General features: G+C 34.9%; 2 protein-coding genes and 2 long non-coding RNA genes across 4 annotated transcripts; 2 read left to right on the plus strand and 2 right to left on the minus strand.

Annotated features, from left to right (window-relative positions):
• Positions 1-443: 443 nt before the first annotated feature.
• LOC146760772 (uncharacterized) lies at positions 444-24,909 on the plus strand. The gene is made up of 3 exons (XR_014946753.1): positions 444-549; positions 19,224-19,331; positions 23,753-24,909. It is a non-coding gene; the product is annotated as an uncharacterized LOC146760772 (long non-coding RNA).
• A 45,453-nt stretch (positions 24,910-70,362) lies between these two features.
• Positions 70,363-139,355, minus strand: LOC146760773 (uncharacterized). The gene is made up of 3 exons (XR_014946754.1): positions 99,682-139,355; positions 84,990-97,114; positions 70,363-84,047 (listed from the first exon to the last, which is right to left on the minus strand). It is a non-coding gene; the product is annotated as an uncharacterized LOC146760773 (long non-coding RNA).
• Positions 97,108-158,868, plus strand: FLRT2 (fibronectin leucine rich transmembrane protein 2). Its single transcript, XM_085549318.1, has 2 exons — positions 97,108-97,252; positions 151,050-158,868. The coding sequence occupies exon 2, from the start codon at positions 151,474-151,476 to the stop codon at positions 153,460-153,462; it is 1,989 nt and encodes a 662-aa protein (XP_085405444.1). The 5' UTR covers positions 97,108-97,252; positions 151,050-151,473; the 3' UTR covers positions 153,463-158,868.
• Positions 158,869-164,582: 5,714 nt separating this feature from the next.
• On the minus strand, positions 164,583-234,254 carry LOC146760774 (uncharacterized). Its single transcript, XM_085549826.1, has 4 exons — positions 233,428-234,254; positions 176,010-176,120; positions 173,944-174,049; positions 164,583-164,770 (listed from the first exon to the last, which is right to left on the minus strand). The coding sequence occupies exons 1-4, from the start codon at positions 233,527-233,529 to the stop codon at positions 164,583-164,585; spliced, it is 507 nt and encodes a 168-aa protein (XP_085405952.1). The 5' UTR covers positions 233,530-234,254.
• Between the last annotated feature and the right edge of the window lie 54,104 nt (positions 234,255-288,358).

Consider the following 288,358-nt stretch of genomic DNA (forward strand, 5'->3'; position numbering starts at 1 on the left):
TCTACACTGCTGAGGGTGACTAACACAGCACTGCTAAGGCATCAGAAGATTAGACTCATGGTTAAACAATTACTTTTACAACAGTGTAGAAAACTTTTTCCTATTAAAGATTAGGACATTAACAACTGCCAGGGGGCTGGGGGGGGGGGGGGGGGGGAAACTAACATTATGAAGTTCATTAATCATCGCTGAGCATATGATTCTCATGCAAGATCTTTGGAGGCTGTTGCAAATGGCTTAAGTACAATATTCTAATTGGTTTTTATTTCTTCATTGTTATTTCCACCAAAGCAACCCAATACCTCTCTAAAGCAGTGGTATCCAATATGGTTGTGGAAGTGTCTAAATTAATGTTCTCACTAATGATATCCTCTTTAAAAAAATCAAAAAACAAAAAAAAAAACCACACAGAGTACATGGCATGCAAATGACTAACTAGGTTTGTTTGTTTGTTTGTTTTTGTTTTATTTTTCCAGAACCAGGAGAACAGATTTCTGTAGCAAGATCACTAGCGGAGACAATATTCCTGTGACCACTCGAGCCTGTTAAGTAAGTTGCACTACATTTTCTACTAACTGGAAACAAATTAGTACTATCTTGAGAAAACAATAAGAACACTGAACTCTAATCTTCTACTAGAATGTGTCATACATATTATCTAGGAAGTTTTAAACTTTTCCATGTAAAGCTATTATTTTTTTCTTAGCCTCTTATTTCACTTTGCCTTTGGGACTTCTCTTTTAGTCAGACATTAGTCCTATTTGCAAATCTTGAACTGATTTGAATAAATTAAGCATGTTAATTACTGTACAGGTAATGTCACTTTTGATAACTGCAGGGCTGTGTTTTAGAAGATTAATAGAATCTTTTATCACTTCTTGTTGTTTTCATTAGATGTCTAGTTTAAGAGAAGCGTTTGATCTGTGTATATCTCACAAGTTTGATATTTTGTAAATAAGCTGTCTGGATCTCAGCCCATTTTAATTCAAATTTTTGTGTGGGTGGTTAGAAGACATTTGCATAAAACTTTACAATTCTACTGTGTAAAAGCCTATTTGAGTTTGTGAAATAATTAAAAAAAAATCCTTTAACATTCTTAAGCAATGTGATAATGTGGGTGTAACTGTGTGTGTCATAGCATTATCTCAAAGGTATTTGAACTGTGAAGTCAAATATCTACAAAACTTTTAAATGTAGTCAAGTCTTAACTCTTTCATCTTGAGAGTTCTGTGTTTCAAACAGAGATGGTGCAGAAGAATCTGGATAGGCAGTCTTAACAGGAAATACTTTTTAATTCATTTTCTAATGCGACCATTGATTTATAAGAATGCTTATAGGTATTTTGGAACTGAGAAATCACTCTATCATATAGTGTACTTGTGCTCTTTGTATCTGTTCTAGTTTCCATGGAAATAAATATAAGGCATTACCTTTGGAGTGAATTAGGTATCATTATGCATGTATAAATGAACAATAGAAAATACATTATTTTGCATCTGAGCTCATTGCAGTCATCTCTTCAGACAAAACATCTGGAAAGCTTTTTCTAAAAGCTGAAAAATCATAGAATCATAGAATGGTTTGGGTTGGAAGGAACCTTTAAGATTATCCAGTACCAAACCCCCTGCTATAGTCATGAGCACCTACTGCTAGACCAGATTGCTCAAAGCCCCATCCAGTCTGGCCTCTCATGCCTCCAGGTGGGAGCATCTGTAACCTTCTGGGCAATCACAGAATCACAGAATCACAGAATTATCAAGGTTGGAAAAGACCTAGAAGATCATCTAGTCCAACCATTACCAATACTTCCTGGCTAAATCATATTCCTCAGTGCCACATCCAAGCATTTCTTGAACACTCCAATGGTCGGTGACTCCACCACCTCCCTGGGCAGTGCATTCCAATGCCTGACTACTCTTTCCGAAAAGTAATACTTCCTAATGTCCAGCCTGAATCTCCCCTGACGCAGCTTAAAACCATTCCCTCTAGTTCTATCACTGATTACATGAGAGAAGAGGCCAACCCCCAGCTCACTACAACCCCCCTTCAGGAAGTTATAGAGAGCTATAAGGTCTCCCCTGAGCCTCCTCTTCTCCAGGCTGAACAATCCTAGCTCCCTCAGCCACTCCTCGTAATCTGCTCCAGTTTCTCACTACCCTCACATTAAACTTTTTTTTTTTCTTAATATTTTTTATAGATGATGTTGGTTACTCTTCCTTAATCCACTGGTGCTGTAACTCCATCATAAAAGGCCACCAAGTTTGTTAGGCATGACTTACCCTTGGTAAAGCTATGCTGGTTGACACCAGTCACCTCATCTTTATTTTCCATGTGCCTGAGTTGAGCCTTCAGGAGGGTCTGCTCCATGGTCTTTCAGCACAGACTGATTGGCCTGCAGTTCCCCAGATCTTCTCTTTTTCCCTTCTGAATGTGGCAGTTATGTTTCCCCTTTTCCTGTCTATGGGAACTTCAACAGACTGCCATGACCTTTAAGATATGATGGATAGTGTCTTGGCAACTTCATCCACTAGTTCTCTCAGAATCTGTGAATGGATTTCATCAGGCTCCAGTGTACCTTCAGATTTTGAATACTTGCCATTTTCTGTGCATCTAAGTAAAATGTTAGATAGTCAGATCAATTTTAATATATCATTATGTCACAGGGGGAGTTAATACAATAAAAGTAAATTGCAAAGGACTGCTTTTCATACCTGTGGCCAAATTCATAAATGGACACTATTCCTTTGCCATCAATAAGAAACTTTAATAGTTAAAGTCAGGAAATTCCATCTTTGAGATACACACTTTGAAGCCTTGGCTCACTTAAAGCTTTGACTTCAGTCATTAGATTTTATGCATGAAAGATTATTGTTGTCAGAGATTTTAACTTAAGGCCTAGGTTTATCTTTCTTGTCAGATAGCTGACATTTCCATACCAAAATCTTGTTAAGAGAATCACGGTTATTTTTAAGGAAAACAAGAAATTGCTTTATTAAAATATATACTTAATTATACCTCTGTGCATTCTGTCTAAATACTGTGCTTGAAAAATTACTGAAGAATTTGGTCAACATCATACATATAAAATTTTCATTTATGTTTCCCCTCTTTGCTGCATATGGAAATTTTCCATAGAACTGTCTTATTTCATACAGCAATGCATTCCTACTATTTCCTACAAAATTTAAAGTGAATGCCAATTTTAGAAACAGAATTATAAGTAATGACAGATGCCTTGATTGCTAAAGTTCTTAATGGTGAAAGACTGTGACACTGTAACACAAATACCTTATAATTATACAATGAATTTTAAAGAGCTAGAACTGCAATACAACTGTATAGCTGAACATTTTCAATTAGACTTTTTCTGGTTAGAATTAAGTTAACTTCTATGAAGTTAAGGATCAAAATAATTGATTTTTTTTTTTTTTTTTTTTTCAGATAGGCAGGATTTATCCTAGCAGTGCTGTGTGGGGGGCAGCTCTGGGATCCTAGTTTCCTGATTCTTTAACCCTCAACCTCCAGAGGGAGAAATAAGTGAGTCTCACACTGCTGAGTTCCAGCTTTCCAAATGCTTTTATTTTCTTTCCCATACATTTTGTGACTGATGTTGTGTTTACTTCTACTCTGCCCAGACAGCAAGGGAGCTCCTTTGATAGATATAGCTCCCTTTCTCTCAGAGTACGGGGGTGGATAACTTAGACATCCTCTCTTCCCTTTTTATATCTTTATATCCTTCTTAGTGTCTTCCCTTGAGCTAATCAGGTCTGTCAGAGAATGGAAGACTTTAGAGTTTCACATCAACTTGAATAATGTGAAAATAAGTTTTGCAGCTGTATCTCCTTATTTTCTTGCACCACATTGTTTTTTTACTGCTATAAAACTGATGAACATATATTTGTCAGAAAATTTTTGGGAAAGATTCCCTTTAAAGATCATGAAGATCATGATTATTATTTACCTTTAAATTAGAGTGTGCATTTTTTAGACACAAAATGGGTTGATCAGTATGTTGTTATTGGCATTGTTCAAAGACATAGTTAAATATTAATTATTAAATAGTCATAAAAATATTTACATTATATATGGTGCAGTCTTGTTTAAGACGTTACACAAGAGGGATGGTTGTTTGGAAAAGACTAAATGTCTTATAGTAAATTAGTCCAGAAAGACTTGAAATATAAGAGAATCTTGAGATGCTGATATTCCTTGAAAAAGAAAATTAAACCACACAGATCAAACATCATACCAGTATAAATATTTGTATATGAGGAATAATATAGACATCATCACTGTAAGTTAAAATCTCTTAATTTTAATTATAAAAAATGAAGTGGGTTTTTTTTTGTTGGTTTTTTTTTTTTGTTTCTTTTTTGTTTGTTATGGTTTTGGGGTTGTTCATTTTTTGTTTTTCTGGTACCACTGTAGGATGAGTTAGGATAGTTAAAAGCTGTTGCTACTCTTCTGTTCTCTGTTTCATGAGAAAGAAATTCTGTCCAGGCCAGTTAAGAGCCATGACTTGCTTTACATTTCTGAAAATATCTTAGCATGCGACTACGTTGCGAAAAGGAGCCAAATGCTGTCAAGAGTTACACTGGAGAAATTTGTTCACATTTTTAGCAATGAAGTTTCCCAGCACTTAAGACACCAGGGAATTGTCATCTTCCCAAGTACACCAATAATTTTATGCAATAAAAAGACCAAAATTAATTCATTAGGAAATAAAGAGAGAAAGGAAAAAAAAATATTCTTCCAAAAATTAAAATAGAAGAATTTTACTTCCATTCCAACTACTAAACAAATCTGTTCTTAAAAGTTTTTCTTTTTCACATCCCACAAAATTATTAACTGAAATGAACTATAGAGCACTCATTTTTCTTAAACAAGTAGGATTACCTTGTCTGAGAAATAAACCTTAAATGCAACAGAAAACAAAGATAAAATCTTCCACAGAGTGAAGGATGCTTACTTAGTCTATTCACAGTACAGCTCTACATTACTGTAACTGCGTAGCTAAATGATAGATAAACTATGTTCACTTTCTAACCCTTCCTCCCCGTGTATATAAGATGCAGTGTTTCTCACTCACTATATATGGAATCAGGGCAAAACTGAAAAAGGACAACTGTGACGGGAAATATATTCATACTCAACAGAAGAAGTTTAGCCTGCTAATTTTTAAAGCACTTCAGATCAAGCTCTAATTTTAAACTGTGGGCTTGGTTGTGAAAATAAGTAATATAGTCGTAATAAGCAATAGTGTTTTTTATTGACTGACTTTCCTTTTTTAAAAAAAAAATAATATATTTATACTGTGCTCCAGAAATCTGATTCCTTGTTTTATTTTAATTCCTCACTGTCTTCTGTGGAAAGAAATTTCATTTTATATTTCTTCTTTTTTGAATTAGACAAAAATCAGATAATTTAAATTTTTCAATTATAGTACTATAAGTTTCCAGTAATATGACATGTTAAAAATAATATAAAGAACTGGCAGAACTGGCTAAGCTTCTTATGTTTTAGGTTTTCTGACATTTCCACTTACAATAAGATCTTTTTCTTTTACTATAAATATTTGTGTTGAAGACACTGATCTCTCTCCAATTCTCTTTTTTCCTTGAATGACACTAAGAATAGTGACGTTATTTTAGAGTACAGATCTGCTGTATAGGTTTTCCAAAATATATTTAAGGTATTAAGATGAATATTTTTATTTATTTATTTTTAATAAATGTACTTGCAATTTAACCCTTGTTTAAATAACACAGCTTTGCTTTGCATTCTGTATCTTCTGGGTATTCACTAGACATTGTGGGTAGCAACTACATTCCACTCTAGTAAAGATGGCTTTCCTAGAAATAACTCTCAACTTGAAATATAGAGTTTACACAGGGAAATTTGTGTTTTGGGTGGATGTCTAGCCCTGTCCTGTAAGGTAAAGCCTTAAGATATTAATAGCCACCTACTCTAAAGGCATCAGTTGTGCTTGTAATTTATGAGAAAAATAGATCTAAATGAGAACCCTTAGTTCCTCACAATCATACATAGGTCAGTCTGAAAGAATGTCTTTTTTTTTTTTTTTTTCTGTGGATAAAATGGATACAAGGAACATGACAACATTATCTGATAGAACAAATTCTCAGCTACAAGACACTGTTTTTCAGCATTTTTTCATGTTCACCAATAATGATCAAGAACCTGCATGCCACACTCATAAAAATCTGTATGGAATGTGGCTTGTCTTTCATATTGCTGTCTCCGCTGCTGAAATACACAACCTACCATCTCAGTGTGCTCATATCCACTGCTTGGCCTCCATAAATGTTTGGCAAGCATCGATAAATGTCAGTGAATGTGAATTTTTCTACATGGAGGGACTGAATTACATACCTTTGCTTTATATGCACTTCCATATTGGATGCCATTTGGCCATTTTGTCAGGCAGCCCCTCTGCTGCCACCTGTCCCATGGCAAGAAAATGTCATGGAATGTGGTTGGGAACAGTTAACTTCTACTGCCATATTACCATCGTGTGTCTCTGACAACACAGGCTAACAAAATAAAGTAGGAGGCATTACTTTTAGTGTAGACCCTGTTCTGACCACAAGACCTCATGCTTTTGCTCTGACCTCATTCTGTTACAGTGCTTGTTTAATGAGTCTGTCACACGCTGCTTGCAACAAACCTGTGCCCAACTGGTCATTCAGACTCTCCAGCCACCAAACTGATGGCTGTAAGAGCTGGATGTATTAGGAAGGCAGGTCCAGCCATCACAGAAGGTCTAGGAAACATTCTGAAGAAATATTCAGCATTTACAACTACACCTATTTTATGTAATAATTTATGTGTATAATTTAAAGAATTTTGAAAATAATGGGAACCTGAGCAGATAATGCCTTTAGTGCACTGTCATAGTTTGACATTGTCAATGTGAGAGTGATTATCCTTAAATTCAAGACAGCATTAAATAATTTCATTAATATTATTTTAATAATCAGTTACTCAAATTGTCTTCTGAAGGAAAGGAATACAGATCAAGAAATTTTGTCCTAATTACTCTGTGGGTATTTTTGTTTGTAAGAAATTAAATATAAAGAGAAAGTAAATAATTGCTCTTTATGCTACCTCCTACATCCTCCACAATGATTGAGACAATATGGGATAAATAAATTCAAAACTGTGTGAAGAGTGTGCCTAGGCAGCTGGAATTAAAATGTTTTCTTATTTTTTAATCACTGACATCATGAAACCTTTGCAACCACTTTTTACATTGTATGAATGTGTAACTATGTGCTCACCTGTATTATTGACTCTGCCATATCTCTATTAATAATACCAGTGGAAGTTGTCAATGATTGCACCCAAACTTCATTACTGAGAATATGTTATTCATAGCACTGTAGAATTTTAAAAAATAAACAATAATTGCCATATGAAAATAATAATGAGTAATCATAGAATTAAAATAATAATTCTAATTGAAATAGAATTATTGGAGAAAGTAACTCAATGCTGGTGACATTAAGGAGTGTGTACCAAATTATGCGTTTGTTCTGTTCAATATAAAGCAGTTTACTTTCTCTAAATACTCTTAATGTTATCTTTTCCTTTTTCTTTTTCTTTTCCTTTTTCTTTTCCTTTTTCTTTTTCTTTTTTTTTCTTTTTTTTTCTTTTTTTTTTCTTTTTTTTTCTTTTAATTTTGCTTTTTCTTTTTCCTTTTCTTTTCCTTTTCTTTTTCCTTTTCTTTTTCTTTTTCTTTATTTCTTTTCCTTTTTCTTTTCCTTTTCCTTTTTCTTTTTCTTTTTCTTTTTCTTTTTCTTTTCCTTTTTCTTTTTCTTTTTCTTTTTCTTTTTCTTTTTCTTTTTCTTTTTCTTTTTCTTTTTCTTTTTCTTTTTCTTTTTCTTTTTCTTTTTCTTTTTATTCTTCTTTTTCTTTTTCTTTTTTTTTTGTGAGGAAGGTCAGCATCTACATGCTTGTGGCATAACTACAGAAGTACAGTTTTTCTTTATCCTATTCCCTCCTTCATCTTTCATTCTTTATTTCTTTCATAAACATGAAAGTGTACATATTAACTTGTTAGAAGTCTTAAATGCAGTCCAACTGTGGGATTTGGCTTTGGCTCATATACTCTGATTCCTGGTTTTAAATTGAAAGAACTAACCTTGTAGGAGGGAAGATAAAATGACAACTAAAAATAAAAAAAAAATTTAAAAAATAATAATAAAAAAAATCTGATTGGTTGATTTATCTTATTCCCTGAACAGAGAAAGTGAAATTAAAAGCACCAGTGTCTAGATGATATAAAGAAATATGCATTTGTGAAATTGAGGCCTGAATATAGTGATGATAAATGAGATCCCCAGCATGATTGGTAGTTAAAATACTTTCAGTATGTCTGCAAGCAGAAGTTCCCTTTGTTATGTCTTCAGCACAAATATGCTTTTCAGGTGGGATGAGGCAACATTCCAGAGCAGATTAGCACATTTGGCCTGCAGTACTTCATGATCGTGGTTTATCATGAACATTGTGAACTCAAGTTCCGTTAAAAGTGTCACAGAATCACAATAAAGAGAACACATCTCAACAAACAAAATATTAAATATCACAGGTATAAATAATGTTTATTTTAAGCAAAAGATTCATTACTGGAATGTCCCATGTATTTTGTACATGGTGAAGCAATTATCTGACAAGGTTGCTGTTGTGGTTAGGCAGTTAGGCGTTATTTTAAAAAGACTGTGAGTAGCTTTGCATGTGTATGTGTAGGTGGAAGCATGCTTGTGAGCAGCCATAAATGAGTGTATTAGAGCAGACATAATGATGTAGTAGCCAAAGCTAAGACCATTTAATCTCACTTTTTTTCTAACATTTGGAATTTTGTTAAGTGTAGAGGGAAAAAAAATATTACCCAAAAGAGAAAAGGCTTTTTTTTTTTTTTTACTTTTTAGATTTGTCTTTTTTTGCTTCATAATGGAAACTTAAAGCTTTTACAACTCATTTTTTGTTGTTGTTGTTGTATGTTTTTATTTTTTTACTTTATTTCTTTGAAAACACGTCATGAGTTTACAACATAGATAACAAGGGCAGGACCAATTGATGTACTTTACAACAGAAGGTGGGAGATATATATTCCTAGTATAAAACTAAAGGCTTAATCCAAAAACTTAGGGGAGAAAAGGACAGGAATGAAACAGAGATCAAGCAAAATCAGACTCAACAATGCAATTTTTTGTTCTGTTATTTGAAATTTGTATCCACCTTGAAAAACTTTGCTTATAATATTTGATGTGTAGTTTTCCTATGCAGCTGTCAAAACCCAGTGTCCTTGTGTGGCTGCCCAGGTCCCATCCTACCAATTAGTAACAACCTGTAGTTAAAAACACCACCTTCATACTGAACAGTAATTTCACTATGTGGAAAGTAAAGAATACACCCAAGAGTGAGGAACCCTGGATTTTACACTCAGATTTAGCACTGATGAGGAGAGAGAGGGAAGAAAGAATTCTTTAGTTCTCTTTCCACTTCTGTTATTTATGAAGTATGTAAGCTTCAACAAAATGATGCTACTTTTACTGATTAAGGGAATATGCTGGACTCTTTTAGTACTTAAGGTGTAAAACTATAAAGAACCTCTTTCAAATCTACCATGTATTGCAAAACTCATTGTGTAAATTGTGTGCAGTTGGCAAATCTGAATATTTGAGTTGTTCAGATACGTGTTTGTATGTGTATACATTTCTTAAGGTACTATAGTGACTGGAATAATTGGCTTTAATCAATTTTATTTATTTATTTGTTTGTTTGTTTATTTATTAATTCATTGTTTAGTGGTTTTAACTAGAATTGTAGGCAATATTATGGCCACAGACTATGAGAAGGATATTCAGTAACAAAAGCTATTTTTCAGTGTAAGATTACATATCTATTGCACTGATATTTATGAAATATAAATGTAATAAAAAATAAATATACAGTATAAAATGCAAATATAAAATACAGCAAGCACACACAATAAGTCTGGTGGTTCACTACATGAACGGACTATGCCTTTAGGATTATAAGTAGACATGAGCAGGTTGTCTGCTTATACTGCTCTATAACATTTCTTGAGAAAAGCCAGTTAAGGCCAGAACACAGAGAAATGCAGATTGAATAAAAAGTATTATTCAGGCTAAAAATAGTTAAACAAAATTAAATCTGAGATCAGAACAATAAAATATCTGGCTTTTCATATTCTCATCTCTGCTTTACATTGTTGTACCAAGAAGGTTACTTACTATATATGATTAAAATTGATAGCTTTTCAATATTGTTCCTTGAAAAATATGTCACCAAATGATAACGTCTTCACCTTTAAATCTGAGTTGAAAATACAAAGATCTGTCTTTCATCAATCATGCAAACAGATTTTGGAAATGTTGCTATGTTTTGGCTGGCTGAAGTTCCCTAGATTCCAGGAGGAAAGCTCCCTTTCCTGCCTTCTGCCATAAATAACATCTTTTTCTTAATGTATTCCACTACTCAGAATCGTTTCTAAGCCTGTTCAACAAAGCTGTCAGGGCAAATGAATTGCTCTCCCCTGATGTTTGTTATTAACAGATTGAATAGTGATAGGATAATAACCTCTTTCTTCATACATGAAAGACATTCTTGTGAGCTGGATTACAACTTGAGATATAAAAGACGTGCTCTGTGGATAACTTCCAGGCTACTTTGTACCACATTGCTTTCCCGTAATTTTGTGTTTGTTATCTTGAACGAGTGACAGTAACCACCAATCAGAAACTGAAATTTATGTGAAATGAGTACCACATGTATGATGTTTACTTCAGTCTGGGCAAAGCAGTACCAGATCATTATAGCCCATGGAGCTGTGTCTTTTAGGCTGTGTGCAATTTAATATCAAATGTCATAACATGCATATACACTAGCAAAAAAGTGACGGATCTGAAAAATAAACCACTTGTCATATCATGAGTATCAGTTTCCAACAAGTTTTGGGGGTAGTTTCATCAAACAGGGACTTATTTGTTTGTTTTAGTATGTTAAAGCAATCATTTTTCTTCTAAGGTGGTTAGCTGTACATGCTTTTAAAATATGTAAACCATTGCTACTTCTTTAAAGAGTTGAAGGAGAATGGCAAAGGTTTTGCTAATAAAAAAACAAACTCCCCAAGAACATTAGAAAGTACAAGTGAGGATGTTAGTGACAAATAACTTCAGCTAAAAGGAGGGTATTTTAGTATCAAAAGCATTTCCATAAAACCTGGAAAGGACCATAGCTCAGAATTCATTGAGATTCTGACACATTACTGAGATGTGTAGTAAAAGCCAGCAATGATCCTCTCATTGGTGCAAAGTGGTACTACTTTCTTGAAATGTATTAAACCTTGTTTTGAGTATTTAAAAGTTACATTTAAATTTGCAGCTTACTAAATATAAGTTCCTCCTGTAGTCAGTAGAGAACAATAAACAAATCACCTTGAACCTGAATTACAAGTTTAGCGTCCATCTGTCTCCATTAAGCATAATGGAAATACAAGGGATATCCACTCAGTTATTACTGAGTTATTATCAGAATAACGCTGTTTTGGTGCCTACTATTTGAATATAATCGTTTGCAACTCTGGCATACTCTATATGTTTTGAATAAAATATTATTCTTTCCAGTATGATTCAGAATACATTTCATACAGACACTTAGCATGAAATTCGTGTATATATATATACATATACACACACACACATATATATGTATGTACACAATATACAAGAAATAAAGTTTTATTTATATTTTAAAGGCAAATTCTCCTTAGCCCTATCGGGAGATTCAATTCTGTGTTTTCTGGGTAAGTTCTGACAGCTCTGGGTAGGTCTTGGAAGCCTTTCATGGATAATGTAAGATTTTTTTTTCTTTTTACAACCCTGATATCATATATGTGTTTATTATGATATGTGGACTCAACCCTGGAGTATTTCTGTTTTGCGTTCCATTACAAAAAAAGAGCATCACCATATAACACCTTCTGCTACTTATTCTAGGCTGTTCTCTGAACAGATTTTGTTGACAAAATGTTTAAATTCTAAGTGAAGTAATTTAGGAATTCAATAAAGTTTAACTTTTGCATTACATTGTTTTGTAACTGTAAATTGTGATAGTTAATATACATTCTGTCGGGTTTCAATTCAGCACCTGTTTTACATCAACCTTGATGTAAACTGAATATATAATTGTCTTCTTGAATGCAGAAATATGTCTGAAAGTTTGCCTTAATGAATTGCACAAACTAGTATGGCAGCTGATGTGTTGTAATACAGCATGTTACTTTAACATCAGTGCAAATTATGAAAATGTTTAGACTCAAAATATTTTGTCTAGAGTTTTTATTTTATTATTAGTTTATTTTCTCATTTCAGATAAGGGCGTACATGTATAAATAAGCATATATTTTTGGCTGATTATATTTATTAATATAAATATAAAATATAATAATTTATGCGAACCTTTGTAAAGTAATGTATAGTTTCAGATATATTTATCTTTCATTTAGGTTTCAAAATATGTGACTTTAAATGTGCTGCAGAATCAAACTCATCATCAAATTTTACTTAACAGTAGCATTGTTTAATACAGTTGATTCTACTATTTGTTCAGTGACCTTAGCAGCTTTTAAAATGTGTACACGTGGATAAGATTATAAGCTAAAGAAAAAAAAATAATAATAATTATATATATATATATATATATATATATATAAGAAAAAAAATCAGTTATTCTTCCTTCAGTATAACAAATTTTAACACCAACCACCAAACAATATATTTCCAATCTAACACTCCACAACTGCCCCCAGAACGATGGAGGCTAGAGTGCAAAATTATACTGCTTTCTTCCAAGGTCTCCAGAATTATGACAAAAAATTTCATTCAAAATGTTATGCCTGCAACTCTATGACTTGGATGTGCAATTGTATGTTTGGAAAATATTTTTATTGTCTCTTTTTAGGTAGCATACATCATTACTATTTTTCCACATGAGTTTTCAAAAAAAAATTTCTGAGAAATTTTGGAAGGTAGCCAGGTTCAATTTCTACATTACATAGACCATCAACAGCAACAACAAAAGGTGTTACAAATATGATCAAAGAATAAGATATGCATTTTATGGTCTTGTTGTTTGATAATGCAATTAGTGACACCATTTCAAAAAGAAACTGAAAATGTATAACAGGACTAGAAAGAGGAGAAATAGATAGACCTACTCTCTTGCTCCTTCTCCATATTCTCAGATATACAAGAGAGATATGATGATAATTTAGTTAATATCCATCAATATAGGCCTTCTGCTTTAACTCAAGTTAAATTCATATAAAGATATTGTTGAGGAACCAGGTGGGCATCTTAGTATTAGAAAATGAGTTTGAGAGCTGATAGAGCTATGAAGAATATTTGTTCCAGTGGAGACATTCAATACATCTGTAACTTGACAAGGTTCACCATAAATTAAGAAAACTATTACTATTGTCAACAGCATGTTAATATCTATTTTTTAATTTAAGAGAGGGAATCAATATGTTATTACATACAATATAAAGAAAATTTACACAAATTGATAAGTTATGTCCTGCTAAATATATTCCAGATCTCAAGAGAACCCTGCTTTTCATTAAATAATGACTACCTGTTATAGACAGACAACACTGACATTCTCAGAGAAGGAAGAACTTTTTCGTCATGCTAGCAGCTACAGTAACTGTAAAATCAGGCAGTTCTGACAAGCCTCCCAACAACAGTGCAAGGAAGTAGGGAAGCACAGCACAGAATTTCTTTTGTATTATTCTAGTTTATTTACTCTGAATGTTTCACTGCAAAAACCTCACTGCTTCAAGCCACAACTCTAATGTTTTTTAAATTTGAGTCATGCAAAGTATGACTTACTCATGAGGGCTGGACAATAACATCTGTATGTAAAAGCCAAGTTATTAGTAGCACACCCAATTTTCCTGTTCTGGTAACTCTTCCAGGAAGAGAAGTTTCAAATCCTGTTTGCTCTAAAGCCAAGATTAATTTCAGTTAAAATAATTTTCACAAGTTTTGTTACAGTTTCTCTGTAGCTAGGGAACAAGTGCATATGTAATTATGCACCTTAAAACAAGAGTAATAGCTGCATATTAGATGCCAAGTGAGCACTTCTCTGAGCACTTATTCTTAATAGCTGAGATTACTCTGATAGGATTCAGGACAGTGAATGACACCTCTTAAAATTCACAAATTTTACAGCCAGGTAATCTGTTTGGTCTCTGTTCCTTGATAACTAAGCTGTCATAATTTAAATTACAGCAACAAGGCCAAGTTTTTTCTTCCCAAGTGTTTTCTGTTGAGAGAGGAAATGGGAGATAGGAGGATTTATTATTTATTATCATAGAGGAGTTAAATGCGAGTTAAGTGGAAATTGCAGTATGATTGCTGAAAAGGTCAGTAACTTCAGGAGAAGAGGCATATTAAAACAAAACTTTTGAGAACTTTCCTTATTCTTAGCTCTTTTGTGCTCATTACAAATAATTGGCTTTGTTGTAACTGGTAAAAGAAACACAGATCTGTAATTCATGTTAACAAGTTGTGATTTTGTTATGCCCATTTAATAACCACACACTTGGCCAGAAAAAGATGTTTAAAATCAGTCTGGCTTTGGGATCTTGGCTGGGTTAACATCAAAAGTGGGAATTTGTTTCAGAACTTTAAAGAATTTAAAAAGGTATCTTTTATCTGGTAGATCCCCAATAGATACATGGACTTTCCTCAAACTTTAGGAAAAAATCACAAACCTGACCATAAAAAATGTACTAAAAGCATCACCTCAAGTAATAATTGATTATTTGAATATTATTATTATTTCATCTGAAGTGAAAGAAAGAAAAAAAAAAGAGGAAATAACGAGACCAAATTAGAGTCTCATTTCTACCACTACAAATATATAAGACTTCAGATACTATCAGTAGAGTTCTGCTATGTGCAAGGATTAGGAGTGCAGACTGGCATATCTCCATCTGAACACTGTTATGGGTCAGAAAAACGTTCACTAAATCAATTTTATTTTTTCTAGAATTAAGCCTTAGTGAAGATTTTGTACTTTGAGTTCCAGTAAGCCTTGCCCACAGTTTGCTAAACTGTTCCTCAGGCTAGCCCGTTTTTTCCCTTGTCCCACCCTACATCTTCATGGTCCCCTGGCAGAAGTCCTAGATTTCACGGAAAAACTGCCAAACCCAAGTTCAGAGTGAGGATACATTTCATTTCCAAAAGACAAAGAATATTTCAAAAGAGAATAAAATCTGATATGTGGAAGCTCATCCTCACAAAAAGCAAAGTGCTGTAGCTCACCCACAGTAAAAACAGCCTTTCCAATTTGAAGCACTTACTCTTGAGGATTCATAAATAATCTCAAAATCTCAATATTCTTTCAAGTTCTAAGAAAAAAAAAATCCCAACCACAACATGGAATAAAATTGCGTTACTTTCATTTTCATGACTTCACATTGAAGAAATTTTACAAGAACATGCAATGAAGTCAAATCTTGTGAATTCATGGAGGAGTAATATAATACTATGAAAACAGAAACCAAAGCTCTGCTCATTATCAACAGTTCGCTCTTCTCATTCTTTGATTTAACTGTTTAGGTTTGTCAGGGATATGTCACTTTTGCCTTGCAAAAATAATGTTTGATGTGAAGCATTTTCTTCCACCAAATCATCTTTTGCCTCTTGTTTCTTTCTAAGTCTCAATCCCCCAGTTAAAACAAACGCTAAATTGCACAGGCATAGTGTATGGAAGATTTATTATGAACAATATAATATTTAGGTAGAAACATTTTTTCTTCATGTTTAACAGAAACCTATTAATCAGAAATATAACAAAGCAACAATCTTGTTATATATTCTTGTCAATACTGACAGCTTATGCTGATAATGCATCTGCAGTTAGTTGCAGGCTGCACTGAAATCTGTGCTGGCCTGCCTAATCCTCTTTTGCCCCAAATGTCCCACCACTGAGAGGCTAAAGATAGACTGCTGCTGAGCTGCAAAATGTGATGTGCTGGAGCAGGTGAAAGCCAGGATTAGAAGTCTTTCAGTAACCCTGGGAAAGGCCCAGCTCTGAAGCATGTCCAGGCAATAGCTGCAAAAGAGGACTTCATTTCCCTTCTTTTCAGAGAAGCCAGGGAAAATCCCTGCCGGATTTGCCAGCTTCAGTATGGATTTTTTTTAAAAACATTAATCAGTATTGTGTGGCCTCTGCTTGCTTGGTTCCCTCTGCCTCTTTTTACTGTTCAACTATTGACAGTCCAAGTATTTAAGTCTAAGTCTAAGTAGATGCAAAGAATCTCTGCTAAGCTAGGAATCAATATTAGGGAATCCAGAGAGAGTATTTTACACTCTGGTTTTATCTCTAACTCCAGCACCCTCCTTATCTTGTGCTCATGCTGCTGGTCTGGTTGGGAAAATACATGACATTTTTGCTTTGTGGATGAAGATGTGATGTGAGTAAATCAGATCTGGTGGGTATTTATTAAAAACAAAGCAAACAAACAAACAAAAACCACACACACACACACACACACACACACACAAAAACAACAACAAAAAAAAACAAGGAAAAAAACAAAACAAAACACCACACTTCTGCATCAGACTAGTCCGAACTGGACATTTTCTCTGTTCTTTTAAGCCATTGCGAATGAGTTGAAATCCAATTATTTCAATGAATGATTAGCACTGAGTAAACTCCCTTACTCACTGGTCCTTAGACCTCATTGATGAGAAGGCAGCTCTTTATGGTGCAGCTCTTTATTTGGTCTTTTTAAATGCATTACCTTGTTTGGAAACATTATGCTGCTGTTTAGTCTGAGTGCAAGATCAGAGATGTAGTTAAGAATTGCCACACCTGGTCCTTCTGAATAATTAGTTATCTGTCTGTATCCCTCTGAAGATATACATTGAATTTTGCCTATGCCATTTCTCTGTTGAGTCATTCCCTTGTTACTGAAAGAGTTTATTTTGTCTTTTGAGCTGTCTAGCACATACATATCTCTTCTTGTAAGATGTAGTGTGCAAAATGTGAAGAAACATGCCACCACAATGTCTTTGCATGCACAACGTAAGAAGGTATATGATAATCAATGCACTACTCACTTACTCTAGAATGGTGACAGTCATAAGATGAGCACATACTTACCTGTTTCCCAAGCATATTTCTTTATAGCCATTAGGTCACAAAAGGTATTTAGAACTTAGTGGTTTTTTTGTTTTTTTCAAATGTTACAAAGAGAGTTGATGCTCCAAGGAATAACAATTGCCTGAAGATCCAGATGCATTCATCAGAAGAGTGCAAGGATTATGGTCCAGTGTTGGGAAGGATTTTCTTTTTCTTTACCTCTTCAAAAACAGTTTTAATAATGGGCTTTTTATTTTATAAATCTAAATATGGTCTCTTCCTATATTATTTGGAGAGATAAGTGTTCAGTCATCCAACTTTTGAAATGTTTATGGGACACAGAAGGACAGAGAGGGTAGAAAAAGTGCAAAAGAGTACTGTGGATAGCATATTACTCTGAAGGATGGACACTAGGGCTGTCATCAGAAAATTCTATTTCCTTCAATATGCTAGAAATCATTAATTTTTAGATTAATCATTTTCTGCATCCAAAGGCATGATTTGTAAGCATTCTATTGACTGACTGAATTCTACTGAAGTGTTTCAGCTTTTAAAAAATGCTGTCAAACCATAACAAGATATGCCTATTTTCTTTTGCGTTAGACCAGTGAGAGGCTAGCTCCCAGTTGCTGTGTGTTTGTGTGCTCTCACAATGTAAATTGCATTGCAAGGGAAACCTCAAGTTTGACAGGACTAGGACTTCAAACTAAAGGATATTCATAGTCCTTAGTTTTCAACCTTGCCCCAAATGAGACTGGGAATCATGAGAATACCAGTTCAAGCCAGGACTTAACAACACCCTTCACGGTTTTAAACAGATCTCACACTTAAAAGTTCCTGAACTGTTTCTGACTTTGATTCTTTGTCTTTTCTGTACTCCTCCCAGTTACTTTTAAAATGAAGTTGAACCAGACAAAAGAAGCTTTTTATATGTTCATGTTTCAGGAATTCAGATACTGAGCAGAGTTCCCACAGTACCCTTTATATAGTTGCAAAGAAAATCCTCAAATGTCATTGATCGTAGATTGACAGACACACATCCTAGGAACTTCCTGACTTCTAATTGATAATATTCTGACATTGAATTATCTCAGTATGACTGTGATCCTCTGTCTCAATACAGCAACTATATGTTCCATTTGATAGATAATGTTAAATGAGGAGGAAACTGAAGTGTGAGTCAGGACATACATGACTTGCCTGAACAAGAAGGTGAGTCACAGAGCAAGACTTGAACCTAAATCTCCAGATATGGATAGTATATTCTAGACTCTTTCTATTACTCTTTTCTTCTTCTTCTTCTTTTTTTTTTTTTTTCTTTCTTTTTTTTTTTTTTTTTTTTTTCTTCCAGAGACAAAATGGGGAGTATTAATTTGTAACAAAACCACTTTTAGGAGCACAGCAGATTTTTTTTCCTGTTGTCTACAAGGATGGGTATTCAGTTTACAAATTAGGCTTTTCTTTAGCCTATAAGAGTCTGTTATTTAAATCCAGTGATGGGTCAATACTTGTACATAGTAGGATTTTCCAAACAAGCTTGCAGAGAAATGAAAGAGCTTATGTAACACTTGCAGTATAAACACATTAAAACTTTCCTGATACCCCTAGAGGAAAATGATAATAGTTTATTAGTATCTGATCTTTGTTATCATTGTCTGTAACCAGGCTAATCGTCATTCTTTCCAGACTAAAATTATTTTAACTAGATATATCCTTTTCTTCCTGGTGTAATGAATTTGCAAGTTTAACTCTTAAAAGTTAATTCCAGCAATTCTATTTCAGGCTATGCATTATGGACAATTTGTGATTAGTTGTGAAAGATTAGACCCTGGGCACACTTAATGAGGATGTTTTAATAGTGCAGATGGCAAAACAGCCTGTAGAAGCAGGTCTGGTGGGCATTCTGCAAAAGCTAATTCAGTCAAAATTTATCCAGAATGACATAATGTACTATTGATGCACTGGGAAACTCTATTAAAATTTCACACATTTAAATCTTTCCCTTCTCTTTTAATTAGAATTTTCCAAGAGAAAGTAGAGGACGCATGTACCTCCCTGAACTCAACAAGAAAGGTCAAGGATAAACAGCACGATGCATGAAGTTCCTTTGTGCTCAACATGTTCAGGTTAGGAAAAATGTGCTAACATGATTATGTGGAATTGACATGCTTGGGTATGAATTCTCATTGTGAACCAGCAGTGGTACTGGGATGTTTTGTCTGCACATGCACACCCACCCACACCACCTGTTACATAATTCTGTGTGTGTGTGTAGCTCTCCAAGGCACTGCAAGTGAATTCCTCACATTCTTGAGCCAGACTTCTTATTTTCCAGAAGACCTCTATTTCTTTTTTATTATTATTATTATTTTTTTTATCTCATTTGCTATTGAATTTTAGCGGAACATCAAATGAAATTCTTGAAAGTGATTAGAGAATGTTTATGGATTTTTCCTGTACTGAAAAAAAAGGCACAAGTGATCCACTTCTAATAGGACATGGAGATTTCTCCTTTTTTATTTTATTTTATTTTACTTTATTTTATTTTATTTTATTTTATTTTACTTTATTTTATTTTATTTTATTTTATTTTATTTTATTTTATTTTATTTTATTTTATTTTATTTTATTTTATTTTATTTCTGTCCTGAATTTTCTTCTGACTTTTGTGTCCCTTACCAAATAATAGATTAACTTGGGCAAAAAATGTAGAAGGTGTGTCCTGTTATTTGTGGACAAGGAGTTTTGAATTTTCTGTGCCTGTATGCATGTCCTGGATGAGTCTATACAGGGATACTCACTTTATGAATAATTATACCTATGCATATCAAGACTCCCAAGCTATTAAAAAAATATTTTAGAGCATTACTGGAGCTCAGTTTGTAAGAGAATTGATTCCTGCTGCCCCTATTTCCTAGAGAAAAGTCGAGTTTGGGGGCCATGCTTATGAAAACTACTGTGTTACCATGCCCCAGGATTTTGTAGAATCACTGTAGGAGGCTATGAAATCTTTAAGATGGAAGTTCTTCTTTCCTGTCCTTAGAAATACACCATGTACAAGGTCCGTGTAAGTGAAATTATCTAAATTAATAATCCAGCTCCAAAGATTATGGAAGAGTGAAGAAAATTCTGAGAATTTTCTTTGGGAAACAGAACTATCTTTTTGGGGTTTCTGGTAGACTTCCTTTTTTTTTTTTTTTTTTTCTTTTTTCTTTTTTCTCCTTTTTTCTCTTTTTCTTTTTCTCCCCCCACTTTTCCTGTAATATACAATTTCCCATTACTATAATCCATTTGATAAGCATTACTTAATCAAAGGGTACCAGCTGTAGTGTTTTAAAAGTAGCAGCTACATACTTATGTAAGAATAATAGACATATTTCCTGTTGTGTTTTCTTTTTTTTTTTTAAGACTATGTTCCACTCATAAATGTTTACAGTTATTAAGCTGTTAAACTGCCAGCAAAAAATCTGCCTATAGATAAAGACTTCACGGTAAATATTTAAAAGGGCTATTCATAAATCATCAAGTTAAACTTGAATGAGATCACAATTTGTGTAAATTTGACAGAAAAAAAGTATCTAAAACTACAGAAATATTATAATTCATACATGAAGGAAAGAGGGAGGGGTCAGTTAGAAAGCAGGTTGTTTCTGAAAATATTATGACCCACAGCATATTTCATCATACTAATTTAATCTTTGGAAGTCTGCTCTGTATTGCAATAAACAAAAAGACCTTCTTCTAGAGATTACATATTAGTTGGAAATATTTTTCTTGGTCAGAAAAATAAATTATCTGACTCTGTGCAACTTTATACAATTCTCATAAAACTGAAGCCTGAGACATTCAGCTTGGTATTCCCTCTGTTAACTGAGAATGCAATATTTCATTTCTGTCTTCATCCAATTGCTCCTGTTGGGCTGTATCTTTTAATGTGGTGCTTGCACAAAAATCAAATTTTTCTGCAGACTGGCATTAATTACTTTGCACATACTTGTACATTTCCAGCAAAAGCTATGGAATGTGTAGCACAGAAAGGAGAACAATGAGTGTGGAATATCCTGTTTTTATGGGCATGTTCTACCCATCAATCTGTCTGACTGAATCATTTCTACAGCTGTGTGAATAATTTGCAATGAATCATTCTGCAATGATTTAATTTTTGCTTCTCATGAGAGATTTCTGACCATTACTAATATTTTTATTAGAAACATATTTTAAATTATTCATTTAATTATTATTCTCTGATTTTTATGGGTTGGTCATGAAAACCTCTTGTATGTAGAAATGTGGATTAGCTTTCAGAATGCTTTCTTATGCTGAATAGCAGCTTTCTGTGGCAGCAAAAGTATAGCAAACAAAAGGACTATTCAAAAACTTCAAACTTTGTCCCATGTCATATTTGTTATTTAACTGTTAGATGTGATTGGTCAATTAATTTGCACAAAACTGCTACCAATCTTTGATTGGCATGTTAATTGTATTGTATGCTAATACTGCCACTAGTAAATGTTTAGTTTGTATAAATATTAAAAGCAGGTTTCACCAACAGTCTAACCAGATAAACTTATCCACTAATAGTATTCCAGAGCATGAGAAAATAGAGGGGGTATACCTATGGACTTGTAATGAATATTTACTGCTAGGTCTTTGAAAATATAATCAATATAATCATTTAATTACTTAAACCCAGACTGTTTATTACTGATCATATAGTTCAACTATAGTAGAAATAGTAATAGTTAAATTCTTTAAAGGTTATGAATCCTGCCCTGCGTAGACACAAAGTTCTACAAGAACTACCTGTAGTAAACTCAAACATATTAAAAAAAAATATCTGAATATTCATGTATACATACATATACTTACATACACACAGATATGCATGCAAAAGAGAAAAGCATTTTGAGGCTTTGTGTGACTTTGGCGGAAAAAAAAAAGTTGGGGCCACAGATCAGAAACATCAATTTCAGAATAGATTTCTGAACACAGCTGCTTTTACTCCTATACATGGCATTAGATAAGGCTGTGGTTGTCTAGATAACCCAGGTGTGCTTCCAAGCTTAAGTTTAGGTGCTCTCCTAAGTCCAATCTTAGAATAAAGTCAGTCCTGAGATTAACACCGTTCCTGCATTGTTTTCTATGGAAAGAAAATCTGGGCATTTAAAGTGACTGGAATTTCTGCAAGTCCATAAAGTGAATGGAGAATAAACAGGTGATACAAATATGCTATAACATAAACGGCACATCCTTACTTGTTACCTTTCTTCTAAATTAGTGACTTTGCATGACTGTCTGTTTAGGGTAGTGGCAAAAAAAGTCTCATGAAATTTGCTGTTACCAGGCAAGATTAGTGTGCCACCTTTCATTCAAGAACGGATGATGATCTTTAACCGAAAAAGAAAATCACACCATGACTAATGATTTATGCAGTCCAAAACAGTTGTGGTTTCTTTTTTCTTGTCACGAATATGTTTGACTTGCTGTCATAGCAAATAATAAATAGCTTTTGTAGCCACATTCTGAGCAAGAATAACTTCAGACATTATTCCTGCTATCTTTTTCGTACCTAATAATGTGAAATATAACCTTACTGAGATACATTTATACAGATCTTTTGATAGTAAGCAAGCCAAGACATAAAGTATAATTCATACTGCTTTGTCTTTTAGCTTTAAAGTCATATCCACATAAGTCCCTAGTGTTCCACTAGAGAAGCGTTTTCCAAATTCAAATTTCAATCTACTGTGCTTTGTAAAATGTCTCTTCTCCCTGCCACTTCCAAATACATTTACAGCCTTGTGTTCCCTGTTTCATAATTTTTCTTGACTATAGTGAAACACAGTAAATTAATCAGAGACCAGTTTGATATAAATTAATTACTTGTATTTCAGAGCAATTAGGAGGAGTGTGTGTAGTACTGTGAGTACTTATTAACAGTGAAATGAAAATGTCTGTAATAATCAGTTATTAAATGTATGTTCTGCAACCAATCCAACAAATTTATCATTTTCATTTATTATAGTGGGACATCCATGTTAGATCTTTACTATCCGCTTAAAAAAAAAAAAACAAAAAACAAAAAAAAACATTTCCTGAGAAAACGAAAAGTTTCAATTGTTTTATATAAAACAAACAAAAACTTTTCATGAAATACTGCATACCTCAAAGGCTACAAGATTTTGAGTCCTCATCACAGAAGAGATTACTCATAAGATAACTCATAGATCCTGCTCCGCTGAATTCAATGACAGAATTTGCTCAGTTATGTAAAAATTCATCCTTTTATATAAATGAGTATAAATGAATATATTTTCTTCCTATATAAGGCTGCTATTCACTCTAAAGGTAAATTATTCTGGTGGTAAATTAAGGATAACTGAGGGTAAACAGTTAAGGAAAATTAGGATAAATTAAACATTAAGGATAGATTTCAAAAATCTGTGTATCTCCAAACTCACATGAAAAGCATTAGAGAGAATAGGCTAAGAGAGTTCAGTGAGACAAGAATGGTAGAAGCTGAAGGAGTGTGTCTTCTTATTTACAGGTCACCTGGAGAAACCACAGAGGCACTGGGCAAAATGTGAAGCAAGGAACGTGTTGATGAGTGGCATCTGGTCAGGCTATATCTGACTGCAGATGGATCCAGTGCCAGAAAAATATGAGCAGTCACAGATCATAAGATACATGACTGGAACATTAAAGGGAGTGAATATCCTCTCAGGTAATATACCTGGGTCATATTTACTCTCTTATTTATGCATCCCCTAACTGAACAAAGTAGGCTCGGTAGAGATGTAGTACATGATCTATGAGGAGAGTTTTTCCTCTATTAAGGTGTTTAATTGCAGTCTTCAACTACACAGGAAAATGATTCTAGGGACGGCTCAGGCAGACTTCTCTAGCTAGAAGTAATTTGTGGCAATATGCATAATCCTGAACAAATACAAAGAAAAATCACAATAAACATGATTATGCAGTGGAGAAGGTTGCCTGGAAATGCAGAATCTTCAAATCTGAATATATTAAAAACTCAGTAAGACCCAGAAAAGCTTGATCTGCCTTCTATCACCCTGAAAGGTGTTTTGGAATTGTTTATCAACCTAAATTATTCTGTGGTTCTGCATTCCAATGATAGAAGTTTGATTGGGGCTTTCCTTATACCATCTATCTTAAAGCATTTTAGAAAATCAAACACACACAAACAAATAAACAAAAAAATCCATCTCCTTGTTTGAGCTTAGCTTATAAAAATGCATTACTATATGCAAAAAATATATATTGCATCTGAGCTACAAGGAGTCAATAAATACAGCTAGGTTTCCTTTTTGTGTATAATTGACATTTTAGAATAACTATAGTTTTGCCCACTAAAACAGAAAAATCATTAGCCGTGTTTATTGTTTAACTGTTCAATGTAAACAGTTTTGCTTTTCTTTTTCCAGCAAACATATTAGAGATATATGCTGAATTGTTGTTTGGAAAAGTGATGCTGTCTGAAGATTCTTTGTCAGAATAGTGCCAGAATATTTAGTTTATGAACTATTGCTATCTGGCTTCCAGTTTGCCAGGCTTGACAATCTGTATGTCTCCTTCTCTCTTAGACCCTCATTGAAAGCTCTTAGGGGATTTACAGAGACACTGAAAGGAATGGGAAAATGTATCATATACAACAGTAAGTCAGGAGCTTTGAACCATAGTGAGATGAGAGTAGTCAGCTTGTTCAGAGATAGAAATTCATTAGAACATCCACCTAAAGTGTATGAGAAAGTGAAAAGCTGGATAAAATTTCACAATAAGTGTATTGTAGAGTATCAGAATCTAAAATTTTGTTTCAAAACAATGTAACATCCAATGAAAATTATTTTTCTGTAGAAATTTTTTTCCAGTCTATTAAAATGTAAGAAATGAAACCATATAATTCTAGTTTCTTTACACTTTCTAGATGGCAATATATTGATAGGATGCCAGTGAAAAGTTAATCTATTTCATTTTATGGGCTGTGAACACTGTCTATTTTACAGACTCGGAGCCATAGAATAGTACAGTTCTAACTTCAAGCTTGAGCAAATAAAATAAATTTTCAATCAAGCACTATGAACTTCACTTGTTCTAATACAGCAGTTGACAGAAATACTATGAATCAAAGTTATGAAGTTAAAATTTTCTTCCTACCACTCTCTCTTGCTCAGGAGCTCTTGTGTGTGAAGCTAAGCTTTAGTTATCGGTAGTGTATGTTGAATTGGCTAATCTATGAAGTAGTCCAGAAGGAAGTTTGATGTGGTTTTGACCATTGTGTAAGAATTCTACTTTTATACTGTCACTTCTTTGGCAGTTGTTGGCATTTACTCCAGCTATTAAAATCACAAATAATTACTATAAAAACTATGATTTGGGAATCTTAAATGTATCTTAGAAATGCAAGTATAACATTATTTCATTCAATTATATATTCTTAATATATCTGTTTTAGAAAGACATTTTTCAAATATAAAATATCTAATAATAGCTAATTGTCACCTAATGAAAATGAGGGTGTGTAGCAAAACTGCTATTTATATTTGAAACCCATCCCTTTAAAATTTCCTTTAAAACACCTGTAAAAACATGGTGTCACGGACTTGAATCTCATTTCAGCATAATTCTATCTGCTTTACACAACATAGTCTTTATATTTATATATGTATATTACATATACAACAAGCTCAAAAGTGTATCTATATATACATATCCCTGAACAAAATACTTAGAACCACCCCTTGTTCTTCACAAGCCTAATCCTGAAAAATCAACGGCAAAAGATATACCTAGCAGTGCTCTGCTGTTAGACACCTAACACTTGCAAGTGCATCTTCTCTGTAAAGAAAATGACTATTTCCCCCATTAGCCAAGGTCTTTCCTGAAGAGATCAGGTGGTGCCTGTAGGATCTCTGGGTATACCCCCAGAAACCAGTTCCAGCAAAATCCCATCTCTCCACGGATTGAAGCTGCTGGGAGCATAATCACTGGTTCAGAAAAATGAAAGTAAGGAGATCTAACATGTCCCAGGGTCTGCCGCCACTTTTGTCTCTATAGTGTACCATCTTTCTTTGTTTTACATTAAGTACTGATGTAACGGAGGAATTTTGAATGAGTCTTTGAATACTTAAAATTATTTTACTTTATAGCATTCCAAGATGCAAATAATTTTCCTAATCAAATATTTAGATATGACATAAAATGTTCACTAGTATCAAGACAATAGTTTGATATCAGGCCGGGATTCACTGAAATCCAAAAGCAATGCAAAGAAAATGTAAGGAAATATTTCTTCCACTTTTTTTCCCACTTCCTCAGATTCACCACATATAATTACTTATCTGTCATAAGTTAGACATGACTTCTCAGACCACTGGCCACAGCACTTTTAGAAACAGCAGATCTGGCCAGCCATGAAGGAACACCCCTAAAGGAAGTTTTAAAGAAACAAGTAACATTACTAGCCCTTAAGATATTAAACAATAGTGAGAGAATACTGAATCCATCTACACTTATACACAGACAGGGAATTCAATTTGCTTTATCTGGTAGTACTAGCATTTGTTTTATATCCCTTTAATTAGAACTGTCATTGCCAGCATTATTTTTTTAATCTGCCAGGTTTTTGTGTAAGGTAAATATTCATGTTTTTAAAAAGAAGGAAATAAAGAGAGAGAAGGAGCCCCATCACTTACATTTAATCACACTAAACAAGTTCTTTAGACAATTTGTTCTGAAATTCTTCTAATTAGAGCTTGCCCTCCAGGTAATGCTCTGATCTGATTTACCAGTGAGTATAAATTAGGAACATTATGTAATTAGCCCTAAGACCACGAAAGGAAGGAACAGCTGGGTGGCACAGAGGGGAAGCAAATAAACATCTCCCAGAAGACTTCTTGATAAAAATATAATAATAAAAGTCCCTTCTCACTAGAGTCTTTAGTGATTGCTATGGTAGCCTACTGTAATAAGGCATCATTTATTTGAATTTGTTTTGAAAGATTTATCTTGGCATTTTACATTAGCCTGGCACCTTTTCAGATGTTGACACTCTGAAGGATAACCATGGATTCATATAACATAAGAGCCATCTTTTTCATGAAATATTAATAGTTTAAGTAACTGGAAAAGTATCTTCACTGATTAACAATGATGATGTCATGTATTTCCCATGAGTAATACATTAAGCTTCTTGTAATCTCTTCTGCATTTTCTGTCTTTTTTTCCTGCTATCTCTAACCTGAAGTGTTATTATTTCACATCCCACCCCATATAAAGTGCATTCATGAGCTGTCGTCATTTTTTCCCAATACAAGGTGACAATACCTCTAAATTATTTTCTGAAATTATCAAAGTTCAAAATTTCTGGACCATTTCCACATAGATCATTCAAATAGCTGACAGGCTGATAGCGCTGGGGATCTTCAACCTGGAGAACAGAAGGCTCTGGGGTGATCTGATAGCAGCATTTCAATATCTGTGGTGATAGAACAAGGGAAAAAGGTTTCAAGCTTAAAGAGGGTAGATTTAGGTTAGATACAAAGAAAAAATCTTCTACAGTAAGGGTTGTGAGACACAGAAACAGGTGGCACAGAGATGTGGTGGATGTCCCATCTGTGGATACTTTCAAGTCTGGATTGCATTCTAGGCAACCTGATCTAACTGTGCATACCCCTGTTCATTGCAGGGAAGTTGGACTTGGTGGCTTTTAAAGGTCCCTTCCAACTTCAAGGCTTCTATGATTCTATGAAATACAGATATATATACATTTTTCAACCTGCAGGTACTGTCTACATCAGTGTTATGTATGTAGCAGAGCTTAGATTTGGTATCTGTTGCTGTGAGACTGATGGCAGAAGAAGGACAGTGGCAAAATAGTGTTTTACTTCTCCATGTACATTTCATCGATATTTGCTGAATGTTTGTGGATACCAGAGTATGTAAGCACACTAAGGTAGTGAGTGGAACATTTCAGCAGTAAAGACAGTGATGTGAAAGACAAGCCACATTCCAAATGGCCATACAGATTTTTATGAATGTGGCATGCAGGCTCTTGTTTATTGCTGGTGCAAACATATAGCCAATAGAGGTGACTGTTGAAAAATAATGCTTTGTAGCTGATAATTTTCTCTATCAAATTGAGCTGTTGTGATTTTCAAGAAAATAAGTGGGAAGAATTGCTTTTGGAACAATCTATGTATGTAGCTTCTTATAGTAGGAAACAATAAATAAATCATGTCACCAAAGTGCTCTTGGCAAGGTCTTTCTCAGTTGGTTGTACAAAAAAAATCCAATCACAGATGTCCTCTGTGCTTCTCAGATCTTCACACACATCAACATACTATATGAGGCACAATCCCTAAACCGTCTGTCTGGACAAGTGGTGATTTAATCCTTACATAGCATCTCCTTCAGCTCTTTAAAATTAGGTGTAAAGATTTACCCATGGGCTAAGTAAAAAAAATGGTACAACAGATACAACGAGGTGAAATGGAGGTGTCAGTTAAGCAAGTAACATGAAAGTAAAGACTCACTGCTTTAATCTGTCATTAAGTATTTTTGAATACTGCATTAGATTACAGACCTCTGAAAAGTGTGACTATTCCCTTTCTTGACACTCCATATTTCACTTCGTAAGAAAACAAAAAATATGTATACAAGGCAAAAGTAAGGAGAGTTCTTCTCCAGTTACGCAGTGAAGCCGACTTAGGTCTCAAAACCTAGTAATTTGTCATTATTTTGTAATGCTTCTTAAGTCCCAGTAATTCCTCTTACTACCCACAAGCTGCTTTAGTTTATGCTTGACTTTTCCTCAAGCTTCCATTCCACAGTGAAATTTTCTAGCATCACAGCAGTGATATGTGGGACAGAAACCTTCTTCTAAATTTTTGTATGTCATTATTTCAGTAGGAATGCTATTTAACTACTTCATTTCTACTGATGTTATCAGTATTGATGCCAAATATCTTTATAATGTTATTTTCTCTAGTAAGAGACTACAAAGAAAGTCACAAATTTAATATCTTGTATTAGATACCATCAAAACACTGACACCTTGTATCACTATGAGTATTAGACTCTGCAGCAAGTTTAATAGCACATTGCTTATGCATATTTGTTGCATTAAGGAATGTAGATGCAATAACTGAACAAAATTGTACAGTGATTATATATAAATACAGTTCCATGTGTACACACACAGACGTGCAAATCCAAATCTCTTTATTGACTTCTCAGTCTGGGAATGTAAAAGAATTTTGAGCCTATTTCTCAATTACAAGTAAAACCATACAAATTTGGTTTTTTACTTCACATTTTTGTGTTTACCTTATAGTCAAGCCATAAATAGTAATCAGAAAGAAAGCTAGGTAGATATCTTTCTTAAATACACTTTTGCTGAAATGGAGGTTGCAGTGCTCAGTTATGGTTGCAATCTTTGTTTAACTGACTCTTAGTCAATAAATCACTTATATATCTGTCAAATATAGTCCAAACTTTTTTTGTCATTACAAACCATTTTCTTCCCCACCTCTCCCCCTACTGTCCCTAACCCTTGTTTATATACTTTAAAAGCTTGTCCCTCTTTAAAAACATTTATTTTGTGAAGAGGAGCCTTCCTTAGAATGAGATTTGTCCAGAACTAAACATACAGACTTTCTTAACAGTTTTGTTGTATTTTTACCCTAAGAATATATCTTAGAGTATCACTTCAAAAACAAAGGGAAACTCTAAAAAGGATAGGATACGTTAAAAGGATAGGAAACTAAAAGGTAGAATATATGTAAGCACTGCATGTATGTTAATAATTTTACTTATAATCATGTAGGTCCCTAAAATGTATGCTATAAACTCCAGGAATTTAGAATTTTATTAATTTAGATATTAAATGAGTAAAAATTGAAGGGTCTATATTTTGCAACTTTCATTAATTATTAGTGCAAATAGTGGCAAAATAACACTCTGGAAGCTGTTGATTATCCTTGAATATCAACCTTTTATTTTGGTATACTTTAAAAAAAAGTAAAGTTATACAAGAACTTCAAACATGCAGCCTGTATTATAGATCTATGCAACCAGAATTCAACTGGTAGCAGTCAAGGATGAGTACCTGAAAAATAAATACTGTACATTAATGAATATATTCACCAATAGCAAAGGAAGAAATTATTACAGTATCAGGTAAACATAGAAAACTTTACATGCACTCGTCACTCAGTTACAGTAAGGAATATGACAAACAAGATAAATCTTTATTCTGGATCTACAGCTAACCAGCACACTTATTTTTAAGGAAATTACATCAACGTATTAGTGTTTATTTTGTGAACCTAAGTATTAGCAAGCAAGGGAAAAAGAAACATGAAATTTCTGATTTTAATTAAATGAACTGAGAGCCAGCAAAATTTCCAAAGTAAGATTTTTCTTTCTGAAGCTGTATATGATAAACATAGAAGAACATAATGAACACTCCATAGGATTTTTTTTTTTAATTAAACAAATATATACTTGTTGATAGTTATAATATGGAATATTGGGGGAGTGAGGGAAAGGCTGAGTGGTACTGAGCTGTTGCAGATTTAAACCACAACAGAAGGTTAATTCCTTCTGTTTCATTCATTCATTCATTCAAAAGCGTGCTGGACAGAACTTTTCTTGAGGTGAATCTTTCAGAAAATATATTATTAAAAGATTATCAAAGTAATACTTTTTACTTCTGCAGAAACTTTAACATATTCTCCTAGGAGATACTGAGATATGCACTCATAAGTCTTCTGCAGGCATGTGGTAGACTTTGCCTATCCTAAAACAGCTAGAGGGAACACTTACTGGGAGAAAAAGAAAAAGAAAAAGAAAAAGAAAAAGAAAAAGAAAAAGAAAAAGAAAAAGAAAAAGAAAAAGAAAAAGAAAAAGAAAAAGAAAAAGGAAAAAAAAAACCACATAACATTTCTTTTTTTTTCCCCTGCAGGTGAGGACGTTAATACTGTTAATTGAAAAAAAAGGAAAAAAAAAAAAAAAGAAAATTAAAAAGAAAAAAGAAAAAGAATTGGAACAGCTAACACATAACACATGATAAGTGATGGTTGTCTGTGGGCCCATAGTAACTCTTTCCTTGTGTTTTCAGTGTTCACCATGTACATATATATATGCAGAAGGAACCGAAATCTATTTCCAACTGTTTCCATCTGTTCTTTTAACAAAACTCTCAGTCCCTATGCAAAGCAATATTAAATACCTCAAATATGATATGAAATCTAGTTCATTTAACAGAGTGTGAACTTCCAATGAAAACAAAAGACATAGCAACCTGAATATAGAGCTCAGAATCATTCTTTATTTAGGCAGACCTCTAAATATTTTTATTTATAAAAAAAAATAATCTTTTACAGTGGGTGTTAATGTTGATTTTCAAATAAAGTAGTGTGTACAATCTATCATTTGACTAATGTGTATGGACAAAATCCAAAAATATGTTCTCTTTGTGTTACTGGTCCAAATATTTACAATTATAAATAAAAAATATGTATTTTCACAAACCAGCTTGACAGTGTTGCCTCAAAGTATAGATCTTCCCACGTAGTCATTTTCAATAATATATATCAAAAGCAACATAAAAGTGAGAGAAATGGCAGTAACATAGAACAGCATTCAACGCATCCTTCATTTCTGTCTGCAGTACTTGCAGAGAATTCAATTATAAAGAACTACTACAAAGAAAATCTTGATGTCCATTCCTGGAAATGTATTCTTCAATTTGACCTTCTCTGCGAACTTCTTTTCATAAACAAAATGTACACAAAATACAGTGCATAAACTAGAGGATTTAATTCAGAGATGAGAAATCAATGTTCTTCTCCACTTAAGCACTAAAGATTATGATAAAATAACACATAAGGTCATCTGTTTTGTAAAGTAAATATCAAGGTGTTAACAAATAAACCTCTTCATTCATAAATGAATAGAACAAATGTTTGGCTGAGTACCAGAAAAAGTATTTGAAGACAGGAACAAATAAGCAAAAAACAAACAAACAAAAAAAACACCAAACAAACAACAACAACAAAAAAAAAAAACCCAACACTGAAATCAAATATCTTCCTCCTAGTAAGAACTTTAGAATAGAACAGTAGTCCTATCTTTGCATCTATCTGAGATATAATAAAACAACTTTATGTTGAAAAATTCACAAAAGAAAGCAAGCAGGAATTAGAAACTATCTAATATGCAATTTGCAGTGAGTCTAATATGCAATTTGCAGTGAGTCTTCAAAGCAAGTAATGAAGGGCTTTGAGAAATAGATTTCTTCCATGTTTGATACTTTAGAATGACCATAACACCTGTCTTGTTCTGATAGAAAATAAGAATAATAAGAATAGTTCATTATTTGTCATGTACTTTCATTGTCCAACCTCTCTCTTCAATGTCACTTAACCATTGTCTTTCCCAAATACGGACTAATTGGCACATAACAGTCTAAAAAAACTTTTATTTAATACAGTAAGGAGTCTTTTGGTTCACAAAGTACATCATAAACACACTTCCAATCAAGACTAAGTTACTATTTATTGTGCTTTCTTCTTTGAATTTAACCTCTGTATTAACAGATTCACTGTTACTAAAGACTGACATAGCTCAGCATCTGTGGTGAAATGAGTCTTGGACTGTTCCAGGTTTGAAACAGTATTCAGTCAATTTTTTTTTACTTTCAAAGGGGGCAGTCTGTCTAAACAAGACTTTACTGTGTGTCAGAACAAATTTTCAATGTTTTTATGTTATAAATGGATCACATCTATCCCTAAGAAGATGAGTGATAGCACTTATTATCTTCCTAATAATGAAGGTAACTTTAAAATCACAGACATTGCACTTCAAATATACTCAGGAGCAAAAACTGAATTTTGAATTGCTCAGAACTTTAATTAAAAGTCTTTATATGATCTAGCCAAAAGTCATGATACACATAAGTAGGGTAAAATCTCCCTCTTCTGATATCTCTACCTCTATAAAGAGATAAAATAAAAATCTACGTTGGATTCTATTACATAAAGGAAACAAAGTACAGACAAGTAATATTTTTATGTCACATGAAGAAGAAAGCAAAAGCACACATAATGTGTGCTCTAGTATTGTAATAGTTTCCAAGAATGACCCTGAAGAAGACTGAATAGTCAGCAAGTAACAGTGGACATATGCATCTCCTTTTTACTGCTATTTAGTATATTTCAAATCTCCCAATTCACCTTTCATTTCTAAGAAAGGCATATTACTGCATCAAGAATGAGAGTGTTCCTTACCTTGGACAAAATTTCTTTTTGATTCCTACTGTCAATAAGCTCATGACATGGCTCATATGTATTTCTGTCTTTATAGATGTACTGGTACAAAGTCTCTGCCCCCAGAATACTACTTCTGTCTGAGTAATCAAAGATATACAGTGGGTAAAACCTTCTGGATTCACTACACAGATTTAAACTCTCATAAGACATTTCTCTAGAGATGTTTTGAAAAGAACATTTTTCTGTTGGTACCACAACTTTTACTATCTTTTGTCACCGGCTGGCTGATAACTCATCACATAACCTTCATAGTGAGAAGGAATATGCCCAAAAAGAATGAAAAAATATTTTTTTACATACACAATTAAGAGACACAGCCACAGACATGGCTTTTCTACCTGTTTTCTATGTTTCCTTTCTACCTGTGAGAGAACTTTAGTAATATTTCTGTGCACAAAAATGTTGGCAGGCATTCATTTAAAGTTTATTGATTTGTGAAAGCATGTATAAACTTGTAACTTACAGAGGTGTGAAAAGTCTTTCACTGATGTACTGGTTATAATTTGAAGTTTTCTTTAGATTTTTGCTTGTAAAAGAAGCACTGCTGACTACAGAAAATTTCTGAACAGATGCTTGTAGCTCAAGCAACACTGGTATTACTACAGTTTAAAACACAGCATGTCTTTGAAGCTTTCCAAGAAAGTATATTATTCATGAGCCAGTATTTATAGACAATATTTATGTCCAACTTACAATGAGGGCATTTAGACTTCTGTAAATTTCAATACAGCTCAGTAAGTTCATAGTTCAGTAAGTCATGGATAAAATATCTTTTCTGAACTGAATGAATTCTCTGTCTTTCAATATTTTTTTCCCAGTTAAATAAGCAGAACAAACTCAGTGAATAATAATAAAAAAAAATAGATAGGACTGTCTTCAGAAAAGGAGCTGTAATATAACCTAAACTAAAGGATTTTCAGAACCAACCTTCTACTTCATATTGTAAACATTCATTCGGATCTTCAAATAAACCACTCTTCAAGGGCACTTCAGAAATAAACTTTGGAAATATTTTCTACAATTTTCCTCATTTCTGCTGTCTAAACAAACAAAACAAAAAAACAAACAACAACAACAACAACAACAAAACAAAACAACAACAACAAAAAAACAAAATTCAGTGTATCTGTTCCTGAGGCACAGGTCCTTCACTAAAAATCTACTATAGCAGAGGAGAGAAAATGTTATCTAACATATGAGGGCTGCTCCAAAATAAATGCCTCCTATTTGATTAAATTTGACTATGATAGCAGAGGTGGATGCATGGCAATAGAGGCTGAACTTTCCCACCAGTATTTTATTACATTTTGTTCCTGTGTGACAAAAGGTAGCAGAGGGCCAGTCTGACAAAATGGCATCTGACATGGAACTGTGGATGAAGCAAAGGTATGTCATGGAATTTCCCCATGTGGAAAATATTGCACCTACTGGCATTCACTGATGCCTGCTGAATGTTGTGGAGACTGAACAGTGGATATAAGCACTGCTTTTGAGCAGAGGAGACATCAAAGTTAAAGACAAGGTGCATTTTGGATTGCCATGCATGGATGTCACCTCTGCTGCTGACATCAAATGATTTGGTGCATATCTCATGAATGATTTCCTCAAATTTAGGCTCACAAGAACTCTTCAGCTGTGCCCTAGGCTGTGCCCCTTGAATTTTATATTAGTAAGCAGATTACTGAATACTGGGAATCACAAAAGCATTCAGAAAATGGAAAATTCGAAATGAAGGAGAAACCTAAATATATTTATATGTATATGTATATATAAGTTCTATATATTCAGTTTACAGAAAGATAGCTCTCACTCCTAATAAAGTCACTTCTGTAAAAATGTCTTCCACAGGATTCACAACATAATGGAGAACCCAGATCTAATAAAGATATGAATAAGGCTCTGTTAAAATAAGTATCACTGTTTCCTCAGAAATGTCATGTATCTTTCCATTTTGCTTCACTTCTGGTAAAGTTATTAGAGAGGACTAGCAGGGATGTACTGCCGAAAGACTATCAATTCATTATTGGGACTCGGAGGGAGCCTACAGGAGCTGAGCTGGCAACAGGATGGTGGCAGATTATTACATCAAAACAGGTGCAAACAGATGCAAGATGGGAGAGTATCAAGTGGACTCTGGGTCACGTGGGCCCTACATCAGGGATGAGGACTACATACATCTGATGCTGGAGTTTCTGACCCATTATTCTCTTACACCCTGCTGAAGTACGCAACAGTAAAAGAATCAGCTGGCCAGTAGTGATCATCTTAAATATTTTTTAAGGATATGCATGCTTTTTTTTTTCCCCCTACATATTTTTTCTATGAACTCTGTGCAAGCAATGGATATGACTTCAGTTTTCAGAAATGACCATGGAAAGAGAAAAAAATCACAAAGCCACGTTACTTTAAATGCATATGATTGGTATTAAAAAGATATAGGCTTGAATACATAGATTAAAAACTTAGTCTGATTAAATACTGGGAGTTCAATATAGTCAAATATAACTTGATTTTAAGTGTTAAGGTTAACATCTTTGACTTTACAATGGGTTAATCTTGATGTGTGTATCATTTTTTTAAGTAAAGTTATAGATGAAATTATTTCTGTGGTTCCTTAGAGGATTTACACAGCCCATATCATTTTCTAATAAATATGTTTTCAGTTCTCGCTACCCCAAACTATTATGAGGACAAACTGGAACAACCTCTTTGGAAGTTTCTCAGTTTCCTTGTTGTCATAACTAGAGACACATCAGGCAAGGATATATCAGCACATATTTACAGGAAAAAGTACAACTTTGAAGCCAAGAGAGAGAGCTTCATTAAGAGTTTTTGAAACTGCATTTATGACATTCCCCAAGCCCTCCGTATCTTGAAGCATAGTCCAAGGCCCATCAGTCCAACAACTGCTTCTTCCAGTTCCCTCAGATAATTTTGCCTATCCCTAATTTATATATTCATAAAACTTAAAATGCCATGGGAAGGAAGCTGGCTCCTATCATATTTTCTATAAGCCAAATAGATGAGCACATATCAGATGAAACCAAAACAGTCCAAAGCACTCGTGTTCCACTATCTGAGATAAAGCCTTTAGAAAAATATTTGATCTTTTTCAAACAGATCAGTCATCACTAGTGTATTTTAAGACATACAAAGACAGAAGTTGTTACTATGTAAATATCTCTATAATTACAGTACTTACAAGGAGTGAAATATTCAAAAAGTTGAGAGGGTAATTCACCTACTTCAATATATTGTAATACAAGACAGTCACTATTAAAGTGACAACTACCTCTAACATACTATTGTATATACATCCACAGTCCTAGGTATGTATGATTTGGGATTACTGAGATGTCATACTGAGTTATTACTTTTACCTGAACATATTTACCTGAATTTGTTCATCCCAAGTAGACTTGTAGCATATAAACAAGACCATAATCTCTCCTTCTAGTAGGTAACATGATGCTCTCACACTTTTTTGTATACCCTAAACTATATTAAGATCTTCTAGAATAACCAAATAAGTTTATAGTATAACAGTCTACAAAGGCTCAAATCAGAAAAATAAATAAATAAATAAATAAATAATGATGAGTAATATTGTTAGTGTAGAAGGCTCCAAAACAGATTTTGCCTGACAAATTAGACTTTGGTCCAAGTTCAGATTTGATGTGTAAATAAGTTTAAAGAACAAAGTGATGTGAATTACATCATCTCTCCATCTCTCATTTCATAAATAATGCAAGATTTTCCCCTTAAGAACTTAATGACTGGTATGGAATTGTTATCTATATCTTCCCCTTTTGGTTCCTTGCCTACCACATTCATTTTATAACACTTCAACACATCTAATACAGTGAGATAAAATGTCATGGAAGCAAATTACACCTAATCCTATTCTAATCCTACCCTTTATTTTGAAATTCAGTTTCTTTTCTTTCTTTAAAATCATTATACAGTACAGAACTGGTGTTAACAACTTCAAGCTTACATAATTTTCATTGTTTCCAAACAGTTACTAAAGAGGGAGTACAGAATCAATTCAGTGTTGAGAAAACATTTCATCATCCATGAAAAATATGGTAAATATAATGAAATAAAATAGTATTTTCACATGATTAGTTGCCTCTAAGTAAAAGATAGGTCAGTTCAATTGTTTTCCCCCATGAACTCTTTCATTTTGTTACTTTTACAGAAAATAGAAAAGTTTCAGTAAATTGTTTACAGTTCTACAGTTCTGTGTGCACAAATCCTCTCATCATTTTCTTTCAAGGATGATTTATTGGACTGTGACTATACTACAAGCACTTTGCCAGTATAGACAAGTAGAACATTACTACATGCCAGCAAAAACCTTTTTGGGAGCTGCATGTTAGGTTCCACCCTAAGTTTTCCCCACTCTCCAGTGAAACTACCTATGTTGACAAAACAGCTATTAATCTGCACAGCTAAGATAATTACTGATTACAATTGTTTATAACCTCTAGCAAAACATACTTGCTGAAGTCTGTATTATGGATATGTTTCAGCTTTTACAGTATGATGGCTGCTCCAGAAGGAATGTCTCCCATTTTATTATGTTGGCCCACAACATTACAAGCATATATTGGTTGCATGGTAGCAGAGGCTGAATCCTCCTATCTTCCTAACAGTATACTGTTACATTTGGTTCCTGTGTGTCAGATGTCAGCAGAGCAGTAGTCTGATAAATTCGTATCTGACATGGAAATGCATATGAAACAAAGGTGTGTAAATGAATTCCTCTATACCAAATAAATAAATAAATAAATAAATAAATAAATCTATTGACATTTAATCTATTGACATTCCTCTGTGCTTACTGAACATTTATGGAGACCAAGCAGTGGATGTGAGCACTCTGAGTCTGCAGGTGGTGCATTTCAATAGTGATGACAGTGTTATCAAAGACTAGCCACCTTCCAAACCGAGGCTCTTGTTCATTGCTAGCAAAAATGCACTGCTCGTGATTGTGTCTATTTTGAAATATATTGTCTTATAGATGAGATCTGGGTGGGTTTTTTTTTGTTGTTTTTGTTTTTTGTTTGTTTGTTTGTTTTTATGAAACGATGCTCTTGTGTTCATAGTATCTGTTGCAGTCTTCTTGAAAATAATAGGAGGCACTACTTTTGGAGCAACATACATTTAATATTTGCCCTGCAGCTCATAAGAGATAGGAAAGAAAGGCAGTCTCACTTACTTTCCCAAACACAGTAGAATCTTTTCAGCAAACACTCTAGAGCTTATGCTAGGTCCTTATTTCCTGCTCAAACAGTAGTATGTAGCACATATAAAAAGTTATGCTAGTATCGGCATAAAAATATTAGTTCCTCATATCTTACAAGGCTCTAATTTCAGAGAACATTATATTTCCCATGGAAGGTGTGGAAGAATTAGAAAACCTGTGCCGATACTTTTCTGCTAGAAAAGGCCTAACAACTTATCTGAGTCTCTTAGCCTCTGTAGCTCTGAGACCTGAAAATTGCTCATGCCCTGGCTCTACCTTTAGGTCTGTAAAACACTGGACAATAAAGGCCTGCTATCATATGTAAAGCTGAAATACTAACCAATATGGCATACAACATGGATTCCAACTTCAACCCCCATACTTCTATTAATACTCAGATATCTGTAAAGCTTCTGTGACCTTCTGCCTGAGTCAGTGGATCAGTTGTTCAGAATATTTGCAGAAGTACAAGGTATTCCAGCTATAATTCATCCTAGTCCTTCCTTCTTTTTCTTTGGATTGAAAAGTAGATATTTTAGACGATTTAAAAAAAAAAAGTAATTATCATTGCTATGCTTGGCTGGTTTCTAACACCCTAGTCAGTTTTCCTATGATGCATCCTTATCCTGCTAGTAAATCCATGACTCATGCATAGTAAGTGTGCTTCTTATTTTAAGAATTAAAAAATTAAATAAAATCTGTTGTACAATTATATTTGTTGCAATTATTTCCAGAAACAAGTAGCCCAAAACCACATAATTCACTAGCAGAGTTATTATGTGTCATTTAAATAACAGAAAGCAATCTACTTCTAAATGTGTACCCTAAGATATGCAGCAATTTAACTAACACTTCCCTGACTCCTTACTCTCTTATGCTCAGGGCCTTTTCTATTAATTCTATCTGTTGCCTACTCACCCTCTCTATTATACAAATTTTCCAAATGTTCCTTACAATCTGGTCTTAAATGTTCAAGAGGAGAAAAGAGGACAGCTCTCATCCAGTCAGCACAGAACAGAGTATGAAGGATTCCTAGACTCTAGCATGAATCCCCATGTACAAAGAAAAGCCAAAGAATAATTACTGAATTATCATCACTTCCTGGATATTATAAATAACTACCATGTTGCAGGGAAAGGGAAACAAAATACTGAAAACAGCTTGAGGAGTGCAGTTTAAAATGTTTGTCTAGCAAGACTGAGTCTTGCTAGCACCAAAGAGAATATATAAGTATCTGTATGTCAGCAGAACTGAGACAGAAGCTTTTGAACTTAGGGAAATAAATACATTTGCACAAAGTTTAATTTTAAAAATGTAGTGCAATAGCAGTTATCTGGATCAGTCATTCAGGATAGTAGTTTTGAATAAAGCTTGCACAAATTGATGTGTAATGCTTCATCTAAAACAACCCTGGAATCACTTGTGCTGAAAGCACCTGGAAGTTTTCCACACTCCTACAGCCCAGTTCCACTCATCTGTATTGTGACAAGTATCAGCCATGGACACTCATACAAATGATCCATCTTTGTAAAGATGTCAAAGTTTTCATCAGATCAATAAAGATATGTTAATTGGCTTGATACAGTACAATAATATTATTCATAGGCATCAACATATGACACTTTGAAATACTCCTTCATAATAGAGAAGAACAATTATGCTATTCCATGTTATGTTTACTGCTTCAGCATGAACCCAGGTCAAGAAAATTCTTGAGGCCACTGGATTTTACACTGAGACATAGCTTGCAATACAGTGTAAAAAAGCTTAAGCTATTTCTTTCACTCTCACATTATCCATTTAATTTCAGGTTTTATGAACATAAAACATAGCCTAAAGGACAGAAAATCATAACTTTTCCTCAATTAATATTGTGGAAAATGCTGAGCATTGTGAGCAGTAACAGCTGACAAAGTAAATAAGGCTTGCCATAACAACACAAATCACTGGTCTTTGCAGACTGTTATATAGTATTCTGACAAGAGAAATGGCCAAAAGTATTAGATGTTTGAGGGGAAGAGAAATCTAAATCTGTTTTACATAAATGAAAGCTATGTATAATTCCTTATCTTTACAGGTAATGTTCTTGAATCCTAAAACATGAATATGATTAATTTTTACCCATCTCTTTAGTAACCTATTTTACCGATCTTTCAAAAATACCGGAAAACAGGAAATAAACTATATAAAGCACAGACAAGAATAGATGGAAAGTAATTTTAACTTTATGCAATTTTTATCTGCATTATTCTACAATCCTTTCCCTGAAGTAAGAAGGTTAACCATGTCTGAAGTAAGTTAGCTGTTTCACTGTGAAGAAAAAATAGAGGATTAAAATTAGGATTAGTAGGTGATTGTTCGTAAAGCATGAAATCCCTTTGCTGTGGTTTGGAAAAATCTTGCACATACTTTTATTCTCTGTTTTCTTTTAGACATTTTCCTAAAGAAGAATATGGAAGTCGGGAAGCAGTGGTAAAAGGAAACTTGTTTTTTTTTATTTTTCTTTCTTTTTTCTTTTTTTCCTTTTTTTTTTTTTAAAAAAAATATAGTTTTTCCTTAATAGGAATATTAGTTTGAGCAACAAATAACAAAGCACTTCATGAAAAAGAAATAAGCAGTCTTCTAGAGAATGAACAAAAAATTCAAAGTGACTGTTAGCACTGGACCAGTCAGGAAAATTACGTTAAATCCACTGAAACTTAAAACAATTTGCATAAGTTAATATGTTTAAACAGTCTTCGAATTTGCTCCCATTTAGGTTCAAATAGTGAGTTACTCCTACAACGATATTTTGATTGCTGAATGCAAGTGTAAGGTAATTACATAGAATAACCTTACACTTTAAAATCTTCCTAAGTGTCTTCATATGGATGTGCTGATAATTATCTTACTAAGCAGGGTTACTCTTCCTGTAATACAGCAGTGATTCCAATTAAAACAGCATTTCAAAATTTAACCAAATTAAAAAGCATTTAGTAATTAAATGAATTGATTGTAAGTGAAAAACAGGAGACTACTGGGTTTTGTTTGTTTGTTTGTTTGTTTGTTTTTCGTGGTTCTGCCTTTTACTGCTTTCTGTAAAACAGTACGTTGTACTCCAGTTCTTTGCTTCAGTTGACATTACTTTCAAGTTTTGGAGTATTTTCTGCTTTCAGCCATGAAATTAATTTCAGCACTGTAGCATTAGCAAGTCATTAGGGTTCTGCAGGTATTAGGTCAGTGTACACATTTACTTCTAAGAAATTTTAATTTAGCTTTTAAATGGGCTTAACATCTCACGACATTGTCCCTCCAACATCACTTACAATCATACCATTTCTTATATACAGTTAAGTGTTATATAAGATAATGTCTTCATCACAGAAACTCATAAGGTTGCAATGGACCACCACTACATTCAGCAGAAGCCCACTTGTCAGGATGTACACAAGATGTTTTAAGCACATTTATTTCCAAACTACTGAAAACAAAACAATTTCCAGATCCTGATTTTGGTTGTAAACCATTATGCAGTGGTTTTAATCATAATCAATCAGACAACTTTTTTATTTGTATATGCTATTCATCTTATTCAGTTCTCCTGTACTCTCGTGTTTTATAAATTTCACAACAAATACTTATTTTTGCTTAGTAGCATTAGTACAGATAACTGTAATTGTGATTAAAGGAGCAGATGAAATACAAACACACTTGCCAGAAAAACTGACAATCTGAGCCAATGCTAAGTCACACAGAGCATGTAGGGCTGGGAAAACAGCCTTAAGCATGTTTTAAATAGTGCCTGGCTATGCAGCAGTGGCACAATTTTTCTTGTTTCACAGAAGCCTATGTACCACATAGAGTTGATTAACAGGTTGTTCAGCTGCATTTGGAAGTGTAACTGAACCTTGAGAAACAATGATATATAGCTAACATAATCTCTTTGAGAAATGTTCAGGGTTCTAGCCTAGTTTGGATCCAAGAGGAAAGGCCCTCTTGGAATACAGCGCAAGCAAAGTGACAAAAAGGCACCTAGTACTAAAAACATACAAACAAAAAAACACTTCAGTGTTCCCAACTCTCTCATAACATACTGTTATGATCTAGATCAGAAGAAAATAAAAAGAGCAAGAACATGCAGCCCAAAATACAACAAGAGTCAAAACTTTTGGAAAGTCTCTCTGAAAAATGTTCAGTTGCCAGAAGACATCTTCTCTAGAATTTGAGATCAATTTTCCCATCTCAATAAAAGTGTGCTTGAGATTTAGTGGTGGTGACTATATATGGAGCAGTAAAATGCTTTTCTTTCCCTCATTTACTTCCCCCAGCACACACGTTCACTGTGCACAGTGTTTTGCAAAGATTTCTGGTAACAGGCTCTGCTAAAACAGAGATGGTGATCTGGAGATGAAGATGTTTGACCTTTTTTGTTCTTCTGATAATTTTCTATAGTCAAGTTGTCTTTTTGCGTTGTAATCATCTTCTGCTGATTTCCTATTCTCCCTTCACATCTAGATTTTCTTATTCCTTTGTTATTCTGTGATCAGCAATAATTTTAATCATAGAGTAGGATGTAACTAGCTCAGATGTTACCCCTGTGGGCAAAATATCAAGTATCTACAAAGGGCTGTGTGCCAGGCTGATAGAGAAGATATTCCAGGCCTTTCATCTGAAACATGCAGTAAGAGATCTTGATCCTTAGATGTTACTATCCTATCTAAATGAGTTATAAAATACTAGCTTATTAAGGCTTAGTTTGTTGGATGTCACATTTGTACTTATGCCTCTTCATATTAGCTTTCATTATATGAAAAGAAAACAATCATATTCACATTTTAAAAATGGTAAAATATATTTAGAAAATGCTACAATATATTTACTTAATCTTATATATCCATGGTGAGAAATATAAGAAAATAAGGTTTATAATTAATTCAAAATATACATCGTTAGAATAAGGAAGATTATATTGAGACTTAAGGAAAAAAGCCTAATTTTATTGAGCTACTTCAGAAGTTTAGTATGATAATAGTCCACACTGCCACACAATCGAAATTGCACACATTCTCTAAACATGTCATGTATATAAAGACACAGCACACTGTACACACACAGTCAATTCAAGTAACACAGAAGATCATCTCCATTCAATATGAAAGAATTGACCCACTTCCCTGTATTTCTTGAAAGTATAAATACCTATATATTTCAGTAATAGCATAGTAATTTTGGAAAAATTTATTGGAGAAAAAGTTGGTAACTAGTGTGTCTAGTTCCTCCCCCTCACCTCCTCCTCTAATGTCAACACTGTCATCTCATTTCTTATGCCCCTACTCCTGTTGTCTCCTCTCTGCCACTTGGGAGATGTAGCTGCTCCAGTTGAACTTGTTCTGGACCTTGAGAACCACCATTATTGCCCATTGGCATTCTTACAAAAAACAATTACAGAGGTGGTAGAACAGCTTTTAGTGCATGTATGTATTCACACAGCCTTGTGTATCAGCTTAGATCTCTGTGAGTGTGTTTTAATTCTGGAGTTAAATAAGTTGTTCTATGGATATGCAGTGGTAGGTGGAGGAACCATAATTAGAAAGTAGGTAGCAGAATTTCTGACTGACTGTTGTGCTTTTATCACACAGCTCTTTCCATCAGATCAAATGTCTTCTTATGGTTGTATAGTATACAAGCTGTAATGTCTCATGTTCCCGAGACAGTTGACAGAGACAGCAACATGTTATTAGACAGTGTATACTGCCTATATAAAATACACAAAATTTAAACTGAGAAAAATAAACTGTTATGTACTGATCTGAAAACTCCAAATTATTAAGTTTGCTAAGGTTAATTCTACCTGCGACCCCCTTAAGTTTCTAGACAATGTGGATTTCATAAAATATGGGTAATTGAAGTAACAGATCAACCAAGATTTGTGAGAAACAAAAGCTTTCTGACCAAGGTATCTTTCCTTTCTAGGAATTTTGACTATATTCTATACTGTTTAACACACCGTTTTTATATCACCTTATCAAATTAAGTTCAAATCCACCAACTTATTTAGATGCACAGAGCTCTTAATTTTGATGTTGTGTTTAAGGCCTTTTAAAGATCCAAGTCCTTTTATTAAATGATTTACAGATTTTATATTAACACATCTAATCTGTTAGCTCCCAAGTATCTGGAAATCTTTGTTCAGATCTCCAAATGTAAAGTTTGGGCTGAGTTTCAATATTACACATGGTAAAATAAGTGTACTACTTACCTGTTGAAGAAATTTGAAAATGTCCAATATAAAAAGTGTTTCTGAAATTAGCCACCCATTTTTTTTCCTGATATGGCTTTCAGCGAATAGTTTCTGCTGAATCTACTGACTTGTGAGGTTGACTATTTTAATAAAATATAATAATCAAATCAATAGTTGTGCCAAATGCACATTTCACAATATTTCTGAGGATTCGCCTAGACAGAGAGAATCTACATAGAATGAGAATGTAAGCATTAAGAATGCATACCTGAACTTTAAATACAGAAAGATTATTAAAACTAGCCTGTAATCTCCCAGCAAGGAACCACTCAGAACAAGTTAATTTAGTTACTTCAGATACAAGATGTAGTACTTTAACAGCAGCAACCTTGGATTTCTACTGTCTTCTGAATTCAGTAGTCACATTTAAATAGCATGCATCAATCAGATGCAGATGAAGTCTGAGTCTGTAATCTGTCAAAAGACTCGCAAAAAAAGTCTATCTGTCCTGAGGTACAGCTGCACACATATTTTTTCTTATTATTTATCAAATCAGAAAGGAAACTCAAATGAAATGAACAGTTTTCAGGCAACCTTTTAATAATCTGTTCTTTTAAGTATTTTTAGAGGTTTCTTGGTGCAGAAAAGCAAAGTTCTTGCTAAAATAACCTTTATTTCCTTCAGATTGCACTACCAAATTATCTCACAGGGAGATAATTTGTGCATAGGCCCTTTAAGACAAATTGTGCACGCTCAGGAAAAGGTATATTTGTATTCTGCATTGCAAAGTTGGTATTATACCATAATCATTACCATGATGAGACCTGATGGGCATAACCTGCCAGAAACTATTTGATTTTTTTTGGCTTACTTCCTCCATTCTTCACCCACCCCCCTCTGGTCTTTACGGTTTGTATTTAAATAGAGAGCAAATGACACATTTTTGACAAGCAGCAACTGGGGTCAAAAACAACCTTAATCTCCTTCCTAGCTTAAACTGCTTCAAGAAATAGGGCTTGTTTCATCTCACCTCTAGGAAATTAGCCAAATGGAACATGCCCTTGGTAAAAGCTGCCTCTGATCTGATGAGCCTACCTCTGTTCCTGCATGACAGGCTTTTCCTCTCCTCTTCCTTACTGAAAATGTACCTTTATGAAATTTTCAAAGAAAAATAATTGTAAAACTGTAAAACTCTACCAGGTTTTGTTTTGTTTCATTTCATTTCACTATAGGACCATAAGGGTTTTGAATCTAAAAGAACTACAAAGTAGGAAAAAATTATTTTTTCCTCTGGAGCATGAAGAATTCACACCAGCTTTGCTAATGCAAAATGGTCTGTTTCACAGAATGTGTGCCAGTGCTATGAACTGAAATAGACTGAGTCTCAAAAAAAAAAAAAACAAACAAAAAACAAAAAAGGCCAAAAAAAAGAAACCACAATCCCAATTGATTCCTAAAGAACAGCTGCACCCCATCCTTTTATTTTAGCAGCATATACATTACCCTTATCAGTTACCTATTGCACTGTGTGTATCACAACAGAAGCACAGCAAGGATGAAAATCTCCCTCTTTACAAACAATTCAGCACTGCTCATAGAAGCTAAGCAAAGGTGATTATTTAAATTTCACTACCTACTAATATCACAGTGAAAACAACCTTGTTGCCTTCTGGTGAAAATTCATGCCAAATGGAGAACATGCCAAAGGAACACATCCTTCTGACAGCATGGTAAAATAGGTCTCAAGATTTTGCCTCCTACAAACACACCTCAGTTTGTGTATGTACATCATTCAGGGAAAAATATGTCTTTCATATTCAAAATTGGCACACATTCCAGAGAGATGCTGTTATTCCATCTTATGTACTTCCTTTTAGGCCAGGAGAAAAAAGCTTAATTTGCAGATATTTGGATTTCACTGCAGCCACTAAGTGACAGGGAGATCTCATGTACTGTGGCCCTGGAGTTTTAGGAAGCAAGGTGTTGTTGATTTAAGATTAATTAAACTCAAATGACTTGATCATGGAATCAATCACTGAATGGCTTCAATTGAAAGGAACACTAAAGATCACAGAATCACAGGACTGCAGGGGTTGGAAGGGACTTCAGAAGATCATTGAGTCCAATCCCTATGCTAAAGCAGGCACCCTAAAAAAAGTCATGAAGGTTTATCATAAAATTGTCACAGAATATCTTGGGTTGGAAGAACTTCAACAGTCATCAAATTACAAACCCCCAGTAATAGCCAGGGCTGCCACCCACAAACTTGGCCTTCAGAACCTCCAAGGATGAGGTATCCACAGCTTTTCTGGACAGCCTTTGCCACTGCCACACTGCCCTCTGAATAAAAAATTCCTTTCTAATATCTGACAAAAATATCTTACTTCTTTTAATTTAAAATCACTGAATGTGTTTAAGACAATCATGTCCTTGTTCAACACACTGAATGTTTTGAAATGTCAGCAGTTATGTGGAAACAAAAAAAAAATTCAGTGATACAGATTTGTTACTGAAACAGATCTATAGAATTATTTCCATACTCAGTGATTGTAGTACTAGCCGTAAGATTCTTGTTTTTTGTCTGTGTACCCACAGCTTTACACTGAAGGATTACAGATTTTTTCCCTAAAATATTCAGGTACATGCATTATTTTATTAAGGAAATATATTTTGGAGACACTGCAGTTAAAAATCACAATATATATCAAATTCTGTCTTCAATACTTCTTTCTGGCTAGAAAGTAAATCCTTTCACATTCTTTCTCTACATTCCTTGGCAGCACTTCAAAGATTTTAACTGCCTATTTTTCTTTCCTTATTTAAATAATTGTTTGACGTCATGAAGAATATGCTTCCCATTCTCTGGGAGAAATTGGAGCCACTATCTTTTTGTGTTCTTGTGTTCAAAAAAGAACAGACTATGTTCTTTTTTGGGGGTACCACCTAAAGATAAAACATTTTATTTTTTTTTTAAACTCAAATTACGTTGAAAAAATAAATAACAGAAATATTCTGTGTATGAGTCATCATCATTTTGTTTGGCACAGTAGGACCAAGGCAGGAAATCAACATATTTAAGCACAAAAAGAAACTCACCACTTTAGATGGAATATTCCTACTTTCTGTGCATCTCCTTCTTGCCTTTTTTCTTTTGAAAAGATTTGAATTATTCTTCCCAAGTTTCTTCTGGAAATCCTTATTACTTATTATAGGCTTTGTGTCTATTCGGAATGATTACTTCCTTCTCACACAGGATCATTTAGTTCCAATATGTCTTTTGTAGGCAATTTTGCCACCCACCTGATCAAGTTGCCCAGGGCCTTATCTGACACAAGGAAAAAAGTCTCTGTTATTTTAAAAATGCTGCTACAGTAGTAATAAAAAGCTCCTCTTAAAATGTAATCTATTAGATATACTAAAAATAACCTTTTACAATGAACATTCACACATAGATTAGTTAGGAGATGCCATTACAAAACTGATGCAGGATATTCTCCACAACTTCATATATCTGTAGACTGCAAGGATAAAGGTCTAGAATCTGAAAAAACAGTCTTAGCTTATAAGCATATATATATAAGACTCTAGTCTGTCCTATTTAATACAGTAAGATCTAGAAAACTAATATTCTTTTACAGATACTAGGTAATTTCAAAGCATGAAGGCAACATTCAACACTTAAGACATTGTCATTGGTTAAATCTAATTCCAGCACAGTGCATTATTCTTTGATTGATCAGTTCAAAGTAAATAGGAAAACTTGGTGATTTTATAGTTTTGTTTTGGTTTTATTGTTTGTTTCTTTTGTTTGTTTGTGGGTTTGTTGTTGTTGTTGTTGTTGTTTAATAGAGAATATCATACTAAATGTTTCAGTGATCTCACCTGTCCTACCTTCTCTGTACTCTATGTTTCTCATTTCTTCTTTGAAACCTGGCTGATAGAAATCCATGATCATTCAGGTTTTAGTTTCTACTGCTATAACCAGCTATGTTTAATAAGGCCAGCTGTGACTGTTTTTTTAACTGATCCATCCACTAAAATAGATATAGATTAACAACTAACTCAAAGACCACAAGAGTCATTTGCTAGCAACAACTTGCAACTACATAGTTAAGTATATACAAACTCAATTTAGAAATGATTGTATAAGCCATTACTAATTCTCTGAGTCACCTAGTCAGCTCTCCATTGAGTCTTAGATAATATCTTGCAGCTGAACTCAGAACTGCTAACATGAATTTACAGCAACTTCTCACCTAACAATTAGTCATCTTCACTCTGTTGAGTGTAAATTTGATATGAAACATGCCTTGGTAGTTTCTGCCCCCATACAGCCTACAGAACTTCTGTTCTGAGTGAACACTTAACTTCTGGAATGTTTCTGTAGATTTTTGAGCGAATAAACTTATTCAGATGATCAAAACAAAGAAGCTTATGCTTGTCCCAATTCTTATTTGCCTTGAATCTTATGTGCAAAGCCATATAAATGATGACTGTGGCATAGATGTGACAGAAACCAAAGCTTTGATGTGCTACCTTTCACAGAAGCAAATAACTAGTGAGAGTGTTGAAACAAGTTCAGTAAGTACACAGTACGATTTTTTTTAATAAAAAGCAGTCAGATTCAAGATTAAAGCTCATGTTAAATTTCAGATAAATTAATTATTTTAAGAAACATAAAGCCCTCCATTAGTCAGTCAGAGATAATTTATGAAATCCAAATCAAAAATTTTATTTTGGAAAGTTTAGCCATACAGATCTAAAAGAAAAAATAAAAACTGGGCCTCAACTCCCCATTTACCATAGTGATTAACAATCTGTAGGCTTTTTTGTTTCCTTATTAGCCTTGCTATTTACTGCTCTCAACAAAAAAAAGTAGCAGCAAACTCAGTCATAGAGACTGTCTTAATCCTTATTAACCTGAAGGCGTCTGCAACTTACACCCCAGAATTCAAACTGATCTTAACAGGCCACTTGGTTTTGATGCATCTCTTCAGCTCTGGCAAATACCTTTCCAACAGAAAGGTGGAGAGAAAGAAACAGCCTCTCATGTTTATAATCCAGACTATCTTTATGATAAAGCTTTAAATAACCCTGTTTTATGACTCATCATGTTTTTCTAATAACTTATTTTAACCAATTTCTAGGTATTCAGGGATGATATCACACATATTCTGCAGTGTTATAAGAAACTGTATTCTGCATTCTCTGCAGACTTGAAATATTATTTCCTATAGAAGTAAGTTCTCTCTGTTTTGAAAATATGATTTATTTTGTTCTTATGAGAACTATAAGAAGGAGTCTACATCTGGCAAATTTGTTACATTTTTCTATATTCCAACTACCAAGTCTGTAACACTGACCTATTTCTTTATTATAACCACTATATTATTTATTACTTCAGATGTTTTGGTGTTCTCACTAGCCTGAGTTATCTTCAAGGAGAATGACTTCACAGTCTCTGTGGGCAACCAGGGCCAGTTCTAGGTCAACAACACAGTTCAAAAAAAAAGTGGTCATACAGAATATCCTGTATTTCAGTTTGTGCCTATTGCCTTTTGCCCTACCACTAGGCACCACTGAAAAAAAAAAAAAAAAAAAAAAAAAAAAAAAAAAAAGAGCTGGAGAGAAAGGTCTATCATCTTTATGTTTTCCTTTCATGTATGTATAGATATTGATGAGATCCCTCACTTGAGTCTTCTTCAGGCTGAGCAGACCCAGATCTCTCATTTTTTCCTCTTATGAGAGATGCTCCAGTACCCTATTATCTTTATGGCTGTTCACAGAACTCTATCTACTATGTCCACATCTCTTCTACAAGAGAACACAAAACAAGAAAGTTGTCACTTTACCAATGCTGAATAAATGGGAAGATTCCCCCTAATGCTTGACCTGCTGGCTGCTCCTATCGCAGCCCTGCAGACCATGGTGCCATAAACTTGTCTTCTCTGCAAGGCAACATTGCTAACTCATGTACAGATTGGCCTGAAATCTCTTATGACTTAATATTCTATTTTATATTTTGAGAGCCAAGGCCTAAATAATTGTTTTGCTCTCATACAAACAGGAAGGTCTGCCTGTGGACAAAACTACAGTGTTTTCTTCCCTCCATCAAGAAAATTACTAGTAGTGGCATAGACGCTTTTGCCCACATAAGCTTAAACAATTTCAGGTTGAATATGATGAAAAAGTTATTCTAGTGATTGGGCACCATAATGGGTTCCCCAGGGAAACTGTCATGGTACCAAGTCTCCTGGAATTCAAAAAGCACTTGGACAACATTTTCAGATATATGGTTTGAATTGTAAATGGCCCTGTGTAGAGTCAGGAGTTAGATTTGATGATCTTTGTGTGTCCCTTCTACCTCAGAACAGTATATGATTCTATGAACTTTTAACAGTGTTGAGCACATCAGTCAAGATCACAGCAAAGCCTAATTCATACCTGCTCCAGTGAGAGCTCAGAGGCTTCAGAAGTATCTTGACTAGGAGTGTCCAGTCTTTTGGTTTGTCTGGGACACACTGAGTGAAAAGGAACTCTCTTGAGCCACACATAAAATATATAATACAGTTAGTGTATGTAAGTAACAAGGCTATATATATATATATATATATGAATTGAAATATTTAAAAAAAAAAAAATCCAACAAAATCAGAAAACTACTGGGTTGGACATGTATTATCCAGAATCACATACCCAAAACTTCTGTATAATTCATTCTGCAGATGAAACAATCTCATGACATAAGTTTGTAAGGTTGTATTTCACCTGTTTTGAATTTGGCATCCAAAGGGAATATAAAACTCCTTTTTTTTTTTTTGAGTCTGAACATCTCTGTATACAGTTCAAATGATGGTAGCAAAAGGACCACTAATTGTATAAAATAAAACAACACAAATATTTTTGTATAAAATACTACTTTTGGAAACTTTACTAAGCTAGAGAGAGTACAAGAAAAATTCAAGGCAATTCCGTAAGGAAATGGCAGTTTCACCTAGACAAAGTTTTTACGCTGGTGAGGTGTAAGTGGAAGAAAGTAAAATATGATGTTTAATTTTAACTGAGATGAGAATCTGTCTAGATTATTTTATATGCTTTCATATTTTTAATATCTATTATTAAAGAATTATCATGGTATTGGAAGCTCTTCTACTTTGACTCTTCAATGAAAAGAACACAGTATTTATTTTGGAAGGTCTCTATCAGAGAGCTTGCTTCTAAATCCTGCTGTGCAGGGGAGTTGATAGCACTAATGAAAATACACAGTGGAATTATAGTCTAGAGTTATGATTACTAGAATGTAGGATTTTATGACTAAGCTACACCTACTAGTTAGTCAGTCTTTTTCTTTTAATGTCTTGGAGGGATACAGACAGACATCTGGATCCTAAACACTTATACATGCCTCCAGAAATACTTCTAGCTCCAGGGAATTTTCTGTAAAATAGTTTGTGCTTATCAATTGTTTAATAGCAATAAGCAGAACTGCAAAGCCAGATTAATTTCTGTTGCACTAAAAAACAAAACAAAACAAACCCACCAAAAAGAAAAGAACTATGTCATAACTGTTACTGTAATACTGAATACTAGATGGGACAGAAAAAAAGGCAAAGTGGTTGTTTAAGGGAAATCCTGAGAAATTTTGATTTATCATCTATAAAAAGTCTCATAAAATATGAAGTTACAGACAAACTTGTTACTGTTTTTCTCCCTTTCTCCAAGAGTGCAGATCTAAGAGCCAGGTAGGACTTGCTGAGCTGAGTACTATTATTTGTATTACAACAGTATTAATAATAAGCACTTATTAGAGAATGTTTAGATTAGACATTGACAATTGACTATATATACTGGAATTGGGGGAAAACAGTGAGAAAAAATGATATCACCTCTAGTAAGAATAAAAGTAGAGAGGTCCATCTGTTTTATCTTTCAAAAAAGCTGTGTTACCTGCATATAAGGAACCTGAGAAAAAATATTAAGTAATTTCCCAGAGGAAAGCAAAAAGGTTACTGGTTGAAAGTTGAAGATACATACTGAATATAAAGAAATAAGACAATCTATATCTTAGAGAGTAGCTATTTTGAAAAAATAATTTCTGGTTAAACATAAGTTTCTTGGATCATCATTTATCATATTTTCATGACATGCAAGTTGCTGTTAGCTTTAATTAAAAAAAAAATAAATCTATGAACCTCTTTTAGTACTTCAAAATATTAGTCATAGGAGTAAATTTCTTACAGCAAGTGGAGTGAAAATCTCAGCTAGAGCAGGAGGTAAATCAGTCTTTTAAACACTAAAATGAACTGAAAGAAAAGAATTTATATTATTTAGATTTGAGGGGAGAAAAACATGGAAAATATTCTGATAATGTAAAGTAATGAATGGAGTTTCCAATTGACAGTTATCAAGATAAAACATAATCACAGAATCACAGAATTAACAAGGTTGGAAAAGACCTAGAAGATCATCTAGTCCAACCATTACCAATACTTCTAGGCTAAATCATAAGTAAATTTAGTGTCTGAATCATCTGATTTTTGTACACTCAATGGAGAACAGCATATTCCTTTGCTGGGGCTTGATTTGAAACTACGTAAGAGGGCCAGAAAGAGAAAAATCTAATTTTGTAATGAGAGGAAAACACCAGAACCCAGGTCTCTGGAATTACCCTATTTTGAATAAGGGAAAGGTGCTTTGCTAGCAACCAGGAAAATAGTCAGATGCTCCCAAATCCTCCTATTCACACAAGGTACACTCAACAAAACATATCTTGCTTTTCTGATTTGTTCCCTTCTAACACCAGCAATGGCAAACGATTCTTACTCACCTGCATTTGTTAGGGCACAGCATAGTATTTACTGAGATAGCAGAGAGATTAACCTCATTTATCTGCATCAGATGAGAGTGGGTCATTTTTCAAGTTCAAAGATGGAGGAAGAATTTCATGAACAGTGAAACAGGAGCCAAGTCAAGCAATTCCATCAGTAAACACTACAATTTAAAGTCTAAGCTTACACAGTTAACTATAGCCACATCTTTGAGGAAGAAGTTCCAGCTCAGTAGATCACCAGCAAATAATAGGTTTGGTCTAGAGAAAAATTTGAAAATCTGTCAATGAACAGCAGGAGTATCTGATGTTCATGTCCTACAAAATTATGAAAATTAACCAACTGGAAGTATTCACTTTCCAAACTAACTTAGCTGCAGTGCCAGAGTGCCACAAGGCCAGTGGAATTGCTCTGGACAAGACCTTTAAAATGAGATACAACTAACAGTAACTGGACAAACTGATCTAAATTACAAGATTTTTCATATGACTGAAATACCTTTTTCTGTATCCAGTATTTATTATGTTAAAGCAATCTCTATTCATGCTTTAAAAACTTTCTTAAGTACTCTGTTTTATAACAGGATCTTTCAGCCATCTTATCAAGCACAAAGGGAAAACTCTCAATCTTGGTATCTTTAAGAAGCAGAATATATTGAAAAACTATAGAAGGAATTGAGGTTGATGCTACATTTGTTCTCTTCTACTTCTCCTTAATTAGTGTTATAGCACAAAATATATTTAAATATATAAATGTATAAATATATATATATTATATATATAAATATAAGCTTCACAAAGCTATTTTGACCAAATTTAAAGTAGTAAAACTATAAACGAGCCTCAACCACAGGCACACTGATGTGTATAATATACAATTAATATGTGCAACTTGCTGTAACAGAATATTACTGGAGTGTATTTTCAAAGCATTCATGGAAAGGATTATGCATTTACTGACAGAATCAACTTCTAAAGATACGAAACAATGCTTGTCAATAACTGTGCTCCAGAGCATGGAAAAGGATCAGATGAGAACACTTGACCGCAATGAAATATTGGAGCTAGGTTCAGTGGGAGGGAGAAAATTAGGTTTCCAGCTTCCACCATTGTCCATAGCAGAAGAGAGACAGGATTGATAGTTCCTCTAAGGCAATTCTCATATACCTTAAAAAAAATTTATTGAACTCATTTTGACAACTCTGGTAAAGAGATAGGTCACGGTCATTCCTAATATATGCTAATATGAATTGAATGGTTATAAAGTCTTAATAATTCAGTATTACAGGACCTTTTGCAGACCTGCTAGTATAGTGCTAATTTTATACAAAAAGGAATTAATATAAAATGAAATATTAAGTTGGCCTCATAACCAAAATCATTTTATCATCACTGTAAAAGAGATGCTGTAATTCCAAACATGGATGATATTCTTCCCCTGACAAATGGGGTATTCTGCAGTGTAGTAATTCAGCCATTTGTGATTTCCTCACACACAGTTCCTCAGTCTATATCCTGCAGGCCATCACTGCAATCTGAATTAGGAATTCCAAGGAAGAAACACTATGTTTTTGAAATTATTTTTGTTCCTAATAATTTCATTGTTGGCTTTGGGGTTGGAAATACTGTACTTTTTGCTAGTGTTCTTTTGTGTCCTGTGAAAAGAACTAAGTACCAAACTAGCTTCAACTTGAAATAACAACTATCAAGCTTCTCCCTGATTGAGTCTCATAGATTCTGTAATTTCTGAGAATATGCAGTAACTTTGATAGCCTCACCTGTTCCTGTCTATGACTGGAATCAATCACACATTTATTTCCTGAGGGTCAGACTGATGTAAATTCTCTGCAAATAAGTTTTCCTATTTCATTTATGTTGAATAATGATCATGTGTTGACAAATATTTTCTATTGCATTATTTCATTGTCTGAGGCATTTTATTAGATTTCTTCAAATTGGCTACTAGCAATCACTCGAGCAAAAAAAGTACTCATATCTTAAATCCTAATCTTTACACTTTACACTTGTGTCTTTCAAACTGTAGCTTTCCTCATATGCTCAAGTTGATGTTTGCTTTTAGCAACAGGAAACGTGCAAAATCAGTTTGTGATCTGTATTACTTACATTTTTTCTGATCATCCTTCACATGCCTACACAGGTTTTCAGATCCTGTATTTATCAACTGGATATTTCCACCTAGACTTTTTCCTGTGAAACATTTAATAAAATACTAATGCAGACATTCTCAGAGAAATTGCCACTTTCAATGAAAATTCATAATTTCCTTTGGGAAAAATAAATAAAAAAAAATAGGAATTGCTATTTTTCTGATGAGTTCTAAAGCTAATAAATTATGAGACTGACAGGTGAGAATTACTTGATTTGTTCAGGAATGAATAAATATTACAGGGCTGTGAGCAACTTGATCTAGAGGGAGGTATCCTGGCCTACAGCATTGGGACTGGAACTTAAGGTCCCTTCCAACCCAAACCATTCTATGATTCTATGATTCTATGATTAAAGAAAAAGAGAAGCAAGGTAATAGCAATCCAACAGAACTGATCAAAAACAGTGATAATTCTAGTGGGAGATATTGGTAATTGGTAATAGGTGAATGGTTGGACTGAATGATCTTTTAGGTCTTTTCCAACCTTGGTGATTCTGTGATTCTGTAATTTGGGTCCCAAGTCTTAACTGGGATCCAGTCTTGGTAACCATGGGAGACAGACATCATATTAGACACTCAAAGTATCTCTTTTTCTTTAGTCAGTGGAAGAAGAAGAACCATCGTAACAGCTACATCTCCCTATCTTTGTACCAAGCCATTTTCAGGAGTAAGAAATAGTATTAGTTGTTACACAAATGTTTTCTGTCCAGACAGTTGTTATCTATCTCCCATGACACAGAAGTTCAATGTGAATGAAACATTCCATGCATCTGTTCTGGCCCAGAGAATGTTTCTATGACTATACTGTGATAATGAACTAGATTTTAATCTTAACTGTAGTCCTCTCATTCAAAACAAACCCATGAGATTTCTGGGATGTCAGCAGATTTACAAAAGCAGAAACAAAATAAAAACCAAAGCACCCCTCCTCTCCCTCAGGAGCAATCTGGCTATGGCTCTCTCCCTTCTATTATCACTTCAGTTCTAGCCAAAAAAATGCCACAAAATCTTTTAAATTCATAGGCATTATTTCTCTGATGCTTCCAGATGGAGTTTTGGCTCAGGGTATTAAATATTTGTTAACTTATCAATAATATTCTCTTCCAAGACAAATATTTTTATATTTCCATTGTAAAATCAAGTACCAAAGACTGATTTTGTAGGTTTCGGATTAATGCTATGTGTTCTCACAGGTTAACAGAGCAGACAAGGTTTAAAATCAATCATTATTAATGTGAAAATATATTCATTACAACAGCTAAAGTAAAAAAAAAAAAAAAAACAAAAAAAAAACATAAAAAACACACCACCTTTAATTTTATTTTTTTAATCCAAGCAGTAAACTTAAAATTAAAGTTCATTAGGCATATTAGCTAGATAAAATATTGTGAGGATACTGTGCTTAATGGTACATGTAGTAGAAATAATGTATTTTTATAGCAGTATAACATTCCAGTGCACTTCTAGGTTTGCAGCATCAGAAAAGTAAAAATAATCCAGTCAGTTTTGACAGGGTCCTCATTGAACATTCACAGCCTCCACTTTCCTAATCCTGTCCTTCAGGCTGATTTAATCTCAACAGCTGTGCAAGTTGGATTCCAGGGTTGTACAACTACAGCCACTCCCTCTCCAGCTGGCTGAATCAGCATGGTGACACCAGCTTCCAAGCATCCATACACCAGGCTGGTTGAGGACACAAGACTTCATGTGTTTAAAGCTAACAGTGTTCTGCCAAATAAGTAGATAGATGATAGATAGATAGATGATAGATAGATAGATAGATAGATAGATAGATAGATAGATAGATAGATAAAATTGCCAGGCAGTTTGAAGACCAATCTGTATGTAATTCTGTTCACTTTTTTTTCCCAGAAGAATGTCTACAACTGTTGATACCTTGGGAGATACTCTGTTCTATTACTAAACAAGTTCAGCCTTGCTTATAAATGAATTAGTAGCATCAAGAAGAGATACAGAAAGCACCAGTACCAAATTGCAGCAATAGTAGTGTTGTGTAAGGAAAGTAACTACTTTACCAAAAACAATTAGAAATAATGTTTTGATTCCTCCAGCTTATTCTGAATCATGCCCTCTGAGCAACACGATGAGAAATGTTAATGATAGCAACTTCTACAGGTTGATAAAGCTCTCAGACAAGTAGCTTTGGTGAATTCGCTTCCCATTTACTTCTCATATACAAATCCATCTATAAAGAAAGCATGGGAAATATCTGGTAACCAAGATTTTGTCATCCAGAAGGTTAATCTGACATGGCATTCTATCACTTTTCCTCAGAAATTGATTCTTATCCCTGATTAACCACAGGCCTCTGAAAAGAGCTGAAATGAGAGTGAATACTTGACTTCATGTTGATCTTAAGATATGACAGGAATCCAGAATTATCTTGGATGCTTTGAAAATGTTGTGAATACACAACTCTCATCCAAGAAATGAAGTTGAGCATATTAATCCAACAATTAAAAATTAGTCTAATGAAGAGTAGTGAGTAACCCAATTGAAAGCAAAGTAATACTACCTTGAATTCTGAAGAGAGGTCATGGTAAATGACAAGGACTTCTGAAAAAACTCCAATTGTTGTTTTGTTTGTTTGGTGCTTTTGTAATTTTGTAAATATGAAAAAGAACTACTAAAAATTTCTGAAAAAGTAGAAGCCAAATAATCAGTCTTCTGGAAATGAAAATTTAATCTCTGCAAGTGTTCCCCTATTCATAAAATCCTAGAATCATAGAATTGCTCAGGTTGGAAAAACCTTAAAGATCATCAAGTCCAACCACAACCTAATCAGACCACCCTAGATCTAACAGCCCTCCACTAAATCATGTCCCTGAGCCATATCCAAGCAGTATTTGAACACACTCAGGGATGGTGACTCAGCCATCTCCCCGGGAAAGCCTATTCCACTGCTTAACAACCCTTTCTTAAGGGTTAACATGTTTACCCTTTCATTTTTCATTATTAGTCAATAACACAGTGGATAACTTACACTACTGAAATCACAAGGTGCCATAATTTCATTTTTAGTCCTTAGTGAAAAAATTAAACAAATCTTTTATATTTTTTCTTTAACTTTCAGTCTTTAATGCATATGAATCTGTTTGCATGTAGTATATAAACCTGCCCCTCATTTTCAGAAATATAATGAAGCAACGGTTACAAGTAATGAGAAAAATGAATAATTTTACTCTATCTTCCTAATCAAATGTCAGTCACACTTTCTGTCAAACTGTTGACCTTTCACCTGCATAAACTCTGAAAGAAAGCTCTGAAGACAGGTCTAAATGTTCCAATCGAGAAGATAAAAAAAGAGATGCAGTAAAGTAAATGCAACTGTATAATCAAAGAAGTACTCATATGAAATAGGATGAAACTATATGAAAATATTTTCAGATAAAAGTAGATATAAATGAACAAGTAACAATACGTGTAACAGAAATATATAACAAATACAATTAGCTCTCTTTTCCTGATCCAGACTGAGAGTGACAGAAGATAATAATAACCTTCTGAATAACTGGCTATTTGACAGAAAACACTCAGTGAGAGAAATTTGAATTTTGCCTAGATTTTACCCTATCTGTCCACACAAGGCTCCACTTTTTGTCTCAGAAATGTGATCAATAAATGAAAATGATTGGACAAGAAAAAGTCTTTTTTTTTTTTTAATAAAGTTTATCATCAAAATCTTTGTAGATACTTGTGCTACCTAAAATGTTTCTCCTGATATGAAAATATTTTTACAGAAGCTTTTTATCTACATTCAGAAAGAGCCTGCTCAAACAGAAAGGATATATTCTGTAGCTTTTATTTTGAAGTATTCACCTACCTGGGATGCAAAGAGGCATTTAAAGTTCTGCAAAACCTGTAAGAAATACAAAAAAGCCCTACCAAATCATAAAGCTATAAAATCTCAAAATCAACAGCTATAAAATCATAATCATAGAATCATAGAATCATGAAATTGTAGTATCCCTAGATTTGGAAGGGACCTCTGAAGGCCATGTAGTCCAAGTCCTCTGCAAAGAAAGGGACATCCACATCTAGATCAGGCTGCCCAGGGCTTTATCCAGCCTTGCCTTGAAAGTGTCCAAGGATGAGACATCAACCACATTACTGGACAACCTGCTCCAGTGCCTCGCCATTCTCACTGTAAAATATTTTTTTCCATATGTCTCACCTAAATCTACCCTTTTGAGTGGAATAGTAACCCTCTTTGAGCTTATAATGACTAATATCAGCTCAGCTGCAGTTATTTTTTTGTCCCATCCAGTGCCAGAGGAAGCAGGTTTCCTATTCATCCTGTGTACACTGAGTATTGACTTATATTATCAGGAAGGCTTAGAAGTATAGGCATCCCCAGGCTTCAGAGCTTGTCTGCTATCAGCTTACACAAAGACTTCAGTGTTCTGAGATAAATTATCCCCTGGAATGTTTTTGTTTTTGGAACTGTGTTCTGAAAGGCAGTTTTGCTACACATCTGGAAAGAGTGCATAGGTTAAGGATAGAAAGTGGGAAAATCTTGAGAAAATAACACATGAAAAGGGGAATGCTTGGTGGGAAAAGTGGTACAGGTTAAGTGAGGGGGTGAAAGGGGACTGTCTTTTCAAGAGGATGACTTGCAAAGAATCTTACAAAGATTGCTTTTTCTTTTGGGCTTGGACCAAGATGCTTCAAATGACACACATCACTCCCCAGCAGAGTGGGAGGACAGCTAGCTTGAGATTTTATATGAAAGTGAAATCTTTGAGATATAAATACACACAGAAAATTACAGAAATTCTATGGGTTTTGTTTTGTTATTTTGTTGTAGTTGTTTTTAAAGACATCCGTTGATGCTGGAAAAATGGTGTGTTACATACTTGCTGTAGATCATACTGGATAGGATAAAGGATAGAAGACACAGAGGCTTTAAACAGGAATTACTTTTTATTATTTTTTTCCCTTCATCCAGGCTGTTCATGATTGCCCATAATGGAAAACTGGACATCTGAACAAGCAATATGTGAGATGTACTATACTGCATATACCTGTCATAAGTTTGCAGACGACACCAAGCTGGGAGGGAGTGTTGATTTGCTGGAGGGTAGAAATGCACTACAGAGGTACCTGGATAGACTGGATCAATGGACCAAGGTAAATTGTACGAGTTTTCAAAAAGCCAAGCTAAACTGTATGAATTTCAATAGAGTCAAGTGCTGGGTCCTGCATTTCGGTCAAAACGACCCCAGGCAAACCTACAGGAGGGCTTGAAGAGTGGCTTGAAAGCTGTCTGATGGAAAGGGACTTTGGTGTACTGACAGACAGTCAGCTGAATATGAGCCATCAGTGTGCCCAGGCAGCCAAGAAGCCCAATGGCATGATGGCTTGGATCAGGAATGGTGTGGTGAGCAGGTCTAGAGAAATAATCCTGCCCAATACTGAGCACTGGTGAAGCCCCACCTCGAGTACGGTGTTCAGTTTTGGGCACTTCAATACAGAAGGGACACTGAGATGCTGGAGCAGGTCCAAAGAAGGGCAACAAGGCTTGTGAAGGGCTTGGAGAATATACTCTATGAGGTGTGACTAAAGAACTGGGGCTGTTTAGTATGGGGAAAAGGAGGCTGAGTAGAGATCTTATTGCTCTCTTTCAAATATCTGAAAGGTGATTGCAGTGGGAGTGGGATTGGTCTCTTCTCACTGATGACAGGTGACAGGATGAGGGCAAATAATAGCAGAGTCATAGAATGGCCTGGGTTGAGAAGGACCTCAGAGATCATCTAGTTTCAATCCCCCCGCCACAGGCAGGGTTGCCAGCCACTAGACCAGGCTGCCCAGAGCCACATCCAGCCCAGTCTTGAATGCATCCAAGGATGGTACATCCACAAAAACAACTTCAAGACCAGAAGTAAATTTCAAAAGCAATTCTATCAGTTCCATGAAATGAATTCCATGAATAAGAAAGCAATCTAAAGCACATAGCAACACAGTGTATGCAATAAGAGGGGAAAAAAGAAACAGAAATGAAGGTGAAATTGTAGTCTACTGATCACACTAGTGAAGATTACCAGTTGGCCACAGGCACTTGGTAACAGTTTTAGGCCAGAACGGAGCACTGGACTATATGCTGAAAATATATATATATATATAGAGTCAGCCACCACTGACAGAGAGCAAAATACTTTGTATCACCTAAAGTATGATTTCAAAAACACATCCACTAAATCTGAAAGCAGAAAGATAGATATTCTAATATTATCCTAAACACTCTATTCTCTTTGGAGATCAAACAACGAATGTCCACAGACTGTCAAAATCTTGGAATTTGAATGTACCATTTCAGGGTTTCAGCCACACTAGCCTAGTGTAAAGAAGGACATCACTGTCTCACATCATTGTATAAGAAAAGATTGAATAAACACATAAAAGACTGAAACAGTAGAAGGGTAAGGGAGAAGAATCATACATACAGAAGCCTGTTCTGTTTCTCTTGATGGCTAATCTAATTTCTCCCATGCTCCCCCTCTAATTTAGGAGTCTTGACTATTCTGAAGCTCAGTCCTGGTGCCTACCTCCCCTACAAACTGCCCAAGGAGCCTAGATGTTCAAGAGACTTCTTAAACACTGAGACAATTTCCATGCAAACAGAGGCACAGTAACAGTGACTTTCATTTCTTTTTTTACAAACCCAAGCTTTTTAGTTTAATTTGTGCTTTTGAAGAGGGCAGAAAAAAGCCTATCACTGTGCGTCAAACAGCGATGGTGATCTGTCTAATCCTATTATTACTAACACCTGAAAAGCTTCTATTAATGAACATGACTTCAGTAACAACAGTGTGCGACAGGTACCTATGACAATTACGTTATATGCACATTGTTAACTCATCAAATAAAGTCTTTGTTCTCTTAAATACTTCCTGAATCTCAGACAAGAAGATACCAGAAGAATAAATTTTCTGGCAACTCTTTAACTTTCATGTTCCCTTTATGCCACTACTCACACTGCTTTTTTAATTTATTTATTTATTTATTTATTTATTTTTCTGGTTATATATTTGCACAATTGGTTTTACAAACTCATCCCACTTTGTGATTAACCAGATTAAATATTTTGGAAATGGTTTATTTTTGAGTTTTGTTTTTCTTTTTGTTTGTTGGTTGTTTTTGTTGTTTGTTTGTTGTATTTTTTCCAGAAACAGATTGAATTACAAAAAATTCCAGACAAAACTCAGACAGAACTATACACAGCTTGTTAAGGAAAAGAGTGACATGCAGCATAAATGAGGAGGTGAAGGGTGAAAAGCAACTGTAGTTCACATTTGTCTAGTCTGCAGCTATGTGTGCCAGCTGCAACTTGCTAAAAAATCAAGGAGCGGTGATCTACCACTATTTATTTTATGTAACTATAAAACCTCAGGAGATATGAAAGAGATTGTTGACATGGTAGCTTAATGACCTCCCTACACATAAGGGTATTTGGCATTTGTTTATACTTCAGTGAAAAAAACTGTGTACATACAAATACATAGTCACAGAGACTGTTTCACTGTTGATTCACAGTACTTAGTAAGGGAAATGAAATTGTGAATTAGTACAGACAGAAATTCTGTTTGAGTCATTTTCCACATTTCAATCCTAGCTATTTCTCAGTCTCAGACAAAAGCAGGACTGAGGATGAGGACAAAAACAGAAAACTGGTGTCCTAAGCACTGCTAGAAGGGATTGAGCATCGGCTGGCAAGAGGGGTGAAAAGACCATTTCCTCAGCTCCAGTTTTTGTCTGAGGAAATGTTTCACTGTGAAGCAAAGCTATTACAGCTTCCACATGTACAATAGGTTGTGCAGAACAATAGTAAATAAAGGAGAAAAGAAAAAAAAAAAAGCAAAAAAATAAAAAGCAAAAAAAAAAAAAAAAAAGCATGTCATGTTAGTGCTTTTAAAACTCCGCATAGATGTTTCAAATTCCGTATTTCCGCCCACCTGGATCAACAATTTAGAATATGAAATTAAGGTTACCCTCTGCAGGTTGCTGATGATACCATGCTGAGTGGTGTACTTGACACTGCAGAAGAAAGGAATGTCATTCGGAAGGACCTTCATAGGCTTGAAAAGTGGGCCCATAGGAACTAAATGAGGTTCAACAAGGCCAAGTGCAAGATGCAACACTTGGGTCAAGGTACTATCGTATGTGTTCAGACTGGGAGAATAACTCACTGAGGGCAGCCCTGTGGAGAAGGACTTGGGGGTCCTGGTGGATGAAAATATGGATATTAGCTAGTAGTGTGTGCTTGCAGCCCAGGCCAACAGTATCCTGGGCTGTTTTGAAAGAAGAATGGTGGCAGGGAGAGGGAGGGTTCTGTTCTCATCTGCTCTGCCTTTGTGAGGCCCTATCTGGAGTGCTGCATCCAGGCATGGGAAGACCAGCTCACAAAAGAGGTGGAGTTGTTGGAGTGAATCAAACATACAGATTCTCAGAGGGCACCTTTCCTGCTAAGACAGGCTTGTTCAGCCTGAAGACTTTTGGGATACTCCATTACATCTTTCCAGTATTTAAAGAGAGCTTATAAAAATGAGGGGAAACAGCTTTTCACATGGTCTGATGACAGGACAAGGGGAAATGGCCAGAAATGCTAGAAGAGGGGAGATTTAAAGTAGGTATGAAATGGAAATTTCTTATTCAGACAATGATGAGTCATTGGCACAAGCTGCCAAAACAAACTGTGCATGTCCTATCCCAAAGGCATTCAGGGCCAGGTTAGATGGAGCCTTGTGAAGTCTGATGTGTTGACTGGCAACCAACCCACAGCAGTGGGTTGGGACTGGGTGGTCCTTAGGATCTCTTCCTATCCAAGCCATTCTTTTATTCTTTTTTCCATTGATCTCTTAGTCTGGGCCTAATATATAATCATTATCTGTTGGAGTCATCTATGTTGGATAAAGATAACACAGGCACACTTCCAGTGGATAAGTTAATCTCCTTCCTCTGATACCACAGAAGAATTAGAAAGCGCTTAAATCCATTTACCAGCTCCACATACATTAGGATGTGATATACCAGTGGCTGTATCAAATTCAGTTTCATTATTACTAGAAGTTCAGACACAGCATAACTTACACAGGAAAGACCAACCTGCTCTGAGGAGTACAAATTCACTCTGATCATTTTTCAGGCTATAAATGCACAAATCAGATTGAAGGCAGTCCATCCTGCACCTCCAGCAAGAACCTCCACTTTCTGCAAAGCATACCAACATGTATTTACTTCTTCATCATCTGTTTCTTGGCCCTTACTATAGGAACAAGTAAAGAGCACTTTGATTACACTGTTCTGCATTTACCTCCAAAAGGAATAAAACTCTTTGCAAGACAATTAGGGAAAGAAAAAAATATGTACATTTATCAAAATTTATTCTAAGGCTTGGACCAATATTTTAACATGTAGAAATAAACACAGATACATATTTATGCAATATTTTCCATTTAGGATACAAGATTGACATAAATAAATATAAGTAAGCTCAAGAAAGGGCTAAGCTTCTAAAACTGAGCTTAAATGGAGCTCTTGGATTATTTGCAGGGTTGGATCTTCCAGGTGAGACTGGTAATGATCACTGACATTTATTAGTGCTCTGAGGGCAAAACAACAGTCAAATATTGTGTTGCTCTCTTACTGTGAGAAAGAAAATGGGCAAGGAAGGCTTCTAGAGGAAAAATAAAAAAGCCCCCCAAAAAAGCAAAAAGAAGCTTGGATACATCTTTTTCCTCTTATGTTTTTGTGCTGCCCATCTTCTTTTTCTGAGGACGTAATGTCTGTAGCTGCTCTTAGAGAAATCAAAAGGAAAACAGACTTCATCCTTTAAGAAGGAAAAGTACAAGTGTAAATAGTCCTGCAGGTCATCTCCTTAATGCCTTATTTATTTAAATGGCTGTGCATCAAAGCTATCAGAATTAAGTGTCTCCTTTTGTTAGCTGTGAGCCATTTTAAGGAAAAGTCCAAAAATGTCATAACATTTCATTTTTAATATATGCAAACACAGATTCAACAGAATGTGTGGGGAAAATATCTCTTTTGTAATGTTTTTAATCTCTCCCCATTAATAGTGAACAATTGGACTCACAGTGTATCTATACTCACAGTATCTATACTTGGATTTTTTTATAATTAATTCCCAGTGGGTACAGATACCATTGATATAAATTGTATTGTTGCCAAGATTTCAGGAGCTTACAGTCTCATTTCATGTCTGAGTGCATCTGAGTGTTCTCAGGTTAACTGTAGTTATTGTCTACAGAGGTGAACTTTTTTTAGATAGGCCCTACCTGTTCTTATTTTTCCTAACACCATTACTGTCATGGGAATGACTGCATGGGACTGCCTAAAAGAAGTAAAGGATCAAGCACAGAGACAGTTCCCCATGGCTATACTGTAGAGATCACTAATATTGTCATAGGTGCTAAGATCTGAAAGAAATCGACAGCTGTGTTTTGATTTTGACCAGCTCAGAGCTCCCAGTGTTCCCTTTATGTCACAGATCAGATAAGAAAGCACTGGCTATGTTCACAATCAAAGAAACAAATACAGTGATCAATTCTTTTACAGGAATGTGGAATCTTATAGTGTCATATTCCTCTCTTCGCACAGGGCAACTGAATGATGTCAGGCCTCTGGCTGTGGAGCTGTTAGGAGATGCTTCTGGTCTGAGTCTCCTTGTCCAGAGAGAAGAGTAATGGGAGAGACTCCTGCTTACTTGCGTGAGGCGTTACAACTCATCTCTCAACTGGGACTGAAGTAGATAGAGATAAAATTAAGTTAACCATGTTTGGTTACTTTGAGAATTTTGACAAAGAAGGAATTGATTTGCCTGCCTTGTAGATGTTCTGTGTCTAATACCACCACATTCCATAATTAATCACAAAAGGGCCAGTGTTGGAAGGGACATTAAGGATCATGAAACTCCAACCTGACCACATCCAATCTGGCCTTGAACACCTCCAGGGATGGGGCATCCACAACCTCTCTGGGCAGCCTATCCCCCTACCTCACCACTCTCCTAGTAAAGAGCTTCCCCCTGACATCCAACCTAAATCTTCAACTCTTTCAACTGAAAACCAATTCCCTTTGTCCTGACAACAGTTAAACGCATCTTTGCTGTAGCATTAAAACTGAGTTTTTCCTGATTCTTCTGCACACTCTTCTCTCAGAAATCAACTCCTGAAATGCTTCACTGAACAAGACAGAAAGATTAGGCTTTGCTTCGAAATAGATGTAACTCTTAATTAGGTGGATGCAGGAAAATATTACTTTCTGTTCAAAATTAAAAGCACGATCATTTCAAGTTTGACATAACAAAAATGGGGTAAAAGCAATACAGAAAAACTAAAAAGATAGAAAAAACTTATGTTTAGTGGAGGGAAGTTTCTTTTTCCTTTTTTTTCCTTCCTTTTTTTTTTTTTTTTCTTTTCTTTTCTTTTTTTTTTTTTTTTTTCTTTCTAGACAATATTACAAAGGAATGGAAAAATTAAAATGATAAAATCTGGAGAAGGCTAGCCAGACTTTCTCAGACACTGATGCCATGAGATTTAAGATAACGTGTAGTATTCCTAATCTCAGACAGTCAAAATTAAGGAGCTAGAGGCTGACTTCAGTGGTATGATGAAACTAACTTTAAATACTTCAAATGATCATTATGATATCACTGTTGCATTATATAGATGTGTGTATACATATGTAGGATGCTTAGTTTATTTTTTACCTTTTAGCATATCACAAAACCTATTCTCAGGCTTCTGTAGATGCATTTCACTCCAAGAGAGCTTAAATTCATAAAAATTAGTATGACTCTGAGGCAATGGCTTTAAGATAAATAGCAAATGTCAGTGAGCTGTGTTCTAGAATCCTGGAGCTTTGCAACAATAAACTCATGAGAAACCCAGTACCTCTAGAAGAAGATTGCTCCTCTGTTAGTGGAGAAAGGTGTGGGAAGTATCAACAGGTGGGTAAATATGCTTGAAAATAAGAAGATCTGAGTGAAATAATGTAAAGACGCACACACTTAATTCTGAGATGACCATATAGTAAGGAAAATCTGTCTTGTTATGGAGAATATCTTAACGGTGTTCAAAATTTTGTTTTACCTGCTGTATTGATACTATTCTTATGCCATGACAGGAAGCAATAAACTTGTTTCATAGTTCTTCAGAGGTACTATTTTGTCCACTTAGCTTGATGCTACAATTTTCTCTAATTAGCTGAGAAATACACATCATAGATAATTATACTGTACACTGTTTGAAAGACTGGAAATAATTAAACATTATTTCATTATTCAACTGCCCTAGAAAAAGTAAATACATATCAAGTACTATTCCTGAAATGTTTTTTTCTGGTGCTGGCAGCCAGTAACATAACAAAACACCTCAATATGTTGCCAGAATTACACAGCAATCATCAAAACAGTAATCTATATACATCCATGACATATTCTTTCCTTAAAGGGAGAAAGAATATATCTCTTTGGAAATGAAACCAAAACAAAACCAGAATGATTATGTGAATAAAATAATTGTAAACTCTATGAAGAGCACTTAGCATAAGCAATGGAATATAAGCACTGATTCTAAAAGAAAATGTACAGAACTTTGAAAATCAAGTCAGTAACATTTTTTTCTCTCTAGGTTTTTCAAGTCATTAAAATTCAGCAAGGAGTCCAGTGTAAACCAGCAGCACTGATATAGGAAGAAGAAGTGATCTTTGTTAAACAACTACATCCCAAATATACTCCGATTTAGTTGTTGCTTTTATTTTTATTGAAGACCGGAGCTTACAAAGGACTTAAGTGACTAATAAATTGTAGGCATAGAAACTTCTGCACTAAGTAGGTAAACTCCCCTCAGAGTATGCTAAAATAGCCAGTGTCTTTAGAGTAGCCAGCCAAAAGGTAGATGAAGAAGCTGGAGCCAGTCCATGTCCTAAGCTCAGCAGTCACAAGCTGAGAATTAGCCAACAGGGACACTCTGTGGTCAGGAGAACATCAGAAATGTCACTACAGGTGTGAGTCCAGCACCACTTTATCTCTTCCTGATCTCTGTTCCCGAGTACCCTCCTGAACAGAGAACCACTGTTCTGTTCCACTCATTGACCTGGACAGACTTTGTGTTTTCCTTTAAAAGTAACTTACAGGCCAAGACTATGGCTGTGGAGGTGTACCCTTTTCACTTTAGACAGTCAGTACTGTTTTCAGATGGCTGAGATGTATTTCTGAGACCTCCTCCTGTCTACTGTAAGCACACCAAGCAACACACTGCAAATGGGTTCTTGCTGAATTATCATTCTTTTGCACAGAATCTGCACAGAAACTTTTAGAGATGTGTAGGAGCTAGAAATTTGGTTTTGTGAAGAATTTCCAACATACAACAACTCACATTCCAAACCATGCCAGAAGAAAGGTTTTAGCAGGGGCAAAAGAAAGATTACATTAGCTAATCAAATTTTCAAAGAATTGTAAATTTATGAAGTGTGATAAAATATGTAAGAAACAGAACATGAAAGAAGAAAATGATAAAGAAAATGTTAAGTTCAAAAGCAAAAACTGACTGTTCTGAAAATGGTAAAATAAGATATTTTAACATTGTTGTAATTATTTTTCTCAAAGTGAGACTTTCCAAATTATACCTGTTATAAGAATCCTAGTTTAGACAGAATCACACATTTCAGCGGAATGGTTCCTTGATATTTCTTTGTCCAGTACCAGGTTATAAGGCAAAAGAGACAAGCGGGAAAAAAATGTTCTTTCTTCATCAAGCATTTCAAATTAGAACCTAATATCTCTGGTGATTTGTGAAACATGGGGATCAGTTTACAGTGAACAAGAACAGGAAATTACTTGCTTCAGCTTGCTTTTACAAATCAGATACAAAATTGATTGCTAGAGACTTTGCAAATTTGAAATAACTCATTCTTCTTTGAAGTTAAGACAAATGAAATTTAACTGTTTTATAAAATATTTTTTTCTATTTAAAACTGTCATTTGTGTGATCTGACATTTTTTTCATGACTTGACAGCTGTACTAAGACAAAAAAAGTTTAAACTGGAAACAAATATTCCTTCACGTCTGTAATTTGAACTTCAGCCTGTAATAAAATCAAATGTCAACAATGAAATTTGTTCAAGTTAAAATAATATCAAGATGCAAAGAGGCATTCCTTCTGTTCATTCTGTTCATTTGAACTTATAAACATGATTGTTCCAAATTAATGTTTTATCCAAATTGAATGTAGTACTTTAACTTAATTGAAACCACCTATGAAAGATCAAACTCTTTGGTAAAATTATGCAAGGAGGGAAAAAAAAAAAAAAAAAGTTTAAAATATTTTATACTTCTTTTACTGCAATGAAAATGAAGCTGTAAAAGCTTCCTGAAGAAAACCAGTCCAGTTTAGTTATTAAGTGAAAACAAAATAGTCAAACTTAAAAATGATGTATTTTGCCATTATTTTTTTTATCTACTTTTGTAGTTGAAATGTATATCTCCAGAGATATACCCCGGATCTAACTGAAAGCCCACTGAAATAACTAAAATATTTTTTTATTCATCTCTGAGTGTAGACTTATGACTTGATGTGCAGCTGTATTTGCTTTTTCATGCAAAGTTAAGTCTGTATGTTATCAGCTAAAATAATACACAACAGGATGTATGTAAGCTGCTTTATTTTTAAATTAAAAGTGAAGCATATGTGTTCAGTTTCGTCTATATGTTATGGACATACATTGGCTATTGTTTTTCTATCCGTTCATATATAGCAGAAACATTCTAAAATTAACAGAAAAAAATACAAAAGCTTGTATAATTTAGTAAAATTTTTATCTTAGTAAACACATTCTAACTTAACCATATTGGAACCATAATTTAATTTGGTAATTTGGTGCTTTACAGTTAAAATATACCTTAACTTGACATAGTAATGCTAAACAAGTTCATCATAATAAAAATCATCCCTCTGTATTTATTGCTGTAGTATTATACTTAAAATGAGTCTGTGGTTGACACAGATAAATAAAAGACTGCCAGACACTACATGCTTCTGCAAGATATTTAACAAAATTTCAGTCTGTATGATTTAGTCCAGTACTTCCAAGCAAATAGAAGATTGGTATATTTACCAAACAGAGATGTTTTCCTTAATGGAAGGAAACCGGATGCAAGCTGAATGTCACATTACTAGACTGTAGTCCAATAATGCGTGACTTTTGACTCCAAAAAGTTGAAAACTTCAGGAAGAGAACATTCAGAATTTGACCCTGGGTTTTGTACTCAATTGTAAGTTCACAGAGAGCCCATGAAGCAACATGGCTTTCTTACACAAAGCCCTAGGTAAACAAACAGATTATGCTTTGAAAGAGTATTACTCAATCCTTGTTTTGTTCTTAAATAAAAAGTGGGCCAATAATGAGCACATTAAGAACTCACATCTCTATGCCCTGCATGGGATTTAAGCTATTGGTATTTTTGCTATTTTAAGCAGACTTAAGCATCAGTTGATTTCAAGCAGCTTGGAGAATAAAGGGCTGCTGAACTGAGTTCTCTGCAACAGCAAAACATGGTATCAGAGTTGCGACATAAAACACAGTAGCAGCAAATTAATGATACATTTATTTTTGTACATTAGTTAAAAATTAATCTTAAATCCAGGAGCTTAATTCTTATTTTAATAAAATCAATTATTAAACACCCACTGACTTGTACATAAGAGATAAACTTCTGAATTATTGACCATTACTGCTTATGTCATCTGTTTGCAGTTCAGGAGTCTGGTTTCTTAAGGAATTTTGGAAAGAGTCAAAGTCTTTCCTTATCTCAAACACTGAGTAAATTCAAATAGTCAAACTGTATTGCAGAAGGACCAGTCTGACAAATCATAGTCATTCATCACTCCCATGATATGCTGGATTTTCCTATCACAGAGAATGATACTACACCATACACACTTCACCTGTGTTTTTCCAGCTGTTTAGAGCAAGCAGATCCAGTTCTGACCTTGCTAGATCATCACTTCTTCTACATATCATTTACAGATGGATATCTATCCCCAAATAAATAATGATGTCTCTGGCTTCTTCTTAGTCACTTTTCAGTCTGATAGTCCTTCAGGATCTCTTTATTATAATACTGACATCATAGATATGATTGTTAAAGGCCAGAAGACTAGAAAGTTTCTGTAAAAATTTTTGTAAGAAGAGGAAATATTTGTCATTGAAAGGAGTGGAGACCATGAAAAAAAGAGATACAGAAAAGAAAGGTGTTTTTTGTTTTTGTTTTTGTTTTCAAATCCACATAAAGGTCTGTGTATAAAAGCTTGTCTGATTTTCACAGCTAAACTTTATTTAGATTCAATAGGTTTAACCAAAAAAATCTCTTCCCATGTAACATCAGAATTTCCTGAATTAGAAGTCGTAATCATCCTAAAATTGATGTTAAAACTTTTGAGATTCAATAATGTGAAAGTGAATTTGCACAATTATTACATTATATTTAGGAGTAATAAACTCAGTTTTGCTACTCACACTTGGAAGATTTGTTCTTTTAAATTTGTTTTCTTTTTAGGTTTTATTATTGTATATTTGGTTAGGCTCAGATGTCCCTTTTCTGTGTAAACCATACACAAGAAAAGCCAGATTTTTGCTTACAAAGAATTTGAAGGAGATAGAATTATTAGATGAAAAAAGCAGAAATCGTTTCATTGCAGAGCAGAGCATAATAAATAATTACTTTTGTTTGTTTGTTAAAAAACAGTTCTTACAAGTTGCTCTTTAAGAGAACTAGCTAGTAGTAGTTAGAAAAATTGACTGAGGCAAGCAAGACAGCAAAAGAATCAGAAGGTAAAAGATCACAGAAACAGCAAGGAACTCTTTAATCTTTTCAGTGGAGATGATCCAAAAATAATAATAAAATTTCATTTTAAACATAGTCTAATAAAATAAGCTTTACTTATATACTATGTTACTATGGTACTATGTTATTCATTCTGTTTTACTACTTTAATACCTATATATTTAATATAATTATATGTTTAGTATCCTACCCAACAGTATGTTCTTTCAAATAACAACTGCGAGTATATACGAATAGGTGTGGGAGAGGTATAAGATTTTCTGCCATATAAATAGATAATTCACCTTTTTATATTATTCTTTCTTTCTTTTATTTTAAGTCAAATAATCTGACAAACATCCTTTATGGCTATTAAAATATTTAGTTTAGCTATACTTTTTTGATGTTTGTTTGGGTTTTTTTTTCAGATTTTTTTTATTTCCAGAAAAAAAGAATAATTTATCTTGGTATAACAAAAAATTTTCTGTTCTGACTAAAGATGTTAGAAGAGTGAAGTCAACTACAGAACAGTATATAAATGCAGAAATTTTTATTATACAGTTACTTTCCCAGTATTCTCTATGAACTTTCTCTGAGCAGAAGTTCATGGTGCTCCTGATTAGCAGGTTTTATTTCATATTTATTAGCCTTTGATGGCTTACTCTTTTCTGAGTCTGCTGAATGAGTTTTGCAATTTATGTAAATTTTTGGCATTGACAACATATTGTAGCAACAAGTTCTGCAGATTTATACTTTGTCATGCAGAAAAAAAAGTCATTTTATTTGGTTTGAATCTACTGTCTCAAAACTTGATTTCCATTGCCTCGTGTTCAAAGAAGCAATGAATAGTCATTGCATACAACTATGCTGTCTCTAAGCAAATAATGCTTATTTAGATCTGTCTAATTACCCCACATTTGTATCTTTTCTGTCTTGTGTCTTCTATATATTAAAGTGCAATGTTTTAACACTTTCAAATACCCTTCTTTACTTTCTGGGGAGGAGTGACGCAGGGACTTTGGCACAAAATATTTCAAATTTGAATCTATAAGATTTTAATTAAAAAAGAAAAAAACAAAAAAAGTTCTGTCATACTGAAAACTTCCTATATTTAAATGAGGAATAAAAAATGACGTAGGTAATACTTCTGGCCAATTAACAAAAAAAATCAGGAAGAATAGCAGGTAAAATCCACCTCCTTCAAACTGATATTTTCAGACATTTTTTTCCCTACCATCTTCATAATTGGATATATTTTTCGGCATCTATGTTGTCTTTGCTCTTCTACTCAAATATAGGAAAGCCTTCAGCTCTCAGAAGAATTGTAAACATCAGCAACAACAAAAATCCCACTCTCATCATGTTCTGAATGACTCCTATGCTCTTCAATCTCCTCCTTTTGAGATTGGAGCCGGGCAAATTATTAGCTCATGTGGACATTCCCATGCCTTTGATGGAAGGGAACTATCTACCACCCTATCTCATCCACTTAAGAACACACTTGGCTCCCAGACTGCCCTTCCCCACTCTGGAATCTGTTCCACAGGCTTGCATGCCAGCAAGCAGTGCTGGGGTTGCCGAGCTGTCTGTATCATTTACCCTTCCTGGCCTTTTGCCTTCAGCATTAGCTCATCACTCCACATGTGAAAGCAAAAAAGAAACAGTGGCCTTCTTGACTAATAGGATATGTAATTTCTGTATTTGAAATAACTGATAATTTTTATGGAAACTTCTCTTACAAAGTCTTCTGAGCACCATGATTCTGTGGAGGCCTGTTTTTTGAAAGATTTTTGAAGATAAATAGCATTTACAATTTTATAGTTAGATGAAAGAAATAAAAACCTCTTTGATTAGAAAAGGAAATTTGTTAGGTGACACTTCTGAGTTTTATCAAGTCTTCAATGATCTGTAGGAAGTCAAATATTTGTTTTGTAAAGCAAATTCCATAGTGCATTCATCACCAGCTCAGCTCTGTAAGATATGACTTGACTATGGGAACACAAGACAGGAGTTTGGGCTAATGCACTCCATTGCAAACACAGATACTGATTCTTTTCCAGACACGTATCTATGAGCCTTTCACCCATCAGCTTTAAATAGGTTACCTGTAACAAAACAAACTTGTGAAAATAATTTTTTACCACGCTGTTCTTGTGTTCAATCAGAATGAAAATGTGCTTTTTCTCATAACCTCAGAATGTTTGGTCACATTTGGTGGTGTGGTTTAATAGGGATAATAAACATGGTAAGTGCTCGGCTTCATTCAGCTACCAAGGATTATTAACTTTGCAGCAGGAAAAATGGAGCACACTGGAATGCAAACTGAAATGAGAATTGCATTTTTGTTTTTAAAAATTAGGAGAGACTGAAACAACTGCTAGATACCTACTCCACAGGTTCTGACCTCCAAAAAGATAGCTACTCTCCTGTGCCTGCCACCAGATTATAGCATACATCTCCCTACCTTTCCCTAAGATAAGGGCCAGATACAATTACATTAATGCTATTTCCTTGGAGGGTCTTTTTGTACCTGGGACTCAGCAGCTGTTATACTTAAATGTACAAGGAGCAGGTAGGCTTGCACTTGCATGTGCACATACGCATAAAATCAGGACATGCTTGAGCCATAGAGAAACTGAACAAAGTATTTCCCTTGAGCTGTTAGGGTTACCCTGTTAAGTGGTTTTGTTTCCATCATCTCCTTTCTTGAGAGGAGGATTTCTAATTTAGCCCAATGAAAGCTTTAATGATACATGCTGGCACTTAGATTTTATTTATACTGAAGTCTCAGCACAATGTTCTGGCAGCACAAAAGACTATAAAGTTAAAATAAATTATGTATACAGTCATGGTAAGATATCTTTACACCATAAAAGTAACAGAAATGAGGAGCAGGTCCATCTGCAAAGTACTCTGAATGGATTCTTATTTTATAAATTGGAAATCATCGTAATCTTTCAGCTAGCTACCTAGTGAACATTTCTTCAGCCCTTCCTTCCTTTGCTGTGAGGGAAAGTATGGCTGCAGTCACTTTACACTGAGTCACTCTTAGCTGACAGGAATATATGTCACTGCTATTCATGCCACTATCCCTACTGACTATGAATGTGCTGAGGATGTTTTCTCCTGCTCAATGTCTCACTGCCCCAGAGGCTGTCAAACCTGTTGTCACTGACATATTTTTAAGTGCAACAGCTGTAGCAGGAGTAAAAGTCAAAAAGGTATAAGAAACAGGATAGATTAATAATTTAATAAATAAATAAATAAATAAGAATAAATAAATAAGAAAGACTTTCTTAATGGTGTCATGCAATTAATTACAGAACAGTGATCTATAGAGGGCACTAAAACTCAGTGGTAAATGGATCTGAAACATTGAAATGAACAGTTCTGCTTCAAGTATATCTTTAAATTCCTTAGAACTGATCTAAAATCTTTTTCTGAATCATTAGTGTGGGTTCTTAGACTGTCATGATTTTTTATTTTTTTTTTACTCCGGATAAAAAATTGTAATTTTGGCCTTTTTTTTAGTGTGCAGTGTCAAACTGAAGTCTTTAATGTTCGGGTTTGATAACCTACTGTACACAAGTAATTTATCAAAAGTGTTATTAAGTTAAAGGCTAGATGATTAGAAATGATTTTTCTTCGTGATTAACCAAAAGTGACACAGTAACCAAGCATGCATATTCTGCTGTCTGTGATTATCTATACAACACTTTTATCTCAAGAAATGGAACAAAAAAGCATGATAAATAGGTCAGGTACTGTGAATTCTTTCCCATCAAAAGTTATACCAGTGTTGCATATGGAACAAGGAGTTGTTCATATAAATCACCAGCATGACAGACCTGTATCTCTTCTCATTGAAATCACTGCAAATTAGAAGGTAACCTCGTGAAGCCAATACACCAGTATCAAAGAATACAGAAAAAAAAGCCTCTCCCAGAGTTCTAGTTATGTAAAATTGAAGGAAATCTGATAAGCGCAATTTCATTTCCTTAGGAGAAAAGAACATTGATAACTCTGTCAAGGAAGGCTTTAAATCTGGATCTTGGAAAAAGGAAGTAAGGATGACTGGTACCTGGTACAGTGCTTCATGCTTTCTGTTTAAGTGAACATACTTTACACTGATATGTAACAATGCACTGATATGCTGCACAATAATATGCAGCACTCTGAATATTACATGGCTGCAAATTCTTAGAAAAGCTATTAAAAAAGCTATAAATTGGGCTGACATGCCTTAATTTATTGAATCACTAAGGTCCTAAGTCTGTACTTACAGCATTGGTATTCAGGCTAAAAATAACTTGTGAATTATCATTACCAATCAAAGGAACTTCTTGTTTCCATTTCACAGGCCCAGTTCACCAAAGAGTTAGAATTCCCCTATTAATAACAAAGAAATTTAATACTGAAGAAACCCTGCTCCTCCAACATTTAAAAGGTCCTGAATTATCTTTCCTATGTTTTGTTTTGTTTTCAGGACTTTGCAAGAAAATTAAAGGGAAAAGGAACAAAGTTACATTGAGTCAGATGTGTGAATATATATTTCCTCAAAGTTATATTAAGATTACATGTTTTAACACAATTTCTCTTCAAGAGATAAGAAAGACTTGATCTTGCCCTTTCTGTCATCATAATCAATAGCCTACTGAAATAGAAATATGCTATAAAATGTCTGGAACCTTATCCTACTGTCCCATCGTTTTTGTACTGCAATTTCAGGCAAATTGATCATTATTTCTGACAATATTTAGTTAAGAATTTGTCTATTAGTGATGAAAAAGTAGTTTTTGTTCACTAGCTCATAATATAGTTATCCCAAAGAACCTTAGAGGAAGAGTAAAGTGAGAAATAATTTGAACAACAACACAGTGAAGCAACAATTCTCCTGAGAATAAACTGACATCAACAGCAAGTGGATCAGAACTTCTTGGTTTAGAGAGGAGATATGTATAATGAAATCACATGATCTGGTCTCTAAGGATCAAGGATTTTCCCAGGAAATCCATGCCACTCTAGGAACAGAAAAGCAGTGAAGCAGCAGAAAACATTCAGAATTCACCCTTTTAAATAACTGTTAAATCTATCCCTACTGTATTTTTCTAAGTCACAGATCACCATGTTTTTGTGATCACAATAATGAAATTACAATCTCATTAGTTACTAAAATATCTGACAACGCTAAATGCATGCAAGTGCTATTCATGAGGGTGATTCATAGAAGACCTTTTCTGACAGGTGAGAGTAACTAGAGCTATATGAGAGACAGGGAAGCTGAAAAAAGCAGTTGAAATTATTTATACAAACGTGTTGAATAAAAGCATCTGTCTCTCCTGAGGCCTCTGATAAGTTGATATTTGCTATCACCTTTTTTATATATGTCATTATGCCAATTTAATGTACTCAGCAGAAAAAAAAGAAAACATGAAAAATACACTGGACACAGAGGTGGACCTTTTTATAGGGGTTTCATGAATGTGTGGAGTCTTCAGAAATTACTTAAAGATTCTTTATATATGTATTTCTAACTTAATCCTGGAATTTGTCCTTTTATTTATTTATTTATTTATTATTATTATTATTTTTTAGTTTTCAGAGATGCAAACACTGTTGAAAAGACTAGCGCAGGCCAGTATTCAAAAAGAAACCATAAAGGCCATTGCTGCAACAATGTGGTAGCTCTTCATACTTCCACCATCCCTCCATGAGTTATTTCTCACCAACTCTATCCCAAATAAAAAAGACTTTTAGTGCAGCTGTTCCTGCCACACCATATGCCTTGTGCTAGCTGCTTTCCCCTTCTGTCCTTGGTACAAGTTTCACACTTATCCTTTTGTCTTTTTGAGACAGCTCATAAAGTACCAAGATACAATAGTCAGACTTCAAATAAAATCAAAATGTAAACTAATGGATATACGACATTAAAAAAAATAATAAAAAAATACCCACTGTCTTTCACTTTAGCTCTTTTAAGTCTACCTAAGCAGTCAAAGCAGGGAAGAGAGATGCCATTTGTCCAGGATGCATTCTGCAAACAGTGAAAGCACTGAGCAAATGGTTAGCAGTGTTTTCATGCAATGCTGTTAGACAGAAGTTCCTTTTGAGACACAAAAATAGTCAGACTGTGGTCTATGGTTCCTTAAGTCTGAACTGTGGCTTTTGATCTGCTTTACCTGGCTAGCTCACCTATTGCCTTTAGAAGGAATCCCAAGGTTTAGATGAGGTTTAAGGTTATAATATGAAATGGTTTATCTGTGTTTTGTAGATTGTAGTCACCTACCGATTCATTCAGTTATTGATTTAATTTAAGGAAGTTATTACTCCTTATTACAGTTGTTCAGTTTTGTATTTTCCATTAGAAACAAGTTTCAACTTCAGTCATAAGCCCAGCAATGTGGAACTAAATAATAAATAAATAAATGTGCAGTAATTTAGGACAGAAAGATAATCCAGAGATCATTAGTCCAACTGCTACTCTACATCTAAGTTAGATTCAGATTTGAATTTAGACTGAATCCTACCCAGTTTTATTCAGTAGATAGTATAGCTAAAGATCACATGGTCCTCACTGTGGAGAGGACTAAGCAGCAGCATTCTCTGCTTGCTGGGAAACTAAAGTCCTGGCAGGGAATCAAAAGATTTATCTATGATACCATATATGTCTGGATCTTTTGCCAGAAGTGCTTTGATGAAATTTGACTGTTTCTTCTCATTCTCCTCAATAAAGCAATGCTTTATTGCATTAATAAAGATTGATTGATTGATTAATAAAAAATTAATTAAAAAAAAAACAAAAAAAAAATGTGCATGGACATTGTGCATGTCCAATTGAAAAAAAGAAAAAAAAAAAAAACCTACATGGAGATTTAATTGGGTTATGTTCACGTGCATAGAATATGTTTATTTCCTAAGCACCATGTCGTATCTTTCAAGTAGATACTATGATGATACTACAAGTGAAAGAGAAAACAAACTGGAAAGCACTCCAGGAATGTGTCTGTGCTTTTCTTAAGAGTACCTGGCCTTCCTTTGTTTCTTGGTATTTCAGAGGTTAAAAAACAGAAGTTTGAGCAAGGACATGAGTGGAATGGATTCAAGCCCAAAATATACAAAGGATAGAATGTGGGGAGGAGGAATCTGAGGATATGATAGCTACATTAATTATTTCACCAGCATTGAAATACAGAGTCTTTCTTTCTTCAATTAAAGATTTCAGTCAGGATTTCTACCCTACGAGCATTCCATTAGAGAGCTGATCACTCCCAACAGATTAGATCAGAACATAAAAGACTTCTCTTCCTGGCTTGCTGTAGCTCTGATCTAGTCTTTCTGAACATCATTAATTCAGCATACATATCTTGTAATAATACCAACGGTTACTTTCAGATGAAGCAGAAATACAGTTGGTGAGGTGTAACATTGACATTAATGCTGAGGATTCATTTTTCTTAGTTTGTAATTTTAAAAGTGAATTTGTTTGAAGAGCACAACAGTAAAAACTTGACCCAATAGAGACCTGACAGTGATCAGGGAAGGTGCTATTTTCAGTGCAGCTATCATCATAAAATCCAGAGTAGTTGTTCTTGCTATAAAGATCAAGACATAAATTACTAATGAATCAATCAACTGCTCATTAATTCACTTATAGGCCATTTCTATCCAATTTTGCTCTGCATTAGTGTCATGGTTTTATGATTTTTGGTTACTGGTATCATAACATCATGTAGTGCACCAGGAGTTAAAGTGTTAATGCTCCAGTTACTTACCTGCTTGTAAGAGAAGAACTGCATTCCCCAGGGGGCTTTGCGGCCAGAGAGGAGATATAACTCCTGGCAAGGTCACCTGATGGGGCTCTTCAGTGCTATTCTTCACTCTCTTCTCCTTCTCCTCACCTCACTGCTGCCCATCTTGACTGCGCACATCACTTCAGTATTACTGTAAGGCCTACAGCTTTCAGATACTCTCTCATTACATTTTATTTATTAGCTTCAGTTCTAATTATATTGTATTATAGTGTGTTATCTTGGGTTCCGATACCATATTTAGTAAAATTAGTTTGTTTCTCCTCAGATTGTTGCCACTGTTTTTAATTTTTTGGTGTCCCCTCTTTCCCTTCTCTGGAGGTACAGATTTTGCGAAATCCCTCCTCCCCGCTAATCACAGAACCAGGCTGAACCAGCCTGTAAACCGTTGACAATTAGATATCTTTATCAACTACTTTTAATTTTTTGTCGTTGAGAAAAATTCTCATTCAAATGTCATATGCTTCCAAAGCCAAATATAGATATGAATCACTTCAGATTTTGGGCATATGTATGGTGTTAAGATTCACAGCAATGCATGTTAGGGGAAGATCCTGTTCTCATTTCACACTTTCAACAATCTGGAGCCAATCTTCTACTTCAGTGAGGATACAATCATTCAATCGTGAGAATATGGATCCTTGGCTTTAATGTGACTTTGTTACATCAAATCAGAATATACATCCTATGAACTTTGCAGTCCAATCTGCTCTTCAAAACAAAAGAATACAAATAGTAATTAGAAGGTTCATCAACATATGAACCACATGGATCAAATTTCATAATATATTCCAAAACCTAAATATGCAATACCACTTTTGCAAGGTGAGGTACATTTGAAAATAACAATGTGACCTATTATTTGTTAAAGACAAATATGCAGCTTTAAAAAACTACTCAGTATGAAACTACACAACAAACAGTTTGGTTGGAACTAACAAGTGAACTTGGCCAGTACTGCACAATTTACACATATATGGGAACTGCTCATATACATGTAGTGTACAGGAACTGCTTAAATGTAAGAACTATGCTTGGGAAAAAAAATGCCTCATTTAATCATACAAAGGCTAACATTGGTAAAACTGTTTAAAGTTATCCAGGTCTACTTTTCTTCCCATACAATGGTGACAACAGTGGCAGTGATTCTGTTGAAAAAAAATAGTTGAATGTTGATTGTATCCAGTGACAATGTGGGGACATTAAGGTGCTGGAAAATAGCTTTTAAATTTGATGAATGCTGTATTCTCATATTTAACTTTCCAAAGTCTGCCAAACAGGAATGAAAAATTCCTGCAAAATTTCATACCAAAATGTTCCAAGAAAATTATTTAAATGCAACAGGAGAAAGACCAAGATTTTCTAGATCAAGGGAGTAAATTCCTCATGATGGACTTTCTGGGCTTCTTTTCACAGGAAAGATGAACTTCTGAACTCCTATTTTACTCTGTGTCAAGGTGGATTTATCTGATGCCCGTAAGTTATTTAGTTTTAGTTTTTTTACCAGAACATGTTTGTCTGATTTTGCCAGCATACAAAATCAGAATAGAATATTCTGGTTTGTTTTTCACACTTTATCTGACATATACTAAATAACTTTACATAGGAGTCCATATCAAAGTCTTCTCAAAGGCTTAACTATGTTTGTTCACATCTCTTCTTCCTTCCCTTTTTATCCACATATCTTCATCATGCTTCAGATTCATTTTAAACTTGAATACTTCATTCGTGAAAGGATAAGTATTTTAGTTAAGACAAATAATTAAAATTGTTACATTATCAATAGAGTTTTTCAAGGTAGAAGTTGAGATTAATAGATTTATGTTTCTTAATCCTGGAGGAGTTGCCTTGATACTGGTAGCACTTTAAGAGATGTGTTTCAAGTGGTATAATTCTGGGACCTGACAAGGCTTTACATAGCTCACTTGGCAAAAGAGCAACTTACAACAGGGTAAGTTAGAGTATGAAATCACAGCAATGATGTGGTAACTGCCAGGTGCATATTCTTATCCCAGAGTTGACAGTTTGCTTTTTACCTGCCAGCTTGTCAAACAAGTCACCAGGGCATAATGTGTTGGGTGTACTGCATGCAGAACCCTTCCCAATAGAAGACAGAGCAAGTATCTCACATAAGAATTTTTTTCAGTCATTAAAGGTAACTGCAGAATGAAATGTGAACCAGAGACTTTACTTAGATATTTATGAACTTCATACTCCTCAGAACACAACTTCTAACACTACTTAAGTATCATCTCTGACTTTGGCACAGAAATTCTTACTGAAAGTACAGTAGCTTAAGCAGGCAAATGCAAATGTGTTTACTCAGAGTGACAGAGGTGTAGCAAGCTGAATATAAGACAGTGCCCATAAAAAAAATTATTTCCTCCTATAACTAATGCCTTCTTCCAGCATTTCAATTCCACATTTAAATCACATCAACTTACACTCCATTTCACTGACTTCAGTAAGCAAGTTCAAATAGGTCTTAAGGTATCTAACTGAGCATAAAGGAGTCTGAATTACACAGTTTACACATCACCTCTGGACTAAGTTCATAGGTTTGTAAAAAAAAAAAAAACAGTAATAAATCAATAGTTTGGAGGAGGAAAGTTGTGAAACGTATGTATAGAGGTTATCAATGCATTTCATCAAAGCTAATGGAAGCTCCTACATTCTTACTTCAAACATTACTGAACTCAAATTGAGACACAAATAAAACTGTTTAAGCATGTCAAAAATATAGGAAAAACATGAAGACATTAAATAAATCTTTTTTTCTTTCTTTCTTTTTTTCTTTCTTTATTTTTATTTCTCTTTCTTTCTTTCTTTTTCTTTCTTTCTTTCTTTCTTTCTTTTTCCTTTTTTTTTTTAAATTTTTATATTTTTTTCATATCTCAATTTTGGGATATCACTGAAAAGAAAAGAATTCCAGAGAAATTTGTTTTCTGTTTTCAGTGATGTGGTGAAATCTCTATTGTTAAATGTCATTCTGATTCACTGTCAATTTTACAGTAGAATATGCATTTAAGTGAATGGTTGATAAAGTTTGTAGCAAAACTAACAGGAAATGAATAGCTTTTCAGACTTAGTAAGCTACTATTTAGAAACAGTGAAATATATTTAATACCAAATTACTTACTCTTGAGGTTAATTATTGCTACAAACATTTAATTAAATGATAATGTAAATCTGATGAGCCTACTCAGTAGAAGTGAAGTTTGTCCTGCACTTTGAAAAGGTAAATAATAGAACTCTCTCTCCATCACTCCAGTTAAAATAATTGGCACTTGGAAGTCAAGCAGAAAAAACAGGTGAACTTCTTGATTCATCTTCTTTGGAATATTACCTCAATTACCTTAATGAGATAAAAAAAAAAAAAGATATAAAGATTTTTTCAAAGCAGAATAAAAGAACAGTATGTTTTAATATTATAACAGAAAAAAAAATCATCAGGATTATATTTTGCTTAGAAGTTTTAATTTTTATTTTTTTGCTAAGCTTGGGGGAAGGCTTTCTTAAGGTATGATCTGAAGCTAGAAGGGAAATAGTATTTTAAGCTGAGAAACCTGTTATTATTAGCACTCTGCCTCCACAGTTTTAAAAACAAATTCTGGTACTTGTGGGAATGAGGATTTGCATTGCTTTGTGACTTCCTCCATGATAACAAATTAATTAGATGCCAAGTGCTAAATGCTGAATTCAATGCTTTCAAAGGGACACTTAAGAAGACAAAAGAGTTTGGCAACTGAATAGCCTGTGTTTGTTTCTGGAAACATTTATTTATTTTAAGGCTTCAGAATAATGACAATCCTTAGAATATAGCACTTACAGTTTAGAGTTCATATTTTCTCACAGATCTTTTATGTCGACTTTAATAGAATTCATTCTTAGAAATAATTATACACCAACTCACCCTGCCAGCACTATACTGTACAGCTATGAAAATCAAAAGACTTGCTTTTATGCATTTGCTGAACCAGATCTTTTCTTGAAACACTTCTCTTGAATCCCTGCCGAATATTATGAACCGTGTATTTGACAAAATCTTTCAGTCTTCATTCATGCAACATATTCAGTGAAATAAAGACATTTTCTGGTGTTACAGTACAGTTCATGGATTTGCTCTTGGCCCAAATCTAATTAACTAGTAAGAATTAAGAATATTTAAATTAGAGACTGTGGGTTTCTGAGACAGAAAGGAAGACTCAATGATTTGATTTTTTGAAACACTAATGTCATGTATGTAGCTACCTAGTTTAATATCATTAACAGTAACCCAAATAAGGAAATTAAGTACCTCTTCTTCAAGTTTGCAAATGACACCAAACAGGGGATGTAACCAGATTATATAGCTGATAGCAAAGTTGTCATCCAGAGGAACACAGAGCTGCTGGAGGAAGAGGGCCAACAGGAAACTTGTTAAACTAAGCAAAGACAAATGCAAAGTTCTGCAAAGGTAAATGCAAAGTTCCACACATGGGAAGCAGAGCCCCTTGCAGCATTACATTCTGGGAAATGATTGTTTGCAGGCAACTCCATGGAAAGCTTTGGGAGCCCTGGCGAGCAGCAAGCTCGATGTAATTTTTCAGTGCGCAAGAACCAATAGGAGAATGCACTAAATAGGTAGGCACAAAAAATACAGAGGGGATTGAAGAAAGTGTTTATTCTCCTTTATACAGAACTTGTTATGCTATGCTGTCCAATTTGGGCCTACTTTGTATAGTAGTAAAGACACTGACAAACAGGAGTGAGTTCATCCGGAGGCCATCCAGACAGAGAGGGTAGAACATTCGCCCTGTGAGGAAAAGCTGAGAGACCAGGACTTTTTCATCCTGGAAGAGGGCTTTGGGAGGACTGGACACTTTCAAGAAAGATGCTGAGAAGATGGAGCCAATGTTGTCACAGTGGTGTGTGTTGTGAGAGGATAAGAGACAACAGGCACAAAGTGAAGAGGAATTCAAAAGACATAAAGAAAAACTGTGAGAACAGTCAGGATAAAACAGGTTGCCCAGAGGTCTCAATCCTTGGATATTTTCAAGGCATCAGAGGATAAAGCCCTGAGTAACCTCCTCTGACAACAAACAGATCCTGCTTTCAGCAGTGTGTTGGACTGGAGTAAAGGGGCACAGTGGGTAAGAAACTTCTAGGAGAGAAGAATTGTCCTAGGTGTCAAGTTGTCTCATCAAGGATTTTGTCCTGAATGTCCAGGTACCCCCCGCAATAAGATGGGCAAAGTATTAGAAGAGTTATTGCATACTATTCTAAATATACTGTACTTTTCCACTTCTGATTCATGTTAATTTTCCACCAAGGAAAATACATTATTTCAGTCACAGCACATTTTGGAATAACTATGTCAAAGACATTTATGTCAGCCAAGCCAAACACACTGATCACACACTTCTTAATACCTCTGCCCATCAGAGCTGTATTTCATAAATCTTTAGATCTCTGGCTTACTGAATTTCCTTCTAATATACCTCTTTCTCTTCGGCTTTGCTGCATTTTGGTTTTTGAGTGTGAATGGTCTTAAAATTCTGTTTATCTTTAATTAAGTAACCAAACAAAATTAAAGCCTTGCTGATGACTTTCAAGACTTTTTTTTTTTTTCCCCTCAAACAGCTTGAGTCTTTCAGATAAATATAAACAGGAAATTCATTTAAACAGCCTTTGTAGTAATTAGATCATTTCCCTTAATAATGTGAAAGTGCTATTGAGATGCTTTAAGAAATGCATTTTATTCACTCAACAGGCCAAAAAATGATCTCTTAAGCCATCGAAGTCACATCACTACATTTCTCTATTTGTGTATATCACATATTTCACATATTCACATTTTTAAAATTCTATTTACTCTTCAGATGAAAGTCAAAAATACTTTTTAAAAATAATGCTGAACCTGAATATTATTACAGACTTTCAGAAAAGTACATAAGCTTCCAGTAAGTACACAAGCAATCAGACTGTTAATGGATCATCTAAGATCACAGTAGCAACTTAGCAAATGCAACTTCTTCTTACCATTGCCAAAAATATTGCATGTTGCACTCATCTGAATGTTTTTATAAGGGCTAAAACATATAGTTGCTTTCAACCTTTTCTGAGATTTGGAAGCTAAAGTACGTCAACTGGTAACAGGCACATCTGAAACTGAAAATGAAATCAGTGTGGACAATTTTTGTCTGCTTTATAGAAATCCATAAGAGAAGGCAGCACAGTTTTGGCCTTCTCAGAAAATATCAGTATTTTTGTATCATTTATAAAGCCATCCATGTTTTAAGACAGGATATCATTAATTGAGATGATAATAACTACTGATCTTAAACCAGAAACAGGAGGAAAACAAAAAGATAATCAGACTGACATCATTTTTGTTATTTGAGTCTGAAAGAAAACTTGGAAGAGTGAGGGGTGTAAGTAGAAAGTATCTGATCTGTTATTTGAAAGCTACAACCTGCTTAATCCAAAATGCACTGATTACACCAGGATAACACAGGGAAACAAGTTATAAGAATTTTTAATTTGGCTTAATAATTTTTCCAATACACGCATATCCCTGGCCATACTAACACATTTCTTTTAGCATACACATGTTTATGCACTATACTATACATGAATGAAGATGCCTATCTATGCCAGAAAAGAATAACAAACCATTCTTTTCACAAAATACAATATTAAAAAAGGAAATCAAGCATGCAACCTTGACTTTTATTTAACATCAAAGAGTGGTTGTTCTGTTGTATCATGGTTGGAATGTGTGTCCTAAAATGCTACTGGGCCCATTCCAGTAAAAAGTTCTTCCTCCATCTGGTGTTTGAACAGGCATCTGCTCTTATCTGCTCTTACGCTATTTAATAGTTTGCATGCATCATCAGAAGTTTCTGATTTAATGAATTGCAGGTAGATACAAAAGCAAAGCTAGTCTCAGAGTATTTCTTGTCACCTACTACTAGTTCTAGTTTAAAGAATTACTAAACACTAAGAAGTGCTTTGTTGACCTCAACTTTAGTGAAGTTCTTGGATCTCTGAAATCAGACAGGATGATGTTATCACACCACATTTAGATCTGTATTAATCTCTGTAGAAAGCAAAAGCAAACAAACCCATGCAAATTTAATTTTCTATAAAACATCTTAAGAATAAAGTGTATACTATGTTATCATTCTACAGAAAACTTCTGTCTGGTAACTTTCACTAACTCCAAAGAATGATTTCCTTGTGAAGGAAATTATGCTTATTTGTCCCATTTTACAGATAAAGAATTCAGTGCTGTATGCTAATTTGTCTCATTTTACAGTTAAAAATACAGTGCTGGTATAGTGCATAATTAATGATTTTGATATCTATTTATTTATTTCTAAGAAGGTCTTTAAAATTCAGTTCCTTTGCTTAAGCTGCAATTCATCTTTTGGAATCTAATTTTGTCAAATAGAGCATATATAAGGAAAGGCAGACTTGCTATAAGATTTTCTTTAAAAATAAGATGTGACAAATGATGAAACAGTCATATTGCAGCACAAGAATCAAAAAGAAAAGCATAAAATGACAGATGAGAAGGAAAATACAAGGAAATAATGTAAAATAAATAAAACATTATGCATAAATAAAAATAAGAAAGTATAAAAGCCAGCAGTAACAGTCCTTACTTACTCCTGGCTAGCAATCTACTTATTATCTGCTAATGATTTTAGAAAAGAAATTACTTAAAAATAGGAATATTTAACCATTTTGAGTTTTATGTTCAAGACAGAGTCCAGAACATAAAATATACACTAAAAAACTGTGTAGACAGATGTGGGATATGACAGCTGCCTGATCTTGAGATTTATCTTTTTTTATTTTAACACGCTGGGCTCAGATAAACACTACCATTTAAAATATAAGCACTGCTTTTTAATATGATTACTAAACAGGGAAAAAAGCAATGCTGACATATCTGAGTTGGAACTGCTAGTCTGCAAAATCAGAAAGCAGTAACCAGCAATAATACATGGTTGAGGAAGAATAAATAATGAGGAAGAATGAATACAAGTGCAGAAAGATATACAGAGCATTCAAAATGCTAACAGATGATAGACAGTTCAGTGCAGATGAGTGAAATATAATCATGACTTTGATAAGCCTTCATGACATAGGACTACTCTTTGTTCATGATAAAATATGAGGAATATAGACGAAAACAGATGAAAAAATTGGGAGGCATGTCACTGTGCATCACTAATGACTGGTAAGTAACAAAAGGAAGACAAACCAATGCACTTAATGAGTCTTAATCACCCAGTTGTGTATATCTGTGGATTAGTATATGCATGCATCATAAAATATCGTTTAGAAAAATAGTGAGAAACAAAAGAGAATTTCTTTAATAATGTACTATTGAATACAAGGTGTCTTGCTGAGCACACAACTAGAAAATGATCATCAGTTTCCCTGACTTAGAATTCTTAATCCATAACTTTTTAATCAAGATGTGTAACTTGAACAGTTGGCCAGGTGGTTTTTCACATTTCTCTGATGTGTCACGGCATGCGATGACCAGGTCATAGAGTGATGACATACCTGTTAAAATTCTTTCATTCATTGCATAGAAAGATATGCAGTGAATGTAATAGAATAGAGGACCCACGTTTAGGCCACTTTTCTCTCAGAGAATTTCTATGAATAACCAGATTTATAATAGTAATCCAATTCATATGAAGCAATTTCATGCCCAGTTTTAGAACAATTAGAGGAGAGATTCCCAAAGTATGTGCTCCCATGTCTCCAAGAACAAATGTCATAGGAGCTGTCAAATGGGTTAATATTATCAACTGTCAATCCTGAATAGTGCTCATATGCTGCACTACACTCCTTAGCTGTGATATCTTGTGACATAAACACAGCTCAGTATTCACTTATGCCATCTTAGAGCATGCTTGCTTAGTGGTGAACTCTTTTTTTTAGTTTGAGGATTTGCATTGTTGAAAGTTTTGACTATTTGAATTCACTGATCAAGCAGGGATGTTAAAATATCTACCTTCCCAAAATGGTAATACCTCTGTAAGACTATTCAGTTTCATGTACCATAATGAGGATTACTGAGAAAAGTGAGTTCCCACCCACCCCTGGCTCCAGGGGAGAGGCTCTGTGTTACCTCAAGGCTGATTCCCAGACCTGAGCACTGCTAGAAGTATGCAGGTCTCTTAGTCCTGTATTCTGAATAGATCCTGGACATACATCCCCAGATTTGTCTCCAGTCTTGTCTTCTGGGTGGATCCTGAGCCTCACTGACAACCTTGCTCCATCTGGTACTGGTAATGGACCTTGTCTTGACCCAGCTCCATCCATTCAACATCCCACTGTGGGCCTGGGTGAGGGAACTGCTCGCCTAAAGTCACCCTGGCCATCTAGCTCATCCTTCCAGTGGAACCATCCTGCTTTAGTGGCTACCTGACAATAAATCTAGCAATAAAACAATAATCACAGGGATACCAAGACAAACAATACCAATATCTGATAGCAAGTCTGACACCAAGAATGATGACAATGCAATAAGCCTACTTTTTCAACAGTGATTGAGTCTAATTATGTCAAATAAATGCATGAAGAAAGCTCCAAAGATGTTCCTATAGTGAAAATCCAGCTTGGCTTTAGGACTGTAGAAATCTTTCCCCCTGCTGAATGAATGTTGACAACCATGGTTATACTTAAGAAATTAAATGGAGGAGTAAATTCCTGAAAACTCTTCCTAACTCATATTTTGGGGGCCTACTAAAAGTCACCAATAAATTATTATACACTCAAACTGCTTGATTGTCTCCAGGGAGAATTTTGTTGTGTTCTCTAACCCTACCAAAAAACAGTTGAATTTTATAGCATTATTTTTGCCTGAGGCACAGAAAGGAAGAACATTTTATGACACAAGTAAAAAGTTGCATTTATCCTTGGGGTATATTCCTGACTTTCCTTAATAACTACTCTACCAAGCACATTGTATGTGTGGAGTGTTTAACTAAACAAGCTTATGGCTTCTTTCAAGTGAAATTAGTCACCAACAGGGAAGAAACATTATCAGAGGAGAAAACTCATTGTGATTTGGGGAAGGCTCCATTTGAGACAAAGGTGACAAAGATGCAGACTGAAAAGACTCAATTATAAATTCAGCAAGATAGTTGAAAAAAAATTATTATGTGATCCACAAAAGCCTTCCCATGTGCTAATTTGCATAAAGCTGTTATATTTTTACAAAATGACCAACTCTGTCTTGCAGGCTGAAAAGAATATATGAAGCTGATATAGCTGAGATACTAAGCTATATCTCATTCTCTAGAGAATATTCAAGGTCTTGAGAAATGCAAAGACTGCAAAATAAATAAAATAAGAACAACAAGACAAAAGAAAAGAAGTAGTATTTCCTTACAGGTACTCTTACCTAAATTAAAATCACACTAAATTTTCAATCTTGATACCATTCTATATACATATGTATTTTCCCACCAGACAGGTTCCTTAAGAATCCTGTTAGTGCAATTAATCTAGAGACTCGCTGAGTTTTGCTGCAATATGGGAATAAAATTAGGAACAAATCATTTGGTAACAGTGACTAAATATTCTTCACAGCATCAATTTAGTAAGTAGCTTCTTACTTGTCAGCAGTGTATTTCTGCTGTATTTCACATAGCATGCACCCCCCCCTAAAACACATCTATTTCTCTGCCAGCAGGCAATGGTTAATCAAATGAGTGCTGAACCTTTCACTACTTCAGCAGATCTTACCACTCATCCTTTTGTCTCCACCAAGGCTTCCCCTAAGTCTAGAAGGCAATGCCCTTCTGTTTATAAAGAACATTTAAGTAGCATAATATCCCTTTCATTAATGTTAATAATAACTCTAGAACAACAACAACAAAAATTAAAATAAAATAAAAAATTGAAGGTAGTTCCCCATGCTTCAAAACAGATGAAGAGCTGCTGACTGTTGTGACAACACTTCTATCCCCCTCAGTCCACAAACCTGTAATGTGGGTGCTTTGCACTGAAGAAGAGCAAAACAAATGGTTTCACAAGCTATTTTCACTGCCCCAAAAACCTGAAAGCTTACTGCTAATTTATCAGGATTCAAAACAGATGCAATCTGCCCAAACATTCTGCCTGTACTTAGGATTGGCTGTTTTTTGGTTCCACTTTCCTTTCAGGTGAACATTTTGTACCACACTCTTCTGCTCTCAAGTGGATTTTCTGGCTGAGCAGCATGTAGAGGTTCTTACTCAGTCATTTCTGAGTTTGAAGGTATAATTATGTAGCCTCTAATTCTTGACCCTTGATCATAGAATCGTAGAAAAGTCATAGAACCATAAAATTATAGAATGGCTTGGGTTGGAGAGGATTGTAAAGATTATTCATTTCCAACCTGCCTGTCATGGGCAGGGTTGCCATCCACTAGATCAGACTGCCTGGGGCCCTACCCATCCTTGAACACCTCCAGGGATGGGACATTCCTCAGTTTCTCTGGGCAACCTGTTCTAGTGCTTCATCACCATATATGTAAAAAATTTCCTCCTAACATCTAATTTAAATTTCATCTCTTTTAGTTTAAAACCATTCCTCCTCCTAACACTATCAAACCATAGAAAATTCTGTCTCCCTCCCAATTATTAACTTCCTTTAAGTACTGTAGGCTGCAATGAGTTTTCCACTGAGCCTTTACTTCTCCAAGCTGAACAAACCCAGCTCCCTCAGCCTGTCTTCACAGGTGAGGCACTTCGGCCCACTGAGAATCTTCATAGCCCTTCTCAGGACCTGCTCCAACAGCTCCACAGCCTTCTTGTGTTGGGGGACCGAGGCCTGGACAGAGAATTCCAGATGGGGCCGCACAAAGGCAGAACAGAAGGGGACAATCCCTTCTCTCTCCCTGTGGCCACCTCTCTGTTAATGCAGTCCAGGACATTATTGGTCTTCCAAGACACAAATGCACATTGTTCATTCATGTCAAGCTTAATGGTCAGGGTAGTGTCTTTATACTTTCTTCTTTACTTAATAGAAAACAATTTTCTTTCTTACGTGTCACTTTTATAGTGGTATGTTCTAAAATAAACAGAAAGGATTAGAAACAGCTTCACAAAGGTGCATTACCTACTTATAGTAATCAAGGGATTAGTCCAGAAAAAGTAAAAGTCAATAAATTGCAACAGAAAATCCACATTCTTCTTTGTATCCTATTGCATTTAATTAACTTGTACTGGAATTGAAAGATGGTTAACAAGATTTAGCAGGTAGAGCTCAAGGATTTTTTTAATGTTGTAGAAATGGTTTGCTAGTCTTTTGTGATTTGGTTCATGGAAAACAATAAATATAGCTATAAAAGCCATGGTATGAGGCTTAGGGATCTATATTATTATTATTGTTGTTGTATAAAATTGTTTTTAAGTTATTTTTTCCCACCTAAATTCTATAAATACTCATAATTTTATTAACTGTTCTTTCATATTTATCGAGCTGAAAGAAAACTCCCAGATCATTCAGAGGGACACTGCACTAACTGCAACCATCCCATTGATAATACAAAAACTTACAGAATTTCAGAAAGTGTGAGATCTTGATATCCTTTGTGAGACAGGGCAGATGGCCTTGCAATCAGAAAGTGATGCTTTTTCTAGAGCAGATTGATAGTCTGCCTTCTAGCCTCCTTCACTTAAAATGAAAGAAGGTGGGTGAATGCATAACAACAAATATAATTAATGTAATGCCACTGAGGTGGATTTTTAGTTCTATGTAATTCAACTAGAGTACTGCTGACCAAAGCATCTACTATTTTTTCCTAAAAGGTAAATGCTCAGAAACAAAACCAGAGGAAAAAAAAAATAAATAAAAATCATTTTAAAAACTGGCAATGATAACAAAAAGACCTTCATGATTTTGCTTAGAAATTGTTAAAGAAATAGCTTACCTGGACCACTTCAATGCTATTCACAAGATTTTAATATATGCTTTCTACTCTCATCAGCTTAGTAAGTAGCTAGGCCCATCATAAATAAACTCTTTTGACTGTGTATTAATTTCAGCCAGTCCCTTTTCTTGTCCTTCCATTTTTTCCCTTGTATTTTGCATGCATTAAGAACAAACAAATAAGCAGAGAAAAAAGAATAATAATAATGCATAAGAACATGCTTCTTACATCCACTGTGATTTAGCCATCCAAATTACTCCAGTTTGATCAGATACAATTAATGGCTGTCTGAATTAATCCATATCTGTGCAAGTGTTTATAGCATGAAAATTAAGATGTTCTATCAGTGATTTATTAGTAGAATTTTTTCTTTCCTGCAGAATTTTTACTTAAAATGAGGCAGTACAATATGCAATGTGATTTGTCATGGTTTTCTTTGATTACAAAAGTGCAACAAAAAAGATTCTTTTTTTTATTTTTTCAAAAATAATATAATACTTTTGTATTTCAGTCCTGCCTACTCATCTATTGTCTTCAAACATGGCTGCCATCAGACGGCATCTGAGTGGAACATTTTGAACACAATTTGATTTGACTCTCTAAAGTGTTTGGCAGGGAATAAGAAAAAAAAAAAAAAAAAAAAAAAAAAAGCCAATAATAATATTAAATCCCTACCACAACCGACAAAGCAAAAAGAATTATTTTCATTAGATTTTGACCAGTTTATGTTCTTATGTCCATCAACTTGATAAAGAAATTGCAAACAGAACACTTTCAATCTTCTTGCTCAGTATTAAAGACTAAGTATTTAAAACCAGTAATTTTAAGAATCTACTAAACGCTCAGATCCCTGTGTCCTGGAACAAGGGAGCAAAGGATGGCCATAGGCAGCCATTAGAAATAGTTTGTCAAGATACTGTCAAAAGCTAAATGCAGAAATCCCTTGGAAAGAAGAAAGGAATGCCTTTTGTAGGTTAAATCTATGAAGTGTTACATCTCAAGAAATTATAGACAGTGTTACAAGGTTATACCTTACTATGGAAAAACCAGAAAGTAACAGTGGGCTAAAGTGAAAGGAGGTGGAAAGGAAGAGATGAGATAGGGAAAAGTTAAATGGTATATTTTTGTTTTATTATTAATTTTATTTTGAATCAGGCTCTACTCACTACATTTCAAAATGGCAGAAAACTACCACTTGAGTTATATTTCAAAAGTGTGCTTCAGAATCCATTTGATATTTTCATCTTAATCTCACTATAGACTTGAAAACTCAGAGAAAAGCTGTTGGAGGAGAGGGGTTCTATAGTTCAATGTAATTCTAGTCAAATTCTTCATTTGTTTCATTAAGAGGGAAAAGAACATATTCAGCCCTTCAACTCATGTAGAATTCAAGACAGAATAGATCTTAATAACGCATTAGTCTGCCATTCTAAAGGCAACTCCTCTCCTCCTTGCCCTCCCCCAGCTTCTGTTTCTTCTGCTCTCCACTTCCTCAAAGACTTTTTAAAATAATTGATTTTACAAAAAATTGATGATGAATTCACATTGTATTTTTTTTTCTTCTGTCAGCTGCATGAATTTAAAGCCCAATAAAAAAAAAAAATGCCATTATTGATAAAAACAGAAAGAATATTCAGTGTATTTTAGACCAGCCTCCCAGTCACCGAATTGTTACCAGCTACTTTTACTTTTTGTCTTGCAAGCTGCAACACTGATTCTAGCATTATATCTGGAAGGAAAAAAATAACAATTATAAAAAATAAAGGACATTTATAAAGAAGACACATTTTCATAATTATTTCACATCCGCTTTAAAACAAGAGAGGTTGCATCATGGATCAGTAGGCCATCACTCCAGGCTAGCTATTTTGTATAATCAAAGATAATTTAAAGAAAATACTACATTTTCCTTTCAGTTTACAGCCTTTCAACCCTGCAAAGCAGTTCGGTAATAAATAAATAAATGTTTCACACAGTTACAGCAGGGAAAAAAAAATAAAAAAAATAAAAAAAATGAAGCCCAAGCAACCAGACTATAACTAAGATTAATAATTGAGGGAAGGGGGCGGGGGAAACAGTTTAAACAGAGCGTGCCCAAGGGAGAAAATGGGGGAAATTTTCCCAGCTGCGGCTCCATGCCGAGAGTTGTGCTCTGCTGCCACCTGGGCCGCGCCTCGGGACGTGCAGCCCGCAGAGCTCACCGAGCATTTGGGCGGCACCGCCCGCCGGCCTGGGAACCTCAATGGGGTCTGAGTGGGATCAGCCCTCATACCACCCTTTACTATAAATACGATGTGTAAATGAGTATAAATGTATACTGGTGCGGTATTTATTTATTTATTTATTTAGGGAGGGGGAGGCAAGGAAAGGTAGCAAACATTGCAACTTAGAGAAAACATATATAAATTAATATTACAAACCTAAAGGACCTTGCACATTACCTTGTATCCTCCCTATGTCTCCATGTTACAGTACTACAATATCGTCTTGACATCAGGCTCCTCTGAGCTGATGGCACTGACTTTGGAAAGCTTTCATGCACCTCATTACAGCTTTGAACTGCACATGCATTTTTTATTTTATTTCATTTTTATTTTTTTCCCTTCTTGTTGTTTTCCCTCTTTTTAGGGCTCTCCTCTGCTTCGGAGGAAACCTGTTCTGGCATGCTGAAGTTTGCTAGTGGTAAATATTTCTTCTGACTACAAAGTGCATGCATCAAAAAGGTTTTTGTTGTTGTTGTTGCTGTTGTTTTCTTTAAATAATCCCCCACAGAAATAAGCTCCTTTCTCGCTTGCTCTGCTGTTATTGATAACCTGTAAAGGAGATAGAGCTGAAGGTCTGAGTGAAATAGTGCTTTCAGATACGGAGTTTTAACCACATCAAGCTGAACAAAATGCAGTTCTGTATTAATTCCGTATGATGCATGTGGCGTTTTGCATACCAAACCTGGTGACAAAGGTGAGTCCCACAGGGACTGCTTTGCCGGGAGGATTTTTCCAGTCTCTAACCACAGAAGTATTTAGCTCTCCAACTGCTCTCCAGACTTGGTGGTTCAGATTTGTTTCAATTCAAGAACAGAAAATGACATGTAATGAAGTGCCCCCCAGCAAATAAGTGGTGCCCGTGCGACAAGCAGGGATGCAAAGGGTTAAGACGCTGACTTGCTTGCTAGGCAAAGTTTGAGGAAGAATATGTCTTGAGGCTGTGCACGCCGCAGCACCGCGTTTGAAATCCGTCACCCTCACTTAGGAGCTCCGCATCTCCGCTTGTCACCGGTGAATAATGATCACGCGGCGATAAGATCGCGCGGTGGCGGTGCGCCGGAGCCGCCGGGGGAGAAGCAGAGGGAAATTACGGGCGTTTAACGTTGCGGAGGGGGTTCCTCGGTCATCGGCGGTTTCAGGGTCAAACGACCGGCTGGACAGAGGCTTGGGAAGTATATTTCCTTCCTCCTTTCCTTGAAAGAACCCTTGGGCGATGGTGATAATCGGCAGCTATGGAAAGCAGAGACCTTGGTGGTGATCCTTAAAAAACTACCATGCCGGAGCCCAGCTGTTCTGCTACTTTCCCCCCTTGCAACCGGCCGGACCCGGTGGGCTTTGGGTGATTACCGGAGACCTCCGCACGAGCAGGTAATGACTAAAGTCTCTTCTGGACTGACACGACCTTGATATGACCAAAGTGCGTCCTGAGTATCTTTGATGCGAAGCGTGGGCTGAAGGTGGAACCCCACCCAACCCCTGTGAGCCCCAGGGCAGGACAGCAGCCAGCAGCGTTGCTGGAGTTTTCCTATTTCCACTTTGCTCGGTGTCGGATGGGGGGGGGGGGGGGAGGGGGAGGGCATCAGGGAGCAGAAATGGTCCTGATCAACAGAGGCGCGCTCTTCCAGATCTCTGCCTAGGATAGCGACAGGTAGGTAATACTAGGGACGGGTGAAGAGAGGATGAGGAAACGTTCAGGGGAAAATGCACCGGTTTTCCATCAGCTTCAGGAAAGAGTCATAAATCACACACATATAAGTGCTATAAAAGTATGTAGAGCTTAAAAAAAAAAAAAATCCAGCAAAAGAAGACAGGTCTTGAAAAGTCAAAGAGGACCCAAGACAACCTTTTTTAAAAAGGTTGCTCGTTCGCCTTTGGACCCAGCGGGGCTTCTGCTCCTTTCATCCCTCGGGACCAGCTGGGAGCTGCAGGCAGAGACTCGACTTCAGAGAGATTCCGTCTCTTTGCCGGGGACAGCGACTAGCCCCGCGGCTCTGAGCCGCGCCAGCCCCGCTCTGTGCAGGTGGCCGAGCCCTGCGTAGGGACTCGGAGCGTGGAGGCTCCATAACGGGGGCGTGGAGCCCCGAGACAGCAATTCCTCTCAGGGAAGCTAGGAGATGAGGTGATGTCTCCCCCTCAGATTTTTTTTCCCTCACCGAGCCCCCTACGGAACGCCAAGCTACCTGCGCTCCCACTTTCGCACTTCCTCCCCGTGTCCACGTAGGTGAGGGCACAAGTCCCTCTCCGAGAAGCAGCACGCTCGGCTGGGGGCTGTAACACTCGACGCCCTCCCACTCCCCCGCAGGACAGAGACCCGGGGGCGAAGTTACGCGCTGAGCACCGGGCCAGGCTGACCTGCGACCCGCCTGCTCGGAACGCCTCTGAAGCTGGGAGTGAGTCAGCCCTCCCCTACAGAAGGGAGAGGGAGGTGCGGAGACAATGGAGAGTGAATCAGCTCCTGAAAGGAGCGAAAAGGCTGAGCTAAAATCAGCTGGAGGTGAGGGGGAAGCACACCCCGAGGCATTTCGGTTGCCTTTTCGGTTTCCTGGACACATGGCATTGATCAGGTCTCCTCCATCCCCTCCCAGCCTCTCTCTCTTAAAGTAACTCGCAGCCAAATCCATGCTATTCATTTTCTTTGCTAATGGAGGAATTTGAGGCAAATCTTCACACCCCACATCCTACCTTGACGGCTGCATCGCATTGCCCGGGTGCTTCTCGATGTTAAACACTCTTCTACCTGGGCTTGTCAGGACAAGGTAAGAACCTACTAGGGAACTGGGTTACCCCAAAACAAGCCCATATAACTTGATATACACACACGAAGTGCTGCAGAAGGGATTAGTACGGGGGCGTTGGTAACCCTCTGGGGCAAAAGGTGGTTTCCCCGGTGGTTTTAAAGCTTTCCTGGCTGAGCATGAAAACCAGACGGGATACTGAAGGAGCTCTGTCTCTTCCCCGAGGGCTAGACTTTCATTCTGTGTTATATTTATCCAGTGCTGCTGTTGCCCACCTAAAAGTTCGCAAGCGGGAGGGAGATTAACAGAAAGGAAAGGGGCGAGAGGCGGGCTCGGCGCCGGCAGAACATGAAATATCGCCATGTTGGCGGAGAGCGCAGCCTTGATTTTAGCTACCGAGGGCATCTCCCGGCTATGTCCGCAGGTCGCTGACCAGTTTGCTCCCCGCCTTCCATTCCGATACCCCCTCAAGGACCCCCGAGCAGCACGATTGAGGCCGCCCGCCACGGAGCACAGCGATCCCCACACCCTCCTTCCGCTCCGCCTCGGCTCCCGACGAGGCGGGGCGCGCTGTGGGGGCTGCGCACTCCTGGAGCGCCGCCCGCCCGCTGCTGCCCCTCGCTGCGAGCCGGGGGCGGGGAGGATTGCGGAGGGAGGGAGCTCGCTGAGCTGCCATCAGCAAGTAATGGGTTAAGAGAGGGAGCCAAAAAAAAAAAAAAAAAAAAAAAAAAAAAAAAGAAAGGAAGAGAGAAAACCTAGTCTGACTTTGCCTCTTGGAAAGCTTTAGGTTGCAGCCCTGCCTTCCAAGCATTCTTTAAACTAGAAATGTGGGAGGGACTCCAGGGGAGAGAGAGAGGAGAGAGAGATGGCTATCAACTGAATTCATTACTGTAAACATCTCCCTGGGGTGTCAGGCAGGGAGGAAAAAAAGGCACGACTCACATTAGCAGGGAATAGTCAGATCTGAGGCATCGTTACTGCTAAGATCAGCCTCCAACGCCGGCTGAAGGCAGGCGCGGCGCTCGGAGGGAGCCAGCCGCACGCAATCACACATACACTCACATCTGTGTGTTCGATGCCTCCTCCGACGTCCAAGGGTCCTGGGTCTCCGTGCCAGCTCCTCATGTGATCCTCTCACCATTTCTAGAGGACAGAGAGAGGAAAAAAACAAAAAAAAAGAAAGAAAGAAAAGAGAAAGCAACGTCCTCGCGGCCCCTTCTCATTCCATTTTTTTTTTTTTTTTTTTTTTTTTTTTTTCTTTGCCGGAGAAGGAGGAGCGGCGAGGGAAAGAGGAGCAAATCGAGGAGAGAAAGTGCGTTGGGGATGCCAGAGCCGAGGGCTGCGCGCCGTAGGAGGAGGTGGTGGAGAAGGGGGGAGGACGATGCCGCTGCCTCCTAAGGGAGGAGGGAGGCGCGGGGGCCGCTCCGGAGAAGAGCGGCGGCGGGCAGCGGGCCCCAGGGGCTGGCCAGGAGCGGCAGGCGGCGGCCAGAAGAGAGGAGCGGCGGCGGCAGAGGAAAAGTTTTGGTGCGGGGGGCCAGAGGCGCGGAGGGGGATTATGATCGGTGCCGGCGAGGGATTCCCAGACACTGTCAGGTACAGTTGGGATTTCATTTCTCTCCCTTTTCCTTCCTGGTAATTCCAGCCCAGGCGATTTAAAACCCGGTACCCTTTGCGAAGGCAAAGTTGAGGGGCCGGGATCGCGTGCGCCTCATTAGAGCCCCGTGCCTGCAAGTGTGCGGCAGCAGGCACACGCGCAATTTATGAATGGCCAGCGGCAAGTGTGAGGAGGGTCGGCGGGCGGTTGTACCGCAGTGCTCGGGTCAGGAGCTCTCAGCCGACCCGAGTAACCAGGTTCTCGGGCTCGTTTCGATGTCGAAAGCAGCCCCCAGCCCCCGCCAGGCGCCGCGCAGAGCAGCCCTCCTGCTGTAGGAAACTGGCGGAGCGCGCGTACGAGAGCGACCATAGACGTGTTCGGGGAGGTGATTTGGAGAAAATAGGAACTTCAAAAGATGAGTCTCAGTCGGTGGCGGTCGTCGAAGTCCACGCTGGCCAGCGTTCCGAGGTGTAAAAAAACTGGGAGAGCAGGGAGCTGAGGCCTCCGAGAGGTTTTGTCACGTTTCCATCAGCAGCCCCCGGAGCTGGGGTTGGTTAGTGAGTGGGGGCGAGGTGAAGGGAATGGGAGTACAAAGGAGCCCCTCATAGAGCTCCTAAGTTAGACGGTGATCTCTGGCAAAATAATTATAAATATTGCAAAGGGGATGGGCAGGGGGAGGGGAGAAATGAGACGAGAAGCAGGTCGCGAAAAGGAATAAAACAGCTGAAAAGAGCTCGCTAGAGCATGAGATATAATCGCGTGAAAGATAAAGAAATCAGTAGCAAAGTAGGAAAGTAAGACTGTCCACCTCCTTTCGATAGTGGGAATCAGTCAACAGGAGCTTTTAATTAATTTTAATGGAGGAAATCTGTTTTAAGGCTTACAATAAGCTAATAAATCCAAGGCACAAATCCGTGTAAATTCCTGTACAGTGTGCGCAAAGTACTGATTAGATTCTTCAGGTGCTGCTTTTTTATTATTATTATTATTATTATTATTATTATTATTATTATTATTATTATTATTTTCCCCAATGCAGAGCTCAGCTAAAGGGAAAGGGAGAGGTTCCTTGCATGAAAAGATACTAAAGCAAGTCAGACCTCTTTCAAACATGCACACACACATGCACAGAAAGAGGGTGTATGTTAAAAATATGTTTACTTAGTGCAGTGCTTGTAGGGATATCAAACCATTTTGAAGTTTGAGATTGATCATTACCTGAGTTACAACAAATACCAACTTCTGTGAGGCATTCATACTTTCTTTCTTTGATATCACCTTTTTCCAAGAACGCCCTTAAATAACTGCGTTTTCAGAGACAGTTTGTGGGTTGGTTTTATAAATGCATGTTTTTGGAAGGGAGAAAAGGTCTGTCCTGGAAATATTTTTCTCCAAACTTTTTAAAGGTATCATATCTGTAATACTACTCACCATTATTTCCTTCTTTCTTTTGAAGAGTTAATATATGCAATATGCAATGCTGTCATTGGGATTTAATCAAAATGGTGTAAGAGATGCTAATGTTGGTCTTGTTTCCAAAAATGATGGAAGAGATTTCAAACATCATTACCACTGATAGAAGATTTGCTATTAAAACTGTTGTTCTTTATCCTGATAAGGTAGTTAAGCAGTTAAAAATGATAGTGAAGAACTATAGTACTATAGGTAAAAGTCAAAGCACTGTGTAAGTACACTGTCTATACAAGCATCTGCAACTAACAGTCAGCAGTGTTTTTTCCAAAGTTCCAGTCTGTAGCAAGGAGAAGTCGTGCTGGAATGCATCCAGCATTCTTATGAGATTCACTCCTTACACACATGTACACCCTATACTTTGTATAAGGTGATGTTATCTGTATTTGGCTTTGAGAGTCTGGATCTAATTTGAGCCACTGTTACAAGTCACATTTATATCTTGGCCTGCTGGGTATTTTGATTTAGGATGTAGACATATCTCCTTTCCGGAACCCTACACCCTCCCAGTTGGAATCTGCATTACATAGGCTATGATTTTTTTTCTAAGAATAAATAATGCTTACCTTTAAATGCTTAAAATAGCAGTACCCAAAACATGGCATGTCATTAAGGCTGACTTCCCTACCCTTATTGCAGAAAGGATGGAAAGACATAGTTTTACCAAGTCAAGAAAACAAAAAGAATTTTAAACAAACATCACTATCAGGCTTTTCCTGTACTGTACTTTCTATTTAAAGAACTACAAAGAAAGCACACTTAGGATAATATTGTTTCCAGGAAGGTGAGAACTTTATTTCTTAATCATTTCTACTACCTCTTTAATCTCAAAAATGAGTTCATTTTTCATAAGATTACTTTCAGGCTGTTACCAGACTGATTCAAATCCAGTCCATTAGTGACCTCTATCTGTGAAAAGTGTATAGTCAGAGGTGTTTTCTGCCTCCTGTTTCTTTTCCCCCTGTTATGGCTTGGAAACACAGGCTTTGTATTACTTTGGTCTTTTATTCCTGCATCTAGCTTGTCAGGTTGTCAATACTATATCTGTCACCAACAGTGTTTTGCTAGTAATTTAAACAGGAAAACAAGAAAACTAAACTCTAGTTCCAAATGTGTGTCAAGAACTTGGGGAAAAACAACAACAACAACAAAACAACAACAATAAAAAAAAAACACCTGAATTTTGGAAAGCTATTCCAGAGATAATGAACATTTGCAAGAAAATCTGAAAAATAAAAAGAATATAGTCATATTAAAAATCAGTAACAAAGAAAGTGCATTTATGTTGGTCTGATGGCTTAATACTTACTTTAAAGTTGGATGACTGTATGTGAAATTTTATTGCCCTTGAGTGCTTACATAATATCTGAAACTTGAGACAAACAGTCTGACCAGATATATTATAAGTAGACTTTATAGTAGCAGGGTGTTTAAAAAATGAAAAAAATAAAATATCCAGCTGTGTCTGTATGTCAGAGATCAAGGAAAAGGGGGTCTTTATAAACAGATGGTCTCTTTTAGTGGATTATTAAACCCAGCTTCCCAATACTAATTTGTCTCTTGTTTATATCCACATCTATACTCCATGTTTTAGTTAGTGATTATAAATGGCAGTTGAGGACTTGACCATCAGTATCTTTGGGTAGGTGAATACCATTGTTTGACATTTCCCAGACTGTGGTTGATTACCTCAGCACTTGGTAATATGATGGTTTTAGGTGCTTCCTTCTTGGCAGTCATTTCAGAAATTTCTCTGTCAATGCTTTTTATTTATTTCTTCAAGAAATGAAAAGAACTGGAACTTGCCCTAAAGGTATAAGAAATACATTTTATTTTCTTTTGGTGAACCATATATTTATTTATGAAAAAAGGAAAAAAAACCAAACCATGATATGTAGATATTATTGTGCAATAGGCTAATTTACCATACGCTAAAGATATGAGATTTAGTCCCCCTAAAGCTATACATAACCTATTCCTTTCAAGTAACTGACTTCTTTTAAAGAAAAAAGCAACCACACACACACACACACACACACACACAAAAGTCATTAAAATATTTTTCTTGACAAAGATGTTTTATTCATGTATTTAAAGTAGACCTAAGTAGACCCAATCTTTAATCCATAGGTAATACCCAGAAAGGAATCATTTCAAACAAAAACTATTATCTGCTCAACAAATTATACTCTAGTCACGTCAAATCACATCTCTCAGGAATAGTAAAATTTAACATTTTCAGCTACCAGTGAAAACTGTTGGGAACTTTTTACGCGTTCCTTTTAAATTGGTGATTTACTCAGCTAAACATTTTTCGTTGTTGTTTTCATATTGTTTTTCCCTCTTCAATTCCTTCTTCTGATGTAGCTTTTTGAGTTGAATCAAAACTAAATACTAGCAACATTTTAAAACAAGTCCATCATAAAGCATTCCTGAAAACTTAATGATACATACAACCATAAAACATTTCTTCTAAAAAGAAATATTGTGCTATCTATCTGCTCTACCTGGAAGCAATCTTCTGTGCATTCTACTTCAAGCTCCAACTGTTTTATTTATTAATTTGTACATTTGTTGTTGTCATGTTTTAAAAACACATATCTATTCTAGTATAACATAGAAGAATGTGCAACTTGGTAGAACTGTTAATCACTCAAAGGTGTGCTGTCATTGAAACTGATCCTTCAGTCTTGTAGACAAAACTTCATAGGTTTGGATGTGCAGGATAAGATCATTGCTAGACTCAAAAGAGAGAAATTTACTTCAGCCTCAAGTGAGAGGGTACTTGCTTCCAACATGGAGTGGTTGTTATTTTGTAGGACCTGCTGCTTTTGAAGCAGAGTCTTAAGGGTCATGGTTAACATTCTCACTTGGCTTTCAAATCAAAAGGCCATTTTCATAATTATTAATCGCTGCCACATATTCATAAGATAAATTAACACTGTAATTTTCTGTGACAGTTATGGGTTAAAGACTTCAATCAAAGTAATATGAAAAGGAAAAATAATTTTAAAAGGTAATTTGGACAATAATCTATAGATTACTGTAACAGTGTGCATTCTAGTTTTGTAAATCCTGGCCCAGATGGGTATATATCTTGAGCCATGGATTGCAGAAGATAGCTTTTAGTTTCTTTCATCATCATTTGTGACCATATGACAATTAAGCCATTTGAATAGAGGGGGAAGAGTTCTCTTTAGTGAAAGTTCTTTATTATGGACAGGCTGTCATGTGAACTCCAATTATCTCAAAAATGCAATAAAAAAAAAATCACATAGACATCAAATTAGTTCCTTCATTAAGTCATGTTATCTATGATTGAATTAGTCTGAACCTATTCTACAGTCTCTATTCTGACAAAATTATGTTAATGTCAGGGATCTTGATGGAGAATTAAAGGATTACAGCGAAAGATTTAGATTAATCTCCATGATTTGTTAGCCATTTAATGTCATGCGTAGTGACTCCAGCACAGTCTCAGTAGACTAGATGCTAGGCTCTTCTTGTAGTAAGTACTGTAAACTGTACGGAAATACTCTGTGACCCATTAAGAGCAGGAAAGGTCAGAGCTTTGAATGAAAAGCTTCATCAGCACCTTCTCAGAACTGAAATCAGTGTGCAGCAGTGTCACTCCCAATTCCTGCTGGCAGCCTTTGTTATCCTCTCATCAAAACACATAGGGAAAATTAAGCTGAAGAGAAAAGCTTTTCTCAACAGTAGTTCTGGTCTTGCGCCGTATAGTTGCATGATTAACTCTTACCTCCCAGAGCTGTTCTGTAAGAGTTAAACCAAGAGACATCATGTGGGAGAGGGCAGCCCAGGGAGGGAAAGGATGCAGTTCTCTCACATCATGCATTAACATTGCTGGAAGTCTTTGGTGGTGCACATCAGAGTACCAAACCTTGGTCAAACTGCAGTCTTAGGGTCATCAGCCCTAGGCTTGTAAGTTCAGAGTTGCAACTATTTCTTTCTCTAGAGATTTCTTGCATGCTTTTCCTATAGAGAAAAAGAGCTGCAGTATTTTACCTGTTTTAAAATGTCTATGACATTCACAGTGTCATTGTAAATGACTACAAGAAAAAATAAATGTTACTTTAGACCAAAACTACTTTTCTTGAAAGAATACAAGATTTAATGTTAGTAGTTCTAAAGAGGAAACACAACTTATAATTACTGTATGTGCTACATACATAGGTAACTATGTCTATAATCATGGAGATCACCCTCAGACCCTTAAAAACTTTTAGTTAATTTTCATCTAAAATAGTTTTGTTGGTGACTTGCAAACAAAATTAAACAAGAGAAAAAGAACATATATATTTTCCCCAGTGTACTGGAATTCTCTAGTTTGGTTAAAATACTGAGGTATTGCTCAATATTATTCCCAAGGTGAATGGAAGGAGTCTGTAGCAAACCTAAACCTGTTTAAACCTAAACCTGCTTAGACAGAACTTCACAGTGTAAAGATTATTTTTTAAATTAATTTATTTTATTCCAGACTCAATCCTTCTCTTCAATAGCAAGTTAACTTCATAGACACTCTTCTTATGATTAGGGTTTACTCATGAGTAGTAATTTGAATACCCCCAAAGTGATGTCATTCAGCTGTAATTGAAGATAATACTACCCCATCAGAGATTGTCTGGTTGTATGCTTTCATTAGTAGTGGCTTCACATATGTTTGTGGAAACAAGCTATGTAGATAGAAGTGATTTAAATGACTAGGATTACATCCATATTAGGACTCCAGCAATATGCGTGTTTGTCACAGACATAACCTACATAGTAGCACTGCTGCAAAATCTATCCATAGTCAAGGCATTGGGTATGCATGTCATTTAATGAATGATTATTCTAGTGAGGTAGCAAGCCTATTGCATGCCTAAAATTTTAGCTGAAATCAAGTGAGGTGTCTCTAAATGAACTCTAGATGCTTGTGTTACCTTACAATTTCACTTGTGATCTAGGAAGTTTTTCCTAGGTGATGTTTCTTGTGTCACTGAAAGATTTGCATCAAGCTAAATGTACTCCATTTAGCCATCTTGTTTATCTTGTTTCACAGGTCACAGTACTGACTGATCTAGGTTTACCTTATTTGTATGGTTAACCACTTTGCTTTGGTGTTAGTTGCAAGCACTCCTAGACTAAGCATTCTTTCTTAAGCTGTATTACTTGAAAATTTACTGTTTGTTTCATAACAGTTTAGATACCTGTATGTTTCTAAAAAAAAATTGAAGCTTTGTCCTCTTAACGCTTGAATTGTTATGAATGTGGATTTGGTGGTAGAGGGACAGACTGAGTCTATTTTCATATGCTAAATCTCTAAATGTATATTGTGTTGTATTGTAATGATCCACTACTATAAGTCTCTATGTTATTCATGGAACCAGAAAACCTGGAGTTGGAAAATGCTAGCCAATAACTCACAGTCATAAAATTTACATCCTTGCTTTAAATGTTTTCAGAGATTTCATGTGAGACTTTATCCATTGAACTGCCCATAGAAAATTAATTTCTGACAGAAAATAAGAAAAAGAAAAAATTAAAATCATTATTATTCATACTGATATAATTCTGTATATATAATGCAAATTTAGCAGTCTACAAACAAATTTCCTCATGCTGAAGATGAGTATACAGTTAGAGACTGTTAAAATTTAACAGAACATGAACACATCCACACAGAGTCATTCCCAGCTGTATTGCTAAATCCTGTGTATCAAATTGCTATATGCCCAACAGTGATATTTGAAATAGCTCATTTTGGCTTTGTGCCATGCTGCTCAGTGAAGAGCTTCTTCTTGCAGCATTTCTGCAGTAAATTTTAAAATGCATCTTGCCTGTGTATGTAAGTCTTTTTTATTTGAGAAATTACTTTCACTCTTTGACAAAATTAGTTTTGGAACCTTATTCTTTTGCAGTACAGTGCAACAGCCTTTACCCAGAGAGCAGCACCTACCATTACAGTTTTGAAAATACTCAGGCAAGAAGGAAGCACATTGGGCATCTATCTCTCTTTTTTTGTGTGTGTGTTTTGGATGCCACTGGCAGAGCCAAGTTGCTTATCGTTGTTCAGAGACACCTGAGCCTCTGTTAGAGCATCTGGCAGAAGGGTTATTTTATTTGCTCTGTCTACCTATCATAATCTCTTTTTTTATGGATGTGGTATTGTGATGAATTTGCATGTACAGGCCTTCACACGAAGTGTTATAAAAATTTGAAAAAAAAAAAAGCTTTCTGAAAGCACTTGAATAGTAAAGGATGATTTAGCAAAATAATTTCCTTCTAATGCTAAGTTAGCATCTTCCTTTTTATTATTATTTAAGTAGATGGCAGTGCAGTTTGTGATACTATAGAATATTGATATGGAAGCTGTATGATCTTTCCTGTTGTGTTGTTTTGGTTTTTTTATTGTTTTATTTTTTTTGTCGCCTAGCTCCTCACCTTCATAATTAATGAATTACTGTTTCCACAACTGGTACTCTGTTTGATATAGTTTTAAAAAGAATGATGCAGTTGAATTTCTACATAGTGTTGAATCTGTCTCCACTCTAGTGCTTTAAGTTTTAGTTACGCAAAATTCCATTAAAACTCTGTGATTTAATATTAAATTAAAAAGTTAAAAAATCCCAGTTCAGGAGCTATGGAATTCTCATTGTTAACATGATGTTCTGTCCTACATTGTGTAATCTTATCAGTATCTATTTAACTTAATATTTGGTACTAAATACAGGTTTCAACTAGTTAGTCTATTATCACAGAATTCAAACATTCAGCTGTATCCTCAGATCAGCACAGTAGATCTTTATAAATCTGGAATTAATGAGATGTTAGAGTTGCTGCCAGGAGCTCTGGCAACAGCACTGTTTTTCTGCCCAGATTCTCTTTCCTGCAAAAATTTCTTATCAGCAGATCCACACATCCTACATGTTGCAACTGTGGATTTACAGATAAGAGGACAAAAATGACTGAAAGCGGATGGATGGCATAAGCATAAATAGGTTATGAGTTCCCAGCTCAAGGGCTTGATCCAAACACTAGGAGGAGATATCATAAATTTCGGGCCGCCTTCCCCCCCCTGCCCAAGGATAAGGAGCTGTCTAGGAAGGGTTTGGCTTTAATTCTTTGCCCTTCGTTTGTCCAAAGTCAAAAGTGCATAAATCAGTCTGTATGGACAGAGATGACTCTGAAATTCATAACCACTCATCTCTGTGACATTGATGAAAACTCTCTCGGATCAAATGCATAGGTATTCTAATTATGAACCTCTGATATTCAGAACTTCCCTTAGGCCATCAATATCTCATATGCAATCATATTTTACAAGCTGCTGAAATGGTTGTCTGGTTGTACATGTGCTGATTGAGAGAAGACATCCTACAGTCTAGGCTTCTAGCTGTGGAAGGATAATCTTCTTTAAGCACAGGGAGAATAAACTCCTTTATATTTCATATAAACATCAAATATAACATCAGTATTTGTTCACAAACTAACTAGTTCTTCTGAATATATGTTTGGGGAACTTGGGAGGAGGTGTTTTATAGCCCTGTGTCTTGTACTGAATGATAACCATGTTTGGTGAAAAGGCTTTCATTTACCTCCTTTAGTGTTATGCTAAAAGTCTATCTTTTGCATACTAGAAGAAAGACAAATAACATAAAAATCAGTAGCCTTTCTGTGACATCCCTCTCACCCTCTGGGGTACTTCCATTGTCGTATATTTGTATTCTGGTAGTAGCACACTTCTCTCCTGTTTTTGTCTGTCTTTGTTTTTTAAATACATGTAACAGCAAAGGCTGAATCAGAATTTTGAATTTGTTGTTCAGTTGAGAAGAACTTTTTTAAAGCTAGAGCTCATTCTGTTGTATCTGCTACGTCAGGTACATTGAAGACACAAAGTATCCTAAGAGTACTATGAAATCTAAAATAAACAGTAGTTCAGGCGGAAGCTTTTATTTTTATTTGAATATACAGTATTCTGGAGAGGTGGGATAAAAGCAGGAAAGGGAAAGTGACTCAAAATAAGGGGTGAAAAACAGGATGACAGTGAGTAATCAAAATTGTCCAGGCTGAATGAGACACAGAGATAAAAAATAAATTAAAAAAAAATCAACTTTCAGTGTATCAGGAAGACGGAATTTCTCAGCGATCAGTTTTAAACACCTAATATTTACTGGAGAGGAGAAGTAGGACAATGTACAATCGAGGAATAGCTGGAAGAGAAAGATCTGTGATGTTCTGTCAGTTATTTCTGTTGTGGAAAAAAGCATATGTGAATTATCAGGGAGAGTTAAAGCTATCTCATTGTGTTTTAGTTCTACAATAAAATTCTGTCTGCCTTGGTGAATCAGACAAGGTGAGCTTGTATTTCCTCTTAATATTGTTCCACGTCCTCATTTTTTGTGACCTCAGGCACTCTGCATGTTAACCTTAAGGAGAAATATGGGATATGGAGTGAAGATAGGATGGAAAAAGTAACTAGTGAGTAACTAATCTCAAATTTTCCTCTCAGGCATGAAGATCGTTTTACAGAGATAAATTTGCGGAATAAAAGTGGAATAATGATTATTTGTTTTTTTTTTAAATATGTAATATGGGTCCTGTCAACTTTTATGTTGTTTAGATTTCTCTTGCCTTTAGACCTCTCATCTAAAAGAGCCTGGAGTTCCATTATGTAATAAAAGACTTAATATGAGGAAAACTGGGAAGAAATGACACTGAAGTTGGTCTTCATTATTCTTGTTTAAAAAAAACATGCTGAAGGAAATGGTCTTTGTGTACTGCAACACACAGAGTTGTGATGCTGCTCTTGCATCATTAGTGCATTCATGCTGTCCTGTTGATTAAATCACTGGGTAGGTCAGGCATTGATCAAACTCCACATTGTGGTCTGAGCTTGTATCATGACCTTGCAGCTGATTGTGGGACAGAATTCAACAATGACTTTTAAAAACGGTGAGGGGTAAAGAGTGGTGCATGCTGGGGACTGAAAGGACAGAAGTCGCAGAGACTCTCTGCATGTATATACACATGGAAAGTCTGGCATTTTTCTTCCTTCAGCCACTGCAAATGCACACACTCATCAGCAGTACTAAATCCAGGCATTTAAGGTGAAGGAGATGGGTCCTTTGTTGGTGAGGGTATTTATATGTGTCCTTGCTTTGGTAGAGGTGTACAGTCTTTCAATGATTTCAGCATTCTCCATAAAGTGTTTAGGTAGGAATAATATTTGGGTCAATATGTAACTCTGCTAAGTTGGTTCCTTGAAATTTTACAGAAAGTCTAGCAAAGAACCTGACCAGGATGCAGTTACAGCAACCGTAAAAGAAAAGAAAAACCTCAGTGGAGAGACAGCACTGTGTGGGTTAATGTTGGCTGTTCACTCAAATGAAGCTTTCTGTGAGTGATGAAATGCAAGTTGGATGGTCTCAGTCAAGCTTCTCGTGAATAGCTGCCCACAGTGGAATAACAACTATGTAGATTAGCTGTGTGAATACTCCAGGACAGGTGCGGGACTGAACTGCACTGACACAACTGTCCCAAGGAGCAGTGTGTGTGATGCTTCACCAGTGAGTGAAACACTTCACTATTTCATTTTCACAAGCAGTAAAACTCACTCAAACTTTTTTAATCAATTGGTTTTAAGGAGTTGGATGAAACTCATATATTTTTTTGTCAGATTTTCAAGTCTATTATTAGACGTTTCAAGGAAAGGGAGCACAAGTGAAAATTAAAACACTCTGAATTATTTCTTACTCGTCATCATTTCTCTCTTGTTCTCAAGAACAATATTATGGCTTCTGATGCATCTTTCCTAACAGACCAGGAAAAATAACAAGAAAATGTAATTCTTTTAGAGTTTAAGAGGGGACAATATGACACAGGGTTTCTTCTACTGAATACAAAACCATTCTGTTTCTATTTGAAATCTAGACACAGCTTACGGTGATCTATGTGAAATGAAAGGTTGTGGACTTGGGTAACGCACCACTATTAACTGAGACTCATTTTTCCATTCCCTGTCAGTAGTGAAAAGATTTATTATATAAGGGGGATGAGCCATTCTTTCACTTCCAAGTCCTCTTCTTCCTCTGTTCTCACAAAGCCAAGCGGAGTGAAAGTCACACTGTGCATGTCCTTATAAGAAGCACATAGCCAGAAACTAACTGTACTATTTTCCTGGTGTAAAAAGTGATATCATAAATGAAAGACAGAAGGAAGAGTAAATAGTGGGATTGGATCAAGGGAATATTGTTGCACAGGCAGACTCAGCTGCTTAATGTTAGTTATATAGGTCTTGTGTAAATTAGGGCTGAAATGGTCCACAGTAGCTGAATATCCACAACATGAAAAAGAAAAGTTCTCTATTAAGGTACTTGCTAGAGCCAGAACTGTAGAACAACCTTTTTTCCTTAACAGGAAGGGGAAAGATTGTGGTTTGGTATCTGATACTGCACCATTTGGGCCCCAGTTGCCACTGAATCAATAAAGAACCATACTCTTCAAATTTCTCACATGAAGTATACATATATATATGTATATATATTTTGTTTTAACAAGGTGATTGATGAGATGTTTGGGCTTAAGATGGTCTTATGGTCATGTTTACAGCACTGCTGTAGTTATTTACTGCATAGTTTGAAGTTTCAGATTCATATGTGGATGTGGTTATATAATATACTGAGGCATCTATTTATACTTCATGTTTCTTCTATCTGTCTCATAGCAATTGCTACACCCTTTGCGACTGAAATATTTTCTATGACATTTTTCAGACTTGCCACCATTGCTTTATCTAATGAGGCTTGATTTTTGTATGCATGTGACCAGTATGGGCATGAAATAAAAGTCTAAAAAATTTACCAGTCTAACCTTCATCTCATTGTGCCAAAGGACTGCGAGCATAGTGGTTTTTATTGATGTAACTCTAGAATTTTGGCACTTGCATTAAATTTTAACTGTTCAGTTTTAGTGAATTTAATAATTTCTCTTGCTACAGGAACTCTGTATTGCAGAAATGGGGGGGGGGGGGGGGGGGGAAGAAATGACAGATGCTATCAGTTTGCCACTTTTTCAGTTCTATTCAGCTGACAGTTGTGCATATTTTGATGATGGTATTGTCTAAGGAAGATAAGAACTGTATAAGGAAATTGCTTTAGTATTACTGGACATAATTGAGGTCTGCTGCTTTGCAGGTTAATATTTAGAATGTTTAGTGAGATTTTATGCTGCTGTCCCCAGACAGAAATGGGAAGCAAAGTGTATAAATCTGCGCTAGTTTATAACTAGTGATGAGTTGTAATACATGATTTACTGGGCTCTTCCTAGTACAGATTTCAGTAGTACCTCTGAGGCAGTTAGTGTGTAAGAGTAATTGTATCTTACTTTTCTTTGTAGAAACAATCTTGATGCATCTAGGTATAAACCAATCTAAGTAACAGCGGGCTATGTTCTGCTCTGTTCTGTTTATTCTTACATTCTGCTCATCAGCATAGTAGCCTAACACCAACCTATAAATTTTGCTGAAAGATATCCTTGCAAAACAATTCTGCAGTGTTTGATAGTATCGAATTATTTAATTTCATGTAAAGAGTTATTAATATTTGCAATATGAGAACTGGTCAGTCAGAATTAAAAAGCTTTGAAATTCCCTTCTGAACACAAAATTTAGGATAGGGGTTTGTACCCACAGTTATTTATGAGTACACAGATTGTATTTATCCACTGACTTTGTACACATGAAAAATCTGGATAAGTGATGAGTAAAATGACATTAATGATGCTGCATATTCCACATGCAAATAGTAGTGCAGCAAAAGTGACTCCCAATAGATCTTGCATATATGTCTGTCTCACCTTTTTCTTCTTTCTATGATCTCAACATGCAACACTTAAAAGCCTAGATATATTAAAGTCCTCCCACCAAGATTAAAAGGCTGTACTATCATGGACCTCCAATTTTATGTATTTTAACATCACTTATCTGAGAGAGCAATGTGCTCCCAGGTAATTATACAACTTGAAGTAATCAGTGCAATATACTGCTTGGTTTTCAGACAGTTTTCAGCAGAAATATACTCCTTGTTATAAGAAAGAACATGCATGCTGTACAGTTGCTAGTAATCATACGAAGATCCTTATTTCTTTCCCTTATGCAAAACTGGAAATAAAATCAAATGACCTGAAAATCTGCATATCTCATTTATATTGCTGGAATGAAATGAAGGAGCATCCATCTGACATTTTTGCACTATTTGGTTCTTCTCATGAAGCAATATGTCCAATAAGGGAAACGGAATTATAAGATTTGAACAAGCAAAAAATTGTGCATGAATGGTCACACTTCCAGCACAGATTTTCCCCAGGATTTATTCTTATGAAATGTGTATATTTTTTTTTAACATGTCCAGAAACGAAGAGGCATATTTCTTGTTCCAAATCTTCATCCATGGAAAGAGTAGAAATATGAGTGCTCTTACAGAAGACCAATTGATTGTCTCACAGCAAAACATATTTAAGATTCTAAATAATCAGAAACGGCAGTGCATTTGTAGAACCACATGAAAAGTTTGAAGTGAATTAGGTGCTGCAGATGGCTTATGAATCAATGTATAAATATCAGTGAATCACCAAATCAAAGTGATGAATACAATGGGACTGTTGATATGCCCTTCCACACTCATAGTAGAGTTCAGAAAGTCCATATTTTTGACAGCAGAATCAAAGTGAGAACATTTAGTCCAAAGCAAATGATGTGTTAGATTTTCAGAAATAATAACAATTAATAGGGAAATGAAGAAGGAACATTTGACTTCTTAATAAAAAATATGAAAAATAACTAGTAAGTAAGAATTATCATGTTGTTTTGATTTATTTATTTATTATTTATTTATTATTTTACTTATTTTGGTTGCAACATGCCATTCTGCAGAAAAACTTACAATTCATACGTGTGATTGAGGGAGCCCAGGAGAATAATACAAATATCTGCTTCCAGTCCAAGTGCAAGAATTAAAACTGTTATAATAATCAGGTTATTCATAATTAAGCTGCAGCTTCGAATATTGGATTTTTCCATCTACAAACCAAATTTGAAGTATGTAGTGCTAGGACATTGTGAGTCTGTTCAAAGTACAGCAGAACTCTGAAGAATACTGTAATTACGTGGCTATTACTGTCAGTATTACAAACTGACAGTAATTATTACAAAATTAGTTATCTATTGCTTGTTACAGGGAGTTATACGCAGGCATGGTTAATGTGAAATGGTTTTGCTCCCCATTTTATCAGTGCAAGTCAGGAATGTTTTCTACTAAGTATTAGTGCAATATGCAGTAAGTAATATAATAGTCTGTATTGCATTACATGCATATAAACTATTTTTACGAAAGAGAATTTAATTCGCATGACTTTTGTTTAGCAGCATGCCAGACTTTTTTTCCCCAATGCTTAAGAATCCTACAGCAGTACTTATGTACTCACTCCATGCAAAAGCAGTAGAATTTGCTTCTACCTGTCTCCCTGATTCCAGCTGTGGTGAGGGTTTTACTTCTATGAAATGTAAGCTGCCATTTTATGCTGTGTATTACATTGTCTCCTTCCATTTATAGTTTGGGGTGGGGAAAAAAAAAAAAAAAAAAGAAAAAAAAAAAAAAAAAGAGAGAGAGAGAGAATAACTGTTTCCATAGCCGAGACCAAGTTCTATGAAATTCTGAATACTTTAAATTCCAGTCAGTAGGTTTTGAACATAAGTAATTCTCAGGGTCTCCACATATATTTAAACGATCAGACATAGCTTGCAGTTATTTTCTGTTGAAGAAACAAGAAGTGTCACCCTCTGCATTGCAAGGGTTTTCTTAATAAGATATTTAATTTCAAATTTCATATGAGTTAAAATATAAATCTGAGACAATTTGAAATAAAACCCCTTCCTAAAATCATAATTTGTGTTTAATTGCAGCAGCATTACCTGTGTAGTCTAGAAAAACAGCAGTGACAAGTCATAAAAGTCATAAGAATGATCAGCATTCCCTGGCATTCTGTAAGAATTTTGCTTGGTAAATGTTGATATGAATTATTAAATGGAATAATGGCATAATACAGTCATTCAAAAACAATTCCTTCTAAAGACATGGAAAGAATTGTTTTTCTTTTTTTCTTTTTTTTTTTCTTTTTTTGTTGTTGTTGTTGTTTTGTTTTGTTTTTTTCCAAAGGAATTCTTTGAGTGCCTTGCTTTGCTTGAATTACACAACATAATCTCTGTACTAAATCTTCCCTAATTCATTTTGCAAGTAAAGATTGCTTATTGGAGTAGCTTTCACAACCTCTCATAAGCAGTTCTTCTTACATACCTTAATTTTCCCTTTCTAACTTCCTACTGGAAAGAAACTACTGTGATGCAATAGTGAGCATGATTCTGATGGCCTAAAAGTATGATGTCCAGTTACTGATTAGATACTTAGTGTATCTCTCAACAATAGAATATTTGATTAGATACTTAGTGTATCTCTCAACGATAGAATGTTTCCTTTGTGACCCAAACATGCAGGTCCACTCCTCAATTATTTGTACTGTAGTGGCACAAATTTCTTGAATTTAATCTCTAGATGTAAGGTTAGTTTAGCATTTGAATAAAAGAATTAATAGCTTACTAGATTATCTGATTTCTAGATTAGCTTTCCAGAGTAGTGAACTTTAAAGATAATGTCAGATATTACTGATGAAAGTATTTTACTTGCATTTAACAGTTTTATCTTTAGCATTTTGTTGAGATTTGGTTGAAAATTCTGTGAAAAAAAATACAAAAACATTTTGATTTGGTGAAATGGCCTGTCAGAAGTGATGCAGAATTGCTTGCTTCCCTTAGTAACATTTTGATTGGAATCAAGGCAAAAAATTTACTACCAGACATAATTACATGCTGTGGAAAGCATGGGTAATAGTATAAAAAAATGTATCAGCACACAAAAACAGATAATATGTGAGTCTCTATTGAATATACCTGACTAATGTTGCTGAAGACAAAGACATAGATGATGCTTCGGCCTTCAGCAAAATCAATAAAAGTGATTTCCACTAACATCTAAGGAGCAGGATTACTTTTTCCGAGCATCATTTACACATCCCTTAAGTATAATTATGACTTCATTCATACTAACTTTTAATGTGATTATGAGCTCTGTTTCCTCTCTCCCACAAACAAGCATCCATCCAATCAAAGACCATGTATGAATGAATACTTAACTTGTGATATGAGAGCTAATTTTAGCTGCAGAGTCCTACAAAACACCTGAAAAGGGATATATGCTTTTCTTCTGCTCACTACACTGATGGAAGATGTGCACTGAGCAGTATAATAATGTAAAGCCAAACAAAAAGCTCTATAAAGATACATGGAATCCAAACTAATACCTACCATTTCTATGTGTAATTTAATTTGAGTGTTGCATGTTAGTCAGTGTCAGGTGAAAAACAGAGCAAAACAAACAAAAAAAAAAAACCAAAAAAAAAACCAAAAACCAACCAAACAAAAAAACCCAACAAGTAAAACCCAAACATAAGAGTCACTTTGAAGTTTATTTAAAGAAAATTTGTAAAACCATGTGCCATCCTATTTATTGTCAGACTCAGTCTTGAACTCTTCACAGGCTAATAGATTTCTTAAAAGTCATTCAGTTCAGACTATCACATAAAAATCTGTTAGATATGCTGAATATTCTTTAAAATACATGCCTCACTAGCTGGAAAGTCATGTTTATTCTTATAGCTATTGTTTCAAATAAGCAAAATATCAGAACATAGTTTCTAAGAGAAAAATATATTACGTAGTCTCCACAAAATTATGGAAGTCTCATTTCTAGGCACGAATAAGATTAGCTTTGACAAAGTGCTGGTGCATTTAGTTGAAAATATGCCTGCAGTCATGGGGCTGGTACAGATGGCATAAGGAAACTTTTCTGTTCCTTAAAATAAGTTAATTAACTGGATTTCATCATTTGGCATTACAAAAGGAACAACCAGGATTCTCACCGTAGGATTCGTATCTCCACTTCAGGAAAAAAAAAAAAAAAAAAAAAAAAAGTAGAGATTGCAATATCACTGTCTTCAATTGGAGCTGTGGATGAGTAATTAGGAAGAAAGTGGGAACACATGACACTGAAACTGTAGCAGGAGTCTGTTGACCACCAATAGAGTTTTTAGCCTGGCACCTATTCATAAAAGAGATTTTATGTGTATATCCCAGATCTATAGGCCCAACTAGCTAAACTCTTACAAATATCCAGATTTCCATTAACTTTTGGAAACTAAGTTCGTACAGGAGAAATACATATATTGTGGCCAACAGTTTAAATCATGCACTGTAGAAACCTTTGGGAGGTGTTGTGGTGTTACTGCTTGCTGAACACATCCATTTCTCCTTCCTTTCTTTGTTCTTCTTGTTCCCAGTGTGCACCTCCTCAAGTTACTCTTCTTGTCTCAAAGACCTTAAACGCAATAAATCATTTTAAAATAAAATGTATTGCTATGGTATTAATGCCTTTCTGACATAAACTACCATGTTGCACGCAAGATAGGGAAGTATGTTTTATACTTGCATGTTACGTTAATAACTTCAATATTTATATTGCTATAAGCTTAGCTTGCACTAGAGTGTTATTTATTTATGTAGTTACCTCCAGGTACTCTTCCTGTCAAATTCCTTTCTGGCTTTTTGAAAGTAGACACACAGCAGTACAACGTCTTATTGTATGGAGTTTCCATTTTTTTAAATTTTATATCTATAAAAATAATGACCTTTATGAAGCCATCTGCATCTATGCAGTGCCTTCAAACTGAGAATCTTTGAGATTATTAATAGCAATAACATTATCGCAGTAATGTGAGAACTGTTTTCTGTCCAGATTGTATGTCACTGATGAAACAGCACTGGAAAATATGCATATCTGCTTAGGTCTAAAGTATAAGCACTAAATCAAAGCATCTATTTCAAATAAATTTCAAGCATTTTAAGTAAGATTCTGGAGAGGTGCTGTCATTAGAAAATTGTTGTGTTTATCAAGAAAATATTGAAGATATCCCAGGTAGGCTTCCACTGAATTTTAGGCATAGTGGCGGAAACATAAAAAGAGATTTGGTGCTGGCAAATCTTTATGATAAGTTGTGGGGGTTTTTTTGTTTGTTTGTTTGTTTGTTTGGTGTTCTGTTTTTTTTTAAGTAAAGTAAGAACAAAAAGAATAAAAGGAAGTTATTTTTCAAAAATATCTGAATGGCTTTGTTGCTTCTGAGAAAAAAAAAAAAAAAAAAAAAAGATTTAAATCTGCCAGAGAATTTGAGTTTCTCCAAGACTGAATAAAAATACAGTAACTTTTTGCACTGACTTAGTTTCCCAGTATACAAGGATTTGGGACAATGAATGTTATCATTGTTTATTAGTATGAGCTCCTTACAAATAAACATATTTTGTTAAGGCATTTCTAGATCAGATATGTAAGTAGCATGTATTACTGTCATGCTCTTTGGCGAAAATAGCCTAAAATTTTATCTATCTTTCTATACACATATTATTTAGACTTTACTTGATTTGGTTTTGATATTACACTCTTATTTTGATTCCCTGTATCTTTAATACTATACTGGAGTTTTTCGAAGGGGATTGTAGTGTTGCTGAACTTTAAATCATGCTGCTTACATAAACTTACATTACTGAAATATTGAATGATGACCATTGCTGTGAAATCATAGGAAATCAAGTACCTCTGAGGGCAAAAACTATGACTAGTACCACTAACAAAGCAGCCTTTAAAATATTAGTAACTGAGGAGCCATTTAGTAAAATTCTGCTTTAGTGATTAGAGAAGGAAGAAGTGTATTACAGAAACTGCAGTGGAATTCTGTGTCTGCAAAAAGCAGTGAAAACAATTTTGTGCTGACTTCAAACAATTTCATCCACTCCTATGTTTTAATTCACCTGGCTCTGGAAATGACTCATTAAGCATACTTGTTCGAGTCATTTAACTTTTGATCCGCTTCATTTAAGAGTACTGACCAATCCCAGGTTTCTTCAAGACCTAATATGGAAATACAAAGATAGAGAAAATAAAATGAATGTTTGAAAATATTCTTTTCATTATATCAAAATAAACACCTACATAGAGAATTAAAAATAGACAAATGTTTAATAAAGTGATCTCATTCTCTGTAGCTAAGAAGCATCCTACTGAACTGCAGTGTTACATCCAGAAAGACAAATATTTATAATCAGGGCTAATAATTAGATATCTGTATAGGTATTTAGACATTCCTACTTATCAAACATAAAATATTTTATGGATATGAGGATATATGGCCTTGTGAGTCAGTGAATAAGATAGTTGTTAATTACGCAGGAGCTGCATAGAAATGAATAAACTTCTGTATAAATATGTGGACAATTAGAGTTTGGGATCTCTGTAATGTTTCAGTCTTTATGACTTTCCGAAGTGACTGCTTTTGTTTGGTCTGTCTTGCCTTTCTTCTCCCTCCTTTTGTCTATGACATATATTGTCAATATGAAACGATTTTTTAGTCAGGATCTTGCAGTATATGCAGACACATACATACATATATGTATTTGCATGTAAGTATTACCCATGCTACATACTCTTCTTACTAGAATTTTTATGAGTCAGTGACAGAAAACTTGTGTGACCTGGACATGGAAAATAGAAAAAGAGTGAGAACGGAGAGGAAGAGAAAAAGAAAGAAGGAGTGAAACAAAACATCTTAGAATGTATGAAGTTTTTCTAGTATATAATGATACCTTGCTGGTTAATAGAAGAAACAGTGTAGAAAATATTAAAAAAAAATAAAAATATTTGAACTGGAGCAAGTACACAAACAAACTTATTTGGTAATTAGGGGAATGAAGAACATATTGTACATGAGGGTACTGAAAGAGCTGGTCTTAGACTAGCAAAATAATAGCTGAGAATATGTGTGATTGCTTTCTATAAATAAATGAGGGGGAGGGAGGAGGATGAGCTATTTTTGCTAAAGGACAAGGTTACACAAGAACAAATGAATATAAACTAGCTATGAATGCATTTATTCTGCAAATTCATAAAAAGGGTTTTAAGATGGAGCTCAAATGAAATGAATGGGATTATACGACATGATTACTTACGATAGCAGGGAATTGGATTCACTGACCCAGGATGTCTCCTCTAGTTCTACAGCAAGTGCTCATACAAATTGCAGTTTTGTGCTTGGAAGAATAGGCTACCTGTTTCTGTGATTAGTTGTTTCCTCTGCTGAGATTTTGTTCTACGTTATCTAAGGTCTCTTAAGTTTTTATTTCCAACAGTTTCCAACAGTGAGGACAGTTTCTAGGATGTTTGCTTGCCTCCAGTGAATTTTCAAGTTTTGCTTCATGTGTTTTTGGCAGGTAAATACATATAGGAAATTCATGTATTTTTTTTATAAATTCTACTGATTTCACAGAATTTTCTTGCTCTCCCTGCTTACTAAAGTGATGCTCTGAACGACCTGATGCCTCAGAGTGCCATGTTTGCACTGGTGACATAGCTGCATCTGGTGACTGGCATGATCAAGGTGCATCTGCTCATTTTTGTGACTTAGATTTCTGTCTTGATTAACAGCATTAATAAAATTCTCTTTCCAAGAATAAACATTGTGATGGACAGTTGGCTGAATATGAGTTAGAAGTGTGCCCAGGTGGCCAAGAAGGCCAGTGGTATCCTGGCTTGGATCAGGAATGGTGTGTTGAGCAGGACCAGGGAAGTCATCCTGCCTCTGTACTTGGCACTGGTGAAGCCTCACCTTGAATGATGTGTTCAGTTTTGGGCTCCTCGGTACAAAAAGGACATTGAGGTGCTGGAGCAGGTCCAAAGAAGGGCAACAAGGATTGTGAAGGGCTTGGGGAATATACCCTATTAGGAGAGACTGAAGGAACTGGGGCTGTTCAGCGTGTGGGAAAGGAGGCTGAGGGAAGACCTTATTGCTCTCTTTCAACATCTGAAAGGTGCTTACAGCGAGAGTGGGGTTGGTCTCTTCACACTGGTTACAGGTGACAGGATGAGGGGAAATAGCCTCAAGTTGCACCAGGATAGGTGTAAGTTATGTATCAGGAAACACTTCTTTACAGAAAGGATTGTTAAACACTGGTATAGGCTCCCCAGGGAGGTGTTTGAGTCACCATCCCTGGATGTGTGTTTAAAAATCGTTTTGATGTGGTGCTCAGGGACATGATTTAGTGGAGGGTTGATAGAGTTAGGGTAGTATGGTTAAGTTGTGGTTGGACTTGATCTTTAAGGTATTTTTCAACCTGAGTGATTCTATGATTATTTGCTTAGTATATAGGTTACAAACAACCAAGTAAAATTGTCCTTGGAGAATTAGCTGCATAGTCCTTGGCGATGTTTCAAGAACTCATCATTCTAAACAAAATTATCTGTGACTATCAAATGCTGTGCACAGATTTTCTTTACAAGAGTGAAAGTTTCTCTTTCTGAAAGAGAAGTAAGGAAATCATTAGGATGTAAGTAAGGAAATCAACTGGTAATTGATTTATGAAAGTGGTAGCCTAAGAAAGAAATTTCTGTGAATAGTTAAACAAGTGTTAAAACTTTTGTTTATCTGCTGTGAGTTCTCAAGGCTGTCAGTCAGATGTAACGGTAAGCCAGTGATAATATTCACATTTTCTGTTTTCATGCTGCTGAGCATGCGCTGGATGCTCGTACTGTCCCAACTGCTAGAAGATTATGCAAGTATGAGAACAGCAATGCATAAAAATTCAAACTCATGTGTTGCATTATGCTGTGTCAATCACACTGAATGTGGTCTGACACAGTGTGGTATTTGTACCCAGTTGGTCTCAAGAGCTTAAAATTCTTAAAAGGAAAGTTCCTACTGAGCTAAGTTATTAAGAGCTTCATCTGAATAAGGAATAAAGTATGTGGCCCTTTAGAAACAATGGTGTCCCAAGAGATTCCAATGTCTCCGTGAATTTAGAAAGATGGCAAGCAGTAGCAGCTATTTATTGTATAGTAGTAACTGTATTAATAGTCACCACATTACTGCTGAAAAACATTCATTTTCTATCTGGGCACATCACTGTAGTACATTAGCAAAGGTTCAAGAACAGAAGATGACAGGCTTTCATAGAGAATCATGCTGTTATAATAACACTTTTTCCTGTGCTATAGCTTCTGGCAGTGGAACCCACCATCCCGATATAAATTGCTGACATCAGTGTGGCATAGCATTAATATTATGTCTTTAACCCCTTCAGTAACATTCCTCTGTGTAAGTTTGGAACAGATTTAAAGAAAAGAAAAAAAAAAAAAAAAAAAGAAAACTACTCAGGAAAATGTACGCATATATATGCAACCACGTACATGCACACGTATACTGTGTTTCTTGCACACATTGTGGTTTGAGCTAGATTATATTTTAGACAAATATTATTTTGATGCTATAGGATGCTGCAGAAATAGAGTTACTAAATGCAAATTAAATAGGGTCATTAAATGCAATACCATTTGAAAGACAGACAAGAAAATAAGTTTAATCAGTGTGATTGGACATCTCCAGTATATGGTCTGAAAAAAGTTTTTTGTACTCATGGCACAGCTGTGATGGAGAGCAGGGTAAATAAGCAGGGAAAAATAAAATGAACTAAAGTTTTAATTCACCATGTGCTCTAGAAAAAGTCCTATTTCCTAAGGAGTTGTGCAGGAGGAATTAAAATTAAGCATTAATTTAACATGAAAGATTGTTCTCTGAATTGTGATTAGAGTTGTGATTCTACACTAGGACACTCAGATATGGTCAACATTCTGGTCACTAACTACATCCTGCTTTTTGCTACTGCTTCAGTTTGTAGTGTTCAGAAGTTTAAGTTTTGAATTGACACTACAAACAGTTTGGTCCTCTTACAACACAAGAAGTCTTGGCTTACTCTTACATTTATTCTAGCTGTTTTTGCATTCAGTCATATATATAGTTAGGTGTATTTCCTCATGAATCAAGAATCAGTAGACTCAAATGGCTATGAAGATGGCAGTGTCCTAAAGTAACAGATAAAACCACGATGTTGTATGCAGGGCTGCCACCCACTAGATAGGCAGCAAAATTCTATTTAATGTTGGGTAAGATAGAACTGGAGCTCATCTTGTTTGCAGTATTATTTTGACATTTGCTTGTAAAATCATAAGTTGTTCATAAATACCTTCTTTCCTGTTCCCTTTGCTGAAACAAAAGCAGAAAAATTTCATTCTAAGCCAGTTATCCAATAACAAAATACAGGATACAAACAGAAAATATCACTTGGTTCATCACCACAAAGTAATATCTTTAAAAATATTTTGTTTTGTTTTGTTTTGTCTTGTTTATATTTTAAAAAGTTATCAATCCTGTACCATCTTGGTATGCTGCTATTCCTGGAGGTGATGATAGGTTACTTGATTTTCTTAGCTACTCGGTCTTCTTTTCCACACCAGCTCTGTTTTTAACTTTTGAGAACTCTGCTAGAATCCAATAACCCCATTATTTTGAAAGCTGAAATTTTTTTGCAGTGTTTTTGCTGTCTCCTACTGAAAAAGCAGATACAAATTGATTTCTCCTGATTTATTTATTTATTTATTTATTTATTTATTTATTTATCTATTTATTTATTTATTTTCACGTCTGTTAGATCTTATTCACTCATTTCTACATTTCTTCCCTAAATTAGAAAGAGTATATGAGTATACGTTTGCTGCAGGGCCTGGGGACTTAGACAGAAAGTTCCCATTAAAGTTAATGGAGATCATAGTGCAGCACACTGAAATTTTTTAGTTAGGGTTCCTTGTTTGTTTTTTGAAGGAGAAGGTATTTTAAAAGTTCTGTTTGATACTGTATTAAGAAGAATAAGGATAAATACATTTAATGACTTCCTGTTTTAATACAGAATAGAAACTATAATAAAGATACTTCTACATTGCTTTATATCATGTCATTTTAGAGCATGAAAAATATTTGGTTTTACCCTTTTTTCAGTAATTAACTAATGTATTGCTGGTTTACCAGACTGAAAACCTTGTACAATGGAAGTTGTGGAGGGAATATAGCAGAACTATGAGCAATGAATACTTCTACCCTCCTTTCACACATATGTATTTTGTCTCTATACCTCACTGTAGCCCAGAGAGAGCTTTCTGTGGATAACTAGTTAATTTTATCTCCATGCTTACTGGCATTTTTTTGCCTCATGAGGTGCTAGTTTCTGCAAATGAGAACTGTGATTTTTACTGTCACACCTTCCCAGAGATAAATAACTGTGCTGAAATCTGCTTACTTGTTTTATATAGATCTGCCATTAGCTGGCAATAATGTTTGGATCCAGCTGAGAAGGATTTGAAATAATATGACAAAGTTTGAGGGTTGTTGTAGTCTATTACACGTTGTTCAGTCAAACAATTCCTTATGATGACATTAATGCCAAATCTACAAACTGTGGTGATGTTTTTTCTTCTGGCCAGCATTTCCAGGCTGAATCTAGAGGTAGATCATGCAGAAATAATATTGATCTGTCTGACTTTAATGTAGAAGCTAGGGCTAATTGCATTTGACCCCTCCTGCTTTCGGGCAAATCTGCACTGTCCTAAACTCCTGATTATTTTCTATTGGTTCTCCAAAACATCTGTGACAAGGAGAACTGTGTTAAAGATTTTCATTTAGATATATTTTGTCTTCTTAATGGCCATTACCAATAGAATTCTTGGTATTTTTCAATACAACTAATTTCAGCTTTAATAAAATAAATATTGTTTTCGCATTTATTATTTGGTTAAAGTTACTTTATCTATCAGTACCAACTATGACACTTGGACCTGACTATGTGAACATGGCTACAGCACCTTGTTGCCAGAAATCATGCCCAGTAAGAAGACCAAAAGGAAGATTGTAGTTTGTATAAACAGTGAGAATATCAGACATTTCTTAACAATTTTCAAATTTTATTTCATAATGGAAAAACTATTGATAGCAGTGCAGTACAAACCTGTTCAATGTTTTTGATTCAGTTTTCCCCATCAGAAAATATGCACTGCTGGAAAATAAATACTAGTCTAGTAAGGATTATAAACAATCCTACTAGAAATCAAGCTACCCGTGACTGCTCATAATCTTCAAAATACATTTCTGTATTTTTATTCTCTTTGTCTATAATATTACAGAATTTTTGGTGATCAATGCTTATAGTATGCTTTTAAACACAAATAGGTATATAAATAAAGTGTTGCTGTGATGCATGCAATGCTAGTAGCTCTTAATCTGATGAACTTCCTGATAGCACTCAGGACTATACTGATGTTTCATTATTTTTTATTTCCTGAGATAAAAATCTTGTTTCTTTATATAATTGCAATACCTAACTGATTGGAATAATAATTTAGCATTTAGAAAACATCTAAAAGTTAATATTGCTGGAATTATATGACTGAAACCAAAGGTTTTCATTAAGATATAAAAACAGGTTGTTTTGGAATATAGTCATAGTACTAGTTACTTCTAATCTTTTCTTAAATAAAATTAGAAAATTTTATTTTCCACACCTATTATTCTAATCAGGGTTTTAACTCATTATTACAATGGGAACTGTTTTCAGATTCTAAATGTATGTTGGCAATTCCTTTATGAAGGATTATTGTTAGATCTTCTTTCAGAAACTTTCATCTCTGCTATCTACAGCAGGTAGATATTAGACAGAAGGGAGCCGTATTCAGAGTAGTCACTACAGTTAGAGGCCAGAGTCTTCAAAGATATATGTACAGCCTTTCTACCCTTCTAGACCAAGAGGAGTTAGGTGTGCTTTGTGAAAATGTGAAATAAATGAAACTGAGGACACACTTGAGCTTTCTCTGTAAAACCCCACTTCTCATACATGGTCTTGCCTTCATTCTGATGATACTGTTAACGAAGCAAGTGAGACTGGAACTCCTGCATAGCCAAGAGTCTAGAGTAAGTCTCCCTCAGCAAGCTTCATGGGCTTGAAAGAAGCTGTTCAGTACAGCTTTGTCCCTCCAGTGAGCTCATGCAAATCAGATCCCAAATGCCCACCCTCATCACCAACTTCATCACTTTTTCTAATGGAAAAAAATGTGGGGAAGAAGAAAGTTACTTGTCCATTGTTAATGTGGGGAAAGTTTGCATTCTCATCAAGATTAAATTTTAGATGACAATGTAGAAACTGTTAAATGACTCTTTGTATGCAAAATACTAGGTACTTCAATAGTTTTTAATGTATATATTATTTACCATTCAGATAAACATTCAGAATTTGTCTCGCAATCCAACTTTGCTCATGTAGAACAAAATAGTAGAATGAGTAATAATGCTTACTCCTGGTTGATAATTCTGTCACTAGCCTTGCCACAAAAAATTAGTTTTCCTGGGGGTCAGATGGGCCAGAGCCAACTGTTTACTAGAGGCAGCTGCTTGGCATCTGCTTACAATTGTTCTCAGATGGCAAATAACTGTGTGGAGGCTGCTACTAGCCAGAAGAGCTTAGAGCAATCTGAAGTGCCTTTAAATTTTGTAAGTACCAGAGCTACCTTAGAGCAACAGAGAAGGCATTATCACAGACCATAGATCATCTGAGAACCTGGGATTTGCAGGTCCTTTGTGGCAGCATTGTGTGCCTGTTGTGTTTGGCAGATATGTGAGGAGAATACTGATTCTTCACCAGTATCTTTAGTATTGGTAGAAAAAAATTGGAAGGAGCTTTGCAATCATTCAGTGATTAGTTCATCTCTCTCTCTTTTTTTTTTTTTTTTTTTTTTTTTGATTACTATCATATGTTGCAGGCAAGAAATTTGGGTAGCAAGAGTAACATGGAGTAGTGAAAGCAATGTTTGTAAAAGTGGTGGATTTGTTACAGGACTTCCCATAGCAGCCTACAAGTCAAACACTACTGACACCATGTAGGATGACACAAATAATGCAAATATTTCTTTCCAGAAACTGCTGGGAGTGGGAAAACATTTACTTTTGAACCTTAACCTGACAATGAGTATAACTCAAAGTACGTTTGTTTTTTTTTTTAATCCTGTCATATTATTATCCATACCAAGTACATACAAGAGAGATTTTGTTGCTGCAAGGAACACAGGGGAATGTTGCCAGGGAAAAGAGGACAAGATTCATTCATTTCCTCTCTTTGTAATTGTTCTCTAGCATCCAGCTGGAGCAAAAAAGTCCCTACCCCTAAATGATTTATCAAGGAAAAATGGATAAATATCTTTTTGTCTCTCCCATTAAAATCCTGATACTGAATGCATGACAACCAAACAGCTTATTTCATGTCTTTGAAACTCTGGATGTAGTAATGTACCATGTAATGTAGTACTTTTATCACAAATTCATATTTTGTTTATATCTAGAATTCTTCTGTACTGGTTAGGGGTCTTATTTACATGCATCTCATTTTTTTGGTTTTACATATTACGATGTTGGGCCCAGTCATATCTGTGAGGAATTCTGTTTGTAAGCATTTTACTATTAACCACAGGATATGTCTTTTTTGAGTCCTTGATGACTATTTCATTCCTGAATCCTGAACTTCAGTCCTGCAACCTTTTGTGATAAACATTAACAGTTATGATTAATTGCTACTCATAATATCTTTGTTCACTTACTATACACAAAATATGCCATGTACTGCCTACTTTCCAGGTATCCAGTACTCTTTCTTTGGTTTGTCTAGCAACCTCAACCCAAACATTTAATTTAAAAGAAGTATTTTATACAAGTACTTATTTAAAGTTGGTAGGTCAAGATATTCTTGTCACATTTGGCTCTCAGTAGAGGGGTATCTGCTGGATATTGTAGTTATTATAGTTATAATAGAAATCAAGTACAACTGAGCTTAATGTTCTGGCCTGCCTGCGTTTCTAGATTTTTACATTTTTTAATATTTTTATTTATTTTCTTAATTATCTATTATATGTTTTTCTATTAGGGTGGAAGTTTATTACTTAATGTTTCTACTGTACTTAGGAGATGAAAATCTCTGTACATTTACTGTAAGTGCTAAATGTTCTTATTATCTCCTATGAGAAGAGCCTGGAAACTCTTAAATTAATTTATTTAGTACAGAATACCAAAACCTGTAACAAGAATGGATTTATTTTCTATGCTTTTTACATTGGTACCATTTTAGAAAAATTACAGAATACTAAAGGAAAAAAAAAAAAGTTCAGTTCTAGAATCTAAGGGGAACTTAGATCTGCTGGACATTCAGTTACTTAATTATTTGAATTATTTTTTCCATGCATTTACATACAGTTACATCAATTATTTAGAAATTCTGTTTCGAACTGTTAAGAATCAAAGAAGTATTTAGTTTCTAACCAAATACAGTCTTTTCAAAAATCAAGATTTTTGATTTTTACAATACGAGTCACAGAAGGGAGAGAGCAGCTGTCAGAAACCAGTTCACTCTCACTGAAATGCACAGCAATCTCCTGCACAGGACTGTGCTCTGCCTAAAGGACTGGGAAGACGGGAAAAAGAATGTAGAATAAACTCAGAAAAAAAGGGAAATGGAAGAAAGAGGAGGATGCTTTAGGAAGAACAAAAAATATTCAGTAAACCATTCCATTTGGGTTCTTCCTCAACACTTCACTGTTACCAATGATCTATTCCTCAAGAAGGGGGAAAAAGCACTTTTGAAAATTTGATGATAAATAAAATATTACTGATCTTATGGAAGGATGTGGGGATAAAAGTGAAAAAGAACAGCTCCTGGAATGAGTTAAAATATTGGCCTAGGAACATTAGCAGAGCTGCTGTAATATGCAGCCATGTTATTATTTTTACTTCAAATTAAATCAAACTGTTGCTGTTAGATTCTGTGCAGTGCGTGATAGTACTCTGCATTATCAGATGAGACTTTGAATTAGACTCTTGAATATTTGTTTGTTATTCAGAGATTTAAAAAATCCCTAGATGCAGCAATGATTACGTGCCAGAATCAACTAACTTAATGGAAATCAAAGTTTCTGTAGGTTTTTTTTTTCCCCAAAAGTATTGTTCTGAAGTCATTCAAAAGAGTCCAAAGAAAGTAAGTGAAGTTAGTCTTTTTTTCCCCCCAGTATATTGAAAGTATTCTGTTGCAATTTTATCTTTTTGTCATTTCACAAAGTATTAATTTTTTTTATTCAGCTGCCATTGTTAGCAGTATAACTGTTGCATAAGCTGCAGAGATGTTTATCCTGAATTGTAAAGTGGAATGAAGAAATCAAGTGTTGTGATTGGCAGTCTGTGCAGTTAACTGAATATGGCACTGTAAGTGGTGATGTTGGGTCTAGCCCTCCAGGCTCAGTGACTTCAGTATTTCTGTCTACTCATGTGCATAAAAATTCTTTCAAGATCACACCCAAGGTTGAATCATGGGAACTTAGAAATGGGAAACTTTAAAAAATACTTCTGAAAATAAAACAAAGAGCCAACTGAAACTAATGGGAAATTTTCCATTAACTTCAAAGGCATTAGAGTAGAACCACAGCCATTGAGTTTCATACATGGGAAAAGAATCCATGGCTATGATTTTCTATGAGCTTTTTAGAACTTTTATTATAAAGCACCTTCTGTTAACAGCTTTAGTCATTTGTCTTCTCTTGAAATAAAGCACATTGTCTTGCATCCTAGCACAAATAAATTCAACTCCGTCCTGAATATAAAGTAAAAAGTAAATTATTATGTTTCACGATTATTTAAAATTAAGCAATAACATACTAATCATTCATAGTAAAATCTGTTTTATATTGTTATACTAAAACCACCAATATCATGGGTTTTTTTGAGAAAGCATATAGGACTAGATGTGCTTCTAACATATTTACATACAGTATTGGAATGAAGTTCAGAAGAGTGGTTTGGGGTTATGTTTGTTTGCTTTTTAAGAGAGGAAGAATGCTCATGCTCTTGAATTTCATTACAAGCATGTGGCATCATTTTAAATAAATAAATATTTCTTCACAAATCTTAGGTTACTTTCAAACACAGAATGAAAAAAAAGCCTTTGTGAGGTGCTAAAAATTATGTTGTTAATTTTTCTTTCTCTTAAAATGTCCATGTAAGGCCTTAGTCAGACTTTGGTTTGAAACATCAAAACATTGTACACTGTGTTCTCTGCTGGACAAGCACAATAAAATCACTTGTTTTCATCAACAGAGAATTTGGCCTTGGAAGCAGAAATTCCTGAAAACTGGAGAGATGCATTTGCATTCTTTTTTTTCCTTGTATTTTGAAGCATTTGCATAGATGAGGCTTTAGAAGGCTTTGTAAAGTGAACTGCAATTTGTGTTGAATCTATCTTAGGTATTTTTCTGTGAATCTTTACAGAAAATTCATCTTAGGAATAGTGAGCCTTGAACATTAAAGCATAGGGTCTTCATATATTTATTGTGACTAGGGTGACTAGGTGCAAATGTCTATTAAGGATGTTTTCAATTATTTCTTCAACTTGGAGAATATTTCATTGTGTAATTCTGAATAGTTTGCATTTTTTTAGAAAATCATGATATTTTAATCAAAAACAGTCCAGAAACAGAGTAAGAGCTGATACTTTTCAGTAAACTATTGTAAACTTTCTGGGTCTCAATTTGAGGATTAAGATGGTTCATTTAATGTTATGGCCATGGGAGTTCAAGAACTGATGAAGGACACAAAGCTTGTATCTCTTGCTCAAATCTGTCCACATGATACTGTTGTATCAAGAGACTGGGGTAATCTTCTTCCGTTAAATAGCCTGGCATTATCAACACAGGGTATGCTTTTTTTTCTGGTGAAGTAAAATAACTGCTGTGAGTTTCTTCATATTTTTCATTTTCAGCTACAAACCCATATGCCATAAAACCTAGATACTTTAATTCATATTCCAGACCTCCATATTCCAGGTTTATATTCACTTTCTGTTGAGCATTGTTGACAGAGTATGTGGAACTTCCCTTTGTAGCTTTTGCTTTACTGTGACATTCAAAAACCACCAAGACAGATTCATTCTGCATTTCGGAAAAGGCAGTCTTGCAACTTTTCAGCATTTGAAAGGACTTTTGTCATCCACTGTAAGAGAGAACAAGGTAAAACCAGCATGATTAGTTTAATAGTTGATACTGGAATCAAAGATGGATTTGAATTGTTGCTGTGGCTTCAAGCAGCATGTTTGTGCTATTCTGTCAAACCACACAACAGTTTCCAAACTACCTTAACTGCAGCATCAGGGGAACCTACATACTTGTTTCCTTGTAACCTTGTAATTCACACTGTCAGTTTATGTATTTTCAATAAACAAAATAATTTCTGCGAGTGCTTTCATTACATTAAATTTCCTACTGTGACACCGACCTTCTTCCTTGTACTTAACGCTGAATGACTCTGTCTGAGGTTGGGTAGTAAAGGCTGAAAGGAAAATAACAAACCAGAATAACAAAGCTGCAACAGTTAAACCTGAGGCCATTAGGGGCTTTGCCTTCAAGCTGGATGTCTAAGCAGAAAGAGCTTGTGATTTCATTGATTGAATGCAGATGAAGGGACGGGAGCTTTTAGCTTTTAATTTTACTGGTCTCTCTTTGCAATGCTTCAGTGACTTAATTCAACTCCAAGGAAGATCTAGCACTGTCTTTTTAAAAGTTAAAACATCAATCCAAGCTGCCAAACAAGGTTTCAGATATACTTTTAATTGTCTTCATTCTTGGCTGCTCTAAGAGTGTGGGAAAGCCTTCTAAAGGAAACTTACAGTATAGCTATTGTACACACCTGTGTAAGATCCTTAGCCTTATGTCACATATGCTGTGCTTTATCCTGAATTTCTCAGAAAAGTCCAAGCAGCTTTTGGTAATGTCTCTACCAGAACTGTTTTCTCCAGAGAAGCTAAAGGTTTTTGGTAGCTCCTGTATTCTGCCACAATATTTTATGCAGTCCACAGCTGTACCTGAACTGAAGAAAATGTTTTTTTTGAATTCCAGAAGGAGTTCAATAATGCTTGTCATGCTGAGATTTTGTAAGGGTTTTTTGGCTATCCCTGGGACCAAAAGCAGCTGAAGCCCAGAGTCTTAACTCACAGGAGAAAATGGAAAGGACCATGCAAGAATTCACATCAGGAAGAACAAACTATACATCAGCCCCTAGCTACAGTTAGACCAGATAATCTTGGATGTCTTCTCCAACCTTGGTGATTCTGTGATTACCTCTTAGCAACAAGACTGCTAAGGAGTTCAGTCCCAATCCTCTGTAACCATTCACACAAATAAAAGAGGGAATTAGCCCATTGCCTGCTGATAGACGTCTGGGCAGCAATGTAGTCAGGACTGTAGCTGCAGAGCAGAGCTCTCTAGTCTGTCTTACATTTGCAACTGAGCACTGAGGTGAGTATAGTTTACTGTATCTTAAAATGTTCATAAATACCTTCACAAAGCTTATGAGGTCTTACCTTTTGATTCCCTATTTGGAGGTATCTAAAAGTAGGCAAGTGTTTTTTTTCTTTTTTTCTTTGTTTTGTTTTAAGTGTCAGAACATTATTTCTATCAAGACAATGGCTCAATAAATCTGCTTTAAACCTGGTTCGTTCTTAACTGAAGCCACACAAGACACTTCACTTTGTTCGTTTTTATCTCCTTTGTAGAGAAATATCTGGGACAGCCTATCCACGCAGCCTGATGGAGACTGTTGTGTTTTTTTCAGGTGTTTGTCTTCTTTTTACATTCTGTTGTGCTTAGGAAATATAGAGTTATCATAAATCAAGTGAAAGCCACGTGGGATAATTGGATTTATCAGTCCTGTTTACTTGAGTACAGTAGTACTTGAGTAAATAAAATGCACATTCAGTTTAAGAAATACATTCACTGGTTATATGCCTGATAATAGGTTAGAAAATGCAAATTTTCCAGCCCTGATTTTACTGTGAATCCTAGGTTAGTGTTTTTTTAATGGGTTCTTTTACTGGAATCTTACGGGTTCAGAAGAACTCGAGCTTTTCCTCCTTAAGATTCAAGACTTTGTGATTACAAGGATGTGAATAGTGCTTGCAAATGTAAGTGCTAAAGGCTGTTCATCCTGGCCACCATAGCATTTCTCAGAAAAAAAAGAAAAGAAAAAAAAAAGAAAAAAAAAAAAAGAGTTAATCAATTAAATAACACATTTAAAGCTTCTCTGGGTATGGCAATACCCTACTTGCTGTACATTAGCAGGATGCACTTACATTGCTGTCTTCAACTGTTTATGCTAGTGAGGTGATTTTCACCCAAAGAGCTTGTTACAGAAAAAAAAAAAAAGAAGAAGAAGAAAAAAAAACAGTATCTAAAGGAAGCCTTAAAATCACAGGTGTTTTTTGTTTTTTTTTTTCTAATTTTTTCTATCAGTATTTAAGACTTGTCTCTCCAAGCACACCTTGGCTTAGTGGTCAGTCAGGGCATTGGTGTTGCTACTTCCTCTAAGGAAGTGGCTTTAGGATGGCTTTAATTTACAACTTTGTTTTCCATTGCGCTGACACCTATTTTAAGGACTGATGGCTGGACACTCTTGGTTAAGTCTGGATTAGAAAGGGCAATCAGAAGGTGAATAATGGTGTGTAAAATGACAAGGATGACTGTGCCCACCAGCTTTTGGGATGCAATTATCCTTTAGCAATAGAACCTTCATGGCCATGTTAACACTGTCAGATTATGATCACTGTGATCTGCAGCAGCTGAAGGAAAAGTTGAGCTGACTCCCTGAGACTGCAAAGACAACAGAGAAAGGAAATTCTCACTTGTGATTACAAATTTGTAACTACATTTTTTTAAGGAAGGATAAAATTAGCTTGGGTGTTGTTGGCAAGTGCCAGTATCATAGCTGTAAAGAGACAATCGAGAATTTATTTTATTTAGTTTAGTATATTCAAATAGCACAAAGATAGTGACTGGTTATGAAGAATGGATCTCAAAAATTGTGATTGTTATTATTAGGCTAAAAATGGCAGAGATTAGTGAAGAGCTCATCTGCCAGAAAGAAAGAGGGATTTATGAGTGCAAATGCTACAGAATTACTAGCAGTTGGAGTGAAATTGAAAGAATCAGAAGAAGCAAAGGTGTGAATTTCCTCTGCTTTTACTTTAATCACTGTATTTATTATGTTTGGCTTTGTTTAGTTTAGTGTTGTTCTTAGTAGAAGTACTGAACTCAGAAAGAGAGAACAGTCTTACTAAACTTTCTTCACAATGAAACACCACCAAAACTATGGATTCAGTAAGCTAGTGAAAGACTAAACTCTTTCAATATGCTTTATCTCAAAGTGAAGTGAGCTAGTGAGTAAGCCTTTTTTTTACAAAAGCCTCTGCCTTCCTTGCAGTCAAAAAAAAAAAGGAAAAAAAAAAGAAAAAAAGAAAAAGAAAAAGAAAAAAAAAAGATACAACCTAGCTATTTCACAGACTTTATATAGACTTTTTATAGCAGCTGGTCCAATGACCTCTGTCACCAAAGTTTGTGAAGGAAATGGAGAAGAAAGATCCCATCTATATCATCCAAAGAATACAAATCAAATGATTGCTTCTTTTAAGATGATGTTTCTGTAAAGACTAGTGAAATAAAAATTACAGATGTGTTCAGGCTGAAACTCTATATTCAAACCATTCTGATCTTCAAGGCAGTGCAGTTCTATATACAGACATTGTGGCTTGGGTTTTTCTCTACAGAAAAGGTTCAAAGAGAAGAACCCAAAACATGATTACATGTTTCAGTTCCTTCTGTGGTCAGTACTTCACTATACAAATTTCCCAGTCCTCTAAAGCTAAAGCAGGACATTGCTATTTAGGGAACTAGAACTTATTGTAACACTGAGAACATATTTATGCATCAGTATTTTACCATTTCATTTTTGGCCTCACTTTAAAAACTCATGGCTTCAGAAGCAGAAAAGAAACAGAACTCTTCATTTTTATTTTTGTTGCATTTTGTAATGCTTAGGAATAAAAAACAAATACTTATAGATAAAATTGTTTGATAAGTTTTAGCTTAATATTTTACTTGTGCTTATTAGCAGCTATCCAGAAGTTCACAATGCAGAATCTGATCTGCATTGATGACTTCTAAGATAACAAATAAATCAGAAAATATCACTACTATTTCATTTCTGACTTGAATACTCTGCAAGTGTAAATGGGCAGGCCTATTTATGTTACATTTCATCAAATGATATCATAGAATCATAGAATGTCTTGAGCTGGAAGGCAGCTGAAAGATCTAGTTCCCAACCCCCTTCAATATGCATATGTGTCAGCCACTATATCAGGCACTACATCAGGCTGCCCAGGGCCCCATGACCTTGAACACCTCTGGAGATGGAACATTCACCACATCTCTGGGCAGCCTGTGCCAGTGCCTCATCACCCTCTGCATAAAGAATTTTCTTCCTAACGTCTAACTTAAATCTCCCCTCCTTTAGTTTAAAGCCATTTTTCCATGTTTTATCACTGCCTGTCCTTATTAAAGGTTGGTCTCCCTCCTGATTATAAGCTCCTTTCAAGAACTGGCAGGCCACAGTGAGATCTCCCTGGATCCATCTCTTCTCCAAGCTAAATAAACTCAGCTCACAGAATCCCAGAATCATAGGGGTTGGAAGGGACCTCCAGGTATCATCGAGTCCAACCCCCCTGCCAAAGCAGGTTCCCTACACCAGGTCACACAGGTAGGTGTCCAGGCGGGTCTTGAATATCTCCAGAGAAGGAGACTCCACAACCTCCCTGGGCAGCCAGTTCCAGTGCTCCGTCACCCTCACCGTAAAGAAGTTCTTCCGCACATTCGTGTGGAACTTCCTATGCTCCAGTTTCTGGCCGTTTCCCCTTGTCCTGTTTTCACACACTGGTATTTATAGACCTGGATCACATCCCCCCTCTTTTCTCAAGGCTAAACAGACCCAGTTCACTTAGCCTTTCTTCATAGGAGAGGTGTTCCAGGCCCTTCATTGTCTTTGTGGCAAACTCCATCAGTTTGTTTTCAGAGGAGAGGTACTTCAGCTCTCTGATAGTCTTTGTGACCCTTCTCTGGACCTGCTCCAACAGTTCTGCATATTTCTTATTCTGGGGATTCCAGGCCTCAATGCAGTACTCCAGATTGAGCCTCAAGAGAACAAAGTGACAGTCCTCTCCCTACTGGCCATCCCTCCTTGATGCAACCCAGGATACTGTTGTCCTTCTGGGCTGCATGTGCATACTGCCAGCTCACGTCCATCTTTTTGTCAATCAGTATCCACAAATTTTTATCTTCAGGGTTTTTCTTAAGAAGTTCTTCTCCCAGTCTGTGCACATACCTGGGATTGCCCCAGCCCAAGAGCAGCGCTGTACACTTGACCTTGTTGAACCCCAATAAGTTCTCACATGCCCACTTTCTGAGCATGTCCAGGTGACTCAGGATGGCATCCCTTCTTTCTATATTGTCAGCTGCACCAGTCACTTGGTGTCATCCTCAAACTTTATGAGGATTCACTAGATCCTACTTTCTGTGTCACTGACAGAGGTGGTAAAGAACACCATTTTCCTTGTAGATCTCACCTTCTAGTTCTAACCATAAAGTGTGACTCACTAAAACAAGGAATTCCTAACTTTAACAAGAAATTTGTATGTGAGTGGTCTAAACAGTGGTCTAGCTAGCTCCATACTTTGTCTCTAGAATTGACAAGAAATTGTTGGAGCTGCTTTTTGCCATACTTAACACACTCTCAGCACTGAACAGAACAACAGAGTGCAGCATGTTAGAAAATGCATTCACACCTCTTCTCTTTAAGAGAACCTCGTTAAAGACACGATGTCCATGAAACTAACGAATACATATTCCTACCTGCCATATAGGTCTGTTATTACAAGCCTAATTTACGTTTGCCAACTGTTGTGTAAGAAGTATATGTTTTCTCTGTTTTAAATGAATATCTCACTAATTTCAATGAATTGCAGTGGCTCTTGGCATTGAAAACATTATTTCCATCCAGGAATTTTCCTAATTCATTGCTTTTTGTCAGGCAGTATGAGTTAGGTGCTTCTCAGCTTAAGACTGGTGCCTATGAATTTACAGATAATTTGCTAAAGGTGTCTATGCAAATCATCTTAAAATGATTTCATCACAGCATAGCTCAGTAATTTGTGGAAAGTTAATTCAGGAAGTGACCAGAACAGCCAAAATGAACATATTTAAACACTGAATGCTTAGTCAGGCCTTATCTGTGCTTCAAAATTATTTGGTGATTAGTAAAAATAATGAACACAATTGCTTTGGCAAGTCTTTCCCCTTTTTATAAGCTTTACACAGAAGATTTGAGTAAAATTCATTCTTTTTCAGGGCAGGAAGAGTAATGCTTAAAATATTTGCAGCGAATGTGGAAACACTTTTTTTTTTTTTTTTCCTTTTGGATACAAGATGGTTTTCTGCTTCACTGGAACAGAGAAGGGCAATATCTCCCAAGAGGCTCAAAAGCCTTGAAGATAATTGCTGCCAGGGTGGGTTAGTTTAAGCCTCTCTTTGGATAGTGGCACTATCTCTCAGGATATGTGGTATTAGGAAATGCAGTTCATTTTGATTGAGCTAGCAGGGAAAGGATTTCTAAAATAACGTTATACAGTAAACAAACTTCACTGCTCTGGGCTGACTCTTAAGAATCAGCAAGTCTGTTATCCACTGGAATAGTTGTAACTTTCATGTTTTTGTCTTTCATTATTTTTGCACCACTATTTGAATTAAAGATAGCTATTTACTATAGGGGGTCAGAGAGGTCTAGATAAGTCTGGAGTGAAGTGCCTGATAAATTCCTACCTAATCTAATCTGAAGTAGGGTGTGTGTGTGTGTGTGTGTGCACATTAGCTAGGCTGTACCTCCTGTGAAACACAACACAGATGAAGTAGCCGAAAGACAGAGGTGGAAAAGAGAGAATTGAGAAATCCAAGCAATATCTGTGGCTGCTCCAGTTCTCTGAATCTTTATTCCAGACTGCTTATAAGACTCTAGTTTTTATTATTGTTGTTATTATTATTATTATGCTTATTGTGTTTGTTTTATTTGGATTTGATTCTTCATCTGCTTCTTAGGTATCCTTCTGCAAGTATATACTCAATTTGAAAACAAATGAGAGCCTGATGTCTTCTGTTATATGTCTTGAGCAGTAGGATTATTCCTTGGCCATCACAGCTGATTTGCTTTTCACTTCCCTTATTTTATAGCTGCTTATGCAAAAGGTTTGTGTAGAGGTCATAACAGAATGGCAGAAGTAAAAGTGCTGAAAATAACAGGTACTGGATTTAGAACATACGCTGGTTTTATACTTTTCATCAGTGGGCTGCAATAAATGTATTCTTCAGTATCAAAATGAGGCAAAAATGATAAAACTATGCCTCCAGTAAAAAAATTTGGTGTAGAGATAGGTAAGGATCCTAAATTTTTCATGTATGAGAAGGTTCCTATCTCACTTTTTGTCCAAGAAAAAAAATCTGCTAACTCCAAAATCTCTCAGCATATCTTCGTATAAAGTCCATTTAAAGTACCTAGAGGTCTACACCGCAAACATTAAAGAGTGTCTTCTTATTTGATTCATGCAGTGACCTGAATAGATAGAGTGCTCTGCAGACAGAAGACAACAGTAATTGCATTTTTGAACAGGCATATTTTGCTGCATATGTAATAGCTTAAAACTCCATCTTTTTTTTTCTTTTTCTTTTTTCTTTCTTTTTTTTTTCTTTTTTTTTTTCCTTTTTTCTCCTTTTTCTTTTCTTTCTTTCTTTTTCTTTCTTTCTTTCTTTCTTTCTTTCTTTCTTTCTTTCTTTCTTTCTTTCTTTCTTTCTTTCTTTCTTTCTTTCTTTCTTTCTTTCTTTCTTTCTTTCTTTCTTTCTTTCTTTCTTTCTTTCTTTCTTTCTTTCTTTCTTTCTTTCTTTCTTTCTTTCTTTCTTTCTTTCTTTCTTTCTTTCTTTCTTTCTTTCTTTCTTTCTTCCTTCCTTTCTTTCTTTCTTCCTTTCTTCCTTTCTTCCTTTCTTCCTTTCTTCCTTTCTTCCTTTCTTCCTTTCTTCCTTTCTTCCTTTCTTCCTTTCTTCCTTTCTTCCTTTCTTCCTTTCTTCCTTTCTTCCTTTCTTCCTTTCTTCCTTTCTTCCTTTCTTCCTTCCTTCCTTCCTTTCTTCCTTTCTTCCTTTCTTCCTTTCTTTCTTTCTTTCTTTCTTTCTTTCTTTCTTTCTTTCTTTCTTTCTTTCTTTCTTTCTTTCTTTCTTTCTTTCTTTCTTTCTTTCTTTCTTTCTTTCTTTCTTTCTTTCTTTCTTTCTTTCTTTCTTTCTTTCTTTCTTTCTTCTTTCTTTCTTTCTTTTTTTTTTTTTCCCCAATTAATCCTTCTGTCTCTTCCTTGAGTCACTTCCTAGATTCATATCAGATGTCTAGTTTTGTGTAAGCACAAAATACTACTAATAATACTTCTGTGATACCTTGCAGTAATGACTAGGTTGAGCAGTAGCACAAGGAGACATCGATAAGGAGCCTGTTTGCCTGAAATGCTTTGGCATATGTCAGATGGAATTTGCTTTTGGTCTGCAGCCCAGCTCCAGGCTTCTGTACCTCTTTGGACCCACTTAAAAGCTATTAAGAGAGTTTAAGTGGTGCACAAGTGTCTTTGTTGGCTGTCTGCACAAAGCTAAAGATCACCCACTGAGAAGCATTAATGGGAGAGGACTCTTCTTTTTGCTCTTCTGCTGGTAGGTGTCATTTTTAAGGCCTGTTCACAGTTTTTATCTCACTTATCCAACTGCATACAGACCTCAAAGGCAAAGGGGAGAACTCAAAAACCAAAGCTGACTGGCTTTCACTGCTTTCTGCTAACTTTCTCAGGCTTTGAAATTCCTAAGTAACATAAGACCAGGAGAACTGTTTAAACAGTTCTTAGAGCATCTACTAGGAAAATATAATGACAGAAAAATTAGGACAGAATACCAGAGTTTCTTCTACTGTGAACTTCTTCTTCATAAACACATACAAATGGCAGACTTTTTCTGATTACTCAGTACATTCTGGAGAAAATTAGTTGCTTACTGGTAGATGTCTTTATCCTGTTTCCTCTCTGCAGTTAGAGAACTTGTGATGTTGTATAGCATGTAAAACATTCACACAGAATATTCTATTCTGCAGTCACCATGGTGAGGCAGAAAATAACTGGTTGGGACAGCACATTTCCAGCTTCTGGAAATAAGGTGTCTACACAGCTCTGCTTTGTCTTTGTGCATCCTTTGTGTGTGCAGGATCTCTGCTCCGTCAAGGAGTATAGCAGGAGGAAGACTGAAAAATGACTTTATTCAGATACAAATATCATTTCTGCTTATTTGCCTTTTCTTCCAAAGGAACTGAACTGCTGTTAGAAGTTAAGGGCAGCTATTAGTTTCTTGGATGATGTAAACTGCTGCAGCCAGTGTTTAAACATGTAATTTTTTCTCCTTCATCCTGCAGGAGCAGTGCTCTTGACACCCGACACTGTCTTTATTTGTTACTTTGTTATTCCTAAAGACCTCTCGTGATCTTGTGGTTTTAATTCAAAGACTTGGAATCATAAAGTCGGAAATGTCAATTTACTCTTTTGAGCTTGCACTTATATTTTTAAGCAAAACTTAAGCTGCCCTGTGTTTCATCTGTACAGTTCATTTCAGCCTCTCTTTCTCAACTAACTTTCATGTTAAATGGGAATATTTAATGATTGCCTCAGAAGTGTAGTGTAGTACGCTTTCGCAAGAGAGCCAAACCAGGGAAAAGTGCCAAAAAATATCTGCTCTCTGCTAGAATCAAGATTTGTATTCACAGACTCAGTGCACTGAATTATTTTATCCAACTACCTATCATATTTTCTTTGTCCTTCTATGCCTCCCATGCTTACCTTCTCAGAATATATGCTCAGCCATCAATATTGAAATGGAAAATAGGGCCCTATCATGGAAAACAGGGAGTATCCTACAGAGTTAGCAGAAATCTGAATGAAAGAAAGAAAACAAACAAACAAACAACAACAACAACAAAACCCTAAATGACAAAGAAGCAAATTTAAAAGAAAATTTTTAAGTGGATTGAATCCTTGGTAAACTATTTTGTTCTAATGCTTCTGTCTGTCTTTCTCTCTGTACACTAATGTAAATTATTACTTTTATCAACATGTAGGTGAACAGTGGATTTTAAGAAAATGCCGTTTCTTTCTGGGTACTTCTGTACTGCTAGAAAACAGCTACTGCTATAGCTATACTGATTTGTATTGCTGATCTTTTGTATATATTTTAAATTCTGATTATATGTAAAAGCACAATGTGTTTCCTATACAAAATGCTCTAGAGACATTCTTGGAGTAGTGAGAATATTACACTTGCTTCACCTTAGCATGCAGAAAATTGTATTGCTGAAAAAAGATAACAATCCCAGGTCCCCAGACCCTTGTCAGGCACTGTCGATGCTAAGATACTGTGCAGTTGATGAATATTTCAGCTATTTAGCTGAATAGCTATTTCAGAGGCTTAATTGTATGTTCTTTATCCATTTTTTTTATATATTTTTTTTCCTTTTCCTATTAACTAGCTATCTGATGGCAAAGATTTTAAATTTTGTTTAATAACCTGCTGTTTGTGTATTACATTGTCTATGTCCTGTGAGCAAGATCTACTCTCTATCTGGGGACAGTACATTCAGTGGTTAAATGACTACACCATACACATGACAGGTTCTCTTCAGTGTTCAGAAGCAATTAGAGTGCAGGCAACTTTATTATTTTTAATAGCTCATTAAGAGAGTTTATGAAGTACTTCTTAGTACTCTGAATGCCAGTAGCATGCAAAGCAATGGGAGGGGGAAGGAGAAATCTTCTGATTTTGTTGGAAGGGTGTACATACAACACATCTTTATTTATATTATGGCATATAGGGGGGTTGAGTGCAGATCATAAGATATGGCAGCCCATGCTCATTTTCCTAAGATTGAATGAATAGTACCCACAAGTCAGTGTAACACCACACACGGTCTCATGAATGATGTAGAACCATGCAATGCATGTAAAATGTGTCAAGATGTTATCTCCACAGAAGCAATGTTTAGTCACTTAGGTCACTAAAAGCAGCTTTTTCAAATCATCCAAAGATGTTTTGCCAGGCTGACCACATATCTCTAGATAAAAGCAAACTTTTTGCTTTACAGTGTAGAATAATTTATAGGTAGGGACCAATTTGCTTGCAAAGAAACAGCAGGTTGCCTTCATTTCTTCTTAGTAAAAAATGCATTATGCTAAACACAGTACAGAATGTTTGTGTTACAAAAGAGGAATTATTTAAAATTAGTTTAGTATTATTAGAGGTTCTGTTGTTGCTGTTGTTATTCTTTTAACATACGTTTAAAAAATGCTTTTGTCACAGAAAGCTATAAGCCCTCTGGCAAAGGATCAAGAAAGCAAACAAGCAATTTCTTTCTTTTCTCTTGACCGTGCCAAGTAAAGCTGTCCAGAGGCAGATAATTCCACAGCTTTCATGATTTTAAATGTACTTTATGAATGCTTTCTTGAAATGAAATTTTGTCAAAGCTTACCTTTTGGAATAAAGGTCAAATTTTTGCTCTTCCTCACTGTTTTTTTTTTTCTGCTCTCTCACTCTGGTCATAAGTGATCAGAAAGCACTGGACCTCAGACACATTTCTTATTGAAAATGTAATCAAAACCGAGAAATCTCTATGAAACATTCTGTGTTTCAGTGAAATCGTATACTTTAATGAAAATGCATTTTGTGAAATGTTCCAGATAGCTCCTCATGTAAGATTCTTTTCATCTATGATTTTCAACTTTCTCAATCCAACTTTATATCATCACATAATACATTGCTGAGTTTATGGAGTACTAGATGAGATTCATCAAAACTATTTCACCAAAGATATAAGATCAGGTCTTTGGAGACAAAAGACTAAGGAATTAATTCTCCACTGAAGTAAATCAGTTGTTCTCACTTTTTAACAGGTTTGTCAAGTTTTGAACAGAGCAGCATTAGCCTGGTGAAAAACTAGAAAAGACCTTAGGGGAAGGTTAATAGAGACATCAATAGCACTTTTCTAGTACTTGTAAAATTCTACTTAATATGACTTCTGGAGGTGATCATATGTTCCTCTTTGCCTACTAGAGTTAAAATATCATGATAGTTGCCATTGGGATTAAATTTTCAACAAGCAGCTATTTTATAATGAATGCATAGATACTTCCTCCCAAGCGTATGCTTAGGTTATCAGTGACTTTTGAACTACCTTAATGTCCTAAAACCCCCAAAATCTCATGTTAGCTAAAAAGCTGGTGTTCTGCACATTTTTTCTCCTTTATGTTTTATGATGAAGTCCTACATGTCTGTGATGGCAAAGGTTTTGTTTTGATATGCTGTTTGAGTCTTCATTAACTTTTCCTCTGATAGCTACAGCTGGCTGAAATAACTGTTTCTGATGATTCTTACATTAGAATTCAGAACTCTAGAGGCAATTTTCCATTTCTAGAACTCCCCTTCTGGTTCTGCCGGAAGCTGAAACATTTAATAGCAGAAATCTGTGTAAGATTAATCCATGCAGACAGACATTCAGATTAGACTACGTGATACAACAAACTGAAAGATAAATTTGAATGGATAGCACCACAGTGTCTTCTTGCAATAGAAAGTGTACTTTCTTTGATATTTACTATTAGATGTTCTATAGCACTTAATTTCTGAAATAGAAATTGATTATTATTATTATTATTTCCAAATACAGTCATATACTCTGATTTCACTGATTATGAAAAAGATTGTATTGATCAATAGGGCATCTGTTCACACAAGCAGAGACTGAATGGAAATACAGATGTTTCAGGGCTCAGAGGCTATAGTTGCTGTTATTTAATTGTCACAGGCAATACAGTCTTGACAACATTACACAAGATCCATTTTTGTGAATAATGTTCTTCTCTCACAGATAAATAACTAGTGAATTAAACACAGGAACAACAATACATTACTCTAGGCAGGAAGCAATCTTCATGTCTGAACTTATGCACATATATCCATTTGTCCACTAGTAGACAAGTCCACTAAATTGAGTCAGACATGGCACAGTAAAGGGTCTGATGGAATGAAGGGCAACCTTGACTTGAAGCCTTTAGATATGGATCTTGCAGGTACTTCAGTTTTTTCCTTCCTGGTACAGAGTGACCACTCCAGGTGGTCCAGTAGCTTGCTCTCTATTTTGACCTCCTCATTTCTGTGCAACAATTGCGCTCTGTAGTACTTCTAGGCAAAGAACAAGCCTGAACTATAAAGCAAAGAAAATTCTAACTTGGAACAATGCTCAATATTAGAACACATAAATAATAATTTTCCCAGAATGCTATAAAGATCAAATGATTATCAGTCATGCAGCAGAGAGGCTGTCAAGCTAACTATCTAGTGGTAATCCTAAAACTGGCTCCTACTCAGTAAAAAAGTATAACATTCATTCATATATATTCACTCCTACTAGTCAAGAGAAATTGTATTGCTTAGAGGTGGGAATGGAAAAACAGGAAGGTAAAAGTTTCATATTTAAACTTTTTTGTTTTGTTGGTTTTGGTTTTGATTTTTGTTTGTTTGTTTTTGTTTTTGTTGTTTTCAGTGAACAGAGAGGAGAGTTTTCTGATGTTTTAGCTTTATTTCCTGGAGGACAGGAATTGGGATCTGTCAGATTTCTGTTCACTGGCTAGAACCATTATTTGATTCACATTTCCAAATGTATAACGCTTGTTGCTCATAATGTCACGTCTTTGAAAATATGACTTCTTGAAGCCCGCATCCTTCTGAAAAATATGTCTGCTTAATAATCTGCAAAGGTAGTAATGACTTACTCTGCCAAAATCTGTCCATATGGACTTCATTGTGTTTTCAACTGTGTGCAGAGACACTTCTTTCCAGTACTGGCTACTGACCACTATCCTGATAACAATATTCACTTAAGGAGAAGAGAGCCCGAGAGAGGATTTCTTGTCTTGTTCTTCACCTCTTTTTCTTCCTCCTTACCTCTTCTTCTTACATTGTGCACACTCCTAAAGGTGAGACAGCCACAGCATCAAGCATGCAAAAAGGTTTCCTGTAAAAGTACTTCTGTTTCTCAAGAAATAATGCCATTTTCTCTGTGCCTGTGATGAAGACATTATAGCTTGATATTAAGGACTTTCAAAACCAAGTAACTCCTAGAGAATCATACACGGTAAACCTACACTTTTGGCTCCTACTCAGTAAAAAAGTATAATATTCATTCATATATATATGCAAGCTCTACTTATATAGAAAAAAAAAGACATTTGTCAGGTATTATTATGCAATTATTTTTGTTGCCAAGTGATAGAAATACAGAACATCTTTCTGAAGTGCTGGGTTCCTGAGAAATTGAATTATATTTGTTTTCTGAGTGTTATTTGATTCCAGACATAATAGCCTTGCACTTAACTGTGTAAGATAATTATGCAGAGTAAGATTATGACTTGATTTTGACCTTGATCTGTGGAAAAGCAAAGAAAATGGCTTTGTACTGAATAGTATTCACAGTCTGGTAGTAGTGAAAAGAGTAAGCTATCGTCTGGTTTTGGTTTTACTTGCTTTTTGATGTATGTCAATTTTTGACATTCAAGTTTGGCTTGCTAATTTATTTATTTGTGGCATTCAGGTTCAGATAAATGGATAAGCTGCTAGGCAAATAATGCTATGTGGTTGGATTATCAGAAAAAATATCCAGGTCCCTAGGAACTGCTTTTAATTATTTTTAGGATTCTGTGAAGGATGGTATAGTTAACATTCTTATTTTTTACTCCTTCTAAAAAATTAATAGCGTTTGTGTACAACATGAAGACAGACAACCTTGTTTCAGGAACACAGCAAGACTCCTGTGTTTGTAACACAGGACTGTAAGTATATATATGCAGATTGAATTCCACAAGCTATTCATCCTCCTTGATTCCTGTGCTTGTTTTCTCCTCCCTGAACCTCAGAAGGTTCTGAGGCAGCCACAGAGACTTGAGTACTGCATCTGGGACTGCATGAAAGGTGGTGAAGGTTGCCCTTTGGCTATTTGGAAGATTTTTTATACACTGTAGACCCAGCCATCAAAGCAGGACTGTTGAGCAAGATAGGAAAGATATCTATAAAATACCTGCTAGTGAGATGTTAGTTTTTATTCCTATATTATACAGGTTTGTAACTTGGAAGCATTTTCTGTTATATATATTAATTACTGAAATGCAAATATATATTGAAGCTAAATTGCATGGCCTATGCAAAGCAAGATGACTGAAGCCTGAAATTATGCGGATGCTCCTCAGCAGTGATGGGGATTCTTAAAAAACCTTCACCATTCCAAATTCCAGCCAGATGTTTCAGCCTTTTTAATAACTTTAATCAAAGTTTTTGAAAGTATCAGTTACAAATTAGAACAGAAGAAAATTTGATTTTTTTATACAACACTCTAAGGTAGATGTTAATTATGCCAAAAGAGAATTTTAATAAAGCAGTTTTGAGAAGACAATGAGACAAAAACATTTATCAAAAATTTTTAAGACGTAAAAGGGAACATTTTCATTGATGTCAGGAACTCAGGCCACTAAGCCAAATTTTCATACATGGCCACCTAAAACGTGTACATATGCTCTCATTTATTTCAGTATGCTTCACTCAAGTTCTATATTTCATTTCTTAAATCCTAACAGGAATTAATATTCTGGTTGCAGTAAGACAGGAAATGTCCTAGAAACTTCGAAGACATGTCCTTTGCTCCAAGGAGGATACAGTGGGAAATAATAGATATTGAGTGTATATGATAAAGAAATGGAAACAAAAATGATGAAGATGATGATGAGCAGAGGTGTTATTACTTGTTCGTTTAAAAAAAATAAATCAAGTTAACCACAATGTATTCTTTTACCCTTATCCTCTCTACCCAGCTTGGTTTTTAGAATTTGCTGTCTTCACACTAATTTTGCCGCTGCAAATAAGCGATTTCTTTATGGAAAGACTCAGTTAAGGTCTTATAAGTACTGAAAATAGAGATTTTTCTTCAGAAAGCCAACATTACAGAGATAGGGAGAAAGCACAGTTATTCTACCTGTTCTCAGCACTGATGATTAGCAAAAGACAACTTTTCCAGCTTTCTGGAATTAGCCCTAGATGTTTTTTGTTCCAGGAATTCCATTTTCAAATCAAGAGTGTTGCTCAAATCTGATATTCTTGGCATATTTGGGATGAAAAATTCTAACACAGGGACATAACTCAATTTGCGTTTGGATTCTTGAGGTGAAATATTCTGCTCTTGCAACTGTTGCAACCACCAATTATTATTAAATAGTTGAGTACTGAAGTAAAGTCTTACCAAAATAATTTATTTAAACACATTCAGTTGTATATTTTCTTCCTTACTGCTTCCCTCTGTTAAACCACAGTCAACTCTGAAGTCATAAATATCTTATTAGATTAGTCCTTGTGCTCTTGCTTAATACAATCAGCAGTAGCTGCCTGAATGACAATGCATATTTTCTGTACTATGAGTTTTATAGTCTCAGCGTACTAGTTACTAGTATGCTTGTTGGAATTTAGGATAGTGGCATTAATAAAAGGACCCCTTTTCACAGAATCATAGAATCACTGAAGTTGGAAAAGACCACTAAGATATGTTGTCCAAACATCCACGTACCACCAATATCGTCCACTAACCCATGTTTCTTGTGGTGAGGGGCCCAAAACTGAACACACTACTTGAGGTACAGGCTGAGTCCAGTGGGATGATCACCTCCTTGGTCCTTCTGGTCCTGCTTGATTCACTATTTCTGATACATGTTAGGATGCCATTGGCCTTCTTGGCCACCTGGACAGACTGTTGGCTCATGTTCAGCTGAGTGTCACGCAAATCATAGAATCATAGAATCTGTAGAGTTGGAAGGAACCTTCAGGGGTCATCTATTCCAAATCCCAGCACCAGTAGTGTATTCAACTGGCATCAGCAGTGTAGGGCAAGCTAACATTCATCAGGAATGTTTTAAAAGATTTCTGAGTGCAAAATCATTGTAACCATAAAAAGGATTGGAATTTCAGAGTGTCACCTTCGAAAATGCTGTTTTTCAGTTACCATCCAGTCAGAATTCTTTTAATACCTGATTGGAAGCACTGCATGACTTGACCCAATTTACTAAATTTTTTACTTAAATCTTTTATTTAGATGCAGTATTTACCAAGCAGAGAGCTACTTTAGGCAGAGTCTTAGAGTAAGGTAAATGTATAGGTACATATTAATACAACATTCTCACCTCAGGAGATCCCCCATGTATCAGGAGCTGCAGCTGGCTGTGACTGCATGCCCTCAACTTGGCTTTCTATCATAGCTGAGTGTCAGAAAAGCCTATTCAACAATCATATTTGCGATCAAAACAAAACTAAATATAATGTATTGTTCTTGTGGGAGGTGCAAATTGTCTCTGATGACAGAAAGGGGGTGAGAGAACCATTATTATTCTGTGCAGTCCCACGCATCTCAGAGGAGGCTCTTCTGCACATTCCTTCTTATTTTAAAAAGACAATGTCAGGACAGATCAGAGAAGTATGATCTAGGTGGGAGACAGGACATATAAGAGTCAGATAAACCGTCACACCTAGGATCATATTAATCCTGCTACAGAATCACAAGTTCTCGTGTGATTAAAAAGAAAACTCTACATCAAAATGTGCCTCTGAGAAATAAATCTTTGAATAGTGGTGTAGATAATCTTACATTTCAAGAAAAGGACAACATGCATTATGGTGCATTTACTATTTGAAGACATAATGGTGAATTAGAGGGCTTTTCAGGGCCTTGGTTTTTATCTGTCTCGAGCTGTTCTTGACATGAGGTTGATATCTAATGATACTCCAAATAGGAATGGTAATCTAAAAATGCAAGATTGCAGGGATAAAAGATTTTGACTCCAAAAGAGATTTTCTGAACTTACAGTCCCATGGTAGTGTTTCGGACATGTTATAAACTGTACAACTGTACAACTGTGACAGAAAGACAACCTTTCATGTACTACTGAATTACATTTCTTTCACGTCTGAAAAAAATGGGTGATGCTTAGTCTGTTTAAATAATGAAAAAAATGAATTTTAAAGATGATTTCTATTCAACTTAATTCACAGCCAGTGAACTTTGAGTTTAATAAAAAAATCTGGGAAATTATTTTGTTCATGTAATTACAGTGGAAGACACTGAGCTCTACAATACTTATTTATATCCTCTATTTTGGGTTATAAAACACATATCTTATATTTCATGATTTTATACATAGTTATACATATTTGTACATATAGTAAAACAAGGAATTCTTTACTATAGCATGCAATGCAGTATCTTCCTTTGCATGCTTTAAAGTATTGAAATTTTTGATAAGTGACCTGAAGAAGATTTGTTAAAAGTATTCTTAAAAGCTGTAAATATAAGTTCATTTACACTAGAACTAACAATTTTTTAATGAAGAAATTCACCAGCTACTATGTAGCAGAATTAAAAGAAGTATCTCTATGGTTCCAAAGAAGGTGTTCTCTAGGAAAACTGTTGTTTTCTGAGCTGATATCATAAAACAATAACTGAGCAGATGTGAGCCAGTTTCATTTAGTGAAATGCTCATTTTGAAGTCTGTTGACAGCACAGTTTACATAAGTAACAATATCGAGATGATAGCTTTAACAAATATATGCCTTACGGCAGAGTATCTTGTACTTGTAGATTACCATATTTTAAGAAGACTCCCCTCATACATAGCTAATTTACTGTATGGAAGGTGCAGTAATCTGGCATTGTACATTAAAACTGAAGGAGAAAATATGTGAGGGCGTTATGTAAATGGTAGCAGAACATTCCAGATTCTGATAGAAAATAAAAAAATGCAGAGTGTGTTTAAATAGTGTGGCCTAGATCCCAGTCCATCAAGCCTCAATAAATAGGGCTCATTGGAGTTCTGTAAAATAAAAAAGTAAAGTTAAGGGAAAAAAAAGTAAAATCTTTAAGTATTAGCATTTAAAGTTCAGTGAGAAGGCAAAGACTGGAGATAGATACAATATGCAAGCAGAAGTGATGGATCTAGCCTTCAGTGAAGTCACTGAAAGTCTTTCAGTCATTGCAGTGACTTCGAATCTATTTCAAGACCATTTAATAGTAGTATTAAGTTAATATTTAATACTAATGCCTTTTTTTTTTTTTTTTTTTTTTTTAATAACAGAAGGCCATGAAGAGCACAGCCTAATAATAGTCTTCCAAAAGGCCTGATCTTTCCTATTAAACATTTCATGGTATTCATTTTTTTTCTTCTTTTATTCAACAGGCAGGCCAGATCCAGCTGATAGCTGTTATAAGGACTTTGCTGACTTCGGAAAGCTGAGCATCAACAGACTTCAGTGAAAGGAGATACTATCACTCCAAGCAACATGTACACAGACAGCGTTTGGCAGCTTTAAATTAACTGGTTGCTTACGTATAAGGACGCGGCTATTGGTTCTTTTGGCACACATGGAGGAAAGCAACAAGATTTGTAACCCTGGCTAATAGGACTGTGGCTTTCTTATCAAAAGTAGGAGGTGGGCCAATTGTAAAAGGATTATTTTATATTTAGCCTGAAGGACTTTATCTCTGCTTGAACACTGGACATAAACTGAAGCCAATTTTAATGACCTGAGATTTTGCTACTAGTCCTTTATTATTGTTATCAGTTCTTTAACAATTTGATACTTTATTTCTTTAAATTGGAAATGGGTTCCTGGACTAGAATGTGGCCCTCAGACTGGGCTGTTCTCTTGAAATCATGGCTTATCTTTTCCCTGGGGCTCTACATGCAGGTCTCCAAAACTTTGGCCTGTCCAAAAGTGTGCCGCTGTGACCGAAACTTTGTCTACTGTAATGAGCGAAGCTTGACCTCAGTGCCTCTTGGGATACCAGAGGGTGTAACTGTCCTCTACCTCCATAATAACCAAATTAATAATGCTGGATTTCCTGCAGAGTTGCACAATGTCCAGTCTGTGCACACAGTCTATCTGTATGGCAACCAATTGGATGAATTCCCAATGAACCTGCCCAAAAATGTCAGGGTTCTCCACTTGCAGGAAAACAACATTCAGACAATTTCTCGGGCTGCTCTTGCTCAGCTCTTGAAACTGGAAGAACTGCACCTTGATGACAACTCCATCTCCACTGTTGGAGTTGAGGATGGGGCATTCCGGGAAGCCATCAGCCTCAAGCTTCTGTTCTTGTCCAAGAATCACTTAAGCAGTGTACCAGTAGGCCTTCCAGTGGACTTACAAGAACTTCGAGTAGATGAAAACCGAATTGCTGTCATTTCAGACTTGGCCTTCCAGAATCTTACAAGTTTGGAGCGTCTGATTCTGGATGGCAATCTGCTTACTAATAAAGGCATAGCTGAAGGCACCTTTAGCCACCTCTCCAAGCTCAAGGAATTCTCTATAGTGCGTAATTCACTGACGTATCCTCCTTCTGATCTTCCAGGTACACATCTGCTAAGGCTGTACTTGCAAGACAACCAGATAACCCATATACCACTTACAGCCTTCTCAAATCTTCACAAACTGGAACGTCTTGATATTTCCAACAATCAGCTTCGTATGTTGGTAAAGGGTGTATTTGATGATCTCCACAACCTGAGACAACTCACTGTAAGGAATAATCCCTGGTTGTGTGACTGCAGTATTAAGTGGGTCACTGAATGGCTCAAGTTTATTCCCTCTTCCATCAATGTACGGGGTTTTATGTGTCAGGGACCAGAGCAGGTCCGAGGTATGGCAGTCAGGGAGCTTAATATGAATATGCTGTCATGCCCCACCACCACCCCTGGTCTGTCACTTATCATCACCCCAGTCCCGGCTACAGCCAAGCCAACTACATTAGTTCCCTCCTCATCAGTTCCTCCCCCAAGTACTAAGTATAGTCCTCTGACTCCTATCATAGTCACACTCCCCACTGTGCCTGACAGGGAAGACAGAGAAAGGGTAACACCTCCTATATCTGAACGAATTCAACTCTCTATCCATTTTGTGAATGATACTTGCATCCAGGTTAACTGGATATCTCTTTTTACCGTGATGGCATATAAACTCACATGGGTTAAAATGGGCCATAGTCTGGTAGGAGGAATTGTTCAGGAACGAATAGTTAGTGGTGAGAAACAGCACTTAAGCTTGGTAAATCTGGAGCCCAAATCCACCTATCGGATTTGCTTGGTTCCTCTGGATACTTATAATAATTACCGAACTGGAGAAGACACTGTCTGTTCAGAAGCCACAACAAAGGCTTCGTTTTCAAACAATGGCAGCAACATCCCTTCCAGCCATGAGCAGACAACTTCTCAGAACCTGGGCTCCCCATTTCTGCTTGCAGGTTTAATTGGGGGTGCAGTGATATTTGTGCTCGTGGTCCTGCTCAGCATTTTTTGCTGGCACATGCACAAAAAGGGGCGTTACACCTCCCAGAAGTGGAAATACAATCGGGGCCGTCGGAAAGATGACTACTGTGAGGCAGGGACCAAGAAGGACAACTCCATCCTGGAAATGACGGAAACCAGCTTCCAGATTGTGTCCTTAAATAATGATCAACTCCTTAAAGGAGATTTCAGACTGCAGCCCATTTATACCCCAAATGGGGGCATTAACTACACAGACTGCCACATCCCCAACAACATACGATACTGCAATAGCAATGTCTCAGACCTGGAGCACTGTCATACGTGATAGTGAGGGGAGATGGGGGTGTCAAGGACAAAGAGAAAAAACTCTAGAAAAAGTAACCCTCACAACAATGAAAAAATTACATTTGATAAATGTTACGCAGATGCATTTATGCATTTGAATACTCTGTAATTTATACGGTGTACTATATAATGGGATTTAAAAAGTGCTATCTTTTCTATTTCAAGTCAATTGCAAATGGTTTTGTAACTCTTTGCTTTTTAAATCTTAAAAAAATATTGCTAAGTACTGTACAGGGTTGTACAATAAGAACCCAGTGTCATGGCAAAGGAAAGAATGGTTCATTCTTCAAACATTAACCACTTTGCTGTCGAAGCTGTCTGAGGGATGTAAGTTCCTAGGTGTCCTGTAATACAGGAAAATAAGTGCATATTAAAGCAGGGTTACTAGGAACAGCCTAAAGCAATTCAGATAAAATGGGTGAAACCCGTTTGGCTCAAATCCAGCATCTGCTGTTGAGCTTCAAACAATTTAAAATATTTCTGTTCCCCTTTGTCAGTTCTGTATTTCCTACCTCCAACTCAAAGCTGGAGTTCTGACTGCTACCAAAAAGGCTACTTCTTATTTGATTATTTTTCCCCTAAATACATGGAAAGGTAGACAGAACTCAGTGTCAAACTTGAAGTGACCTTGATTCCTATTTGCAAAAGCTATTCTGAAAACGTCCCCCAGTGCCCTGCATTTTTATGTTAGAAATGGTTCCTGCCTTTCATTATGATTAAGAAGCTCCAAGAATTCTTTGACCCTTCTCAGTGGGAGATGAAGGTTATCAGTATGTAACAGATAGTTGTCATTAGATAGCACCTCTCCTTAACAGAGCAGCATTTGTTGACACAGCATGTTCAGGTAAAACCTGAACAAGGGAAATTCTAAGTGCTCCCAGCTCTGTGGTGTTCGTGTAGAATTTACTATCTAAAAGTGGAAATTGCTGAAAACATATTGCAAAACATAATGCCAATGGACAGGTTTCCATTGGCTTTTATGGTTCAAGCTCTGTTTGATTTAGCAGTTTGAGTTACATACAGCGTGAAGTAAAAAAAAGATAAAAACAATCAACAAAAGAAAAATAAGCATGGAAGATCTTCTTTTAATTTTTTTTTAATTTTATTATTTTTTTTTTTTTTACATTAACTTATTACTGGAAAGTCTTCTGGGCCTGTTGTGAACTGAAATATGTACAGCAGGGAAAATCATGAATAAATTCAGGGTTTGTTTTTTTTTTTTGTTTTGTTTTGTTTTTTTCCATTCAGGTGAACAGAGATGGATATTAATTGAGGAATTTTGAGAGCACAAGTACACTGCTTCTCCAAAGTTCCCTTTTTTTATCTTAAGATTTTTAAATTTTTCACAATGATCTGCGTTTGAATATCAGCAGGTGGAATTGGAATTTGTTCCTTTGTTCCCTCCAATTCTTTAGCTGGAATCACTTCTGAGTGATGCATTATGTGAAGCATTATGCTTGTATGAAAATTACGATGCTGCTCTCAAAATTAGACTGTGTTCCAACAACTGCAACTCCACTGATTCTATGACTGCCAAGAACTCTGGATTTCTTGCCAATTCAGTGGTGGAATTTAATTCTTTTTTTTTTTTTTTCCTTTTTTTTTCTTTTTTTTGTTTTTGTTTTTGTTTTTGTTTTGTTTTGTTTCGTTTTTTAAGTTACTTACTTTCTCCTGAACTTGGGGACAAGGAAAAGTTCACAGAAAGGAGAAGAAAGAGAAGCAAATTTTTAGTTGTTTTTTTTAATGGAGCAGGGAACAAAAGAGATTTTTTTTATTTATTTATTTTTTTTTTTGCAGTGACTATCTAGGGACAAAGAAGTGAATCAGAAGTAAAAGCTGGAGCACTTTTACTGTTTATGTTGGGAAAGAGGATTTTAATCCTTTCTGTTGCTCATTTCAGTCAGCCTGTTCCTGCAACCCAGCAGTCTATGAGTGTGCATTTTCTCAAATTCAAGTTGCATGATAACATTCATTTTCTGCAAATGCAAAATGAATCCAGTTATGACTGATGGCAAAGTACAATCATTATATAAGGAACTGCATCCTCACCCTCACACCTTTTATAACTGCAGTTTGAAATTCCACTCTATATTCTGTATATTTGTTATTTTCCTCAGCTATAACAGGTATTTTAGGCAACCTGTGTGGCTACTGTAATAGTAAAGTCACTGAAATTTTGCTGAATAAAAGGCTGCCATATGATTTCAAATGGTGTAATTCCAGATAGAAATTATCTATGCAAAGTCTTTTCTCTGTGACCTGTTTGCTCAAGATTATGATGAGAAGGTTGATACTTTCGGTTTGCTTAATATGTTTTAGCTGCCAAAACCCAAAAGACAAGCAGCAAATAGTTGTGCTTCTTCACGCTTCCATTGCATGATGGACATGTAAGAGTTTCAGATTAAGTAGAGACTGAGATTCATATTGGGTGTGGATGTAGCATATAATTTCACTGAAATAACAAGCTGTATGTTTGATTTCTAAAGGCATTTTTTGAATGTATGCACATGCTAGCTTTTCATACTTCAGTTATTCATGCTAGAGGAATCCTTATCCTCCTTTTTGAACATCTTCTGTTACAGGCCACAGGATACCATAGCTAGGCGCCTTACTTGTAGCAAATTTCTTATTCAGGGAATTCAGCTTTCCTCTAAGTGAAAGATCACAAGCCCAAAATGAAAACAACAAATGTGATTACAGTTCTAATAAGATAGAAATTGAAGACATTCATAAAATCTGTGGTTTGATCCCAGGTGATGAAATGTACATTTATGTGGGCAGAGTATAACTGGCTCACCTAGATAAAAAATCAAAGTAATTTTGAAGATAGTATAGTTTAAGTTTCTTTTCTGTGTGAAAAAGAAAATATATATTGATAAGGGATACTGACAAAGATTCTTTTCACTAAGTTCACTTCAGAAAAAAAATGAGAAATCTACTTACAACAAAATTCAAGGATAGCCATGGGAGAACTACCTAAGTAAATTCACAACTGTAGTCTTAAAAGTAAAATACACTAAAAATTAAACAAAACAATAACAAAACAAACAAACAAAAAAGCATACATTGAATTTGAAGAGTGTTCCTTCCTACTGTAAGGCCTCATTTTTTATCATCTGCATAAAAATATTGATGAGTTTTCATTATATTTGGGAAAATAACAAAAAGTCATTTTTGTGGTCAATGATCTTCTGGAGATATAAAGTTTAATATCAGTAGCCGTCTCCCTTGGGCTTATGAAAATGGAGCCATCCTCACTTTATAGAAATGTTTGACTACAGATGCTAGTTAAGGGAACTGTAGAGCAAAAATCCCAAGTGTGTGCACATATAACTCATTAGGAACTCAAAAGTGATGAATTCTTGATCCTTATTTGCAATTGTTCATTGAATGTGGGAAGAAATGAATGGTTACAGACAATATCTCACACATCGTCCATTGTAAACTGCTAATAACTGGCCTAGGTGTACAGATAAGATTGATGAGAGGTATTAAAAAAAAAAAAAAAGTGAAATTATGTTAAAGTGGTATCACAGCACAACTTTGTTCAGTGTTACAGTTCCTTTGGAAGATTTATTTATTTACAAACTTGTTTTCATAGATTCTGTCATTATAACAAATGTTCCTTGCATGTAGCTTGTTAGCAAAAAACAAAACAAAACAAAAAAAACCAAAAACCCATCTGATGAATGCATGGATTTTTCGTTAAAATGTTTTTACTGGAAACACTATTATGGAATTTTTTTTCAAATTTTCATAAGAATATTTAGACACTGGTTTACTTTTGACTTCAAATATTAACAATTTTTCTTGTAAGCCAATAAAGAAATACAGTGAATGTGATGCTAAAAGAAAAATTAAATAGCTTATGCTATTTTCTGCTAGAGTAGTTCAACTATATTTTTTATCTAAATCACTTTCTCTTTTTAAGAGAGAAAATTTCTTCCTTTAAGAAAAGTATTGAAAATAACTTTATGCACATTATATTGTTAAGAAGCTAAGGGTCTACATAAGGCACTTTATTGATGATATTGAAAGGAAAGTTGTCTCAGATTTTGACAGTGAAGTGGTTAATTTGCATAGTACTTCTATGGTACTTCTTCACCATAAATGATAACACGGATATATTAATGTTATTATTATTATTTTTTTTTTCATTAGAGCATGAGAATAATGGTTTTACTCAGTGGGAAAGCAAACAAACAAACAACAAAAAACAAAAAAGAAATGGGTGCTGAATTCAGGCATTACTGGCTTTAAGCCTCATTAAATAATGCCTGGTACTCTCTTCCAAACATAGAGATTATACTAGGAAGCTGATGATCACTCCTCTGAACTCCACTGAAATGGGCACTCTGTCTCAAATGATTATATGGGCAGTATCAAACTATTTGACATTAAAATTAAGTACAGCATGGAATGCCTTGCTGGTAGTCCTTTCTTAGAACACTGGCTCATATTCCTTCTGAAAAACTAGTCCAAAAGTGATCTGACAAGCTTTTATCATACTGGGACTATGTAAAAATTGTGCCCAATGACAACTGACTGCCAATCCTCTCAGAAACAAGCCACTAAATAAATTTTTATGATCACTTGGTCCCAGAAGATGATCTTTCAAAAAAACTGATTTTAACTGAGACATGCATACATGTTCTGTTCTGTATTTGGTATATTTTCAATCTTTAACATGGAAAATTAGATGATTTGAAGTCTGCATTATCTGTTTTCTGCAATATGCCATGTTGCACGCATTGTTAACTTCAAAACCTCGCTATACACTATATATTATCTTGTTGACATATTCAGTAAAAAGTTATTTGAAAACAATAGCATCAATCCTGCTCTATTTATATGAACAAGTTGATTAAAATAAGAATGTGAACATTTGAAAGGGAAAATACAAAGACAAAAATTCTGTTCTTTCATTCCTGAATTATTTTCCAAATGTTTTACTGTATGCCCATGCTCTTCACATGGTAATACTTTTGTCTTCTGTCAAAGAGTTAAATCATTTGTTACTTCCATTTCTCAGATTTAATGGTTATAGGGTTATAGAGTTATCTCATTTTGATATGCATATAAGAAATCAATGTAAAGAACAGCTTGTAATTCAGTATTTGCAATTATTGGATGAAGTTAAGCAACTATACACATCTATAACAAGTACCTACCTACATGTGGAAGCTAGGACGCATTATATGCGTAGTCATTCGATAAATGCACTTGACATTCATCCTTGACAGTCTTAAACCTGTGTTTTACCTATTTATTCTTTCCTTGAAATGAAATGTGATTTCCTTTCCAATTCTCCCTTCAAAACTTTTCTTGAATTTTCAGAATTTTTCAGACATAAGCCTTAATAAATTGTTGTATAACTTCAACCTAATACATTTGACAATATATACAGCGTGGATAAAGATATGTTTCAGGTACATGGTAAAGAGTAATTACATATACAATAACTAAATTTTGACTTAGCCAGAACCTGAAATATGGAACATTACAAGTTGAGTCGCTTTAGAGTTTAGGAATGTAATATTGATAGATACCAAATTTCCTCTGTGAATTATCTCATTCTCTGTCTTAACCCTGAAAGACAAGGAAAACTACCAATACCTGCTGTACAATTTGTTTGCATGTACACCACCTCCTCCATCACTCACTACACTTCCTGAACTTGGTATTTCCTCTGAGTTAGACTGGTACCTCAGTTATCTTTTCTTACCATGGGAAGGCAGAGAATAGAAGTAACAGAAATATATAAGCACTGGTGGCCATTTAGGTATTCTGTAAAAAAAAAAGAAAAGAAAAGAAAAGAAAAGAAAAGAAAAGAAAAGAAAAGAAAAGAAAAGAAAAGAAAAGAAAAGAAAAGAAAAGAAAAGAAAAGAAAAGAAAAGAATTAAAGAAAAAAGAAAAAAAATGGATCACCATTTTCAAGCAATGATTTTGTTTTCCCTTATTTAAAAGGAAAAAAAAAAAAAAGAAGAAGAAAAGGCAGAAAACAAAAACCCAAACAACAACAAAAAACCCACTGACTGCCTCATCAGTTAATATTTTCTTGTAAGATCACTTATTTGAGCTTACAAATTTATTGTGGTTTCGTTCCAAGTGTTTTCCCGTGGATTTAGCCTTAAGGAACTCTGAAAGTAAGTACAAGGAAAAGTATTTTTCAACAATTTTCAGTTAAGATTTTTCAATATTTCAATTTAAAATTGTTCTATATAAGAACAGGAATGGCACCATAAGAAAAGATTGTGTTTAGTCACAAAATAATGAAATATTTTTGTTCCACTTGAAGCTCCACTGTCAATGAAGGATCAAATTAAGAACCACTAAGATAATTTTACTACATAAGTAGAAATGTGGTGACAATTTAACAATAATTTTCAGTCTTAAAAAATCCGGAACACATAGTGACATACTGGCTCTATTGATTTCAGTTATAATCCAAATATTTACAGGAGTAAAACATATGTCAGAAAGATTACTAAAAACACCTGGTATGATAATGTTACACTAAGTAGTGTCCTCATATGAAATAACCAAGTAAAACAGTAGGACTACACTTTATAAACTTGATGTCCATTTTGAAAAGGTGGTGGTGCAATGAAATGCAAATACTTCACAGAAACTGAGGTAAGATAATAAAACAGAGCAACAATGTTCATTCTGATACAGAAAATACAAGCTTTTATAATTCACAAAATGATCAAGGCAAGAAGGTTTTTACATAAAAGTATGCATATTTCCTGCTTAGAACTCCATACATTGGATAACATATGTAACTGCAAAAATGCATGCATGAATTTGCATTGAAAATTTTATTCATTAAAAGTTTGTATTATAGATACAGTTAGGGGCATCTTGTGTAGGGCAAGAACAGTCTTGACCCTGTGCACTGCGTCTGTTCAAATGTAGAAAGCAGACAGAAGAATGAAAGTCATGCTGATTACACTATACTGTTTTTCTAAGTGTAAAATACCTTGAAAAACTAAGATGCATAAACTGTTACGGAAAATCCAACTCAAACTGGTGTGTTTACAGCTTTGACATTCTCTGCGAAAAAGCAAGATGTCTCTGATGAATAATAGTCCAAGTCCTAAAGTGAATGTGACTATTCTTGAAAAGCACAACTGCCAGAAATATACAATGAAAATGTTGTATTTTTCAGCTGAAAGAATATTTTAACTCTTACAATTTTTTGAGCAGGTAATCACACACATAATGGAATTCTTTTTGATAGGTATTTGAAGAATATATTTAAAGAACAAAATGAAATAATTTTTATACTTTAAAACAAATTTCTGATAAAGGAAAAACCTTATTTTCTCTGAAGATGACTTACAATAGTAATGATGTTCAGAAAACAGCGATATTCCTCTTTATTGACATTTTTTTGGATTTAAGAAAAGACTCAAATGCCCTTAAATGTAATTTTATATTTCCTCTGTAATTTTTCAGGCTTTTCAGATAAGATCCTCTTCTAATAAATATACAACATTCCAAAACAGTTAAATCCTCAGAAATGCCTACAGCCCCTTTAAATGAATAGATTCAAGAAAATGCAATAAAATTCCAATTTACAGGAAATTCATAATGCTTTCTCAAAACTTCAATAGTATTTGAAAAGATGACTAACAAACTAGAATAGCTTTATATTTCTAATTACAAGGCCTTCCAAATTTATAACCCACTCACCTGAATTTAAAGCCTTGTCTTGGCCTTAAAGTCACATGATTTAAATGACAGTCTTGAAAGGCTCTCGTATGTGTTCACAAACTGGTTTGTGCATTTACAGCTCAGAAACCAACGTGTAATACATTGTTCTCTGACTTGCAATACAAATGTTAAGAATTTTACTGATTAAAGAAACATGTTAAGAAGAATTGAGTTGTTGTAAAGTCAAATACTGGAGTACATGTTAATGCAAATGTAATTTCTTCAAGCAGAGCATTAGTGTTTCTTTGTAGGTAAGGGCTGCAGAAAAAAATACATGCACATTAACTTTATTGTTTATAAAAAAAAATAAAAATTAAAAACCTCACAAATACTAGCCACTACTCTTAGCTGCCTAAAAGCTTGTATGACTTGGAAAAGTAAATACATGGAGAAAGGGAAGATATTTCAAATTATCATAGTAATTCTAATAATATGTTATTGAGTACTTAAAAAAATCTTAAAGGTATTAAAGCTTTTCTTATTAAAAATCCCTCTTAAGCATGCATTTTATTTGTTATTCACAAACAGTAAGTCCATGCAGATTTTCACTTATATTTGAATTGTGTATCTTGAAGACAATCATTTATTTTTTGCCTGATTACAGGGAGTAATAATACCAGGTTCGTGGTATTCTCAGATCTAATTGGTAGTGATATTTATTTGGAGGTCTCTCCATGCACTGAAATACTTTGTCATCTATGAAAATTTTGTGTTGTTGTCTACTGTCTTTATGTGATATCTGCTTTCATGGCAAATTTATAGTTAACTATAATTATATATCTTCTGCTTTGGTTTTGGCATTCTTCTGTACAATTCAAAATTAAGAACAAGTAGAAAATGAAATAGAGTCATTAGATCAAGTAAAATAGATTTCTGTTAACATTATAGCAACAAACTTTCTAGTAGAAGAATTAAAATGTAAGAAGATCAAGTTAAGCAAAAAAATTTAAAAGATTTTTTCAATAAATTTTATGTTAAATTCATTATTTTTCAACATTTTGTCACAGCTAGGAAGTTTTGCTCTGAAATCTGAGTAATCTAGGATTTGTGGCTATAGGCATTTTATGTTATAGGTTCAGATATTACAGTCTTGTACCAGTAACTGCCCAAAGAGAATGGGGCCATTATTTCCTCCACCTCACTCAGATACAACAGATTGACTTCTGAGTTGTCATCTAGTTCACATAAATGTCTCTCAGAAAACTAAGTGTCTTGAAAAGGAAGGAAATAACTGGACTCTTGTCATTTTTCCTTGCTGACTCAAGAAGTTGACATAGTGGAGCTGGAGTATTTCACGAGAGGATGCAGGAAATTACAGATCCTCTTCAACATTATGCAGGACCTTTGTTTTGCACAGGTCCCCATGAAGGTACCTTTACTTAATCCTCTTGGAGTCCTGTAACAGAGGGCTTAACAAAGCAGGGAAGGATCTGAGTTTCCCCCACTTTTTTTTTTGTTTTTTGTGTTTTGTTTTTTGTTTTTGAAGTCTTTTAATTATCATTTTGTAAAAGTTCTGGATTCAGACTATAAAATACACAGAGGTTACAACCCTTAAACTTCCCTCGTCTTAGTGTCATTTTTTGCTATACCATATTAACTTTTTTTCTAGCATGATTGGCTTAGAGGGTAGATTACTGCTTACTGACTCACAAGATAAGAACATTTAAAACTGTTTGTTTTTAAGACTTAAAAAAGAAGAAAAAGGAAAAGAAAAAAAAAAAGCTGTTTTTCAATTGACTGCAATTTCGGGATTTGCTCATTGTCTTACAACTGCAATATTTATCACTCAACATTTTTACATGTATGTTAAAATATGCACACAAACATACATATAAGCATACTATTTTACATATTATTTAGGTACACAGACATAAACATAAAAACATACACACATATGCTATGTATATCTGTAGAAGTACAAATTGCTTTATGTTAAGCCCTGTACTGATCTTTTGTTCTAGATTTGTGCCTCATTTCTGTTTCACTTAAGCTCCTTAGAGAAAGCAAAGAGGTAGAATATCCTGAATTCCTTTTCTGTTTTTTTGTTTTGTTTTGTTTTGTATAAAGAACTGTTTTGTTGGTGAGAGTATCTTTTCAATAATGTATGTGCTTTGGTAGTATGTGCACTAAAACTTGAATAATACAAAGAAGATTAACACAGCTTCTGTAAGGGATACTTTGCACTTTCTGAAAAATACTTTCATGAAGCACAGCTGAGAAATCAGTTTATAGCAGGAGTGTGTGGCTGTTGAACTTCAGACAGAGAAGAATGTAGGAAAAGACAGCGTATTACACATAGTATTGCATATATACTTTTAAATCTTTCATATTCAAACATAGAAAAGTATACGAAATGCTGATTTTCCTAGAACTTATTTTTTAGCTAGAGTTCACCCCTGCCAGTAAATGAAAGTATATGTGAGTAAAAAAATTCCTTCTAAATCTTATATTTTCTGTACTGGTCTACTCTGAGCATCAGAGCTAATGCAATATTTGTGAAGAAAAAACAAAACAAAACAAACAAACAGACAAAAAGGAAATAAGAGGAAAGAAATAGGATTTAAAGTCTAAAACTGTGTATTTACAAAATGCATTTTGAATAAATACATTTCCAAACATAAAAATTTGGTTCAAATCTGGGGTATTTAGATACAGTTTTACAAATATACAAAAGATCTGTATCTGAGAAACATTTTCAACTAGTGGGATTTTATTAGATTAGCCAATTATTTAAAGGTCTGAAGTAACAGACTACTGATTATTTTATGTCTAGATTGAGAAGATAAAATATTGGATACTTACATTTTCCAACCCTTTATTTCCTAAATTAGAATTACTCTTTTTTTTTTTTTTTTTTTTCCCCTCCTGCTAATACCAGTGTCTGCATATTTTTCAAAACAACAAACAAGAAAGATCAAAACAGACATTTCTCTGCCTCTTTATGCAAGGTAAATTGTTTAGAAAGAAATTCCTGCATGTCCCAGTAGTTCAACAGTATTTTGTCAAGAGACATGATTTTTCAGTTTCAAAGGCTGATCTTAATTTGAAATTATAGAGAAATGGACTGCCAGATGAGCACTTCTACTGCATTGATTGCAAAAATTGACAGACACTCATCTGGGTTTTGCTGAAGAATGGGATTGAAATAACTGTCGAAAAAAGAAAAGTTATGAGTAGAACACTAGCAGCATTACCCTGTTGAGTACAGAGTAGTACAAACCTGGATAACGTGGATATCCTTGTGTTCAAATTTATTGCTTGTTTTCTAATATTTGTATTTTCTAATGAACATTATGACCCTCACAACTTGATTCACAAAGTGTTTCCAGCAATTGTTTAAAAAACTTGAGTTTCAGAAACATTCCACTTTAGAAAGGTGTGTTAGTCATGATAAATTCCAGTCCTTTTGTTTAAGGGCTGCTCCCAGCCCTGACAGATCTTTGGTAATGCTGTCTTGGATTTGCTTGCAGGCTTTTTCCTTTCATGTTTCCTGCTTGAATGCCCTGACTGGAGCAGATCACGGGGAGTGTATGTCATATTTTTCCATTTACAGGTTCTTCTCAGTGCAGCTGTGCAAGAGGAGAGAGAAAAAGTGTCTGATCATTTCAGTCCTCTTATGGTGACCCCAGAGCAGTGTGCAGGCAGCCCAATGTGCACAGCAAATGCAGAGCACTAAGGCAGGTGCTGAGAAAGGGAAGGGTTACAACATGATGGATCATAAGGGTGTCTGACACCTCTGCTCCGTATCATACTACTTGCCTTGTGTCTCTGCAGCCTTCAATTTGACACATGCATATCAGCATATGGATCACTACTGAGTGACCTGAAATATGTTTACAAGCCCTTTGGGCAATGTGAACGACACAGATGGGATTTAAATGTGGTTTATGAGGTTAGCTCTGTATTCTTCAGTTTCTGTTCACAAACTACATGCATTACATGGATTACATGCATTACATGTAGTTTGTAGGATCATAAATAAAACAGACAAAAGCCAAAGCTTTTGGAATTTGTAAAGGAATCAGAGTTAATGACTAAGTCTACCTAGCTTTTGGAATTTGTAAAGGAATCAGAGTTAATGACTAAGTCTACCTTTACATATTATGCAATAATTCATATTAATATTTTTATTAGAAAATCCACATTCTCTAAGAATACTTGAATTTATGTATTTTTAATAAAGATCAGGATTGCATGAGAGTTTGAAAGGGATAGCATGGTCTGTGGATCACATTACTGAATTCTTGAGGGATTTCAACAGATTCACAAGCTCTGGACTGAATCCTGAATGTAGAAGCATATCTATAACCAAAAATATGATAACTCCATTGTCAGATTAGAAAAACTTACTTATGTGAAAAGCCATCAAATTCAGTTATGGTTTCTTCTGCAAAATATCTCTAAAGTTCTAACCTTCAGTGTTGGCTAGTGCATATAAAATAGAAATTCTGACATCAAAATGCTAATGACCGAAGTCTGCATGCCTGCTTATTCTTGCCTATAAGGGGTAAATGATGTATTATTTATTGACCTGCTTCACATAAGCACTATATAAAAGGTAGGCATTTTCATTAAATCACCTTATATGGCTGTATGATCTGTACTGAAAACCATGAGATTAATCTAGAGGCATTTTAGGAGATAAGATTCTAGTTTACCACTTTAGCAAAGAGATTTCTTTAACCTAATACATGTACTCCATAGGATCTCAGTAAAGATATACAAGCTGCAGTGGAATTGTATAATTACAATATTGTAAATTCTGCTTAAAATGGTTGTGTACAGAATGAAAACAACAATTACATGTGAAGCCAGTAGATCATTATTAGTATAATTGAAATCCTAACTGTCTAAGTGAAGAGAGAGAGAAAGTAAGGATTAAAAAGAAAAGGATACCATTATACAATCTCACCCTCCCAAAAATAAAACCCCAAAACTCCAAACCAACTGAGCCAAACCTGAACATCCTCAATAATAATATAGCTAGAATTGTTGCAGACAATTCCTAAGCGACTATCCACTCTTCTGGTGTTAGGCACATCTTTCTATTGTCTTTCAAGACCCTTCTGTGTGCTGGGATATTATACAGCAAATCATCTGGACCCCAAATCTTTCACAGTGAGAACTATGGTATTACTGTTTATTTTTCTCCTTCACATTAGGATCTTCTGGTGTCACTTTAGTATGCTTATATTTTTTACCATGTTTTTTCTGATTCTGCAAGTTACATTACATCCAAATTCACTACCTACAAGTACCTTTTGATTCTCCTGAAAACAATGTTGTCCATGTTTGCATTTCTTTAACTGACCATTGATGAATTATTTATAGCTACAGTCTCTCCAGTGCCAACCTGTGACCCATCTCTTACCATGTATGCCTTTCACAGATTCATAGAATCACAGGATGACTGGGGTTGCAAGGAACCTCTAGAGATCATCTACCCCAAGACACCTTCTCAAGTAGGATGCCACAGAGCACATTACCCAGAATTGTGTCCAGATGGCTTTTGAAGGAAAAAGACATCTCCAGGCAACCTGTTCCAGTGCTTAGTCAGCCATTATTCCTCTATACTGCATCCTGTTCTTCTGTAATATTTCACCATATATATATGTTTGCATGAACTGTAAATGGGATAGAAGGCATGTCCTCTGAGAAAAGGCTGAGTACTCCTGGGTTGACAGATCTGAAAAAGAGGGAGGGGCTGAGAGGCAACCTCATTCCTTCCTTCAACTTCTTGAGGTGGAGAAGAACAGAAGGAGATGCTGGGCTCTGCTCCTGGGAGATGTCAGGACCTGCAGGAATGACCCGAAGTTGGACCATGGGAGGGTAAGACTGGATATTAGGAAAAATTTCTGCACTGTGAGGATGGTCAAACACTGGAAAAGGCTCCCTAGAGAGGTGGTTAATGCCTCATGACTATCAGTGCTTGAAAGACTTTTGGACAGTGCTCTCAATAATACACTTTGACATTTTGGGAAGCCCTGAAGAGGTCAGGAAGATAGATTTGGTCTTAGAAGGTCCCCTTCAACTGAACTATTATATTCTCCTTTTATTTCTTCATTATTTAGAATCATGAATATCTCATTTGTACAGATTAACTGCTTATTGCTATTATATATGTAAAACTATGGTTACAATATAAGAAGAAAAGCAGTACTAAGCCTAATTAGGCATTGTCACCTAGTCGTGAGAGAAAAATATTGTTTACAATTAAAGAAGTCAAAGAAAAATGCCAGGCAGATCAAGGCAAGATCAGACAAAATAAGCTTGACAAGCTGTTAGTCCTGAGGTCTCACACATTCAATTCTTTGTTCTTAGCAATGAAATGAAAATGCCATATTACTGGCCAATAGGATAAAGCAGATAGCATCTATAATAAAAATTTTGTAATAGAGTCCTACATTCTCCCTAACCTACTTTAGTGACTTGTACCTTGAATGTGAACAAAAAAAGTCTATTCAAGTGTCAAAAGTGTTATCTAATCTGTAGGCATACCTACAAAATGGTCTAAAATATTTAAAAACATAATCAAAATTTTGACAATTTATTTGGCTTTTTAAAATCTTATTTTTAGTTTTCTATTCCTATTGCTATACAGTTAGAATACATCTAAAGTTTTAAAGAAAATGTACTGTGGAAACTCATGCCACAGTAAGTAAGTGAGCCTGTAGTGATTCAGCAGTCTTAAGTTAAATAGGGAAAATCTGTTTCTCAGAAATCTTTATAACCTGCCAATTCCACTTTGGAAGATTTGGAAGATATTTCTTGGTATGATGATTGGCTGCCCTAATGAAATTACATGTCTTGTAAGACTTCCCTGATTTCTTATTCTCATGTTCTGGTTGTTTTATTATTATTATTATTATTATTATTATTATTATTATTATTATTATTAACACATTCTGAAACTATAACTATGCCAGTATTTAAAATGATTAAGTAAGTACTGCATTTTGATATTGCCCTCTAAGTGGGGACAATTGCTAAAATAGGTATTCTTGGTAGGATTCTTAAAATGGTATAGCCTAGATCCCATTACTTAAATCTAGAATGTGTTCACTGACATGTTTTCTTTTTTCTCTCTTTTTAAAAAGCAAACTTCCCTACACAATAGTGGGGCTCCCCAGGGGTCAGTGCTGGGTCCTGTCTTGTTCAGCATTTTCATCAGTGACCTGAATGAAGGCACAGAATCCACCCTCAGCAAATTTGCTGATGATATGAGGCTGGGATGAGTGGCTGACACAACTGAAGGCTGTGCTGCCAGTCAACAAGACCTAGACAGACTGGAGAGCTGGGCATGGAGGAACCCAATGAGGTTTGACAAGAGCAAGCATAGGGTCTTTTCCTCCTGGGGAGGAAAAACTTCATTCAGCAGTTCAGGTTTCCTGATTATCTGCTGGTGAGGAGCTCTGTGGAGAAGGACCTGGGTGTTCTGGTGGACAACAGGTTGGCCACGAGCCAGCAGCATGCTCTTGTAATCTAGAAGGTCAAAGGTACCCTGGGGTGCATTAAAAAGATTGAGCACAGTGAGCAGGTTGAGTGAGATGATTCTCCCCATCTACTTTGCCCCAGAGAGGCAAAAATTAGACTACTGTGCCCAGCTCTAGGCTCCCCAGTTCTAAAATGCCAGGAATCTCCTAGAAGGAGTCCAGCAAAGGTCCACAAATGCATCTCCCATATGAGGGAAGGTTGAGTAACCTGGGTCTATTCAGCCTGTGGAAAAGAAGACTGAGAGGGACTCTGATTAATATTTACAAATATCTAAGGGGAGGTGGGAGGCAAATGAATGAGGCCAGGCTCTTCTCAGTGGTGGATATGAGAAGGAGTAATGGCCTAAAACATGAACATGGGAAGTTTTGTACAAGCAGGTTGATTAATGTTAATGATTAACTTAAGTATGGGAATCAAAGAGACATGGCCAACCTCTTTTCAGCAGTCTGTGGGGACAGGACAAGGGGAAATGGCCATAAACTTGAGCATAGAAAGTTCTGCACCAATATGTGAAAGAATTTCTTTACAGTAAGGGTGATAGAACACTGGAGCATGTTGCCCAGGGAGGTTGTGGGTTCTCCTTCTCTGGAGATATTCAAGACCCTCCTGGACACTTACCTGTGTAGCCTGCTGTAGGGGGCCTGGACTCGATGACCTCTAGAGATCCCTTCCAGCCACTGTAATTCTCTAATTCTGTGATTCTGTGTTATGGAAGAACTTCTTTATGGTAAGGATGATAGAGCACTGGAACAGGTTTAATTTGATATCAGCTGGTAAACTACAAAACATACCTAATTCTAGGTTACAAATGGGGAAACAAACGAACAAACAAAAAAGCCTGCCATTCATTACCAGTTCTTAACTGAGACCAGATATGACATTAGTCAGCACTTTGGAATGATAATGGCCTGGGATGAATGCTGCCCAAACTAACCTTTGAGGAATACTGTAGCAACTGCTAACAAGCATTGAAGGAATGTTTTCCAACGAGAAAACAAAGATGCTTTGTCGGAAATGTTATAATTAGTGTCACAACTGAACTACTGTACAGCTAATGAGATTAAATGCTTAGATTAAAAACTCCTGAAACAGACCTTCAAATATATATATATAATTACTGAATTATAGAAAATATGTGTAGGGAGGATTTTATAAGCCTTTTAATCCTTCTCTCTAATACTTCAAATAACATTCCAGAGAGATGTCTGTTCAATAAATTATATTCATTGACAAATACCACTTCTCAGGGAAGCACATCTATACTTTATTCAAGTTTTCCCAACGCCTTGTCTAAGACTTTACTGAAACTTAAATCCATTCTTCCTTATCCTACTAATCCTGAATGTGGAGAACAAACCAGAATTAATTATTTGTCCACGCAGAGACTTTTAGATTATAAAACTATTACTTTTTCTAACTTCTAAGCAGGGCAAGATCCTGTAATCATTTCTTGTAGTTCATGATTCTAAGATCTTTTATTCCATTTTCCTTTCTGATGACTCTGCCAAAGCATTCCACTTTTCAGTGTGAAATCACAACATCTTGAGAAACCACCAGTGCTACTAAAATCAGAATTATGTTGCATTTACTGCTGTTATAGTTTAGCATTTTCCTTTCACAGCATTACACTGTTGACTCCTGCTCAGCTCATACAACAGATCTACTTGATTCATGTGGTAAATATTGTTTGAAAGACCTTGAATAGGTCTGTGGGACCCAAAATTCCATTTTCAGTAACTATACATCCTATTATGTTAAATCTCTTATTGTTTTTATTTTTATATATGTATGTGGTCTCCTGGTGTGAGTATCAAACATGTGGTCCTGTTTCACTCCTTAACAGCTGCTTTTTAAAGAACTTGTATTTATTTCTGTGAAGCATATTTTTAAGTGACTAGATTTTCTACTGTATTTCATAAATTTCATTTCTGAGTCCGTGTAGTTCTCCCAGTTTAATATGGTATTGGTTGGCTACTTATTAATATCCATTTTACCTGTTTATTTTAAAACCTCAATTTCATATTCAGTTTGAAAAAGTTCTACTTACTGTAAAAAGCTTCTGAACTCAAATGGTCAGAACCTTCTGAACTATCCTCTGGTTGTCTGTGTCCCATTAATATAAATATGAAATATCACTGCATTCATGACAGTTCCCATCTTCATGGCCCTTCGCACAATATGGGTTGTTAATAACGCTACTCTGGAATCACTTTAATGTTTTCCTTACAGTAGTTCTACATTATTTCCCTGATTTACTGGGAAAATGTCACTTGAGATAAAAGCTTTGCAGCAAACAAATTTTATGACTTCTACTGCTTCTCCATCTGTATCGACTGTTACAACAGCATAGACAGAAATTAGATTGCCTTTGTGCTTGATGGTCAAAGTTGACCAATGTCTGTCGTGTTCTTCCAAGTGCTTACAAATCACTGTTTTGACTGCTGACACTACTCAGTGCTGAAACTACTGAAGTTAATTGAAATCATAGTGATTGTTCTGATATCCTCCTTTTCTGTTGTATTATATTAAGATGTATTTCTAATGGAATCAGTTCAACACGTTTTTCAACAAGCATCTAATATCAAGAGAAATTCTTATTAAATTTTTTTATACCTAAGTGTCATGGCATTTTAAACAGTTATGTATCCCACTCATAAATTTTATGCCTCATCTGAATATCAGGAGCTCAGTGAGTACAGCGTCTCTTAATATCAGATGGAAACACAGAAGTCCCGAGAGAGATTTTAGGTTATTCAGGGCTGAAAACATCTTGGTGAAGATACTGGAATCACAGATTTGGATGTTACCAGTTCTCATAGAAATTAGACTCAGTAAGATATTTTGTAGATTTATTTTCTACTATAATAATTCAGCTCTGTTCTTCTTTCAACAATGTTGCTACTTAAGAAAAATGGCATAATCAAAAAATACAGTCCTAAGGCTTATGAATTAAAAATGTTCTTCTATTATATAAGAGATATCAAAAGCTGCTTTTCCACTGCATATCTTCATTATTAGTACATTCCTATTAAATGAAGATGCTGAAGTTTCACAAGGGAGAATTAAGTCAATAATTGGCTAGATCTGCGCTAGCTTTTTCTTTTTTAAAATTATATTGTGGGACAGATCTGTAAATGTCTGCACTACGCTATTAATAACTGGGACAATGCACAATTTAAAGAGATGTCTTTAAGAATCATTTTTTAAAAAATAAACTCTCAGCAAATAGAACAGAAGTATTAGGCAAAGACAAGAAATAAATTTAAAAAAGAAAAAAAGAAAGAAATTTGTTCAAAGGGTGCATATGCTTTGTGCAAATCAGTTCTATTATCTTTGCTTACCTTAAAACAGAGATATAATTTATGAAGAGTCTATTGCTGAGCAGAGACAAAAACTGTATGTCAAAACTATATTACAACTTATCACTCACAATCAGCAATTTCTTTAGAAAAACACAACCAGAAATTTGTATATATATATACACACACACACACACACATATATATATATACTTTAACTGTTTTTATTTAATTTAATTGCAACACAGTGCAAACATAACAAACAATACCACCTTCTTCTACCCATATGCAATGTATGCTATCTGCTCAGCACCAGATATGTCTTCTCAAACATTTTAATATCAGAATTCAATCACGCTGCAAAATCATTAATCAAAAGGCCAAAAGGGTCAAAGCTAACAATCTCAGGGACAAAAAATGCCCAGGCCAACTCAATAACTGGTGATTTGAAATATATGTTAATGAATACAATGATTGTTGGTTTTATATTTCATATAAAACACGACTGCTAAAAACTTGTTGGGTAAAGGAAATTACCCTGGTCATGCATATAAGAAAGCCTAAATTCATCTAAGCTTTTCAACTTTTAAGTCTGATCCCTACTCTCCCCCTCATCTTTCCTATTTAGTCAGTCAAGGCTGGTGACATAGCAGTGTATATTGGGGAACTAAATCTTTCCTTTTTTCCGTTAGCAGGGGCAGACACTGCTTAGAAAAAAAAAACACACACACAAAAAAAATACAAATAATATTTATTAAAGATGAAATATGATCTTTCTTTTCTTAAAGATTTCTTGTTCTGTTAGCCAAGTCACTAAAACTTTTAATATAATATAAATTCCAAAATAATAATGTATTGATGTGCTAGTATGTAGTGATCTTTATTATCTTTGATGGGATGACCTGTGAAATCAGTACAAAATAATAACAAGAGCTTAAAAGGTAATTTTATTAATGTCTACATTTTTTTTTGATGGAATGACTAAATATGAAATTATTCTATGAATAGCAATGAAGAATATACCTTCCTTACACCTGCTATGTATACTTTATTTGGCAAGCAGTTCCACCATCTGGAATAATTCTGGTTTGGAATAATACGTCCCTTTTTTTTTTTTTTTTTTTTTTTTTTTTAAACTGGAGATCTTGGAAAAAATCCCATCTTAAGCTTATCAACATAGTGGAAAGCTAGCAGTAATGTTTAGAAACAATACCAAACAATCAGCATATAAAGTAGTGGTGGAAGATAAGTTTAGTGTTTTTTCTTCTGCACTATTTTTTATATATGCATTTTAAATATACGTATACTTCTATTAAAAGAACATGTATAAACAACAAGGAAGAAGATCTCTTCTCCATGATGTTAAATTCTGGTTTCCTTTGGGAGAGAGGGTGTGATGATTGTACTTTTCTAAGAGAAATAGTGCCCACGGCAATGAGGGAGGCCACAAAGTGTGAGGGGTCAACAGTCTGAGAGAAGGGACAAGCTGGGAGCAAGCAGCAGAAGCAGAGACAGGGAGTCTCCTGAGAGCAACAGGAAGCAAATCCATAGCCAAGTAAAACAAACACACAGTGAGGACTGTGTGGATGCTCAGAGGCCATGGAAATTGCTGGAACAAGAGAATGTAAGGAGGAAAATACACCTTACAAAAATATGTGGAATAGGTAAGTTTTATAACCATTTTATTTGCCTCTATCATGTATTTTATAATTTCTTCATGTTCTAAAATATCTTTTACCTTAGGTTTTGTTAGTTTTATTCAGCAAGAGAACAAAAATTTATACGCTTAGTATAGATTGAAATGCAAGAAATTACCTTTAGACATTAACAAAACAAACAAACAAACAAACAAACTTATTTTTCCTGTGATTCAATAATGGAACAGATTGTCCAGAGAAGCTATGAATTCTGTATCCTCTGAGGTACTCAAAATCTACTTGTATATAGACCTTTGCGACCTGCTCTTGCTGAGTGTGGTCTGAGGTTGGACAAGATTGTCTCCTGAGAATCCTTCCAACTTAAACCATTCTGTGATTCTCTTCTGGCGGTGGTTACCTAGAAAAAGGTATTAATTTTAATTACAAATATTTTTGCCTTTTTTTTTTTTTTAAAGGAAGAAGTGTAGTCGAAACTAACCTACACTCCCTATCACTTTTTTGAAACAGAAATCAAATAGTATCTAACATTCCCATAGGTCCAGGTGATTTCCTCAAAATGAAGGGGTAGGGACACAGAAGGCAACAAAGGCCACTAGAGGTCACACAAACTATTTAAAAGAGTCAAATCAACTCATTTGTACTCCAGTTACAAGTTGTCTCCCTTTCCACCTGCTCTTCTTGCTTGGGTGCCTCAGGTTGCCTCCTTTCCTGTGATATAGGGGTATGATCAGGGATATTTATATTGTTTTCTTCCTGAGCCTTATTCTTAACTCTGTTTTTGTTGTGTTCCTGGTTCCACAGTTTGGAGAAAATTCCATTGTGACCATAGACCATGGAAATGCCAAATGCTAGTAAAAAGTATTATTTCATGCTAGCTATGAAATGATTTTCCTGTGTTTCAAGTATAAACTCAGTGAACAAGATTTTCCCCAAACCAAACCAGCAATCAGCTTTGCAGTTTCAAAGATCCATTTCAGTGGATTTCATAACAGGAGCTGAGATTAAAGAGAAAGATGAGTCTTTAAAGATGAGACTGTCCCATTAAAATTTCCATCATTATTTTACCTCTAATATTCAGTCTCCTGACTTTCAAATTTGCAACTTATTTTCTCTCTACAGTTCCTTCCTTGTATTTCCTTTATCTGATGTAAATTCAAGACACCTCTGATTACTAGACATCTCTAAATATTTTGGGCAAGTTTCATCTTCCATCCCTATATCTATTACATTAAGTATACTATTTCCTTGATTCAGTTTAATGGTGATGATGGCTCAGTGTGATTATACCAATGATGAGGGTCATGCAGGTGTTGATAAATAACATATGGCTTCATTGTTGTATGAAGATAACTGTTCTTTGATTACTGCCTGCCCTTTTTTATTTCTTCTGTTTTCAAAGGAAGAGGAGGAAAAAGAAAGAACACTCGGTCAGAATAGAAGTGCCAGTCACCATAGAACAACTGCTTGTGGAGACTGTATGTCACTTTTGTGATTTGAACCGAAGCTGGCACTGAAACTTTTCCTATCCTTTAACCAAGGCTAAAAGCTTGGGGTGACTGCTGAGCTGCTCTCCGCCACCTACCAGCGTTCCTGGTTATCTGGAGAGGTCCCAGAGGATTGGAGGCTTGCCCATGTGACTCCCATCTACAAGAAGGGCTATAAGGAGGATCCAGGGAACTACAGGCCTATTAGCCTGACCTTGGTACGGGGGAAAGTTATGAAGCAAATCATCTCGGGTGAGATCAAACAGTGGCATCCAGGGGATCAGGCCCAGTCAGCACAGGTTCATGAAAGTCAGGTTGTACTTGACCAACCTCATCTCCTTCTGTGACTGGGTGACCAATCTGGTAGATGAGGAAAAGGCTGTTGATGTAGTCTGCCTAGACTTCAGCCTGGACAGGTATACCCTTCTTTGGGTAAGGAACTGACAAGAGGACCGTGCTGTATGGGTAGTGGTTAACAGAGTCCAACTGGTGACCAGTTACAAGTGATGTCCCACATGGGTAGTTACTGAGGCCAATCTTGTTTCAAATCTTTATTGATGACCTAGATGAGGTTCAACAAGGCCACATGCCAGGTCCTGCACTTTGGCCACAGTAACAATAATAGGCTTGGGAGTGAGTAGCTGGATGACTGTGAAGAGGAAAAGGACCTGGGAATGTTGGTTGATGCTCACCTGAACATGAGCAATAGTGTGCCCAGGTGGCTAAGAGGGCCAATGTCATCCTGGCCTGCATTAGATATAGTGTGGCCAGTAGGAGCAGAGAGGTAATTATCCCCCTGTACTCAGCTCTGTAGAGGCACATAATAACTTAAACATAAAAACATCTATGTCCCTTAATACATTTTGTACTCACCAGTGACCAAAGCAAAAATACTTGCCTAGCTGAAACCTCTGGTAAGAAATCCAATGATCCATTAAAATATCTCTGCTTTAATGCATGCTCTGTCTTGCACCACAGAAATTCCTAGAGGAAAGGGGGGGAAAAAAAGCACAGGATTTAGAGTTTTATGCAGTGAGGAACAACGTGATATGGATTAATTTCCTTCTCTGTGACAACAATGGTCTTTTGGATACCATAACATCAAGAAAATTCAAATGAAAATCTTAGTAATGAGATGATTGCACATAGCAGCTTACCAGATGGTTTTCAGTTAAATAGTTAATTAAGGAGAAAGGAACTAGATGAGTTATGAGCTGCAGATTTGTAGTTTCCTTCTTAAGAAAAATAAACAGCTGGATTCAACTTCTTTAACATAAATGATGAGTTTGCAGGGTACTTTGGAGCCTCCAGTTTCACACACTTTGCCTGCAGTAGCAAATATGCTAGCAAATGTTCCCTTACTTCCTTTTCTTTTTTTCATTTTCTCTATCATCTTTCTTCCTACTTTGTTTCTTTCCTCTCTCTCTCCCTTCCTTGTCTCCTTCCCTCTTATTCATGCTTTTTTCTCACTTTCTCCTTTTCTTCTGCTAAATGTCCTCTTATACTAAATGTAGAAACTATACTGCGTATCTTTTTTCAGTACAAAAGAGGAAGGAATGAAAAAGGTAGGGAATAATAAATAACTAGAAACCTGGTCCCCTTAGGACAAAGATTTTATTGATATGTTCTGACTTTTTAAAGTGCTTTACTTAATACATTTTAATAACAAGAAGAAATTAACCCTTTGAAGGATAAAACCATATTGGGACAATTATTTTTTCTTCCCTGAGTGTTTTTGGGCTGAATATCTTACTCAGGGACATGAATTTTCAAAAATACCTGCTGATTTTGAATCTTGTTTAATTTTATGTGAATGCATAAGTTTTAAGATAGGGAGGCTGGGAAGAGTGACATTGTACAATATATAATATCAAGCAACATTGTGTGAAGTAGGCTAAATGACATTGCTATAGAGAGAGAATGACAAGGGGGATGAATGTTATTTGCATGAGAGATGGCTAGAGAAAAAATCTTTCATTTTATGGACAACAGTTTCACAGGCAGACAGAAGTGACTCAGAATGTACAAAAGGCATAAAGGCTAGTGCATTGCCACTCACAGTATGAGCAAGTGTAGTATGGAGTTTGCTTAAACGTCACATTGAGTTGTTATCCTAGTCTCTGAAGAGCTTTGAAGCCCCACTGGAGCCTGGAAGTAAGACTCTCACAAATATAAAGTAAGAATTTCACATTAAAGTGCAGGTGTGAAATATTATTGAGATGTTCCATTAGTATTATTAGGATTCCCTTGTTATAGAAGAAAGTGCACAGATGCAGTGCTACCTGATATAATCTGTTTTCAGAAGTCCAGGAGCAGCAGGAGGTGGAAAACTTTTGCTGTTGTTACTCAATTATTTTGCATATTACTCAATGAAATGTCATCTAGATCTCTTACACTCCTTTTGTGGTAATGATAAGACCTTTAATTTTAACTTTATTCAGACTCTCTAATTTTTAAAACCTGAAAATAAACTTGTACTTGAGACTAATAGTTTTTCTCCCCATCCTATGTCATTAAGAACTTACTGGCTTATGACACTCTGGAGACAGTAAAACCACTCAGGAGAGTATGTTTTGCTGTGGATGAACACTCACCTCACCAAAACTCTGACTTTCATAAAAAGCAGAGAAAGTTTCACAAGTAATACCGTGTCCAGCTTTAAAAGATCCCCAAGGTTTCTTTTACAATTGTAGCTGACCTTTACAAAAAGCCCTACCTGCAAAGCAGCACATATTTCACTTCTCCAGGGTAGGACATAAGACAAGTTTCACTATGTACTTAACTGTGTAAACAAGTCAGCATTGCTAACATATATATCAGAAAGGACTATGTAAATCTAGCAGGAATTCAGTGTTTAAAAATACATGGTAAGCTAAAGATGAAGCAGAGACATTGAGGAAATAATAACTGCCTATCTTAGTACTGCCCACAAAAAGAGTGAGATTTGTTGCAGCATATCTTTCTACTTACTTCAACCTCAAAATTTTTTCTAAATGTGTACCTGGTATCTCAGAACTAAAACAGTCTCTAAGATTTAGTCTCCCAAATGCAGAATATTATAGAAAATATTATAGAATTTTCTGTAGGAATGGTCCTTCAAAGATAGTCTAGATCATCAGCCTGAACTCAGGGCTAACCTAAAGTTAAAACAAGTTATTTCCAAAAGTTTCGTGAACGCTGATAGGCCCAGGGCATCAAACAGTTCTCTAGGAATCCTGTTCCAGTGTTTAATGGGCTCACAGTAAAGTAATTTTCCTTAATGTTCAGTCTGAATGTCTCAATTGCTAGCCCATCTTTACTAGGACTGTTGTATTGAATAATGATTTTGTTACAAATCTTCCCATTGTTACATGGAAAAAAAAAACCAAAACAAAAAACCACAAAAAAACAGGTCTTACTGCAGGTCTCAGTAATAATTATTCTTTCTATGTATCTTTACCACCCAAACAACAAGGAACTGTGTGAGGCAATTATTTACATTATCAGTGGAGGGAAGATGCCTAGATTCTCTTAGTTTATTCACAGTTTCACCACCAAAATATCTTAATGGGAAGGTTTTCACTAGAAGTAGGAACTCCGCCTACACATCTAGACAGATGTGGTGTTTCTATAAATGCATCATGCTAAAAAGGAATAATTTCCTGTTTGTAGCATCAGAAAACCAGTTTTGTACAGGTTTTTATCTGGTGGGTGAATAGAAAATACACTTATACAGTTACTCATCTCTTAGTTTTCCTATTATTCCAAGTGTAATATTTACATGGAGCCAGAGAGCACCAATTCTCTGTGTAAACTTAAACATAAGAGGAGCACATAAAGATTTTTATTTTTTTTTTTAATTCTATTTTATTTTTTAACTCTTCTTAAATTTATACAAATCCAGATTGAATAGCTGTTCCCTATTTGGAAGGAATTTTTCCCTATCTAAGCTCTCTGAAACTCAGAATAGTCAGAGGAGAAAAGAATGCATATATATATATATCTGACCATAACAGAAATTATCCAGAAATATCTGTTTTACCTAAAATTATTATCTTGTAAGTTCTACACAGCAACCAGGCTCATGTAAATGTCTGTAGAATTGCTTTAGCCCATATTTAGTAATAGGCTAAATATCAAGTTCACCATGTCCCTCTAATTCAGTCCAATGACATTATACATACTTTTAAGAACCTGCATCGTTTCTACAGCTAGATGTGACATTGCAGATTTATGAACTACTTTATTAACCACTGATTTGCATCTCCAACATGGTAGGAGCTGTACCCAGAAATACTATTAAAACAACCCTTCAGAGCAATGTTGTCAGATCTTATTTACAGCAATACTTGGGAAAGGCAAATCCTGCACTGTTCAAAACATCAGTTTGATTAATCTGCATGATAGGTAGATGATACTTTATTATAAAAAAGAGGATGTGAGTATTTATTATCATTTACAAAGCATGCAGAGCAATTTGGTTTAAAGGAAGTAATTGTGTAAAAGACACTGGCAGGTATTATATTTCTCCATTGATGCTTATAACAAATCCTGCTAGTGTAAAGTCTAATGTATAGTGAAGCAATAAGCAGAGGCAGGTAGAGATATGAAAAAACATTGCTTAAAAAAACAGAATCATCAGATTCTTTTTTGTCCCTCTGAAGTTTGCAGAGGTGGTTACAGTGGTTTAGAATTGGTTTAGCAAAGACAATATTACAAGACTTATTACCCGTATTACAGGCTCAATCCTGTTTCCCTCACGCATCATAGAATGATATGAGTTGGAAAAGACAATAAAGATCATCTGGCTCCAACCACTACATCAGGCTGCCCACAGCCCCATTCAACCTAGTACTGAACACCTCCAGGAATGGGGCACTCACAGCCTCTCTACATAGCTTGTGCCAGTATTTTCTGACTAAAAGATTGGTCCATGTGAAAACATTTGACACTATTGGTCCAGGTAAAAAGTTGGTCTACCTCCTGATTATAAGTTCCTTTGAAGTGCTGGAAGGCCACAATAAAGTCTCCACAGAACGTTTTCTTCTCTCCGCTTAACAAGCCCCAACTCCTCAGCCTTTCTAAGAGTGGCACTCCACCTCTCTGACCATTTGTGTTATCCTCCCAGGACACCCCAATAGCTTCATATCCTTCCTGCGCAGCAGGCACCAGGCCTAGGCACAGTACTCCAGATAAAGCCTTACAAGAGCAGAACAGAAGGGGACAGTGCCATCCTCCCTGCTGTCACTCCTCTGTTCATGCATCCTAGGATACTGTTGGCTTTCTGGGTTGCAAATACATACTGTCAACTCACATCCAGTTTCTCGTTCACTGGAACAAAGTTTTTCTTTGTAGGGCTACTCTCAATGAGTTCTTCTCCCAGTCCATACATGTACCCAAGACTACCTCAATACCCATTAACTTTAGTCAGATCCTAGGTACAAATAATTCACGCATTATCTTCTTCATCAGGCTTGCATAGGGAATTCTATTTTAAGCTGAGGAAGTAATAATAGCATTCCCATGTTTTCACTGATTACGAACACAATTACACCACCCCCAGTCTTCCTCCCCCCCTCCCCCACAAATCAAGCCAAAGCCCTAAGAGGCAAAGTGCCACTGATTTTATGTTGCAACAGCATGGGGTGGGGCAGAGCAAGGACAGGTGGTCTGAACTGAGTAGGTGACATCATTTGTAAAGCTATGAAGCTATTAGGAGGTGGTTTGGGGTTGACTGTTTTTTTGGGGGGATTAGCTGGGTACAGGGTGGTAGGTAAGTGAGGAGACAGCAGGTTTAGCCCACATGTTATTTTTTATTTCTGTTTCTGTTCCTCATTACACTTAGAGGGAATGAGCAAAGGGCTGTGATGAACTTAGCTGCCTGTCAGGTTAAATGATAACAGTGGGGAGAATGGATGTGTTAACAAGCAGGACTCAGCTACTAATTATAGAATGGTGTGTATGCATACAGGAACAGGTCTCACCTTTCCTAAAGCGCCATATGTACTGCATTGTTTCTAAGCTCAAAGAAATAAACATTTTTTCTTGTGCAACTAAAACAATGGAAATTATGCTTTACAGTCACACCAATTTATAAGTGTTATAATGTTCTTTTCTTTCTTTTTTCTTTCTTTTTTTTCTTTCTTTCTTTTTCTTTTTCTTTTTTTCTGAGAGACATAAAAGGTAGAATTCTATTTTACTATACAACAAGGGCCAGAATCTGATAACTCCACTGTCACTACAGAGTTCTTTTGCATGAGTGCTTTACAAAATCCTATTAATGTCAGCTGTTTTCATAACACAGAGATTTTTACACTAGAAGGAGGTGTCAATTTTCCTCTGCCACCCATCACAGTATTGGAGGGTTACTGAGATGTAGAGCATTTTAGGCTCAATAGCCAGGTTATCCTTTCAGATATCAGTAACCCCAGGTGTGTGTGTGTACTCATCTATGGGTTTATGTTTGCTGCTTGTTTAGTGCCTTATGATTTTATGGCAATGACTATTGATCACCTGCAAACAGTAAAATGAAAATGGAATTAATTAAATGTGACAAAGAAAATAATCCCTAAAAAATCATAAAAATTCATAGAAAATATTTCACTTCCTATTTCCTAATCTTTTTGTCACAGTAGCTCAGCCACACCCAATCCCTTTTTGCAGAGCATTCACTGAGTTGTAGAATGTCATCTGTTCTAAAAGCAAACATTTTTCTGCCCATTTACTGTAAAAAGTGAAAAAATGAATTAAGTTCTCCATGGATACTTATAATAAAATCCCATGTAGCAATAGCAGCAGCTTAGCATAGTTCTCTTCGTGTCAAAATTATGTCAGCAGCTTTGTGCATTCTATGAAGGCTTCATGTTTCCACTGGGACAATGCTTTTTTACAGTGTCACTGGATTTTACAGCAAAGCAGACAACCTGCAGAGAAAATTGTGTGCCCAATTAACCCCTTTTAACTCTCTCCAATTACTGTTCACATCTATTACATTTTTGATGAAGAATAAGCATTAGCAATCACATCATGAGCCAGTACAAAATAAAAACTTTAGCAGCAGTATTGCAACAGCTGCCAGGATATACGAAAATAGTAAGAATGAGATATTGAGTCACTGTACCACACAGCACAGAATTTTTCCAAAGTGCATGAGGTCATGCACCACTGGGCTGATTGTTTGGGCAAGTGAAGAGGGAATAAAAGGAAATTGAGTTTTTGACTGGAGCTCAGGCAGACTGGATTGCTTGCTCTCATAAATTCAGCTATATTAAATCTAATTGCTATCTTATAGTCATGGACTGTTAGGTAAGTGATGCATCAGAATCCAGAACAGAAAATGCCCCTTGGACATGGGTTCTTGGTCAATCTCTCTGTGTGTGACAACTTGAGCTACTGAGAATAGAATATATTAAACTTCCTAACTAATCCTTGTCTTGTTTATTTTCACCACAGTGTTCAGTTTCTAAGGGAAATCAAACCAAAATCCAATCTCTGTCTGAAAGCAAATGAGCTTATTAAACCTCTCATGTAAGACAATATTAGAAGTCTGTTGTTTGCTTTGACACCAGGCTGAAGAAAAGGAAGAGCAAGGAAGTAGATGTTTAGATGTTTTTTTGTTTATTTGTTTGTTTGTTTCTGATGACCAATAGTAAAAAGTCAGAAATATGACCTGAAAATGAGAGTCCAAAACCTCTAATCTAAGCTCGTAATTTGAGATTCTTGTATTTTAGTTTTTTTGGATTGAAATCCCAGGTGCTGCACATGTGATTGGAAAGGAATGAAACAGGAAGCCTGTCCAATGGAAAGTCATCTGTATGGTCAGCATCTTCAATATAATTTGTGCTGGCAGGTCAGGTCAAAGAGAGAAACGGTGTTTTTGTTGTGCTGTAAGGAAATCTGCAGGAAATCTCTTCCATTCTAAAGGTAAACAGCAAATTAAAAACCTTAAAAAGTTTTAAAGGAATGAAAGTCAAAGTTGAGGATATGTTGCTCCATTAAAGTAACAGAAGTATTCAAATAGTGTATGTAACAGATAGCTCACTAGACCAACTCACCCTGGGGGTGCATGATTACCAGAATGACACAAAAGTAAGTTGCAGTGTTATGTGCCTAATTGCTAGGGGGAATGTGAGAATTCCCTCAGCAATTTCTCATTAGATATAGTATCAAACTGCAAAAATTTAATTCTCTTAAAAAGCAAAATAACACCAACTTAGAAATCTTCACATAACTGTCTATATACAATATGCTGCAAAGCAGAAAAGCTTCAGCAATTCTACAAAGAGTAAGTAAATAACTAACAGCACTGAGATCAACTTTGTAGAAATAAAACTCCACTTGAATTCAGAAAATTGGTATCATTATTTTGTGCAGAATTAAAAAAACTTTGTGTGTCATTTTCTGGTTATCAGGGAAGGAACTGCTATGAATGTTATTGCGCAGAAGCTGCAAAGGTACAAATGACTGCATATTCCAGAGGGCATAGTTGGTAAACCACAACTTCTGTACAGCTATAGCGTCTTAGAATACAGGGTGGTTCTGAAGAATGAAAATGAACGGTCTTAGTGAAAGTGAGAGAATCAGGAGTCTTTTGATCAGAAAATAACTTATTTCACAGCCATGCTAAAATGCTTGGAGCACTGTATGCTTGAAATTTTTGTTGACAAAATCTAGCTAATTTGTCTTATCACAAGGGGTCCACCCTCCTGTGAACGAACAGTCAAGCCAAAATTACAGTTAAAATAGGATGTTTTCAAGAAAACAAAGCAAAGCCAATAACACTGTAGGGGTAACTATCAGAAACTGAATTATTTTTTACAGACTGTATTTCTTTTCTTCTCATACTGGAGGTGCTATCATTCTGATAAAGTAAGTGTCTTAACTCACAGTTGCTATAAAGATAAACAAATTGAGCAAAAGCTCACCGGTCTATGAATAGAATTAACCATTTAGTACTGAAATAAAATTAAATACCTGTATATTAATTGTCAGGTAAGCTTTATTTGATCATCTCTTCCATAATTGTGTTTTAATTAGATTGTAAGTGCCTCAGAGATTACATTATTTTTTAATTATCTTATAGAATTTGACCCACATACTAAATAGATCATCAACACAGTACTGTAATGAGAGTATCAATATTAACTATTAACTATTTTAATATATGGAATGTTTTCTCCAGTCCTATTTAAGAACTTCAGAATCCTGACAAAAATCAGACATATTGAGATAGAATACGTGACTTAGGAATGAATGTGTATGTTTAAGCTCCTGCTGAAATAAGCTACAGGTCTTCTATTCTTTAGAAATTATCATGTTACACTCATAGCCTGACACCACTCTCATTTTCCTGCCTTCCTTCCTTCCTTCCTGTTTGGCAATGGTGGCTTTACTTTGACTCTTACAAGTGCAAAAACCTTTCCTCCCTCAGAAGTTGGTCAATCAATTCTGCATTAAGTGCATCATAGCACAGTAAAAGATTTTCACAAAGCCAGATGGCTTAACCCAATTTAATGATTGTTTTGACAGGTGTTTTAAAGTAGAATGAATGCCACTGAGAACAGCTAGTGTCATACATGATAAGTGTCTGTATTTACGTGTGCAAGTGAAAATGTGACTGTGTGAAGGGGTGACAATATATCTGTGTCCCTGAAGTATTTTACTTTTTCCCAAAGAAGCTGAGGCTTTTCAACATTTAAATATTTACTTCAATTAATTGTGTTAGATATATTGACTCAGGTGAACTCCTACACCTGGACAAGAGTAAAAGAAAGATGTTTATGAATGTCTGTGATGACATACATCAGTGAAAATGAGATGTGCTTTTTAAAAGGGGAAACAAGCCTTGTAGAAAATATATAAACATTGGGAATTTATTTCTGGTTCTGCTCAATATCACAAGAGATCTTAGCCCTACTAAAATGATGCATTTGTAGTAGGAGGTAATGAGTGTTCAGCTCTCCACAGGCATGCTGAAAGGATTCAAAATCTGTCAGTTTCATCAGTTTGGTACAGTGAGGCAGAAGATTAAAAAACTTCATCCTGTTTGCATCCACCCATTCTCAGGCCCTTCCTGCTACATATGCAACTCTGACCTAAAGAGAGTTAAACAGATATTAACTGTCAAAGCAGTTAGGATCTTCAGATCTTGAGTTTAGTTCAGACAATATCTTTGTTATTTTAACTTTTGTAAAGATTTGTGTTTATAAGTATTTTTATGCTGTCTTCATTGTTCTCTAATCACAAGGAAGAATGTTACTCTATTGTATCCTGTACACACTTTCAAGGAATAATATCTCTTGGCATAAAGTTGTGACTTTTTGAACAAATATACAAAGCCTGACAAAACTGTAGTATGGCTTAGGCTTAATTCACCTATCCTGCTAAGAAAGTGAACTTCCTCCTGGAAAGATAAAGCTGTTATAACAATTTGGTTTTTGAAGATTTGTTTTTTGTTTGGTGTTATAGTGATTTTTGTTTGTTTTTTTTTAATGCAAATAATGCTTGCTGTCCTGTAATTAAGCAGAAAATACAGTGCAATATTTCTTTAAGACTTATTTTTTAATATCAGACCAGTATCGATGTGATCTGCAGAACATATAATCTCTGGATTTGTTCCTGCCCACGTGGGTGATACTCAATCCACCCTCAGTGTCCACTCTTCACATTTCAGTTAGGTGTTTTCATACTTTCTTTAAGCTTGCACTTCATATTTACATAGCACTCTCAAAAATTGCCTCCTATTTATTTCCATGGAAATCACAACAGCTACAAAGAGCACAATAACACTATTTGATGTTACATACATACATAACATACAAACTTTTATGAATAAGACAATTTGCAATACAGACAGATAAATCACTTTCTTTTAAAGTAAGCATCTTTTAAGTCTAACATGAAATATAATGAAAATTGGTGAACCGTGTGTTTCATGTTGAATTGAATAATTAATGTCTAACCATGTTTTATGCTTCTTGGAGGATTAAAGACTGGTGGTGATAATAACCTTTACTGATATGAGAGAACTTTAGGAATGCCAGTACTTAAAATGTAATCAGATGGGAACATTAAAAGCAGTAAAGAAATGCTTGGTATAAATGATCAAATGCAGACAGAAAAAAAAAAAAAGAAAAAAAAAAAACCACAACAGATTTGTATTAGTAAATTCTTTATGCAGTAGAAGAAGAGGATTCTGTATATTAAATATGCTAGATTTACATGTACAAAAACAGCTACCTTTTCTTTATATTTGTGAAATTTTGTATTTGTATGAAATTTTGCTCTTAGTCTGACTGTTTATCATTCTCTTTCATCTCACACTGCCACTTGGCATCCCTCCAAGATATTTCAGGCTTTTTTTCTATAAGTCTTTGTCTGTGAAAAGTGAAATTCATTTGCATTAACAGGCAAAGCTTTTGCATTCTTTCATGATAGTCAACAGCATCTATTTTTCACTCATTTCTGGGAGACATATTGCAATAGTGACATAAGAAAATGCAGGAAACAACACTGCCCACTTCAGTGATGGGAGAAATCTTTCCTTTCCATCCAAACTTGGCTGCTGCTCATGTGCAATTATTTGTCCAAGAGAGTCCTTGACAAATCAGATATATTGTCAGTACTCATATATGGTCTTAGAAGTAATAAGACATTGGGGGTAGGAAAAAGTTTAGACTGGAAGAGTGGATCAAAAAAATGAAATCAGGCAGAACCAGGATTTTTCCCTTTTTCCAAAAGGGGTACAAATCAAGGTTACCAACAGGGCACACTGCTTCACTGCCAATGCTTGCAAACTTGAGAAAATGATGTCAAATTGCCAAGACGTGCTGAAAATTTCATGTAATGAAAGAAATTTCAAAATGTAACAGACTTGGAACCTACTACATTTATGACAAATTAATTCAGGAATATATATATGTGTTTCTCCTTAAAGAGGTAAGCTTTCTTCTATTTTCTGTGAGTTTGGATTCCAAATGGAATGAAAAGAGAGGAAGGCCAGAATCCATATTAATCTTGGTATAAAAGCAAGGAAAACTAAATTTAAAACTGGGAAAGGCCAACACCTGAACTGCAGGTAAGAAAAAGTCCAGAGAAAGGAATGTCAAAGCAAAAAGTAGAAATCCTTCAACTCAAGCTGCACGCAGCCTACACAGGGACAGAGCTGTACTCAAAGAGAAGTCTCATAATTTATTTGCAGTTAACTATAAGAGCCAGAGACACCACAGTTTGACAGCAACCATAGCACCACAGTTTGACTTTTCAGTTCAAAATCTGTCTTGTCAGAGCAAATCTGAAAAAAGGGCTTAACAATTTGCCTTCATAATGCATTTTTCTTCAAGGGAAATAAATACTGTCCTATAAATGATATTTAATATAACCTATTCCAAGTGCTTCATTTTTCATTGTGAAACATTCATAACTGCTTCACTTTTAAGACTAGTTACGAGCTTGTTTTCTGCCTGACACGATTTAGCCAGTTCCTTCACTTCCCTTCTCTTCCCTTCCCTTTCTCAAACCACTGTCCCTGATATTTTGTGTGCCCTATCACAGCTTCTCAGACTACAAAAAAAAATAAAAATAAAAACCAAAGAAGGTATTCTTAACACATTGCATTTCATATAATTTACTACATTTAAAAGTAGTTATTTTCCCCTCTATTTTAACTCTAAAAATTGTTTGGCTTTTAAAATCTAGATTTTTGCTGATGGCATAGATTAATATTTTTGGAAAGAATAGTGTAGGAGTTACAAATATTTAAAGAATTTTTATTTTTTTCTCCCCATATATACAGTGTAACAGTTGAATGAAAGAAAAGTAAAATCCAACATAATGGATCTGATTTTCAATTATACACTTCTGGCAGCATAAGTCTTAGAGTGGGGCATAAATTACATTTTAATACACTTTTGGGTTTCTTTCTGCTGTCAGAATGTGAAAGAGGTCTTTATGTAAATAAGAATCAGGGCCAGCATAATTCAGGATTGTATTTCTTTGGAAGTCTTTACTATACTTTTTCTACACCTTAACTATACCTTAACTCATTATATTTTGACTTCTGCAGCTCACAGAATAAATGTATGAGTTTCTTACCCTGAATCAACAATAAATGAAATCAACCGTATACATCCAACAGATTCTTTCCACTAAGGGTAAAAGAAGAGGTGAAAGGAAAGGTGATTTGTTAAAAATGAAATTTTCAAGACACAGTGAAAATGAGGAAATTAATTTTAACAAAGATTTTGATTGTGAATAATTATGAATTCTGGATTCATTCTTAATAGGCAAGTTGGGTACTAATGATATTTTCCTATCATTTCTTGCACTATTACCATATTAATGTCCTCTAGTAATACTTTCAGGATGACAAGAGGGAAAAAGAGAAAGGGAAAGAAACTGAAAAGTTCTCCAAAATCCATAATTCTTTCTGGGATAGAAGAATCTTCACAATAACTGGAAAATGAGATATTTTGGTGAACACTGAAGGATACTTGATAAGCAAATACAATGACTAAAACTTATGATGCTACCTTTCTCCAAGTCTCATAACTTCATAACTCAAATACTAAGGGAGACATATTAAGTTCTGAAGGTTTTTCCTCTCTAACAGGGGATGTGGAATCTACTGTATCTTTCAGATAAAATTCATTATACTTCCATTTTAGAATATTGGTGTTATCAATATCTGGAAGTATTATTAATGATTTTCTCTATGGGCTGAATAATCTACATTTTGATTTTTATTAATAGTGACCTTTAAAGTGCAAAATTAATTATATTTTATAAAGCTTTATTTTCTAGTCATGGCTCAGTAATAAAATGAACATGTTTATTTTGCAATAGCAAAACGAAACTACCCAGTCAGAGTTTTAATACCAAAACTGTTAAAAGAATCATGTTTAAAGCTTAATGTAAGAACATATTAATGTTTTGCAAGGAATATATTTTTTTTCAAAGGTATGGAATAAATATGATGAAATATAAAAGCAAAAAGGAGGGAAGGAGGGGGGAAGGGGGGGAGGGGAGGAGAGGGTATGGGGTGCCTGACTACATTTATTCACAGAGTTTCATCTCTGATTAGGAACTACAGGTAGTGGTATGGAACTGCAGTTTTTTCTACTCATAACTGATTTTTAAAAATGCATAATTAACACTCCGTAAAGTACTTTGAGTGAAGCACACATTTATACAGTTATTTCAAACTGAGGTCTGCAATTTTAAATGTCTAGTCAAAAGTTAAATGCAGTGATAGACCTGGTAATAAATTCTAGTGCCCTGGATGGGAGCCCCTTGCTTCAACTGTAGATAACATTTCTGCAGTAATTTATATCCAATCCACTCTGTACTGGCATGAGGGAAAGAAGACAAAAATACTTTCAGTGAAAACAAGCCAACAGGTGACTGTACATCTATTTCAGTAGACTCAGTTTTGTCCTATCTGTCCAGAATGGGGCCAAGAGACTAAGAAGACTCCCAGCATTGTACTTGAAGTGATAAAAGAAGGAATGCAATTAACTTGTCAGAGATCAGAAAAACCCAAGGTTATCTCCCTTTACTGATAGAGTGGAAAAGGAAAAGAAAAAATTCTCTTTTAATCTCTTCAGCTCTTAAGCAAATACTCCGTTCTGGGGATAAAATGATATCCATTTTATATTGAAAATATAACCACTAGAGGGTATCTCGTTCAAAGTCACTACACACAATTTCCAAGGCTTAGAGCAATGTTAAATGATTACAGACAAATCTTGCATTCACATACAGTAGGTTAGATGAAGAGGGTGAAAAAAAAATACATACCGTTGCCTTGAATGGTTATACACCACTTACATCATATTCTTGGCAGTCTTGCCAAAATGAAATTGTTCCCATTAGAAAAAAAAATAAATTATTTCACTATGAAAATGCATTATTATGTATTGATATGTATTGATTCTTGTCTGCTGCATTATTTGACATCACACTGAAGAATTTATACCATTTACTGCATGTCTAAGTTGACCCTATGTATATTCAAGCTATATCTACTCAAGGCTTATTGCCTTGAAGTTTAAAACACAGAAATGGAATGAGAGTTATCACCAAGGCTAAATAAATACACAAATATACTTATTTTTTTCAGATATTTTCTGTTCATGCATGCACTTTTGATTTTGAGACTTTTTTTTTGATTCATATAAAGCAAACTTAGGAGAAGGTGAAGATGATGGAAAAATGCCTTTATCTTGGTAATCTTAAACAAGATTTCTAAGCTAAAAAATATACAATAAAGTTACCTAACTAGTATACAGGATGGTACTGTAATTTGCTTTAGTCCTATGAAGATATTGTCTATAATGATGTATACAGTCAAAGTTCATTTTTGTTGGGAAAATCATTTTCTCTGACAATAGCAGCCAAGAGAGTGATAGAACATTCTTCAATCTCTTAACATTTTTGGCTTCCCAAAACAAATACCTCAAGATATGTTTACAGGTGAGCAAACTGAACACAATATGTAATAAAAAAGTAGATCAAGGCTTGAACTCAAGCAGACACAGATTCTTAGAAGACCAGGTGTTAAAATGGGAATGTAAGTCACCAGAACTGCAAGATTACTGATAAATATTGTGCCAAAATGTAATTTAAAATGCAAGAAATGTTATTTGGGAAAAAAAACAAAACAAAACAACAACAACAACAACAACAAAAAACATTAGAAAAAAACTAGATAATACTAGGTAATAAATTTTACTGAATTCTGAATTTCTATCCTCAAAATATAGGATCTTGTACAGACTTTCCTGAATATTTTGGTCTAACATGATTCTCAAGAATCTGAAGCGGTGAACAAGCTTCTTGCTGGCATGTTCCCCAGCTGAAACTTATTTTGGCTTCTGTGTTCCAGAGCAGATTTGGCAGAGCACAGGTCCTTACTCTTTTATTTCTAGGGTCACTGTGCACTTTGTTAGCAGATTCAGGAAGGAAAATGACATTCCTTGTAAGTACTTAGTGACTTTTGCATCAAAAAATTGCTATGCTTTGTTGCAGTCTAGCATCACAACAAATATTTGACTTGGCTGAAACTGAGCTAGCTTAATCTAAACTGTTTCATGAGTCAAATTTCTCCAAGGATATTTAGTTTTTTGTTATACTAAAACATAAAATCTCTTTGCTATGTTTTAAGGAATAGCCTCTGGAATCATCTATTGATAAATCATCATGTAGTTCACAATGAACAGCTACTAAAAATTAGTGGACTTCCAAGTGCTTTATTACTTTGAACTTAAAAGAAACTGCCTCTGCTTCCTAAATTATGATTAGCAATAACAGTTTTTAAAAAGAAATATTTTGCAAATAATCATGCTTATTAAATGAAATACACCAGGATCTGGATCCAGTCTTATCAAATTCCTTTATTTAATAATAATTTTAAAAGTCACTAGGAGCAGGCACAGCCTGAAATGGGTTCTCTATCTATTATCTCTTTAAGCATTCTTTTGGGTGACTGCTAAAAGTACTAATTTAAGAAATAGTAAAGATTCGGGAAAGACTGAGTTATTTAGGAAACTTTGGTAGCAGTCGGCCTTATAACAGTAGTGTAGTAACAAGAGAGTACTCAAAAGCTTTTGTTCAGTACTGATCATCAGTTGATATTGAATAAAATCATTAGAAATATTTCCAGTTGAAAATTTCAATAATTTATGGATATTCGTTTTGATTAATTAAAGCAGTCTGTGAAAATGAAGAGCTAAGTTGTTCTGATTACATGACAGATTTTCTATTAATAGGACTGTGATCAAATAAACCTTTTGAGCACAATTTTACATTTAGGGATTTCCCCAAAAATTTCTATATGCTGCATTCAACACTAAGAATTTTCCATATTTTTTATATAGGTGGAGTGGATTTATAAGGATAGAAAAGTCAAATATTTGTTCACTGTACCATCATATTTTGGAAAAAAGACATCTGGGAAACTGTTAATACTATTCTTCTACTAGACCTAAGTACTTGCAAGTGCGAGACAAAATTACTAGGGTTCTAGGGACAGAGTTACTAGGGCTCATATCAATTATTCTGTCAGGAAGAGATGTATTCTTGTATCATGATAAGGAACTATAAGACGTTAAAATCCCTTGTTACCAGACGGCAGCAGTAGCAGCATCAGATTCTTTGTAGACGTACTGTAAGATGCTACTATAGAGCAGGCAGCCCTGTATACTTCCAAAGAGGAAGTTGATTACTCCGCAGGAGTCTAACCAAATTGCATGCTTTGTCTTACTGCTTTGTATGTGTGCTTTATCATTGGCTTGCACAATACCAGCTTTCTATGTGGTTTTGTCCTTTGCAGAGAGACAGCTTCTGCAAATCAAAATTAGGTTAGATGAAATACACAGATTTTCCTATGTATTTGTTAGGGTGAGGATGGTGGAATAGATGCAGTGTCAGTTTAGTCTGACAAAAAAATTCTCATCTGTCTTGATTTCTATCATTTCTTTTTTTTTTTTTTTTTACTCAATTTCTCCTTGTTTGATTTTTCCAATCAGTAAAAAGTTTCAGAAAATAAGTTTAGTTTATACTTTTTGTTAAATATTCGTTACACTGTGGTTAATCATATTCATATTACCATCAAAATTGTATAATTAGATTCCATCCAATTCTGTACGCAGTTTTCTGTTGAAATTTCACCATGTTTTTGTTCAAACTCAATTAGTTTATTGACATTCTCTGAGACTTTCATATTTCCTGTTTGAGGTGCATTGACTGTACTATTATTTATGACTGTAATTTCTCTGCCTAGGGTATGATTGGTTTTGTGACCCATATTCTACAGGCATAAACTGAAGGTACACCAGTTTGTCCTCCTGCTAATTCATTTCTGCCTCTCATAAGATAAATTATTCTCACACAAGATTAATTAACTTGGTATAATGGGAGTATATTACAGACATATCTTGAATAGAGTGTGCAATACATTTTTATATCAGCTCTCAAACACTTTCTGGTAGCAGAAACTATCACTTGATTCACTCTTTTCCTCCCTGAAAGCATTCTGATTTTTCTGGTTGTATTTCTTTGGCCCCTTGCACTATATCCTAAGAATACCTTATCCTATTTTGCTCTATTAACTCTCAGATTGTTGTTCTGCATGTTGAAAGCCAAAATCTTAAGGGCTGTATCTAATTAACTATCTCATTTTCAATAATATTACTTTACAAGGTATGATTATTATTAACATTTGCCTGTCAGCTATGACATTAAGAATCTTTTGGACAATTGTCTATGTTTTAGGTAATGCAGCAAAAGATGTATAGTTCTATGTGGCTTCTTCTATAGCCTTTCATTGCTGAATTTTCTCTTTCCTTTATAATTCATTTTAAGTAATTTTTGCACTTCTCATTTTAATTTTGTTAATGATGGAGTTGTATATTTCCTGACTCTCTGACCTAAGATATTACTAAATGATATAAAAATATGTACATCAAAAGGATTTTTAAAGTATCTTTAAGCCTAGAAATATATTATTAAAAACACATTTTACACGTAGAGCAAAAATTTAGTAAAAAGCAAGGTTTAGGTGTCTATTTGGCCACTTTTCAATCACACCACTATTGAATACCAGGAAAACAGGTTGGATGAAGCTAACATTTTATTGGATAGATATACTAATATATTTTGGAAATGAAATCAGAGGAAATCCTGCAGTAACTGAATAATTACCAGAATATTATGTTTCTTTAATCTTAGATGTATAAAATTTCTTATTAGTGAGATATGTAATTGGGAATAGCGTTGCAAAAGATCTACTTGTGTAGAAGGCATTGAGAATTTTAATACTGATTCCGGGCAATCAGAGGCCTAAATTTCATGATTTTGATAATCCCACTGAGTCTTAGGGACCTTGAGAGATCACATAGTCCAGCCTCCCTGCTAAAGCAGATTTCCTAGGGTATGATGTGCGGGAAGGGATTCAAGAACTTTGAATATCTCCAGGGAAAGAGACTGCATAAGCTCTCTAGGCAGCCAGTTCCAGTTCTCTGTCACTCTCAAAGCAAAGAAAGTTTTCTCATGCTCGGATGGAATTTTTTATGTTCCAATCTGTGCTTATTGTCTCTTATTCTGTCACAGGGCATCACAGGAAAAAGTTTGGCCCCGTCCATTTGAATCCTGTCCCTTGGGTATTCATAGGCATCGATAAGATCCCTTCTCAGACTTCTCTTTTCCAGGCTGAACAGACTTTCCTCATAAGGGAGATGTTCCCTGCCCCTAATCATCTTCTTAGACTTTATCTCAATTTACCTATGTGTTTTTTTCTCCTACTTTCAAATATTTTCTTTTTTTTTTTTTCCTTCTTATTTTGTTTGTGTGTGTGTGTGTGTGTGATCCCATTTTATACAGAGCACTGATATCCTCTCATTTGATGCAGTATCTATTCAGTAAATTATTAAACATATATATACTTTTAAATTAGCCTCCCCTTCATTTTAAATACGGATGTTAACTGTACTACTGTCTAATATCTCATAAAAATGATCTTAAGCAGGATAGTTCAGGTTTAGAAGTGATGCAGTTATGTTCATCTGGCATTGCGCTTACCACAGTGAGGTTAACAAAATGTGAAAAAAATAACAATCCTTTTGAACTTGTTCAAATTAGTTTTCAGAGTACTGTCTCTGCATTGGATCACTTACATTTAATGGATTCTTAAAATGAGAACAAATCCAAAAAACCATAAGATACTTGTGTCTGGATATTGTCCACTGGCCCTTCATCTCATAATCCTGAAAACAGTGTTCATGAATAACTTCTGCCATACCTAGATCTCAAGATATTTGGTAAGTTCATTTTAAACTTGTAGGTGGTGCAGTCAAGAGCTTCATCTCCAGGGGATCTGAAATGGAAGAACCTAAATGCCACACTTCCAAAAATTTTCACTAGCAGAGGTAAATCACTGCTGCTTTTAACACTGCTGAAATACACCACTCACCACATCGCTGTACTCAAAACCACTATTTTGTCTCTGTAAACATTTATCAAGTGTTAATGAATGTCCATGTTGGCTTTTTTTTTCTTTTTACCTACATAGAGGAATTCAATTCCTCACCTTTGCTTCATATGTGCTTCCATATTCCATTCATTGCAGATTTATCAGACTACCTGTGTGCTGTATCTGTTGCAGGGCAACCAGATATAATGGAATACTGATAGGAATTCTCAGTCTCTGCTTCCATACTACCTACAGTTACCTCTAATAATGTGGGCCAACATAATAAAACAGGAGGAATTATTTTTGAAGCATCTCCTGATCTATTTAAATATTTGTATATTTATATATACATATACAGTTATATATTTTTATGTGTGCATATTTACATATGTAAATATGAAGAGACACTGTAACACAAGGAGTACAGTAAAAGATGAACTGTAATTGTTTAGTATGTTATAGATGATATTTGTTAGTTTCATGATAATTAAAATTATAAATTAGTGTAAATCAAATCCCAGTGGTTCCTAGTTTTTGATACGTTTTGAGTGGCAGAATCAAGGAACTAATTGATGGGCTCTTAAAGATAATTTAATTCCAATATGCCTGCCATGGATGGGGTTGCACACCAGAAGGAATTCCATCAGGCTACCAGCTAAGCAATCGAAACAGATCTGGTCATCAGAATTTGGGAATGAGTTACATAAAATGGAGAAGCAAAATGTGAGCACTCTTTGAGTACATTTTTCCACCAAGCCAATCATGCAGGACCAGAAAAACAAAAAGTTATCACTGAAAAAGTAATTTGTTAATTTCTGCTGGTAGTAATGGCAAATGAAGCATTAAGGGTACTTCAGACTTCAGCTGCAGATTTATTTACTTTTTTTCAGTTCCTTCTACACAGTATCAAAGGTGACATTATGTATGAGGGAGGACAGGTAGCTGGAAGAATACCCGAAAGCTTTGATGGGAAAGAGTCAAGGAAGCAAAATTCATCCTTGTGAACTTGTGGAGTCCACTTTTTTTTTTTTTTTTTTTTTTTTTTAAATGCACCATGCTGCAAATTCCTACAAGTCATTCTCTGTAGATTGGAGATATGGGATAGAAAATAACCAGACAGGAACAGAAAAAAATAATCTTTCCTTTTTGAACATTTTTTTTTTTTTCCTATTCTATATTCCAATATTGTTGCTTAATCGAAATGGAAAGAAATTTAAAAAAAAAAAAAAATCTCTGAAAAAAAAAAGAATTCTCCAAGAACAAAATTCAAAATACTTGAATTGATAAAATCATAAAGCTCAACTACAGTGCAATTAAGATCTCAGGAATGAATTTAATCATCATTACCACAGCTTTAAGAAGGAGAGGAGAGGAGAGGAGAGGAGAGGAGAGGAGAGGAGAGGAGAGGAGAGGAGAGGAGAGGAGAGGAGAGGAGAGGAGAGGAGAGGAGAGGAGAGGAGAGGAGAGGAGAGGAGAGGAGAGGAGAGGAGAGGAGAGGAGAGGAGAGGAGAGGAGAGGAGAGGAGAGGAGAGGAGAGGAGAAAGGGAGGGAAGAAAAAGAGAAAAAAGAAAAAGAGGAAAGGAAATCTCAGAAAGTTAAAAAATTTCACACTTGTTTGTTTGTTTTTTATGCCCTTTGAACTTTCACAAGTCTCAAGTTTAAGCATTTGTTTAAAGAAAAGATGAAATGTAACTTATTGTAGGATAACAAAGGGAAAAGATCATTTGATGCTTATTGAGATCTAAATACCAGGCAACACTACAATTATTCTGTGGCCAAGGATTTTCTTACCTGACTTATGTTACTAAGAACGCATTCTCAGTATTGTAGTATTGACGATTGTGTTTCGGACATGCGAGTATGCATAAATGATATATTTCAGTTTCCCTAACCTTCATTCTCAGTCAGAAGAGAAACTTTGTGTGTGTGTGTGTGTGTGTGTGAGAGAGAGAGAGAGAGAGAGAGAGAAAAAGAATAGCTCTTAGACAGATCCTCATCATAAATCCATTCAAGCAAGTAAATTCAATGAGAAATTAGTCTAAAATTAGCATGATGAATCTTCAATTATTTCCATGAAAATATTTTTTTAGAATATAAGCACAAACAAGAAATGCTGTCTTCCTCATATACATGTAACACTTGGTGTCCTTAATTGTCCGTATAAAAATTCTGTAATTATCATTACATTTTAAGATGAAATTAACTTGCTCTTATCCCTTTGATTAATTCAGCTCATATGCCTCATTACATTGGAATTGCTTTTTCTAAAAGTATCAAGGGTGTGAGGTGACCTCAATTAGGTAGAAGTTGTTGGTCACAGCTTTCCCATTGTCAGTGGTTTGCTACCTCAGTCTCACAGCAGGATCAGCCCCCCGAGCGTCCCAATAGGATGGTTTTAAATGCCCTGATAGAAGTGTTATGTTAAGATATCCAGAACATGGCTTATTGCTTTTGATTATTCAGAAGTTAAAGGACCATTCTTGAAAAAAAAAAGTCTGTGTCTACACAACACCCTGAATATAAAAAAAGGAAAAGATTACCTATATGGAAGGCAAACACCTCAGAATAAGTGGTAGACAAACCAATTTCCATTTCCAAACTTAAAATATCATATTTAATCATTATTGAATTTATTTTCAATTTCATTTTTACCTTAACTATTTCTTTTCTAGAACCAGAATATCAGGACATGAAGTAATGAAGTTACTAACTTTATTCCATAAGGTGGCTGGATGATATGTATATTTATTTGTTTCAACACTTTTTTTAATCCTATTGGATATCTCTGTAAGTTTGAGCATAGTTAGCAAGATGTCTCTGATGTGTTGCAAAATATAATAAGCTTCCACAGTTGATATTTATCTGTTTGTTTTAAACTACAGCCAGTAACATATACCTGTATGTTATAGAGTTCTGCATTCACACATCTATGCCACTGCATAAATGGAAGATTTGTATGGTTATCGCTTCAGAAGACATGAATCCACTGTGTGAGAGTATGTCTTAATGTTGTGGGTTTTTTTTCTTCTTTATTTTAAGTAATGGCCAAAAAAAACTAAAGAGTGTCAAGCTTAATAGTAACGTTGAAATGAATAACTTGTTCTCTTCTTGATCTCTATCACCCACTTGTGAAATATGTATTATATTATACGTGCACACTGCTAAGAAGCATTAGAGCCAGCAGTGGTTCAGATTCTCAAGTATTTTTATAAATATTGAAAGTTTAATCATATTAAAATCAAATAAGAAAAATGACTTAATTAGTTGATTCAGTTTATTTATTACATTTGGTTCAGCTTGCTGCTCATGTTAGTGTGAGATTTCTAAATTTCTTCTTAAGCATCTCTGCAAGGAAGGGTGAAATAACAGGTAAACTTCATGCTGAATTCAAGGCAGTTAATAAAAATTCTCTTATCTTGGCACTGATCAACCTCACATCCTCATATTCTACCAAAACCATCAGGTTTCATCTTTTCCTAGAGTATATTTCTATTTACTGATATATTTTCCTCTAGAGATCTGAACTGGTAAAGCAGTTACCCTTGACACTGTTTTGTGTGGTTTTGGGATCTTTGCAGTTCTTTTCACTGTGAATTACCATGCTATGCAAAGTTGAGAAAGCTTAAAACTGCAATAAACTGGAGTAAAAACATCTGCATCATTAATGTATATTTGATCCTCTTGAGCATTATATAAAATTTGTGCTTGCAATTTTCCTCTCTTGATTTTAGCTCTGGCAAAAACATCGTTATGCTTGTTGAAATCCTTTGTAGCAAAATAAAAATAATCAAAATACATCTTTCTCACAATTCTGCTGCTCTGAAAGCAACACAAACGATCAGCTTCTGTCTAAAATTTGAAATAAATCACTTTTTCAACCTGGGGTCAGTGTGCACATACCAGCACAATTCCATGAAATCCTTAGTCCCAAAGAGCTTATTTCCAAGATCTGATCTAAACAAGTGGTCTTCTGCCAGGAAAATTCTCATTGACCAGGTCAGATCTATGCCACATGTAAAGAATCACACATCAGAGCACAATGTACAATAACAATCACTACAAAAAAAAAAAAAAAAAAAAAAAAGAATGACTTGACAAATGCTTTGCTAATACTATATACAGACTATGATGAGAAAATTTCTTTTATATGTATGGTTTTAATTTGTTGTTGTTTTGTTGGAGGAGTAGAAAGAAGTTTGACAGCAATCCTTCCCTTGTAAATGAAAAAGCACGTTTCTGCTAATGGCTTTTTATTTAGTTACGTTGGATGGTACCGTACAGCAGTCTAGTATTCCTAGTAATTAGATACCTGTATGTCCCAGTTTCTGCATTATCGATGTAGTGTATTCAAGGCTTGAATTTTGTAAAAGCCTGTGAAAACTTGTGTCATTCAGTCTTCTAATTACTTACCCATTTTTTATAGAGATGACAATATTTTATCAAACTTCTAACACAAAATTTTCATTTTTTTTTATTGGAATCTACATTCTTAATATATACACTTTATTTTAAGATAGATATTTGAAAATCTTATGTTTAATTCCAAGAATGTCTTCGTCCCCATCTACACTTATTCATAAACTTTATTTCTCCATGGGATAAGTCAGTGAACAGCTATAATACATAAGAGCCAAAACCTGTTTCATGCCAGCACAAGGATTTCAGCCTTCCTCATTCATGGAACTGATACAGATTTTGGACTAAGTCCAATTCTAGCAAGGTATCTTTCATTTACAATCATTCCTATGTAATTATTATTTCTTTTCTAATCTGTTCAGCCTTAAATGTATTTTATTCTTCATAGCACATTTATCAGTCTGACCTTTTCCAGAGCACAACAAACTTCTATATATTACTCTTTTATATCTTTCTGTCTTGGTTACCAATATCTACTGTTTGTTTTTCTGGAGTTTCAGGATAAAATGACAGTCATTCTCTCTGAATGCATCTGACAAACAGTAATTAATTGCATGCCTCGCTTAACTATGTTTTCTCTTGGATTATAAGTGAACACATTTTTTTGCTTAACTTATCTCTTTGTGAAATCAGAATTGTCTTTCTTCTTTTCCCATTTAAGAAGACTAATTATGAATAAATGAGATGAAGAAGTGTCATAACAAATAAAGTGTCAGTGAGAAGTAAACCAGGACAAGAGATAATAATCAACAACAAAATTTCACAAGCTGTTCTTATGAATTTTGAATCTTCTAGATTCAAAAGAGGGAAAAATTTTGTGAGATGATTTGCTTTCACATACGATTCACAGTATGCACCCTGGGTGTTCCTTCTAATTAGACAAGGTTTCATACAGATCTGGCTTTGAATCCTTTTATTTAGAGAAGAAGTAAACATAAAAAGAGAGATTTCTTTAAAATCTTTCCAAAAATCTAAAAAGAATTTCATGTGAATCTAAGTTATTGCTTTTCAAATATAAAATAAAATAGAATAAAAGCAAAATATATCTCTGTCTTTATACTTTCAAAAGTATCTTTTTCGGATTTTCTAGAAAAAAAAGAAACTACCAACTTTCTTCCTTTCACATGCAACCTCTACATTTTTTGAAAACATTAATGTTCATATTTTCTTGTTCTGTTGATCTTTGAGGAACAGAGGATCTACAGGGATGCAGATCACACTTTCCTTCAATGATCAGTTGATCTAATAAAATATTATCTCTATCTAGAAAATCTACATCTTCTTGAAGAAGAGTAGAATGACAATTACAATTTTCCCTCTTTTTTAATATGACTTAAATTTGCAGGACTGTATGAAAACGCTACTCTTGCTTTTGTCATCATTAAAAAAATTACTCAATGATCTTCTCAGCTGTCTTTAATTGGGATAGGTTCTGAATGCAATTGAACAGAATAAAGAGCTATGAAGGCATCAAAATTGACTGGAAAACGAGAAACAGCATGAGATGGATATGAGGATCTTAGTCAAATCTGAGCAAACAGCCAGGCAATGTGACCCACCACATGCCAGATAGAGCAACATGTGCAGCTTATCTTCACTGTGTACAGAACAGCCTGTGAGCCAAATGGTTGATGTAGTGTAAGATGGAAGAGGACCCTTGGGAAAAGCACAGAATCAAAACTGCAGTTAAACACCAATGCTTTTTTTGCTGCTGACTGCATTCCTTCCGTCTGTTGTTGTTTCTGGCTTTTAATTTTATATATAGTTGCATTAACTTCTGGTGAGATAATAGTTGGTCTATCTCCAGATAGTTATTCTGGGATGATATCTTCTGTTTCTGAACAGTTGACTCACAATTTCATTTTTTATGGGAGAATGTGAAGGATGGCAGATTACCAACTTGGTAACATGCATTTCGGTCCAGGCTCTGATTTTTGTCATTACTGATATAATTACTGAAGGAAACAAGGATTCAAATTACACACAGCTTATTATAGAGAGTTAAACCACCACTTGTTCTGGATTATTATCTTTCTCATTTTGCTTGAGGCTGTGATGCAAAGAAGATAAGGGTCTTAGATTAGATTAACTAAACATACCTACTTATGTAACTCCCACTAGAAGACTGATAGTGAAGCTCCAGTTGTTTTAATGAGAGTATGTATTTCCTCAGTCTTCTCTTATTATTTCTCATAATGTGTCTATACTTTCAGTAGAAACTATTTACATTTCTATAACAACACAACTAAAATAAGGGAGATTTTTCAGAATGAAGAAGTTGAAATTAAATATCATTTAAAAGAAAAGGACCCTGTATTCCTTCTCTTTAACTTTGGCTATTTACAGGTTTGCTTTATTATCTGTTACAGAAAAGATTTTACCCTAAACAAAAACTCAGAAGTAAAGGAAAAAAATCACAGAAGAGTAGTTCATCTTAATTCATCTCTTGTTTTTAAACTAGATGAATTAACTTTTGGATTTATATCCTTCAATGGTACCTAGTGCAGAAAATTACTTATTTTCCTAGACTAGATAGCTAAACTTTAGGTAGTTCATGTTACACAGAATATTTTTATTTAAGAAAACCACAGACTTATTCACGAACATAATGGGAAATGACCAGGAGAGTTTTCATATCCTCTCCTGACAGGTTTTAGAAAGATTTTCTCTACAATTGAAATGGAAATTTAGTATCTAAAGTCAAAGTCTCTTTTGCAACTCAAGTGCTATTTCCTGCCCATGCATGAAGAGTACCACTTGCAGCTTTTGTAGCAGAGGTCGAGGCAGTTGTTAATTTTGAATGCAGAGGCCTGAAGCTTATTTTCTACCAAACACTACTGAATGATATTAGACTTCTCTTACATACCAGTTTGGTTTCAAAGCAGAGATCTGAAGCAAAAATATTCAAGGCATTGCTCCTTTCTGTATTTCAGTCACACTATCCATAGTGTGTGCTATTTTATCCATAGTGAGTGCTAAATTAGATGGAGTTATATTTCTGGACAGTTGTAAAATATGCTAACAACAGTTAAAGGATTTCCTTACCTGAAAATCAAAACAGATATTAATTAAACTCCTGGGAGACAAATGTTAACATCCCCCTTGCTGGTGGCAAGTACTTCTGAATGACATACATTGTTATGGTTGTTAATGTGGCCAAGCTAGGAACTTTCCTAACAGTCGTTGCCGTAACAAGGCCAGAATTTCTTGTCCTAGGAGATGTCTAATGAACAGAAAACCAGTCATTAAAATCCATGGGTTCTACCTGTGAAAACATGTGCTAAAATCTAGACTTTAATTTTCCAAGGAGGATTTTGCATACTGGCTCTAAATTTCAGAGTGCTGTTTTTTTTTTAAATGCTCCAGAGCATTTTCAAGTCACCTATCTGAAGCAGATATGGAATTTTTCTTACTTATTGATGATGAACTTTGGAGACAAAAATTTAATCTCCCAAAAGGCTCCCAAAAGACAAGGCTACATGATCAAATAGTACTTTCAAGGCTTTTAATTTCAGTTTTGTGTTCTTGTTATGATTTCATTTGCAAAACACATGAAGTAAAAAAGTGGGATTAGTTTTGCCTACAACAGCAACAAAGGATACACAGATACAAGTTAATATTATAGAATCTTAAGAGTTCTAAGGGACCTTTCAAACTCATCTAGTTCAACTACTCTGCAATCAACATGGATGCTACATTCAGAAGGTCTACTGTATGTATTTTATATATTTTCCTAATAGAAAACTGTTCAGAACATGGTCAGGCTATTTTTAATAGAAATATATTCATGGCCATTGTTAATAATTTCTTCATTTCCTAACACCGCTTCATAGAACTCTTTCTCTAAGGACACTTGATATTTTCTAGGAAAAAAAATACTGATTTCAAGAGAAAGCACTGCAACCAAATATTCATAAGCTTCCCTCAGGTTGAATGGTTAAAGGGTAAAATTCATTAGCTCTCCCTCAGGTAGAGAGACTAAACATGGATGAAGTAATTATACCAAATGCACTGTTGCTAGCACATGATTGAGACCATACACAGCATAATTAGACTGCATAGGAGACTAATGTCCCCTTCTCTGTCTTGATAAAGCCAGGCCCTGCCACTTCCACTAGTGACAAAATAGTATAGCACTACGATTTGTTAAACTCCTGACCTTTCTTAAGGATGTCAGAGTACCTTTGTGATGTCCACATCATTTAGAATGAACAGAATTACAGTCATCGATCAGTTTAAATAGACCATGCAACAGCCTCAAGTTAGTAATGTCAGCCACCAAAGAGTTAGAAATGATTTGTGAACAATCTGCTGCCTCCTCGAGAGCTCCTTTGAAAAATGTCTAATCTATGCATTTGTTAAAAAATGTAATACATAGTTCTATTAATATAATTAATACATACAGCCTGAAGAGCTGAGAGAAGTTAGATGAGAGTAATAATGAAAACTGACCCAAATAATATCCCTGTCCACCAAGAGAAAGTAAACTATTCAGCTAAACTACTAAGATTATGGAAGGATGCATTTCATAAATCTGCTATGGCAAGATAATATCTGGGACAAACTAGGAATGTTAACCCCAGCTATTGTTCACAATCTTTAATTTAGCAAAATAATGTAACTTGCAGCAAAATAATTAAAAATAATAATAATTTTTAAAATAGTAATAATAATTACACAAAATAATAATAATAATTAAGCAAAATACTGTAACTTCAGAAGATGACAAATGAGTTCTGGTTTTTTTCTCCACTCAGAAAAACTTCTCTAACAGTGTGGGCAGAGCGAGACTCGCTTTGTTGTGCTATACTGATTAAATAGAAATCTAATACCAGTCTTCCAAATACCTTTTACTGTCAGATATGTTTTCTACAATGTTGTTTATATTCTTTCAAATAATCAGACTGTTAACTGGAGATATAAAATCAGGTGATGTTTTACTCTATATCCCTCTCATTAATATAATTACAATGATCTCACTGAATCAAAACAGAATATTCCTTTAGACAAACATTTAAAAATGAAATTTACATGTATTCAGTGCTCTAAACTGTCAGAAGTGATTTGATATATGCAAATGAATACATCCCTGAGCTTATTTTCCTCTTTATTTAAAATCCTAGAGTATTTTGGCATTTAAATTATTCACTTGTTAAGTATAAAAGTGATTCTAAAATCAGAAATTACAAACACATAAATTGCTTTTATTGTAATGAGTGAACATTCAATTTAATGAAACACGTTCAGATAATATTCTACTAGATTAGAATCTTCCACATTTATTTATGAAAAGATAACCATTTCTTCTGAGTCATTTATTCTCAGATGTTCTGATAACTGAAAACAATATGTTTTATTATCTTAACGTTTTTCAAACAGTGTCTGTATGCATAATGTATTTAATTGAGGTTCGTTGGAGAAGTTATATGGTCCTGCTTGTTTTCTGTGGATTTGTACACACAAAAGCAATTCACTTTCACTGCTTGGCTTCTGTGTTTAATCACCAGGGACATAGAAGCTGCATTCTGGAAACACTGCAAATATTACTATTCAAATTCAATAGAAAATAGAAGCCCAAAGGTGAGAATATCACTAAAGAAAATCACTTATAATAAACTTATTTTGAATGGTGCAGGTGATATAAAAACAATGAATAGTGAAGGCCATAGAGGGACTTGTCATCTTTAGTGGAGCAGGAATGTAACAGACTTTAGGCAATGACTCAGAAAGCAGTGAATAGTGACTTATACTGTCTAATTTTGCAGGAATTCATGTTTTCATCATGAAAAATATTATTGAAAAGCAGAAAAAAATAATATATTCTGGAATATCAACAAGAGTATCATGAATTATATAAATTCACATTTCTCTTATGAACATAGACACAAATCTCAAGAAAGAGAAAAAATAGTTTGTCTCCTGAAGAATATTAAAATCCATCTCTGGTATGGAAAACTGGGATAATTTCTTGTCAGGTCAACCTAAGAAAAGATTTCAAAAAATATATTCCCCTTTCCTGCTAATGACTATTTTATCTCTTCTGGACTGGATATTATTATTATTATTATTATTATTATTATTGTTGTTGTTGTTGTTGTTGTTGTTATTGTTATTATTACAGTTTATTTTTCCTTTAATTTAACTCTAGTGTTAGATCAAAATACTATGCTAATCTGTCTGTTCTGGACTGGATTATATATATTTCTATAAACTGTAATATTCTTTAGCTTTTTTTTTTTTTGTTTTAAGTCTGGTGTTAGATCAAAATATTCAGTTGTCCATTAGACTTGTCCACTATGCTTTCATCTTTTGTAATGACAAGACCTTCAGCTGATCATGACAGAAACAACACAAAATATGGAACACAGGACTGCAAAGTTATCAACTTTTAGTATTGTTTTGATTCAGGCTTTCGACATGAAGCATTACAGAGCTCTTTTATCTACTTTGAAAAGAAGATTCCAAAAAGAGACAAAATTGACCAAAAAAAGTAATACATACTTTACGTTTGACAAAACAATTCCCAGAAACAAGATTCAATTAAGCCAGCTGCAGTCAGCCAAAGTACCCTGAGAGTGAAAATGATATTTATAATTAATTTTCTAGAAGTACATAAGTTTGAAGAACCAAACAAGTAAATAGAGATATAGAGACAATTATGATGAAAATTAAAATAAAGAAATATAAGAACTCTGTATTTTTATGTTGTTTTTATGGAAACTGCACCTATCTCAGTGGTTCTCTCGAATCAGCTCTGCTCCAGGGAAGGTCAAGCAGCAAAGCCTCAGTGTCTCATTTCTCTTCACTCAGTCTCATGTCTCTTCACTCAGTCTCTTCACCCATCACTAAATGTAGCTTTTCAAGGGAAAAGAAATAACGGATTGCCTCCTTAAGGGCACTGAAGTGAAGGAGATGAATCTCTATACTTTACCTCCTGCATAGTGGTTTGTGTGCTGATTGGAGCAAACATGAGGAAACTAGATCAAATGATTTTAAATCCATTAGCAAAATTACACACCCTGGTGAAGTTAAAAATAACAGAATTTTCACACTTTTTTTTCATGAAGAAAAACGTGCAACTAGGATATGTATCTCCTTTGTGAGTTATTCAGCAAACTATTTAACATTTCACCATATTTCGAGATTTGGCACATAGTATAGCTTGTGTTTTGAAGATATTTAACGGGGGTACTCTTAATTCACTGAATTAATAATAATTGGAATGCTAACTATTTGATAAATAGAGATGAGGAAAAACATGCTTTATTCTTTGACATGGAAATCTATAGAACTTATTAGTGAGTAGAATATTTCAGACATGTAGCATGTGGTCATTTTTAATCTGAATCAGTATTAGGGCACAGAAACTACAACAAACTGTATTAATGGAAGAATAGAGAAAGACCTATGAGAAAGAAAATGTAGCATTACTAGGGAACACAGAATGCCTGCTGTCAGAATTGGCCTATCAATACATGAACCAAAACAAGGCAAGCAAAAACAGTCTGTTGTCTAATGCACACAATAACATCCCACAGAATCAATGAAATAGCACAGCTGGCCAACAAGACAAAAAAAAAAAAAAAAAAAAACTTAGAGATTTCACACGGTGAAAGGAAGAGGAATATTTTGTTGCATTTACTATTTCCTAGTTGAAGGTATTATGCAGCAGACATGATTGTGCATAGGGACTACAGAGAGGATGATATGCGTGTGCCTGACAGCTGTTTTACAGTTACTTGTTAACATATCCACAGTTAAAACATTTAAAAACTGATACTGGGAGGAAAAAAAAAAAAAAAAAAGAAAAAAAAAAAGAAAGAAAGAAAAAGGAAAAAAAAAAAGAGCAATGCTTTATGAAAAGAGGTACTTTCTTAAAAAACTTTTACAACTGCCATCAATGGCATTACAAGATCGGATCTTCCTGGTGATTCTTTCATTTCAAAAATTCACTTTCTTATTATTTTACACTAAGCATATCGCTTTATTTCTTTCTTTTTTTTTTTACTTTTCGTCTGAGAAAGTGTGTGATGATTTTCTTTTTCAGTATGAGTGCAGACCCTTTTACTGATGTAATTTATTGTTGCCTTGTCTGTTATGTGAAATATGTCATGGCGCCTGGTATGCTTCACAGATCATCTATACTCAGAAGCTTTTGTTTACAGGAGATTAACCTTGTGAATCATGATTTACAGTCCCTCACTCACATTCAGTGTGATATAATTTCTAATTTTATCCAGAAATATTAGATTGAGTGAGAAGGAAAGAAGGTAAAAGTATACTTCAAATGTAAGCAAATGTTCTTCCCTACATCAAGCTATACAGCTACTGTGCCATTCAGAAGAAAATAAATTATTTCAGAAGAATTAAAAAACCCATGGCAACACTCAAGTGCATAATACCATATAATTCCAAGCCACACTATTAATATCAGCTGAGGCACATTTGATGCATAATACAAGCATGTAGTGTATGCTGTCAGGTACGTGAAGCTCATTGATATAAATAAAAACATTAGTTTTCCACAGCTATCGTAAGATTTCCTGCCATAATTATACAAACAACAACAACAACAACAAAAAACAAACAAACAAACAAACAAAGAGGACAGTACTATTCTTGGCTTTTTCTGAGGTGTTTGATTATTGATATTTCACCAAATAGGTCTCCTGCCCGGCTACTGGTGTGACGCCGATATGAATTTTCCTCAGCCCAAATGAATCTCCAGAAATAACAAGCCACTTCGAATTGATGCAGAGTATCTGAAATTAGACTTCATTTCTAACTAGTGTTTCTTTAATCCTCTCAAACACACATTTAATCAACTAGGTTAAGTTTAAACATATTTAATTATTAGCAGGAGCTGACTTAAATGATATCAGCTGAAGCCAATTGATGAGACACTTTTAGATTGCACCATTATAGTTACCTTGTTGAGAAGTACTATATTTGCCATTGCAGAAAAGGAGTCAAAAGTTCCTAAGAGAAAGCAATCTCCCTCAGGCTGCTACTTTCAATCTCCACCCTTGCACCTTGTCTATTTATCATAGCAGGCACAGATACCCTGATACCCTGCACCTCTGTAGCACAAGTGGAAATAGTAACAGCAAGATATGAATCTCTCAGAAAAAAAAAAAAAAAGGAAAAAAAAAAAAAAGACATCAAAATTTTCTTTGAAGTCATAAAATAGAGAAATCCAATGAATTATTTCAGTGAGAAACATTAGACCTTCCCATGAGTATTCCCAATGCTATTTAAAAAACTTAATATTACATATGGTGGTCTCCTGCTACATCCTGCACCTAGAGGTCACCACCTCACTCTGTGTTTTGCGTGTGTGAATTCCAAAGAAGCACTAGTGTAGCTGTACAAATTATGTGTTCAAAGGGAAGAGGGCTAAGGGAACAGCAAAAAAATGAATTTGCGAGCTACGTAGAGGGCAATGGGATTCACAGTCCCTTTGCTTCAGATCATGAATATACACAGATCACATGATACAGTCTTGCTATCTTGTTTTTTAAGTCTGCATCTCTGTCTTAGAAAGACACTGATTCTTGTCTTTATAATGATCATTTCTTTTCACTGGTTATTTTTCTATTAAAAAAAATCAAACTGTTGTAAGATTTTAATATACTGTTGTACAATATCTGGATATTTGTCATATCTAAAGGGTTTAGAACAATTCTTTACTACAATCTAATTTCCCAGTAAATATTTTCCACAAGAATTTTTAGATTGTGAAAGAATGAAAAACAACAACCCCTGCAGATTCTGAAAAGCAATTGTTATTGTTTTTAAATTCAGCTAAAATCTGTCCTTCTCTTGCATTTTCTTTAGATGTAATGAAAAGCGAGAAGATTCTGTCCAGAAATCAGAAAACATGGATTAGCTTGTAATCACTTTATGTAATTAAAATCATAGCATGTAACCCAGAACAGATACTTTTCAAAATGGAATAGGTGTATAAGCCAGGATTATTTTCATTCTGACTACACATTCAGGAAGAATGGTGTACTTGTAAGCTTGTAAATATGTTGTTCTATGAAAAGAATACTAATATAATACTTGTACCAGTTATTCTAGATATTGCTGGTTCTGAAGTACAAAATCAAGGAGAACTGTTTTAAAAACACATTTCTCAGTCATATCTTGCACAGGAAAATATACATGCTTGAAAAGACATAGAGTGAGCTCTTTTTCTTTGTATTTTTCATAAAATATAGTAATTTAAAATATAAATACAATTCACTGCACCTCACTATCCTCCTTACTTATGGTAGACTCATATTTAAAACTGGAAGGCATAACTTAGAAATAACAAAAATATATAAATAAAGAAAATATACCCATCAGCCTGAGAAAATGACACTCAGTTTTATTGCCTAATAAAAATCAATGGTTAGTATATCAATCTAACAAGGCTTCTGCTAGTTTTGACTTTGAATTTCAGTGCTTGTTCTCTGTGAAATTAGTCAGTGTTAACTACTTTTTATTAATGCTTTAGCATAGTAATAAAAATTTACATAATCTTGCTCATAAAACCTCCTCACTACTTGTTGATCTGCAACTTGGAGATCAGTAATTATGATAATAAAATAAATTATGTACATTAAAAATATGTATATATTTTTTTTTTGTTCTAAGGCTAAGAAAATTGATACACAGGAGCGTTGTGAAAGACAGAACTGGCTTTCTTTTGTTGTCTCAAAGTTTGCTTCATGAGGCCTTCCTGATGATAAGACTCTGACTAACATCTGTTAAGTGTCCTTGGAGGTGGACGTTGGTTGTCATTGTGCCATAGTGTTTCTGCTTACGATTGCAAAGATAAGCAGAACCAGGACGAGCAGTTTTCTTCAGGGGTGCTGCTCGAAGGAGCTGACCACTGCAGAAGGCGATAATGCTTGTGTCTGGCGACAGAGACACCCCCCCTTTTTGCTGGCTTATCTGTGGGCCAGGAATATCACAAAAGCTGGTGTAAATCCCTATTACAAAGTGTGTTTACCTGCTTGTTTGGAAGTTCAGTGTTTGCTCGAGATACGTTCCCAAAAATGCTGTGTCAAACTTCAAAGAAGGAGAAAAACAACCTCACCGAAATGGGGGATAAAAGGCCCTCGCTAAACTGGGGACTTTGGAGACAAACTCCCAAAGACACCTTTGACAGAGAATTCCCTGAGGGGAAAACTTTGTCGGAAGAACCCCGGGACCGGCTTGCTGCGGAGCTCCCTGGCTGTCTCCCATCCCCTGCGGTGATCAGACGAGTTCCTGAGATCCACGGACCTACCGTGTACCTCGCTGGACCCACGGTGGTGACTATATCTCTTTTGCTTTCTGCAAAGACTCCTTGCTTATATTTCCCTATCGCCTACCTTCCCTTCCCCATCTCCCTAAAAATAGCTAGGACTTTAATAAACTGGTTTGAGAAATAAACATTTGAACTGTTGCTTCTTAATCTCATGCCGGGTATACACATATCAAAGAACCTTGCCTCCCTCCTACAAATTGGAGCGAGACAAGCGTTCACGAAAATTTATGGCTACCTAATAACTTCTGAGATTATTCTTCCTTTTCTATTCTCCATAACAAATGCTCATGTAGTAGATTTTATCCTTTATTATAGGTTTAGCAACTCAGAAGACAGAGAATCTGAGCTCTTTCCAGTTGTTATCAGCTGCAACTATATAAACAGTGATATAAGTAAATAATAGTTGGTATGAGCATATTGAAATATACTTCTTTAAAAACTTTATTTATAAATTTTACAGATTTCAGCAGAAATGAAGTGGCATAAAATAAACATCATATTAAAAAGCATCCTGATATTTTGTTTTAAGTAAACATCTCCTGAACTGTAGTTGAAAGTAGACCATTGAAAAGACCATTCATTCAGCTTCAGCTTCACTACTCATAATAGAATAGAATGTTCAGTTCCCATAAATATTCATGGCATGATCAGTCCTGAAATAGTACTGATATTCTACTCTCAAAGAAGTAGAAGTAGTAGTGGAAGAGCTTTTTATACGTAATCAGCACAAGAAATGAATTTACTTGTCAAGTATAACTTACCTAAATAAATAATCACATCTGACTAGATCTGATTAGCCACACATTGTCTTAAATGTTTATGGTTTAATGATTTAATTTTAAGATTCTTTGAAAGAAAGATCTGATTAAAAGAAACTATGACAATTTCAGAAATTATTATTAATTATTTACAATCGTCAAGATGGCTACCTAATTGAAAGCAGGATTCTATTTGTTCTAAACTGAAAGAAAATTCCACAGCATTTGCAGTGCCAAAATGGTGTTCACAAATCTCCCACTACACTTGTTTTGAAAGATCTTGCAGGACATTGACATAGTGTAGATCAGTAGTGCTCAACCTTGTTAGCATCACTGCAGTTCTTGCAGCATCTTCATGTGCTTTATTTGGGAGTGACTTTACTCTCAGTCACACTGTGGAGTTGAGATACAGCAGGTGCAGAGAAACACTACTGGTTTTTGTAATTGACTTACAGTTTTTTTTACATGTACAGAAGAGGTAGTTAGTCAGCATTCTACTGGCCATTCAAAGCACAGTGATAAGGGTTGCCTTCCTTTTTAAACTGACAATAAAATAATTAATTTTTCATTCAAGAGTATTTGCTGCATCCATGTATGCACCTCTCTGTATATGCATGAGAGCACACAGATCTCTAAAATAATGAATTCTAATATACTGTATCATTAAACCTGCATTTCTCAGATGTGATATCTGTTTCATGTGCTTCAGAGCAGAACATAGTATGAACTTCAGTATCCGTTTTTCAGTCAGTTGCACAGAATAAATGTGAATTAATTAACCAATGCATAAACGAAACTCATTCCATGGTGCTGTGGCCATGATCAATGTTTTTGTAACAACAACAACAACCAAAAAAAGAAGAAAAAAAAAAAAAAAAGCATTTGCGTAGGCAACACCTTGTGATCCTTCAGTTCCCCATAGTCACTACATATAATCTGAGAATGTGAAAGTTCCCAGAGGGTGCCCTTCTTACGTATTTATACATGTCAATATCTGATATATATATTTTCAATTCGGCACCCTGCTTTCCAAAAGGTACTTGCAAACAGTATTCATATCTTGTCTTTCAGTGTCAGGCTGTCTCAGCTAAAGAGTTTTTAGGCCAGGATTGCAGGCTAATAATAACACTCACACTTCACATCTCCTACAGCTATTTCAGAAATGGATAAACCTACAGTTACAATTACCTTATTACTCCTACAGTCAAATATACAAAATTGAGAAAATTATTCAGAACACTCTAGCTCTCTCAGAAAACATACTCTAAAATATATTGTACTTGCTTCTTTATTAAAAACATCCTCAAATAATTTTCAGCTTATTTAGTTGATGAATAATCTAATTAATTCTTCAGACATAAATGATTTTTTTTTGGCTTAATATTCAGTAGTTACAAGTTTTTTTTTTCTACAGTTTTTACTAGATTTTGTAATTTAAAAAAACTTAAAGATACAATTAGAGAAGACAAAGTCAGTTAATAAATGCGCATACCTTAAGAAAACAAAAACAACAAAGAAAAAAGTAATCCAGACCCAACAAGAATCTGAGATCTGGATTTGAATTAAAGTTGCTTATTCCAACATAAATTGAGAATAATTCTACAAATTTGAGCAGATTTTAAGTGACATAAAATAAACTTCATATTAAAACGCATCCTAATATTTTGTTTAAAGTAAACATCTCTTTAACTGTAGTTGAAGGTAAGAGACCATTCAAAAAATTCCTCATTCATTCAGCTGCACTGCTCACTAAAGAAAAGAATGTTTAATTCCCACAAATATTTATGGCATGATTGGTCCTGAAATACTCCTGGTATTCTATGTTTAGGAAAGCATTTAGTGGTTTTTTTCTGGGTGTGTTCAGCTAAGTAACCAGGTCAGTGACAATGCCACCCACAAAGAGCTTTCTTGTTAGAGTTTGAGAGCTGAAACTGTGGGTGTTTCCTTGCTTGTGCAAGGCAAATATTGAGTATTAGAGTGGAAAGGTGTGTAATAGCAGTCACAGCTTGACAGGCACCACTCTGTTGCTCTTTTTGTAGGCATAATGAAAGCCTTTGTAAGTACTGACAATCCTTATGAGACTTCTCCATCCTGTTGTTCACATTTTCAAGCTAAAAGATCATTATATTAATTAATTAAGCACAGTTAAAAAATTTCTGTACATTAAAAAAGGTAGTTGGACTTTTATTAGATATGGTTTCCAGTCCTTATTCCAGGTTAAAAAAAAACAAAAACATATATATATTTATATTTAGGATTTATGTGATCATATATTTTTATTTTTTGTATTTTATATTGTATCCTTATTTATAAGTATGACCTTCAGTGAAGGAATGAGAACCTAGTTACTTTTGTACTTAATCCAATCTTTCCTACAGGTAAGCATTTATTTTCTGGAACTTCTCCTTTTCGCTTATTCGTATATAATAATCTACTATATTTCTTACTCTCTCAAATTATTTTCCAGATTTTCTGGCCCTCCACAGTGTTGTTTTAAGGCTCAGTGTGCAAAAAGTAATTTCAAAATAAATAATAGTGTGTGAGAGCATGAATAACATGCAGTATATTTAAAATACATGGCTAGTTATAATTACACAGTTTTCATTTTGGATTTGATTCTCCATTCGTTTAGTTTCATTTATGAACAAAATGTATTGGCTTCAATGGCATGAAAAAAACACATCTATAGAATATAAGAAATTTTGGTACCCCATTGCATGTCTTTTAAAACATACGATCCACGTTAGATCTTGGATGGATAGTAAATCATAAGTAGAACAACCAAAGTGGTGATATGGGGACAGTACCTTATCAGTCACTAGTTTATATTTGGCTAAGACATGTTTAATGGCTAAAATTTCACAGCTATCTGATCTAATCTGTTCAAAGCTTTCCCCGTAATTTGTTGCTGATTGCAATCCCTGTCCCAGAGGATCTGTGTCCAAGTCACAACACACATCACTCTAATTGACATTAGGTGTCACCTTCCTTGGCAGACTTGGATAGAAGGTCAAGGATTAACTACAGCATGGAGATTGAATTCCGTTCACATGCAACAGTCCCAATAGAGGATACTTTAGAAGCTGCAAGGAAAGTCTTGACTTTTCTCTTTTGTGAATGAATAGAGCTTTTACGTCAATAACATGCCCATGCTCAGTATATAGTTCAGCCAGCAATAGATTACAATTTACTAAATAAAATAATCTATCCTCCTCTAATATTTAGATATTGTACTGAGGGACATGGTTCAGTGGGAGATATTGGCGGACAGTTGGACTGGATAATCTTGAAGGCCTTTTCCAGCCTTGGTGATGCTATTATTTTATGATTCTATAATGATATTCTCTAATTTGGATCTCTGTTTTCTAATTGTGGTTCTTCACCAAAATTAGTTTTGTGGTTATTTGTTTCAAAAGTTTTCTCTGAAGTACACCTTTATTCCTATTTCTCATTACTAGAAACTGGGAAATCCAGCCACGAGTGCTGTCACAGTATCCATATACTGTTTTTATTATTTCTCCTAAACATATATTATATTACACAGATGTTACTGAACCTGATGATCTGATGCATGTTTTCATATTATTTGTAAGTTTGTATGTTTTGCAAATTAATGATCATCAAAGTTGTTACTATTTTCTTAAAATAATATAAATTCAAGAATTAAGAAATCAGAAACCAAGGATCATTAGTTTTCATTGAAACTGTGATGTTTCAAAATAAAATAGGTTAATTATTATTATTATTTCTCCAATTATGTCTGTGCCTTTCTGAGATACTGGGTCACCTTTCCAAGTCTTTATTTTACTCTTTGAGGATTAGATATAAATCCTCATTTATTTTTACGTTTTTTTATTGTAACTGAAGAATACAGGTGGTAAGGAAAGCAGAGATCACCAAATAAAATAATCAAAATTGCCTTTTATTTATCTAGAAGTGGCATTAAGGATACCACAAAAGTAATATACTATGTGTGTGTGTACAGATGTATATATGTGATGCACAAGCAATTGCTCACAATCTGCTCACTCAATGGGCATTGCACAGCAATTCCCTAAGCAGCAGCTGCCATCCCAGTCAATTCTTGCTCTTCCAGCCAACTTTTCTCAATTTTTATAGTTTTCCTGCATTATGTCATATGGTATGGAATATCCCCTTGACTAGTTTAGGTCAGTTGTCCTGGTTCTGTCCCCTCCCAGTTCCTTGTGCTTTCCAGACTCATCTCTGAGTAACAGAAGCAGAGAAACTGAAACATCCTTGACTCTGTATAGCACTGCTCAGAAATAGTTAAAACATCAGGGCATTATCAACATTATATTTCTTCTCCTGATGCCAAAATATAACATCATAACAAAACAAAACAAAACAACATCAACAACAAAAATCTCTGTCCCAGCTCAAACCAGTACAAGCCCCGTGGACAGGAAATTTCTACCATGCACAGACAAAAACAGCTGCTTGGTCTATGGGCAACTTGGGAACCTCAGCGACTCTCTTTTTTGAAATGACAAGAGGAAATGAATCTCCACTGTTTTTTAAAAAAATTTTAGATGTGGAACATCTAAATTCTAAAAAAAATGTTGAGAATTTCAACCCAGATAATGTTATGGTTAGTTGCAGATTTTCTATGCTATAGAGTGCCAGAATATGAACATCACTAAGCCATCTCCAGAGACATTCAAATGTATCATTCCAAATGTTTATATTTTTTTAATGTATCTTATTATAGTCCTTGTTCAATATTCTGTCCAGGGGAAATACCAGCAGTTTGTTTTTAAACGCAGCTTAGAGTATTGCATCTTGCAATTTCTACAGACACACTTTGTTACATTAAGGATTCTACTTTTCCAAGTATTTCTGTGTTTCTCATCACTGTGATCTCTTGCTCCAAACTGTAGGAAGAAAACTTCAATATACTGTTCTTATTATTTGGTATTTCCTCCTTTTCAATACCAGTGCCACTGTTCACTGCTTCCTTTTATGTTAATACTACTGCTATTCCAATTCTGGTGGTGAAAACATTGATTCTGACAATGCAGGTGAATACTTTGCTTTGAAAAATATTTTAATCTTAATATTGCTGTTTCCTTTGTGTGTGTTTGTTAATTTGTTTGGGTTCTCTTGTTTGTTTGATTTTCCAATATCAGAAAAAGTGCAATTTCAGACACCTATGGTTCATTAGTGTTGAGACTTACATGAAGTTCACTCCGTCTTTCTGGCTGGTTGAAATGAGAATCCATGTGAGGAAATATTCTCTGTAATTCCCACAGTATAGCAGAATGTGAAATGGGAGTTTGAGTTCTTCCTGGCCCACCCTGCTCATGCTATTCTTCATAAATCCTGTCATTATTTCTTGGCCAATTGTTATAATTATGTTTGCATTGGCCTTCTTCATTTATGTTTTGTCTCCAGATAGTCCTCAATTTGACATGTTGGCTTAGTTTCCCAAGTAAAAACTATTACACTCTTTTTTGTTGTTGTTGTTGTTTTATCCCTCAACTAAATCTCAATAGACTTCTTTATCAATGGATAGACTTTAGGAATCTACCCTTGGGATATTTTGCATCTGAGCCAATTCATTATGAAAGAAAACCTTTCCAGAGATCTAGTTTTTCACTTCAGTCCTAATGTTGTTAGGTGCTGTGATATACTGCCTCACTTAGAATAAAACATCAGTGTTTTGTCAGCCTTTAATAAATTTAGATATATTCACATCTTAATATTGTACTCATGAACTCACTAGTCACTGTGCCAGCTTTCAATATAATGCTAAAGCTGCTTAGCATTATACTGGGACAGCAACATTCTATGGAAGGATAAGAAGAATAATTTTTCAGAATGTAGATTTTTATGTGTTGATATCCTGAAAGGTATTAATTTTGCTCATTTAAAATAAACCTTTCCTCTAATTGATATCTATATCATTTCAAGAATTTGTATGATTTTTCAGCTGTCATAAAAGCAAAACAAACAAAACCATATATTAGAGGTAGAATGTTAGTTTCAGTTAATTCCAGCTTGAAAATCCAAGACATGAGAAGGAAGACTTTTTCATGTTCTTGAAAAGTTTCATCTCTGCAGTTTAAAATGACTCAATAATCAGCTTAAAAGTTCTATTTATTTCCCTTCTTGCAACAGGTCTAAATCACAAGGCATTTTTTACTTTTTGTATAGATAACTTTTTACAAATTCTATATGTATATATGTATTAATTTTCTACTTTTCCAACTTACAAAGTTTGATTTATTTTTCCAGTGTAAACCATCAGATCATATCTATGAAATTTCTCATGACTTATTGTTCTATATTACTGTATAGTTTTTCTGTCTGCTGTTAAAATTACTGACAAACTTGACTCCAGTGATGCAGTTCAGTGGTAGTTAAGGGAATGTTCACATGAGCAGGATTATGTTGAATCTATTTACTATACAATTGGCTTGGGAACTTGAATGAGAATTAAAACCTTTCCTGCAGTATAAAAAGTACTTGATGATTCTGCTATAAATATATAACAAAACAGTGGAAGATTCTACATCTTGAATTGTTTGGGAGATAGAGCATTAAAATACTAGCTTCTCATACTTCCAGATCATATTTAACGAAAGTGTTGCTTGCATGTAAAAAATGCAACCACTTATTCACGGAAGTACTGACAGTTGTCTCTCAGCTGTATGTATGTAAACATTTGCCTGATGACTGAATTTAAGAATGCAAATGGAGAGAGAAGCAATCCAAGGGGGAGAAAATGGGAGACATACTATCCTAAAACCAATTCTGCGATGCCCGAGGCCATTCTGCCACCTACTCACGTGTGTCTAGACTTACAGTGAACTGAAGATCCAGAGAGGACTGCTAATGAGAAAACAGGATAATTTTGCTTCATACTCGACAGACGTCAAGTCTGTCATTGACTAGTGAGGGGACTGGAACAGAAGCTTCATAAGGATTGGTTAAGGGAACTGGGATTGTTTAGTCTGGAGAAGAGGAGGCTCAGGGGTGACGTTATTGCTCGTTACAACTACTTGAAGGGAGGCTATGGTGAGGTGGGTGTCAGCCACTTCTCCCACATAACTAGTAATAGGACTACAGGGAATGGTCTCAAATTGCACCAAGGGAGATTCAGGCTGGATGTTAGAAAACACTTCTTCTCCAAGAAAGTAGCCATGTGCTGGAATGGGCTGCGCAGGGACAGTGGAGTCACTGTCCATGGAGGTGTTCAAGAAATGGTTAGATATTATACAGAGAGACATGATTTAGTGGGAAATATTGATGATAGGTGGACAGTTAGACCGGATGATCATAGAGATCATAAGGCATTTCAAAAATATTTCTATTTCAATTTTCCAGATAGAAAGCTGGGGCACAGAAATATTCAGTCAGTGTTCCAGAAGGAATTCTGTAGCTGAGTCAAGGATAGGACAGAATTTTTGTTTAATATAAACCAGTACAACTCCAGTGAAATTAACAGATCAATATTTCTAAACTGAAAATAGGCTGAAATGTGAATATGAAATTATGATTCGTTGAACAATACCCTTGAAAATGTATATCTTTTGACAGTGAGACCTGTTTGAGTAATGGCATCTTCCACAAACATTTCCTAATAACTTGATTGCAGAATATTTGTAGGAACTTAATTTTTATCTATAGATGGTAAAATGTAAAATAGCAGTCTCTGGCATAATAGAGCATTAAAAACATGTAAAACTAAAAAAAGAATGATTGAGATGTTCACAATCAGTAACATAGTACTTTAAAATATAATATTTTTTATGATGGTATTAATAACAGCATAAACCAAAATCCTCAAAAAATACTGATGGCTCAGTTGGGGTTGCTGTGACACAGCTTTTAGATAGTCTCTTTAAAAAGTGGCTTCACTGTGACTTCTTCCATCAATTGATCATGAGGTCATTTTTAGGGTCAAGAAGGGACTGCTCTAAAATCAAGTTTATATGTGCCCTTTAATTGTATGCTTAGATGCACACTAGAGAAAAGTACATTAAAGACAGCATTTATTAACTTGAAGAGTGATCTGTTATGTTAATGGCTTCACTTCTGGCCATGTAAAAGAGGATGATACACTAATAAATCAGAGCAAATACATTCTCTTCCTAAGAAAATGGCAGCTAAGTATTATGTGCCTGGTCTCTATATCTCCTATTAAATTGATAATCATTCTAGGTTGGACATAACTGGTTAGCATTTCTGGCATAAGAGTCAACAAACTTTAACATAAACTAAATGAATCTCTTCAATAAATCTCTCTCACTCCCTCTTTTTTTTTTCTTTTTTTTTTTTTTCTTTTTTTTTTTTTTTTCCCCAATTAGGTTTAGAGATGCTTGGCTTTCTAGGATTTTAGAATAACTGCATTAAGAAAAGAATTAAAGTAAATAATTTCTAATATTTCACTGCTTAGCAATTCCTGTTCAAGTCATAAGGGCTGACCTGAAAAAGAACCAGAAAGCAAGGCTTTCTTCATAAATCACACAGTTAGTTTTGGACTGGATTTTGGCAGTCGCAAAGTAAAACCTGCAACTAGCAATTCCCTTTTATTAAAGAATGATATCTTTTTTCTTTAAACCAGAAATGCTGGTTAATTTAATTTAGTAAAAAAAAATAAATAAAAAAAATGTCATAGCCCTGAAAAATAACTTGAAAAAAAAACTAAGTTCAACCAAAATATTTCTTTAGGTCTTTCACTGTGGATCTGACACAGAAGTTTGGACAAAACTTTATGGTATGGTTCTTTGTTATGTGCATGAATATTGGCATTTTGATGAACTCCAATAGACCAGCTCAAGGGTATAGTATTTCAGGGATCCTAGTAAACACACCTTTGGGCTTTGAGTTTTCTATACATATACATAAATATAAAATATGTAATAATGTTTGCAATACATTTGCTTGAAAGCATATATTTGCAGTGGATTTGAGATCTTTGTGATAATCATATATGAAAGATGACCACTTTGAAACCTGAGATCCATATGTACAGTGATTCAAATATCATTTTTATGCATATAGGATGGAACAAATGGAAAGAGACTAGAACTCTGTGTGGCTACAAAATCTTTCTCTTTAATGTTTCACACTCGTTCTCTTTCTTAGCAAGAAAAAATGGTTCAGAATAGGAGATGACCTCCAAAGATTTTTAATGTTTTGTAAGACAGGTATAATTTTGTGCAACCACACAACTCCACACAAAAACATGACATCCTGGAAGAAAATTCCAAATAAGAACCCAAAGGCAATTAAGAGAAAGGAATACAGAAATATTTCAACATCAAAATAAAAAGTATTGCTGAGCCAAACTGTCAAATTTTGTGAGTCTTTAAAAATCATGTGTTTTTCCCCTTGACCTGGGGCAGCTATTTCCAGGCAAAGGCTCCAGACCTTGTAGTCTAGACTTCTCACAGCCCTGCTGGAACTCCACATTTTTATTTCTTGGTTTTTGGTTTAGTTTGGTTTTTAATGAGAAGTAGCTGATTTAGGACCAGTTTAAGGCTAAATCAGATAACTTCATGCAATCCACAAGCAGAACATTTAAATGACAGACATTCCCGCAAAATACAAGCCATTCTATTCTATCCTATGAAAGCACTTCTGAATTAAGAGCTAGGGCTAGCTGAGTAATTTTTGATAATATCTTTTTTTTCCTATTGGAAAATATTTTCTCAAAATTTCAGTAACCTCTATGCATTTGGATTTTACAAAACTCTTGTTTAAAACAAGTCTTGAATGCTGAAAAACTGTACTTTAAAACAAAAATTTTTAACACATAATTTTTGATGATTTCATCCAGATAATGTATTTAAAAGAAAGAATGATGAACAATATTTTCATTGCAGAGCAATGAGAATGAACTTTTAAAATGCACATAATATTTGTTCTGCCAAGAAGAAAGTTTCAGATAGAACAATTTCCACTAGTTTAAATAAGCAAATAGAAGTCTTAGAGGGGACCTTATTAATCTGTTTAAATGTCTGATGAGAAGGTGGAAAGAGGATGGAGCCAGGCTCTTCTCAATGGTGTCCAGCAGTGGGACAAGAAGCAATGGGTATAATCCATAATGAACAGAAATTCTGTACAAACCTAGCGGAAATAGAGTATGATCAAACTTGGTATCAGGTTGTTCAGAGAGGCTGTGGAATCTCTATACTTAGATATCTTCAAAACCCATCTGTACATAGCACTGAGCAGCCTGCTTTGAGCAGAAAAATGGAACTGAGCACTCTTCAGAGGTCCCATCCTCTCTCGATGCTTCTAGACTTTGTTAAACTTCCCTCCAGATGAATATCTTTGAAAAGAATAGTATAATAAATATACACCTAATAGTTATGTTTGGGAAAAAAGTCTCTTTTAACTAAGTCAACATGGTTTCTTTTTACTATTAACTGTTCTATATCTAGATAATAAATACTTGTTTAGTATTGTTACCAGGCAAAACATTTCATTATGCTTCAGAGCCTTTACAATCTGTGTATAAAAGAGAGAAACGCTGTTGACTTCCCTAACAGTATCAAGAGCTGAGGGCTGTAGTCATGGGGAGCCCTGATGCCAAACACCATTCCTAAAATTTTCACTATTTCTTGCTCAAATTGTTTCAAATTCTAGGTCCCTTCACTTTTCTTTTTTTTTTTTTTTTTAAATTATTCATTTATTTTTAACTTATTTTCTCATCAATCAGTATTTTGATAAAGTGTGTATTTGGGAGGTCAGAAGCATGTAAATTGGAATTGTGAAGAAATCTTTAAACAATACAAGCTTATAGCTGTTCAGTGAAACAGTCTAAAGAAAGATCTGGAAATACATCTTCCTGTCCTTGCCCCTAGAAGATTGAGCCTCTTGTTCATCTTTTCATTTGATCATATTTAGTTCTGCCTCATGCAAACCTCCTAGTACCATCTAGTACACTAGATAAGTGTTTTTCTTATAATCATCTTGGAGAATTGGGAATAGATTCGTCTTTTCTTACAAATAAAACCAGATGGGTCAGATGGGGGTTGATCCACCCAGATCTGAATACCCACACCTTTTCTAATCACCTTCAACTGCCCTTTCCATTGTGGAGACAAGTGTTTGCACAGTGTGATTAAATTCTTTGTTGATGTGATTCATTCTTGTATGAACAGGTGAATCATACAAGTGATTCCCTGAGAATCATAATTTTTTTCCCTAATAATTTTAAAGAGACTTGAAGATACATAACTCCAAAGAAGCTATGTGCCATGCAGATGTCTACAACCATCTCTACATTCCACTGACTAAAAACAAACTCAGTGAATCTATAAACTGTCAAACATGGATTTTTCTGTTCTGTGTTGAACTTAATGTCTGTTGGATCATCTAGAAATAAGTTTTATGCTTCACTCATTGATTCTGGAGTGCTTATTAACAGAAACAGTAACTAATGTACAATTTAGTGGAAAGTGTGCTCAAGCATTTTGACATGCCCTTTATTGTTTACTAAAACTTTTATTCAATGGAAATTTTTTTTTTTTTTTCAATAAAATTGTCCTGAACTTTCTACTTCAAGTTAATTCTGTTTCTCACTAGATTTCCACTCCTAACAAACTATTCCACTGCCAGATAGAGTCTGAAATCCAGCAGAACCAACAGCTTTGAAATCTTAAAAATTCTGGAATCTAATAGAAGTGGCTGGGAATTTTCCAATGAAAATGTTTGAAGATATATATTAAGGAACATACTGGTTTCTCTCAGTTTCCATCTGTTCCAAGTTTTATTTTAATTTTCCCTCTAAGATTCCTTTCCAACATTTTTCCTGTTATCTCTTTGGCTTTCAACAACCTTCTCTGGTCTTTTTCATTCAGAGAAACATATGGTCACACAATAAAACAAATATGCATTTTACTTTTGCATTTTAAGTCCTGGAAAATTCCCCAGTACACATAGATCAGATCTTTCTGTGGCCTTGTCAAGCTGGTCCATGATTTGAGTAACAGCTTCCGTTGTATCAGTCATTATATAAAAATTTACATAGATGTTTCTTTATTTGGGAAAAGGAAGACTGTTATGTTTGCCAGCTTCATTTTCTTCTTTCTGTTTTAATGTCATCCAAATTAAAGAATGTTAGGAACACGTGCCCTCAAAGCATTTTCCTTTTAAAGATTCATTTTTATTTTTTATTTTTACCCCCTTTTTCATTACCCTCTCTAAAATGGCTTTTTTTTTCCTTTCTACCAGCTAGCTTATTAACTTAACCAAACTTTTATCCAAACTACTGGGGAAAAATAACCATAAATTTCTAAACTTTTCTTCTATAAATATCAAAATGTTACCCTGACTCAAAATCCACCCAGGCAGCTTAGTGTAGCAGATTTTACTTTTCCCTTCAGTAAACTTTTTGAATATGTATCCTGTACAATTTCTTGATAAAAGGCATTCAGCCAATCCAATATCCTCTGGAAAATGCCTGCTTTACTTCAAAATACATTGTCCCTTGGAATTAAGAAGCTGCAACTTCCTGAAAAAATCCTTTTCCTTTTGCAAAGACCTGATGTGAAGTGCTTGCAATTATGCACTCCTTTTCTATAGAGAATAGTGAAATAGGAAAAGTCTAGCTTCTGGAATTAGACATATCACTGTTATTGGCATAAATCTTCAAGCTTAAGTGAGGGTGAGGGAAGAGGGGTAAATTTCACTATGTAACTAATTCAGGTATTGGAGTCCAAATATTACTAGCCTACCAGAATTAACCCAGATATAGTTCACTTGAGTGATTTGTAAGGTTAAAAGTAAGAAATTAAATTCTAAACAGATTTAATAAGGCTGTGCTTGTTTGTAATCAATAGAAACAAATAAGTCTGCAAAGAGGCTAAAATTAATTGAATTTCAAAAACGCAAAAATTATGTTACAAGTTACAAGATTACCCGACAAACATTTTTAATGAGTACTGAATGTGAGAAGTCATGGAAGAAAATGGTATTTTTAATACAAAGTTCTGTTTCACTTTGGAAATTGTACTATCAGAGCATCAGTTGAAAAAAAAAAAAAAAGCCACTCATTATACAAAGACCATATTTTAATGCAATCTGAGATTGTATGTTTAGAGCATGCTGAAATAACTAGCCTTTTCCCTCTCAGTCCACAAATTTGAGATGTCTAGAAAGTAAACTTACCAAAGGAGTTAAAATTACAGAATTAATTGAATTGCTAATTCAAAATTAGCCTTTAGCCTTTTGATCTCACAGATCCTTTTTATGGGCAAAGAATGTACCACAAAATGTCTTGCTGTCAGAAGGGAAGAAGTAGGAATTACCCAAGAAGGAGGCAATCACTGTTCTTTTTTTATTGGATGGCACCAAGTTTTTATGTTCTGTTAGTGTGATATAGTAGCATGGATTGCAGTATGTGTGTGTGAGGCAGCACTCGGACACATTAGCAATGCACTGACAGAAACGACTGTAATCTGGTGTATACTACATTTAGGTAATATTGCTAAACCTTTGTCCTTGATACAGGAATTCCACCTGAAACAGTCATATTCATGCTGTAAACAAACTTTGTTCTTACCTGAACAGTCAAAGTTTGTCACACAAAGATATCTGTAACTCCCAAAAAGGACCAGAGTTTGTATTCTGTCAGTTTTTGTGATCCAACTCGGGTCAATGGTGTTCAGATGTTAAAGAACTGGGACACAGCTTGTATTCTAAGGAATAATACTTTGTAAGTATTCTTCCCACTTCTGGCAGAGTGACTCTCAAAATGTTCATCATTATAAAAGTCACACAATCTGCTCTTAATCTTCAGTGGTGTGTTACAGATGTCACCACTCTGTTGAGCTTCTTAGTTTAGGATTTTTGTGGTTGGAAGCAACTTTGCTACTTTTTTTTTCTTTTTTTTTTTCCCACATGTTGATGTTAAGCCAGGAATTCAGACCACGCTCTACTGTGTTCAAAATGCTTTGCAAGTTCTCAGACTACTACTTCGACATCAGAAGATAAATATCAGAAACCTGCAGATCAGAGTCCTGCCTTGAATTTGATGTCTCTCTGATTATTCATAGTATCCATGAGACTCATCTTGATACAAGAAACAAGTGTCCATACTCATGTAGAAAAAGAATGGATAGTTTGGATAATAATAATTTAAAAAAAACCAAAAACCACAATCATAAATGAAAGCCAGTGTGGCTTATGTAAACTGTGTTTCTGAGAGCTAAATATGAAAAATCACATTTACATGACACAAGAAAAAATTCATTTTTGTATCCTTGTTCATCTGTCTTCAAGTCTCTGACTTCAGTGACTTCTCTGACTTCAATATGGAATATGGATCTTTAATACAGCTAGCAGATACCACAATCATTTCTTGTTTATTTTACACTGATCTTTTAAATGTGTTTTAATATTTCAAGAAAGATTTTGTCTTTTTTGTGATCTTTAAAAACAGTGAACCTATGGTTACAAATGTTCTAGTGCTAAACATAGCTGAAGAATTTTTTATATAACTGAAGAATTTTTTTATTACCCTAAACATTACATTTTCATCATTTATAACCAAATCCTTATTATCTTTTTTCACTTATTCCTTTTTTACTTCCACTACAGAAAACGTGATCTTTTTCTTTCTGAGGGATTAACTTTAAAATCAAGTGCTCAAGTTGGCTTATTAATACTAATGTAAATACTCACTAAGTAATGGAAGAATAAAACATTAACCCCTTCTCATTTCTCTCAGCGAGCTCAGCTACCTTAATTTTGTGTTATTATCCTGAATTCTTGAGCTGTTTTGATTCTTATCATCCAGTGACTTGTTACATTTAACCTTTTCTGATTCACCTAGTGCTGAATTCCATTTATTTCATTTATGGTAATACCTACACCAAGATTTAAACTGATGCAGCACCCTAAGTCAATGACTATTTTTGGTATTTCTTTATTCTATATTTATAGAAACTTAAAACAAACAGTGTAAATTTACAGAAGTGAAAGAAGCACAGAAAAGCTACATGACAGATAAAGAGAGTACAGATCCAAATAAAATTTTAGAATAATTGATTGCTCCTCTTGAAATATGATATTATTGTAGGAAGTGGAATCTTAAATCACTTTAGAAATTTTTAGAGTTAAATAAATTTTAGAAATTTACTTAGTACTGTAACAAAACAGGAATAAAATTCACACATGAAGATATATATGCACACACACTATCATCTGTTAATAAACCAAGCATTACCCACAGAGATGAAGCTGTGACTGTAATCAATGAACAGTGAATACCACATAATAAAATATGTGTCTATTATCAAAATGCATCCTCTAAATATATAATTAATTGTGAAATTCAAATAAACAGGCCTGTCCAAACTCCATGCAGAGAGAAAACTGAATCTGTTTGTTTGAACCCTTAACTTTTTGAGCTTTTTATAACTGCATTCACAGAATCCTTAACTGCTTTGAACTCCATAAGGTAAATACTGCTCATGCTTATCCTTTCTTTTTTGTTTTTTTTTCCTGAAGTATTACACTGAAAATCTGAGAGCTAGATAGATATTTCAAGTTTTATGGGGGATGGAAAGACAGAAAAGTGTGATGAAGGGAAGTAGGGAGAGATAAGAAGCAAGAAAAGGAACAGCAGGGAAGTGGAGAGGGGAGACGGGAAGGAGAGAAATTAGAGTGGTTGAAAAACCATAAAGCTCTTTGGTTGAAGTATGCAGTCTCTCTCCATGTGCAACAAGCTGGACCGTGCCAGCATAACCACCTTGCATGTCTTGGTGCAAGTACCTTACCTTCTACTTCCTTAGACCAGTCTTGATATGCCAAAATGTAGATTATGCATAAATAATCCAGGAGAAGATGCAGATCGCTAGACTGGCCTGTCACTAGTCTGTATCTGTACACTGTTAATAAGCAACTATAAGCAGCAGCTCTTTAGACACTATGCACTTATGTTTTGAAGTACAAATGAGAAAAAAATAAGAAAGTTAACACATAAATAAAAGATTTTACAACATGTAATAGAACGTGTTTTCAAAGAGCATTCTACCCTTCAGTTGATAAATACTGGTAGTCCAGTTCAACTCATAGTTACAAAACTCAGGGGAGGTCTAATTTTGCTTGAGTTTTACTGTCACAAGCTGTGAGCATGCTGTACCGCCAGGATACAAGAAAAGCCAGACTTTCTGAGTATTTCTTGATGAAGATGACCCCATAGGACACTGTGATTAATAATTTCTCTGTGGTCCAGTAACAGAAATGCTCATCAACGATATAGAGGACAGTTTTAATTACTTACCCATATGGATATTTAATAATGAATACCTATTTATATCTCATGGAGCAATTCCAATGGGTACATTGCCAATCCAGAGTAACAAAGGAGTCAGAGCACTTTGAAGCATAAGACTGAAATTCCTGTCTGAGCCTTGGGTTTCTTTAGGCAGTAAAGTGACTGAACCTTACTATTTGAATGTCCTATTTGTTCACAGGAATTATAAATTCTTCTGTGGCACATAATATACAATAATCTTGTCTTAACAAAAAAATATCATATTTGCTGAAATTTAGGAAGTTAATGTGTTGTTTTAGAAAATGACTAGGCCATTTCATTATGACAGTAAAATAATCTATTTTCCTGCACTGCCAATCATGTTTCTTAAAATTTCTCTTTAAACAGATCTTTGGGGAAAAAATAAAAAATTAAAAAAAAAAAAAATATACTTCCTGATATGCACTCAAGTGTGTGTTTGTTTTCCTTAAGGAACAGGAGGAGATTCAGCATTTGGAGCTGAGAATAAGTAGAAGCATTGCAGTGCTTACAAACTGACATTGGATTAACACTTACTAGATTGCACTATACTTTAACACTTCATACTACACTTGTTTTAAGATGAAAACGAGCTTATTACCCCAGAAACATATCTAATTTCCTATGATTTATGGTTAAAGGATGGAGACGAACGGAAGCTACTGCAAGAGGAAACATTAAGAGAAGCTTTTCCTGTCAAGGTGTATATACAACTGTTCAGATCAGGCTCTTCAAAATTAGAAAAGATTTCCCCCAGTGTTTTAAGCATTTTTTTTCCTGCCATTTGACAGTCTTTCTGTCTTTCATTAATGATAGTTAAATTTGTTTTTCAATTGATCACAGATCAGGGCCTCATTTTGATGCTGACCTCAACATTCTGTGAATTTCAAACTCACTTAAAAGTTAAAAAAAAGTATATTCCCAAAGTAGACCCTGTACAAAACCACTCCTGCATTAAACATTCGGGGTTCATATCACTGAAATTTATTGTCATGTTTGGGATAATTGCTTCAACTATTTCACTTTGTCAGTAATTATATGTCTGATAAAGAATGAACACAGATCTTTTAACTAGTGAAAACATTTAGGGAACTATCTGTTTAGTCTAGAGAGGGCATCTGACAGCCTTTGGTGGTGTATATGGGAAGGATTTAGGTTTTTTTTTTTTTGTTTGTTTGTTTTTGTAAGCATTGGCATTTCTGCAGAATGTTAAGCATAGATTTTATGGTGTGGCTATTTTTATATTTAAACTAGTTGTTTGCTAATTCTAAGTCATACAGCATGCCTGATGGCTGTTCCCAAAATATGTTAATTCCTGTTTTCATGGTGACATCCTACATACTTTGCTCCAAAAGTAATGCTTTTTGTTTATTTCCATGGAAAATACAACAGTTACGAAGAAACATGATCACTGTCTTACACAGCAAATTCTCAGCTACAAAACACCATATTTCAACATAGTAACTACCAGAGTAACCAAGTGCTTGATTTATTTTTGCACGTTATAAATTTATTTTTCTCTTCTTGGAAATGCCTTGCAATCACAAATTCATAAAGTATGTCTCTGGGTGTCTCTAGTCCAAATACGAGATAAATAAAAAGTGACTTGGGGTTTTATTTAGCAGCGTCTTTAAAACCTCAAATAAAGAGGTTTTACACAACCTTTCTGAGCAACCTGTTATCTAGACATTATTGATACAAGAACTGCTATTTCTGTAACCTAGATTGCACTCCAGGCTGCTCAGCAATCCCCAGTTACTAAGAACAGCAACTACACATCATTCTGCAAACAGAGAAGTCAGTCTCATCACCATGCCTAAAATGCAAGAAAGATTTGCCTTGGAAAAATGTCGCCCCACCTTCAGGTTGATGATTAATGGGAGTTCACAACATGGCTTAGATGCACACAAAACTGAGTTGAAGTAGAAAGTAATAATGCTAAAAAAGTTATGAAATTTGTGAGTCTTATCTGTTATCAACAAAACAGAAACAATAAAACAACAAGTTAACAAATAAAGTATTAATTTCACATGAGGTAACTCTAAGGAAAAAGAAAATTTGTTTCCCCAGAAGTTTAAGAGCCACCGTTTTCCTCTCCTCTCCTCTCCTCTCCTCTCCTCTCCTCTCCTCTCCTCTCCTCTCCTCTCCTCTCCTCTCCTCTCCTCTCCTCTCCTCTCCTCTCCTCTCCTCTCCTCTCCTCTCCTCTCCTCTCCTCTCCTCTCCTCTCCTCTCCTCTCCTCTCCTCTCCTCTCCTCTCCTCTCCTCTCCTCTCCTCTCCTCTCCTCTCCTCTCCTCTCCTCTCCTCCTTTTTTCCCCTCCAGGAAGATGGGAGATATATTTAATAGATAATTCAGCTAGACAACTGATACACTTTTTAAAGGCTAAACAATCCTCAAAAATTTAATCTGTATTAACTTTCTATATAGAATCTATTTATTTTTTTATGAGCTCTTTCCACCAACTAGTTTGAGATTATTACAACTTCTGTGGTTGAATTTAATTAGTTGTCAACTACATTCTATTAGCAGCACATGAAAGCAATGCGACTGTCATGAATAATTTCTATTAAGTAATTTAATGCTTCTTCATACTCATATAGTGATGTCTAGAATCTCATGTTGCCTGTATAATCTGATTATTTTGAGTTGCCAGAAGGATGTATGAAATTTTCTTATCTTTGAAATATTGATTAGTATATCTCTTCCAGATGTAAACTCATACAAAAAAAAAAAAGAATAGGACCACTCACCATAAACGTATTTTTGTTTTGGATACACTTTAAAGACAATGAATAGCATTATTACATATGAAAGAGCACATGGTGCTGAGGTCTGTTCGTACACGTGCAATAAAACCCTCTATTTTATTCATGAGGAGGTAAAAGCGTAGATGCTAGTGAGTGTAAACTGTCAAACTAAACGTTCAAGCTTTGACTATCTGCATCAGCTAAGCAGCTGCCCCCTGAGGTCTGTGCTTACTTGTGTCACCAAAAGTATATTCTTGACCAAATTTGCCAGTTCCTTAAAGTCAATCTGCAAATGATTCAATTTCAGGTCACAGAAAGTTTAATCATTTGCAGAAAAGATTTTAAGAACCTGGCTTGCTACAAAAATGTTCAAACAGCTATTTTTAAAAATGTCATTCCCGTGTATGGACAATGATGTAACATTTGAAGAATTCACTCAGCCACAGCTTAAAGAAAAGATAGTGACCACATGAGGAGGAGAAGGAAACACGGGCCACTCCCTTCTATCTCAGGCAGCCAGCTACAAACATTCAAAGGGACCACAAACTGAAAGAAAAACTGTGCTATATTGCCATCTTTCCCATTGCCAGGATTTACGAGACTACAAGAGGCTTAAGTCAGAGAAGGGTCAAGCAGCTCTCTGTCTAGTCATGGTCTTTTTCATTTATCCCTCCCAAGTATCAGCTCCAGGCAAGACTCTTCTAACCCATCTCTAATTAATAGTTCACCTAATCTTCTTGTAATACTACTAATTGTTTTTAAAAGAAAAAAAAAATAAAATAAAAAACAGGTGATTTAATCAACATTGCTAACAGGAGAAGCTTTGTTCTCAGTAGTATTATGTACTTTGACACAAGGAGAACTTAGGCAACTATGTCCCAATTGCTTTGTTTCCATGTAATTTAACAGCAAGACATTATTTTCTCATAAGAGGTGCTTTGAATTTTTACTGCTAATGAATAAATTAACTAAAAAGGTTAATCTGCCTACATGTTTATGAAACATTATGCAAATTGCTCTAAAAAGGTTTAATGATAATTGAAAGCAATTGAAAACCACAGTGCATTTCACTCAATTTTAACTTTTATTTTAAGTACACAAATTGTACACATTTAAAATTTTACATTTTAGAACGGTGAGAGATCACTATCTAATCTTAAAATTACCTTATAAATTTTCAGTTTGTCATGTTTCCAAAGTAATGGGGATTCAATCAAAATTTGACTAATGAATAGGGAATGAGTGTGGTTTAATATTTTAATCACTAAACCAATAAAATTGATTAACTCACAGTAAACAAACTGACAAAATGCTTGTTGCATCAGGTTTGTACAAAAAGGGTCTGAGATTTGGTACGTTACCCTAGAGAGATGAATTCTGTAGCTGTGGTACACATACCAAATTCAAGGTTTAAGTCTTGAATGAGAGGACAGTTTTTAGCACTTAAGTAAATAACTCACATTCCATAGGTCTGTTCCGAAGTCAGCAAGAACATATCTAACAGATCTAGTGCTCAAATCTAATACATAGAAATGTGATCCTGAGAAGTACAAAGTCCCAAATTCTGCCTTTATTAGCATCCCGTACTTGGATGAAAAATAATGCAAGGCTGGGGGAAAAGGGAGGAACAAAAACAGTCAATTTGGTCCTACAGTTGTTTATAAAAGAATTCTATGGAAGATATGGGAGTATTTACATGAGGATTTTCATGCAAAAAATTGAGGACAATGGAGACTGCCTTCTAACTGTAACATGGAATAGTCTTTTGGCTTTGGAAATATATATTTGAAGGCAACTGGCTTACATTAATTTCATTTCTGTGCTACCTCTTTAAGAATATTTTTTAAACAATCCAGATAATGTTATGAGGAGGAATACACATTACTAAAATACAATAATAATATTACCTTTGAAATCAATGGTTGATTTGCACATCAGATTAAATTTTTTGGGCATTTATATAGACATTTATGTTTTAACTAAAATATTGACTTTTTGTCTGCCTATTATCACACACCCCAAAGATTTTTTCTCACTTTCTGCAAATATCTTAAGTAAATAATGAGAATATCCTAAATTCTTTTGTTTTCTAATATCTTTTTTTCCTTTTTTTTTTTTTTTCCCCCCAGTAAATAAAAAGTATTTTTGTATCTATTTCTGAAAGATCAAATATTTAATCCCTTCCAAATTGCATTTTAAAAATCCTGGTGTTCTTGCATCCAGTTCTCTGGTGTGTTGACTCTCATAACCGTACCTCACTGGCAGGTTTTTTTCTGATTTCTCCCATAATTTTTTTCAGGAATATTTTATATACTTTGCTTCTTCTACTTGAGTAGGTTTTATAAATCATTGGTATTTCTCTGATTCCTCCCACTTCTAGTTATAAACATAAATCTCCTATCCTTTACCCTCAGCTAGGTTCTTTTGTTCTGTTTTTATAATGATTTCCTGGCAATTCCAAAATAATTTTGATCATAGCAATGTGATTACAAACAAAAAGGATCAAAATGTTCCAAAGGAGATCATGACAATGCATCATGTATTGTTAGAAATACTTCCCTTTAATTATTTAAGTTGCTCACCTATTTTATTGCATAAAATTTGTACAGACAAACAAACTGTGAACAAGTGATCTCGAAACCAAGAAGTGATTCCTATTTCCAACCAGAATAAAAATAGCTCCCTCCATTTCCCACACTGTAACCAGCTGATTAGTCTGTGAAGAAAAACTAGAGAAGATTTAGAAATATTCAGAGTTCTAATCTCTTTCTGTGGCAAGTTGTAAGGATTATTGTCTCACTTCCCATCATAGTAACAGGTACATACTTTACCCAAGAAGACAGATACTTACCCAAGAGACAGAAGACAGAATTAAGTTCCCAGCTTCTCGTAAGGGTAAGCCCCCAGAAGCAATCTTTGCTACATAGGCCTTCACTTTTGGGATATTAATCATCACAGAATAATTTTACTCATTGTATTTACATCATTTTCTACTTCTGTTGATGTCAGAGAAATACCATATCAGAAAACTTTCTTTCAGCAATTCTTTTCAGGAGAATTGGCCAAATGCTCCCATTTCCACATAAGTGCAAAGAATAGCCAAATATTTCTACAGAGAAAACAAACTACAGAACAACAGTCTACCTTATTTGCTGCATGTAGTCTAGAGCATAGAGGAAACTGCTGCTTTGTCATTCCTTTTACATTCCATTACAATTGTCTGGTAATCCAGAAGAAAAATATTCCCCTGCTTTCAAATCATGAGAATGATTTGTAGTTTGTGGCTTGTCCTTCATCATGTTGCAGCTGGCGCAACACACTGACCTCCATGCTTTTGCAACAGCCAACTGTATCATTAGTCATTTCTGTAGTGATGTAGCCCAAGAAGCAGTTGAAGGATTTTAAAGGCAGTACTGCTTAGACCATGTGGATTGTTTTCCCTCCACTGCATGCTTCAAAAGTGAGAGGGGACATTGCTATGTCCCACCTGAAGACCTGGACAGATGACCACATGAACCCACACATTTGAGGTGAAGAGCAAGGAGAGCTGAGAGTCTATTAGATACATCTGAAACATAGAATGAAGTGGTGACCATTCGACTGACAGTTGTTCCTCAAATGTTTCTATTCACACAGGAGTAAAAAGAGACAACTAACAGAAATTGGTGGAGAGGACAGTTATACAATCATAAAAAGATAGCATATACACTGAAATTTGAATAACTGTGAAATGAAATATGTACTTCCTTGTACTTGGAAGAATTTATTTTAAATAACTGAAGCTCTGTTAAAAATAATTATTATAGTAATAATTATAAAACTTAGAAGCAGAGAAAATGCAACTTATTTTGTATATACATTAAAAAAAAAAAAAAAGTGCTTTGAATGTTTTGCTTTTCCTTAGACCTGAAAAATTTTATGCCAAGTGGTGCACAGGGAAAATGTTTTACCTGGTGCTATAATGGGAGCCCTGGTAGATTTAACACAGTATTCCAGTGTTTGCCTCAATTAGATATCATTTCTGTGATTATTGGACACATTTCAGACTGTCTTGATCAACAAGCCCTTTTAATCTCTCATTGCTCACATAGTTACTCAGAACAATATTATTGCAGAATGGTTTAACAGTATCCAGACAGAACACATTAGCAAGGCCAAAACTCTAGATATTTAAGTACAAATGATTTATATTTTTATAGGGATTAGCAAAGTAATTTGTATAAAATAATAATCAGCTATGGTTCAAACTTTGTTTCCAGCTTTGAATTTGGCCAGATAAGTTTCCAATACTATTTTTAATTTTTCTCCCAGTTGGTTCATTCTCTCACAAGTATCTATAACTCTCACAAGTCTCTTCATAACTTCAGTGGGATATTGCTTGGAAATGGAGTGGATATTAACTGACTAGAAGTAAAAATACCCTACAAAGAGAATATCAATAAACATCTTGTGAACATAAATTAAATCTTCATATATATTTTCTCTTGTTTATAAATAAATATACTCAGTTATAAAGTAGCGATATTCCCTGGTTTGGGCTGGGATAGAGTAAATTTTCTTCCTAGTAGCTGTTATTGTGTTATCTTTTGGATTTAGGTTGAGAACAATGTTGATAACATGCTGTTTTGGCTGTTGTAGAGAAGTGCTAAAAAATATCTAAAAAACTGTTAAATAAAAATACTTGTAAGTTGCTGTACAGTACCCAGTTCCCAAGTTCAATTAATTTCTAAAGGCCTGAACAGTGTAAAGAGACAATTACCAGACAGTTCTCACCTGACTGGGCTCTAGATGGTGGGTAAGATAACACATAAATTGCTTAATTATACTAGTAACCACAAGTCAAATTTCTATTACTGAATTTGGAGCATACAAGTGTCTCACAGCTATTGTCATTGAACACGTCTTCTGGTGTCAGTGTCTGTCTTTTGTATAGCAGTTCTACATCCAGAGCCCTCCCACGGAAGTGGGAAGGTATTTTCTTCTGTGATTCCCCTCAGAGTGGATATATCCAGCCTTCCTGAAGAAGTCTTAGATGAACAAAGAGTTCTAGCTTACATATCTGAGGGATTTGAATTAGCTATTGTAGTAATAGACATAGAGGCAAAACTTCATTCAGATCCAGGAAACAAACTGCTTGGACTGTATAGTACTCAAAGTCTATTGAATGTGGAACAGAGAATATTGTCCACATTCTATGAAATGATTTTATTTTCCCTTTGGCATTCAAACCCTGAAAATGAAGTTTCTCTTCTCATACATTCCTGTTGCTGTTATTGTAGAGTCAGCTTTCACAGGGGTAATGGAAAGACCTGTAACAGTTTGAAAATAAACAATAATAAAAAACAGTCATGGCACAGGGGTATAACTCTAAAGAATATATTTTATAGATAAACAATGGATGGAATTTAAATCAGATTTTAGTATTCAATTAGGCATCTTCAAACATCAGATACGTAATCAATATTTCACAGTAATAATCAAAACATGTAAATGAAGATGAGTTGACTGTAATCATATATTAGCAAATCAAATGCAGACTGACATGTTACTCCAGAGCAAATTATTTCTGCTATTGATTTCAATGAAAGTTTTGTCCGTTTACCTATATACTCTACATTGTATTTAGTCTGTAGAGACTAACAGCCATTTAGGTTGTTGATGTTGAATTAAGCAACCATATTTCAAATGAACACCAAATGCTAACTTAGTATTTCTGATCATTTATGCAGTCAGTAACTTGTTAATAGTTCATTAATAATATGGAATCAATGAGAATTAATTGAGAAGTTCAGATTTCTGTTTTTCATGAGGTCATGGTCAGAATCCCAGATCACAGTTCTGTTGTACTGCATTTCTCAACTGTAGACTTCTAGTGTCCTTTTCCCTTGAAGGCTGCAGCTTGGCCAATCACTGAGGTGACACCAATGTGGTGAACAGTGAAAGGGAATTTATTGAAGCTGATACACACTTATATATTCTATGCTTATCGTCCACTAAAACTACACATATCATGAATCAATAACATAAATATGCCCACTAGGGCTGCACAGTCACTGGTCCTTATCGTAAGTACGCCCAATAGGGCTGCATACGTCATTGGTCCTTATCGCAAGGGGAAGGGCCTAACGCGTCACAACCCGAAGCCCGTTTATGCCTAATACAACACTCAACATGGAAAGCTTTTTTTTTATTATTATTATTTTATTTTTTTCCTTCTTTTTGTTATCAAGTTTAATATATATTACAAAGGCAGGTAAAGGAAAATCTGAAGAATCCATCAACTTGCAGCTGAAAATTTTCAGAGAGTGGTAAAAATCATAAACTAAGAAATAAGACATTTCTTACCTCACTCAGAAATCCCCTTAGAAGTACTCTTTACTCCCCTCTTATATTTCTAGGCTTTATAATGAAACATTTCCTTGTACAGATTGTTTCCTCTGAACCATTCAAGCTGATGTTCATGTTGTAGTCTACTGGATTTCTTCTAACTTCCATTCATTAAATGCGCCATTGCTCCTAATACTCAGTGATTAATATCTTATACTCTTCAAGGTCAGTTATCACATCCTTTGGTTTCTAAAGCAGTGTTTCAGCCTGCTGTAGGCCTTAGTTTAAAACTGATCATACAATGTTTTCTGTACAAGACAACAGCAGAGGATGAATTTGCAGCATAGTTACTAGAAGTGGATATCTTTCTTTCCTCCTACCTCACAAACTTCTTTAGCATTTCCTACATTTATATTTATGAGACATTTGGAATCATGTAATGACTGTAAAACAAGGGCTCGTTCTTAGATTCATATTATTAAATACCCATGTAAGTAGTCCAAGCCCTGAAAGAATTTAAGATCCAGTTATTGTCATTTGTCTCTGGGTCTGTTAATGTATAATAATGCCCCTGTTGATCATATTATATTTTCAATGGGAAGAAGTAGGTGTAGATGATCAAACTGCACATATTGTAAAGGAATATGATTATTCTGTAAGTGCAGAAACACTTAATAAAATCTCCTTACATATAGCAAGTAGATCTTCTTGGATTCACTGATACCATGTTTACAACGTGCATAATATGGATAGCCCTCCATTCCAGCCTGAAACTCTGGTGCTTCATGAAAGTGTAGAACTCCACACAGTTGTTTAGAGAAAAAAATATATATATATCTCAAGGGGTTGTATTATGGAAGAGGTGAAATCTGCATTTTAACTAGTTCCCTACTAGTGAAAGTCATCATAGAAGCTTTTCATGGAAACATCCAATTTTGCTAATGGCCAAACAGAGAAAAAAAAAAAAAAAAAAAAAAAAGATTCTCAAGTACTGTATATCAGCAGGCTGATCACAGATTGTTTACATTAAACTTTCTAAAAGCAAATGTTTTCTGGAAACTATACCTCATCTTGAAGTCTGATCCTTTGTTATTCTCTCAGGATCATCAGCTTTATATTCATTATTGAATCATTTGTTATAAGCTAACTAAAATACCTGCACAAACTTAGAAGGTCATCAGGCAGATAAACTCTGCTTAGCTGAGAAGGCTGAACTTTAGCTTATTTGTAAACTACCATACATACAAAAGGCAGCAGAGTAAGTGGATTCATCTGTCACTTGTGAATAGGAATTTTGGTGCTGCTGTTTGAAGGCTGAACATAGTAATGCTCAGTGCTGATTAAATGACCATAATTCCTCAAGGTTGCAATGTGGCTGAGAGTAATGGAAAGCTGTGATCAGAAAATCAAAGTGATAGAATTTGAATGCAATGGCATGCTCAGAAGGATTTTTCTCTCTCAACCAGCCACAGAAAACATAAATAAAACAGACTAGGCAATTCTTTAGGTATTTAATTTCTGGTTAAATTTGGAAATGTTGTCAGCTCATTTACAACTTTTAGATTTTTCTATTCTAGTTGAAAAAGAGTCTATTTCCATCAATTGTTCATTACACTCATTAGCATTCTTAAAAACCAGCTGCTTGTGGTGCATATTTCGAATTGGCATCATAAAATATCAGGTGATGCTATTGCTTCTAGTGTCCAAGACTTCCAGGAATTCTGGAATTCCACCCAAAAACTCTAGCCAGAAATTCACGCAGTACAAATCAAACAGTGCTGCATAGTCACACTGAAAGCTATACTCAAAAGAAGCTAAGCTGCCAATAAGCAAGAGAGACAGTAGAGAAACACAGTTACAAATGCTGGCTTTAATTCTTGTCCCTGAGGATTGAATAAGTGCTTTTAGCTTAGGAAGATTAAGTGTTGGTTTTTTTTTGTGTGTGTGTTTTGTTTAATTGATGTTTTTGTTTTGTTTTTTTAACATAAATGCCTTTCTGCTAAAACCTAGAGAAACCTAATAGCTGTTCTATTTTACATAGCCAAAAGACCTAAACGTTCAGCTATTTTCTGTGGTCAGTTCTGAACTACTTACTTTCTATTTATAAGAAATTCTGGGTCTATTCTTCATTTGCCCTCATTTAACAGTACTGATATGGTTTAGAGCAGAATCAGAATGAAAGTCAGAATAACTTATTATTATTATTTGCAATAGTATCATTATATGAAAATAGAAAATTTTTGAAGATGTCATATAGTCAGGCAAAGAAGATAAGGCTCAATTTCAGGGACATTTTTGATCCTCAGCATGTCAGAGAAATCATAAAATCTAAGTACCTGCAGCAATACCTGCAGTTCTTTGTGATCACAAAATGGATTCATGAGAGTGGGCTGGAATGGGCACCTCACAGAAAATAAAAAAAGAAAAAAAAAAGGAAAAATAACATAATAGATCACTGAAAGACAGAGATGACTGCGCTTTAAAGGAGTTAATCTTTCAAGGACTGAAAGTGCTTGTGTTAAAGACATGCTAAATTTGCCATATTAGTTTCTCCTTCCTTAGGCATAGAGTAAGTCCTGTGAACTCAGATGAAAGAGGTCCTCTTACTCCCCTCTGTTCATTAGACACAGTATAGTGTCAAATCTTCTGCACTTCCAAGCAACATATTTAGGAGTTTGGTATCTGTCCTAAATCCTTTTCCTGTATAGCGGGTTTTCTGAATTATGTGATTATTATATTCCACTACTCAGAGAGATGTTACTCATTCATTTTTCCATGTCTGTGAGACAATCATTTCTCCATTCCATGGATTTTAGTTATGAGCATATGAATGCAACAGTCAGCAGAAGAAAACCTGACATTCTGTCAAATATGAACTTTAGGCTAATGATGCCTAACACAGCCATTGCTCCAGATCGCCTTCTTACTCTAAAACCAAGTAAAGAATTGTTTGGAAGAAGGAATAAATCTATCTCTATGTAGTTTTGAGGTTCCTTGACCCAGAAAGAAATGCAGAAAGATACTCTGTTCTGAAATGTTCAGCAATCATGAGAAGACAAGTCTCTGACAAGCAAGCAAAATGAACTAACAGCATAAACAACCCTCAGAAGCCAGAAGCACTAAGAAATGAATGTTCTAACCTTACCACAACAGGAAAAAAATCATGACTGGAAAATTTAAATGGTGTGTGTTCCTCCTAGCTATGTTGGAAATATTTATTCTGGATGCTATCTGAGTGAGGTGTGCAATTCAAGTCCATCAATGCAATGAGAAATGCATTGTGCCAAAAAACAGTCAATGCTAAAAAAGAGCAATAATCCAGATTTCTCCAGCTTCTTTAATTTGCACTTTGAAATGTGATGAAATTCACTAATTAAACCTCAGAAAAGTCTGAGAAACTAATGAGTAAGCTAAGATCAAAATTACATAGAAAGCAAAAAGTTTACATGTTTTACCCCTTTCAAAGCAGAAAGGGAACCAAACAAACTGAATACCAAAAATTTGTTTTCACCACTGGTGCCTGTTTCCTGTATTATCTTTTATCTATCTTATAAACTGTAAGGATCTACTGGAACCAACATTACACACACTACAGAAATGTAGTCAAAATGTAATTTAGTAGAGGAAGTCATCTAGAATGAGTCAGACCACATTTCTAACTCAACTTAATTATCTGGGTTGTTTTCTCCTGTTAGCAAAGAACAATGACAGGTTTCGAAGAAGTCAGATGGAAAGACTGCAAAAATAGACCTTGGAAGCTGGAGTCAAGCTAGATCACAGAATGATTGCCACTAGATGGCAATGCAACTAAATGCTGCATCTCACTGCTTCTGGTTGAACTGCCCAGATGTAGTTAGTTTTGGTAGTACTACCTCTGGTAGTACAAATAGGTCAGTCCTTGGACTGCAATGGGATCCTGTTGCAAAAGCTTTCCAAACAGAATTTAAAATGATTCACAGACTCATATAAAACAAAGCATTTGAAATTACAGAACTATATAAAGTGTTGATCTAAAAAGAAAAAAAAAAATGTTTATTTGGTATGTGTAACCTAAACATGAACAAATCATATACAACTAAAGCACAACAGTTCCATCAGAGGCATTTTTTTCTTAGGTAGCTGGATGGGGTAGTATACTCAAACTGTCTCAGGTATATTGTGTATTTTTAGGTACATTATCTACATGTTTTCATGTGTTATTCTGTAAAATGCTAAGCTTTATTGCAAGGTAAGCTAGCTCTTTGTTTTGAAAGTTATCAGTTTCAAAGGCTTCACTGTTTTAAAGAAAAGCTTGCATTGTAAGAGTAGTGATATTCAAATGCTGATCAACAATAGAGAAATAGCATAAATGTAGACAACAAAAATAGAATTTAGGAAAAAGAAATTAAAATTCTCAGTTTTTAAAAACTACAACTGAGATTTTGGGAACTTAATTATTTTGTCCTCCTAATGTAAGGATTAGAAGAAAAAGACTTTGAAGCCCCTAAACACATAATATAGTAATTCTTTCAAACTGTTTTTATTTATATTACTAACAATTGCTCTTTTCTTTACAAATTACAAATACAATTCAAAAATTGTGTAAGAAAGAGGAGTTCTTACAACTCTTTACTCTCTATAAGCAGCAGCAGCATTGTACTGAATCATATTAGAGAAAAGCTTGGTGATCTGGCTCAATACAATATCTTTTGCACAGTATCTGAATTTGAAGCTTAAAGATCTTCCATGAGCCTAACTTATATGGGATTGCCCTTTTTCTTCACAAATTTCTGTTAGCGTATTTTTTTTTTATAAAAGAATTTATATAAAAGATAGAAGAATTTTTCTATCTCTCCTTGTCACCTTCATATTTCTACTAGAAATGTGTTTGTTCACAAAGGGCAAAGGAGCAGCTGATGAAGGATGTCATCAGGAACTTTCAGAAGTCACAGAACCATAGACTCATTGAATGGCTTGGGTTTGAGGTGTTCTTGCTTTCTTCTAGCTCCAGTACCACTGTTTGGGGCAGGGCTGCCACCCACCAGATCAGCCTGCCCATGGTCCTGTCCAACTTGGCCTTGAACACCTCTGGGGATGGGGAATAAACACTTCCTCTGGGCAACCTGTGCCAGTGCCTCATCACTTTCTGAGTAAAAAAAAAAAATAAAAAATTCCTAATATCTAATCTAAATCTTCCCTCTTTAAGTTTAAAGATATTCTACCTTGCCCTATATGTCCAACAGGAAAAATAACTTTTAATGATTGTGCTTAATATAAAGGATAAATCATACCTATAGTCTAATTTTCAGTCAATTTATTAATGTAGAACCTATACCTTGTGATAGTGGATTGATTCATTGTTCATACAAGTGAAGGATGCACAGAAAAAGTAAGACAAGTAAAAAGTCAGCAGTTGTTATAGCACAATAACAGTGCCACAGCTGCTGATGTTAACATAAGCCAAGAGGTAAACCCAGTTGCTGTGATGATAAATCCATATCTGCAAAAATATGTTTCCATATCTATGTACAGTTTGTAGATGTAACATATATGATGACTTTGGGCAATGATAATATTCCATCTTTCATAACAACACAAAGAAGATAAATTTATTTAAAAAAAAAAACAAAGTAACCAAAATAACCCAAGCATTTTCTCTCAACCCCTCCTTTGGCTGCCAATGAAAAGGTACTGCTCTGTTCAGAGGTATGTTTCCATGTCTATCCTTTTCATTTTTTATCCCTTGAGATACAGAGCGAGACTGGCTTCTGCTAAAATGTTTTTTGTCACAGTTTAAATATAAAAAATATGTTCTAGCCAGATTCTGAAACAAAACGTCTGGATTCTCTGCTAATAGCCAAAATGCTTTCTCTGTCTTGTGGTGTAATCCTGGCTCTGCCTCTGCTATATCTGTACACTGGAGATAATAATATTGCCAAGATGCATAAAGGAACTTTAGTGCTTAGAACATTTGTTACAAGAGTGCTTTGAGATCTTCAATAAAATGTAAAATATTTTTTAAAGTTACGCCTTCATTTCTACCATCATTATTTATGTCTCTGAAGAAATTATAAATCAATAGCTAAAAGGGAAAGGGTATGAGAAAATGGTCTAGGAAAATAAACATCACCAAAAAGAGAGAGAGAGAGAGAAGAAAAGAATTCTTAAATGGCTAAAGAAAGCTAACATAAATTGTTAAAACGGAACTACTTGGACTAATGTGGGTGTTTCACAAAGAGGTCAAGAAGAATATGAAAAGAGAAAAGACAAACTGGAATTGTAGAATATGAGAGCAATATAACTAAATAAATCAGTTCCAAATGACCAGATTTGTGAGTCCCCGGAGAACACTGGCAAGTCCCCTTCTCAGCTCTTCCTGCCCACACACACATTTTCTAATAAGATTGAGAAGTCACAAGCAAGGCCATGCCCTACTTCATATCAACTCTTAAGGAATGAACTTTTTAACTGACTGCAACCATTACCTGATACAACAATATTAATTCCAAATTAAAATTTTATAAGAACAGGTAGCATCAACCATGCAGTCATGCAGCTCTAGATCTTAAGATCTTTGCTTGATGAATGCATATTCCCAAAGTACAAGCAGAGTTCATAGAATCACAGTTTCATAGAAGGGTTTTGAAGCTCACATAGCTCCAGTCCCCCTGTCCTGGGCAGGACTGCACCTACTTGATCAGGTTTCCCAGGACTCCATCCAGCCTGGCCATGAATACATCTGGGGATGGGGCATCTACATGTTCTCTGGACAACCTGAGCCCTACCACCCCCTGAGTAAGGAGTTCATAATATCTAACCCCCAATTCATCTTTTAGTTTGAAGCCATTCCCCTTTGTGCTATCACTATATCTCATAGTCTCATAGTCTCGTGCGGGTTGGAAGGGACCTTAGAGATCATTGAGTCCAGCCCCCCGGAATTCGAGCCTCTGTGTAGCAGAGCGGCACTTCTACCACTTGCGCCACAGGGGGGATTCGAACTCCGGGCCCCAGTGTTGCAAGGCGGCCACTATATGGCCATGTAAAAATTGAATCACCCTCCTGCAGTGAGATTTCACCAGAAACTTCTCTATGTTGAAAAATCCAAGCTCTTCTCAGTCTGTCTCCATAGGAAAGGTACTTCAGACCTCTGATTTTCTTTCTATTTTTAACTGTTTTTTCTTATTTCAAGTTTCTACTGAAAAAGTACATATAACTTAGCACTTGAAATACAGTATTTAGGTGTTATCTGTTTCAGAACTCATGCAGAGATTTTCAGTCACAACCACTGTGGATGACTTCTTCACCTCTTAACTTATCTAAAGGACCTACTAAAGGTAAATGTTTAATTACAATCAGGACTGAAAATGATGACAAATAAAATAAAAAGAGACAATGTGTAAATCAGAAATAACTTAAAAATTAATGTATGAAGAACTAGAACTAATCTTTTACTCAATGAGCTTCAACATCCTACTCTTAAAAAATGTAGGCTATGTAATTTCCTTCTCAAAGAGAATTAGTTACTACTTTATCTGATCAGTCAGACACAAAAGAAAATCTCTTTTTTTGCACTCTTGATACTATTTGAAAGGACATGTACTTAGTTGTAACACATCAGTGTACAAAGGTTCAGAGGTCCGGTGCAGTTGCTTACCAAAACAAACCCAAACTTCTTAATCTTGTGGGTAAATGTTGCCCTGGATAATTTACAGCATATCAGTTTCAATCTGTTCAGAAATGCAGTAAAGATAGCACCATTTACATTCAGCTAAATCTAAAGCCAAAAATACTGTGTAAAACTCTGTGAAAATCATAAAACTAATGTACCTCTTGTGAGGTACTGGTACTTATAACTTCCTGTGAGATATAGCATTCCCATAGTATAGTCAGTGGGAATGAGGACTCATGAAATCAGTTCATCTGATTCTAAAACGTAACTGTTCCAAATTAAAGTATGAAGTCTGTTGCATTTAGGCAAATTTTTCTTTAGATCAGGTAACTGGAGGACATCTTTTTGAATGGAAAGAGAAATGGTTTCTGTGATAAAACCAATACAACCCGTGGAAAAAATAAAACAATCTTTTCTTACCCAAATCCCACATTTTAGTTTTCATTAAATTATTACTTCTTGTGTGTTAAAATTATATAAAATCACTTTTCATATAAGAGAAATGTTATAATAATAATAATAGTAATTTAAAAATCTAAGCCACCCTCCTAACTGCAGAATTTTAACTCAGTAATTTCAGTGTCCAAATATTATTGTGAACTTTTTTTCTCTTTTCACCTCTGCAATTCAAACTGAGCTATAGAATGACATTTAACAAATACATTTGGACTTTTTCATTGTGGTTTTATGTAGCCACAAGTGGTCCTTTTTACATTCTTGGGTCCAAAGTAAAAAGACCTTTAGGAATGTTGCCTGTATTATAACTTAAAGCTGGAGGAACCAGTTCCTATTTTCTAGTAACATAAAGTTGAAGTAGGTTTTTACAATAAAATTTGAACAAATAATCCAGTTTTTATTCTAAAACTACAAGTGAACCACTTGAAATCTTAATTTATATAACAGTTAAAATATGGAGATACTAGATAACCTTCACTTTTCCATCTCTTCAAGAAAAACAAAAAATAAAATTTATCATTAAAAATATCTACTTCCTTAGGTTGCTAGGTTCAAGCTTGATCTCAGATAATACTGGGAGAAAAAAAAAAACAACAGATAATTGTCTGTGACAGTGAATTATAAATTTGAGAAATGTATGAACATGGACACAGATAAAACACTGCATTTATTTAGAGGTCATGTTCTGGACATCATTTCTAGTAGCTAGCAGGAGTTTAATTTATCTCTACTAAACCTCTACTAAAAAGAGGTTTGTAGCCTCTATTCAGCTCAAAGCGTTTTAAAATAATATACAGTTTTCAACACCCAAATTAGGTAAGATGTTTAAATAAACTCTCCAACTTGCTACACTTACTATCTCATGACAATTTTGTGAGTGAGGTTTTCACCATGTATAACATAGTAAGTTCAATCTACACTTGTTACAGTCAGAACACTAGTCCTAATTGGAAATGTTTGTGTTTCTGGGCAGGGGAGATATTTGTGATTTCTGATTAGCAATACATACAAGTTCTTTGGGTAGCAGAAACTTGAGTTCAGGATATTTTCATCATCCAACAGTCAAAACCCTGTAAGATCAAAGAAGCAAGAGTTCAGAAGATTCATTGTAAACTGATTGGTTTTTCTTTCAGTCTGGCATCAGACTTTTGAGTGTGTGTGGTTTATTATTATTATTATTGTTATTGTTGTTATTATTATTATTATTTTCTAGCTTGTTTTGTCCTTTATTTCTTATCTGTAACATCTTCCATTAGAGGAGCAGGCTGTTTAATATCTACCTATTTTTATTTCAGTAAGTTTATTCAAACATGTTTCAAACACAACAGTATATGATTTCTTACCCAACAAATCTGCTGAAACTGAGGTAACATCCACAGAGATATTTCAATTAATCTTAAAATATTTGTTTTAGAACTAAAGTATTGAGTAAGCTTAGTAGCTACTGAATCTTAACCATAAGTCAGAAGGCAACATTGAATTTAATATATCGTGAACTGGTCTTACTCATTGCACTTGCTGGAGACTTCTGAATTAGTAGTTCTTGAGGAGTTTTGTCCCTGTTCTCAGTATAGTTGGTAGATGGCACTGGTTTCGTGAGATTTCTTAAGAAACATGAATGACTTCCTATTTCTCCAACTGCACGTATGACTTGCAGCTCAGTTAAAGACTAGATAGCTAGGTAAGAAATCTTTAACCTCCCAGATATAAATTATTCTTTACTCAGAAATTTTAAGTGAACACAGTTACATAAGGGAAAATGTGAGCATGTCAAGCCTGTTAAGTCAGTGGATCAACATTAAATAAAAGGCCTATTAACAATTTTGCAGATTGGTTTAAATTATTTAACATAATATCTAAAATAACATCATATCTAAAATATCTTGTTCCAGAAAATCTTAAAATCACTTTGTGTGAATGTGCAAGCTAGTGATTTAGTCTAAGTGTGTCACAACAAAACTCAAAAGGTGAACAGGCTTAGTAAAAATTGGATTTCAGTTTTTCTAGCCCTTCTCTTTCTCAGCTCAAATTCTTTTATGACCTATGTAACTCCTCTTTTGCTTTTCCCATTTGGAATCATCTATCCAGTGCCAAGTTTGAGACCCTTAGAAAAACATATGGTTATTTGTTATATCTTCACACTCTCTACAAATTGAAACTCAATCCTGTGTTGTTATTTAGTAAGAAGTTTTTGTTTGGGGTTTGGTTCTTTTCTTGCTCAATTGACCACAGTGCACTCACCAGACAATAAAACACTCTCTTAAAAGAAACATATGAGGCTATATCCACTGAACTCCAACACCATTAAATATTTATCGATACAATAGCACACGTTTCATTGTGAAATAAACATCAGGCTCTGTAAATTTAATAGCTTCCAGTGGAGGGAGTAGAAAGGAACAAAACGGGGGGGGAAAAAAAGGAAAAAAGCTCCCAAAATTTAATAAATAAATAGTTCATGATGTGCCAAAACTGAATTGCCAAATGATTGACCACATCCTATACTGCACAAGGAAAAGGCTGTTGTTTTTACAAGTGTGTTTCATTCAGTGTTTGACTTCATTGTGTAAATATTATGGAACTGGCTTTACAAAACTAACCTTTATTATAGATTAGCTGCAGACAGAGTTTGAGAGGGAAGGAAGCATAGAAATTAGGGGGCAGGAGAACCCAAGGAAGTCTTAATCTCGTATTTCCTGAACCAAAACTGCTGAAGTCTATGAAAAAGTTCTAGGGGACTCAGAACAAAGAAATAAGATTTTAAAGCTGTTTGCTCTTACAGCTGAAATGCAGGGAGGAAAAAAGGAAAAAAAAAAAAAAAAAAAAAAAAAGTATATATATTTTCAGGCACTAGGTTACATTTCCAAGGAAATGGGCAGATGAATGGTATGTTACTAGAATTCTACAGCTGTGAAATATTTTTACATTCAATGTTTCAATCAGAACTTTCAAAGGGTATTTAACAGATAATTTTGAAAAGATTTTCAGAAACACTTTAATGGCTTAGAAACCATTGCATGATTCAGGGAAATTTCAGTTTCTAAGGCTTTTGAGTGCATTGGATAATTCCCTGTGAGTACAGCAGCAGCAGAGAGAGGAAGATGGACAAAATAATTCAGCTTCTGTTTTGCATTTTGATTGAGCTTTCATCTTGACCCCCTTGCACTTATAATTAAACAACAAAAGGTTCTGAGACAGAGGATTAGTTTTTCCTGAATCTATAGTGAATTTTTTTAAAGACAAAATTAAAATGAAATAATAATAAATGTGGGAGTTGCCATTAAATATGGGCCAGAAGTATCAAAACAACATATTATGTTCCTAGGATTCACAAGCTTTTCAAATTCTTTCTGTTGTTTAAGGATCTTCCTGCTTTGGATGGAGTTCAGAATACCAATAAATTCCCATAAAGAAACAGTTCAATTCCAACCCTTTTGTCTCACAGTCTACTTCAGCCATGACGGATTTACAAAATATGGGGAAGATGTTGACTAAGTCTTTTTCTCCTTTACTTCTTTAATACCACATATGGTCTTTTCTTCACAGATCTTATTCACAGGTCACCTTCATTCCCATCTCTCCCTTTCCTTGATTCCAACAAGAAAGGAATGTAACTCTAGCTTCTATATTTCTTTCCGTTCTGCAGAGACCATACGCATTGAACTTAGAAAATGATCAAGATTGATTTTGATGTTTATTATAGAGTCTAAACAGACAGAAAATGGAGTGCTCGGTTTCTTGTTTTAATGCAGTATTTGTTACTAAAAAAAAAAAATTTCCTTTTTGTTTCTTTTCCATGAGTGTCAGATCCTTGGTATAAAACAGAACTAATAGCACTGTCTGATCTCATGCATTCTGTATAACTCTTAATTAATTAAAATATGAAAACTGCTTACAGAACCCAGGTAACAGAAATGAGAAAAGCAAGGGCTATTGTTGGTCACTTCTTGTATATGCTTTTCAAAACATATACATTTGTTTACCTGGCCACTGGGAAATGTTTTTAGCAATATAAAGAAAATGAAATCATGTTTTATTCATGTGCATGTTGTATTCAGGTGAATACATCTTAAGGTCAATGACAGTACTCAGAACAATCCTAAAGGAGTGAAACTCTTTGTTGGAAATAATACCTGCATGTTTTTTTAGCAACCATGCAGTGTTGATTAACAAAACATGCAGCTAATTTCATGACCAACCCAGGTTAACTGTGTAAAATAGTTTCAACTACTTTATCATTGCAAAAACTTTTCCAGTTTTTTGTTTGTTTGTTTTTGTGAATAATTTCTTTGCACAACAGAACATTCATTTGTAGGGCACTAATCTTAGAAGATCCACAGCAAGTACCTATTTTAGTGTCATTTAACAACTTCCTTCCATGAGTTCAGCTGTGATCCATTAGCAAACATTTAACTGTAAAGAACTGTTGGAAGCCTTAAGAAACATTAGTTAAATATCGAATGAATGTGAGCTCCTAGGGCAGTCAAAGAAATGACAGAAAAATAATATACTAGAAGTGGGTTATAATGGTAGCTGACTCTCGCATAAACTACAGGAAAAGAATAAGAGGTTTCAGGCTAAGACTTTATTAGCAAGAAGTAGAATTCAGTCCCATATATTCCAGGATTGTGAGCCAAATTCCAGAAAAAATCCAGTCCCAATTCAGATTTTATGGTTTGGTTGATTAATTAATTTTAAGAGTCAATATGTTAGAGAAAGACATCTGGATCACCTATTCAAATTTGACTTTTGTTCCTACTGCAAATATTTCCATTTTGCTTGTATGCATTATAGGCAAGTGTAAGAAAAAAAAAAAGAAATAGAGTAGCTGACATTTTCTTACCTCCTCCATAATGAAGATACAGGAAGCACGTTAGAGGAAAAACTGCATTACACAATTGGAAAAAATATCTATTGAATGTTCCCTTTCTCTACATCATTATTCTGCTGAAATGAAAGCTTTTAAAATCATCTTCCAACTTAGACATTTTTTCCTTCAACTTCCAATCATTTTCATTTTTCCTCCAAAATATGAATTTAAAGATGTCATGAAAATGCAGTCCCACCATTATTTGCAATACAATCACTTTCTTTAAAACAGGCTCAAATCACAGCGTCAGAATGGTTAACTTGGAACAGCAGGCTGTATCAAAGATTCTTTATGTGATATTGGCCAAATTATGCAATTGCTCTGCGTTCCAGTCACTTTCTTGTTAAGCAGTAATAACTCTTTTGGTCATCTATATTTCATATAATTTTTTCCAGCTCAGCTGAAATATCTTTGAAGCAGAATATCTCTTGCCATTTACATCATTTAGATTTTTTTTTTCATCTAAAAATAATGATATAGAACTTCTGCTTCAGTAGATTTGTTCTTTCACCTCTGTTTTCACACTGTTATCATTTTTGTATCACCTTGTAAAAAAATTCCTGAACTCCAGTATGACAATAAAGATTTTGAGAATTGAAACAACAACAAAAAAGAAAAAATTGTCACAGTGACTGTAGTCTCTGGGATAACTTGTCAAGAGGAGTTGTAGAATCTCCACATAGATATCCATCTGGGTAAAGAGGAGCCAATGTAAGTAATGTAATATTGAAGTTGGTTCTACTTTGACTAGAAATTTGGAATGGGTTACCTTTAGGGGTCACTTCCAAATTAAATTATTTTATGATTTTTTTTTTAATTATTATTTATTTATTTATCTATCTATTTATCTATTTATTTATTTATTTATTTATTTATTGTACTCTAAATCTTTTGTCAAAATTTTCAGCTATTTTACCATACCTTTTCCATACAATCACTTAATTTTGTAGTGTTTGGCCTGGGAAACTACTTACCAGCTTGGGGAATGACAATTTCTAATTTAAAACACCTCTCACTTCTCCAAACTGTGCTCAGCTTCTTCTGCATTCATTGTTCAACAGGTATGGGACAAATATGCCACATAAGAAAGGGGTCTGGGATATTAATGTTCTTTCTCTGTACAAGAGAAAAGTATGTTCTCAGCCTTAAGTTTAAGGAAACAAACAAACAAACAAACAAAGCCAAAGTGTGAAGAAGGAAGAAAAATAATAAATTGCTGAGAGACTGCAAAGAGTTTGTATCAGATTTTAATAAACGGTTAAGATCCTGAGGCTGAATGAGCCACTCTGAAGATACTAGATTTTGAGAGGATTCACAGAACATTTTGGATAAACTGCAGCTGAGTTTAGTACAAATAAGTTGCTCAAATGGTTCTTCAAATCTGGGACATCTCCTGTAAAGGAAAGGATAAAAACTAAAAAAGACATCATAGATTCAAAGGACATTTGTCATACTTGGAGAGAATAAAGTTTATAAGGAACAGGTAAATTCAAAGGTATAAGGCAGATAAAAAGAAAGACAGAAGCAAGAATAAAATTTAGATTTTTTTCCCCTCTCTCGTGTTTTTGTTTATATTCAAACAGTTTTGAACAGTGTGTATTGGGAATGCAGAACTGTATTTTGAATGAGAAAAACACCTAAGTCCTTCAAAAGAGGAAAAAAAAAAAAAAAAAGGAATGAAAAAATCTTATTGTTTTACTCCCCTCTTTTTTAAAGGAGGAGATCAGAACTGTTGTATAACTGGTATTCCCCAGACAAAATGAAATAACAAGAAAACAGTATGAAAAACAAGATATCTTTGATAATATTTTTAAGTTTCCGCTAAACAAGGAAAAACAAAACAACTTACTGTGTTGAGGCACTTTCGTTATGAGATACACTTTGTTACAATGTAAAATTGTATATTATATTTTATTCATAAAAAATAGTTATAGCTTCCTGTTTGCTTGTTTTTCCTGCTTTCTGTATGTATGTCTGTGTGAGTATAATTATTTCACCTTTAGTCCTGCATATTCCTCAGAAGAACTTCATAAAACTGGAGAAAGAGCAGTATGAATACTATAATATGTTTGTTATATGCCTGACTATCCATGCAGAAGCATGTAGAAGTAAAATCATAAGGTTTTTTTTATGATATACCCTAAGTATCTTTGTTTCTGTGTGAATCACTGTTTCATGTAGAAACTCAGAATTGCACTGCTAAAGCAGTACAAAACTTCCAGATCTGATCCGCCTTTGTAAGCAGCAGATTTTGTAAAGTCAATGGTCTTTTCCATCTCATACATGAGGTGATATGAGAAGCTGCAAGTAGCTCAGCTCAATACCCATTTTAATCTAAAACTGGAAATTTTAAATAAATTTTAGAAGATGTGAACATGAGGCCTCAAGTACACCAAGGAGATGAGAGGTGGAAAAAAATGGGTCCTTGATATTTTAGAAAGTTACAGAAATTAAACTATTTACAGAAACACATAGAAACAGCCTTATTGAGTGTTATTCAATCTCTTTACCAAAGTGATAAAACTCTGAGTTCCGTAAGCTTATTAACAGAACGAGTGAGAATAAATGTTCTTAGAAGTGTCTTCTGTCCCTTCAGTATTTTTATTCTTTATCTTTTATTCCACAATACACTACATGTGTAAAAGACACACTTTTCCTCCTTCAAGAATGTAAATAACTTGAATGATATAGAGTGAATAGACTGGCACATCTAAATCATCTTTAACTATGCGTGAGATATGGAATAAGGATAATCAATGCAAAGTTATTTCTTCAGTCTAACTAGGAAGTTAATCAATTTACTTCTGTAGAATGCATAATGGCAGTTTGTTAGCTTTCTGACATATGAAAGGAAGATTATCTATTATAACTAACAGCCTCAAAATACAAACATGAACTAAATATTTCTTAAAACACAGCTCTAATTTCAGTGCAAAGCATACTTCAAAATATCTTTACTGACAGCAGTGAATTTGATATGAACTAGAAGTTCAGACAGTTTATAATCTTCCTTACTATCACAACAATTTTGTCTTCAACACGTTGCATTAGCAGTCAGTTGCAAAAAGGAATTATGGGTAATCCAGCTGATCTACATACAGAAAGAAACAGATCCAATTCAGAAAGTATAGAGCTCAAAATCAGAGACCCTGAACTATCACACATACAATCACACATACTGTGTCAAATCTAACCTCAGTTAATTCCTGGTGCTAAGACAAAGATGGAAGAGCTATAGTGGAATACCTGTTTTTCAGTGAGTTAGAAATGTAGAAACTGGCAAAGAGAATCAAAACAAGCACTGCTAGTCCATTGAATACTTTGTAACAACAGTAAATAACTTTGCAGGGGAAGATGGAGGAATGAGTAGATGAGATCAAAAGGAATACCGATTTTAATGTCAAGACAGCTGTACAAGCCAACATAATGTCTAAATGATGGCCGCCAAATGCAAAAGTTTAATACACAAATATCAGATATAATAGGAAAAAACTACTGTAAGAGTATGTGAAATTAATGTACGATAGAAATTATATAGGAAATACATGATTTATAACTCTCCACTGAAATAAACCCCCAAAAAACCAATAATAACAAAAAACCCCCAACAACCTCTTGTTGCCATTAGAATACTATACGAACACCTTGGTTTTCTCAAGCCTATCTAATCAATTTGACCTTATCATTCTTTGCCAGTTACAAAAACAAAACAAAACAAAAGAAAAAACAAACACAAAAACACTTACCCTTAAGTAGAGAGCAGAGAACAAAGGTCCCCATTTTCAAGTCAGAAGACTTTGCTACAGCAAAGAGAGTCTGGATGTATTTACATTTGGTGATGAGATAATGTAAAAAATTACTAGAATGATAGTTTTGATAGTGGAAGGGAAAAGTAAGAAATTTATATACACACCACTGAAGTAATTAAAACTGATAAAGACTGTTATACCATCTAGTTCAAATTTAAAGATTTCAAAACATGTGGCAGATACTGAATATTTTTATACAAGTAGTTTACCTGCATTAAATGAAGAATACACTTTTCAGTTCCATAGTACATATGGTGTCTGCTTCTGAAATGATCATATTGATCTCAGAATTGTTTTTGATATATGATTGAAAAATAAACCATTCTCTAATTGAACCAAATTATTCCCTGTGAAAATTAGATCCAAATTCTATATCCAAAGAGTGCAAGCTGCAGAAGTAACTTGAAGTGACCAAAATTTGGGACAGAGCTCTGCTGCGTAAGATTTTCACAACACAATCATTTGTTATCTTACAATTATGGGTGTTTTCCACTGAAGAATGCCAAAATCTATATTTGCCTCTTCTGTTCAGATTCCCTTGCCACTCACCCAGTGCCAAGGGTGTACTTATGGTGTTTCTCTGCAAACCCCACAAAATAGCTGTTCTGCTCCAGCTGCTGTCTACAGAGGAAATTACTGAGTTCAAAACAATAACCAATGTCTCTAACACATTTGCTCATAAAATAGCATACCAGAAAAATAACAGTTTTTCTTAGCAATATGTATGCATAGCAGAGCAGTTTTAAAGGGGCACCTTAAAGTATCAAAATGTAGTCAGAAAAAATACATATTCTTTCATGTCTTTTATTCTTCTGCAATGTCCTGATTTTCAGGAAAAAATGCACTGTTTACACGATCAGATCTCCTCGGAGCATTTCCTTTTGAAAAAGTTGCAGTCAATGTGACATGTTTTGGTAGATGCCAAAGGAGCTTTTCTTCTGCAATACTTCACTATGAGAAGAAAAGAAAAAGTATAAAAGTAGCCAGAGTCTGAAAAGAAAAAAAGAAAAAAAGAAGGAAAAAAAAAAAGAAAAAGAAAAAGAAAAAGAGAAAGAAAAAAGAGAAAAGAGGAAAAAAGGAATCAGCAGGGGTGTAGGGTGAAAAAAGAAAGTTTCAGTAATAGAAAGCCATGAACACTCATGTTTTCATTTGAAAGTACATGAACATGAGTGTTTCTTTTAGTCACTTAAAACAACAATAACTAAGTCAGGAAAGATCATTATACAGGAATTAAGGAAACTATGCGTTTATAAAAACAGTCTCTAATAACAAAGTCCCTTCTGGAGAAATGTTACCTTCTCTACTGAATAGAAAGTGATCATTTTGTGCTGAGCTAATAATTAGTAGCTTGAAACGGATGAAGTAAATACGGTGCAGCCCTATAAAGTTTTCATTGTTGGTGGCAGTGTAACTCTGTTTCTGAATGTATGGAGATTTTCCTTTTTTCCCCTATTGTTTCTCTCCAGTGCATTTTTGCAACCAGTACATTTTGGCTACTGTTGATTTTGTACAGGGGAAAAAAAAATAAAGAGCAACAGGCAATGGGTAAAATCTAATAAATAAATGATGATTGCACAGAAATAGATACTGTGTGTTAAAAAAGAAAAAAAATATATGCATTTTTAGTAACAATTATTACAAAAAATCACCTGCATTGATAAATGGAGTTCTGTATAAGAGAATATATAAACATAGGCCCTACTGAAATATGTGCAAAGTCAAATGGTTAATAAAATTGCAAAAAGTGCTGATTTAAAAATCTTTACCTTTTCCAAGATGTATGCTTTAAGAAGGAATATTTCTGCACAAGATTTGTTCCTTTATGTAAACAGGATCAGGAAGTAGATTTTCTATCACAAACATCTAAGATTTAACACCGTTTTGAAGACTGGAGTGGCAATGACCATCCTCCAGACTTCAGGCACCTTTCTCATTTGCCATATCTTGCAATGATGAAAGTGAGTGGTTTAGCAACAGCATCTACCAGTTTTCTCAGCACACTTATATGCCCACTGATATGTGTGCAGTGATTTTGGCTAGACGCTATCTGACAAGATTCACCTCAACCAATGGAAATTCTTCCTTTACCCAGACTTTCTCTCTTACCTTCAGAGTCTGGGATTCCTGAAGACTAATCTTAGCATTAAAGACTGAAGCATAGAAAGCATTCAGAATTCCTGCCTTCTCAGCTTCCCCTGAGGACACACACCTCGTTTAGCAGGAGACCCATATTTTCTCTAGTCTTCTATCAACATGACTTGATCTTTATCAGAATCTGTCAGTCATTTAAAAAGTAATTTTTCAATTTTTTTTTTTTTGCCTCCAAGTGGTTTTATGCCCATGAATCTTAATTTTAATGTGTTATTTTTTGTGATTTAGTTTTAACACAGATGTATGGCAAATTGGTAATCACAGCCTGAACCTTTAATTAATCAGCTGAGGTGAGTGTCGGGTCAGCTATGGGAGCAGGTGAGAGTAATTTTGCTGTGCTCCTGGAAGGGGTGGAGCTTGACTCCACCTCCTCTAGACCTCATTTAGGGGCTGAACACCTCTATGGCAGCATCTCTTGGAGATTGCTCTTTGGTGGAGGTTGCCTCAGTGTTTCCTAGCAGACTGAAAGCTTCCATATGGGTGAGTTTTTCCTGTAAATAACCTTTTGGTTATTTACTACCATCTTTATGTTATTGTCACTGTGCACATATATTAACAAAGATCATATTTTATTGTTATGGAAACAAAGTATCGTATGTGTTGCAAGTTTTTCAGTGGGCTCTGAACTGGACTTACATTGATGCATTTCTACCCATGTTATTTTAGAAATCCCAATTAAAATTGTTTATAATTAAAAAAGGAATATATAATTCAAATACATAGATCACTCTGTATGAAAACTCTACAGATATAAATGAATGCTGATGCTTTAAATACATTTCATGCATAACTCCAAATAAAATAAAAATACTGCTAAAGGCTTATTTTCCAGCAGTGGTAGTAGATTAGTGTACTCTTTAAATGCAGGTATTGTAGTTGCATTTACAGTACTAAGCAATTCAATTCCACCAAAATTTCAGTTATCCCATTTTGTGTAAGAAAAGTAGGAATTCTCAGTTTATTTTTCACCCATTCCCTGTTTATCCATTGACTTTTATTCTGGGTTATTTCAAATAAAATACTTTGCTCTGTGCTATCTTTTTTGTTTAGTGTGCTGATAAGTTATAAACAACAAAAATGATTCAATAGCTTTTGTGTGTGTCTGTGTGTGCACAAATAAATAATTCACTTGCCTTCAAGTTTTTAATGTTTTTATTTTGCCATAATCATTGTGACCTATTTAGAATGCATGCATATAATTTAAAAAGAAAGTCAAAGTTAACAGTTAAATTTACAAATGATAATAATTTAGAATTCATGAATACCAGTGAAAATGCAGCTTTACCTCAAAGCAAAAACAGCACTGGTTAAAGTATTATGGAATGAAAATAAGTACAGAAAAAATAAACAAACTCAAATGAGTCAAAATCTGTCTTATCATTTAAATAAGATGACATCTAAAAATATAAGTACCCAAGAATCAGTAATATTAAAATGTTATAATTTCTGTAAGGGAACTGTTAGGTCAGGGCTTGAACAGATGACTGAGCGCCTGGTGAAGAATTATGGCTGCTCAGGGAGCACAGGCAAAGGGGTGGACCCTGGGTAGAACCACCCTGAAATCATATGAGAACCAATCACAAAAAGGAGGTTATTTCTTGGATTTGGTCTGCTTCCTGTGAAGATGGGTGGAATAGCTAGTGAATTTCTTCATCAGTTGGGTGAATTCTGTTCTTTTTGCATGTGACTGTTGGTCTGCCTGTAAATACTTCACTTGATTTTGCCAAGAACCTATGGAAAGTGATTTCACTTTTTTGTTTGTTTGTTTTTTGTTTTTTAAGCAGAACAATGGCAAATAAATTGGTTGCAGGTTTATAATAAGATATTGCATTTGACTGGATTAAAATAAAAGGACAACTAATTGGAGTGCACAAATTAAAAATGGGAAATACTTGTAGTATTAAAGCTTGAAGTAAATTAACATCACTAACATAACTTCAGTATCTGATTATATGATCAGGATTTGTGCTATTGAGTCTTGTAGATATTTGCATTCAACATGTAACCTGTTGAAACAGAATAAAAAGGGATTACTGGTGCTGATACTTAAGATGTATTTGATAAAAAGAAAAGTCTCATCTGGCTCATCATGCCAGATGATGTAGGAGGTATGAAGTAGAAATTATCCTTGAAAATTAAATAAACAATCAAAGGAGCGGTTAGAGGCAAGAAAAAAAAGTTCAAGAATGTATTGTTTTGAACTGGATAGAGATTTTTATATAGCTAAAGATTTCCTTTAGTGTGTGGTCTGAGAGTTTATTCTGCAATGAAAAAGTACCTTTGAGTTCTAGAAACATATGTTTCTGCAAGGCCAAGAAGGCACAGAAGTTAGAATTTTAAATTCCACAAAAAATATTTCAGTATTTCACTCTGAAAACTTGTGTATTAATTCTTATCCATTTACCCCGTTTCTTAAATACATTAAAAATTGAAGAAGCTTGAAATCAGTGCACTTGTGACTGTGGATAGGCTTTTATTGTCAGCTATTGCACTTTGTCTTTAGCAAATGGATTTTATTAAATGTTAATGATCTCTGGATTTATCACAGTCCCCATTATTTCTGATAAAGAAACAAACCATCTGGACAGTACTTAATCAGATTTGTATGTATCTAAATTAACAGCAGTTTGTGTCACTTGCAGCCATCACCAACTCTTTCTATTCAGGTGAATACTCTGAAGTCTTTAAACTTTGACTTGAAGTATTAAAACTCTAGTGAGAACACTAAAGCAATTACACTGAGGTAAAGATGATCATGAAACTAAGGCTGTGTGCTGCTCAAATATGCATGAAAACATTCATGGAAACAGAGAGTATGGGCCCAGATCAGGGTATCAAATAAGCTACCATGTGGGCAAATTCTAAGACCAACTTCCACAGAGTTTGATTGAAGATGGGAGTACTGACATAAAATTAACTGAAGTAAGATTATAAAGTACCACTAGTCTGTATGGACCTAACACTATAATTGAGAAAATATAGAGTCAATAATATCAAGTAATGAGTTGCTATTTAAGGATAAATTCTTTTGAGACTTTTCTGAGTTTGATTTTGTCTTTCTGTCTCTTTTCTTAGTGCTATCTTTTCACAAGAAATCATAAACATTATTATTTTTGTTTATAGGAGGAAGGTTTCTTCTGCTCTAATAGTCATAATGCTCACATAGACACTTTTGCACAGCAAGGAAACTAATCCAGGCTCTGTTTGCAGGAAATTGACTCTTATCTGAGACAACTAAGATATTTTTTTTTTCTGGTGCATCATATGTGCTCTCATATGCATATGAAGTTTTTAAGTATTATGTGCTAATAGAGACAATAAACCAGGGCCATATATATTCAATATCTGGATATATTTAGTTGACAAACTCTACTTCAGATCCACCAAAATATGTATATGAAACCTGAACTTACAGCAGGCCATAAAATCAGCAATTGAGACAATATCAGTTCTTGTTGCTACTATTTTTTTTTCTTTAGCATTCACAAAGAGGTTTTTTTACATGTTTTATATGTTAGTTTTGTTCAGATGTACTCTGTCAGCCATGCTAATACTGTTCATGGAGAAATGAAGCTCTCTTTCCTTTTAAAGTTTATTGCTCTGAGTAGATTGATGGCTAAAATGACATGCTTATGTAGGATTGCCCTGACTTTCCTCATGAAGGACTGGAACAGGGTTAGAACTCCAAGCAGGAATTGTCTTAACTTTATTCTGGGTGTAACTTTCCTTTGTCTTTTCTGTCTAATAAAGGCAATTAATCTGAAGTTCTCTGTGTGCAGTCAGATCTTTTAGGAAGACTTTCAATTTTTACTTACAGAGAATATACCTGAACAAACACGTGAAAAATGACATAGCAAAGTTGATTCTAAAATGGTATTTTCTCCAAATTTAACACGCAAACCATCTCAACGCTCAAAATATATCGTTCTTCATAGTAAATTCTTTCTTCTGTTCTCACTGAAGTATCAGAACTAAAGAGCTCTCTCTTACAAGAGCAGGGTTACTTCAGGTAGAAGGTAGTAAGGAAGTATGATGCTTACTAATTTAGCAACACTGTAGGATTAAACTCAGCTCTGGTGTAGATGAGCACCAGGTAAATGACATCAGTGGGATTAGTTCCACAAATGCAAAGTCTGAATTTGGCTCCAAGAGGCAGTTTTGTTTAGATGGGCAAAAGAAAATTCAAATGAATCTACTACTTTATGAATCTCTCTCTTTCAATCTTAATCTTTATTTACTCCAAGCCTTTGAACACTGAAAAATTCAACTCTCTCCTCAAACTGTTTTTCCAAAATAGACAGTAATCTTATGTTGATCTACTTTCATAGTTCAGGCTATTTCTTAGACTGTTTACTGCATTCTCTGGCTAGATTTTGACATCAAAAGTTATTGTAGAAAACAGTCTTGTTTCAGAGACAAAGGTTTCTTTAAAAATGTTCTTTGACTTTAATACAGGCAAGACTTCATTTAACACACTGGATTCTATTCTCAGTTCTGCATATTGCTGATGATTTGACAGCTTAACAGCTGTTGCCAAAAATTTCCATAAATGTATGGTTTTTGAAAAATGAAGGTGAAAATATTCTACTTGCCACTTCAATTCCAGCAAAACCAAGGCTGTAAAAATAACATTTTTGCTTCACAGGAAGTGACGTTAATCACAGAAAAGGATTAAATAGATACTTTGTGCCACCTGCCTCACAGCTTTGAATGGCTTTCTGAATTAAGATGTGAGGGTGATACTTCCATATTTTCTTGCTAAAAAGGTAAGAGAATAACTCAAAGCTATAAACTCCAGGTGTTGGAAAAATATCTTCCTTTGATCTTTAAGTGAGACAGATGAACACTTCACCAATGTTCCAGTGTAATTTCAATGTTTTCAATGTATTTTGCAGGTATCTGCTAGCTAGCTCAGATGGCATCATGTGTAGGAGACAAGATTGCTAGCTATTGTGAATTTTTACTCTTTGTTCTCAGATATCCTGTATGGCGTAAGTTTAAAGCTATGAATTTCTATGTAAAAGCACCTAGAAATAATCATCGCAGTGAGCAGTGATCATTAATTTTTAGACTGTTTTTTCCTCTGTTGCTCTGTTTTATATTTAATAAATGGGGATTAAGATTGTAATTAGACATACTCTTTTGTGTTAGGAATTCAATCTATACCAGTATCTTCAGAAAAAACACATACATATGATAGAGGGTTTTTTGTTGTTTTTTTTATATTGTTTTTGCCATTTATATAAATGTATGCACACAAAGCTATTTTTTTCTGCTGTATTCCTCTGTGCATCACTACTTCATGCTTAAAACTGATGACTCTTCCCAAAATGTTCAAGGGTTTAAAATTAAGACAACTTTGTAAACACAATTGAGCAGAAATCCTAAGCCCCAGTGTAAGAGTAGCTTACAAAGAAAGAACTGTTGTATAATCTCATGCCCATGACTACCATTTTTTATCTGTTCTATTACTTGATTTTAATGATGTAGTGAGAACATAGCTCTATAAATAAATGAATAAGGCAAGCCTACTGGCTGGACTTCTTTTTCTTGGCTTATAACATCCTACTATGCATTCCCATAGGTAATTCACTTAAGATGTTAGAGCTCAGGCATAAATCCATAATTTGTTTTTCCTTTATGAAAACATGCATTCTAGTGATGGGATGATTTCCTATCCCATGTGAATTTATGTTATAAGCTTCCTTCAGGGAAGATGGGATGCTGAATGATATAAAAGTTGTAGTGGATGAACTGTGAAAAAGTGAGGAAGGCATGTCAATAATTTAAGGCTACAGCTAGATATGGAAAGAGCAGGATGAGATTACTCAGAAATGATAGTTTGAAACTTTAGTTTTTCAAAGCCTTGAGGGAGAAGCCATCAAAGACTTAGTAAAAGTAGCAAGTAAGTATGGAAAAAAAAAAAAACATACTCAAGTTCAGTTGCTAATACTTTAAAATACTTGAATCTTCACTACTTCATTGAAATACAATTTAGAAGTTTCTGAAGACTCCACAGGAATATATATATATATATATATATATATATATATATATATATATAGTCATAGAATAATTCTCCCACAGTTCAGGAAGAAACAGAGGTCTGTTACTCCACCAGGACTGTCACAAATTCATGGGACCACTTCAGGGTACTGAGGGAGCAAATGGTAGTTGCTGAGTTGCTTAACATCATTTATTAGCAGTCCTGGTGCACTGAGGTGATCCCATATGACAGGAGACTTGGCAGTGTGACTCCTGTCCGCAAGAAGAAGGATCTAGGGAACTACAGGCCTGTCAATATGACCTCAGCATTGGTAATTTTTGGTGTAATTATATGGCACATGCAGGACTACCTGGGAATCAGGCCTAGGTAGCACAGGATCATGAAAGGTAGGTCTTGCTTGATCAACATAATCCCCTTTTATAACCAGCTGACCTACCCAATGAATGAGAGAATGTCTGTGGATATTATTATATACCTAGCCTTTGACTCTCTCTCCCACTGTATTGTCCCAGGCCTTAGTAATACTGTGCAACACTACAGGCTTGGGGTGGAGTTTTTAGAAAGCTGTGTGGAAGAAAAGGATCTGGAGCATGTTAGTCAATAGCTAGCTAAACATGAGCCAGCAGTGTGACCAAGAAGGCTAACAGCATCCTGGAATGTACTGGGAAGGGTGTAGTCAGAAGGACCAGTGGGATGCTTGCCCTTCTGTAATCAACAGTGGTAAGGCCATTCCTTGAATAGTGTCTTCAGCTCTGGATGCCTCACCACAAGAAGAAAACTGGAGCCCCAGATCTTGTCCAGAGAAGCTGGTGAGAGGTCTGGAGTGCAAGACTTAAGAGGGAACAAACTGAGGGAACTGAGATTTATTCTGGAGAATAGAAGGCTCAGCACAGGTTTCCAGGCTCTCTACAACTCCCTTTCAGTTAGTTGTATCAAAGTGGGGGTTGACTTTTACTCCCAGGTAACTGGTGATAGACCTCATGTTGAGCCAGGAGAGTTTCAGGTTGAGTATTAGGAAAAATTTCTTCTCTGAAAGAGTAGCCAAATATTGAACAGTCTGCCCAGGGAAGTAATGCCCTTGGAGGCTTTCAAGGAAAGGGTAGATTTTGCACCACAGGCTGTAGTTTAGTGGTATGGTGGTGATGGGTTGACTCCTGAACTAGATCTTAAAGGTTTTTTCTGATATTAATTATTCTATAAATTGACAAGGTCATTAATATCTTGTATGACTAGCAATCATGTACAGATGCAGATGTAGCACTTAAAAGCCTATTCATCCTGAGTTTTGTAACCTTTTGATAAAGGGGTGTGGAAGTTAGCAAGCTATAACCCAACAAAACCCTTTAAGTGTCTGTGTCTTGTCCTTACTCTATTGCTGATTTCCATCAGTTGAAACATTAAGTGCTTGCCTGAAATACTACTCTAGTTATGTAAAGCTTTTTAGGAAACATCACTTCAGACAGATTTCTAACCTCCGAGCCCTGAAGGGATAGCTCTGCCCGTTGTCAGGCATGTCAATTAATTTTACATTGGCAGTCATGATAATTTAGTTTGACATGCAGGAGAACTCTTACAACCAACTACACTATATAAACAAGGTAGATGAGTTCAGTTCATAGCAAAGTTAATCAGAACGCACAATGTATATCTCATAAGTGGTACAGCTCAATTTTCTCTTAACTGCTACCCAGAAAATCATGGCAAATGGAAAAAAATTACTTATTTTGCTTATCTGTAAGCTCTTTTTTATTTTGTTGAGAAATGAACACATATGCATGCAAAGATGAGATGAAAATATAGCTTAATATTTGGCCTATAGTATGAACTGACAAGAAAAATATGTACTGCTAAGATGTTCCTGAGATAAGTGCTTACAATTTGAGTTATCATATAATTCATGTCAACAAACTGGAAGGTGCTCAGAGAAGAGAAACAAAAATATTAATGGGCTGAAAGGATTTATTACAACAGTTCAGATAATCTGATTGTGTCCAAATTAACTCAGTAATAAGAAAGGAATGACATAGACCAGGTAATTTCTGAAACTACCTAAGAAATAAAAGCAAATACAAAAATACTTCCAGTATAAGAATAAAAGTAATAGGGTTTTTTCTTTGGTTGAGGGCATTGTATCCTATATTTTCATTTATACAGGGTGGTGATTAATGAATAAATAAATAATTAAATCAGAAGAAAAGGGGAAAATTAAAAAGGATAGCAGAGAGCTTGAGAATGTAAGACAGCCTTTACATTTAAGCAAATTTTTATTTTTATTTTTTTCTTTCTAGGCCAGTCTGTTGTAATCCTTAATTATGGAAAAGAACAACCCATACATATCTTGAAGTATTTCTATTCATGTTGTGAAACAGAAACAAGGACTTGTTCACAATATTTCTATCAATTTTCCTACAGGCAGGAAAGGCAGTATTGTAGTGCAAGCAACCAGTCTTTCAGCCAGGCAATGGATAATAATTGATACAGCACCTGAACAACATGAACAAAGGATGGGAAACTGATAAGAAAAAGATACTACAAACTAAACACTAGATGAAAATATCTTTCATTTCTATATCTTCAGACATGTAATTTCCCCTTTAGCTTAGACTACCAGGAGTGAGACTGTGGGGTTTTTTTAGTTTGTATAGTTATGTTTGTATAGATCATATCATTTCTTCCTGACATGAAGACTAGACTTCAATCTAGTCCCTTTTTCATTTGGTGAGTAGAGGCACTAGGGAGATATAGAATTTCACGTAACTTCTCTCATTTAATTTTTGTCCATTATCTTTGAAGTTTCTTGGCTAATGAGAGAGATACATGAAGTCCAGAAGATAATCACTGTCACTCCAGTCTAGCCTATTGCAGGGTACCTGATTTAGAAGGGATATTAATCTTAATGATCTCTTGAGTTCCATTGCACCCCAGCAATTCTGTAATGTTTGTGAAGCTTCATGGCAAATCTTTAGATCTCAGGAAATAATTTTAAAAATATATCTTAATTAAATACGTATTTGACTGTTAAGGAGATTATACCTTAGACACTGTCTGTCATGCTTGTCAACTGTGTCATGGCACAGTTAAGGTCAATGGTAGCTCAAAAATATTTCTTTTTTTTTTTTTTTTTTTCCTCTAACCTGTGTGCTGACACTCTGATTCCCAGTGAACTCATCCTTTTTCTCAGTTTGATTTCTACAAGATTAATAACTGGTAATATCAATGTTATTACTGTTTTTTATTATTTTAATTTTATTTTAATTGGAATCTCCATGTGGACAACTGAATTTGTATAAGTACTGGCTAACATAATAAAAACAACAGAAATAACTATATGGTAAATCAGCAATATGGAGGGAAGATTTATTTTCATTCTGAGCTGTAGTATATGTAAGAAAGTCATGCCTTCAGCTTCCTCATTTGTAGCAGCATCCAAACACAGTGTAAATTTTGTATCAGAACTCAGATCTACCTTTTTTATATCCCTTTGTTTATCTAGTGGTGCTCTTTAGGCATTATATTTCCTGTCTTTATTTCTCTCTGAGAAAATAACACATTTATTTATGAGGGTTTACACTACCACCTAGTGTAAACTTGATTCTTTTATATAAAATATTTTCATACACATTTTAAGAATTATTTCTGATATTACTGAATTAATTCTGCTGAAAATGTTCATGTTTTAGAAATAATGATTTTTTTCCTTAAGGAGAAATATTAAGGTTATGATTTTAACTCATCAGCATGAGAGATAAGTATTATTAATTACAGAAGCAAATTTGGATTATAGTGGAATAGCTGCCCTCCACAATCCTTAATTCAATTGGTGAAGAAATTGCCTGCCTTTCCCAAGATAACAAAAGCTTAATTAGTGCCCCTTCCTTCCTTTCGTATATTATATTATAGAGTGGGAGATTAATGTCTACCAGGAAAATTTGGAATAAGAAAGATGAAACAACAATCTGTGCTTTTAATGCAGAAACCTGCATTCTGAAGCTCAAATGTGGAAGCTTTGAGCACATTTTGAGATTTGAGCTGTCATAATTTTAAGAAGGCAAAGGACTTGGCCAAGATTCTTGAGCAAGTTCCATTGGGACTACTTAGAGTTTAGTTTGCTCCTGAGCATAAGAAATGTGCTTGAGCTGTGGCTGTAGGAAGAAGCATGAAAGATTCTGTAACTAATGTTAACCTAGTACTGCGGGCAAATGAGGATTCTTGGAATAAGTTTTTACATCAGTTTGATAATATGCATCCATTATTACATACCACAATTAGATTAAGAACTGCTGTACCTAGTGCAAACAACAAGCAAACTAACAAACAACTATAAAATAGCTATCGGAAATCATAATTTCTTGGAAGAAAAAAAAAAACAACTTAAATTTCAAATATCTGCTTCCTTTTATGTGTTCAGGGATAACCTGTTATCAAAATTATCATATCAAGTGATCCAAATATTTTTAGTGTTGATATCATCTTTTCAGAAGAAACTCATCTCTCCTCCATGAGAGGTACTTGCGCACCCCCAGAAACAACCCTCCCAGCGTTGTAGCTTTTCCTTATAGTCTTTTGACAGAACTTAATTTGCTTCTGTAACAGTTAGCTTGCTCATTAATTGCTGATTTTCCAATCTGTGGAAAGCTGGAAAGAGAATTTAAAAAAAAAAAATAAATTGGGGGGGGTGGGATGTCTAAATTTTAGTTTGGTACTTACCTATGTGAAATTCAGTTCACTGGTATTATGGAAATTCTTGGGAGTTTCTGACTGTTTACACAATAGCAGAATAGCACTTAGTGTAAATATAGCCTGATCATACTGCATAGCATGATACAGAGTATGAAAGACAACCTGATATTATATTTCAAATTGATACAAATAAAATTAGGTTTGGAAATTCCTTCATTTGATTATTTTTAACAGAAATTTTCTCTGTTAAATTATATATTACCTTTGGAAAGTCATAAAAAAGAGTAGTTTAATATCAGCAAGGCCAATGTTCTGTACATAAAAAGGATTCATTTTACCCCTTAAATACTGGAGATTATCTTTATTTTAGAAGAGATAATTATTGTCAAGGTTTTTGTTTGTTTTTTTTTCCATTAAACCTTTAATTGGAAATGCTCTATAAATAAATGGAAATTACTCCTTATAACATTTGGTGTAATATTGACACCAGTTCTTACTTTTCCTAAATAGTTTTATAATGTTTCTTCTTACACTTTCATTTCTTTCTTCTCTATTCAACTTAGTAATATTTTTTATACTTTAAATGTATCTACTTGCTTAAATATTTGTTCACTTTATTTAATCTTAGTCTTCAGAATACAAATTGTCTAATTGTTCCCTTAAACACCAGCAAGCTCAACTTTAATCTAGATGCCATAGAAGTTTTTCCAAACATTAGAAAACTGTGGTTGCTACCAAAAGTTCATATTTGAGCAAGAGATTTCTGTGCAACTTGATAGCATTTTAGCTCAATTCTGCATCACATTTGAAAGCCTAAAATTTTAATGATTCCAGCTGATCTAGTTTGCTTCTCACATACACAAACTTTAGAGAATTTACTGAATTGAGAATTTCTAGCTTTGCAGTCTCATAGGGATTCAAATTCCAAGGGATTTAAATTCCTTGTGCCAACCTGCTAAAAGACAAAATGGTGTCAATGAAGTCATTTAGAAAGTCTTCATTATCACTACTTCTGTAATGCCAGACTCTATTTCTAAAAAAAGGTTAAATGTACAACCTACTGCAATATCTTTTACAATAATTTCAGTAAGTTCCATCATTATTACAAGTACCTAGTAAAGAATGCCAAATTTATTACATTTTTATTTTAGAATTAACATTGTGAAAAAATAGATATAGAAGTTGGAATCAATAGTGCATGTGTGCCCCTTTCAACACCAGATAATTTATTATTCTATGACATATTTTTTTTTAAGGAAAAGTCATGAAGATGTTAGCAAGAAAACCAGGTAGAGTGTTCTGATGTTACAGAATTTTCTAGCTTTAATGCAAAGCCAACAAAGCTTCTAAAAAAAGCTTTTCCTCAGAATTATTTTATAATTTATTGCCTTTTTCCAGGGTGACTACAGAAGTCATGATCATTACCAGACTGGATTGCATGGTTATTAGTGATATTAAGTTATCAGAACTGACCTTATCCAAATTATTTGAGTTATGGTATGATATAATCCTATCTAACAGCCAGCCTTCTGGTAAAGAAAGTGATCTTTGACCCTGCTAAATACATGCTAGGGAAAAAGGTGGATCTCTGATAGCTTTTCGGTCATTGTGAAATTCAAATAAATATTTCTGTGAGAAAAAGACACCACAGAATTAGAGCAAAGATTAATCTGAAAGATTTGCAGTAAAATCCAAAGAAGTTCTGCACATCTATTTGTAGCTTGATATGGTCAGGAAGTTTCAGGGAAACATAATATTTGTTTGTCCAAAACTAACTGTCCTAGAGAAAAGTAGGAAACAGGGAAACCTCACTGCACTTTTTTGGTACTTGAGAGAATCTTATAAACAGGAGAGTGACCAACTTTTTACATGGGCAGATAGTGAAAGAAAAAGGCAAAGTGGCTTTAAACTAAAAGAGGAGAAAATTTGACTTAGAAGTTAGGTAGATGTTTTTCACTCAGAGAGAGGTGAGGCAGTGGCTCCAACTGCCCGGAGAAGATGTGGATGCCCTGTCCCTGGAGGAGTTCAAGACCAGTTTGGATAAGACCCTGACAACCTGATCTGGTGGGTGGCAACCCTGCCCATTGCAAGGAGTTGGGACTGCAAGATCTTTAAGGTTCCTTCCACCCCAAGCCGTTCAATGATTCTCTGATTCTATAAAGAGGCTATGTGGTCATTATTTTTTCCACTGGCCTGCAGTGAAATCTCTCTGCAGAGGGATTATAAAAGATGTGAAATTACTGCAGAGTATTCCTATTTTTTTTTCTGATTAAATATTTTATGCAAATATTCTCTAAATCATTCTGTTTTGTATATTTATTTAATGTATTTCGTAGTATTTCTTAGTCCTGCATTACTCCAAATAATGTAACTATCTTTTCCTTCTATATTGTTAAGCAATATTAGTGTACAAAAAGTGCATTTGAAAGTGTTCCATAATCTTAATTACAGAGAAACAGTCAGCTATAGATCTCTATATTTTGCAAGTTAAATAAAGAGCCAATGACATCCATCTGAATAACAGGATACTCTATGATTCAGAGGTACAATATGCATGATGCTTCTGACTACTAAACCCAATTTCTTATTCATTTGCTTAGTAACATTCTCATTATGTCTCTTGGTCCTTTATTTCCACTATTAGTTTCCTTAAAGAAGATGTTGCTAAAGAACACGGGAGCTAATCAATGATAAAGGAATAAAAAGAATATGCAGTATCCTTTGCAGAGGCATTGCCAAATTCATACACCAAGACAGTGGAAAAGAGAGAAAAGAAAACAAAAACAAAGAGACTATGTGCTTCATAGGCCAGAATATGTGTGTGCTGTAATAGAGCAATGATTAACTTGCTTTGTGGATCTTCTGAGACTGCATGTTAAGACTGTAGAAAGTTGAAAATAGAATACGTGAACTGCGAGAAGGGCTGGAGGGGGAGAACATGTAGGTGCTCACTGCTGAGATTCTGTGGAATGTGTGCAAAGCTGCATATTGTAATTATTCAGGCATCTCTTGGAATTGCTTTCAAAATTTAAGTAAATCCAGAGAACCTAGTGAGAGAATTAAGAACTAATTACATTAAAGCAGTGAAGATCAATTGAATGTACATTAGTAGCTTCATTTTATTGTTATCTTAATTTGGTGAAGCCAATTATAGTAATGAAAGATAAAAGGTATTTATCCTAATGTGGATTATAATTTCTCTATTTTCAATGCCATTTAAAGGTTTGTCAGCATTTTCACAATAAACTTTATCTTTATGCACTATGAAATGCACCAGGCTAGAATTAATCATCCATATTTCCCACATGTAGGATGGATATCTCCAAACTATTTAAACAAAGAGAAAAAAATAATTACCCTGGAGGCCTCTAAGCTACACATTCCAAAATGGTGATGGCAGAATCTGGACAGAAACCAGATTGTAAATAACAGTAAATATATTTAAGTGAAATATACTCAAGTAAACCTTATGGCTACTTTAATTATACTTTTTAAAAATGTTATTTGATTACAAGAATAAGTTTAACTTTTAATCAGAATAATCTTGAACTGTTTTCAATTCATACCAAAAATGTCTTTGGTTTGTATTTGTACCTTCTTTGCAGGGCCTTTTAGTGTAGCATTAAACAAGTCAGTAAGACATCGTTTAGAACAGCTGCAATCATTCCAGTGTTTATATGCTTAATTTTGAATATGCCAGTGTATGTCTGCTTCTGTCTATATCCCATGTCTAAGTGAAATAGAAACAAGGTGCTCTGCTGTATTTCAGCTATGGAACTCCATTCATACCTCCAATAAATCACATAGACCTTGCCTGCCTGGCAGACAGGAGCACCTCTCAGAAGTCTGTCTCCTTTTGTCATCCTAACTACCTTATAAGTTTGTATCTCCAGCTAAGTTTGCATGGCACTTCATTACATGATGTCAGAGAACTCCTTATTTATTTTCATTTGAAGTCATAGAATCAGAAAATCAGAGAATGACTTGGGCTGGAAGGCACCTCAAAGACTATCTAGCTCCAACCCCTCTGCTGCAGACAGGTTTACTGGATACTAAATCAAGTGCTAGATCAGCCTGCCTGGGGCCCCACCCAACCTGACCTTGAACACTTCCAGGAATGGGGCATCCATAGCTTCTCTGTGCAGAAGTCTGTCTGCTTATAAAAGGTGTCCTATGTCCATGTTACAAAATTCATTGAGTTTAATTAATTTTACCAAGTATTCCAATTTGCTCTAATGGAAAATCACTTCTGGATGAAATCCTAAAAGTTATTACTATAAAAAATATTGTTACTTTTAATATATCTTTGAACTAAGAAAAAGCTATCAAAATTTTAGAAGATTACGAGCTTGTATTTGGACTACGTGTGTAAAAATACATCAACATTTAAGTCTGTTTATAGCCAATCTCAAATGTAAAATTATTTATTTCAAATATTTGGAGGATTTTAGAGCAACATATAACTACCATAATTCTATAAAAATTTCAGACCTGTATCATGTATTGTATAATAAAATATTTATACACAAAACTATTTGTTTAGATAGAAGGGAAAATGGAAAGGTTTTGAAAAGATAGAAAAGCCAGGGGGATATCAACTGCTGTCCATACAGGACTGAAAAAGACATGATGTTCCATCATCTCTCAGTGCATTTTCAAGCTCAGAATAAACAGGAAAGTAAAGCACACTTTACCAGATTATTATTATTTTTATGTATATTTTCCATTTCAAAACAATTATATCAGGAAAAAAGTGATAGTGTATTGTATTCTTATTTTTTTTCTGGTTCACAGCTTATCATTTACTTACCGAAATATGGTACTTCAATATTTTCATATTTAAAGTTAGTACAATCTGAACACTTTCTTATTTTAATAAATAAAAGAGGAAATTTAGTTTCTGATATCCTTCATACAAGGTCAGCTCAGCAGGAATAAGCATATGAACATTTTAAAGGGAAACTAAAAAGCATGGAAAATAAGTTTTAATTGTTAGTTTTCAGAGCTTACAGTCTTATAGATAGGTGAAGTGTTTCATATCAAACACATTAATGTCTATATCAAACATAAAAATATAAGTAGGATTTATTCTTGATTCTGTACCAAAGTAAACTTTTGCTCATAATGAATAAACACTGTAGTATTTATTCTGTTGTTTTGGTTTTTTTTATATATATCAGTTATCTCAGACTTGTACATCATGATTACTCAAAAAGCGTCTATACAGAGATCAGTTTAGTCATGACTAAAATGAATCCACTCTGAGGGTGGAAAAATTCAGCTTTTTAAGTGCAGTCTACTCAGATATTTAAGAAGAAAAAGACTGAATTCTATTGAAGTTGCTTAGGAAAATCTACAGGGATATAACTGAGATTTCCATTTTGAAAGGGTTTCAAGCTAACTTTCAGGACAAAGTAGCTAAAACTTGATACCAGTGTGGCTAAGAGCACCATGAATTTCAGAAGAAAAAAAAAAAAAACAAATCTGACTAATCTCATCACACTCTCTTTCCTAAGCCTAAAGAGGATAGCTACAGAAAAAAAAAAGCCTCTAGATTTCTGATGGGTGTATTCCAGAAACATTCTTAAACTGCCAAAAAACATATTTATTTGACCAATATATCTGAAAAAAAGACAAGGAGTTGTATAATGAACATTAGTAAAACCTTGAATCAATACACCCTTTCAGGGTCCAGGGACACATGTGAAAGATGCCAAGCTAGGTCTTATTTTCCCTTCTCAGTTTACACTACCATGCCTGTGTTCACTTTCCCATCCCAACTCTGCCTTTCTCCTCTGTGTGATTTAAGATCAGAGTGCCAGCCTTAATTCTGAATTTCCTGACTTTTATGGTTTCAGTCAGTCCCTTAATGTTATCTAAACATACTTTCTTGGTATTTAATATAAAGAAGCTTTGGTTCTGAAATAGAAAGCTTTGATCTGTTGGGTCTAAATCAGAGTGGCTGAGGGAATGGGGTGTGACTTATTTTCCTAGCCCTTTCCACTCTGCTACTTGTTATATAATTTTTTTTTCTATTATTATTTTCTTTTTCTAACCAACTAATAAAGCTTAATTGGGAGAATAAAAAAGAATCCTGTCATATGAAAATAAAAGTGATTTTGCCAGTCTGGATCTGGTGACATCTCTTTTGGAACTGACAAATGTATCTTCATGATTAGTGTGAAAATACTACATTTAGACTAGTTTTATCCATGCTTCCTCAGTGTTACGTATAATGATTTCTGCATTAATTTAGTCTGTTTTGATTTAAACATACTCTTACCGACAGTACAAAAATGTGTATGTTAATATGGATGTCTAGACTAGTGTATGTCTACTTTGACACGGTCATACAGTTTCACTAAATGATGCATATGTCAAGTCTGGAAATTACATAGCAGCATCAGGAAGACTTGCAGGCAGTACCTTCTTTGAAGAGACCTGTAATGCACATGCAGGACTGAGCAAGCAGAGCCACAATTCTGCCTGAGTTGAGGTTTTCCTGCTGGGATTGCAGGTGACAGCTGAAAAGTCATTTGAGATGTGTCTGCACCTATGGAGCTGAATGGCCCCAAAAGATCCTACTTCAGGCTCTGGAAATATGTAACATAATGATCCAACAGAATATGAAGCAGGGATTGCTCCATATAGAATATCTTCAAAACCCAGAAAGCGTATCTCGAGTAGAGAACTATATGCCATGTTTTTGAATTCTGATGCTGAAAAGAGCTTTCTGAACTCCACAGAAACCCTGGAAAAGATAATTACCAGCCTTAGTGATTGAGTGACACGAGAAGGATTTAAAAAAAAATAAAATCACTTATTTACATGTCAAAACGTCCATCACAGCCAGTTGGTATGGGAACATAATGCCTTTCTTTAGAAAATGAGTAAGTGCTGAGATAAAATATCTGTTCACTAGATACTGGATGAATATTTGTTTCTGGAGAACTCACTCTGAATTTATATCAGTGAGGAAATGGTATCCAGCATACTGTACATTTCTCTTGTTTGCTTTCCATAGATGGAAGAGGGGCACCGCAAAAACTTTGAGACATTCAAACTACAACAGGCTCCTATTAGCAGATATAACATGAACAAGCAGAACCAAAACTAGAGGAAAAGAAATAGGGAAGATAAGACAGAAAAGCAACAAAAATACTTCATTAGGACAACAAAAATTATTTGTATAGCAATTCAGCAGTGATGCAAAAGCTCTTGACAAAAAAAATTATATATTAAGTACAATGAGAAAGTAAAAGTAATTTTGATTTTGCTTTCACAGTCAGGAATGTTATGTATGATCCTAGATGGCATTATGACTAATGATAAGAGTTCATTTATGAATAGCTTCCTTTGTTAAAAGTAGAATTTTACACTTTACTGGCATAAATTTCTACAAATCAAAAATGATCATTTAAAATGAAAATGTAAGCATTTTCAAAAACTGTACTGATTCCTGAAGTAATATCTATATTGATTAGACAACAAAGAAATAATCATACGATTGATTAGCAAATGGCTCAGAAAATGAAATATTAGACTTAAAAATGTTTAATATCTGTGGTCAAAAAAATTAATCTATACAAAACATATATAGCATGAGACAAAGGCAAAACCGTAGAATTTACTATAAACAGTTGCCCATTCTGAATGACAAAATGAAGGTATTAAAGAAAAGAGAACTAAAGAGTTCCCTCTTCTTCCCTGTAAATATTCACTAACTCTGTGGAGGTGACTTTTAAACTGCTATCAGTTGCACTCTGGTATCTAGTAAAGTCAAAACAAAGCTTTATTTGGATAAAAATAAAAAAGTTAATGTGTCATTTACAGCAAAATCAAAAACCTATGTTAGAGTTTTGTGATGCACACACGTTGTCTTTTTTCACCCTTAATTTACCACAAAATGCGCCTGTCCTGACTTTGTACTGTGTAAGAGCTCCCCCTACTGGCTGAGCTACTGGAGCTACATCAATTTCACCACAGCTTGTTATCTGATTCCAAATATTTGGGGATCCTAGACTGACAATTTTTCTTGGTGTTCTGAAATGCTGCTTCCATTACAGTGCATCTCATTGGAACTGTGCAGCCTTTATAAAAGTAAACTTATGCATCCCCTCAGTACAGGATATTTTAAAAGCTTAGAGATAGCACAGTGGTGACAGAGAAAAAGGATGATTGATCAGAGTGTAATGTAATAAGTAATTGAATATAAGGGTAATTGAAATAACAGGAAAAATCTAAGCATAAGGCTTTGGTGTATTAACTCAATTTTCCAGACCTTTAAATGAGTCAAGTTACAAGATTTACATGGTATAATGCATGGCAGACGTAGTAACGTCTTCAGGCTATTCCAAAAGTTATTCTCATAAGCTTTTTATCCTACCATCTTACAGATATGTAGTATGTGAAGGGATTGAAAATAAAGATATAAAGATGCTTTTTCTGCTGAAATCTCAGGAATACTTTACTTAGAAAAACTACTTTATCTGTATTCACAGAGGGCAAAATACTCTTACAAATGAATAATGGCAGTTCCTGAATTGTCCCCAGGAAATACGTACCTTTCTTTTCCTTACACTTGGAGGTAGCTGAGCAAATCCTTTGTACCTAAGCCATTTTTACATGTGAAAGAAATCTTTAACGCCTTATCAATTGGAGGAACTTCCAATTTCTTTTAGATCTGGATTTTAACAATGAAAGTGAGAGAAGGTACTGGCATTTCTAAGAAAATCTTTGGAGGAAAACATTTTAAATATCTGAGAGAAACTGAAGCTGACATTTCTACAGTACTGGTTGTATAGACTATGTGGACTAAACAGTTTATGAGTAGGTTGTTCCTAAAGTAATGCCTCCTATTTGTTTCCACAGAAAATGCAACAGATACAAAGAGCACAAGAATACTGCTTGATAGAGAAAATTCTCAGTTAAAAAACTATCAGCATAATCAGCACCATAAGCTACCCATTTGCATCAGTGGAGAATAAGAGCCTACATAGTGCACTTGTAAAAATCTTCAGCAATGGAGGTCACCCACTGTTGCTGTTGCCACTGCTGAAACGCACCACCCACTGCTGCAGTGTGCTCACATCTACTGTTTGGTTTCCATAAATATTCTGCAAACATCAAGGAATGTTAATGGGTGCAATCGTTTTCTGCAAGAAGGAATTCAAGTCAAAGAAAGCCATACTGCTAAGTAAAATGAAAATGAACTTTCAAAGTGAAACAAAACATGAACTTAAAAGAGTTTCTCACAGATTAAGGTAGATATTAATATTTGATACTGCTTTGCTTGTACAAGAGTAATTTATGCTGTAGATTTCTACCATTTCTTGTTAAGCCCAAAGTGCATAAGACAGTGCCTCTGTCGTGACAGTTAGGAGGTGCTCCAAACTTGAAATATGTAAACATACTGTTGTTCACAATAAGCATTTCTATTTAGCTGTATCATAGAGCTATATCATAGAGCCCATAGAACTAGCTACCTTGTGCTAGTCTAATACAAACAGATAAAAGCAGTAAGAAATATTGCTCAGATATTTTGAAGGTCACTAAGAAATATAAAGTTATAAATAAAAATAATTAATTTTAACATAACATAAAATTTGGAGCAAGACCAAAACATATTCCCCTTATACTCATGGAGAGCATGTAAGAGCATGTAAGCATAGTAAGAGAAATAGTAAAGTGCCAGAAGAACAGTACTGAAACAAGGAAGAAAATTCACTTGCACCTATTCATTTGACCAAAATCTGTATGGAAGAAGGAAAGACAGCCAGAACATAGTTAATGTAAATCATTGTTTTCTTCCTTTTTCTCTGTTCTTTTTTTTTTTTTTTTTTTTTTCCTCCTTCGCAGTTTTGAAGGGATATTTGAGACCAACACAAGAGCTGAAATCAGATCTCTAAAGACACAACCCATTAACCCTATTCCTATCTTAAGTATAACCTTTTGGTTACAAATGCCAATCCCTCTTACGTAGAACACAGAAAATACAAGATTAATATCCCCATTTAGTCTCCTCTTTTATATTCTAAACGAATGCAGTTTACAGTTCTTCCAGTTTCCCTTTATATTTATATTTAGGATGGACATTATTACACTTAAGATGCGTTAGTGTTAAACAGAAAGGTAGAAATTGGAGTGTTTCAATTAGATCTTCATGAATAATTTAAAATAATGTTTGTTTCACAGCTATTTCAATGTCCTTTATACCTCACTGACTTTCCTTTAGGTCTGTTGCCCAAACAGGTAGTTACTTGGCAGTTTTACATTGTGCCCTTGGGTTGTACCTTTATTCATATATTTTGTACTGCACTTTGTCCATTTTAATTCATTATGCTGATAGATTATTTCTTCAGCTTTTCAAGTTCATGCTGTAATCTAATCATTTTGTTTCCCCAGCATTTTCTCCAAGTTTCTTGACTTGCATGATTTTTCTTCTATAACACAGTCACTGTCTTGGTGTGATCATAACACTAGATCATCAAAACACTGATTCATTTAAAAGTTTTGTGGCAAGGTGAAGAAAAGTGCTTAAACATTTCCCTTCTTGTCTTGTAAAGTGCAGCAAGAGATATCTTCATAACATCGTCTGGCCTAATACTGCATATTTATTTTGGTCTCTGCTGTGCCTGGTACACTTTGTGTGATACAGAGATATCTTGAAGTCAGATCATGATTTTGTATTGAATCCTACCCTAAAACTAAGTACTGAACCTTAAATTGAGTGGCTTGTTGATGAAGTTTAAATGCAGTCTAATATCAATTTGCCAGTGAGCTGAAATGTTACTAATGGACTGGCATGGACTCTAAATTTGTGTTGAACTTGCTCTGATAATCACAATGTAAGCATACTGGCTATCTGTCATTTGCTTTCAAAGTAAGAGGTGCTTAGTCCAATCACTCTACACTATGCAAAGCCAAATATGCTGGATAATTTTACAGGTCTTTTGTAAATGATTTAAAATTACAAATAGAGCTCGAAAACTACATTTGGATCACCAGATCATCAGGAATAAAATAGAATAAGAAGGGAGCAAATGAAATGTGTTCTGGACAAAGTAAGCTGGTGGATGCTATGCCTCAAGCAGTAGCTGACAGTGTGTGCATATGTGTATTAGTGTGATCCCATATTTTCCCTCAAGGGGAAAAAGAATTTTACCTTGAAGTTCTGCTTAGACATTACTTCAAGCAACTGTGATGTATTTTTGGCAGGAAAATGTGAAATAGAAAAAGACAGATTGTTTGCTATAAGAAAGCAAGGATAAACAAGATACATTTATGCACGGCTGAAAATCACTTGCTGATATATAAGGTTCCTGCTTTGTAAAAGTTGCTAGTGGTATCATATTTTAATGAAGTGAACCATGCAAAAAGCAACCAATTGAAAAGTAACCACAGGGTATGATCTGGAAAGGTTAAACTTGACTTCAGGATACAAACTGATTAATAGTAATACCAAATCTTTTTGTACAAATTGTAATGGCTGCAAGTCAAGTCTGGTTAATCACGGATGTAAACAAAACACTCTAGATACTGAATTTCTCAGAATCTTCTATTCCTAAAGCAGATTCATATTTTATATAAATCCCATGCACTTATACACCTTCTTCACTTGTTTTCAGAGGTTTTTAACTGCCTGTTCTTCATGTGCTAAGTCATTTTCTTTCTTTGAAAAATTTTGTACATTTAAATGTGGTTAAAAACTTTTGATTAAAGCTATGTCAGTCAGGTCCCGTGCAAAACTGGGTAAGGCAACAATATGATTTTAGATGTTTTCTTTAATACCTCTCGCTCTCCACTACCCGCTTTCTTTAACAGTCAGATCCATAGGTCACTTTATAACACATTATTTAATGTCATAGTCTCACTTCCTCAAGAAGTGTGCCATTTAAACTAAAGTACAAATGGTTCCGATTCCATAAGCAGAAATCTAAAATTAGTTTACTCTGAGAGTATAGGCTGTCTCTGTGTATGTCTTTGTAAAAAGCATACCACAATGAGACTTTTGCTCTCTTGATGGTAATGCTGATATTAAGTGCATGAGAAGTGTTTTTACAAAACCTTATCTGTCCAGCACTGAGGGATAAATGGCAGCAACACTGATAAATAATAAATAATCAAAGAAATACTTTGCTTTGTCAAGGCTCCTGAGGAAAGCAGATAAAATCTTCATCTTAGATTTTAGCATTATGTTTGTCCATGTGTATGACTGTGCTTAAAGAAGATTTTGACTGAAAAATTTATATATATATATATATATATATGTATGCATATATATATATATATATAAATTTTAACTTTTTCTGGTCATTAGTACACCAAGTAGAACAGAGTGCTTAGGCTGAACTTAATTTTTTAGTAATATGATTTTTATAGATAAAGCTAAAGTAAAATAAAGCCATCAGTGAAAAGCTTTAGTTGTTTCTTTACTGGAGGCAATTAAATGATTCAGTGTCTACAACTGTTAAATAAGGCATTTTAACAACATTTATACAGTATTTCAAAATACAGTATGAAAAAAAAAAAATGCCAAGACAGACAAGAATCACAAATAAATGTTATGTTTCTATTTTTCTATTTACTTTATTTCCTTTATTTACTAAGGAAATTAGGTACAAACTGAAAATTAAAAGGAATGCATAATCTAATTACAGATTATTTAGTTTGCTAAGTCCATAGCAGTAAGTGAGAAAACTGTAGCAGAAAAGCAAGAAATTAGAAACATTCATGAATGGAGATGACTGATGACATCTACTGCTGTCATTGAAAGAAATACTGTTATTCAATAGCGGGAAAAATATTTTTGGTCATGTATAAGAAAGAGGTGGTTAGATTCAGAAAGGATGCAACAAGGATCATGCAGAAAATGTGGAGAACAAATTCATTTGTTTCTCCTCAGGCAAATCACTGTTTGGGCTGACCAATTAATTACCTTAACCTTGGCCCAAAGGGGGAGTCTGACTTCTCAATAACTTACAGGTGATTCACTCTTTTCTGCTAGTCAAGCTGTGTATTTCCTCTCCTCAAACTACAGCAATCCATTTGGATCAAATTATGCATGACAACTTTGGGATGTAAATTGAGAAATGAATAAGAGCCAATCTAAACCTATTTCTTTCTACAAGCAAAGACTGAGGTTTCACAGGTGAAAGGGTTTATTTCCCCCCTTTTTTCCCCCCTCATGATTATCCTTTGCATTTTTGTTTACACAGTTGCTAGGAATTAAGAGAAGTTGAGATCACAGATGTTTATTAAAATGGAGTGATGATATACAACATCCGCACAAATGATGAGATATAAGATGTGATTCTGAATGCCAAGCAGGTAGTAAATGAGGACTGGGTAAATCAGTACAAGAGTAGCAGATATAAGTATTCATCCAGATTGCAAACTGACTCCATGAGTAGCAATAGTAAATTAAATCTTCTCTTAACAGTTTCTAAAATTGTTACACCTAGGTAGCCTGCTTAGTTTCTGCCTTCATCATTACTGAGGTTTCCAAAATGAAGGTTTTTAACCATATGAAATGTTATTACTGAGAACTTAAATTGTCCTAGTTAAAACACTTAAGAATGTTGGAAAGCTTCATAAAACAATTTAAAAAAAAAACAGAGAGAGAAATTAATTTGTTGAATTACTACTGAATTTGATGGAATATGTGTAAGCATAGACAATGCAAAACCATGTTGCAGAAGTGAAAAGAAGTCTTTATTTTAAAAACAAAGAGTGTGTATATATATATATACACACTCTTTGTATATATATATATGTATATATATACACATATGTGTGTGTGTGTGTGTATATGTGTGTGTGTATATATATATTATATATACATATATAATATATATAATTACACTCACCTTAGCAGCTACAATCCTATGGATTGACTTGCCTGTTATTGAAGTAAGTGTACAACTATTCTGACCCCTTAGGCAAATTCTCATTTCTTAATATTTTATCAGAGTTGATTTCTTCTAAATCTAAGAAATAGATTGATTTCACTTTTGTCTCACACATATGATTGCTGTTCTATAATTCTACATTCTAGTAAGTGAAAACATGATAAGAATAAAAAAATTACTATAGAATTGATTTGTTCCTTCTATGAATTTTCTAGATTACAAATTATGTAATTCTTTTCAGCCCAAAATATACCAAGAATGAAAATACTTCTCTAAGGAGAAGGAAAACAACATCAATAAACACTATTGTTTTTGTCTACTCTAATCTTTGTGTCAGTATGATTGTGTAAACGTAGCAGCTCAAACCAGTAATCAGATAGGCTGTACCTGAACTCATATACATGTGCTTGCTGAAAGACATGGCAGCAACAGTTGGTTTCTGCAAGATATTATTGAAACATTCCTTAATTATGCTTTGGGAAGAACTATAAGGCCACTTGAATCAATTGTACCGACATAGTCAAGACATAAATTCACATTTTTCAAGGGCAATTCAGAATAGCAGTGCAGCTGGGTTTCCAGGGGACAAGCTAGCTCTAAGTCCATACTTTTCACAACTGAGCAAAACTTGAGAAGAACTTAATTTGCTCTTAAAGAGTCCGGTTTGTTTCTAGTTAAATCTCAGTGCATTAAAAAAAAAAACCAAACAAAACAGGATCTGTCTCTGAGCACTACATTTTAACTTGTGCATTCTATCTACTTCATTACTTTATTACATAGTAGAAAAACACAATTTGATGAAAAATTTGCCAATAAGCAGGTTCAAATTCATAGAACAGGTTGATAACTTCCTTTCTGTCCTCTGAAAAATATCTAGTAATAGAACTTGCACTTTCCTCTTGATATGGCTTGTAAATTTAGGGTTTGGGTTTTCTTTAAATCACCATCCTGCTTCTATTTAGCAAATTCAAGACTCCACTATCTTTTCTTTAAATTCATTAGGCCAAATGATTCAGTTCAAATGATCCTTGAATGTTAACTTACAGTAGAAACCACAACTTTTAAGCACTTCTGTCTTGTAGATTTGAAATGAAAAAAGGCATGGGGGTAAATTACAATTTTTTTGTTTTGTTACCTAATGTAATTTCCAGTGATAAAGAAGCAAAAGAAGCACTGAATCTCAGTTGCTTTGCCTAAGTAGGAATCTAGACAAAGTATAACTAAGCTTTTTAAGTTAAATTACAAACAAACAAGCAAAGAGAAAACCAGATTTGTTCATAAAATGAACAAGCTCAGCTTTATGCTATCTCTTTAGTTTGTGTGGATCAACATAACACTAAAGTCAGTTGAACTACATTGATGTACTTCAGCTGAGGAGCTACCCATTCACAGAAAACTGTATCTTTCTGTTACTATGGGAAAATCGATATGGGTGAGCTAAAATCAGATCTATCTGGAAGTCAAAGAAAATGCAAGTTTAAACTATGAAACCCCAAAGCCGTGTACCCTTTTTGAAGCTGCTTTTGATTTTTTAAGGATTCTAGACTGAAGTCATCTTGACAAAATAACATCAGAAAGGATTCTTTGGAGACTTCCATTCTGACCAAAAGGACAAAAAGACAGGACTTCCAAAAACATCACAGGAAAGCCTCAGGTAATGCATGAAATTACTGATTATGTATTATCACAGTAATGAGTGTTTTTTGTTTAAAAAAAGGAGAGAGAAAGAGAGAAGATACAATCCTTTTTAAAACAATGCCTTTTAAGCTCAAGAGCTTCCATTATTCCTCTGTGGAATAAGAAATAAATAAATGTAAAAAATATGTAAGAGTTACAGTCGCAGGTTCTAAAAGGGATAGACTTCTCTGATCCTCATAACCTAAACTGTGTTACTTTAATGAGTTAGCAGTGATTCCCTAGTAGCCTGAAGTAAATTAGCCTTCTGTGAATGGAGTATTAAAACACATAACAGCTTACTCAACCAGCAACTTGCTTAACCATATTACAGAGAAACACAAAGAATCAGGTGTTATGTGAAATCCTGTACTCAGTTCTACTGAGAAACATTTATGTTTACCAAACTGTTCTGCATTTTTCACCTCTCTACCTAAATGGAACTTGAGTCACGGCTTTCTATAAGTGACAGCTGAAGGAGGCTCTATTATTGTTATACATTCATTTCCTACTGAAGCTTCAAAGATTTCATATAGGATGTGGGAGTCCAGTGCACCAAAACCCACATATCACCTCCCACAGGAGTGCCCTAATCAACAAGGATGTGGAGAAGAACACTTTTACTCCCATTTCCCTTTGTGATGTTGTTCTGCTTCATGTAAAATAATTCAAGATTCTCAGCACCCAGAAATGAAAACCTACTCATCTGGCATTGGTTTTAGTACCATTCCTCTTGCTGCCTCCTACACACAATTCATTTTCTCTGAGATGAGTGTGAATATATTTAGTAGGAAAAGTTTTTTTGTGATAATTTCACTTCTACAACAATAGCATTCATCACTGAAACTTATAACTTTGACCTTTTGACTGAAGAGGACCCAGCTATCTCAAATTGGCACCAAACCTTTAAAATGCCGAATGCGGAAAGAAGATAGAAATATGAATTTCTATTCTATTTCTCTTTTACATAATAATTTGCATAAGATTTTTAGCACAAATGCATTCCATAACTTCTGTTGTTTTGTTGGATTATTTTGTTAGCTCAAGGCTTAAGCACAAGGGAAGAGCCAGATTTTTTGGCATTATCTGCCTTTGTAACATCTTGAAGAAAACTTTAAGCTCTTGAATAAGAGTTAGTTTCTGTCATTGAACTTATGCTGTGTGGAATGTTAGTGGTAATTTTGACTATCATAGTTTTGGGGTTCAACATCCAACTCCTGCAATGTTCTGCTGCAAATGTCATCAAGTGATCCTCCAAAGTTCCTGTTCCTCCTATATGACATAAGAAAAGTTTTGGATTAGGGCTGACTGGAAAATATATATTCTACCTGTGTGTAAATAAAAATCTGCAGGTGTCTTTTTAGAGCTTTTAATTTCAATATGCTAAGAAAAATGAGATGAGCCTTTTCTGTTACCTACCTTGTCTCTAGTGATGCTACCTTTCAATTTGGGCTTTATTGAGTTCTTTTCATTCAAATAGATGCCAATACCAGCTTTAACTAGCTAGTGTAAAGCTAGTCCAGAGTCAGTGCTCAAATTTTTCCACCAGCATTTTTCTGATAAGAATACTGCGTAAAGCTGTATGAGAATGTAATATATCATAGCTACCTGTGTTTCCATCAAATAATTTATTACAAAAACCTGTGTTTCAGAATGCATAGGAAATTGGTAATCACAGCCTGAACCTCTGATTAACCAGCTGAGGCAAGTGCTGGGTCAGCTGTGGGAGCACAGGTGAAGGTAATTCAGTTGTGCTCCCAGAAGGGGTGGAGCCTGACACCACCTCTACTAGACTTCTTTTAAAGGCTGACTACCACAGCAGCAGCATCTCTTTTAGAGATTGCTTCCTTGTGGAGTTTGGGTGACCAGCCTCAGTGTTTTCCATCTAGATTGAAGGCATCAGAATTGGTGAGTTTTTCCTGTAGATAACCTTTGGCTATCTATTACACTACAGTTCTTGTATTATTTTCTACTCTACGCAGAAATAGTTAAAACAGAGCTGAGACTGATCATCTGAATCAAATGCAACTTGTTTTCTGTATCATATGTGGCTGAGATCTGCTAAAGGGCTGTGTATGTTCACATGCAAACAGCCTTTACTTTAATCTCACTCTGGAGGCACAACCAGTATTAAAAATCTTGCAAAGAAGCTGTGAAGTATCATCTCATCAAATCAATACTGAAAACGTGATAGAAATCAGGGTGAGCTATATCACTTCAGAAATAGATTCTTCCTTGGTTTCAAGTGCATTTTCTTGTATAATGGAATATGATATCCTTTAATTACTCCACAGTATGCAAGCTTATAAAGTTATCTGCTTGAAGCAGCATTTGCCTGTTTATTCAACCTTAAGATGTGTTTAACTCTGTGGCTTTGTGGATGAAAATTGTACGTGGGACAAAATCTGAATTTTTATTCAAGGGTTTAGATTTAGCTTTTGATTTTTTTATTTTTTATTATTTTTTTTTTTAATGAGAAGTTGAAGTTATAGATAAAAGACACTTGAGAATAATTCAGGGATTTATTTTAGTGACTTGTCCTTTACATTTTCTTCTGTTCAGTATTTTTTCAATAAAGACACCTGGCAGACACCTTTGGGAACTGGTAGATATGAAAGTGTTTAAATTTGCAAAGTTGAGAATAACAGATAAAAATTTATCTACTTCACAAACAACCCAAATTTGCAAGAAGTTCTGAGTAATCCACATTTTCTTTTATTAGCCAGTGGACATATTTGGCACACCTCGCCCTGACTATATAAACTGCACTGCTGACATCACAAATATGGTTGCAAAAACAGGTAGCAATAAAAGTCTGTAAACAAAACAACAATTACAGTGTGCGGAAGAAATAAGGTGCAGAAACTCACTTTCCACTGTATCAAGACCATAATACAGAAAAATATTTATAACTGGAAGTATTTTAGAGGTTGTAATGAAACAATGTCCTTTGCTGTTAAATGTAGGTCTCTGCAGTGTCATAGGTAGTAGGGAGAAAACATCATTCATCCATTGCATGTAAAAATCAGATGAGTTGTTTAGACCATTGTAAATGAAGGAAAATCTCAGATCTGTATTCCCAAGTGAAAAACTGTTCTGACAGTGCAGTGTACAATGATCACAGAACCAGCAGGGTGAAGAGAAATACCTGTTTCAGAGGAAGCTGTTATACTGCTCATTCTTTCTTTAAAACAACTAAATTTTTTTCTTGAAAGCTCCTTTGATGTTGGTATATATTCTTGGGGCAACAACCAGAATAGTAACATTTAAATCTAAGAAAATTTCAGTTATTGGAACTCAGAAGAAGGATTTCAGCTGTTAGATTTTGATTTAAGTATTTTTATCAATATATTAAAAATAGCCCTGAATGCTAATTCCTTTGGGGAAAAAAATCCTGGACAAAAATTAAAAAACAAAACAAAAAAAAAAACAAACAACCACACAAATACACACACATACAAAAATAAAACAAAGCAAAAGAAACTGTTCAAGATTTTTGTATTCTGTAAAGTACATATAACCCCATATTTTACTACCTCCTTAAAAATATATCTGAAATTTTTCTTAAAATGTGATGTTATCATGACATAAACTTTAGTGTAAGACATACACACATTTGATCTTGATTTTCCTGTTTCACAAGGCATTAGACTGAAATAACAGAATAATAGAGTTGCTCAGATTGGATAAGGCCTTCAAGATTATCAAGTCCAACCACAACCTAACCATGTTACCCTAACTCTAACAACACTCTGCTAAATCATGTCCCTGGGCACCATATCCAAATGGTTTTTAAACACATCCAGGGATGGTGACTCAACCACCTCCCTGGGGATCCTATTCCAGTGCTTAACAACCTTTTATGTAAAGAAATTCTTCCTGATATCCTACCTAAACCTCCCTTGGAGTTCATTCCCCTCATCTTGTCATCTCTCCCCACTGAGAGGAAGGCAGTCAGGTGTATTTCATGACTCCACTTCCAGTATATCCAGAGCTTGAAGATGAGTTTGAAAATTGTTCTTAAATTTGTATACTTTGTGGCAAACAGAATACAACCCAAAGCATAAAGTCAAGCACCTAAATATGCTTTTTAGTCACAGCCTCAGGCTGTAGCTTAGCATAGACACGTCAGCTTCCAGAATCTGAGGCACAGATGTAGTCAAAGGAAAACCAAATTGCAGAAAAAACTGCTTTTTTTTTTTTTTCTGTCTTTTGGATTGACAGATAAAAAAATAAAAAAACATTTCCTTTAATATAGTAACTCCTTCTAAAAGATCCTTTGGTCTTTTTAAAAAGAGTTAAATTTTCTGTTAGTGTTCTCACTGCTCATATATGAGCACATTACAGTCTTCTGCCAAGTAATGGGGAATTTCTCAGCAGCTCTTCCTCAACTATCTCGGTTCCTGGACTCAATTTACCAGTTACAGTTCCAGATATTTCAGGAATGTATATATTGGTCCAATATTCATCCACTTTGAAACTTACAGACCTGATGATAAAACTAACGTGGTCTTGATTATTTAACTTCTATTTCAGGTATCTCTGTACCTCTTTCATAATTATCCTTTTTCCAGTTGCAATCTCATACAGATTTTAAAATCTTTCCCCCAACCATATGTCAAAATATCTAACATCTGTCCAAACATTTAAATGTTATATGCAATTAAATAAATATTTGTAAACATGTCCTATTCAAAAGCCTGTTTACAGGCAAGGAGGGAGCATGCTTTATATGAGTAAAGCATGAATTTATTGTTAATAAATTCAAAAATAAATAAAAGGAAATTTTATGCCTAATTCAATAATCATTACTAGTACAGATCAAGTTACTGAAGTAAAATGAAAAATAATAATGCAGACAGAGCGCTCACATATAGGGGGAAAAAAAAGTTGTAAAAGTAACACATTTATAGTTGGTAGCACACACTTGTCAGTTCCTAGCTGTGTTCCTGATATTCTGTTCATCTTTACACTGCTCCTCTAGGTCCTAAGGCTAGTGCTGGCACTGGGCAATCTAATGGCTAGCTGCCAGCAACTGCAGTATTAAGCTGTGACAGATGTGATATTCTGATGTTTCTTTTTAATTCCTCTCTTCTTGTTTCTTTTTACTTTCCTTTCCATATTGGTTTGTTTTGTTGTTGTTGTTGTTGTTGTTTTTGTTTTCCACTCTCTTTCCATTTTAAGTAAAACATACATGCATGGTAACAAACACACATTTTCTCATTTCTCTTTATTCAAAGGTCTGTAGCTCTAAACTATAGATAAATTAAGCAGATAATATTATTTAAGTCCATAACATACTGATTCTTTAAGCTCTTTGTTCTGTTAAAACCTATTTGGTTCAGTTGCTTGTTTGTTTGTTTTTGTAATCGATGAGCTGTGGGATCTCCAGTACCACTATACCCCAACTGTGTTAACACCTTTTTTTCTACACTACACCATGTTAGTCATAAACACCTCATTCTACCTGGAGAAGCTGCTTGTTATCTATGTAAAAATGTAGTTGTATTAAAAAAACAACAACAAAAACCTAAATAGATATATGGTCATATATCATATGGTCAGTTGGAGTGATTATTATTTCAACAAAGGCAAGTACTACAGTGCTACAGGCACTGAGATGGGTTACTAGAAAAAACAATGAATAGTTGTTCATGTACTCCTATAACGCGCTTGTCAAAGCAGCCAACACTGGTACTTCAGGGAAATGTGCAATAAACTTGAATTAGGAAGATGTAAGATAAACGTATTGCCTCTTCTGCCAGGATATTATCATTTCCTTAACTAACAGTCATGTTACTTCCAAGATGAGCAATCTTTCATATAAATGTTAGGAACTGTCATGTTGTATCTGTACCTGCTTTCCGGAAACCTTACACGATAGTAGCTCTCGATAGCAAGTAACATTTAAATATTATTATACTCTTATCATTTGCACCCAGTCACTTGGCTGTGATCCAATCTTGTATCAGCTTGCTGACCTCATCTTCTAAGCCTTAGAATTGATTAAATGATAGAAGATAAAACCAATAGAAAATACTTCAGCGGTTGTCATTTTATTCTTGTGCCTGCCTACAGACTACAAAGACATATGTGAAGTACACTTACCTTACTTCCTAAGGTGCACACACATACAAATATTAAAGCTTAACTGCTGAAACTGATGAAAGAAATAAGTAGTTCAGATAATAAAGTGTCACATCACTAGAGAAAAACACTTCTGCAAAATGTTATTGTGACTTATACATGC

This window comes from Coturnix japonica, chromosome 5 (assembly GCF_054131305.1).
Source record: "Coturnix japonica strain WE chromosome 5, WE-NBRP24, whole genome shotgun sequence".
NCBI classification, from domain to species: domain Eukaryota; kingdom Metazoa; phylum Chordata; class Aves; order Galliformes; family Phasianidae; genus Coturnix; species Coturnix japonica.

Coding starts and splice junctions, on each gene's coding strand:
- FLRT2 (XM_085549318.1), top strand. CDS start 151,474: ATGGGTTCCTGGACTAGAATGTGGCCCTCAGACTGGGCTGTTCTCTTG.
- LOC146760774 (XM_085549826.1), bottom strand. CDS start 233,529: ATGATTAATATCCCAAAAGTGAAGGCCTATGTAGCAAAGATTGCTTCT. Junction 174,050..176,009: donor TATTTTTGCTTTGGTCACTG/GTGAGTACAAAA, acceptor ACCTTTTTCTAG/GTAACCACCGCCAGAAGAGA. Junction 164,771..173,943: donor AGCAAGAGCAGGTCGCAAAG/GTCTATATACAA, acceptor CCTCTTGCACAG/CTGCACTGAGAAGAACCTGT.